General features: G+C 44.3%; 1 protein-coding gene across 4 annotated transcripts; it reads right to left on the bottom strand.

The window, feature by feature from the left end:
* Positions 1–154,024: 154,024 nt before the first annotated feature.
* On the bottom strand, positions 154,025–257,889 carry SEC11C (SEC11 homolog C, signal peptidase complex subunit). Of its 4 annotated transcripts, none has more exons than XM_069220314.1 (8): positions 257,674–257,889; positions 236,861–236,914; positions 220,713–220,905; positions 220,482–220,591; positions 201,188–201,337; positions 200,098–200,217; positions 167,757–167,814; positions 154,025–154,221 (listed from the first exon to the last, which is right to left on the bottom strand). In XM_069220314.1, exons 3-8 carry the CDS (start codon positions 220,803–220,805, stop codon positions 154,168–154,170), a joined length of 585 nt encoding a protein of 194 aa, XP_069076415.1. In that variant the 5' UTR covers positions 220,806–220,905; positions 236,861–236,914; positions 257,674–257,889; the 3' UTR covers positions 154,025–154,167. The 4 variants fall into 4 exon arrangements, with proteins under 4 accessions (XP_069076415.1, XP_069076406.1, XP_069076435.1 ...); XM_069220305.1 differs by having other exon boundaries at positions 257,717–257,889; XM_069220334.1 differs by lacking the exon at positions 220,713–220,905 and having other exon boundaries at positions 257,717–257,888.
* Positions 257,890–288,358: the final 30,469 nt, after the last annotated feature.

Below are 288,358 nucleotides of genomic sequence, written 5' to 3'. Positions count from 1 at the left end.
GGGAGGTGGAAGTTCCCAGGGCTGTGCGGGGCCAGGAAGCCCCCCTCATTGAATTTCATATTCGCCCCAGGGAGGTTACAGTCTCTGGGGCTGCAGGCGGCCCGGCACCCACTCTGCATTGACTTTTTATTAGCCCAGGGGAGTTGGCAGTCCCTAGGGATATAGGGGGTGGCTGCCCCCTCGCACTCTATTTGATGAAACCCCCAGGGATATGGCAGTCCCCCGGGACTGTAGGGGGGCCAGGAGGCCTCCGCATTACATTTCTTATTAGTCACAGGGAGGTGGCAGTCCCTGGGGCTGCGGGGGGCCCAGCGGCCCCTCCACATTGAAATCTTTATTAGCCCCTGAGAGGTGGCGGTCCTCAGGGCTGTGGGGGGGGGGTTGGCAGGCACCCCACACTCTATTTGATGAAAGCCCTAGGGTGGTGGCAGTCTCTGAGGCTGTGGGGGGCCAGGAGGCCCCCCCACATTGAATATCTTATTAGCTACAGGGAGTCGGTGGTGCCCAGGGCTGCAGGGGGGCAGGCGACCCCTCCCACAGTAAAATAGCAATGACCCGGGACTTGACCCAGCCAGGGCCCTCACAGAAAAAGCACAGGAGTCCGTGCCTGTTTTTTTCCCACTGGATCCACTGTGAATTGCGGCAAATATATATTTTTTTAAATGCTTTTTAGATCTGGGGGGCATTCCCTCTGGGACCCCAGCACCAGAGATAAGTGGGAAGGGTGTCCCTATCCTGACCCCTTTTCCTTTTTGTTTGAAGCACAGTCCCAAGATGGCTGCCAAAAACTTCCTGGTTGAAGTGTTGGCAGCCAATCAGAGCTGTGCATTTGCCATGCATGAGCTCTTAATCTTTGCAAAGTCATTGGGAAGAGTTTGCAACCTCAGATATACAAATGTGTATTTCCCTTTAATATCTCAAAAGCTACTGAACTGATTTACACTAAATAAGCAAAAGTGTAATCTGCATAGTAAAATCCAGCTTTCTGCCAAATTTGGTGTAATTCCTTCCAGTATTTCGGGCTGATAAAAGATTTTTTTAGCAAAAAATGTTCACTCTGGGCTTAAAAGAACACTAGAAGATGTTGTTCCTTTAAGGTTAGTTGTTGGTATTTTTCTAACTACAAAACTGTCCATAAAAATATGTTCTTAAGTGACTTTGTGAAATAAGGCCTGTGGCATGACAATCAGACATATATGTTATGCAGTGATGATATAATTACAAATGTGAAAAGCACTAGTAATATGTAGTAGTGTCCATCAATCACACATTCATACATTAATCTTTATGACATATAAGTACACATGCATTAATCTGGCCACAGATTTTGATGCAATCCATTGAGGTATGGGCATATGATTTTTTAAAAATACATTGGGTATACTAAATGGGTAAATATATCTATTTGACATTCAATACTGAATCATCCTGAAAGGTAAAAGATAACACATCCACTCCAGAAATCTAACATTGCACATTATATACTTAACAATAAGATGGTCTGAGGTTTTGTGATTGTAATGCCAAACAAAATTGTCATAACAATTGCCATTCAACTACATTTTTGGTTGTTAGTAATTATACTTATCAATATTGTAAAATGTTTAAAAATAATTTTATTGCAACAAGCTTTTACAAATTTGTTTTTGCTTTTTTTTTTGTCTTTTTATAGGTCAGCCCCCATTACAAGAAAAAAATCTGGCGGCTGCTGCCAGGTAAGTGCAGCAGCAGGGGATCCAATAAAGTTGAAGTGTTGTGGGTTACTTTTGCACCTATATTGGGCAGCTTTGTTTTAGCTCAAGACCCATAGCTTGTGCCCGCTCACATACATACACATTTTATTTGTTTATTCATTTTGTTATATTTTAGCACAGCTCGCCTTTTAGCTTGTTTGTTTTTATAATTTAACCAGTTGCCTTTCTGAGAAGGCATAGTCATTTGTGTTTTACATGTATCAGTCCTTTGCACGCATTTCACTATGTACCATACTCAAGGCTGTCATGTTCTGTATATGATAAGTTTACAAAATATTGTCACTCCAAGAGTTACGGGTCAACACTCAACCATAGACATATCATCACACCACGCCTGTTCTTGGAACATAACATGTTTTGTTATATAAACACTGCATAGGCCAAAGGATGGTACAGGGCATTCCAGCCATGGCCATGTGGTCCTGTCTTTGTCTTTCCAGTCAGCTGGGGTATTGGGTCAGGGTTCCTTCCACAGACTGGGACAGGCAGAGAGCTAACACCACTATGTTCTCCGGTTTAGTCATTAGGGTATAGGCAGGAATCACTAGATCTTATGATTAGATCAGGATGGTGGGACTTTATATATTTTGTACTCTAGTAGTCACAATCAGCACTGTATTATGTTTCATCTGCCTAATAATCACAGCTCATGCTTTATCACTGGATGCAACTGTTTCAATAAATATTGAAACTCACTTTGCGTCTCAGTGCCTGCCTCAGCATGTGTGAGACTTTGTGCAACTAAGAGAAAGGGGTATGATCTGTCAACTATAACTACACTGAGGAGTCAGAGTGTCATGTGCCTAGGCTGCCACAAATCACCTTTACTTTCTAGGCTGGGTGAGGTACTACTAGCTAGCCGACAACGTTAGGCCAATAACTTCCAGTTGGTGTGGGACTGACTCAATCACCCACACTCAGTGGTTCTGCTGCTCTTAACAAAGCAGTCTTACCCCCAAGGTAAGAGTCCTACGGCAGCAGCTTCCACTGACTCAAAAGTTGGGCGGACCTTCAACTGTGGATATGCATCACCGCCCTACAAAAGCTAGGAAGGTTCACCTTTAAATGAAGTGGGTGCAGTTGTCTCTGACCTTGATGCATAGTTTTCTGCTAGTGGCTTACTGTGACTTGGATAGGGCACTGAAGGCCATGGAGCACCGATAAGGGGGTTAAGCATGTTTATCTTTAACTTTATTTTCATCCAGCAGCTTCTACACTCACATCTGAAATGTAAATCTGGGAATTATGGTATGGTGTTGATTTCACACAAACATTATTCCATCTCAAGCATCATTCATATCACATCTACCTTATTCAAACCGTCATAGTAGTTAATGCAGTAATATTAAGATGATGTGCCATGTGACACATTTGTTAGAGACTAGCAAATTATACATGCTATCTATACATAAAATATTTAATAAACAAAATTGAAGGGATATACTTTGTAAAAAAAATAGTCACAGATTGTTTTAATAATATGATTTTTACCTGATGTGTTACTAACTCCAAATGTGAACAATCAAACATCTGCTTTACTACAAGAAAATTACGATTCAATGTAATAGTAAAAATGTGGACCAGATGTGTGTCACATTGTGAGGTAGTGCTAGTCAACATAAATATGAATCTGTCAAGTAGTCATGAAAGGCATCACATAGATACGTCATAATGATAATGTGGACCCTTCAGTGCGAGCATTGTAATACATTTCATTCTTAACCTGTGTGACTGAATACTAAACCAAAGGAATAATAAGAATGCTAGTTTGGACTAAATTAACATGAGCTAAACACCATGGTAGCAAAGGAAAAGAGATGTATGGCTTATCTTACTGCAAACTTTAAAATACTTTTGCCGTACTAAAACAATAATAAACATTTTGAACAATATAAGGAGAAACACCAAAAATCCAATACGTACAACTGTGATTTTTTTCTTTTTTTTCTTTAAGCATATTGCCAACAAGTCCAAAGCTCCATTTAGATCGGGACCTAGGCACAATTTAAAACCGACTGCGACAGAACCCTGGTTGGATATGCCAAGTTGATTGGTCTTTGTGAAAGTGTGGTAGTCAAAAAGTGCTAAAATAAATACCTAGGGCCTGATTACGAGGCTGCCGGTCTCTCTGTGATGGTCGGACCACCCCAACTGTGGTTTTCCGACTGCCACATTAAATTCCTGGTGGGCGGGCCTGCCTAAAGACCATTGCCCCCGCCAGGAAAATGGTTCCTGACGTGGTGATAGCAGTCTGAGCTGAACTCAGCACTGTCTGGCTTATTACAGCTCACCTTTCTACCAGCCTTCTCATGGCAGGGTCCCTGTCATCTGAAGGCTGGCAGAAAGCCAGTGCTGGGGGCTACAGGGGGCCCCTGCACTGCCCATACCCATGGTAGACAGTGCGCATTCCGAGGGTGCTGTGTGCTATGGTACTGGCCTCGTCTCCCTTAAAGGAGCCGAGACCAATATCGTAGCACTGTTCCCAACAGGCAGCCCAGCAGGAAGCATGTCCTACAATGTTTACGTCGATCAGCCCGGCGGGAACATTGTAATATGTTCAGGGGGGGCGCCACCACCATGTCTGTGGCATCCTCCCCTTGAGTTTGGCGGTCCGAAGGTGGGACTTCCAAACTCATAAGAAGGCCCTAAGTCCCAATGTAGAAATAAACTTAGAAACTAATTTGTTTCCAAAAATCAAAACTCCCTTGCTTCAGAAGGACCAACCTGCTTCATTGGTCTGACCTTAGTTACATCAAGGCAGTTAAAATTTTAGCTTTCACCCATTCGGAGAGGATTTTGTTAAACAAAATGACAAAGACCCTTTTTGGACTGAGACTTTGAAACATTATATCCTGGGGGTGGCCACCCTGGGACATAGCAGGAGCTGGCCCGGGAGGGTGTTGGTCCCCACGCCCGTTAATGGATCCTTGAGGGGGGCACTGCGGCCCACAATCTATTTAGCCCCTGAGAGGTGGTGGTCCCGGGGGCTGCAGGGGGCTGAAACTGGCCCCCTTTTCTTTTTTTAATGTTTGCCCTGGGGAGGTGGTGGTCCCCGGGGCTGAAAGGGAGGAAGGGCGGCTTGTCCCCACCCCTCCAGTTGATGAAAGCCCTGGGGAGGTGGAAGTTCCCAGGGCTGTGCGGGGCCAGGAAGCCCCCTCATTGAATTTCATATTCGCCCCAGGGAGGTTACAGTCTCTGGGGCTGCAGGCGGCCCGGCACCCACTCTGCATTGACTTTTTATTAGCCCCGGGGAGTTGGCAGTCCCTAGGGATATAGGGGGTGGCTGCCCCCTCGCACTCTATTTGATGAAACCCCCAGGGATATGGCAGTCCCCCGGGACTGTAGGGGGGCCAGGAGGCCCCCGCATTATATTTCTTATTAGTCACAGGGAGGTGGCAGTCCCTGGGGCTGCGGGGGGCCCAGCGGCCCCTCCACATTGAAATCTTTATTAGCCCCTGAGAGGTGGCGGTCCTCAGGGCTGCGGGGGGGGGGGTTGGCAGGCACCCCACACTCTATTTGATGAAAGCCCTAGGGTGGAGGCAGTCTCTGAGGCTGTGGGGGGCCAGGAGGCCCCCCGCATTGAATATCCTATTAGCTACAGGGAGTCGGTGGTGCCCAGGGCTGCAGGGGGGCAGGCGACCCCTCCCACAGTAAAATAGCAATGTCCCGGGACTTGACCCAGCCAGGGCCCTCACAGAAAAAGCGCAGGAGTCCGTGCCTGTTTTTTTCCCACTAGATCCACTGTGAATTGTGGCAAATATATATTTTTTTTTAATGCTTTTTAGATCTGGGGGGCATTCCCTCTGGGACCCCAGCACCAGAGATAAGTGGTAAGGGTGTCCCTATCCTGACCCCTTTTCCTTTTTGTTTGAAGCACAGTCCCAAGATGGCTGCCAAAAACTTCCTGGTTGAAGTGTTGGCAGCCAATCAGAGCTGTGCATTTGCCATGCATGAGCTCTTAATCTTTGCAAAGTCATTGGGAAGAGTTTGCAACCTCAGATATACAAATGTGTATTTCCCTTTAATATCTCAAAAGCTACTGAACTGATTTACACTAAATAAGCAAAAGTGTAATCTGAATAGTAAAATCCAGCTTTCTGCCAAATTTGGTGTAATTCCTTCCAGTATTTCGGGCTGATAAAAGATTTTTTTAGCAAAAAATGTTCACTCTGGGCTTAAAAGAACACTAGAAGATGCTGTTCCTTTAAGGTTAGTTGTTGGTATTTTTCTAACTACAAAACTGTCCCTAAAAATATGTTCTTAAGTGACTTTGTGAAATAAGGCCTGTGGCATGACAATCAGACATATATGTTATGCAGTGATGATATAATTACAAATGTGAAAAGCACTAGTAATATGTAGTAGTGTCCATCAATCACACATTCATACATTAATCTTTATGACATATAAGTACACATGCATGAATCTGGCCACAGGTTTTGATGCAATCCATTGAGGTATGGGCATATGATTTTTTAAAAATACATTGGGTATACTAAATGGGTAAGTATATCTATTTGACATTCAACACTGAATCATCCTGAAAGGTAAAAGATAACACATCCACTCCAGAAATCTAACATTGCACTTTATATACTTAACAATAAGATGGTCTGAGGTTTTGTGATTGTAATGCCAAACAAAATTGTCATAACAATTGCCATTCAACTACATTTTTGGTTGTTAGTAATTATACTTATCAATATTTTAAAATGTTTAAAAATAATTTTATTGCAACAAGCTTTTACAAATTTGTTTTTGCTTTTTTTTTTGTCTTTTTATAGGTCAGCCCCCATTACAAGAAACAAATCTGGCGGCTGCTGCCAGGTAAGTGCAGCAGCAGGGGATCCAATAAAGTTGAAGTGTTGTGGGTTACTTTTGCACCTATATTGGGCAGCTTTGTTTTAGCTCAAGACCCATAGCTTGTGCCCGCTCACATACATACACATTTTATTTGTTTATTCATTTTGTTATATTTTAGCACAGCTCGCCTTTTAGCTTGTTTGTTTTTATAATTTAACCAGTTGCCTTTCTGAGAAGGCATAGTCATTTGTGTTTTACATGTATCAGTCCTTTGCACGCATTTCACTATGTACCATACGCAAGGCTGTCATGTTCTGTATATGATAAGTTTACAAAATATTGTCACTCCAAGAGTTACGGGTCAACACTCAACCATAGACATATCATCACACCACGCCTGTTCTTGGAACATAACATGTTTTGTTATATAAACACTGCATAGGCCAAAGGATGGTACAGGGCATTCCAGCCATGGCCATGTGGTCCTGTCTTTGTATTTCCAGTCAGCTGGGGAATTGGGTCAGGGTTCCTTCCACAGACTGGGACAGGCAGAGAGCTAACACCACTATGTTCTCCGGTTTAGTCATTAGGGTATAGGCAGGAATCACTAGATCTTATGATTAGATCAGGATGGTGGGACTTTATATATTTTGTACTCTAGTGGTCACAATCAGCACTGTATTATGTTTCATCTGCCTAATAATCACAGCTCATGCTTTATCACTGGATGCAACTGTTTCAATAAATATTGAAACTCACTTTGCGTCTCAGTGCCTGCCTCAGCATGTGTGAGACTTTGTGCAACTAAGAGAAAGGGGTATGATCTGTCAACTATAACTACACTGAGGAGTCAGAGTGTCATGTGCCTAGGCTGCCACAAATCACCTTTACTTTCTAGGCTGGGTGAGGCACTACTAGCTAGCCGACAACGTTAGGCCAATAACTTCCAGTTGGTGTGGGACTGACTCAATCACCCACACTCAGTGGTTCTGCTGCTCTTAACAAAGCAGTCTTACCCCCAAGGTAAGAGTCCTACGGCTGCAGCTTCCACTGACTCAAAAGTTGGGCGGACCTTCAACTGTGGATATGCATCACCGCCCTACAAAAGCTAGGAAGGTTCACCTTTAAATGAAGTGGGTGCAGTTGTCTCTGACCTTGATGCATAGTTTTCTGCTAGTGGCTTACTGTGACTTGGATAGGGCACTGAAGGCCATGGAGCACCGATAAGGGGGTTAAGCATGTTTATCTTTAACTTTATTTTCATCCAGCAGCTTCTACACTCACATCTGAAATGTAAATCTGGGAATTATGGTATGGTGTTGATTTCACACAAACATTATTCCATCCCAAGCATCATTCATATCACATCTACCTTATTCAAACCGTCATAGTAGTTAATGCAGTAATATTAAGATGATGTGCCATGTGACACATTTGTTAGAGACTAGCAAATTATACATGCTATCTATACATAAAATATTTAATAAACAAAATTGAAGGGATATACTTTGTAAAAAAAATAGTCACAGATTGTTTTAATAATATGATTTTTACCTGATGTGTTACTAACTCCAAATGTGAACAATCAAACATCTGCTTTACTACAAGAAAATTAAGATTCAATGTAATAGTAAAAATGTGGACCAGATGTGTGTCACATTGTGAGGTAGTGCTAGTCAACATAAATATGAATCTGTCAAGTAGTCATGAAAGGCATCACATAGATACGTCATAATGATAATGTGGACCCTTCAGTGCGAGCATTGTAATACATTTCATTCTTAACCTGTGTGACTGAATACTAAACCAAAGGAATAATAAGAATGCTAGTTTGGTCTAAATTAACATGAGCTAAACACCATGGTAGCAAAGGAAAAGAGATGTATGGCTTATCTTACTGCAAACTTTAAAATACTTTTGCCGTACTAAAACAATAATAAACATTTTGAACAATATAAGGAGAAACACCAAAAATCCAATAAGTACAACTGTGATTTTTTTTTTTGATTTTCTTTAAGAATATTGCCAACAAGTCCAAAGCTCCATTTAGATCGGGACCTAGGCACAATTTAAAACCGACTGCGACAGAACCCTGGTTGGATATACCAAGTTGATTGGTCTTTGTGAAAGTGTGGTAGTCAAAAAGTGCTAAAATAAATACCTAGGGCCTGATTACGAGGCTGCCGGTCTCTCTGTGATGGTCGGACCACCCCAACTGTGGTTTTCCGACTGCCACATTAAATTCCTGGTGGGCGGGCCTGCCTAAAGACCATTGCCCCCGCCAGGAACATGGTTCCTGACGTGGTGATTGCAGTCTGAGCTGAACTCAGCACTGTCTGGCTTATTACAGCTCACCTTTCTACCAGCCTTCTCATGGCATGGTCCCTGTCATCAGAAGGCTGGCAGAAAGCCAGTGCTGGGGGCTACAGGGGGCCCCTGCACTGCCCATACCCATGGTAGACAGTGCGCATTCCGAGGGTGCTGTGTGCTATGGTACTGGCCTCGTCTCCCTTAAAGAAGCCGAGACCAATATCGTAGCACTGTTCCCAACAGGCAGCCCAGCAGGAAGCATGTCCTACAATGTTTACGTCGATCAGCCCGGCGGGAACATTGTAATATGCTCAGGGGGGGCGCCACCACCATGTCGGTGGCATCCTCCCCTTGAGTTTGGCGGTCCGAAGGTGGGACTTCCAAACTCATAAGAAGGCCCTAAGTCCCAATGTAGAAATAAACTTAGAAACTAATTTGTTTCCAAAAATCAAAACTCCCTTGCTTCAGAAGGACCAACCTGCTTCATTGGTCTGACCTTAGTTACATCAAGGCAGTTAAAATTTTAGCTTTCACCCATTCGGAGAGGATTTTGTTAAACAAAATGACAAAGACCCTTTTTGGACTGGGACTTTGAAACGTTATATCCTGGGGGTGGCCACCCTGGGACATAGCAGGAGCTGGCCCGGGAGGGTGTTGGTCCCCACGCCCGTTAATGGATCCTTGAGGGGGGCACTGCGGCCCACAATCTATTTAGCCCCTGAGAGGTGGTGGTCCCGGGGGCTGCAGGGGTCTGAAACTGGCCCCCTTTTCTTTTTTTTATGTTTGCCCTGGGGAGGTGGTGGTCCCCGGGGCTGAAAGGGAGGAAGGGCGGCTTGTCCCCACCCCTCCATTTGATGAAAGCCCTGGGGAGGTGGAAGTTCCCAGGGCTGTGCGGGGCCAGGAAGCCCCCCTCATTGAATTTCATATTCGCCCCAGGGAGGTTACAGTCTCTGGGGCTGCAGGCGGCCCGGCACCCACTCTGCATTAACTTTTTATTAGCCCCGGGGAGTTGGCAGTCCCTAGGGATATAGGGGGTGGCTGCCCCCTCGCACTCTATTTGATGAAACCCCCAGGGATATGGCAGTCCCCCGGGACTGTAGGGGGGCCAGGAGGCCCCCGCATTACATTTCTTATTAGTCACAGGGAGGTGCCAGTCCCTGGGGCTGCGGGGGGCCCAGCGGCCCCTCCACATTGAAATCTTTATTAGGCCCTGAGAGGTGGCGGTCCTCAGGGCTGCGGGGGGGGGGTTGGCAGGCACCCCACACTCTATTTGATGAAAGCCCTAGGGTGGTGGCAGTCTCTGAGGCTGTGGGGGGCCATGAGGCCCCCCCGCATTGAATATCTTATTAGCTACAGGGAGTCGGTGGTGCCCAGGGCTGCAGGGGGGCAGGCGACCCCTCCCACAGTAAAATAGCAATGTCCCGGGACTTGACCCAGCCAGGGCCCTCACAGAAAAAGCGCAGGAGTCCGTGCCTGTTTTTTTCCCACTGGATCCACTGTGAATTGTGGCAAATATTTCTTTTTTTAAATGCTTTTTAGATCTGGGGGGCAATCCCTCTGGGACCCCAGCACCAGATATAAGTAGTAAGGGTGTCCCTATCCTGACCCCCTTTCCTTTTTGTTTGAAGCACAGTCCCAAGATGGCTGCCAAAAACTTCCTGGTTGAAGTGTTGGCAGCCAATCAGAGCTGTGCATTTGCCATGCATGAGCTCTTAATCTTTGCAAAGTCATTGGGAAGAGTTTGCAACCTCAGATATACAACTGTGGATTTCCCTTTAATATCTCAAAAGCTACTGAACTGATTTACACTAAATAAGCAAAAGTGTAATCTGCATAGTAAAATCCAGCTTTCTGCCAAATTTGGTGTAATTCCTTCCAGTATTTGGGGCTGATAAAAGATTTTTTTAGCAAAAAATGTTCACTCTGGGCTTAAAAGAACACTAGAAGATGCTGTTCCTTTAAGGTTAGTTGTTGGTATTTTCTTAACTACAAAACTGTCCCTAAAAATATGTTCTTAAGTGACTTTGTGAAATAAGGCCTGTGGCATGACAATCAGACATATATGTTATGCAGTGATGATATAATTACAAATGTGAAAAGCACTAGTAATATGTAGTAGTGTCCATCAATCACACATTCATACATTAATCTTTATGACATATAAGTACACATGCATGAATCTGGCCACAGATTTTGATGCAATCCATTGAGGTATGGGCATATGATTTTTTAAAAATACATTGGGTATACTAAATGGGTAAGTATATCTATTTGACATTCAATACTGAATCATCCTGAAAGGTAAAAGATAACACATCCACTCCAGAAATCTAACATTGCACATGATATACTTAACAATAAGATGGTCTGAGGTTTTGTGATTGTAATGCCAAACAAAATTGTCATAACAATTGCCATTCAACTACATTTTTGGTTGTTAGTAATTATAGTTATCAATATTTTAAAATGTTTAAAAATAATTTTATTGCAACAAGCTTTTACAAATTTTTTTTTGCTTTTTTTTTTGTCTTTTTATAGGTCAGCCCCCATTACAAGAAAAAAATCTGGCGGCTGCTGCCAGGCAAGTGCAGCAGTAGGGGATCCAATAAAGTTGAAGTGTTGTGGGTTACTTTTGCACCTATATTGGGCAGCTTTGTTTTAGCTCAAGACCCATAGCTTGTGCCCGCTCACATACATACACATTTTATTTGTTTATTCATTTTGTTATATTTTAGCACAGCTCGCCTTTTAGCTTGTTTGTTTTTATAATTTAACCAGTTGCCTTTCTGAGAAGGCATAGTCATTTGTGTTTTACATGTATCAGTCCTTTGCACGCATTTCACTATGTACCATACTCAAGGCTGTCATGTTCTGTATATGATAAGTTTACAAAATATTGTCACTCCAAGAGTTACGGGTCAACACTCAACCATAGACATATCATCACACCACGCCTGTTCTTGGAACATAACATGTTTTGTTATATAAACACTGCATAGGCCAAAGGATGGTACAGGGCATTCCAGCCATGGCCATGTGGTCCTGTCTTTGTCTTTCCAGTCAGCTGGGGTATTGGGTCAGGGTTCCTTCCACAGACTGGGACAGGCAGAGAGCTAACACCACTATGTTCTCCGGTTTAGTCATTAGGGTATAGGCAGGAATCACTAGATCTTATGATTAGATCAGGATGGTGGGACTTTATATATTTTGTACTCTAGTGGTCACAATCAGCACTGTATTATGTTTCATCTGCCTAATAATCACAGCTCATGCTTTATCACTGGATGCAACTGTTTCAATAAATATTGAAACTCACTTTGCGTCTCAGTGCCTGCCTCAGCATGTGTGAGACTTTGTGCAACTAAGAGAAAGGGGTATGATCTGTCAACTATAACTACACTGAGGAGTCAGAGTGTCATGTGCCTAGGCTGCCACAAATCACCTTTACTTTCTAGGCTGGGTGAGGTACTACTAGCTAGCCGACAACGTTAGGCCAATAACTTCCAGTTGGTGTGGGACTGACTCAATCACCCACACTCAGTGGTTCTGCTGCTCTTAACAACGCAGTCTTACCCCCAAGGTAAGAGTCCTACGGCAGCAGCTTCCACTGACTCAAAAGTTGGGCGGACCTTCAACTGTGGATATGCATCACCGCCCTACAAAAGCTAGGAAGGTTCACCTTTAAATGAAGTGGGTGCAGTTGTCTCTGACCTTGATGCATAGTTTTCTGCTAGTGGCTTACTGTGACTTGGATAGGGCACTGAAGGCCATGGAGCACCGATAAGGGGGTTAAGTATGTTTATCTTTAACTTTATTTTCATCCAGCAGCTTCTACACTCACATCTGAAATGTAAATCTGGGAATTATGGTATGGTGTTGATTTCACACAAACATTATTCCATCTCAAGCATCATTCATATCACATCTACCTTATTCAAACCGTCATAGTAGTTAATGCAGTAATATTAAGATGATGTGCCATGTGACACATTTGTTAGAGACTAGCAAATTATACATGCTATCTATACATAAAATATTTAATAAACAAAATTGAAGGGATATACTTTGTAAAAAAAATAGTCACAGATTGTTTTAATAATATGATTTTTACCTGATGTGTTACTAACTCCAAATGTGAACAATCAAACATCTGCTTTACTACAAAAAAATTACGATTCAATGTAATAGTAAAAATGTGGACCAGATGTGTGTCACATTGTGAGGTAGTGCTAGTCAACATAAATATGAATCTGTCAAGTAGTCATGAAAGGCATCACATAGATACGTCATAATGATAATGTGGACCCTTCAGTGCGAGCATTGTAATACATTTCATTCTTAACCTGTGTGACTGAATACTAAACCAAAGGAATAATAAGAATGCTAGTTTGGTCTAAATTAACATGAGCTAAACACCATGGTAGCAAAGGAAAAGAGATGTATGGATTATCTTACTGCAAACTTTAAAATACTTTTGCCGTACTAAAACAATAATAAACATTTTGAACAATATAAGGAGAAACACCAAAAATCCAATAAGTACAACTGTGATTTTTTTCTTTAAGCATATTGCCAACAAGTCCAAAGCTCCATTTAGATCGGGACCTAGGCACAATTTAAAACCGACTGCGACAGAACCCTGGTTGGATATGCCAAGTTGATTGGTCTTTGTGAAAGTGTGGTAGTCAAAAAGTGCTAAAATAAATACCTAGGGCCTGATTACGAGGCTGCCGGTCTCTCTGTGATGGTCGGACCACCCCAACTGTGGTTTTCCGACTGCCACATTAAATTCCTGGTGGGCGGGCCTGCCTAAAGACCATTGCCCCCGCCAGGAAAATGGTTCCTGACGTGGTGATAGCAGTCTGAGATGAACTCAGCACTGTCTGGCTTATTACAGCTCACCTTTCTACCAGCCTTCTCATGGCAGGGTCCCTGTCATCAGAAGGTTGGCAGAAAGCCAGTGCTGAGGGCTACAGGGGGCCCCTGCACTGCCCATACCCATGGTAGACAGTGCGCATTCCGAGGGTGCTGTGTGCTATGGTAATGGCCTCGTCTCCCTTAAAGGAGCCGAGACCAATATCGTAGCACTGTTCCCAACAGGCAGCCCAGCAGGAAGCATGTCCTACAATGTTTACGTCGATCAGCCCGGCGGGAACATTGTAATATGCTCAGGGGGGGCGCCACCACCATGTCGGTGGCATCCTCCCCTTGAGTTTGGCGGTCCGAAGGTGGGACTTCCAAACTCATAAGAAGGCCCTAAGTCCCAATGTAGAAATAAACTTAGAAACTAATTTGTTTCCAAAAATCAAAACTCCCTTGCTTCAGAAGGACCAACCTGCTTCATTGGTCTGACCTTAGTTACATCAAGGCAGTTAAAATTTTAGCTTTCACCCATTCGGAGAGGATTTTGTTAAACAAAATGACAAAGACCCTTTTTGGACTGGGACTTTGAAACGTTATATCCTGGGGGTGGCCACCCTGGGACATAGCAGGAGCTGGCCCGGGAGGGTGTTGGTCCCCACGCCCGTTAATGGATCCTTGAGGGGGGCACTGCGGCCCACAATCTATTTAGCCCCTGAGAGGTGGTGGTCCCGGGGGCTGCAGGGGTCTGAAACTGGCCCCCTTTTCTTTTTTTAATGTTTGCCCTGGGGAGGTGGTGGTCCCCGGGGCTGAAAGGGAGGAAGGGCGGCTTGTCCCCACCCCTCCATTTGATGAAAGCCCTGGGGAGGTGGAAGTTCCCAGGGCTGTGCGGGGCCAGGAAGCCCCCTCATTGAATTTCATATTCGCCCCAGGGAGGTTACAGTCTCTGGGGCTGCAGGCGGCCCGGCACCCACTCTGCATTGACTTTTTATTAGCCCCGGGGAGTTGGCAGTCCCTAGGGATATAGGGGGTGGCTGCCCCCTCGCACTCTATTTGATGAAACCCCCAGGGATATGGCAGTCCCCCGGGACTGTAGGGGGGCCAGGAGGCCTCCGCATTACATTTCTTATTAGTCACAGGGAGGTGGCAGTCCCTGGGGCTGCGGGGGGCCCAGCGGCCCCTCCACATTGAAATCTTTATTAGCCCCTGAGAGGTGGCGGTCCTCAGGGCTGTGGGGGGGGGGTTGGCAGGCACCCCACACTCTATTTGATGAAAGCCCTAGGGTGGTGGCAGTCTCTGAGGCTGTGGGGGGCCAGGAGGCCCCCCCACATTGAATATCTTATTAGCTACAGGGAGTCGGTGGTGCCCAGGGCTGCAGGGGGGCAGGCGACCCCTCCCACAGTAAAATAGCAATGACCCGGGACTTGACCCAGCCAGGGCCCTCACAGAAAAAGCGCAGGAGTCCGTGCCTGTTTTTTTCCCACTGGATCCACTGTGAATTGCGGCAAATATATTTTTTTTTTAATGCTTTTTAGATCTGGGGGGCATTCCCTCTGGGACCCCAGCACCAGAGATAAGTGGGAAGGGTGTCCCTATCCTGACCCCTTTTCCTTTTTGTTTGAAGCACAGTCCCAAGATGGCTGCCAAAAACTTCCTGGTTGAAGTGTTGGCAGCCAATCAGAGCTGTGCATTTGCCATGCATGAGCTCTTAATCTTTGCAAAGTCATTGGGAAGAGTTTGCAACCTCAGATATACAAATGTGTATTTCCCTTTAATATCTCAAAAGCTACTGAACTGATTTACACTAAATAAGCAAAAGTGTAATCTGCATAGTAAAATCCAGCTTTCTGCCAAATTTGGTGTAATTCCTTCCAGTATTTCGGGCTGATAAAAGATTTTTTTAGCAAAAAATTTTCACTCTGGGCTTAAAAGAACACTAGAAGATGTTGTTCCTTTAAGGTTAGTTGTTGGTATTTTTCTAACTACAAAACTGTCCATAAAAATATGTTCTTAAGTGACTTTGTGAAATAAGGCCTGTGGCATGACAATCAGACATATATGTTATGCAGTGATGATATAATTACAAATGTGAAAAGCACTAGTAATATGTAGTAGTGTCCATCAATCACACATTCATACATTAATCTTTATGACATATAAGTACACATGCATGAATCTGGCCACAGATTTTGATGCAATCCATTGAGGTATGGGCATATGATTTTTTAAAAATACATTGGGTATACTAAATGGGTAAATATATCTATTTGACATTCAATACTGAATCATCCTGAAAGGTAAAAGATAACACATCCACTCCAGAAATCTAACATTGCACATTATATACTTAACAATAAGATGGTCTGAGGTTTTGTGATTGTAATGCCAAACAAAATTGTCATAACAATTGCCATTCAACTACATTTTTGGTTGTTAGTAATTATACTTATCAATATTGTAAAATGTTTAAAAATAATTTTATTGCAACAAGCTTTTACAAATTTGTTTTTGCTTTTTTTTTTGTCTTTTTATAGGTCAGCCCCCATTACAAGAAAAAAATCTGGCGGCTGCTGCCAGGTAAGTGCAGCAGCAGGGGATCCAATAAAGTTGAAGTGTTGTGGGTTACTTTTGCACCTATATTGGGCAGCTTTGTTTTAGCTCAAGACCCATAGCTTGTGCCCGCTCACATACATACACATTTTATTTGTTTATTCATTTTGTTATATTTTAGCACAGCTCGCCTTTTAGCTTGTTTGTTTTTATAATTTAACCAGTTGCCTTTCTGAGAAGGCATAGTCATTTGTGTTTTACATGTATCAGTCCTTTGCACGCATTTCACTATGTACCATACTCAAGGCTGTCATGTTCTGTATATGATAAGTTTACAAAATATTGTCACTCCAAGAGTTACGGGTCAACACTCAACCATAGACATATCATCACACCACGCCTGTTCTTGGAACATAACATGTTTTGTTATATAAACACTGCATAGGCCAAAGGATGGTACAGGGCATTCCAGCCATGGCCATGTGGTCCTGTCTTTGTCTTTCCAGTCAGCTGGGGTATTGGGTCAGGGTTCCTTCCACAGACTGGGACAGGCAGAGAGCTAACACCACTATGTTCTCCGGTTTAGTCATTAGGGTATAGGCAGGAATCACTAGATCTTATGATTAGATCAGGATGGTGGGACTTTATATATTTTGTACTCTAGTAGTCACAATCAGCACTGTATTATGTTTCATCTGCCTAATAATCACAGCTCATGCTTTATCACTGGATGCAACTGTTTCAATAAATATTGAAACTCACTTTGCGTCTCAGTGCCTGCCACAGCATGTGTGAGACTTTGTGCAACTAAGAGAAAGGGGTATGATCTGTCAACTATAACTACACTGAGGAGTCAGAGTGTCATGTGCCTAGGCTGCCACAAATCACCTTTACTTTCTAGGCTGGGTGAGGTACTACTAGCTAGCCGACAACGTTAGGCCAATAACTTCCAGTTGGTGTGGGACTGACTCAATCACCCACACTCAGTGGTTCTGCTGCTCTTAACAAAGCAGTCTTACCCCCAAGGTAAGAGTCCTACGGCAGCAGCTTCCACTGACTCAAAAGTTGGGCGGACCTTCAACTGTGGATATGCATCACCGCCCTACAAAAGCTAGGAAGGTTCACCTTTAAATGAAGTGGGTGCAGTTGTCTCTGACCTTGATGCATAGTTTTCTGCTAGTGGCTTACTGTGACTTGGATAGGGCACTGAAGGCCATGGAGCACCGATAAGGGGGTTAAGCATGTTTATCTTTAACTTTATTTTCATCCAGCAGCTTCTACACTCACATCTGAAATGTAAATCTGGGAATTATGGTATGGTGTTGATTTCACACAAACATTATTCCATCTCAAGCATCATTCATATCACATCTACCTTATTCAAACCGTCATAGTAGTTAATGCAGTAATATTAAGATGATGTGCCATGTGACACATTTGTTAGAGACTAGCAAATTATACATGCTATCTATACATAAAATATTTAATAAACAAAATTGAAGGGATATACTTTGTAAAAAAAATAGTCACAGATTGTTTTAATAATATGATTTTTACCTGATGTGTTACTAACTCCAAATGTGAACAATCAAACATCTGCTTTACTACAAGAAAATTACGATTCAATGTAATAGTAAAAATGTGGACCAGATGTGTGTCACATTGTGAGGTAGTGCTAGTCAACATAAATATGAATCTGTCAAGTAGTCATGAAAGGCATCACATAGATACGTCATAATGATAATGTGGACCCTTCAGTGCGAGCATTGTAATACATTTCATTCTTAACCTGTGTGACTGAATACTAAACCAAAGGAATAATAAGAATGCTAGTTTGGACTAAATTAACATGAGCTAAACACCATGGTAGCAAAGGAAAAGAGATGTATGGCTTATCTTACTGCAAACTTTAAAATACTTTTGCCGTACTAAAACAATAATAAACATTTTGAACAATATAAGGAGAAACACCAAAAATCCAATACGTACAACTGTGATTTTTTTCTTTTTTTTCTTTAAGCATATTGCCAACAAGTCCAAAGCTCCATTTAGATCGGGACCTAGGCACAATTTAAAACCGACTGCGACAGAACCCTGGTTGGATATGCCAAGTTGATTGGTCTTTGTGAAAGTGTGGTAGTCAAAAAGTGCTAAAATAAATACCTAGGGCCTGATTACGAGGCTGCCGGTCTCTCTGTGATGGTCGGACCACCCCAACTGTGGTTTTCCGACTGCCACATTAAATTCCTGGTGGGCGGGCCTGCCTAAAGACCATTGCCCCCGCCAGGAAAATGGTTCCTGACGTGGTGATAGCAGTCTGAGCTGAACTCAGCACTGTCTGGCTTATTACAGCTCACCTTTCTACCAGCCTTCTCATGGCAGGGTCCCTGTCATCTGAAGGCTGGCAGAAAGCCAGTGCTGGGGGCTACAGGGGGCCCCTGCACTGCCCATACCCATGGTAGACAGTGCGCATTCCGAGGGTGCTGTGTGCTATGGTACTGGCCTCGTCTCCCTTAAAGGAGCCGAGACCAATATCGTAGCACTGTTCCCAACAGGCAGCCCAGCAGGAAGCATGTCCTACAATGTTTACGTCGATCAGCCCGGCGGGAACATTGTAATATGTTCAGGGGGGGCGCCACCACCATGTCTGTGGCATCCTCCCCTTGAGTTTGGCGGTCCGAAGGTGGGACTTCCAAACTCATAAGAAGGCCCTAAGTCCCAATGTAGAAATAAACTTAGAAACTAATTTGTTTCCAAAAATCAAAACTCCCTTGCTTCAGAAGGACCAACCTGCTTCATTGGTCTGACCTTAGTTACATCAAGGCAGTTAAAATTTTAGCTTTCACCCATTCGGAGAGGATTTTGTTAAACAAAATGACAAAGACCCTTTTTGGACTGGGACTTTGAAACGTTATATCCTGGGGGTGGCCACCCTGGGACATAGCAGGAGCTGGCCCGGGAGGGTGTTGGTCCCCACGCCCGTTAATGGATCCTTGAGGGGGGCACTGCGGCCCACAATCTATTTAGCCCCTGAGAGGTGGTGGTCCCGGGGGCTGCAGGGGTCTGAAACTGGCCCCCTTTTCTTTTTTTAATGTTTGCCCTGGGGAGGTGGTGGTCCCCGGGGCTGAAAGGGAGGAAGGGCGGCTTGTCCCCACCCCTCCATTTGATGAAAGCCCTGGGGAGGTGGAAGTTCCCAGGGCTGTGCGGGGCCAGGAAGCCCCCTCATTGAATTTCATATTCGCCCCAGGGAGGTTACAGTCTCTGGGGCTGCAGGCGGCCCGGCACCCACTCTGCATTGACTTTTTATTAGCCCCGGGGAGTTGGCAGTCCCTAGGGATATAGGGGGTGGCTGCCCCCTCGCACTCTATTTGATGAAACCCCCAGGGATATGGCAGTCCCCCGGGACTGTAGGGGGGCCAGGAGGCCTCCGCATTACATTTCTTATTAGTCACAGGGAGGTGGCAGTCCCTGGGGCTGCGGGGGGCCCAGCGGCCCCTCCACATTGAAATCTTTATTAGCCCCTGAGAGGTGGCGGTCCTCAGGGCTGTGGGGGGGGGGTTGGCAGGCACCCCACACTCTATTTGATGAAAGCCCTAGGGTGGTGGCAGTCTCTGAGGCTGTGGGGGGCCAGGAGGCCCCCCCACATTGAATATCTTATTAGCTACAGGGAGTCGGTGGTGCCCAGGGCTGCAGGGGGGCAGGCGACCCCTCCCACAGTAAAATAGCAATGACCCGGGACTTGACCCAGCCAGGGCCCTCACAGAAAAAGCGCAGGAGTCCGTGCCTGTTTTTTTCCCACTGGATCCACTGTGAATTGCGGCAAATATATTTTTTTTTTAATGCTTTTTAGATCTGGGGGGCATTCCCTCTGGGACCCCAGCACCAGAGATAAGTGGGAAGGGTGTCCCTATCCTGACCCCTTTTCCTTTTTGTTTGAAGCACAGTCCCAAGATGGCTGCCAAAAACTTCCTGGTTGAAGTGTTGGCAGCCAATCAGAGCTGTGCATTTGCCATGCATGAGCTCTTAATCTTTGCAAAGTCATTGGGAAGAGTTTGCAACCTCAGATATACAAATGTGTATTTCCCTTTAATATCTCAAAAGCTACTGAACTGATTTACACTAAATAAGCAAAAGTGTAATCTGCATAGTAAAATCCAGCTTTCTGCCAAATTTGGTGTAATTCCTTCCAGTATTTCGGGCTGATAAAAGATTTTTTTAGCAAAAAATTTTCACTCTGGGCTTAAAAGAACACTAGAAGATGTTGTTCCTTTAAGGTTAGTTGTTGGTATTTTTCTAACTACAAAACTGTCCATAAAAATATGTTCTTAAGTGACTTTGTGAAATAAGGCCTGTGGCATGACAATCAGACATATATGTTATGCAGTGATGATATAATTACAAATGTGAAAAGCACTAGTAATATGTAGTAGTGTCCATCAATCACACATTCATACATTAATCTTTATGACATATAAGTACACATGCATGAATCTGGCCACAGATTTTGATGCAATCCATTGAGGTATGGGCATATGATTTTTTAAAAATACATTGGGTATACTAAATGGGTAAATATATCTATTTGACATTCAATACTGAATCATCCTGAAAGGTAAAAGATAACACATCCACTCCAGAAATCTAACATTGCACATTATATACTTAACAATAAGATGGTCTGAGGTTTTGTGATTGTAATGCCAAACAAAATTGTCATAACAATTGCCATTCAACTACATTTTTGGTTGTTAGTAATTATACTTATCAATATTGTAAAATGTTTAAAAATAATTTTATTGCAACAAGCTTTTACAAATTTGTTTTTGCTTTTTTTTTTGTCTTTTTATAGGTCAGCCCCCATTACAAGAAAAAAATCTGGCGGCTGCTGCCAGGTAAGTGCAGCAGCAGGGGATCCAATAAAGTTGAAGTGTTGTGGGTTACTTTTGCACCTATATTGGGCAGCTTTGTTTTAGCTCAAGACCCATAGCTTGTGCCCGCTCACATACATACACATTTTATTTGTTTATTCATTTTGTTATATTTTAGCACAGCTCGCCTTTTAGCTTGTTTGTTTTTATAATTTAACCAGTTGCCTTTCTGAGAAGGCATAGTCATTTGTGTTTTACATGTATCAGTCCTTTGCACGCATTTCACTATGTACCATACTCAAGGCTGTCATGTTCTGTATATGATAAGTTTACAAAATATTGTCACTCCAAGAGTTACGGGTCAACACTCAACCATAGACATATCATCACACCACGCCTGTTCTTGGAACATAACATGTTTTGTTATATAAACACTGCATAGGCCAAAGGATGGTACAGGGCATTCCAGCCATGGCCATGTGGTCCTGTCTTTGTCTTTCCAGTCAGCTGGGGTATTGGGTCAGGGTTCCTTCCACAGACTGGGACAGGCAGAGAGCTAACACCACTATGTTCTCCGGTTTAGTCATTAGGGTATAGGCAGGAATCACTAGATCTTATGATTAGATCAGGATGGTGGGACTTTATATATTTTGTACTCTAGTAGTCACAATCAGCACTGTATTATGTTTCATCTGCCTAATAATCACAGCTCATGCTTTATCACTGGATGCAACTGTTTCAATAAATATTGAAACTCACTTTGCGTCTCAGTGCCTGCCTCAGCATGTGTGAGACTTTGTGCAACTAAGAGAAAGGGGTATGATCTGTCAACTATAACTACACTGAGGAGTCAGAGTGTCATGTGCCTAGGCTGCCACAAATCACCTTTACTTTCTAGGCTGGGTGAGGTACTACTAGCTAGCCGACAACGTTAGGCCAATAACTTCCAGTTGGTGTGGGACTGACTCAATCACCCACACTCAGTGGTTCTGCTGCTCTTAACAAAGCAGTCTTACCCCCAAGGTAAGAGTCCTACGGCAGCAGCTTCCACTGACTCAAAAGTTGGGCGGACCTTCAACTGTGGATATGCATCACCGCCCTACAAAAGCTAGGAAGGTTCACCTTTAAATGAAGTGGGTGCAGTTGTCTCTGACCTTGATGCATAGTTTTCTGCTAGTGGCTTACTGTGACTTGGATAGGGCACTGAAGGCCATGGAGCACCGATAAGGGGGTTAAGCATGTTTATCTTTAACTTTATTTTCATCCAGCAGCTTCTACACTCACATCTGAAATGTAAATCTGGGAATTATGGTATGGTGTTGATTTCACACAAACATTATTCCATCTCAAGCATCATTCATATCACATCTACCTTATTCAAACCGTCATAGTAGTTAATGCAGTAATATTAAGATGATGTGCCATGTGACACATTTGTTAGAGACTAGCAAATTATACATGCTATCTATACATAAAATATTTAATAAACAAAATTGAAGGGATATACTTTGTAAAAAAAATAGTCACAGATTGTTTTAATAATATGATTTTTACCTGATGTGTTACTAACTACAAATGTGAACAATCAAACATCTGCTTTACTACAAGAAAATTACGATTCAATGTAATAGTAAAAATGTGGACCAGATGTGTGTCACATTGTGAGGTAGTGCTAGTCAACATAAATATGAATCTGTCAAGTAGTCATGAAAGGCATCACATAGATACGTCATAATGATAATGTGGACCCTTCAGTGCGAGCATTGTAATACATTTCATTCTTAACCTGTGTGACTGAATACTAAACCAAAGGAATAATAAGAATGCTAGTTTGGACTAAATTAACATGAGCTAAACACCATGGTAGCAAAGGAAAAGAGATGTATGGCTTATCTTACTGCAAACTTTAAAATACTTTTGCCGTACTAAAACAATAATAAACATTTTGAACAATATAAGGAGAAACACCAAAAATCCAATACGTACAACTGTGATTTTTTTCTTTTTTTTCTTTAAGCATATTGCCAACAAGTCCAAAGCTCCATTTAGATCGGGACCTAGGCACAATTTAAAACCGACTGCGACAGAACCCTGGTTGGATATGCCAAGTTGATTGGTCTTTGTGAAAGTGTGGTAGTCAAAAAGTGCTAAAATAAATACCTAGGGCCTGATTACGAGGCTGCCGGTCTCTCTGTGATGGTCGGACCACCCCAACTGTGGTTTTCCGACTGCCACATTAAATTCCTGGTGGGCGGGCCTGCCTAAAGACCATTGCCCCCGCCAGGAAAATGGTTCCTGACGTGGTGATAGCAGTCTGAGCTGAACTCAGCACTGTCTGGCTTATTACAGCTCACCTTTCTACCAGCCTTCTCATGGCAGGGTCCCTGTCATCTGAAGGCTGGCAGAAAGCCAGTGCTGGGGGCTACAGGGGGCCCCTGCACTGCCCATACCCATGGTAGACAGTGCGCATTCCGAGGGTGCTGTGTGCTATGGTACTGGCCTCGTCTCCCTTAAAGGAGCCGAGACCAATATCGTAGCACTGTTCCCAACAGGCAGCCCAGCAGGAAGCATGTCCTACAATGTTTACGTCGATCAGCCCGGCGGGAACATTGTAATATGTTCAGGGGGGGCGCCACCACCATGTCTGTGGCATCCTCCCCTTGAGTTTGGCGGTCCGAAGGTGGGACTTCCAAACTCATAAGAAGGCCCTAAGTCCCAATGTAGAAATAAACTTAGAAACTAATTTGTTTCCAAAAATCAAAACTCCCTTGCTTCAGAAGGACCAACCTGCTTCATTGGTCTGACCTTAGTTACATCAAGGCAGTTAAAATTTTAGCTTTCACCCATTCGGAGAGGATTTTGTTAAACAAAATGACAAAGACCCTTTTTGGACTGAGACTTTGAAACATTATATCCTGGGGGTGGCCACCCTGGGACATAGCAGGAGCTGGCCCGGGAGGGTGTTGGTCCCCACGCCCGTTAATGGATCCTTGAGGGGGGCACTGCGGCCCACAATCTATTTAGCCCCTGAGAGGTGGTGGTCCCGGGGGCTGCAGGGGTCTGAAACTGGCCCCCTTTTCTTTTTTTAATGTTTGCCCTGGGGAGGTGGTGGTCCCCGGGGCTGAAAGGGAGGAAGGGCGGCTTGTCCCCACCCCTCCAGTTGATGAAAGCCCTGGGGAGGTGGAAGTTCCCAGGGCTGTGCGGGGCCAGGAAGCCCCCCTCATTGAATTTCATATTCGCCCCAGGGAGGTTACAGTCTCTGGGGCTGCAGGCGGCCCGGCACCCACTCTGCATTGACTTTTTATTAGCCCCGGGGAGTTGGCAGTCCCTAGGGATATAGGGGGTGGCTGCCCCCTCGCACTCTATTTGATGAAACCCCCAGGGATATGGCAGTCCCCCGGGACTGTAGGGGGGCCAGGAGGCCCCCGCATTACATTTCTTATTAGTCACAGGGAGGTGGCAGTCCCTGGGGCTGCGGGGGGCCCAGCGGCCCCTCCACATTGAAATCTTTATTAGCCCCTGAGAGGTGGCGGTCCTCAGGGCTGCGGGGGGGGGTTGGCAGGCACCCCACACTCTATTTGATGAAAGCCCTAGGGTGGTGGCAGTCTCTGAGGCTGTGGGGGGGCCAGGAGGCCCCCCGCATTGAATATCCTATTAGCTACAGGGAGTCGGTGGTGCCCAGGGCTGCAGGGGGGCAGGCGACCCCTCCCACAGTAAAATAGCAATGTCCCGGGACTTGACCCAGCCAGGGCCCTCACAGAAAAAGCGCAGGAGTCCGTGCCTGTTTTTTTCCCACTAGATCCACTGTGAATTGTGGCAAATATATATATTTTTTTAATGCTTTTTAGATCTGGGGGGCATTCCCTCTGGGACCCCAGCACCAGAGATAAGTGGTAAGGGTGTCCCTATCCTGACCCCTTTTCCTTTTTGTTTGAAGCACAGTCCCAAGATGGCTGCCAAAAACTTCCTGGTTGAAGTGTTGGCAGCCAATCAGAGCTGTGCATTTGCCATGCATGAGCTCTTAATCTTTGCAAAGTCATTGGGAAGAGTTTGCAACCTCAGATATACAAATGTGTATTTCCCTTTAATATCTCAAAAGCTACTGAACTGATTTACACTAAATAAGCAAAAGTGTAATCTGAATAGTAAAATCCAGCTTTCTGCCAAATTTGGTGTAATTCCTTCCAGTATTTCGGGCTGATAAAAGATTTTTTTAGCAAAAAATGTTCACTCTGGGCTTAAAAGAACACTAGAAGATGCTGTTCCTTTAAGGTTAGTTGTTGTTATTTTTCTAACTACAAAACTGTCCCTAAAAATATGTTCTTAAGTGACTTTGTGAAATAAGGCCTGTGGCATGACAATCAGACATATATGTTATGCAGTGATGATATAATTACAAATGTGAAAAGCACTAGTAATATGTAGTAGTGTCCATCAATCACACATTCATACATTAATCTTTATGACATATAAGTACACATGCATGAATCTGGCTACAGATTTTGATGCAATCCATTGAGGTATGGGCATATGATTTTTTAAAAATACATTGGGTATACTAAATGGGTAAGTATATCTATTTGACATTCAACACTGAATCATCCTGAAAGGTAAAAGATAACACATCCACTCCAGAAATCTAACATTGCACTTTATATACTTAACAATAAGATGGTCTGAGGTTTTGTGATTGTAATGCCAAACAAAATTGTCATAACAATTGCCATTCAACTACATTTTTGGTTGTTAGTAATTATACTTATCAATATTTTAAAATGTTTAAAAATAATTTTATTGCAACAAGCTTTTACAAATTTGTTTTTGCTTTTTTTTTTGTCTTTTTATAGGTCAGCCCCCATTACAAGAAACAAATCTGGCGGCTGCTGCCAGGTAAGTGCAGCAGCAGGGGATCCAATAAAGTTGAAGTGTTGTGGGTTACTTTTGCACCTATATTGGGCAGCTTTGTTTTAGCTCAAGACCCATAGCTTGTGCCCGCTCACATACATACACATTTTATTTGTTTATTCATTTTGTTATATTTTAGCACAGCTCGCCTTTTAGCTTGTTTGTTTTTATAATTTAACCAGTTGCCTTTCTGAGAAGGCATAGTCATTTGTGTTTTACATGTATCAGTCCTTTGCACGCATTTCACTATGTACCATACACAAGGCTGTCATGTTCTGTATATGATAAGTTTACAAAATATTGTCACTCCAAGAGTTACGGGTCAACACTCAACCATAGACATATCATCACACCACGCCTGTTCTTGGAACATAACATGTTTTGTTATATAAACACTGCATAGGCCAAAGGATGGTACAGGGCATTCCAGCCATGGCCATGTGGTCCTGTCTTTGTATTTCCAGTCAGCTGGGGAATTGGGTCAGGGTTCCTTCCACAGACTGGGACAGGCAGAGAGCTAACACCACTATGTTCTCCGGTTTAGTCATTAGGGTATAGGCAGGAATCACTAGATCTTATGATTAGATCAGGATGGTGGGACTTTATATATTTTGTACTCTAGTGGTCACAATCAGCACTGTATTATGTTTCATCTGCCTAATAATCACAGCTCATGCTTTATCACTGGATGCAACTGTTTCAATAAATATTGAAACTCACTTTGCGTCTCAGTGCCTGCCTCAGCATGTGTGAGACTTTGTGCAACTAAGAGAAAGGGGTATGATCTGTCAACTATAACTACACTGAGGAGTCAGAGTGTCATGTGCCTAGGCTGCCACAAATCACCTTTACTTTCTAGGCTGGGTGAGGTACTACTAGCTAGCCGACAACGTTAGGCCAATAACTTCCAGTTGGTGTGGGACTGACTCAATCACCCACACTCAGTGGTTCTGCTGCTCTTAACAAAGCAGTCTTACCCCCAAGGTAAGAGTCCTACGGCTGCAGCTTCCACTGACTCAAAAGTTGGGCGGACCTTCAACTGTGGATATGCATCACCGCCCTACAAAAGCTAGGAAGGTTCACCTTTAAATGAAGTGGGTGCAGTTGTCTCTGACCTTGATGCATAGTTTTCTGCTAGTGGCTTACTGTGACTTGGATAGGGCACTGAAGGCCATGGAGCACCGATAAGGGGGTTAAGCATGTTTATCTTTAACTTTATTTTCATCCAGCAGCTTCTACACTCACATCTGAAATGTAAATCTGGGAATTATGGTATGGTGTTGATTTCACACAAACATTATTCCATCCCAAGCATCATTCATATCACATCTACCTTATTCAAACCGTCATAGTAGTTAATGCAGTAATATTAAGATGATGTGCCATGTGACACATTTGTTAGAGACTAGCAAATTATACATGCTATCTATACATAAAATATTTAATAAACAAAATTGAAGGGATATACTTTGTAAAAAAAATAGTCACAGATTGTTTTAATAATATGATTTTTACCTGATGTGTTACTAACTCCAAATGTGAACAATCAAACATCTGCTTTACTACAAGAAAATTAAGATTCAATGTAATAGTAAAAATGTGGACCAGATGTGTGTCACATTGTGAGGTAGTGCTAGTCAACATAAATATGAATCTGTCAAGTAGTCATGAAAGGCATCACATAGATACGTCATAATGATAATGTGGACCCTTCAGTGCGAGCATTGTAATACATTTCATTCTTAACCTGTGTGACTGAATACTAAACCAAAGGAATAATAAGAATGCTAGTTTGGTCTAAATTAACATGAGCTAAACACCATGGTAGCAATGGAAAAGAGATGTATGGCTTATCTTAATGCAAACTTTAAAATACTTTTGCCGTACTAAAACAATAATAAACATTTTGAACAATATAAGGAGAAACACCAAAAATCCAATAAGTACAACTGTGATTTTTTTTTTTGATTTTCTTTAAGAATATTGCCAACAAGTCCAAAGCTCCATTTAGATCGGGACCTAGGCACAATTTAAAACCGACTGCGACAGAACCCTGGTTGGATATACCAAGTTGATTGGTCTTTGTGAAAGTGTGGTAGTCAAAAAGTGCTAAAATAAATACCTAGGGCCTGATTACGAGGCTGCCGGTCTCTCTGTGATGGTCGGACCACCCCAACTGTGGTTTTCCGACTGCCACATTAAATTCCTGGTGGGCGGGCCTGCCTAAAGACCATTGCCCCCGCCAGGAACATGGTTCCTGACGTGGTGATTGCAGTCTGAGCTGAACTCAGCACTGTCTGGCTTATTACAGCTCACCTTTCTACCAGCCTTCTCATGGCATGGTCCCTGTCATCAGAAGGCTGGCAGAAAGCCAGTGCTGGGGGCTACAGGGGGCCCCTGCACTGCCCATACCCATGGTAGACAGTGCGCATTCCGAGGGTGCTGTGTGCTATGGTACTGGCCTCGTCTCCCTTAAAGAAGCCGAGACCAATATCGTAGCACTGTTCCCAACAGGCAGCCCAGCAGGAAGCATGTCCTACAATGTTTACGTCGATCAGCCCGGCGGGAACATTGTAATATGCTCAGGGGGGGCGCCACCACCATGTCGGTGGCATCCTCCCCTTGAGTTTGGCGGTCCGAAGGTGGGACTTCCAAACTCATAAGAAGGCCCTAAGTCCCAATGTAGAAATAAACTTAGAAACTAATTTGTTTCCAAAAATCAAAACTCCCTTGCTTCAGAAGGACCAACCTGCTTCATTGGTCTGACCTTAGTTACATCAAGGCAGTTAAAATTTTAGCTTTCACCCATTCGGAGAGGATTTTGTTAAACAAAATGACAAAGACCCTTTTTGGACTGGGACTTTGAAACGTTATATCCTGGGGGTGGCCACCCTGGGACATAGCAGGAGCTGGCCCGGGAGGGTGTTGGTCCCCACGCCCGTTAATGGATCCTTGAGGGGGGCACTGCGGCCCACAATCTATTTAGCCCCTGAGAGGTGGTGGTCCCGGGGGCTGCAGGGGTCTGAAACTGGCCCCCTTTTCTTTTTTTAATGTTTGCCCTGGGGAGGTGGTGGTCCCCGGGGCTGAAAGGGAGGAAGGGCGGCTTGTCCCCACCCCTCCATTTGATGAAAGCCCTGGGGAGGTGGAAGTTCCCAGGGCTGTGCGGGGCCAGGAAGCCCCCCTCATTGAATTTCATATTCGCCCCAGGGAGGTTACAGTCTCTGGGGCTGCAGGCGGCCCGGCACCCACTCTGCATTGACTTTTTATTAGCCCCGGGGAGTTGGCAGTCCCTAGGGATATAGGGGGTGGCTGCCCCCTCGCACTCTATTTGATGAAACCCCCAGGGATATGGCAGTCCCCCGGGACTGTAGGGGGGCCAGGAGGCCCCCGCATTACATTTCTTATTAGTCACAGGGAGGTGCCAGTCCCTGGGGCTGCGGGGGGCCCAGCGGCCCCTCCACATTGAAATCTTTATTAGGCCCTGAGAGGTGGCGGTCCTCAGGGCTGCGGGGGGGGGGGTTGGCAGGCACCCCACACTCTATTTGATGAAAGCCCTAGGGTGGTGGCAGTCTCTGAGGCTGTGGGGGGCCATGAGGCCCCCCCGCATTGAATATCTTATTAGCTACAGGGAGTCGGTGGTGCCCAGGGCTGCAGGGGGGCAGGCGACCCCTCCCACAGTAAAATAGCAATGTCCCGGGACTTGACCCAGCCAGGGCCCTCACAGAAAAAGCGCAGGAGTCCGTGCCTGTTTTTTTCCCACTGGATCCACTGTGAATTGTGGCAAATATTTCTTTTTTTAAATGCTTTTTAGATCTGGGGGGCATTCCCTCTGGGACCCCAGCACCAGATATAAGTAGTAAGGGTGTCCCTATCCTGACCCCTTTTCCTTTTTGTTTGAAGCACAGTCCCAAGATGGCTGCCAAAAACTTCCTGGTTGAAGTGTTGGCAGCCAATCAGAGCTGTGCATTTGCCATGCATGAGCTCTTAATCTTTGCAAAGTCATTGGGAAGAGTTTGCAACCTCAGATATACAACTGTGGATTTCCCTTTAATATCTCAAAAGCTACTGAACTGATTTACACTAAATAAGCAAAAGTGTAATCTGCATAGTAAAATCCAGCTTTCTGCCAAATTTGGTGTAATTCCTTCCAGTATTTCGGGCTGATAAAAGATTTTTTTAGCAAAAAATGTTCACTCTGGGCTTAAAAGAACACTAGAAGATGCTGTTCCTTTAAGGTTAGTTGTTGGTATTTTCTTAACTACAAAACTGTCCCTAAAAATATGTTCTTAAGTGACTTTGTGAAATAAGGCCTGTGGCATGACAATCAGACATATATGTTATGCAGTGATGATATAATTACAAATGTGAAAAGCACTAGTAATATGTAGTAGTGTCCATCAATCACACATTCATACATTAATCTTTATGACATATAAGTACACATGCATGAATCTGGCCACAGATTTTGATGCAATCCATTGAGGTATGGGCATATGATTTTTTAAAAATACATTGGGTATACTAAATGGGTAAGTATATCTATTTGACATTCAATACTGAATCATCCTGAAAGGTAAAAGATAACACATCCACTCCAGAAATCTAACATTGCACATGATATACTTAACAATAAGATGGTCTGAGGTTTTGTGATTGTAATGCCAAACAAAATTGTCATAACAATTGCCATTCAACTACATTTTTGGTTGTTAGTAATTATAGTTATCAATATTTTAAAATGTTTAAAAATAATTTTATTGCAACAAGCTTTTACAAATTTTTTTTTGCTTTTTTTTTTGTCTTTTTATAGGTCAGCCCCCATTACAAGAAAAAAATCTGGCGGCTGCTGCCAGGCAAGTGCAGCAGCAGGGGATCCAATAAAGTTGAAGTGTTGTGGGTTACTTTTGCACCTATATTGGGCAGCTTTGTTTTAGCTCAAGACCCATAGCTTGTGCCCGCTCACATACATACACATTTTATTTGTTTATTCATTTTGTTATATTTTAGCACAGCTCGCCTTTTAGCTTGTTTGTTTTTATAATTTAACCAGTTGCCTTTCTGAGAAGGCATAGTCATTTGTGTTTTACATGTATCAGTCCTTTGCACGCATTTCACTATGTACCATACTCAAGGCTGTCATGTTCTGTATATGATAAGTTTACAAAATATTGTCACTCCAAGAGTTACGGGTCAACACTCAACCATAGACATATCATCACACCACGCCTGTTCTTGGAACATAACATGTTTTGTTATATAAACACTGCATAGGCCAAAGGATGGTACAGGGCATTCCAGCCATGGCCATGTGGTCCTGTCTTTGTCTTTCCAGTCAGCTGGGGTATTGGGTCAGGGTTCCTTCCACAGACTGGGACAGGCAGAGAGCTAACACCACTATGTTCTCCGGTTTAGTCATTAGGGTATAGGCAGGAATCACTAGATCTTATGATTGGATCAGGATGGTGGGACTTTATATATTTTGTACTCTAGTGGTCACAATCAGCACTGTATTATGTTTCATCTGCCTAATAATCACAGCTCATGCTTTATCACTGGATGCAACTGTTTCAATAAATATTGAAACTCACTTTGCGTCTCAGTGCCTGCCTCAGCATGTGTGAGACTTTGTGCAACTAAGAGAAAGGGGTATGATCTGTCAACTATAACTACACTGAGGAGTCAGAGTGTCATGTGCCTAGGCTGCCACAAATCACCTTTACTTTCTAGGCTGGGTGAGGTACTACTAGCTAGCCGACAACGTTAGGCCAATAACTTCCAGTTGGTGTGGGACTGACTCAATCACCCACACTCAGTGGTTCTGCTGCTCTTAACAACGCAGTCTTACCCCCAAGGTAAGAGTCCTACGGCAGCAGCTTCCACTGACTCAAAAGTTGGGCGGACCTTCAACTGTGGATATGCATCACCGCCCTACAAAAGCTAGGAAGGTTCACCTTTAAATGAAGTGGGTGCAGTTGTCTCTGACCTTGATGCATAGTTTTCTGCTAGTGGCTTACTGTGACTTGGATAGGGCACTGAAGGCCATGGAGCACCGATAAGGGGGTTAAGCATGTTTATCTTTAACTTTATTTTCATCCAGCAGCTTCTACACTCACATCTGAAATGTAAATCTGGGAATTATGGTATGGTGTTGATTTCACACAAACATTATTCCATCTCAAGCATCATTCATATCACATCTACCTTATTCAAACCGTCATAGTAGTTAATGCAGTAATATTAAGATGATGTGCCATGTGACACATTTGTTAGAGACTAGCAAATTATACATGCTATCTATACATAAAATATTTAATAAACAAAATTGAAGGGATATACTTTGTAAAAAAAATAGTCACAGATTGTTTTAATAATATGATTTTTACCTGATGTGTTACTAACTCCAAATGTGAACAATCAAACATCTGCTTTACTACAAGAAAATTAAGATTCAATGTAATAGTAAAAATGTGGACCAGATGTGTGTCACATTGTGAGGTAGTGCTAGTCAACATAAATATGAATCTGTCAAGTAGTCATGAAAGGCATCACATAGATACGTCATAATGATAATGTGGACCCTTCAGTGCGAGCATTGTAATACATTTCATTCTTAACCTGTGTGACTGAATACTAAACCAAAGGAATAATAAGAATGCTAGTTTGGTCTAAATTAACCTGAGCTAAACACCATGGTAGCAAAGGAAAAGAGATGTATGGCTTATCTTACTGCAAACTTTAAAATACTTTTGCCGTACTAAAACAATAATAAACATTTTGAACAATATAAGGAGAAACACCAAAAATCCAATAAGTACAACTGTGATTTTTTTCTTTAAGCATATTGCCAACAAGTCCAAAGCTCCATTTAGATCGGGACCTAGGCACAATTTAAAACCGACTGCGACAGAACCCTGGTTGGATATGCCAAGTTGATTGGTCTTTGTGAAAGTGTGGTAGTCAAAAAGTGCTAAAATAAATACCTAGGGCCTGATTACGAGGCTGCCGGTCTCTCTGTGATGGTCGGACCACCCCAACTGTGGTTTTCCGACTGCCACATTAAATTCCTGGTGGGCGGGCCTGCCTAAAGACCATTGCCCCCGCCAGGAAAATGGTTCCTGACGTGGTGATAGCAGTCTGAGATGAACTCAGCACTGTCTGGCTTATTACAGCTCACCTTTCTACCAGCCTTCTCATGGCAGGGTCCCTGTCATCAGAAGGTTGGCAGAAAGCCAGTGCTGAGGGCTACAGGGGGCCCCTGCACTGCCCATACCCATGGTAGACAGTGCGCATTGCGAGGGTGCTGTGTGCTATGGTAATGGCCTCGTCTCCCTTAAAGGAGCCGAGACCAATATCGTAGCACTGTTCCCAACAGGCAGCCCAGCAGGAAGCATGTCCTACAATGTTTACGTCGATCAGCCCGGCGGGAACATTGTAATATGCTCAGGGGGGGCGCCACCACCATGTCGGTGGCATCCTCCCCTTGAGTTTGGCGGTCCGAAGGTGGGACTTCCAAACTCATAAGAAGGCCCTAAGTCCCAATGTAGAAATAAACTTAGAAACTAATTTGTTTCCAAAAATCAAAACTCCCTTGCTTCAGAAGGACCAACCTGCTTCATTGGTCTGACCTTAGTTACATCAAGGCAGTTAAAATTTTAGCTTTCACCCATTCGGAGAGGATTTTGTTAAACAAAATGACAAAGACCCTTTTTGGACTGGGACTTTGAAACGTTATATCCTGGGGGTGGCCACCCTGGGACATAGCAGGAGCTGGCCCGGGAGGGTGTTGGTCCCCACGCCCGTTAATGGATCCTTGAGGGGGGCACTGCGGCCCACAATCTATTTAGCCCCTGAGAGGTGGTGGTCCCGGGGGCTGCAGGGGTCTGAAACTGGCCCCCTTTTCTTTTTTTAATGTTTGCCCTGGGGAGGTGGTGGTCCCCGGGGCTGAAAGGGAGGAAGGGCGGCTTGTCCCCACCCCTCCATTTGATGAAAGCCCTGGGGAGGTGGAAGTTCCCAGGGCTGTGCGGGGCCAGGAAGCCCCCCTCATTGAATTTCATATTCGCCCCAGGGAGGTTACAGTCTCTGGGGCTGCAGGCGGCCCGGCACCCACTCTGCATTGACTTTTTATTAGCCCCGGGGAGTTGGCAGTCCCTAGGGATATAGGGGGTGGCTGCCCCCTCGCACTCTATTTGATGAAACCCCCAGGGATATGGCAGTCCCCCGGGACTGTAGGGGGGCCAGGAGGCCTCCGCATTACATTTCTTATTAGTCACAGGGAGGTGGCAGTCCCTGGGGCTGCGGGGGGCCCAGCGGCCCCTCCACATTGAAATCTTTATTAGCCCCTGAGAGGTGGCGGTCCTCAGGGCTGTGGGGGGGGGGGTTGGCAGGCACCCCACACTCTATTTGATGAAAGCCCTAGGGTGGTGGTAGTCTCTGAGGCTGTGGGGGGCCAGGAGGCCCCCCCGCATTGAATATCTTATTAGCTACAGGGAGTCAGTGGTGCCCAGGGCTGCAGGGGGGCAGGCGACCCCTCCCACAGTAAAATAGCAATGTCCCGGGACTTGACCCAGCCAGGGCCCTCACAGAAAAAGCGCAGGAGTCCGTGCCTGTTTTTTTCCCACTGGATCCACTGTGAATTGCGGCAAATATTTTTTTTTTTTAATGCTTTTTAGATCTGGGGGGCATTCCCTCTGGGACCCCAGCACCAGAGATAAGTGGGAAGGGTGTCCCTATCCTGACCCCTTTTCCTTTTTGTTTGAAGCACAGTCCCAAGATGGCTGCCAAAAACTTCCTGGTTGAAGTGTTGGCAGCCAATCAGAGCTGTGCATTTGCCATGCATGAGCTCTTAATCTTTGCAAAGTCATTGGGAAGAGTTTGCAACCTCAGATATACAAATGTGTATTTCCCTTTAATATCTCAAAAGCTACTGAACTGATTTACACTAAATAAGCAAAAGTGTAATCTGCATAGTAAAATCCAGCTTTCTGCCAAATTTGGTGTAATTCCTTCCAGTATTTCGGGCTGATAAAAGATTTTTTTAGCAAAAAATGTTCACTCTGGGCTTAAAAGAACACTAGAAGATGTTGTTCCTTTAAGGTTAGTTGTTGGTATTTTTCTAACTACAAAACTGTCCATAAAAATATGTTCTTAAGTGACTTTGTGAAATAAGGCCTGTGGCATGACAATCAGACATATATGTTATGCAGTGATGATATAATTACAAATGTGAAAAGCACTAGTAATATGTAAGTAGTGTCCATCAATCACACATTCATACATTAATCTTTATGACATATAAGTACACATGCATGAATCTGGCCACAGATTTTGATGCAATCCATTGAGGTATGGGCATATGATTTTTTAAAAATACATTGGGTATACTAAATGGGTAAATATATCTATTTGACATTCAATACTGAATCATCCTGAAAGGTAAAAGATAACACATCCACTCCAGAAATCTAACATTGCACATTATATACTTAACAATAAGATGGTCTGAGGTTTTGTGATTGTAATGCCAAACAAAATTGTCATAACAATTGCCATTCAACTACATTTTTGGTTGTTAGTAATTATACTTATCAATATTGTAAAATGTTTAAAAATAATTTTATTGCAACAAGCTTTTACAAATTTGTTTTTGCTTTTTTTTTGTCTTTTTATAGGTCAGCCCCCATTACAAGAAAAAAATCTGGCGGCTGCTGCCAGGTAAGTGCAGCAGCAGGGGATCCAATAAAGTTGAAGTGTTGTGGGTTACTTTTGCACCTATATTGGGCAGCTTTGTTTTAGCTCAAGACCCATAGCTTGTGCCCGCTCACATACATACACATTTTATTTGTTTATTCATTTTGTTATATTTTAGCACAGCTCGCCTTTTAGCTTGTTTGTTTTTATAATTTAACCAGTTGCCTTTCTGAGAAGGCATAGTCATTTGTGTTTTACATGTATCAGTCCTTTGCACGCATTTCACTATGTACCATACTCAAGGCTGTCATGTTCTGTATATGATAAGTTTACAAAATATTGTCACTCCAAGAGTTACGGGTCAATACTCAACCATAGACATATCATCACACCACGCCTGTTCTTGGAACATAACATGTTTTGTTATATAAACACTGCATAGGCCAAAGGATGGTACAGGGCATTCCAGCCATGGCCATGTGGTCCTGTCTTTGTCTTTCCAGTCAGCTGGGGTATTGGGTCAGGGTTCCTTCCACAGACTGGGACAGGCAGAGAGCTAACACCACTATGTTCTCCGGTTTAGTCATTAGGGTATAGGCAGGAATCACTAGATCTTATGATTAGATCAGGATGGTGGGACTTTATATATTTTGTACTCTAGTAGTCACAATCAGCACTGTATTATGTTTCATCTGCCTAATAATCACAGCTCATGCTTTATCACTGGATGCAACTGTTTCAATAAATATTGAAACTCACTTTGCGTCTCAGTGCCTGCCTCAGCATGTGTGAGACTTTGTGCAACTAAGAGAAAGGGGTATGATCTGTCAACTATAACTACACTGAGGAGTCAGAGTGTCATGTGCCTAGGCTGCCACAAATCACCTTTACTTTCTAGGCTGGGTGAGGTACTACTAGCTAGCCGACAACGTTAGGCCAATAACTTCCAGTTGGTGTGGGACTGACTCAATCACCCACACTCAGTGGTTCTGCTGCTCTTAACAAAGCAGTCTTACCCCCAAGGTAAGAGTCCTACGGCAGCAGCTTCCACTGACTCAAAAGTTGGGCGGACCTTCAACTGTGGATATGCATCACCGCCCTACAAAAGCTAGGAAGGTTCACCTTTAAATGAAGTGGGTGCAGTTGTCTCTGACCTTGATGCATAGTTTTCTGCTAGTGGCTTACTGTGACTTGGATAGGGCACTGAAGGCCATGGAGCACCGATAAGGGGGTTAAGCATGTTTATCTTTAACTTTATTTTCATCCAGCAGCTTCTACACTCACATCTGAAATGTAAATCTGGGAATTATGGTATGGTGTTGATTTCACACAAACATTATTCCATCTCAAGCATCATTCATATCACATCTACCTTATTCAAACCGTCATAGTAGTTAATGCAGTAATATTAAGATGATGTGCCATGTGACACATTTGTTAGAGACTAGCAAATTATACATGCTATCTATACATAAAATATTTAATAAACAAAATTGAAGGGATATACTTTGTAAAAAAAATAGTCACAGATTGTTTTAATAATATGATTTTTACCTGATGTGTTACTAACTCCAAATGTGAACAATCAAACATCTGCTTTACTACAAGAAAATTACGATTCAATGTAATAGTAAAAATGTGGACCAGATGTGTGTCACATTGTGAGGTAGTGCTAGTCAACATAAATATGAATCTGTCAAGTAGTCATGAAAGGCATCACATAGATACGTCATAATGATAATGTGGACCCTTCAGTGCGAGCATTGTAATACATTTCATTCTTAACCTGTGTGACTGAATACTAAACCAAAGGAATAATAAGAATGCTAGTTTGGACTAAATTAACATGAGCTAAACACCATGGTAGCAAAGGAAAAGAGATGTATGGCTTATCTTACTGCAAACTTTAAAATACTTTTGCCGTACTAAAACAATAATAAACATTTTGAACAATATAAGGAGAAACACCAAAAATCCAATACGTACAACTGTGATTTTTTTCTTTTTTTTCTTTAAGCATATTGCCAACAAGTCCAAAGCTCCATTTAGATCGGGACCTAGGCACAATTTAAAACCGACTGCGACAGAACCCTGGTTGGATATGCCAAGTTGATTGGTCTTTGTGAAAGTGTGGTAGTCAAAAAGTGCTAAAATAAATACCTAGGGCCTGATTACGAGGCTGCCGGTCTCTCTGTGATGGTCGGACCACCCCAACTGTGGTTTTCCGACTGCCACATTAAATTCCTGGTGGGCGGGCCTGCCTAAAGACCATTGCCCCCGCCAGGAAAATGGTTCCTGACGTGGTGATAGCAGTCTGAGCTGAACTCAGCACTGTCTGGCTTATTACAGCTCACCTTTCTACCAGCCTTCTCATGGCAGGGTCCCTGTCATCTGAAGGCTGGCAGAAAGCCAGTGCTGGGGGCTACAGGGGGCCCCTGCACTGCCCATACCCATGGTAGACAGTGCGCATTCCGAGGGTGCTGTGTGCTATGGTACTGGCCTCGTCTCCCTTAAAGGAGCCGAGACCAATATCGTAGCACTGTTCCCAACAGGCAGCCCAGCAGGAAGCATGTCCTACAATGTTTACGTCGATCAGCCCGGCGGGAACATTGTAATATGTTCAGGGGGGGCGCCACCACCATGTCTGTGGCATTCTCCCCTTGAGTTTGGCGGTCCGAAGGTGGTACTTCCAAACTCATAAGAAGGCCCTAAGTCCCAATGTAGAAATAAACTTAGAAACTAATTTGTTTCCAAAAATCAAAACTCCCTTGCTTCAGAAGGACCAACCTGCTTCATTGGTCTGACCTTAGTTACATCAAGGCAGTTAAAATTTTAGCTTTCACCCATTCGGAGAGGATTTTGTTAAACAAAATGACAAAGACCCTTTTTGGACTGGGACTTTGAAACATTATATCCTGGGGGTGGCCACCCTGGGACATAGCAGGAGCTGGCCCGGGAGGGTGTTGGTCCCCACGCCCGTTAATGGATCCTTGAGGGGGGCACTGCGGCCCACAATCTATTTAGCCCCTGAGAGGTGGTGGTCCCGGGGGCTGCAGGGGTCTGAAACTGGCCCCCTTTTCTTTTTTTAATGTTTGACCTGGGGAGGTGGTGGTCCCCGGGGCTGAAAGGGAGGAAGGGCGGCTTGTCCCCACCCCTCCAGTTGATGAAAGCCCTGGGGAGGTGGAAGTTCCCAGGGCTGTGCGGGGCCAGGAAGCCCCCCTCATTGAATTTCATATTCGCCCCAGGGAGGTTACAGTCTCTGGGGCTGCAGGCGGCCCGGCACCCACTCTGCATTGACTTTTTATTAGCCCCGGGGAGTTGGCAGTCCCTAGGGATATAGGGGGTGGCTGCCCCCTCGCACTCTATTTGATGAAACCCCCAGGGATATGGCAGTCCCCCGGGACTGTAGGGGGGCCAGGAGGCCCCCGCATTACATTTCTTATTAGTCACAGGGAGGTGGCAGTCCCTGGGGCTGCGGGGGGCCCAGCGGCCCCTCCACATTGAAATCTTTATTAGCCCCTGAGAGGTGGCGGTCCTCAGGGCTGCGGGGGGGGGGGTTGGCAGGCACCCCACACTCTATTTGATGAAAGCCCTAGGGTGGTGGCAGTCTCTGAGGCTGTGGGGGGCCAGGAGGCCCCCCGCATTGAATATCCTATTAGCTACAGGGAGTCAGTGGTGCCCAGGGCTGCAGGGGGGCAGGCGACCCCTCCCACAGTAAAATAGCAATGTCCCGGGACTTGACCCAGCCAGGGCCCTCACAGAAAAAGCGCAGGAGTCCGTGCCTGTTTTTTTCCCACTGGATCCACTGTGAATTGTGGCAAATATATATTTTTTTTAATGCTTTTTAGATCTGGGGGGCATTCCCTCTGGGACCCCAGCACCAGAGATAAGTGGTAAGGGTGTCCCTATCCTGACCCCTTTTCCTTTTTGTTTGAAGCACAGTCCCAAGATGGCTGCCAAAAACTTCCTGGTTGAAGTGTTGGCAGCCAATCAGAGCTGTGCATTTGCCATGCATGAGCTCTTAATCTTTGCAAAGTCATTGGGAAGAGTTTGCAACCTCAGATATACAAATGTGTATTTCCCTTTAATATCTCAAAAGCTACTGAACTGATTTACACTAAATAAGCAAAAGTGTAATCTGAATAGTAAAATCCAGCTTTCTGCCAAATTTGGTGTAATTCCTTCCAGTATTTCGGGCTGATAAAAGATTTTTTTAGCAAAAAATGTTCACTCTGGGCTTAAAAGAACACCAGAAGATGCTGTTCCTTTAAGGTTAGTTGTTGGTATTTTTCTAACTACAAAACTGTCCATAAAAATATGTTCTTAAGTGACTTTGTGAAATAAGGCCTGTGGCATGACAATCAGACATATATGTTATGCAGTGATGATATAATTACAAATGTGAAAAGCACTAGTAATATGTAGTAGTGTCCATCAATCACACATTCATACATTAATCTTTATGACATATAAGTACACATGCATGAATCTGGCCACAGATTTTGATGCAATCCATTGAGGTATGGGCATATGATTTTTTAAAAATACATTGTGTATACTAAATGGGTAAGTATATCTATTTGACATTCAACACTGAATCATCCTGAAAGGTAAAAGATAACACATCCACTCCAGAAATCTAACATTGCACATTATATACTTAACAATAAGATGGTCTGAGGTTTTGTGATTGTAATGCCAAACAAAATTGTCATAACAAATGCCATTCAACTACATTTTTGGTTGTTAGTAATTATACTTATCAATATTTTAAAATGTTTAAAAATAATTTTATTGCAACAAGCTTTTACAAATTTGTTTTTGCTTTTTTTTTTGTCTTTTTATAGGTCAGCCCCCATTACAAGAAAAAAATCTGGCGGCTGCTGCCAGGTAAGTGCAGCAGCAGGGGATCCAATAAAGTTGAAGTGTTGTGGGTTACTTTTGCACCTATATTGGGCAGCTTTGTTTTAGCTCAAGACCCATAGCTTGTGCCCGCTCACATACATACACATTTTATTTGTTTATTCATTTTGTTATATTTTAGCACAGCTCGCCTTTTAGCTTGTTTGTTTTTATAATTTAACCAGTTGCCTTTCTGAGAAGGCATAGTCATTTGTGTTTTACATGTATCAGTCCTTTGCACGCATTTCACTATGTACCATACTCAAGGCTGTCATGTTCTGTATATGATAAGTTTACAAAATATTGTCACTCCAAGAGTTACGGGTCAACACTCAACCATAGACATATCATCACACCACGCCTGTTCTTGGAACATAACATGTTTTGTTATATAAACACTGCATAGGCCAAAGGATGGTACAGGGCATTCCAGCCATGGCCATGTGGTCCTGTCTTTGTATTTCCAGTCAGCTGGGGAATTGGGTCAGGGTTCCTTCCACAGACTGGGACAGGCAGAGAGCTAACACCACTATGTTCTCCGGTTTAGTCATTAGGGTATAGGCAGGAATCACTAGATCTTATGATTAGATCAGGATGGTGGGACTTTATATATTTTGTACTCTAGTGGTCACAATCAGCACTGTATTATGTTTCATCTGCCTAATAATCACAGCTCATGCTTTATCACTGGATGCAACTGTTTCAATAAATATTGAAACTCACTTTGCGTCTCAGTGCCTGCCTCAGCATGTGTGAGACTTTGTGCAACTAAGAGAAAGGGGTATGATCTGTCAACTATAACTACACTGAGGAGTCAGAGTGTCATGTGCCTAGGCTGCCACAAATCACCTTTACTTTCTAGGCTGGGTGAGGTACTACTAGCTAGCCGACAACGTTAGGCCAATAACTTCCAGTTGGTGTGGGACTGACTCAATCACCCACACTCAGTGGTTCTGCTGCTCTTAACAAAGCAGTCTTACCCCCAAGGTAAGAGTCCTACGGCTGCAGCTTCCACTGACTCAAAAGTTGGGCGGACCTTCAACTGTGGATATGCATCACCGCCCTACAAAAGCTAGGAAGGTTCACCTTTAAATGAAGTGGGTGCAGTTGTCTCTGACCTTGATGCATAGTTTTCTGCTAGTGGCTTACTGTGACTTGGATAGGGCACTGAAGGCCATGGAGCACCGATAAGGGGGTTAAGCATGTTTATCTTTAACTTTATTTTCATCCAGCAGCTTCTACACTCACATCTGAAATGTAAATCTGGGAATTATGGTATGGTGTTGATTTCACACAAACATTATTCCATCCCAAGCATCATTCATATCACATCTACCTTATTCAAACCGTCATAGTAGTTAATGCAGTAATATTAAGATGATGTGCCATGTGACACATTTGTTAGAGACTAGCAAATTATACATGCTATCTATACATAAAATATTTAATAAACAAAATTGAAGGGATATACTTTGTAAAAAAAATAGTCACAGATTGTTTTAATAATATGATTTTTACCTGATGTGTTACTAACTCCAAATGTGAACAATCAAACATCTGCTTTACTACAAGAAAATTAAGATTCAATGTAATAGTAAAAATGTGGACCAGATGTGTGTCACATTGTGAGGTAGTGCTAGTCAACATAAATATGAATCTGTCAAGTAGTCATGAAAGGCATCACATAGATACGTCATAATGATAATGTGGACCCTTCAGTGCGACCATTGTAATACATTTCATTCTTAACCTGTGTGACTGAATACTAAACCAAAGGAATAATAAGAATGCTAGTTTGGTCTAAATTAACATGAGCTAAACACCATGGTAGCAAAGGAAAAGAGATGTATGGCTTATCTTACTGCAAACTTTAAAATACTTTTGCCGTACTAAAACAATAATAAACATTTTGAACAATATAAGGAGAAACACCAAAAATCCAATAAGTACAACTGTGATTTTTTTTTTTGATTTTCTTTAAGAATATTGCCAACAAGTCCAAAGCTCCATTTAGATCGGGACCTAGGCACAATTTAAAACCGACTGCGACAGAACCCTGGTTGGATATACCAAGTTGATTGGTCTTTGTGAAAGTGTGGTAGTCAAAAAGTGCTAAAATAAATACCTAGGGCCTGATTACGAGGCTGCCGGTCTCTCTGTGATGGTCGGACCACCCCAACTGTGGTTTTCCGACTGCCACATTAAATTCCTGGTGGGCGGGCCTGCCTAAAGACCATTGCCCCCGCCAGGAACATGGTTCCTGACGTGGTGATTGCAGTCTGAGCTGAACTCAGCACTGTCTGGCTTATTACAGCTCACCTTTCTACCAGCCTTCTCATGGCATGGTCCCTGTCATCAGAAGGCTGGCAGAAAGCCAGTGCTGGGGGCTACAGGGGGCCCCTGCACTGCCCATACCCATGGTAGACAGTGCGCATTCCGAGGGTGCTGTGTGCTATGGTACTGGTCTCGTCTCCCTTAAAGAAGCCGAGACCAATATCGTAGCACTGTTCCCAACAGGCAGCCCAGCAGGAAGCATGTCCTACAATGTTTACGTCGATCAGCCCGGCGGGAACATTGTAATATGCTCAGGGGGGGCGCCACCACCATGTCGGTGGCATCCTCCCCTTGAGTTTGGCGGTCCGAAGGTGGGACTTCCAAACTCATAAGAAGGCCCTAAGTCCCAATGTAGAAATAAACTTAGAAACTAATTTGTTTCCAAAAATCAAAACTCCCTTGCTTCAGAAGGACCAACCTGCTTCATTGGTCTGACCTTAGTTACATCAAGGCAGTTAAAATTTTAGCTTTCACCCATTCGGAGAGGATTTTGTTAAACAAAATGACAAAGACCCTTTTTGGACTGGGACTTTGAAACGTTATATCCTGGGGGTGGCCACCCTGGGACATAGCAGGAGCTGGCCCGGGAGGGTGTTGGTCCCCACGCCCGTTAATGGATCCTTGAGGGGGGCACTGCGGCCCACAATCTATTTAGCCCCTGAGAGGTGGTGGTCCCGGGGGCTGCAGGGGTCTGAAACTGGCCCCCTTTTCTTTTTTTAATGTTTGCCCTGGGGAGGTGGTGGTCCCCGGGGCTGAAAGGGAGGAAGGGCGGCTTGTCCCCACCCCTCCATTTGATGAAAGCCCTGGGGAGGTGGAAGTTCCCAGGGCTGTGCGGGGCCAGGAAGCCCCCCTCATTGAATTTCATATTCGCCCCAGGGAGGTTACAGTCTCTGGGGCTGCAGGCGGCCCGGCACCCACTCTGCATTGACTTTTTATTAGCCCCGGGGAGTTGGCAGTCCCTAGGGATATAGGGGGTGGCTGCCCCCTCGCACTCTATTTGATGAAACCCCCAGGGATATGGCAGTCCCCCGGGACTGTAGGGGGGCCAGGAGGCCCCCGCATTACATTTCTTATTAGTCACAGGGAGGTGCCAGTCCCTGGGGCTGCGGGGGGCCCAGCGGCCCCTCCACATTTAAATCTTTATTAGGCCCTGAGAGGTGGCGGTCCTCAGGGCTGCGGGGGGGGGTTGGCAGGCACCCCACACTCTATTTGATGAAAGCCCTAGGGTGGTGGCAGTCTCTGAGGCTGTGGGGGGCCATGAGGCCCCCCCGCATTGAATATCTTATTAGCTACAGGGAGTCGGTGGTGCCCAGGGCTGCAGGGGGGCAGGCGACCCCTCCCACAGTAAAATAGCAATGTCCCGGGACTTGACCCAGCCAGGGCCCTCACAGAAAAAGCGCAGGAGTCCGTGCCTGTTTTTTTCCCACTGGATCCACTGTGAATTGTGGCAAATATTTCTTTTTTTAAATGCTTTTTAGATCTGGGGGGCATTCCCTCTGGGACCCCAGCACCAGATATAAGTAGTAAGGGTGTCCCTATCCTGACCCCTTTTCCTTTTTGTTTGAAGCACAGTCCCAAGATGGCTGCCAAAAACTTCCTGGTTGAAGTGTTGGCAGCCAATCAGAGCTGTGCATTTGCCATGCATGAGCTCTTAATCTTTGCAAAGTCATTGGGAAGAGTTTGCAACCTCAGATATACAACTGTGGATTTCCCTTTAATATCTCAAAAGCTACTGAACTGATTTACACTAAATAAGCAAAAGTGTAATCTGCATAGTAAAATCCAGCTTTCTGCCAAATTTGGTGTAATTCCTTCCAGTATTTCGGGCTGATAAAAGATTTTTTTAGCAAAAAATGTTCACTCTGGGCTTAAAAGAACACTAGAAGATGCTGTTCCTTTAAGGTTAGTTGTTGGTATTTTCTTAACTACAAAACTGTCCCTAAAAATATGTTCTTAAGTGACTTTGTGAAATAAGGCCTGTGGCATGACAATCAGACATATATGTTATGCAGTGATGATATAATTACAAATGTGAAAAGCACTAGTAATATGTAGTAGTGTCCATCAATCACACATTCATACATTAATCTTTATGACATATAAGTACACATGCATGAATCTGGCCACAGATTTTGATGCAATCCATTGAGGTATGGGCATATGATTTTTTTAAAATACATTGGGTATACTAAATGGGTAAGTATATCTATTTGACATTCAATACTGAATCATCCTGAAAGGTAAAAGATAACACATCCACTCCAGAAATCTAACATTGCACATGATATACTTAACAATAAGATGGTCTGAGGTTTTGTGATTGTAATGCCAAACAAAATTGTCATAACAATTGCCATTCAACTACATTTTTGGTTGTTAGTAATTATAGTTATCAATATTTTAAAATGTTTAAAAATAATTTTATTGCAACAAGCTTTTACAAATTTTTTTTTGTCTTTTTATAGGTCAGCCCCCATTACAAGAAAAAAATCTGGCGGCTGCTGCCAGGCAAGTGCAGCAGCAGGGGATCCAATAAAGTTGAAGTGTTGTGGGTTACTTTTGCACCTATATTGGGCAGCTTTGTTTTAGCTCAAGACCCATAGCTTGTGCCCGCTCACATACATACACATTTTATTTGTTTATTCATTTTGTTATATTTTAGCACAGCTCGCCTTTTAGCTTGTTTGTTTTTATAATTTAACCAGTTGCCTTTCTGAGAAGGCATAGTCATTTGTGTTTTACATGTATCAGTCCTTTGCACGCATTTCACTATGTACCATACTCAAGGCTGTCATGTTCTGTATATGATAAGTTTACAAAATATTGTCACTCCAAGAGTTACGGGTCAACACTCAACCATAGACATATCATCACACCACGCCTGTTCTTGGAACATAACATGTTTTGTTATATAAACATTGCATAGGCCAAAGGATGGTACAGGGCATTCCAGCCATGGCCATGTGGTCCTGTCTTTGTCTTTCCAGTCAGCTGGGGTATTGGGTCAGGGTTCCTTCCACAGACTGGGACAGGCAGAGAGCTAACACCACTATGTTCTCCGGTTTAGTCATTAGGGTATAGGCAGGAATCACTAGATCTTATGATTAGATCAGGATGGTGGGACTTTATATATTTTGTACTCTAGTAGTCACAATCAGCACTGTATTATGTTTCATCTGCCTAATAATCACAGCTCATGCTTTATCACTGGATGCAACTGTTTCAATAAATATTGAAACTCACTTTGCGTCTCAGTGCCTGCCTCAGCATGTGTGAGACTTTGTGCAACTAAGAGAAAGGGGTATGATCTGTCAACTATAACTACACTGAGGAGTCAGAGTGTCATGTGCCTAGGCTGCCACAAATCACCTTTACTTTCTAGGCTGGGTGAGGTACTACTAGCTAGCCGACAACGTTAGGCCAATAACTTCCAGTTGGTGTGGGACTGACTCAATCACCCACACTCAGTGGTTCTGCTGCTCTTAACAAAGCAGTCTTACCCCCAAGGTAAGAGTCCTACGGCAGCAGCTTCCACTGACTCAAAAGTTGGGCGGACCTTCAACTGTGGATATGCATCACCGCCCTACAAAAGCTAGGAAGGTTCACCTTTAAATGAAGTGGGTGCAGTTGTCTCTGACCTTGATGCATAGTTTTCTGCTAGTGGCTTACTGTGACTTGGATAGGGCACTGAAGGCCATGGAGCACCGATAAGGGGGTTAAGCATGTTTATCTTTAACTTTATTTTCATCCAGCAGCTTCTACACTCACATCTGAAATGTAAATCTGGGAATTATGGTATGGTGTTGATTTCACACAAACATTATTCCATCTCAAGCATCATTCATATCACATCTACCTTATTCAAACCGTCATAGTAGTTAATGCAGTAATATTAAGATGATGTGCCATGTGACACATTTGTTAGAGACTAGCAAATTATACATGCTATCTATACATAAAATATTTAATAAACAAAATTGAAGGGATATACTTTGTAAAAAAAATAGTCACAGATTGTTTTAATAATATGATTTTTACCTGATGTGTTACTAACTCCAAATGTGAACAATCAAACATCTGCTTTACTACAAGAAAATTACGATTCAATGTAATAGTAAAAATGTGGACCAGATGTGTGTCACATTGTGAGGTAGTGCTAGTCAACATAAATATGAATCTGTCAAGTAGTCATGAAAGGCATCACATAGATACGTCATAATGATAATGTGGACCCTTCAGTGCGAGCATTGTAATACATTTCATTCTTAACCTGTGTGACTGAATACTAAACCAAAGGAATAATAAGAATGCTAGTTTGGACTAAATTAACATGAGCTAAACACCATGGTAGCAAAGGAAAAGAGATGTATGGCTTATCTTACTGCAAACTTTAAAATACTTTTGCCGTACTAAAACAATAATAAACATTTTGAACAATATAAGGAGAAACACCAAAAATCCAATACGTACAACTGTGATTTTTTTATTTTTTTTCTTTAAGCATATTGCCAACAAGTCCAAAGCTCCATTTAGATCGGGACCTAGGCACAATTTAAAACCGACTGCGACAGAACCCTGGTTGGATATGCCAAGTTGATTGGTCTTTGTGAAAGTGTGGTAGTCAAAAAGTGCTAAAATAAATACCTAGGGCCTGATTACGAGGCTGCCGGTCTCTCTGTGATGGTCGGACCACCCCAACTGTGGTTTTCCGACTGCCACATTAAATTCCTGGTGGGCGGGCCTGCCTAAAGACCATTGCCCCCGCCAGGAAAATGGTTCCTGACGTGGTGATAGCAGTCTGAGCTGAACTCAGCACTGTCTGGCTTATTACAGCTCACCTTTCTACCAGCCTTCTCATGGCAGGGTCCCTGTCATCTGAAGGCTGGCAGAAAGCCAGTGCTGGGGGCTACAGGGGGCCCCTGCACTGCCCATACCCATGGTAGACAGTGCGCATTCCGAGGGTGCTGTGTGCTATGGTACTGGCCTCGTCTCCCTTAAAGGAGCCGAGACCAATATCGTAGCACTGTTCCCAACAGGCAGCCCAGCAGGAAGCATGTCCTACAATGTTTACGTCGATCAGCCCGGCGGGAACATTGTAATATGTTCAGGGGGGGCGCCACTACCATGTCTGTGGCATCCTCCCCTTGAGTTTGGCGGTCCGAAGGTGGTACTTCCAAACTCATAAGAAGGCCCTAAGTCCCAATGTAGAAATAAACTTAGAAACTAATTTGTTTCCAAAAATCAAAACTCCCTTGCTTCAGAAGGACCAACCTGCTTCATTGGTCTGACCTTAGTTACATCAAGGCAGTTAAAATTTTAGCTTTCACCCATTCGGAGAGGATTTTGTTAAACAAAATGACAAAGACCCTTTTTGGACTGGGACTTTGAAACATTATATCCTGGGGGTGGCCACCCTGGGACATAGCAGGAGCTGGCCCGGGAGGGTGTTGGTCCCCACGCCCGTTAATGGATCCTTGAGGGGGGCACTGCGGCCCACAATCTATTTAGCCCCTGAGAGGTGGTGGTCCCGGGGGCTGCAGGGGTCTGAAACTGGCCCCCTTTTCTTTTTTTAATGTTTGCCCTGGGGAGGTGGTGGTCCCCGGGGCTGAAAGGGAGGAAGGGCGGCTTGTCCCCACCCCTCCAGTTGATGAAAGCCCTGGGGAGGTGGAAGTTCCCAGGGCTGTGCGGGGCCAGGAAGCCCCCCTCATTGAATTTCATATTCGCCCCAGGGAGGTTACAGTCTCTGGGGCTGCAGGCGGCCCGGCACCCACTCTGCATTGACTTTTTATTAGCCCCGGGGAGTTGGCAGTCCCTAGGGATATAGGGGGTGGCTGCCCCCTTGCACTCTATTTGATGAAACCCCCAGGGATATGGCAGTCCCCCGGGACTGTAGGGGGGGCCAGGAGGCCCCCGCATTACATTTCTTATTAGTCACAGGGAGGTGGCAGTCCCTGGGGCTGCGGGGGGCCCAGCGGCCCCTCCACATTGAAATCTTTATTAGCCCCTGAGAGGTGGCGGTCCTCAGGGCTGCGGGGGGGGTTGGCAGGCACCCCACACTCTATTTGATGAAAGCCCTAGGGTGGTGGCAGTCTCTGAGGCTGTGGGGGGCCAGGAGGCCCCCCGCATTGAATATCCTATTAGCTACAGGGAGTCGGTGGTGCCCAGGGCTGCAGGGGGGCAGGCGACCCCTCCCACAGTAAAATAGCAATGTCCCGGGACTTGACCCAGCCAGGGCCCTCACAGAAAAAGCGCAGGAGTCCGTGCCTGTTTTTTTCCCACTGGATCCACTGTGAATTGTGGCAAATATATATTTTTTTTAATGCTTTTTAGATCTGGGGGGCATTCCCTCTGGGACCCCAGCACCAGAGATAAGTGGTAAGGGTGTCCCTATCCTGACCCCTTTTCCTTTTTGTTTGAAGCACAGTCCCAAGATGGCTGCCAAAAACTTCCTGGTTGAAGTGTTGGCAGCCAATCAGAGCTGTGCATTTGCCATGCATGAGCTCTTAATCTTTGCAAAGTCATTGGGAAGAGTTTGCAACCTCAGATATACAAATGTGTATTTCCCTTTAATATCTCAAAAGCTACTGAACTGATTTACACTAAATAAGCAAAAGTGTAATCTGAATAGTAAAATCCAGCTTTCTGCCAAATTTGGTGTAATTCCTTCCAGTATTTCGGGCTGATAAAAGATTTTTTTAGGAAAAAATGTTCACTCTGGGCTTAAAAGAACACTAGAAGATGCTGTTCCTTTAAGGTTAGTTGTTGGTATTTTTCTAACTACAAAACTGTCCCTAAAAATATGTTCTTAAGTGACTTTGTGAAATAAGGCCTGTGGCATGACAATCAGACATATATGTTATGCAGTGATGATATAATTACAAATGTGAAAAGCACTAGTAATATGTAGTAGTGTCCATCAATCACACATTCATACATTAATCTTTATGACATATAAGTACACATGCATGAATCTGGCCACAGATTTTGATGCAATCCATTGAGGTATGGGCATATGATTTTTTAAAAATACATTGTGTATACTAAATGGGTAAGTATATCTATTTGACATTCAACACTGAATCATCCTGAAAGGTAAAAGATAACACATCCACTCCAGAAATCTAACATTGCACATTATATACTTAACAATAAGATGGTCTGAGGTTTTGTGATTGTAATGCCAAACAAAATTGTCATAACAATTGCCATTCAACTACATTTTTGGTTGTTAGTAATTATACTTATCAATATTTTAAAATGTTTAAAAATAATTTTATTGCAACAAGCTTTTACAAATTTGTTTTTGCTTTTTTTTTTGTCTTTTTATAGGTCAGCCCCATTACAAGAAAAAAATCTGGCGGCTGCTGCCAGGTAAGTGCAGCAGCAGGGGATCCAATAAAGTTGAAGTGTTGTGGGTTACTTTTGCACCTATATTGGGCAGCTTTGTTTTAGCTCAAGACCCATAGCTTGTGCCCGCTCACATACATACACATTTTATTTGTTTATTCATTTTGTTATATTTTAGCACAGCTCGCCTTTTAGCTTGTTTGTTTTTATAATTTAACCAGTTGCCTTTCTGAGAAGGCATAGTCATTTGTGTTTTACATGTATCAGTCCTTTGCACGCATTTCACTATGTACCATACTCAAGGCTGTCATGTTCTGTATATGATAAGTTTACAAAATATTGTCACTCCAAGAGTTACGGGTCAACACTCAACCATAGACATATCATCACACCACGCCTGTTCTTGGAACATAACATGTTTTGTTATATAAACACTGCATAGGCCAAAGGATGGTACAGGGCATTCCAGCCATGGCCATGTGGTCCTGTCTTTGTATTTCCAGTCAGCTGGGGAATTGGGTCAGGGTTCCTTCCACAGACTGGGACAGGCAGAGAGCTAACACCACTATGTTCTCCGGTTTAGTCATTAGGGTATAGGCAGGAATCACTAGATCTTATGATTAGATCAGGATGGTGGGACTTTATATATTTTGTACTCTAGTGGTCACAATCAGCACTGTATTATGTTTCATCTGCCTAATAATCACAGCTCATGCTTTATCACTGGATGCAACTGTTTCAATAAATATTGAAACTCACTTTGCGTCTCAGTGCCTGCCTCAGCATGTGTGAGACTTTGTGCAACTAAGAGAAAGGGGTATGATCTGTCAACTATAACTACACTGAGGAGTCAGAGTGTCATGTGCCTAGGCTGCCACAAATCACCTTTACTTTCTAGGCTGGGTGAGGTACTACTAGCTAGCCGACAACGTTAGGCCAATAACTTCCAGTTGGTGTGGGACTGACTCAATCACCCACACTCAGTGGTTCTGCTGCTCTTAACAAAGCAGTCTTACTCCCAAGGTAAGAGTCCTACGGCTGCAGCTTCCACTGACTCAAAAGTTGGGCGGACCTTCAACTGTGGATATGCATCACCGCCCTACAAAAGCTAGGAAGGTTCACCTTTAAATGAAGTGGGTGCAGTTGTCTCTGACCTTGATGCATAGTTTTCTGCTAGTGGCTTACTGTGACTTGGATAGGGCACTGAAGGCCATGGAGCACCGATAAGGGGGTTAAGCATGTTTATCTTTAACTTTATTTTCATCCAGCAGCTTCTACACTCACATCTGAAATGTAAATCTGGGAATTATGGTATGGTGTTGATTTCACACAAACATTATTCCATCCCAAGCATCATTCATATCACATCTACCTTATTCAAACCGTCATAGTAGTTAATGCAGTAATATTAAGATGATGTGCCATGTGACACATTTGTTAGAGACTAGCAAATTATACATGCTATCTATACATAAAATATTTAATAAACAAAATTGAAGGGATATACTTTGTAAAAAAAATAGTCACAGATTGTTTTAATAATATGATTTTTACCTGATGTGTTACTAACTCCAAATGTGAACAATCAAACATCTGCTTTACTACAAGAAAATTAAGATTCAATGTAATAGTAAAAATGTGGACCAGATGTGTGTCACATTGTGAGGTAGTGCTAGTCAACATAAATATGAATCTGTCAAGTAGTCATGAAAGGCATCACATAGATACGTCATAATGATAATGTGGACCCTTCAGTGCGAGCATTGTAATACATTTCATTCTTAACCTGTGTGACTGAATACTAAACCAAAGGAATAATAAGAATGCTAGTTTGGTCTAAATTAACATGAGCTAAACACCATGGTAGCAAAGGAAAAGAGATGTATGGCTTATCTTACTGCAAACTTTAAAATACTTTTGCCGTACTAAAACAATAATAAACATTTTGAACAATATAAGGAGAAACACCAAAAATCCAATAAGTACAACTGTGATTTTTTTTTTTATTTTCTTTAAGAATATTGCCAACAAGTCCAAAGCTCCATTTAGATCGGGACCTAGGCACAATTTAAAACCGACTGCGACAGAACCCTGGTTGGATATACCAAGTTGATTGGTCTTTGTGAAAGTGTGGTAGTCAAAAAGTGCTAAAATAAATACCTAGGGCCTGATTACGAGGCTGCCGGTCTCTCTGTGATGGTCGGACCACCCCAACTGTGGTTTTCCGACTGCCACATTAAATTCCTGGTGGGCGGGCCTGCCTAAAGACCATTGCCCCCGCCAGGAACATGGTTCCTGACGTGGTGATTGCAGTCTGAGCTGAACTCAGCACTGTCTGGCTTATTACAGCTCACCTTTCTACCAGCCTTCTCATGGCATGGTCCCTGTCATCAGAAGGCTGGCAGAAAGCCAGTGCTGGGGGCTACAGGGGGCCCCTGCACTGCCCATACCCATGGTAGACAGTGCGCATTCCGAGGGTGCTGTGTGCTATGGTACTGGCCTCGTCTCCCTTAAAGAAGCCGAGACCAATATCGTAGCACTGTTCCCAACAGGCAGCCCAGCAGGAAGCATGTCCTACAATGTTTACGTCGATCAGCCCGGCGGGAACATTGTAATATGCTCAGGGGGGGCGCCACCACCATGTCGGTGGCATCCTCCCCTTGAGTTTGGCGGTCCGAAGGTGGGACTTCCAAACTCATAAGAAGGCCCTAAGTCCCAATGTAGAAATAAACTTAGAAACTAATTTGTTTCCAAAAATCAAAACTCCCTTGCTTCAGAAGGACCAACCTGCTTCATTGGTCTGACCTTAGTTACATCAAGGCAGTTAAAATTTTAGCTTTCACCCATTCGGAGAGGATTTTGTTAAACAAAATGACAAAGACCCTTTTTGGACTGGGACTTTGAAACGTTATATCCTGGGGGTGGCCACCCTGGGACATAGCAGGAGCTGGCCCGGGAGGGTGTTGGTCCCCACGCCCGTTAATGGATCCTTGAGGGGGGCACTGCGGCCCACAATCTATTTAGCCCCTGAGAGGTGGTGGTCCCGGGGGCTGCAGGGGTCTGAAACTGGCCCCCTTTTCTTTTTTTAATGTTTGCCCTGGGGAGGTGGTGGTCCCCGGGGCTGAAAGGGAGGAAGGGCGGCTTGTCCCCACCCCTCCATTTGATGAAAGCCCTGGGGAGGTGGAAGTTCCCAGGGCTGTGCGGGGCCAGGAAGCCCCCCTCATTGAATTTCATATTCGCCCCAGGGAGGTTACAGTCTCTGGGGCTGCAGGCGGCCCGGCACCCACTCTGCATTGACTTTTTATTAGCCCCGGGGAGTTGGCAGTCCCTAGGGATATAGGGGGTGGCTGCCCCCTCGCACTCTATTTGATGAAACCCCCAGGGATATGGCAGTCCCCCGGGACTGTAGGGGGGCCAGGAGGCCCCCGCATTACATTTCTTATTAGTCACAGGGAGGTGCCAGTCCCTGGGGCTGCGGGGGGCCCAGCGGCCCCTCCACATTGAAATCTTTATTAGGCCCTGAGAGGTGGCGGTCCTCAGGGCTGCGGGGGGGGGTTGGCAGGCACCCCACACTCTATTTGATGAAAGCCCTAGGGTGGTGGCAGTCTCTGAGGCTGTGGGGGGCCATGAGGCCCCCCGCATTGAATATCTTATTAGCTACAGGGAGTCGGTGGTGCCCAGGGCTGCAGGGGGGCAGGTGACCCCTCCCACAGTAAAATAGCAATGTCCCGGGACTTGACCCAGCCAGGGCCCTCACAGAAAAAGCGCAGGAGTCCGTGCCTGTTTTTTTCCCACTGGATCCACTGTGAATTGTGGCAAATATTTCTTTTTTTAAATGCTTTTTAGATCTGGGGGGCATTCCCTCTGGGACCCCAGCACCAGATATAAGTAGTAAGGGTGTCCCTATCCTGACCCCTTTTCCTTTTTGTTTGAAGCACAGTCCCAAGATGGCTGCCAAAAACTTCCTGGTTGAAGTGTTGGCAGCCAATCAGAGCTGTGCATTTGCCATGCATGAGCTCTTAATCTTTGCAAAGTCATTGGGAAGAGTTTGCAACCTCAGATATACAACTGTGGATTTCCCTTTTATATCTCAAAAGCTACTGAACTGATTTACACTAAATAAGCAAAAGTGTAATCTGCATAGTAAAATCCAGCTTTCTCCCAAATTTGGTGTAATTCCTTCCAGTATTTCGGGCTGATAAAAGATTATTTTAGCAAAAAATGTTCACTCTGGGCTTAAAAGAACACTAGAAGATGCTCTTCCTTTAAGGTTAGTTGTTGGTATTTTCTTAACTACAAAACTGTCCCTAAAAATATGTTCTTAAGTGACTTTGTGAAATAAGGCCTGTGGCATGACAATCAGACATATATGTTATGCAGTGATGATATAATTACAAATGTGAAAAGCACTAGTAATATGTAGTAGTGTCCATCAATCACACATTCATACATTAATCTTTATGACATATAAGTACACATGCATGAATCTGGCCACAGATTTTGATGCAATCCATTGAGGTATGGGCATATGATTTTTTAAAAATACATTGGGTATACTAAATGGGTAAGTATATCTATTTGACATTCAATACTGAATCATCCTGAAAGGTAAAAGATAACACATCCACTCCAGAAATCTAACATTGCACATGATATACTTAACAATAAGATGGTCTGAGGTTTTGTGATTGTAATGCCAAACAAAATTGTCATAACAATTGCCATTCAACTACATTTTTGGTTGTTAGTAATTATAGTTATCAATATTTTAAAATGTTTAAAAATAATTTTATTGCAACAAGCTTTTACAAATTTTTTTTTGTCTTTTTATAGGTCAGCCCCCATTACAAGAAAAAAATCTGGCGGCTGCTGCCAGGCAAGTGCAGCAGCAGGGGATCCAATAAAGTTGAAGTGTTGTGGGTTACTTTTGCACCTATATTGGGCAGCTTTGTTTTAGCTCAAGACCCATAGCTTGTGCCCGCTCACATACATACACATTTTATTTGTTTATTCATTTTGTTATATTTTAGCACAGCTCGCCTTTTAGCTTGTTTGTTTTTATAATTTAACCAGTTGCCTTTCTGAGAAGGCATAGTCATTTGTGTTTTACATGTATCAGTCCTTTGCACGCATTTCACTATGTACCATACTCAAGGCTGTCATGTTCTGTATATGATAAGTTTACAAAATATTGTCACTCCAAGAGTTACGGGTCAACACTCAACCATAGACATATCATCACACCACGCCTGTTCTTGGAACATAACATGTTTTGTTATATAAACACTGCATAGGCCAAAGGATGGTACAGGGCATTCCAGCCATGGCCATGTGGTCCTGTCTTTGTCTTTCCAGTCAGCTGGGGTATTGGGTCAGGGTTCCTTCCACAGACTGGGACAGGCAGAGAGCTAACACCACTATGTTCTCCGGTTTAGTCATTAGGGTATAGGCAGGAATCACTAGATCTTATGATTAGATCAGGATGGTGGGACTTTATATATTTTGTACTCTAGTAGTCACAATCAGCACTGTATTATGTTTCATCTGCCTAATAATCACAGCTCATGCTTTATCACTGGATGCAACTGTTTCAATAAATATTGAAACTCACTTTGCGTCTCAGTGCCTGCCTCAGCATGTGTGAGACTTTGTGCAACTAAGAGAAAGGGGTATGATCTGTCAACTATAACTACACTGAGGAGTCAGAGTGTCATGTGCCTAGGCTGCCACAAATCACCTTTACTTTCTAGGCTGGGTGAGGTACTACTAGCTAGCCGACAACGTTAGGCCAATAACTTCCAGTTGGTGTGGGACTGACTCAATCACCCACACTCAGTGGTTCTGCTGCTCTTAACAAAGCAGTCTTACCCCCAAGGTAAGAGTCCTACGGCAGCAGCTTCCACTGACTCAAAAGTTGGGCGGACCTTCAACTGTGGATATGCATCACCGCCCTACAAAAGCTAGGAAGGTTCACCTTTAAATGAAGTGGGTGCAGTTGTCTCTGACCTTGATGCATAGTTTTCTGCTAGTGGCTTACTGTGACTTGGATAGGGCACTGAAGGCCATGGAGCACCGATAAGGGGGTTAAGCATGTTTATCTTTAACTTTATTTTCATCCAGCAGCTTCTACACTCACATCTGAAATGTAAATCTGGGAATTATGGTATGGTGTTGATTTCACACAAACATTATTCCATCTCAAGCATCATTCATATCACATCTACCTTATTCAAACCGTCATAGTAGTTAATGCAGTAATATTAAGATGATGTGCCATGTGACACATTTGTTAGAGACTAGCAAATTATACATGCTATCTATACATAAAATATTTAATAAACAAAATTGAAGGGATATACTTTGTAAAAAAAATAGTCACAGATTGTTTTAATAATATGATTTTTACCTGATGTGTTACTAACTCCAAATGTGAACAATCAAACATCTGCTTTACTACAAGAAAATTACGATTCAATGTAATAGTAAAAATGTGGACCAGATGTGTGTCACATTGTGAGGTAGTGCTAGTCAACATAAATATGAATCTGTCAAGTAGTCATGAAAGGCATCACATAGATACGTCATAATGATAATGTGGACCCTTCAGTGCGAGCATTGTAATACATTTCATTCTTAACCTGTGTGACTGAATACTAAACCAAAGGAATAATAAGAATGCTAGTTTGGACTAAATTAACATGAGCTAAACACCATGGTAGCAAAGGAAAAGAGATGTATGGCTTATCTTACTGCAAACTTTAAAATACTTTTGCCGTACTAAAACAATAATAAACATTTTGAACAATATAAGGAGAAACACCAAAAATCCAATACGTACAACTGTGATTTTTTTCTTTTTTTTCTTTAAGCATATTGCCAACAAGTCCAAAGCTCCATTTAGATCGGGACCTAGGCACAATTTAAAACCGACTGCGACAGAACCCTGGTTGGATATGCCAAGTTGATTGGTCTTTGTGAAAGTGTGGTAGTCAAAAAGTGCTAAAATAAATACCTAGGGCCTGATTACAAGGCTGCCGGTCTCTCTGTGATGGTCGGACCACCCCAACTGTGGTTTTCCGACTGCCACATTAAATTCCTGGTGGGCGGGCCTGCCTAAAGACCATTGCCCCCGCCAGGAAAATGGTTCCTGACGTGGTGATAGCAGTCTGAGCTGAACTCAGCACTGTCTGGCTTATTACAGCTCACCTTTCTACCAGCCTTCTCATGGCAGGGTCCCTGTCATCTGAAGGCTGGCAGAAAGCCAGTGCTGGGGGCTACAGGGGGCCCCTGCACTGCCCATACCCATGGTAGACAGTGCGCATTCCGAGGGTGCTGTGTGCTATGGTACTGGCCTCGTCTCCCTTAAAGGAGCCGAGACCAATATCGTAGCACTGTTCCCAACAGGCAGCCCAGCAGGAAGCATGTCCTACAATGTTTACGTCGATCAGCCCGGCGGGAACATTGTAATATGCTCAGGGGGGGCGCCACCACCATGTCTGTGGCATCCTCCCCTTGAGTTTGGCGGTCCGAAGGTGGTACTTCCAAACTCATAAGAAGGCCCTAAGTCCCAATGTAGAAATAAACTTAGAAACTAATTTGTTTCCAAAAATCAAAACTCCCTTGCTTCAGAAGGACCAACCTGCTTCATTGGTCTGACCTTAGTTACATCAAGGCAGTTAAAATTTTAGCTTTCACCCATTCGGAGAGGATTTTGTTAAACAAAATGACAAAGACCCTTTTTGGACTGGGACTTTGAAACATTATATCCTGGGGGTGGCCACCCTGGGACATAGCAGGAGCTGGCCCGGGAGGGTGTTGGTCCCCACGCCCGTTAATGGATCCTTGAGGGGGGCACTGCGGCCCACAATCTATTTAGCCCCTGAGAGGTGGTGGTCCCGGGGGCTGCAGGGGTCTGAAACTGGCCCCCTTTTCTTTTTTTAATGTTTGCCCTGGGGAGGTGGTGGTCCCCGGGGCTGAAAGGGAGGAAGGGCGGCTTGTCCCCACCCCTCCAGTTGATGAAAGCCCTGGGGAGGTGGAAGTTCCCAGGGCTGTGCGGGGCCAGGAAGCCCCCCTCATTGAATTTCATATTCGCCCCAGGGAGGTTACAGTCTCTGGGGCTGCAGGCGGCCCGGCACCCACTCTGCATTGACTTTTTATTAGCCCCGGGGAGTTGGCAGTCCCTAGGGATATAGGGGTGGCTGCCCCCTCGCACTCTATTTGATGAAACCCCCAGGGATATGGCAGTCCCCCGGGACTGTAGGGAGGCCAGGAGGCCCCCGCATTACATTTCTTATTAGTCACAGGGAGGTGGCAGTCCCTGGGGCTGCGGGGGGCCCAGCGGCCCCTCCACATTGAAATCTTTATTAGCCCCTGAGAGGTGGCGGTCCTCAGGGCTGCGGGGGGGGGGTTGGCAGGCACCCCACACTCTATTTGATGAAAGCCCTAGGGTGGTGGCAGTCTCTGAGGCTGTGGGGGGCCAGGAGGCCCCCCGCATTGAATATCCTATTAGCTACAGGGAGTCGGTGGTGCCCAGGGCTGCAGGGGGGCAGGCGACCCCTCCCACAGTAAAATAGCAATGTCCCGGGACTTGACCCAGCCAGGGCCCTCACAGAAAAAGCGCAGGAGTCCGTGCCTGTTTTTTTCCCACTGGATCCACTGTGAATTGTGGCAAATATATATTTTTTTTAATGCTTTTTAGATCTGGGGGGCATTCCCTCTGGGACCCCAGCACCAGAGATAAGTGGTAAGGGTGTCCCTATCCTGACCCCTTTTCCTTTTTGTTTGAAGCACAGTCCCAAGATGGCTGCCAAAAACTTCCTGGTTGAAGTGTTGGCAGCCAATCAGAGCTGTGCATTTGCCATGCATGAGCTCTTAATCTTTGCAAAGTCATTGGGAAGAGTTTGCAACCTCAGATATACAAATGTGTATTTCCCTTTAATATCTCAAAAGCTACTGAACTGATTTACACTAAATAAGCAAAAGTGTAATCTGAATAGTAAAATCCAGCTTTCTGCCAAATTTGGTGTAATTCCTTCCAGTATTTCGGGCTGATAAAAGATTTTTTTAGCAAAAAATGTTCACTCTGGGCTTAAAAGAACACTAGAAGATGCTGTTCCTTTAAGGTTAGTTGTTGGTATTTTTCTAACTACAAAACTGTCCCTAAAAATATGTTCTTAAGTGACTTTGTGAAATAAGGCCTGTGGCATGACAATCAGACATATATGTTATGCAGTGATGATATAATTACAAATGTGAAAAGCACTAGTAATATGTAGTAGTGTCCATCAATCACACATTCATACATTAATCTTTATGACATATAAGTACACATGCATGAATCTGGCCACAGATTTTGATGCAATCCATTGAGGTATGGGCATATGATTTTTTAAAAATACATTGTGTATACTAAATGGGTAAGTATATCTATTTGACATTCAACACTGAATCATCCTGAAAGGTAAAAGATAACACATCCACTCCAGAAATCTAACATTGCACATTATATACTTAACAATAAGATGGTCTGAGGTTTTGTGATTGTAATGCCAAACAAAATTGTCATAACAATTGCCATTCAACTACATTTTTGGTTGTTAGTAATTATACTTATCAATATTTTAAAATGTTTAAAAATAATTTTATTGCAACAAGCTTTTACAAATTTGTTTTTGCTTTTTTTTTTGTCTTTTTATAGGTCAGCCCCCATTACAAGAAAAAAATCTGGCGGCTGCTGCCAGGTAAGTGCAGCAGCAGGGGATCCAATAAAGTTGAAGTGTTGTGGGTTACTTTTGCACCTATATTGGGCAGCTTTGTTTTAGCTCAAGACCCATAGCTTGTGCCCGCTCACATACATACACATTTTATATTGTTTATTCATTTTGTTATATTTTAGCACAGCTCGCCTTTTAGCTTGTTTGTTTTTATAATTTAACCAGTTGCCTTTCTGAGAAGGCATAGTCATTTGTGTTTTACATGTATCAGTCCTTTGCACGCATTTCACTATGTACCATACTCAAGGCTGTCATGTTCTGTATATGATAAGTTTACAAAATATTGTCACTCCAAGAGTTACGGGTCAACACTCAACCATAGACATATCATCACACCACGCCTGTTCTTGGAACATAACATGTTTTGTTATATAAACACTGCATAGGCCAAAGGATGGTACAGGGCATTCCAGCCATGGCCATGTGGTCCTGTCTTTGTATTTCCAGTCAGCTGGGGAATTGGGTCAGGGTTCCTTCCACAGACTGGGACAGGCAGAGAGCTAACACCACTATGTTCTCCGGTTTAGTCATTAGGGTATAGGCAGGAATCACTAGATCTTATGATTAGATCAGGATGGTGGGACTTTATATATTTTGTACTCTAGTGGTCACAATCAGCACTGTATTATGTTTCATCTGCCTAATAATCACAGCTCATGCTTTATCACTGGATGCAACTGTTTCAATAAATATTGAAACTCACTTTGCGTCTCAGTGCCTGCCTCAGCATGTGTGAGACTTTGTGCAACTAAGAGAAAGGGGTATGATCTGTCAACTATAACTACACTGAGGAGTCAGAGTGTCATGTGCCTAGGCTGCCACAAATCACCTTTACTTTCTAGGCTGGGTGAGGTACTACTAGCTAGCCGACAACGTTAGGCCAATAACTTCCAGTTGGTGTGGGACTGACTCAATCACCCACACTCAGTGGTTCTGCTGCTCTTAACAAAGCAGTCTTACCCCCAAGGTAAGAGTCCTACGGCTGCAGCTTCCACTGACTCAAAAGTTGGGCGGACCTTCAACTGTGGATATGCATCACCGCCCTACAAAAGCTAGGAAGGTTCACCTTTAAATGAAGTGGGTGCAGTTGTCTCTGACCTTGATGCATAGTTTTCTGCTAGTGGCTTACTGTGACTTGGATAGGGCACTGAAGGCCATGGAGCACCGATAAGGGGGTTAAGCATGTTTATCTTTAACTTTATTTTCATCCAGCAGCTTCTACACTCACATCTGAAATGTAAATCTGGGAATTATGGTATGGTGTTGATTTCACACAAACATTATTCCATCCCAAGCATCATTCATATCACATCTACCTTATTCAAACCGTCATAGTAGTTAATGCAGTAATATTAAGATGATGTGCCATGTGACACATTTGTTAGAGACTAGCAAATTATACATGCTATCTATACATAAAATATTTAATAAACAAAATTGAAGGGATATACTTTGTAAAAAAAATAGTCACAGATTGTTTTAATAATATGATTTTTACCTGAGTGTTACTAACTCCAAATGTGAACAATCAAACATCTGCTTTACTACAAGAAAATTAAGATTCAATGTAATAGTAAAAATGTGGACCAGATGTGTGTCACATTGTGAGGTAGTGCTAGTCAACATAAATATGAATCTGTCAAGTAGTCATGAAAGGCATCACATAGATACGTCATAATGATAATGTGGACCCTTCAGTGCGAGCATTGTAATACATTTCATTCTTAACCTGTGTGACTGAATACTAAACCAAAGGAATAATAAGAATGCTAGTTTGGTCTAAATTAACATGAGCTAAACACCATGGTAGCAAAGGAAAAGAGATGTATGGCTTATCTTACTGCAAACTTTAAAATACTTTTGCCGTACTAAAACAATAATAAACATTTTGAACAATATAAGGAGAAACACCAAAAATCCAATAAGTACAACTGTGATTTTTTTTTTTGATTTTCTTTAAGAATATTGCCAACAAGTCCAAAGCTCCATTTAGATCGGGACCTAGGCACAATTTAAAACCGACTGCGACAGAACCCTGGTTGGATATACCAAGTTGATTGGTCTTTGTGAAAGTGTGGTAGTCAAAAAGTGCTAAAATAAATACCTAGGGCCTGATTACGAGGCTGCCGGTCTCTCTGTGATGGTCGGACCACCCCAACTGTGGTTTTCCGACTGCCACATTAAATTCCTGGTGGGCGGGCCTGCCTAAAGACCATTGCCCCCGCCAGGAACATGGTTCCTGACGTGGTGATTGCAGTCTGAGCTGAACTCAGCACTGTCTGGCTTATTACAGCTCACCTTTCTACCAGCCTTCTCATGGCATGGTCCCTGTCATCAGAAGGCTGGCAGAAAGCCAGTGCTGGGGGCTACAGGGTGTCCCTGCACTGCCCATACCCATGGTAGACAGTGCGCATTCCGAGGGTGCTGTGTGCTATGGTACTGGCCTCGTCTCCCTTAAAGGAGCCGAGACCAATATCGTAGCACTGTTCCCAACAGGCAGCCCAGCAGGAAGCATGTCCTACAATGTTTACGTCGATCAGCCCGGCGGGAACATTGTAATATGCTCGGGGCGCCACCACCATGTCGGTGGCATCCTCCCCTTGAGTTTGGCGGTCCGAAGGTGGGACTGCCAAACTCATAATAAGGCCCTAAGTCCCAATGTAGAAATAAACTTAGAAACTAATTTGTTTCCAAAAATCAAAACTCCCTTGCTTCAGAAGGACCAACCTGCTTCATTGGTCTGACCTTAGTTACATCAAGGCAGTTAAAATTTCAGCTTTCACCCATTCGGAGAGGATTTTGTTAAACAAAATGACAAAGACCCTTTTTTGGACTGGGACTTTGAAACGTTTTAAAACTTTTTTGACTTCCAGGTACCAATCTACTTAGCGTATATGACCAGGGATCCGTCACCACCAGCCTCAAATGATGATAAGGTTCCTTTCTAATTGGCACTTGGGACTTCTTTGTACAATTTTATTTAAAATTTAAAAACCTCATATCTCTCCGGTTACACTATCATTTTGGGCTCATTTTGAACCATTAATTTCACATATTTTTTTAAAGATGTTGGTTATATATTTTTATTTAACCTTTATTACTGTTAAGTTAATGCACAAATACCTTACACAATGCCTTAGGTTAAGCTTGTGAGCTGAGAACCATACCTATCAGTGGTTGAGCTCACAATAATTTGAGGACTTTGCTGGTTCACCCTCAGAGTTAACATTGTTTTACACTATAGATGCTGCATTACACAAGCACCTTCTAATTTCCATGACCTGATTTCATTTTTAACATATATTAGTGGCTTATCAACAAGTTACATGTGCCAATCTTGAAAAAGACAATTAAAGTGATTTAAATTGGGGAACACAGCCACTTTAGTCCAGGTTAACAGGGACAATCTGTACAGAGTAACAAGTGTATTAGGATCTAATGCAAATAGGTGAAGTGAATATTTGCCACACTCTAAATCAGACACATTGGTTTCTTACAGTTAATTCTGTTACACTGAATCCAGAAACACGGTGCAGTTTGTTTTGTTCCAGGGCCACCTCCCCTCTGCCCATCTCAACATAACATTAGTCTCAGAGGAGACACTGGAAGTATTAAAGAGCCATTCTGTAGGGCAGGTGGCATTTGTTGAATGTCATCCAAGATGTCAGTCAACAATGAACATAAGTAATTACCATCCTAGATGGCATCTACTCTGCCGTGTCTGCCTTACAGAGAAGTTTACTTACTCAAAAAAACATCTCTGACACCAGTGCTTCCCACACTCCTGTACCTATTCCTCATTGTGCCCACATTTCCCCAACACCACTTCCACATCAGCCCGCATCCTACCCCACTGTCACCTTCCAAAACCATCTCTACACCTCCCTCCTACATTCCACCTGCCACAACCACTCTAAAAACATCTAACCCCACCCATACCTGCAAACACTTACATATACCCAAACGCTCCATTTCACACACACTCCAAGTTGCACAATCTAATCCATAACTCTAAACCTTCCACTGCTCTACATCCTTCTATACCCCTAAAACCTCCCCTGCTCCTACATCCTCCCATCTCTAAACCCTCCTGTACACATATGAAAACACATACCCACAAACTCTCCTAGATCCCACAACTCTGCCATTCCACAGTCCAGACCTCACCATTAGCTTTTACCTCCCTCCCCAGAACCACCTGTCCCTTCACCATGAAAGAAAAACCTAAAGATCCCACCCCCTCCAAAGGAATAGGTGCATGTATATCATCAGCTCCAGGAGGATGGAAGCTAAAGCTCCATGTGTTGGGAAAGCAAGGAATGTGGCTGGAGCCAGTAACATGCACTGTAATATTTCACCACTGGCTTTATTGTTTGATACATCTTTAAATATGTTTTAAATGATGTCTGTTGTTTAGATTTAATAACAATATGTTTAAACTGGTCAACAATGTGCCATGTGCTTAACAAAAAATATTTTAAGCATGGTCACCCTAAATTGGTTTGCTTCTTTTGATCACTCTTCTATTGGTTTCATGATGTCTGTGCACTCTAGCCATGCTAAACATGAAGTAAATTGGCTATGCTTCATGTGGCAAAATCTCTCTTTTTACATAGTGAGCAATGTTTTTCAGAATTTTGTATTGTTGTTTTTAAGACTCTAGACCAACTGTCAGGTGTCCAGTGTATGTTCTCTGACCCCCAAACATGTTATAAATTTAAAATACATGATTTTCAGATGTACTTTTGTTATAAAGCTATTGTATATGGTGCAGAAATTACAGACGTGGCATACGACATTAAATGCCACCTGTGGACTATACCACTTATTGAGGTATCCACAGCGATGTCCAGAAAAATGTGACCCAACTGTTAAATAACACTTTTGGCAGGAGAAAATAATTGGTTAAATTGTGAGTATGTCAATATTATGTAGGGCATGCAGACCACAAGGCAGGGTAATGGGAGTTAATGGGATTTGTTCAAATGTAATGTTAACATGTCCCTGCAGCCACAAGTCCCCAGAAGTGATTTTCACTATGAAAGGGCCTGGCTTTCACATGCAAAAACTACAATACCAATTTAAATAAAAATGCACTCCTAACCATGTAGGAAATTAATTGAACCACTATTTCTGTCATTTATTACAAAATAGAACCAATACAGAAGTTGGATCTTTATTATATATTGTGAAAATGTTATTTGAACAAAGTAACCTCTCCCTGCATGATATTTACGAAGCCTATTTTCTAGTAACTCTTTAGCAAGTCCCAACCTCTACTCGACATGAACGAAGTGTGAATAAGGTTTATAACTCCTTTCATGAGCTACCCAGTAGGTCACTGTTATTGACAGGTCAAACTGAATAGGCAGGGATGACTCCTTTGAGCTCAGCAGAAGAGTGTGGATCTGCTATTATGTTGGCACCACAATGTGAAATCCTGTCTAACAGCTTTCATTCATCCACATGTAACAGTTTGTCTCTCTTGAACAGGAGCTAATAGTATCCCCGAGAAAGTTCTGTATCCCCTGTCTAGTGGTGGGGAACCCCACTTTGGTCTCAACAGACCTCTGTCTCCTGGTTTATTATAGGGACATGGCCTACCTAAATTTGGGTTTTAGTGTAACTTGTCAGTGGTCACTGGTGAGTTCCATAGCACCTTCCTCTACAGACACCCAGTCTTCAGAGTTCAAGATTAGTGTGGCTGAAGAGGTTGGCCATCCTGGTATTGCCCTGGCATGTGTGTAAACAAACAGGAACACCTGGAAAATTAGGTTGGGTTGCCCCTGGTAACTATGAAGCCATTGTTTTTTGAAAAGCCAGGAATCACCTGCAACCATTAACTGGAGGCAGGCATAAATGTTGCACCCACCTCTTCAGAAGGCTTTCTGAACATGTGAAAGAACAAAAGAGGACTGGACCTGCTGCCTGTGACCTGAGAGCAGCCCCAAATTACTGGTCCTTCTCCCTCTTGTACACAGGACAAAGAAATGGACTCCAAGGGTCTATTAAATACCCTTCTGTGTGGGGAATTCGACATAACAATAGGTCTAAAACATCTTTCCTAAAGATACTAGTTGAACAGTTCCAAGTGGATCTGCTGGAGTCGGTTCTGCTCCTTAAGTGTTTTTATTACATGGTATTACTTCACTGAAAATGGTGTAATCTCTAGTCAATTTGTAAATGAAGAGACAATCAATAGAATTGGCAATAGTAGAAAGCATAAAAACATCAAGTTACAATAATTAAGATAGCACAATTTTCTAGGACAGATTTTAAAACATAACTAACACACGTCAGAAATGTTACCAAATACCATTATATTTGGCTACTTGATTGTATTTCATACAGTTCATTTTGAACTGCCAATGAACACTAAAAGGTAGCAGCCGTGTTCAAATGCTGCAAAATAAACCACTAAAAGAGGACCATCATAGTACCCTGCTATATGGCCTCTAAGGTCTGGACCACCTCACTGTTTTCAATCCCTGCACGCAAGGAGCTGAGTGACGTAGTAGATGTAAAACTTGTTAGAACCTGTGTAGATGACTAATCCCACTTCAGAGCACTACTGAGCTCCAATTTGCCACTTACATTATGGATTTGCTTTTGGACCATCTGCAGTCCCTTATCGCTATCCAACCATGATGTGATATTATCCAAATCCACTGAGTCCCCCCTAGCTGTCTTAGTGTCTATATCTGTATTACCTTCTGACAGATTCATTGAAACATCAGAGAGGGAATAAAACTTCTCACCAATGTCCTGCTCTGTTATATCCTTATACTGGTGCTTATGTTCTTTTGTATTTTGTAGCCGGTGCTGACTTGCATTGGTGATCCCCCCACCCTTTTTTGGTCTCACTGTCTTTTGTATCACTAGCATCATTGAAATTATGTTTTGCTTCTATAGTGGTTATATACCTTCTTGCAGCGTCCTGCCATATCATTGCTTTGAGGCCCGAATCCACCTTCGCACTTCAATTTAATTTCTTTTTTATCCTACTCTGCGACTCTTGAGTTCCCACAGATAGCACTGCAGTATCCTGCACCAAACTCTTTACTCCTACACATAAAGCACAAGAGGCACAGCATCATGTGCTAGTGCACCAATCATGCCTTAAGCACCAGTAGTGGCAGTGTCAGCATCCAGCGATGGACAATACACACCGCCTCATTATGAGTTTGGCAGTCCCACCACGGGACCGCCAAACTCATGGGCAGGATGCCACTGCCTTAGTGGTGTTGTACCCCCAAGCAAATTGCAATGTACCCGCAGGGCTGACCGGCATGAACATTGTAATATGTGTTCTCAGGGGCTGCCCAGTGGGAACAGTGTTAGGATATTAGTTTTGGCTCCCTTTAGGGAGCTGAGGCCAATATCCTAACATTCCAGCACCATCTGAATGCGCACTGTCTGCAAAGCAGACAGTGCTGTTTCCGACGGTGACAGTCGTGGGCAGTGTAGAGGCTCCCCTGTGGCCTCCTGTACTTCCTTTCTGCCAGTCCTTTCATGGTGGGCTCCCCGACATGAAAAGGCTGGTGGAAAGAAGGGTTGTAATCAGCCAGGCGGTGCGGAGTTCAGCGCCTCCATAGCTGGTTGCAAGCCCAACTGCCGTCATGCCATCGGGAAACATGTTCCTTGTGGGGGACAGTGGTCCTTTGACAAACCAGCCGGCAAAGTCGTAATTTGGAGGTTGGACCGCCAAGTCTGATGACTGTAAACTCGTAATGAGGCCATATATTAATACCATTTGAAATTACCCAGAGGGGCCTGCCATCTCCTTCAGACTAAATCTGCAAGCGGTTCACTGTAAGCAGTAGAAAAAGCTTTTAAAAAATAATGCATACATTAGATACTTTTTCAAACACTGCTCATTTTTTCTTTTGGCCAAGTTGAAATGGCCCATTGTTTTTGACTGATACTTTTTCCTTTATTAATTACCTCATTCTATCATTTTTGATAGAGGTATCAAATATTATTTACATTTGTCTGGAGAGCTCTGTGTAAGTTGTTGGTTCTAATATCCAGTCATATGTGCAAACAGACTGAACTAATCAAAGTTTGAAGCAGATTTTACAATTTTACTGTAATACAACCTTTCAATTTGAGACTGGAAAATTTTCTTCTGCTAATGCAAGTCATAGTCCCACCAAGGGTTTACCTTTCTTTTATATGGATGGACTTAATCCGGCATATTTTCCATCTTCACCTTGTATTCAACCTTTGGTTCCAGTGCTTATGAAGTATTTATATCAGTTACAGTATCATTGGCAATTTGTTTATGATCATTTTCACCATTCTAACGTCAAGATGAAGGAATATGCTGATAATACTGCCTTCTTATGTTCCTCTTGTCCATACAATGCTAGTTAAATTTTGATCATGATGTTTGGCCCATTTGTTATAAAGCATAAGATCAGATATGTGTCTTTTCTGTCCAAGTTGCTTCTTACTTGGAAGATTCAGAAATTCTGTATTTCAGTCATCCGAATTGCAGCTATATATTTCTGATGCCTTTTGAACATCCTTTAATTGTGGTGCAAAGACAACTAGAATATGAGGTTCATAACATTTGTGATTCTATGATGTTTCAAGGTCATTTTTAATTTCTGATCCCATGGAAACTTTATCCTTCTAATAAGCATTCTGGGGAAGATGCTTCTTCAGTTCATGTTCTCTTGTTAGTCCACCATGTCATTCAACAGTAACCTAATAGGCCTGGAACTTCAGGAGGGGGTTATACTGTTACGTGTGTGCTGAGAGCTTCCCAGATAATGCAGATTTTCAGGAGGGGCAAAAAGGGGGCACTCCTTGTTCATTCAGGTGGCAAGTTGCTGGATGCCATGCTCAGCACAGAGTTAAGTGCCTTCACCTCTATGAGATATTTTTATGAATTTATATTTTAGTGCATTAATACCAATGCGCAGAATGCTTTTTCACCCTTGATTTCACATGTCTATATTAAAATAATTGGTTGTCTTTAAACAAATTCTCTATGATGTATAGAAGTGTTTTCTAATATGTGTTAAGTAGGCCTCAGTGTAAATACAAACAGCATCTTGTTCAAGATGGAAGTCACCAATGTCACTCATGTTTCTCTCCCAACCCACCATCTCTCTTTGCAAACTCTGCAGAATTAAGTCATGCTGAGATGTATTGGTTTATGTTCACTGTTATTTTGACCTGCTCTCAAGTGAACTTTCAGTCACAATTTGAAACATCCCAAAATTCTCCCATTTTTTCACTGTAGTCCATTTATTCACATAACCAATTATTGTCCAGGTGTCTAGCTATGTTCTAGCATCTCCGTACAACATTAGCATAGAGGGTGCTGAATAATTATTCATTTAGTGGGTTAGTGCTTAGGTGTTAAGGCAATTTTATGTTGAATTTTTATGTGCTCTGATTTGCTGATGAATTGCTACATTTACTCACACCACAATGAGTTTGCAGATTTTGTAATTTAGTGTGCACAAAATAATGTATAAACCCCTCTTGATTTTGGGGTGAGCCAGATGTTTTGCGAAGACTCTCCTGTTCTACTATGGATGCTGTTAATTTCTTTCCTAATTGTGCTTCCCAATTAGGACTTAAAATACTTTCCAATTTTTGCATTCTCTATATAAGTCTGCCTCGAGCTCCTTCATGGCATTGACCACGTAACGCTTTATTTTTAAATTTTTGTAAAAAATCATTTTTAACGTTCCATTGGAACTCAGTTATTGAGTGGGCCACCTCAATGTTATTCTGTTTCCTGATTTTTGATTATTTGGGAGGTGCCTGAACATGGGGAAACAGTACCTCATGAAATTGACATTGTAAATCATCTCTAATCCAGTAAATGTGGGAATAGGGTATATTTTGGGTTGGCTACATTTCAGAGTACCTCCTGCTCCTGTGCTGCCTAGACCTCACTGTTTTTTTTTACAGTCAGTCACCCTAACAAAGTGAACAATGGAGAGTGTTGTATGAGAAGGGCAATAGTGGGATGGCAGAGTTCAGCAGGAGGCAAAGCGTTTTAAATTGTTCTTTTTAAGATGGTGATCCGTCCAGAGATTTGTATCTGAGGTTATGAATACAGTCTGAAGTAGAATCTTTTCCAGTGATGTCAGCTGCTGCTTGAATCATTATAAGGAGACATTTGGGCCCTCATTACAACCCTGGGGGTCGGTGCTAAAGTGTCGGTAATACCGCCAACAGGCTGTCGGTAAAAAAAAAGGAATTATGACCACCGCAGAAACCCCCCAGACAGACAGCCACTTTAACACACCGACTGCCACGGCAGTAGCAACAAGCACCACGGAGGTAACAGCCAGGCGGAAGACAATGTTCTGTCCACTGTTTTAAGACAGGCCTATCTGCCACCTTTTCCGGGGCGGTACCAACGTCAACAAAAGCACGGCGGAAACAGAACACAGAAGGCAAAGGACTCACCTCTGGAGACTCAGGGAACACCCACGACGCAATGGAGCCAGAGTTGCACATCTTCCTCATGCTGCTATACCTCTTGCTGCATTACGAACATCAACACCAGCGAAGACGACCACGGTGAGTAATGCCGCCTAGCACACAGGGGAGGAGGGAGGAAAAAGAGAGTGACAGGCACACGCAACACGCAACACCCTCACCCCAACACCATACACACAACCACATGCAACAACATTACCTATCCACCCCGTACACCTCAGGAATAAAGCAGGGACAAATAGAATTGATTAAAGTGAGTGTAATTAGATAAAATAGTATAAATACGTGCTTCAAAATCAAAAAAGTATATGCATATTTACAAATGCAGGGACAATGCCCACTCCTCAATGACCGTGGGCCACAGGGCCACTACACATAGGCCAAGGCCCCACCTCACTCTTGCAACAACACAGAGAGAACACTGCAGGGGCATCTGGTCGAAAATACACAGGCACCTCAGGGGGATGGGGAATTGGGGGGCACTTCAGCCGACAGATGGTAGAACGCCATTGGTCCTGGAGGGGCTACATGCCCACTTCTTGGTCCTGCGGAGTGCAAGGCCACAGTCTCTCTAGTGGGTGGTTTGCCCACTGCTTGGTCCTGGGGAGTACAAGGCCACAGTCTCTCTAGTGGGTGGTTTGCCCACTGCTTGGTCCTGGGGAGTGCAAGGCCACAGTCGCTCTACTGGATGGCTTCTCCACTGGTTCTGGAGGGGGCCTTGTTCCCAGTGTGCTTCATCCTGGCAAGGATGGGGTGAGTGGATGGCTTCTTCCACTGGTTCTGGAGGGGGCCTTGTGCCCTGTGATGTAGATCTTGGGGATTGCAAGGTCACAGTCTCTCACCTGGGTGTCATACCTACAGGATTTGCAGGGACCAGGGCGCACTACAGCCCATGTAGGCAGGACTACACGCTGCCCGCCGGCAGTGACGGCTGCTCAGTGGTTGCAGCGGCGGGGCTAGTGTCAGGGCTGGCAGTGGTGGGGGAGGCTCCAGCCCTTCCCCTGCAGCTTCGGACGGCTGCCCACTGGGCTGCTTCTGCTGGCTGTGGTGCTGCTGGTGGTGCTGGTGGTGGTGCAGGCAGTGGTGGGGGGAGGCTCCAGCTCTTCGCCGGCAGCCTCAGACAGCTGCCCACTGGGGCTGCTGCTGCTGGCAGTGGTGCTGGTGGCAGTGCAGGCAGTGGTGGGGGGAGGCTCCAGCCCTTCTCCTGCAGCCTCGGACAGCTGAACTGCCATAGTTGGTGGTGGGGGCTCAGAATCAGTCCCATCACCAAGCCTCCTGTCCTTCCTGCCTGCTGGTGCAAGCCCCTTGCCCTTTCCTTTGGCAGCTGGTGGTGCCTCCTTGCCCTTCCCTTTGGCAGCTGGTGGTGCCTCCTTGCCCTTCCCTTTCACAGCTGGTGGTGCCTCGTTGCCCTTCCCTTTGGCAGCTGGTGGTGCCTCCTTGCCCTTTGCTTTGCCAGCTGGTGGTGCCTCCTTGCCCTTCCTTTTGGCAGCTAGTGCAGGCACACTTTCAGTGGTGATGCCTGGTTCCCTGAAGCCTCTCCCACCTGCAGTAGCTGTTGACACTACTGTGGCCGTGGGCTGGGTGGCTGAGGTGCTCATCTTGGTTCTGACCACCCTGGCCCGAGGTAAAGGACAGGGGGTTGGGGGAAGGGGTAGGGAAGAGGTCAACAGTGGAGAGGAAAAGCTTCTTAGGGACATTGGGGCGGGAAGAGGGTGAATGTTGGAAGTGGAGGAAGAGGAAGTGGTTGTAGGAGGTGTCTGCTGATTTTGGGTGCCGGTGCATGGGCTGGATGCTGTTGTGAGGTGGATGGCTGTTGGGTGTCTGAGTGCTTGCGTTTGTGTACTTTGGGAGGAGGGGGCACAGACACAGTGGGAGAGGACACAGGGGACCTGTGCATGGATGTGGGAGTGGTGACCGCCAGTGAGGGGTGTGTACTGATAGGTGTGCTGATGGTGGTTATGGATGAGGATGTAGTGCCTGCAGGTGTGAGTGGAGACACTACTGGGAGGGAGGTGAAGGATGTGGAGGGGGGGAGACAGTGGAGGTAGTGGATGTTGGTATGTCTGCATCTGGATGGTTTTTGTGTGCGTGCCTGTAGGATGATGTATGGTGCTTGTGTTTGCCTGAGCCACTCCTGTGTGTGGTCTTGTCTGCATGCTGGTCTGCCTGTGTGCTTGGGATAGATTGGGGTTGAGGGGAATGGGACTGGGTAGAGGAAGTTGGAGGGGGAGGCTAGAAACAGGGACAATGGCTGCCATCAGGGAGGAGGCCAGAGCCTGGATTGATCTCTGTTGGGCTGCCATGTTAGAGGGAATGCCCTCCAGGAATGCATGTGTTTGTTGCAAATGGACTGCCACCCCTTGGATGGCATTCACTATGGTTGACTGCCCAACAGAGATGGATCTCAGGAGGTCAATAGCCTCCTCACTCAGGGCAGCAGGGCTAACTAGGGCACGGCCTGAGGTGCCTGGGTACGATGGAGATGCCCACCCTCCAGGGTGAGCGGCCACAGGAAACATGCTGAGGGGCTGCTGGGAGGGCAGTGCTGTTACGAGGGTGGCGGCTGTACCTGTAGTTGGGGAGGGTACAGAGGTGTCCGCCACCACCAGGGAGCTTCCATCGGAGGAGGTATTACTGTCAGAAATGTCACCTCCTGTCTCCGCCATGGTGCTCCCCTAGCCCTCCGTGCCACTGGTGCCCTCACCGTCAGTGGATTCAGCCTCCTGGGCCCAGTGGGATGCAGCTCCCTCTGTCGCCGGTGCCTCTGCTCCTCCGCCAGGTGATGCTAATGCACATAAGGACAGGGTGACAAAACAAAAAGGGGGGAAGAGACAAAGGATACACTTGGTCAATGGAGGCAGCAACACCACCTTTGGCATACACGACACACACACACAGGTAACAGCCCTGCACACTAGGCAATGCACAACCAGTAGCAATGCAAGTCACCAGGCCATGGACAGGCATACCTAATGCCAATAGCAGCATACCTGACACCCACAGACCCCTGCCCAGTAGTGGATGCCTACTAGCTTGGTAGGAGGCGGTGTTCATCAGCCCCTGCCAAACATGGGATCTACCCTGGAATGTCCAGCCTGGCCTAGGGTCACCCACAGGCCCACATCACCCACCTGGAGACAACCCCACCACGCGCAAGTAATATATTGGGAAACTGTACTCATCACCTTGTGACTGCTGTGATGCCCTCAAGCGCCCATCCAGCTCTGCATAGGCCACTGCCAGTATGCAGGCCATCAGGGGGGTCAGGGTTCGACGGCACCCCTTCCTCGTTGGGAGACGTCCGTCGTCTTCCTTGCCTAGCATCTCAGGTCCTCCCACCGTTTCCGACAGTGGGTGCTCCGCCTGCCATAGACCCCCAGGGTCCGCACATCCTTGGTGATGGCATGCCATATACCCTTTTTCTGATGGGCGCTGACCTGCAGAAAAATACACATAGAAAAAGGTATCAGTCAGACCATCCGGCCTATTACACTCATGGCCCACCATAGCCCTCTCATCCCCTTACGCACAGACATTGCCCACCATACATGCATCACGCTGTCCAGAACCCTTCCACCAACCCTTCCTACACGAGGCCCTCACACACAGCACTACATGCATTCATGCCCCCTCCACTCACCTGTTGGTTTGGAGGCCCGTATAGCATTTGGTACTGGGGTAGGACCCCATCCACCAGTCTCTCCAACTCCGCAGGGGTGAAGGCAGGGGCTGTTTCCCCAGTGACACGAGCAATGGTAGGTTCCAGACACATGTCACAGCTGCACTTGCAGTGAAGGTCCTCTCCTGTTGAAGGTCAGGTAGCAAGTGTGTGAACAGATAGAAAATGGCAGTCACGTCCGCGGCGGTGCGTACCGCCACCGCCGGCGTACATCACCGTTGGCCACTGTAACCCATAGGGCCCAATGACAACCAATGAAGAGTTGCACAGCGGTACTCGACTGCCTCCCACAACGGCACACAATGTCAGCGGCATTACCTCATTTCCACATGTCCAGCCACACAGGACAGGCGGACGCCATTTCAGGAGGGGCAGGCCATGGCACCTAACTGCGTCACTACAGAGGGACCGGGCATGGCTCATCGGTATGTATCCAATGGGATGTGTGCCCCTGTCATCTCACGTCACTGCACAATCTACCCTGTGTCCCCACTGGTATTGAGATGTGTCCTACCTTTGTGCACACAGCTGACTCTGGGTTCCTTAACCTTCCCTGGCTGCTGACACCTGTGAGGTATCCGACAACAGATGGTGAACACGTTTTCAGTGAGGCCCATGGCAGGACGAGGCGTGCCATTGAGAGGACCTTTGTCCTACTGAAGGCCAGATTCCGCTGCCTACATGTCTCCAGAAGTGCCCTACTCTACAAGCCACTTAAATTCTGCCAGATCATTGTTGCTTGCTGCATGCTGCACAAACTGGCCCTGAGGCGTCACATCCCATTGCTGGATGAAGAGGTAGCAGCTGGTCCAGAGGCTGATGAAGGGGACATAGTGAGTGATAAAGAGGAAGATGATGGAGATGCAGCTGACTCCAGAGCAGAGTTAATTCAACAATACTTCCCATGAGAAACAGGTATGGTTCATGTGTAACGTATGTTACTTGTACTCCTGGATGCATTGTGCTATAGCTCCTCCTGCTGTCTATCATCAGTGGATGTGTTGAGTGCAGCTCACCCTCTGGGTGGATTTGGGGGACAATTTTGCCCATCAGAGGAGGTGTTTCAGTTCAAATGTGAGTGCTATTTCCACTGCAATTGTTGTGCCAAAGGTAGTGGTGTCATCAGTATTGCTATTATTCCTCACAGTCCACAATGGGAGAATTTGTAACCCAACTGTTACAGCCTGTGGAACATGCCTTTAGTTGAGATTTGTCAGCTGTGAGGGAAGGACTATTGGGTATGGATGTCGTGGAAATGAAGACCTGACATGGGCATATGGTTTGTGATTCCACATGCTAAATCACACTAGGGATTGAGACATTGTTCAGCATGTGTGTTGAGTGGCCTACAGTGTATCATGATAGTTCTGGTACGTATCCTTTAACACATCGCTGAACATCGGCTGTGACATCCCTGCTGCCAAGCCCAAGGTCATCTTAAACGACCCTGAGACAAGGAAGTGGAGTACAGAGAACACCTGCACTAAGGGAGGGATGGCATAGGAATGGCGTATGTCAGGCAACAGATCTGGCTCCAACTGGCTACACAGCTCCATGATGGTCTGACCGTTCAGATGATACATCTGAATGACGTGCCTCTCTTCCAGGGCAGCCAGGTCGACTAGGGGCCGATACACAGGGTCATGTCTCATCACCACCATTGCACCATATCTGGGAACAGGAGAGAGAAGAAGTCAAACGTTGATGTATGCAATGTGTTGACATTGTCAATCTATGCAGTAGTTACTTCATATCATCCTCGACGCACATAAAATTCATCTACTATTCACTTTGTGCATGTAAAATGGCAGCTGCCTGTCCTGTATGCACAAGACAGTTGGAAGTGACTTCATTCCACCGGCGTTAGACGTCATGGCGTTAGGCGATCTAATTTGGCTTGCAACTCCTCATTGGATAGCATTGTTGCCTATGGGAGACTGGGGCCAACGGTGATTAACACATGTGGTGAAGGTCATGTATGTGGTGGCCGTAACCGCCATTTACTGTTCCATAGCTCACTTGACTCCTGATAGTCGCACAAGCAAGGCCTCCACTGTGTGTGCTGCTGTGTTCTGACTCTGAAAGCCAAGATGCCACGTTCTGCAGGAGATAGGGCCCCAGCCTTAACCCAAGAAGAGCTGGAGAAGCTTGTGGACGGGGTCCTACCTCTGTATGGACAGTTGTATGGGACACCAGAGCAGCAGGTGAGTCTCATGTCACTGTCATGTGTGATGTGTGTGAGGATGAAAGGAGTTGGGACGAGGGAGACGGAGTGGATGTTTGGAGATGGGTGAGGAGTCTTAGCTTTAGTGGCGTGAGGACACACGAGTGTCTGATGTGTGATGTCCAGTGCTGACCCTGTAATGCCAATCTACATGACTTTTTCCTTCTGTCTGTGTCACCCATGCAAATCAGCACCCATCAAAAGAAGAGGATTTGGCGTGCCATTGTCAAGCAGGTGTGAACCCTGGGGGTCCATGCCCGGCGGAGTGCCCACTGCAGAAAGCAGTGGGAGGACCTGAGATGGTGGGCCCAGAAGACTGCAGAGACCCAGCTGGGGACTACCTCCCAATGAGGGAAGGCTGCCCGTCAGATCCTGACCCCCCCACTAGTCTGCATTTTGGCAGTGGCCTACCTAGAGGTGGATGGGCGCTTAAAGGCAGCACAGCAGCCACAAGGAGGTAAGTGCACACTCACACCTCGATGATGTTCTATCTGTATGGCTTTGGGTTTCCCACTAGTGGAATTATTTAGTGTAGTAACATGCCGACTATGGGTATCAGCCACCCTGGCAAGATTGGTTCCTAGATGTGTGCCCATACCATGCAGACAGTGACTTAAGAGGACAGTTCCTTTCAATTTGGAAATTGTGTGGTGTCCTTCAACAAGGTTTGAGAGCCAAGCTCCTAGCATCAGCATCAGTACAAGTGAGGTGTCAGGGAATTGCCATCAGAATCAGCCTACTGCTGTGAGTGAGTCCTCAATCAGGATGTGTGTAGATAGGTACAATGGGGCCAGACATCACCGTGCTAATTGTCAATGAATTAGTGGGCATGCTACCTACCCATGCAGGATTCTGTTGAGAAAAGTGTACAGGAAATGTCTCCACACCTGACCATGGGAATGTGCCAGGAACTGGGCAAGGGTGACTAGGTTGTCCTTCATCAAGTACATGAGTGCTACTGTTCTACCATTAGCAGTTTCCACCAGCTGAGCTGTCGCATCCCCCAGGGTGTTCTACTGTTGTGGCTTGTATATGTGAGGGCATGGCCTGCCATGGCATAGCAACAAATAACATTGTTGTTATTCTGTGTGTATGCAGGGTTGGTATTAACCCATTGCACCCTGTCTTGCTCTGCCACCCTCCCTCCCTCCTGCTCCCGCTCCACCTCTATCTTTGTGTGCATCAGCATCATCAGGCGAAGGAGAATGGGCACCGGCAAGTTGGGAATCTACAGTCCACAGGACCCAGGAGGCTGATACCAGCGGAGCTGAGGGGACCAGTGGGATGGTGGGGGAGGGGCGTGCCACTGGGGAAACAAGATAGACGACTACATCTTCAGATTCCTCCTCCGATGGATGCTCTCTGGTGGTGGCGGACACATCTGGGACCATCCCAGCACCATCCTTTTCTGACACCCCCCTTACCAGCGCCGCCCTCCCTTTTGCTCCCCACCCAGTTGCCCATGTCCGCTCACTGGGGAGGGTGGGTATCTCCTTCACCGCGGGCACCTCTGCCCTGCTGCCTCGATGAGGAGGCTATTGACCTCCTGAGGTCCATCTCTGTGGGGCAGTCAACCATTGTGAATGCTATCCAGGGACTGGCATCACAGATGCAGCAGTCGAATGCCTACCAGGAAGGCATTCATGGTGCCCTGTCTACCCTGTAGAGATCGTTTCAGGCTCTGGCCTCCACATTGACAGCAGCCAGTGTTCCTTCTTCTTCCATTCCCCCTCCATCTACCTGTTCCCAATCCCACATCTGTCTCCCCTCACCCATCCAAGGCACACCTTCATCCCAACATGCATCCACATCAACAGACCCATATTGCAAGGACAAACACAAGCACCACAAAAGACACCACCACCATGCACACAGACAAGATTCAGATACAGACACAACATCCACTCCCTACATGGACTACCCCACCACCTCTACCCTCACAGGCACTACACCACTCATACCTGCAGTCACCACATCATCACTCCCCCAAGTTCACTCATTTCCACCATCACCACAATAGCAGACGCCCATGCATGTACCCCATATACCACATGCGCACTCAGCACAACTGTCAACACCCCCACATGTAGCACATCCACCCTATCAACATACATTCACAAATCCCCCCTGCCATCTCCCTGCATCTCCTCCACCCTCCTCCCACTACACCTAAATGTCCACACTTACAAACCCAACAGTCACACAGCACACACAACATCCACGCTCACACCTACACCCAAGGCACCTCACCCAATACACATCACAACCACTCCCTCTCCCTCCACTCCTAAATGTTACTCCCATTACCAACCTTGTGCCCCTAAAAAATGTTTCCTGCATGAGTTTTCCCTGTTCCCTCTCACTGACCCAGTCTCTGTACCTCCCAAGCGCCCTGTTCCATTCACAAAACCCCTGCCTTCCATGTCCCAGTCCTCCCTTAGTGCACCTGGAACTAGCCATGCCCCTCCCCAACCTAAGGCATCTAACCCCACCAAGGTCAAGATTACCCCCCAAAGCAAAAGCCAAGCCCCCTCCCCCAAAATCTAAATCCAGAACAAAAGCCCCAACCCAAACCAAAAGACCGCCCTCAAAAACCCAAACCTAAGGAACCCCCCTCCAAACCCAAGCCCCACATCTGCCCCCCACCACCCCTGAGATGCCTGCATGCCCCATTGATGCCCCTGCCATGTGGATGCCACTTTGCAGTCAGGACTCAAGATGGGGCCATGGACATTGCTCTGTGTGCCTGGGGCACCCATTCAAGTTGGACTGGCAAGTAGGCCTATGTTGTTTCTTATCATGTTTATTATGAAGATTGCTTTTCATTATATCTGCACCAGGGACCCCTTGGTGTCAAGAGTTACATACTTGTCCTCGCTCTCCTTCAACATGCATGTGTTGGATATGTACGATTTGTTGTGTGTGGTTTGTGTGTAAGTGTGTGTGTGTTGGTATGGGTGGTTGCATGTGTGCCTGGCAGAAGCTAGCCGTGCGTGTGTGTGTGTGTTCATGTGTGTGTACTAATGTCTTTCCCTCCAGTGTGTGCTAGGCGGCTGTACTTACGGTTAGTTCCTTTGTCGCCGTTTCTGGCTCTGGAGTCGTATGCTAGCAGGAGTATTGGGAAGACTTCAAGTTTGGGTACCATGGCTACTGGAGACGTGAATGTTTCCTTTTATGTGGTGTGTTTCCGCCAGCCATTTTGTGGCAGTGCAACCACGGCAGAAATCCTGGCGGTGTGCACCCTCATAATATGGTTGGCGGAAACATGCTCCCTGCTGGCCTGGAGATTCCTACCACTGGCCACGGCAGCCCACCCACACTGGCGGGACTGGCTGCAACTTGGCTGTGATCTGGTCAGAACACCGCCATGGTCATATTATGGTGGTGTGCTCCGCTGGGCACATGGCGTGTGACCACCACCTCCACGAGGCGGTCCTCGGACTGCCAAAGTCCTAACGATGTCCTTAGTGTTTCAGTATATGCCTGTCATGTATTCAGCATACCACGCGGTGTGCTTGAAACATGGGTATCACCACAGAAGGAGAACTCCGTACAAAACATGCCAGGAACAGAGAAGTTTATTCTTCTTAAGCAAAAAGCACAAACAGAACCACAGCCGCCTCTGCCATCCAGACGAGAAGTCACTTGGACACTGACTATTCCCTGGCAAACATTCTATGACAAAATAGAACAGGTTTGCATCACAATTTTTGGAATGTCATGATGCAACCCTGCTCCAAGATAAATAATAAGATAATAAATAAATCAACTCACTACATCACCTCCCTCCCATAACAAAATTAACTTAGATCATTATCTAAACGTTTTACAGGCAATTTGGAAACTCTCTTATTTTCAATATGCTCCTGTAGAGAAAAAGGAGTAGGATTATTTGTATATACATCTTTAACTGTAGCACTGTTCTCCAACAATTGATTTGATTCTGAATCCAACACACCTGAAGAATTGGGACAAGGAGCAATAATAATGGAGTCAGAAGCTACATGATTCTCACTGCTCCCGGAGTTATCAGTCTAAAAAAAAACAATGGAATCATCATCTAGTGTCACGTTTGTCTTGTTGTATATTTTCATTTGTGCATCAGATATAGGCACTAATCTTCTTCTTTTCCACAAGCTTTTTCCAGCAAGAAGGATGGCATTATTGGCAACACGTTCAGTTCTTAAAGGAGGAGTGTATTTATTTCTTAAAAGAGTTTTTGTTTAATTTGTTTAGTTTGTACTCTTTCTTGTATCAAGGATCTTGGATCAACTTGTTCAGGACAGTTATGTACAGAATCTAAGTAACTTGGCAGAACTCTCAACAAGCATTTCCTTCCCCTTAGTAATTAAAAAGGAGAAACTCCTGTTGTGGAACGTGGAGTGGAGTAATAAGCATTGATTTTATGTCTCAGAAATGTAATTGCATCTATGCCTGAGGAAAGAGCAGATTGAATACCTTTTTTGAGAAAATTATTTGCTCTCTCTACCAATCCATTTGCAGAAGGACTGTAAAGAGGTACTTGAAGATGTTTAACATCATGTTTACTGAGAAATGTTTTCATTTCTTTAGAAATTCAATGAGTACCATTGTCTGTTACTATTTCTTTAGGTATGCCCTACAAAGAAAAAATGTTTTCTAGGAAATGAATGACTGATTGAGTGTTTGCTGATTCTACAAATGAATAATATATACATATTGAATGGTAGTCGATAAGTGCAATTAAAAGTCTTTTGGCAGATAGTAGTAGGCCAAATGGACCCATGACATTCAAAGCAATTTTATGCCAAGGATGATTAGGTCATGAAACAGAATGGAGTGGTTTTTCTACCATTTTCCAATGTTTGTCTGAAACTATGCATTGAGGGACCAGATTTATGAATGAAGTGACTTGGCTGTTGATGGAAGTCCACCAATATTGTCTTTTACATTTTCATACAAGTGTCAGTAATGCCCAAATGACCCTCATAAGCTAGGGCAAATTCATTTTTCTCTCAATCCATTAGGAGGAGTGAAGCAACCGCCTTTAATACATATGGTGTTTTCGCAAGAAAGGTCTGCTGAAATTCTAGCATATGGTTTAAGGGAATTTTTCTAACTTACAAATGGGTGGCCATCCTTTTTGTACAAAATCTGTAACTTTCAATAATATTTCATCCTGAGACGTGATTTTCAACCACTCTTTTTCAGATACGGCTCCCTTGAGCTCTGATACAGCATCAATGGTGGCAACAACACACTCAGTCTTCATTGATGTCATGACCTGCAGGTAATGGTAAACGTGAAAGGATATCAGCACTAAAGTTTTTAGAACCTTGAATTTAGTGAATGGTGAAATCATATTCTTGCAGTTTAGAGAGGCGTGCAGAAGCAAACGAGTTGCCCAATAAATAGGTTTTACATTTTTCGACACCCCAGACACAGGCTAATACCTCCCTTTTGATTGTGTTATAATTCTTTTCAATTTCTGTGAGACTTTTTGAAGCAATTTCTATAGTGATTTGTTTTCCATTGACCCTTTGACCAAAAACAGCTCCTATACCTTTCATGCTGGCATCTACATTAACAAGACATTTCAGATCATGAATAAAAGGACTTAAAGCGGAAGCTTGGTTACTAACTTTTTGATGGTAGCAAAAGCTAAGTCAACATCTGCAGACCATGTAAACTTGGCACCTTTTTTTTTAGTAAATTTCTCAAAGGTTGAACAGTAGAGGCATAGCTGAGAACAAAACAAGTATAATATTCACAAGTATATTTGTCAGTAGCTGCAGAGGCTTTAAGAATGGGTTCCACATAGTAGGATTTGTGCTTGATATCTTTAGCGGAGAATGATTGACTGGATAATCAATTTGTTGTACTTAGTATTTGCATTTTTCAGGTTTGCTAGTAATTCCTCTTTCATTGAAAATAGTAAGCAGGTTTTCCAAGACAATAAGATGGTCATCTTTTGTTTTCATGAAAACAAGAATGTCATCTTGAAAAGCTTGCACACTGTCTAAATCTTTAAATAAAATGTTCATTACTCTCTGAAAAATGCCTACTGCTAAAGCGAGACCAAAAGGTAACCTTAAATACTTGTAAGCTGCAAAAGGTGTAATAAATGTAGTGAGTTCTTGGGACTCAGTATTTAAGGTTATCTGATGGTATGCAGTGTGTAAATCAATAGCTGAAAAATATTTGGCCTCTCCTATGTTGGCCAGCATTTCTTGTATGTGAGGCAAATGATGGCAGTTGAATAGTATGTTATTATTAAGTGATCTAAGATCCACACATAAGCGAACTTCTCCAGTCTTCTTTTTAGCAAGTACAATGGGAGAAACCCATTCAGAAGATTCAGTGGGAGTTATAATTCCTTCTTGTTCCAATTTCTCCAACAGTTATTTTAAATCTTCTCCAACACTGATAGGTATTGGTCTCACTTTGTGAACAATTGGTATGGCCTTAGGCTTCAGTCTGATTATATGTTCAAATCCTACGACAGTACCTATTTCAGATTCGAAAACATTTGTAAATTTGGAAATCATAGAAGGTAGTACATCAGCATCAGTTTCAATAGACAACACTGGTCTCTCTCCAAGCACAAAGGGATTATCATGTCCAGGTTTGAGATTAATTCCTAACTTGGCTATATCCATCAAACCTACAAGATTCCTCCCATTAACTGCAACAGAAACTTTGGTCCAGACACTTCTACAAGGTATTTGTAATAGCGAATGATAATAGCCAAGTAATTCAATCTTTTTGTCTCCAAAAGCTTTGGGACTAATGTCAGGGTTTTCAAGTTTGAAAGTAGTAGGCCATAGAGGGACAAATGTGCTCTCAGCCAATACAGTGATGGACGCCCCTGAATCTGCCATGACTTGGAGAGATTTACCACTTATTAAGGCTTGACAAGTAGGTCCCTTTATTTTTAAAATGTTCTGGTCATTGTTAATTGTAAGTACTACATTATTAAATCTATTGGAACAATCTTGAACTTGAGTATCATAACTGTTATTATTACTAGGGCACCCTTGGACATCAACTTTGTGTATTCTGTCACTTGAACCTGAGTATTGAGATCTGCAAACATCTTGGAAAGGATACTTTTTACTGCATTTCATACATTTCTTGCCAATGGCAGGACATGACAGATAGTTGCCAATGAGATTTCTGGAACCACATCAATAGCAAAAGGTCTGTTTCTTTTTTCTTTTGCATTTCTAATAACTGCAATGGTGTTGTCATCCGAACCACAGGATACAGGTGAGTATCCTTTATGATTGGTCAGAGCTTGTGTGGAAATTATAGACCTTTCAATGTTTTCAGCAATGTCTATAACCTCTGAAAGAGACAGCTTTCTGTAGGTATGTAATCATTCCTGTATTTTCTTTTAGAAACAGTTGAAAACGAACTGATCCCTGATGTAAGTGACAACAGAATTTCAAATCCACATGGTGCAGATAGGATTCGTAAAGCAGCAACATATTCCTCCACCGATTCATCACTGTTTTGTTTGCACTTGAAAAAAATTATTCTTTCTAAAAGTACAATAGCTTCATCAGCAAATTGCTTTTTCAGTCTTTATATATAAATAGACATTCCTTATGCCATCACTACTGGGAGTTGGAATTTGAGGGAAGTTGTCAAAAACATTCTGGCCAGCCACTCCCAGATAATTAAACAGTAAAGCAAATTTTCTTGGTGTTTCATAAGCGAGACCATCTATGGCTGCTAAATAATTTTCAAAAATGTGCACCCATTGTTTCCATTTTATTTCTGGTTTGCCAGGTTTTGATAAAAATGAGGGCGGATTTATGGCATTTTGAGAGTTAGCCATTACAATTTTTAAAACATAAAGGATTATAGAAATGGAGGGAAGTGTAATAAAAAGTTTTCTGTAGTTAAAACGGGTGTAATATAACACATTTGCCCTAGACTATCTTTGAAAACACACTAGTCAAAGATGGCTGCCAGAGCTATGATGTCATCACGTGAAATCACATAGTTCCCTGCACAATTAGGATTGACTAGCAAGCTCAGATGGTAGCTCACAGCACTGGGCATGCAGATACCGAAACTTGAGGTGCTGGCGATCTTCGTAAGGAAACAAATGTTGAAGGTAAAATTACTGAAGCGGGATCGGAGTTATAGTGCATAATACACATGAGCTCTCTTCGTGGAATACACCATAAGCTTCGTACGAATGGCTGGAGCAAGATTAACTCCGCACAAGAGCAGTGCCTTTGAGCTCCTACAGCCAGAGACGCAACGAGCTGCGTACGAACGGCTGGAGCACTGGTGACTCAGCGCGAGAGCGATGCCTTTGAGCTCCCACCACCAGAGACGCAGCTTGAATGTGGGAGGTGAATATTTTTTAAAAACTACTCCAAAACAGCTGATGTCCTGTGTAACTGAATACAACACTGAGGCGGAAGGCAGATTTGAAAACAAGCACTAATTTAAGAATGAATAGTCAGTTTCAATGTCAAAGAAATTCAGCCTGCTGCATCGCTCCAAAAGTCAAACGCTTTAAAGAATGTTAGCGTCAACTACCTTTTTTCATAAATAGGTCTTCTGAAATTGAAAATGCAAGTCTCAAGAGAGGCAGGATACAAGAAGTGCGGCTGCAACAGCCTGTGGTTCTTCGCTGAGATGTGGCAAAACCCCACTCCTGGTACCAGAATGTAACATGGGTTTCACCACAGAAAGAGAACTCCGTACAAACCATGCCAGGAACAGTGACGTTTATTCTTCTTAAGCAAAAGGCAATAACAGAACCACAGCCGTCTCTGGCATCCAGATGAGAAGTCAGTTAGACATTGACTCTCCCCTGGCAACCAGAGGCAAACATTCTATGACAAAAGAGAACAGGTTGCCATCATGACATTTGGAATGTCATGATGTAACCCTTCTCCAAGATAAATAAAAAGATAATAAATAAATCAACTCACTACAGTACTGAATACATGACAGGCATAAACTGAAGCTAAGTGACAAAAGTCTCCATTTCTAAAGTAAGAATTGTGTGATGCTGTGCTGAGCTAAGAGCAATTGTTTTGGGCTCCAAGCTGTTAAGGCTGCAAAAAACACACAATGAAGAGCATCAACTGCTCAGTCTTACACCCAATGGTCATCTCCAGTGACTTATACTGAGAAATGTTTAGTTTCTGTGGCACTTGAAAATGAAGACATTCTCTGATGTGAAAGGCCTCACATCAAAAGGGAATACTCAAAGTTGTGGGAACTGTTTGGAGAATTTGTGTTTAACTGGAGGAAACGCTTTTTAGGTTGTGATTGAGTTTCATTAAAATGAACTGCGGCCTTTCACACCAAGGCTGATACTATGCTTCCGATAGTGAAGCCACAAACAGCTAATCACTGGATGCATCCTGTATGCTGCCAACCACCACTGGATGAAATGGAGGCTTGGTGGTCCACCTATTGGGATAATAAATTAGCAAGCCAAACACTGGGAGAAAAATATAGCATGTCAAGGACATTCATTTTTCAAGACCAATAGTGTTTTTTATTCACTTTCAACAATTATACCATGTTGGTGAGAGCACTTTCAATTAAAAAGAGCTAGCGACTCAGTGGCCAACTCAAGGTCAGCAAAGTGCACCAAACTTTAGCTGTGACCTGAGTATGTTTTCTTGTGATTTATTTTTTCACAGTCAGTGATGGTCTGCAAATACAGTTTTAAAGTTTGCCTCAAAGATTCGACTCATGAACTGTGAATTGCGTTAAGGTATTTCCAGTTACATTCTCTGTCCCTGTAGAGTCCTATGCTTTCATATCTTAGAGAACAGATTCTGACAAACCCTGACTTGATTCACTAATCCTTAGGAAACCTTAGGATTTCTACTCCATAATTTATGTGTTTCTGTTTAATCTAAATGAACTGTTGGTAATACTAAGATATGCTTTGTCTTTTTTTCTATAGCCCATGATATTATCGCTTTAGTTGAGCACTAGGGGTGGGGGCAGCTCACCGAGTTCTACTCCGCGGAATTCCATGGAGTTAGGAAAAAATCTGTGCAATTCTGTGGAGTTCTACGTGGGGGCGGACTGCCTCCTGCTCTACTCACCCTGGCAATTAATGCAGACGATCTCGGAAGCACTAAGCAGGGTCGGCCTGTTTAGCGCTTCAGAGATCGCGCACATTCAGGCGAGGGTGTGTGCAGCCCATTAGGCAGCAACAACTGGTGTTTCAGGTTCTTGTGCTGACACAGCCCAACAACCTGGAGCCTACTGCTTTTCACACCTGCACACTTCTTCCTTCAAAAACTGCCCTCCTGCACATACTTGCTATGGAGGGCCAAGTACACCCCGTGTGTTGCACCAGTCCATGTCCAGTGCCGCCGCTGTGTGTACACAGAAGAGATAGAGAAACGAGGACTTACCTGGGTTCAGGCGGGTCCCCATTGCAAGCTGCCTGGCTCTCTGCCTCCCTCTGCCCCATGCTCCTGGGCAGAGAACAGTGAAAGGAGGGAGACCTGGATCCAAAGCCGGAGCTCCACGGTGATGCCCGACTGCCACTGATGTCTTCTATGTGCTAAGTGCGCACTGCAGCCCAGTTATGGGCCACACAGCGCAAGCGCAGAATGTCTATGTTTATTTTCCTTTTTTTTTAAAGGGGGGTGCACAGGGATGACGTGCACTGAGGGGGAGTGCTTAGTACTCCCCCTCACTGTGCATGTATGTTTGGCCGGCCGTCTCAGGCCGGCCAAACATACATGAGCAGTAGGCTCTCTCAAGCCGGCTTGAGAGAGCCTGCACAGGCTCCTAGTCTGCCTGGGAGCACCCTGGCTGGGCGCTCCCAGCCAATCCTGACGCTGCTATGAGCAGCGTCAGGATTGGCCGCAGGGCAGACTGGGAGTCTGTGCCTGCAGCATCCAAAGGAAGGCGAGGAGAGAAGCTGCGCGCAGGAGCAGAGGTAAGTTGTTGTTTTTGTTAATTTAATTTATATTTATTATTAATTCCTCCCGTGCCCCCAATCAAACCCCTCCTCCACCACGCGCCACCCCCCCCTCCCCAGAAATCCCCATGAGCCGCAACTGAGTGGGAGTATTAGTGGGCGTGGGGTTTGTGTTGAAGGTATGTTCTTGGTGGATGTTGGATTTGCAGAAGAGGTGAAGCCAGCAAAGTAGCAGGAGTAGGTTAAAGTCCCCTCCATGCCGTGCGGTGTGGCACCCCAGCAGAGGGTGGTGCGACATCAGAGGTTCAAACCATGAAAGAAAGCAGGAGAATAGCGAGGAGAACCTGTGTTTCTTGGACTGGGCACGGTCCAGGCACAGAAGGGCACTGATGGATGGAGACGGGCTTGCCTTTGGCCTGCCAGCGACACACCAGTTGTGTGTCTGCCATTAAGTAAGTCTTGGAGACGCAGGGGTGCAGGAGGTGGTGGGTGGGGATGAGAAGAAGAATGATCGGCAGGAGAGCGGTATTGAGAGAGGTGCTAGGATCAGGTAAAAAGCAGGGGGGGCATAGAGAGAGGAGCAAAGGGGTGCTCCAAGAGGCATGCAGAGGCACAGATAGAAGACAGAGGAAACACAGCACAAAGTTCACAGAAAGAGCAAGAGAGATGACAAAAAGGTCAGAAAGGAATGTGCGGGGGATGGAGAGGGCAAGAGAAATGGAACAATGAGTGAGCAATGGCACAGAGTGATACATGGCATAAAAGACACAGAAAGAGCAAGAGAAATTGCACAAAAGTCACAGAAAGAGCTAGAGAAAAGACATCCCCACAAGAGAAGTGGAAAGAAAAGTCACAAAGAAAGAGAGACCAAGGTGAGAGAGGGGGCAAGAGGGAAAGAGGCAAGAAAGGTGCCTTGGGATGCTGAGCCAGGTTTGCAGGGGCCTTGCCCAGTTGGAGGATTAGTCGCAGATAAGACCAGTGGAGGCTGGGCTTATGCACATGATTAATGGCTGATCTGTGCTGCGGCCACCATTAAGTACGTCCTGGAAGGGGGATGAGCGCAGTGGGCAGGACTAAGGAGCATGAACAGGTAAGGATGGGGGAAGTGTTGGTACGTCAGACCTTAATAAGTTAACTTTCAAGGGGACGCGAATAGGTCGATGAACCTTTTGACTCACATTTAAGATGTTCCCACCATTTATCCAGTACATGCAGATCAACAATCAATAACCAATCAATAACCTAAATAATCAATGATGACCAATAACATTAGTAATCAATAGGAGTCAGTAATCATCACACACCATGACCTTTCAGTCATGAATAACCACACCTTTTAGTAACAGTTAGAATATTTATTTCCCTATATTAACAATGCTAATGTCACGTAAAATAATCTCAATATCAAATGATAAATATACTGAAACAACACTGGCTGTCCAAAGCAGTGAAAGAAGCGTAATCTAATCAAAACTTGAACAATTACACATTCTAACGTTACGGTGCAAAGTAATAACAAGAACAATTGTGCAAACGATATCACATACATTTAGATTCAGCAAAGAAAAGACATTGATTGTTACTCCATATAACGAACTTTCATTAGTGAGGATCCTTATCTAACACCAGATTAGCATTAGCATGTTGGGCTTCATGCAAAACAAGCATGGTAGGTTTAGCACCATAAATTTACACTAATCTGGTTAGAGTCATTTGTTTTTACTCTAACCTGCCTAAAGTCATTTTTTGGAGCTAACCCCCCTTCTTCTATTCCGCCAGCCCCACCCAACTAAAGTCATTCTTTTTACTCTAGCCTACAGTCTGCACCGGCTTGCACATTCCATAAATATGGGGCCCGACTGGTGCAGAGAAATGGTGCAAGCCAGTGCTAAACATTTTGGTGCAAACCTGCTTTAGTGCAGTTTTGCACCAAAAGGTATAAATAAGGGCCAAATTCTTTAAGCAATACAGTTAGGCATGTCTCTTATCAAGACGCACAAGAAAATAATGGCCTTTCGGCAAGAAAGAAAATGGGCAAATGCTCTGTCTTCCCCCGGTGCAGTCCGGCTAAATTAGATTTCCTAAGACTATTTCCCAAGTCCCTATTGGTCAAGGAACTTGCATGTTCACACTTTCTCCAATAAAACAAAAACTTAAAATCTACAGTTTCTACTAGTACACAGTTCACATGTCGATGATTGGCTCCTCGTTCTCAACATCTGGCTCGTCAGGTAACAATATTGTTGCAGCGTATACTCCAGTCAGTGTGGTTATTGTTCTCTCCTGAGAAAGTCAGTCTCACACACATTACATTTACAATGTTGTATCTATCAAGAACAGCATCTTCTAGCAAGCAGTTCTCATGAGAAAGACTTTTAGCTATGAGTACATTTGGACAGCACAGTGGAAAATCACAATTTAATTCTTTAAGCAAACATTTTATTAGACGCCTAAGAAATACAGCTTGACATGAGGCCATGCAACTAGGCCAAGACCTCCGCTAAGTTAAGGCATACATTTAATAAAGCTACGACATAATGCAAAACTCTTAATATGAAATATTCCTACATTAATCAAACATAAGCTCTATATTTCATATTAATAAGCCATTAATAAGTACACTTCGTGAACATTGACGACCACTCATTTGGACACATTTTCAAATGTGTGCATTCTTTTTCTCTAAGTTATTAAATTTTCTATGTAAATCCATTACTCAGAATACATGAATAATCATTAATATTTTTATTAAAACACCTGCTCTAGCAGAAGGAGGTAGGTAAAGGACGCACAGAGGGTGGGAAAGGGGCACAGGTCAGGGGCACACAGAGGCATACATAGAAGATAAAGTGACCTGGCATAAAGGTCGTAGAAAGAGGGAGAGAGATGGCCAAAAGAGCAAGAAATGGCAAAAACAGTGAGATATATGGCACAAAGAGTGAGAGAGATGGCAAAGAGAACGTGAGAAATGGCACAAAAACACACGATGGTTAAAAAAACAGCATGAAAGATACAGAGAGCAAAAGAAATGGCGCAAAAACTCAGGATGGTCAAGAAAAACGGCACAAAAGACACAAAGGCCCATATTTATACTTTTTATAGCGCTGCATTTGCATAATTTTTTTAAGCAAAAGCGGCGCAAACTTACAAAATTCAATTATATTTTGTAAGTTTGCACCGCTTTTGCGTAAAAAAATTATGCAAATGCGGCGCTATAAAAGTATAAATATGGGCCAAAGGGCGGGAGAAATGCTAGAAGGTGCGAGAAAAGTCGTACAAAAGGACAGAGAGAGCGAGAGAGAAAGCGAGGGAGAGAGGTGAGGCGGATGACTCCAGGCACTGAGCCGGGCCTGCAAGGGCCTTGGTAGTTCATAGGACTGATTGCAGGAAGTCCAAGGGAGGCTGGGCATATGCACTTGCTTCATATATCCTTAGATTTCGTAGTTCAGTAATGCTTTTGTCGGGCCGAATTTTCTGGGTCACACATTTTGAGCACAGGCAGATGATTAGCAAAGAGATATTTCTATTGCATATACTTTATTTGTGCATCTACTTCTGTCTAAAGCACTACAGACTGAAGAGAAATAGCCATATAAATGCAATGTCAGAGAACACGTATCAATTAGTGTCTCTACCGCAAAAACATTAATTTGGTTCACATTGAACAAGCACCAGTGAGCATATGCAGATTAGGTCCCTTGTACTGGAGAGGTTGGTTTTGACGCACAATGAGCAAGACCAGTTAGTATATGCAGATTAGTGTCATACTGGGAAGCTTGTTTTGGTACACATTAAGAGTGCTTTAGTAAGCTGCACTTCTCTTTGAACACTGAAGGTGTAGTTTCTTTCTGCTTCTTAGTAGGTCCTTTTAGGTCTGTTGCAGCTTCAGATGTCGTCAACAAGAAAATATGCACTGGCAAAGCCTAGAGTTCAGGCTTTTTGTGGTGAGTGTACTTGTAAGCAATAGGCAGGTGTGCGCGAGTAATGAATGGGTGTGCCAATGAATACTAGTTTACGTGAGAGAGTGAATATGGGTGACTATGAATTGATGAATAGGTATGTACATGGTTGAGGTAGCAGTAGTAGCCAGATCACCTACTTGAGTGTGGCCATCCATGCAATCACCCATTGTATTCTTGGCAGACCCCGTTTAGCAGGGGTCACACGACACGCAGAGTCTTCTTGGCCTCAGCGGCTAAGGATGGGGTAATGTGCCGCTAATGTTGCAGGGTCCATCCTACTACAACTGCAAAATTGGGCAAAGTACATCCCCTTCAGCACTTCACTCTCAACTATGATGGCGAGCAGTTACAGGATTCTCAGGAAAGCAGTGTGGGGTTGCATCAGTCTCAGAACTCAACATTCACCCATAAGCATAATAACCAATTGTCCAACCCACTTCTTGCCTATTTATAAAAGAAAATACTTTAGTACAGATGACAACGAAATTCTAACCACTACAAAAGGCAGTTATGAATAAGTACTCGTGCAGGCCACTCCAACCTGAATTCAAGGTTCCCTTTTCGCTCCTCCCCACCCCTTCCTCTATTTCTATGATGAGCATGTGGTTGACTTTCATGAACAATTCTACTTCTCGCATGCAGAGTTTGTGTGCTAAGTCTTTTTAGTCTTAGCATTACTCTTCTCACCAAATGCATGTCCTCTTGGATGGTCTGTGCACGTGTGTGATCCCTCCTCCAAGAAGAAGTCAGCCTGGCGACAAGTGCATCAGCATTTTGACCCTCAGTTCAGGGCAGCAGATAAGGTGGCCACCAATCACAGGCGAGGAGGGACTGTGGTTGGTGTTGCTAGCAGTCTTCACTGGATCACAGGCTCTCCTTCGGGTACTGGGTGATTCATTGGGGTTAAAGAGCATGGGCCCACCACAGGTCCTCCAAAGGCATCAGTGCAACCCGATGCCTCACAGCCTTGATAATGGGGTTAGAGGCTGGGGTTGTGGAGGTCTAGTATATCGATGGAGTCCACTCTAGTCATACTTCTGACTTGCAACATGTGGGCTCTTGAAGGCACAAATAATTTCAGCTCATGGTGATGCAGTCTGTTCAGGTGACTTCTGGTCAATGCCACAGACTAGTCAGGTTCAGGGTTACAATGGCACAGTCTGTTCAGGCACATGGGCTACCTGCTTGAGAGACCATGCTCCGATCCAGGGGCCATCAACTCTCTGAGTTTCTGGTGGATTAACCCTTGGTTCCATTATAAGCTACTTCTGCTCGCCTTGATAGCCAGCTCCTCCTGTGGGGTTAGCTTGATCCTTACCACTTTTTCTCAGACAGGTCAGCTTCCAGGTGCTTTTGAATGGAGAAAGAGCTCTGTCCTTCCAAGTCAGATTCCAGGTGATGTAACCTCTCCTCTGGTAAGGTGGCTGACACGTGCTCTAGTTGCACAGCAGAGCTCAGGGTAGTCTGTGCAACACCCCCTTCCATAATCTTAGAGAGCTTGAAGCTCTAACTTCAAATGGGTTAGCTGCTAGCACTTTCATTCAGACAGGATGTGTGGACTCTCTATCTGGATTTTCAGAACTAGTTGTGGTTGGTTCTTCTTTCATGTGGCCTTTCAAGACTGCCTTCTGACACAGTCTTTGTCTCAAGTGATGCACCTCACATGGGGCATGTCCCCTGTTTGGATCTCCAATAGACACCAAGAGATGTAAGTATTCCGCACCTGTCCCCTCTAAACAGTGATCAGGACGAAAGAAAAGATGCACCTCACCAAAAAGACCATTCACGCTCTGAACAACAGAAACTGCAATCCCACCTCTCACCCCCACCACCTATCATACTGCAGTGCTGAAGAGCTGAGCAGCTCCTTGTACCACAAGGACCTAATCAAATTTCTAAGGGGAACCCTGTCTCATCTTTCCCTAAATCAGTGTCTAGGTATTTTCCATCCAGCTTAAGGAATTTTAGAAATACATTTCCACTGTCTATAAAACCTGAAGTGCACTAAACAACACACTGTATGCAACCTTCACGAAAGAAGAGAAACAAATAAAAAAGACCCACTAACAGCCACCTCAACCACCAATACTCATCTTCTTAGCGATATCCTAATTGCAATCAATCTGAATTCCTAAGGTACCTGCAGCTTCTTCTAAAGAACGTACATGCTGTAGGCATTCTTTTTAGGTGAACATTATAGTGAGAAAGGCCACAGATACTATAATTGTTCCTAGATATGATTATCTGGGACCACTTTAATGTGAAGTTTTTTTTTTAATAGGATTAAAGCACAAAGACAACTTAGAGAAGTCTTCTCGTGGCCCCACACCTTCAACAATCTTAGATGTCTCTACTTTCAGCTGCTGCTTCTTAATCACTAAGGCATTAAATTGCTTAAGGATATTTTGTCGCTTTGCCTCCTTGCCATCTCTCTTTGGCCCACTGTGTGTGCTTGGTCTAGCTGTGCAGCATTCACACCTTTCTTCTCTCCAGAATCTCTGAACTTGAAGCCCTGAAACATGGCTTTATGCCATCTCCTTCCGCCTTTTCTTCCAAATCTCAAATTTCAATGTTCAAAATCTCTTGTTTACCTTTATTCGTCTCTTCCAGAGTCTCTACCAGCCTGTCATGGCATTTTCTATGATATCAACACACTCCACGAAAAGCCAAGAACTTTCTTGAGGGATGCAACGTTAGTCTTAAGATCATGATGCAAGGATCCTATTTTCTTCTCACTATCCTCTCGTAGGTTCGTATGCGGCACCGCAAGGCTCCAGCCACGACTCTCCTGTGTAAGTGGACTTTGGTTCCTATTTCTTCCATAAGGTCTAACCATTGTCCAGCCTCTGGGTGCCCACCTGCCATTCAAATACAAGTGACCAAGTTCTTATGTTTATACTTGTTGACAGCGTGTGTGGAGCCCCAGCGTACTGACATCACAGTCTTGGTAGTGCCAGATATTTCTTGCAGGTCCGGCTTTTGGGTGGTGCGAGCGGTGCGAGCGATGCGACCGCACGGGCGCTGACTTCAGGGGGGCGCTGTGTTTAGCAATAACTTCCAAAACTTGCGATTTAAAAGCACCTGCTGAAAAGTTCCTTGTGCGTTTAGCCTTCAAGAAACAATTAAAATGTCAAGATGCCTCTTGTGATTAATGTTCCTGCTAGAGAGAGAAATGGGAGTTTTGCCTAGTGGCAGCTTTGGTTCAACATAAAGTAGCATAGAGGGTTAATATGCCTGCTGCAAAAAAACAGAACTATGGGGCATATTTAAGAAAAGTGGCGCTGCACACGGTGCAGCACCACTTTTCTTGCACCCTTTAGCACCCCCCTAACGCCACCATGTGTGCGTCATATTTAAAATATGGTGCACCATGGCGGTAGTTAGGGGACTAGCGTCAGAATTTTTTACACTAATCCGGTCCTTTGCAGGATTAGCATAAAAAATGTTGACGCTAATCTTGCAAAGCACCCAGAGGCCCGTTGTAACCACTGGAAGCCTCCTTTTAATGCCTGCTCTGAGCAGGCGTTAAAAGTGCCGGAAAAAAATGATGCAAAGAAATCTGGCAGATGCCCCCTTTTCATACATTATGCCTGGTGCAGGCATAATGTAGCGCAAAGGGTTACAAAGTGGCGCAATGCATGCACTGCACCTCTTTGTAAATATGACGCAGCATTTTTGGCCTCCTAACGCCACATTAGTGTAAAAAAATGACACTAATGTGGCGTTAGAATGGCACTCGGGGCTCTTAAATATGCCCCTATGGCAGTGCTTAATGTGTGCTTGTTGTTTCCAGTGCGGAGCACCAGCACTTATTTTTGAGGGCCGCCGCTTATTTTTCTGCCTCAAGCATTTACTGCGAGAAAAAGACACATATGGGCAAGGCGGAGGAAGAGGAAAACAAAAAAGCCTCACAATGGGGAAAAGAGAGAAATCTGAAAGAGTGAGCTGAAGGGTCAGGGAGTGCCTGTAAGTGGATTGAAGAGGCCCGAGATGGCTTCAAGATTACGTTGCCTCTGTATTTTGTATTCACACATTTAAGTGCAGCAGCTGCATGTTTAAGAGGAGGGCTTTGGGCACCGCCACCTTTTTATTTACAAATTAAGCACTGCCCTTTGGAGCATATTTGAAAAAAGTAGCACTGCACAAAGTGCTGCCCGACTTTTCTTGCGCCCCTTAGCAGCCTCTCTAACGCCACCATGTGTACGTCATATTTAAAATAAGGAGCACCATGGCAGTAGTTAGGGGACTAGTGTCAGACTTTTTATGCTAGCCCAGCGCTTTGCAGGATTAGAATCACAAATGTTGACGCTAATCCTGGAAAGCACCCAGAGGCCATTGTAACCAATGGAAGCCTCCTTTTAATGCCTGCTCTGAGCAGGCTTTATAAGTGCTGGAAACAAAGGGTACAAAGAAATCTATAAGATTTCTTTGCACCATTTTTTTGCCTCCCCCCTTTGCATACATTATGGCTGGCGCAGGCATAATGTAGCGCAAAGGGTTACAAAGTGGCTCAATGCATGCGTTGCCCCACTTTGTAAATATGGCATGGCGTTTTTGGCCTTATAATGCTACATCAGCGTAAAAAAATGACACTAATGTGGCGTTAGAATGGCACAAGGGTCTCTTAAATATGCCCCTATATTGTAAGTGGCTAGCTGAGTGGATTAGTAAAGCCAGCCTTTACAAGTGCTTTAAAACACATGAATGTATGTGAAAGGGGAGTGATGGAGAGATGAGGGGCACATTTGCGGGGTGGTAGTGAGTGAAACCAAGGAGGAGGTCATGGGGTGGGTGGCGCCACAATAAACTGTCCCACAGGGCCGGGCCTGAGTGCCTGCATGCCTCCGGGGCGCCTTCCTCATAGTGCTTTATAAGAAAGAGAGAAGATTCGGGGAGCACAGACCAAAGCTGAACTGCTGTGTACCCCTGTAAAAATCTATTGAGCACCTAGGACATGCGCACCTTTAAGCTGAATAACATGGTTGGTCGCATTAGTTCAGTTATTCATTACTTTGCACGGGGGGATGGAACCCTTCTTCAGAGCCTGCCCTTGCGTCACGATGGGCATCCTTATGGGACCATGCTACCTGTTGCAATAAGGAAGGGTCAGCGTTCAATCCTCGTGCAACATTAACTCTTCTTTGCTGAGGAGCCCTCACAAACGACGCCTAGTGACAGCCAGCGCACCGCAGGGACAAGGACGTCAGCTACCCGGAGTCAGCGGAGGGCTAGTGTTGGCCTCGAAGTGGCCTACAGGGCTGACAGTTCCCAAAAGCTCCGCGTACAGAAGCAGTCGGAAATATGTTATCAAGAGTCATTTTTGTGGATGTTTCACAGTGCTGTCCCAAGTCTGGCACGATGTACTGTGAATCTGTGGTAAGGTACATTCAGCCAGCACGTGTCTTTTTCTTTGAGATGAGCTTAGATGCCTTTCTTTTAAAGCAGTGGCGACGCGTACCTCTGTCTGCTGTGCTAAATGTTTCGAGACTAAATTAACTTTGCCCTATTTCCCTTTTCTTTTCTCAGACTTCAGAAGTGAAACTATGGCGTATCGATTTTCCATAATGTTAATGTTTTGTATGGCACTGGTTTGACAAAAAATGACCACTTGTCTATGATCGTGTCCCAAAAAAACAAAGCTACCTTTCTACGTGCCTATTCTTGAGGCCCTGGTGTTCTGCAGGTAGTGCCACTTGTCAGCAGAATTGGCTCATCGCGTCATTTGCATTCAAAATTAAGCATAACCTCATCTACAAACCATCTGAGGGTTCTGTGCATGGACCTAGCTCGATCAGTAAGACTCGGTGGGGGGGTGGGGGGGCTTCAGATTTTCCAACGATCAGGCTGGTATATCATGATAAAATACATTACACCACAAGCAGGGTGCTTGTGAGGGGCCAAAAGGGCAGTGAAAGGGAGAGGAATGCAGACTTGTAGGAGTATTGAGGGGAAAAACTCAGTATTTTGTAAGATAACCAACGTTTTTGAGCACTTTCAAAACAGTGTGTGTACGTTTTTGTATGTGAGAATGTAAACAACCCTGGTGAAATTCGACATACGTCTCACCCTACCCGACTTGAATGCACTTGTACTCAACTATTTATCAAAAATTACATTTATTAGGGGGGTGTAACCGCACAAACACCCCCGTGAAGCTACGCCCTGTGGTTTCGAGAAGAGAAGGTTTCTGTGAACGCCCCTGTAAGCCAGTGATCAGACTGAAGTGCGTAGGGTAGGATCTAATTTAGATGTTGGGTGAACTCCGCATCTTTGACAAATAGACTATGGCCAGTTACTTGTGTGCATTGTGCAGAGTTTACGGTGTTAAATGGAATTACACGATAGTCCGGCCACGAAACGGGCTGTAACTACGAGACCAAACATCACTTGTGGTTCGAAGATGTTGCCCTGCTGAGAAATTCAGCAACAGGGCTCCTTCTGGGCCGAGTGGTGCCCCATTAGTATGGAGAAAGAGGGGCTATGGACTGGAATTATTGTAAGTAGTATTAAAGAAACTGTGCCCTTCCCTCTGTAGTCTCCCTTGTTGGAAGGTCTTTTACTCAAGGGAATAGCTCGGATATTCGGTTGCCTGACCTTTGACCTCCTATTGAGTGATGTCGGTTCATAGAATGTGAAAACAGTCATATTGTGGTGCTGTTTCCCCTGCATAGGAGCAGGGCTTATCACACAGATATCTGTTTTCAGACATCTGTATCTGTATTTCACTATCAAGGTCCCCAAACCAAAAATAATTTTCCTGTTTGACCTTTTCAGTCATAACCTATCAATACAATTGCGACATGCCTACCATTTTACTCATATAGCCCATTCTGCACGAATTCAGCATTCTTCAGTATTATTTAATTCTGTCTCACACCCATGCTAGGAAGAAAAAGTTCTCCCTTGACCCAGTGTTGAACTTTTGATGATTCGTTTTGGTACTCCGAGTTAACAAGGTTTAGTCGTCAGAATGATGAGACCGGCTTCCTTTTATACAATGTCCTTTCAATGTGTTGCCACCTAGGCAGGGTTGGATTGGGATCATAATTAGGTCAGGGCAGTACCAAAAAAGTAGCCCACATTCCTAGACAACACCCTTTCATGAAATACTGTTTGCTTAGTCTCACTAAACTAATTTTTAGAGAAATGTGACCTGGTGGGGGTCAAGTGAAGCACACAGCTGTTATTGCTCCAGTAACAGAGAGGTGGAGGCCAGAGGCCACAAAATCACCTCGTCCCAAGTAATCTCCTTCCAGCCTACCATAATCTCAGGGTGATCGCCTGGCAGGGATTAAGAAAAACGCAGAGCTGCTTCTCTGTGGGGCTGAGGTGAAATGACCCAATGGTCGCAAAATCACCTTCCCGTCCCCTCTCCTCCAGGGAAACCCTGCCTACAGCCAAGCCCTGAATGTAATGGCCCAGCAGGGATGGAGGCCATAAAAAAAGAGATTGCTTCTGGGTATGGCCGTCCCGCAGGGGGCCAAGGTGAGAATGGACTGAGGTCAAGAGCAACACCTGGCTCTAGCGAGACAATCTCAGCCTAACCCCTCCCTCGACCAGCATATTTTGAAGAGTGATGATTGCCAGGCAGGAGAGGAATAAAGCAAATGGCATGCCGTGGGTCGTTTAACAGAGGCCCTAAAAAAACAGCCCACAGGTCACCCTTAGCCGTCGGCCCATCGGCCAATGCCCAATTGCCCGCCTTACCAATCCGACCCTGGCTCTATGGCACCGATTTGCAATACTTTTGGCATCTTGATCAACAACCCTAAAGAAACTGCGTTGACACGTGGTGGAAGCAAGAGAATGAAGATAATCTAAACAGCTGTCATGTCCTTGGCAGGAACACAAGTGGCCCTCCTGCAAAGAAAGGGGCAGCACAACTGGGGTGAGCTGGTTTCCCTTTAAAAGTGTATGGAAGCCCGTTTTGCTTAATTTGTCCAGCAAGAGTAACATTAGCAAAGGAATCCTTAAAGGATTTCTGGTGCTATTATCTCTGAGAGCTGGTCCGACTCATCATGCGCCCTGTCTGATGAAGCTATAGATCCAAGCAATGTCCAGGACATACCGATTTTTGAAGTAGCAGACTTTTGAGCCAGTTTGGAAAGATATTTAGTCCATGTTGTTGACACCTACTTTGCTGTCCCCGTCTTAGAACATGTAAAGAATGCACAAAAATGAAATACATTACCTATTCCTGAGCCTCTGATGTAAGAGAAAAGGTTACCTCAAAGAAGAGTCACCTTGTCACTAAAGCCCAGGTTCAAGAGCAGAGCTGGGTATAACAAAGCTATCTGCTTCACAACTGCAAGAAGATCGACAAATATGTTTTGAGAATTTGGAGACAGTATCTCCAGGAATCAAGATAATGCTTCCCTGGAATGTCACCAAACAATACACTATTGGGATTTCCATGTTTTAGGTGAAGGAGAACGTTCTGATAGACGTTATTGCTAAAGGTATTCATACTTTGTTCAGCTGTGAAGATGGATACTGATCATTCAGCTGCCCACTCCCCAGAAGAAATATACTCACACAATATACAATTGGGAACAGTATGAAACAAAAGGTACACTATCAGAGCAGCAGGTTTTAGTAATCTATTAATAACCTCTATATCAATCATTGTGTGTGAGGACATTTGCCACTGAAATATCAGTTGGCTAAGTCATAGCCAAGGACAAGTCACTTACCTTTGGAAACACTAGTACTGGTAGAGACTCAGTGTAGCTGCATATTCCTCACCTTTTGAATATTCCCCAGGAATTAGACTGATCCAGAAACTTTTCAGTGGTACCTTTGCACTCCGGTAAGCGGCACCGTGCAGCTCTGCATTGACACTGTTACACTCTGGTACTCAGCCTCAGGACCACCCAGGACCACTCCGCTTTCCGGAGACTCCTAAAGACTTGGCTGTTCGAGCAGCGATAACCCCCCCTTTCCCCCCTAGCGCCTTGAGACCCGCACGGGTGAGTAGCGCGCTTTATAAATGTTAATGATTTGATTTGATTTGATTTGGTAATGAGACGCAGGGCCAATACCAGAGCCACTCGTACATGCGGACAACAGTTACTGTAAAGAGTTTCCATTAAACCAGATACAGATCCCCAAAAGCAATCAGTGTGCAGATTCCTGGACTTGGGATCTTATTAAAAGGTACAGTCCACTCATAGAAGGGGCAGGATAGGAAGGGTCAGTGAGAAATCTACAGCTAGATAAAGTCACTGCTACAAACAGCATTATGAAAGGTAAGTAACTTGTTCTTCTGATAGAGACTTCTAGCTGCAGATTTCTCACCTTTTGAATAGATACCAAAGCAGTACCTAATTGGAAGAGTGTTTGTGAATGGACTGAAACCAGAAAGTCTTCCAGAACCGAGCAGGCAAAATGCCCATCTCAGCAGACCTCACTGTCCAGAAAATAGTTCTTCATGAATATATGTAAGGACACCCACATAGCTGACTGGGACTCTGCATGCTAACACAATAAGAGTAGCTTTGGTCCTAGTAGAATGAGCACACAATCCTTGTGAGTTTGCTTTTTAGCCAATACATAGCAGATCCTAATGCAGAGTATAAACCAGCGGGAGATGGTTCTCTTCTGCACAGCTTTGCCTTTTTTTTCCTGCAGGAATCCCACAAAGAGCTGATGTCCTCCCAGTCTTCTTTGCTACGATCAGTGTAAAAGCTCAGTGCTTTCTTGGAGTCGAAATGCTGGAGCCTCTCCCTTCCTTAAAAGGGTGAAGGGTAGCATAGAACACCAGCAGGATGATAGTTTGACCTATGTGGAACAGCATCGCAACATTTGATAAGAAGGATGCTCACAGCCACAAAGCCAGTTTGTTGGGGAAAAAGGTGTTGTACAAAAGGTAGACACAGAGCTGGAAGCTTGACCTTGAAGCACACTCACCTGCTGTACCGATGAAGTGGCAATGAGGAACATTGCTGTGAAGGAGAGAAGCTGCAAGGGGCTCAAAGGGAATACATATAATAAAAGTAAGGGACAAATTAAGGTCCCACTGTGGCGTAACAAAGAGGGAGAAAGGGAACAAATGTAGACATTTAAAAAAAAGGAATAACTGGAGACTTAAACAACTAAGCCTAATCCGGCAACTGCAGAAAACCTGAAAGATACCCTTTCCCAGTGCCCAGAGCAAAGCCTTACTGGCAGAGGGCCAAAACAAATAAAAAAATGTCAGATAACTTGGCCTGGAGGGGTCACAAAGCTACACATTTGTCCCAATGACAGGTATTTACAACTTTTTTCGAGGGACACCTGCCAAGATTACATCTGTTGTAGGAAATGTGAAAAACAAATGCATTACCACAAATGCGGAATGTGAAAACATCGTGCAACATCAAGCATCAATAGAGGCTACACCTCTGTTCACAATCAAAAAGCAGTTTAGGCCAAACCCCCACACTGACACGAACAAGGTGAAAGGTTCAACCAAGGAAGTAGAGGAGTAAAACACGAAAGTGTAATCTGTTAAAAGCCAACTCATGTCTGACCAACCTGCAAGTATTTACGACATTAGCACATGAGTCCCTGACACACTGTCCGTGCCTATAAAGAGAGCACCGACTGATTAGAGACTGGGCACATAATTGAATTAGTCCATAGCACAGAGGTGAGTGATTTACAATGTGTGCAGGGAAGAAACCAAATTCCAAACTGTAGGAAGCTGGCTCTGTATATAATATATCAAAATGATATATAGTGTGCACAGAGTCCAGGAGTTCCCCAGAGGCTTAACAGAGTAGATAATATCAATGCTCTCTTTTGTGGTAGTGTGTTCGAGCAGTTAGGCTTATCAGAGGGTAGTGCAAAGCATTTGTTGTACACCCACAGGCAGTAAATAACCACACACTCAATGACTAACTCCAGGTCAATGGTTTTTATATAGCAAAAATCTATTTTGTTACTTTATTTCTAGAACTACAAGATTCAAGTTGCTGATAAGTACATTTGCAAGAAAGTATCCAACATATGTATCAATACCACTTTGTTTCAAATTGGCAAGTTATACGATTTTCAAATGAATAGCAATAATCTGTTTCAAAAGTCAACAGTGCAATTTTCAAAGACGGTTCTAGGGGGAAAGAAAAGGTAGCACAGTTTTGAGGTAAGTACAATACTTACAGTTCAAGTCTCCAGGGGTTAGGGTGTCCATAGGTTGGGGTTCAAGTTAACCCCAAACACTCACCACCATCAACATGGGGCCAGTCAGGTGCAAAGGTCAAAATTGAGGTTTATTTAACATGGACTTCTATGGAGACTAGGGCCACTCGGATTCAGTCCTGTTTGCAGGTAAGAACCCGGAGGGCAGACCTGGGGGCTTTAGAGAAGCACTAGGGGTGGCCACAGGTCAGCACCAAACACACACCCTCAGCATCGCAGAGGTGGCCGGGTGCAGGGTGCGAACACAGTGTTGGTCTCCCAGTGCTTTCCTACAAGGGGACCCCAGGAGTCACAAAGATGCAGCAGGCTGGGTCCAGGGGGGTCAGTTCCAGGGAACCACAGGCTGGACAGGGAGGAGGGCCGCCGGCTGAACGTTGCCGCATCGGAGGTTGGATTCCCCAAGGCCAGGGGGCTGCAGGTGCAGGGGTATCTTTTGACAGCGGGAAACTTTGCCCGGTTCTGTCGTGGTCAGGGCGTTCTTCTGGATTCAGGCTGCAGGCGTCATTTTGTTGGTCAGGAGGGTCCAACCCAGGGTGCGCACTTACTTAGAATCGCCTGGGGACCAGCTCTAGTCAGTTGGGCCACCTGGACAAGGGCCGGGGGTGTCGTTTGCAGGGCGGGAAGGACTTGCGGATCCCCGGCTGTTCTGGAGTCCTTTGTTGGTTTCTTCTGGACAGGGCCACTGTGCACAGGAGTTCTTGGTCCTCTGGGGTGCAGGTGGTCCTCATGAGGCTTATAAGAGGTCACTGGTCTTGCAGGATGTGTTGCCGTCTTTTAGCAGGGCTTTAGAAGCTGGAGACAGGCCGGTAGGGCTGGGGCCAAGTCAGTTTGTGTCTTCAGTCTTCAAAGGTGGAGGTCAGTTTAGCAGTCCTTCTTTCTTCTTTCTTCTTGTGAGGTCGCCAAGAATTTGATGAGCTAGGTTCAGGGGAGCCCTTAAATCCTGCATTTAGGGGTGTTACAGGGGTCAGAGGGCAGTAGCCAATGGCTACTGTCCCTGAGGGTGGCTACACCCTTCCTGTGTCCGCTCCCTTTGGGGAGGGGGATACAGATCTAACCAGATTGGTCCCTGTCCTCCAAACGAAGATGGGGGGTTTTGCAAGGAGGGGGTCACCTCAGCTCTGGTCACCTTAAGGGTGGTCCCAACTAAGGTGGGCATTCCTCCTTGTTTTCCCTAATTTTCCCACTGGACTTGCTGTCAAAAGTGGGGCTTTGTCTGGGGGGCGGGCATCTCCACTTGTTGGAGTGCCCTGGGGCACTGTAACAGGAGGCCTGAGCCTTTAAGGCTCACCACCAGGTGTTACCGTTCATTTAGGGGGAGGTGTGAAGCACCTCCACCCAGGACAGGCTTTGTATCTGGCCACAGAGAGCACAAAGGCTCTCACCCCATGTGGTGAGAAACTCATCTGAAAGTGGCAGGCTGGCACAAACTGGCCAGTCCTACACTAGCAGTTTGGCTAACATATGGGGACATCTCTAAGATTCCCTCTAGGTGCATTTCTCAATAAATCCAACACTGGCATTAATCAGCTTGGGTTTGATGTGCTGGGAAGTTTGATACCAAACTTACTAGTACTCAGTGAAGCCATTATGGAGCTGTGGAGTTCGTAATGACAAACCCCTAGCCCACATACTCAATATGGACTTAGACACTGTAGGGGCATATTGCTCATGCAGCTATGCCCTCACCTGTGGTATAGTACACCCTGCCTTAGGGCAGTAAGTCCTACTAGAGGGATGACTTACCTATGCAACAGACAGTGGTTTGTGGGCACGGCATCATGGGAGGGGTGCCATGTTGACTTTGTCTTTTTCTCCCCATCAGCACACACAAGCTGCAATGGCAGTGTGCATGTGCTTGATAAGGGGTCCCCCAGGGTGGCATAATACATGCTGCAGCCCTTGGGTACCTTCCCTGGACACAGGGCCCTTGGTACCATGGGTACCTTTTACAAGGGACTTAACTGTGAGCCAGGGGTGTGCCAATTGTGGGAATAATGGTACAGTTTTTGGGAAAGAACACTGGTGCTGGGGCCTGGTTAGCAGGATCCCAGCACACACTCAGTCAAATTAGCATCAGATATCAGGCAAAAAGGTGGGAGATACTACAAACAATGGGCCAGTCTCCTACACAAATGCTCAGGAGTCTCAGACTCACAATGCTGTCAGCACACACTTCAAATAAATAACATTCACAAAAGAGCACATACACATTCATAGGTCAAAGAATGCTCGGTCACACTTTTGTTAAATGTATAATAAAGAGCGAGTAATGTCTTAACCTAGGAATTCAAGATTATGGGGACACATGGCTTCGCGTGTTTTTCATGTTAACCTGTAAACTTGGAAGTTCTCAATTGTTACTCATGTTTAATAAATTATTGTACTAGTTTGTATATAAGAGCCTGCCTGTGAACAGGATTTTGAGAAAAAACTTAGAGGCAGGTTGTGCGGGGGTGAGGTGCAGTCCGCAGTGTTTTTCTCCCTGTCGCTACAGCTCATAAAAACTGTCTTTGGCACTGCTGAAAAGAGTCTGCTTGGTCATTTCTGAGTTAAGAGAGCATATTTGTTCACCCCCGCAACAGTTGGCAAGCTTCTAAATAAGCTTGCTCTTCTTGGCAATACTAAATGTAAAGGTAATTGTAATATAAGCTCATGCGATTTGTGTTTTTTCTTTGTAAATCAGTAAGGCTGTAAGGGTAACACATGCAACTTGTGTGAGAATTGTGTTTTTTCTTTGTGAATCAGTAAGGCTGTAAAGGTAAAGCATGCGACTTGCGTGCCATTCGTGTTTTTTTCTTTATGAATCATTAAGACCGTAGGGGTAACGCATGTGACTTGAGTGCAATTTGTGTTTTTTCTTTGTGAATCAGTGAGGATGTCAGGTTAATGCATGCGACTTGCATGCGATTTGTATTTTTTTTTCTCTTTGTGAATCAGTAAGGCCATAAATGTAATCCATGCTATCTGTGCAACGAGTTTTTTTAATTGTTGAAAGATTGCATGCATGTGTTGCACAGTCTACAGAAATATGCCTTGTGAATCAGCAAGGTCATAAGGGTAACGCCTGCAAACTGGTTTCATTGAAGCTTTGATTTGTTGAGTGACTGAAGGCGATTGCATGCAGTAGAATGAAGAGTGGCCACAGTGTGATGTTGTGAGTTATTGTATAAACATGCAAACTTTTCTTTGTTTAATGTACATTGCATGTAATAGAACATTGAACTGTAATGTGTCACATAAGACTGTGTAGCTGAACTAAAAAAAAAAATTTGGAAAACTGTTAGACCTGGCATCCTTGGCATGGTTTCCCCTGTCTTGTTGCCTCAGCTTCCTGTATTTTTGACTGTGTGGTAGATTTCATTTTTGCTGGTTTTTGGTACTCTGGGCACTTCACTACTGCTGATCAGTGCTAAAGTGCAAGTGCTGCCTGTGTAAATTGTGCTTCTGATTGGTTATCCCAGATTGGCATACTTGATTTACTAGTAAGTCCCTAACAAAGTGCACTAGAGGTTCCCAGGGCCTATAAATCAAATGCTACTAGAGGGCTTGCAGCACTGATTGTGCCACCCACATGAGTAGCCTGTAAACATGTCTTAGACCTGCCACTGCAGTGTCTGTGTGTGTAGTTTTGCACTGCCAATTCGACCTGGCAAGTGTACCCACTTGCCAAGCCCAAACCTTCTCTTTTACTACATGTAAGTCACCCATAAGGTAGGCCCTATGTAACCCCATGGGCAGGGTGCAGTGTATTTAAATGGTGGGACATGTACTGGTATGTTTAACATGTCCTGGTAGTAAAATACTGTCAAATTCGGTTTTCACTATTGCAAGGCCTATTTCTCCTATAGGTTAACATGGGGATTGCCTTTAAATATTTGTTAAGTGCAGTTTCCCATTTGGAACAGATAGAGATGAGGAATTTGGTATCTCTGAATTTAAGAATACATCTTTTGGTAGAGTTGGTTTTTAGATTGTGCGTCTGAAAATGCCACTTTCAGAAAGTTGGCATTTTCTTGCTTAACCGTTTTTTCTGTGCTTCTACTTGGTTGCTGAATACATGTCAGGGTTAGACTGACAGTTGAGCTGCTTGTGAATTCAATCCAGACAGTGGTACAAAGGGAGCTGAGGTGTGTCCTGCATATACAGATGAGTATTCCTGGTCTAGAGTGGGAGGGAGGAGCTGACACCTGCACTTGAAAGGGCTGTGCCTGCCCTCAGACAATACAGTCTCCAACCCCTTAAAGTGTGTCTGGGGCAAGGCAAGGAAGAGGTAGGGTCTTATGCACCACAAAGACTTTCCTTTGAAGTTTATCTACTTCAAAGGCTGAAAGAGTATAAGTATTGGACTGCTTACCCACAAGTTTAGGACACTTCTGGATCAAAACGAAACTCTGCCAAGGAGAAGAGCTGAAGAGCTGTAAGGAGGAGTACTGCCTCTTTGCTATATGTGCTTTGATGGGTTGGCCTGCAGTTGCTGCTTTTGCCTTAGAGAGGACAAAGACTGGACTTTGCTGTGTATCCTGCTTGTGAAGATTCTCCAGAGGCTTTTACTGAGCTTGCCTCCTATTAAGAAATCTCAGGGACATCAAAGACTTCATCGGCCAGCATAAAAGCTCTCTTGATGAGACCTCCAGACTTGCCAAGTGTGCCATGCACTGGAGCCGAGCGGCAGAAAAATTGACGCAGCGCCTGCACTGCGGCTGAAAAAAATCAACGCATCACCAGCTCAATGTGGATTCATTGCTTCCATACATCCGGATTTTCCATGCATCGTCCCTGGGTGTCAAAATCTTCAACATCACCACACAGACCCGAGGCTGCTTGTCCGGAAACCGATGCATCACTTACCCGGAGGTGAAAGAATCAATGCACGGCCTCACTTGCGAGTAAGGAATAGGCGCATTGCTTGTTTTTCTGACACACTCTCGCCCTTGCAGCTTTATTTTTGACGCATACCAGGTATTTTGTGCTAAAAGAACGGATCCATTGATTTCTATAGATTAACACTCATTACTTTAGAAATTAATTTCGTTGCTTGTCTATGTTGGATTTTGTCGTTTTGGTCTTGTTTGATTTAGATAAATATTGGCTACTTTTCTAAACTGGTGTGGAGTTCTTTTGTGGTGTTTTCACTGTGTTACTGTATGTGTTTGTGCAAATACTTTACACGTTGGCTCTGAGATAAGTCTGACTGCCTGTGCCAAGCTACTAAGGGGGTGAGCAGGGGTTATCTTAGGTGTGTGACTCCCTTACCTTGACTAAAGTGAGGGTCCCTACTTGGACAAGCCATAAACTGACAGCCAACTAGAGACCCCATTTCTAACAAAAAAACATTGTAAAAATGGTTTAGTAGAAAAGGTAGACAATATTGTTTCACACCAGAAAGGTCACGTGTGTCCACTTTAAACTTACGGAAACCTGGTAGCAGAAAAGGTAAAACTTGAAAGATTAGGAACACCTGAGCATGGAGACCCCCTATAACATGAGCAGAAGATATTCCCAGTGACTGAAAGAAGTTACAAAAGTATAACCAGGAGTGGTTTAAAGCCACCCAAAAGCATACGTATCCTTGACCAAAATAAGGACCGTTCAATGATAGAGCAATTCAGCATGTTATCACAGGCAGGAGCCAAATTAAAGAAAAGAGAAGCCACCTTAGCATTATGGAAATTATTTGTGAAAATCCAAAAGATTCCTCACAGGGAGAGACCTCGAGTACCCCTTCTGTTCCCCCTCCCCATTTGATCCTACAAGCACTACATCCACAGTGCCCAGCATCTACCCATTAGTGCAGCTGCAAGAAGCTGCAGTAGGATTTGAAACCCCTGAAATTGAAACCCCTTCGAACTCCCCTAAAGTGACCCCCAAGGTGACCCCACGAATACCAAAACCAAAGAGGGCAAGCACTCTTAGACAGCAAACCAGGATAGGGGATCCACAATTTTCATGCAATTAGAGGCACAGTTTGTATCTAGACCCTACCTTTCCCTAAAATGAGAATAGCAGAGAACAGTGTTCGGGAGGACAGCAATGACCAATCACATATTTTATTATCAATGCCACAGTTACTTCAGAAAAGGGACACTTCAGGGAGGATACTTAGGAAATAATCATCCACCCCACAACAAAGGAATGCAGGGAATACAGGGTGGAGTGACCATGTGCATGGGACTGTAGAGATGGCAGGACAACTTGCATCCCAATAAAGGGGATAGTACAAAAAAGGTCTGAAAGTAGCCGGCCACCTTGGCAGAAGGAGAGGGAGGGCATAATAGTCTCACCAGAAAAGGTACAGGACTGGCTATCACGCAGTGAGGTCAGGAGAGAGAAAAGTGAAATAAGGAGGGCATGACGATGACTTTACAGAGTAAATTCAGAGGAACCTTGGAAAATTAGCAGACAGGATAGAATCCATATGCCAGTGTGTGGAAAGCATGAGTGAACTCCTCCAAACCCAAGAAGCAAGTCACCATATTTACAGTCTTGAAGAAAGACCACTCATTGATCACACATGGAGACTGCCTAACCCAACTGATGCAAGGGGAAAAGAACAAGATGCACCCCCTAGGAGCAGGAAGCCCCGAGCTACAGAGCTTCTGCAGCTACAATTATAACGCACCCATGGCCAGCCAGATACTGGAATGGGATTAAACGAGGTAAGGGGACAGATGAGTCTCTACAACAGACCCACCCAGCAAATAAGTGCTAAAAGAAAATTCACGCAGCACATGCCATTTGTAGAAAACTTAGTAGACTGGACGGAGCAGCTACCTCCACAGATGAGCCCCTGGCTAGAAAATGGGTACTTTGACCCACAAGATACGCCAAATGCTGAAGACTGTATTCTCTATGGTGAGGGTGATCCTGATTGGGCCTACCCTTACACGAGGAAATGTGTGTGTATAAGGCAGCAATACGCCAGACAGCATCATCCCCAGTGTGCCACCACCGTTTTACATCAGATACCTCTGGTACGTCAGGGACCTCGAGCCCCACATTATTTTCCTTGGCCACAAATGGACAAGGAAAATCTCAGAAAACAATTGCCAGTGCTTACAGAGGGAGCAGGGAAATGGATCAGAACATTTGAGAAGCAAACTAAAGGCATCACCCTGGCAGTAGAAGTAAAAAGCCTGCTTAGCTCCCTTAAAGGGGACAAAACAGTCACAGTATTTCAAAAGGCTAGAGTTAGAAATGTGACCCTCACTGAGACCAGGTGTGATGGATCAACATTTAACCTGGTCAGATCTGTATTGTGGGAACAGCTGAGGAAAATGTACCCTGCCAGACCAGACATCGGATCACTCATGGCTTAGTGTAAGCAACAGAATGAGAATCCCACACAATGCATCAATAAAAAAGAAAAGTGGACCAGGGCTAGGAAGTGGGTCAGGGCTGGAAAGTAACAGGGGGTTATGCCGTCTTGTTCTATAATGTTGTTAAGAAGGGATTATCTTCTGACATACAGGACAGCTCAGATAACATAGTGGCACTGGAAGTCAAGCACTGGACCAAATTTCAAGCACACATCATCCATTTCAACACGAAGCAGTAAAAGGAAAAAAGTAAACAAGAAGTAGTAGAGAAACTGGCAGCCAAGTTGGTACAGCAGAAGTTAGTGAAGAAGGGAGCAATGGAAGGTGCTGTAGTGGCAGCGGCCACTCAGGTGACTGCAACAGTCCCAAGGGTCACCCAATGACAGCAGCAGCAGGACGATATAAGGACACAAGGAAATAGTAGAGGAGGATGAGGAGGAGTAGGAAGAGGTAATATGAGTCTTCCAAGAAGGGAGTCCTCCAGGGACCATTTGGCAACCCAAACACAGCAGGTCTGGTTTGTCCCCAATAACCATGTATCTACATAGCTGCATGATTTGTCAGCAACATTCCCCTAATCCCACTCTAAAAGTGGTAAACTCCACCATTCCATGACCATAAGGTCCCTTTAAGGCCCTTCATTTGGACTTTGTGAATATGATTGACCTGTGCAACAACTACAGGTACGTCATAGTGGTGGCCTACACATTCTCCAGATGGATTGAGGCAGAACCATGAGTCCATTGTGATGTCAAATCAGTAGCCACGTCCCTAGTTCAGGAAGTGAATCTCCAATGGGAGATCCCAGAATCCATAAGATCTGACACTCATTTTTCTCATACAATTTTTGAACACCTGACAGCATTATTAGGGATAAAGCACAAATTGTCCTCTGCATACCAAAAATTAAGTAATGGTATTGTAGAGCACCTGATTGGCCTCTTGAGGAGAAAATCAGCAAGCTGTGCGCCACCCTAAATAAAAAGTGTCTATACTGCTTGCCAGTAGCACTGTTTTCCCTAAGGATTACCCCGAGCTCAGACCATCACCTATCTCCTCACCAAATAGTGACAGGAAGATCCATCAATGTCCATGTCCCTGCCACTAGAAAATAAATTCAGGGAGAGTTTGTCCCAAGCACTGAGTGATGAAATAGATATGTATTTGTGCGATTTTACAAAATGTGCAAAGTTCCTTTCCAAACAGGTAACCAAAGGAAAAGAGAAGCGCTCCAACGTCGAGGGCGTTCTCTCAGAAGTAAAAGTAGGTGATCAAGTGTTCATACGGTACTTTGTTCACAAATGGAAAGCGAAAAGTTTTGAGGGTCCCTACACAGTCACCATGGTTACACCAACAGCTGTCAGGAAACCTTGGATCCATCACATCTCAACCCAGCTGCTTGTCAAAAATAATGGACAGTTCAAATTAAACAAGAGGGGGGATGAAGCCTGTTACCCTGAAAGAGCCCCCCCCATTATATTTTTGGACTAAAACAGGATGCCCCACCACCGTAGATTGGTCCTAGACAGTCCTAGACCTAGATTCCTAGGGGTATCTAGGCTATCTTGCAAACTCCATGCCCCCAGATTGTTTCCGCAGGCCGGGGCTCAGAGTCAGAGGATCAGTCTTTTCACATATTCAGTGGCATCCGTACATTAAGTTTTCCCATAGGGCCATGTCTTTATGGGATGGCACTGACATTAGCCAGGATGCCATAAGGAAATGTGCCCCTATCTGGGACAAAAACATTCCACCCTACACCTGGGTTGACAGCATTGTAAATCCTCAGACTGTTTTCAAACTAACCTCTGGCTCTTTATGTTTCAGGGGAAATGGGACAGTTGTCGTAGGTCGGAATATTGGTTGCAAGGTCACAGTCTTCCACGCCGACATGCAGGGGTGCACCTTCAGCCTTATGGACTTCTTTTGACACTGTATGCCCACTTACCACCTTATGGGGGAGGACTTTGTTCCATTGTAACTTTGCACCCTCCAGTTTTAGTGATCCTCAGAATAAACATATCCACTTTGCAAAATAGCCATCCAACACCCTTACTACATCAAAGCTGGAAGAAGAGGACAGCAGAATACTATGGCACAAGCCCCTGGAATGAAATCCCTTAGGAACACTGCTTGCTCAATGATGCTGAGCTTTTCTTTGGGAGCATCTTGCCATTTGTCCAAGTTAAGGCAACTGCTGGTTGGCTCCAGATCACAAGGTGGGAACTCCTTAAGGTCATTAACACCACAAATGAGGGTTTCAACACCATAAAGGAAGAACTGCATGCCCTAGGGATAATGGTGCTGCAACACCGGTGTTTACTGGACCTTATGACAGCCATGCAAGGGGGTGTTTGTAAGAAGATAGGTACTGCATGCTGCACGTTTATTCCAGCACATGACGTAGAGAATGCAAATTTGTCAGAAGCAATATAGACACTTGAAGGAGGTAGGCCTAGAGAGTTGGTTTAATACCATGCTAGATGCCGGGACTGCTGAGGGCTCTGTTACCAATGGCTGTGATCTTGCTACTAGTACACTGTGTATTTGTATATTACAAGCAGTACTAGCATGTGTTGGGAAACTAGACACTAAGGCGGGAGGGATGTTTTCAATTAGTACACCAGCACTAGCAGTGGATTCTCATGGCAATATGTATCACCTAGTACCAAAGGCAGACCAAGAGTTAGATAAGGTAGTTGAAATATAAACTAGAGGGGGGAATGTTGTAGGAAATGTAAAATACAAATGCATTACTGCAAATAGAAAATGTAAAAACATCACGCAACATCAAGCATCAATAGTGGCTACACTGCAGTTCACAATCAAAAATCAGTTTAGGCCAAACCCCCACACTGACACAAGCAAGGTGAACGGCTCTTTCAAGTATATAGTGAAGTAAGAAACATGAAAGGATAATTTGTTAAAGGCCGAATCATGTCTGACCAACCGGCAGGTATTAATTATTTTAGCACATGAGTCTCCAACACACACTCCATGCCTACAAACAGATGACAGACTGATTAGATACTGGGTACATAATTGAATTAGTCCAAAGCACACATGCACGATTTACAATGGGTGCAGGGAAGAAACCAAATTCCAAACGCTTGAGAGTCTCAGGCCCACAATAATGTTGCATCTCAATCACCAAGCATGAATGTGGAGATTGTGAAGCGCTGGGTGCATAATTTTGCCCTGCTGATGCAGCAGCAGATCCTCTCGAAGGGGCAGCGTGATTGGAGGACAGATGTTCAAGCCCAGGTGTTAGGGATGCCATACTCTCCATGCCCAACCGGGAGCTTAAAACGGCTTGGGCCCGCTCTGTGCTGATCTTCTTGAGAGCTTGGGGCAGGACTGGTATCAACGGAAAAGCATACAGTAGTTTTGAGTTTGATTCAAGGTGGAACACATCTCAAAGTGAGAGATCCCTTGGAAACTCTAACATACAGAAGTGCTGACATTGTGCATTCTCAGCTGTAGCAAACATATTGAGCCAAAGTGCTCCCCATTTTCTGAAGACACCTTGTGCCACCTTCATATGCAATTGCCACTCATAGCAGCTAGTCATCAATGGCTGAGTTCTTCTGCCCTGGTATTCAAAGTGCCTGACAGGCGGTTCACCACCAAGGAGATCCCTTGGTGGTCCAGTCATTTCCAGAGGCACAGAGCCTCCCGACATAGGGTTTGTGGCCCCAATGCGCTGTGTTATGTTTCAGTACCACATGGTGGTGGTGTTGTCTGTGACATCTAGTCCAGCCTCCCCTTGATGGATGAAAGTAAGGCACAAAGCAGATGGCCCTCACTTCCAGAGTGTTGATATGGAGCCAGGATTCCATCAGAGACCAGAGGCCTCTAATTTCCACCTCTCCATGATGGCCACCCCAACCCAGAAGCAAGACATCAGTCACCTGTTGTGATTCCCTCACCTTTATCTGCTTCTTGTATTGTGTGTAATAAACTACCTCCGGGTTGTTGGCTTGATCATGTTCAGTTGGGGTAGTTATGTTAAGGTGTAATGTTTACAGTTATTTGACCAAAGCTTGTTGCCTTTGTAGATTTACACCATGTTTTCACAAAGGCTTGTTTACCCAGTGTTGCTTGATTTAATCACGGTTTGTTTACTCAACCTCCTTGAGGTTCTTTGGAGCATCTACGGGTTAATTAGAAACACTGGAGCCCCTGCACATTGTTGTACAGCTGCCTTCTCTGATTGTTAGGCAGCACTCCTGTTTTCATGAGCCATGTGCTAATCATGACTTATCACTCATGACTCCTGTTTCAAGAGCCATGTGCTAATCATGATTCATCACTCATGACTCATTTCTGCACAAACTATAAAAAGCCTCACAGGTATTAGTCAGTGCTTGGGTTTGTTCAGGTTCTTCTTCAAACTGACATCGAGAGCCTGCTCCTGGGAATTCCCTGCAAAGCTTCTGTATCATCGCTGGGCAACAAGAGAGGAAACAACTTCTTCAGTCTCTGCACACTGGCAAGTGTTCACATAAGTTAAGTGGAGGAAGTGCACTATGTTGAGCAAATTCTTTTTTTTTTTTTTTTAGAACATATGTGTAACTAAATGACTTTATTTTCAAGAAAGAACAAAAGTTTAGAGGTTGATTAAGAGAGTGTACAGAAACACTTACAACTTTGACATTTATTGTCAACACCAGAGCAGTACGCGCTCTATTGGTGACAAAAATGCAAAAACCCAGCACTCTCACAACAACGTAATGTATGCATTGTGCTGATATGTTGTGGTTTAACCTTTTGCATTGCAGAGTTCAATCCTGAAAACATATTTTTAATATGCTTACAAAAACTGTTCCTTTGCAATGTATTGCTGCAGGTTTTCAGAGTGTGTTAGGATGTGGCCCCTTTCCTGGGCCTTCCAGAGACTTTCCCTGCAACATGCCTGGGCGTGGTTCTGGGCTGGGCCAAGACTCTATAAAAGAGAGCCAGCCCAACTCCCAGTGCTCACTATTCAGAGGTCCCGGTGCAGAGAAGCAGCTTCTTCCTGAGCTCCTGTCCCAGTGGCCTATTTGGATCTTCCAGTCTTCTGCCCTTCATCCTTCATTGGTGATCATTGTTCCAGGCGGTAAGACGGTGGTTGGACTCACCCGACACCGTTATTGAGAATTTTCATATTCTTGGTTTCTTAAATGAGTAACAGATTACTTGCGCGCTACTGTTTCTTGACATTTATATCGTGTTTTACAAAAAGGCAAGACGCGCGATTTGTTTCACAAAGGTTTGACTTTGTTATTCATTGCGTGCTACCATTTCTTGACATTGGCATGGTGGCTTAAGAATCGGCAAGACGCACGATTCGTTTTATGGTCTTTAAACATTGTTTTCCATTGCGCGCTACTATTTCTTGACATTTATATGATGTTTTACGAATTGGCAAGACGCCCAACTCGTTTCATGAGGATTTAACTTTGATGTTCATTGCGCGCTACTATTTCTTGACATTTACATGGTGGCTTAAGAATCGGCAAAAGAAGCGCGATTCGTTTCATTGTACTTTGATCTTGTTATTTATTGTGAGCTGTTATTTCTTGACATTTATATCGTGTTTTACGAATCGGCAAGACACGCGATTCGATTAATGATGATTTGACTTTGATATTCATTGCATGCTACCATTTCTTGGTATTTTACATAGTGACACTCGAATCGGCAAGACACACGATTCTCTCCTCGAGTTTATTTCATGTTGTTTATTGTATGCCACTATTCTAAGATATTTATTATGTAATATTCAAGTTGACAAGTTATGTGATTAGTTTCCTGAATCCATATTGTGTTATTCATGGTGCCCAGTCCTTTTATGGTGTTTACTATATATACATATATATATATATATATATATATATATATATATATATATATATATATATATATATATATATATATATACATATGTACATATATATATATATATATGCAATATGCGCAATTTGTGTTGAAACATTTTAAGAGTACACAGAAGGCCAGAGTTTCTAGATGCAATATTGTATGGTCCTAGTATACATTCTCAAAACAGGATTTATATGTCTGGTTTAAAATTTAGTCAGAATGTTTTTCTGATTCTCATGTAAAGGAAAGTACTTGAATAAGAAAGTATTCATTTAATTCATCTTGATTACCCTACAGATATCCAGCCATCTTGAAACTTAGTAATTTTAAATTTAACTCTTAGATTGTTCATGTTTTCAGAGTGACTAGGCTTAGAATCATAGTCTAGTATTGATTTCAGGAGATATAATTTTAATATTGTGTGTTCTAACCTTTTTCTTACTACAGGTCTCCTTCCCATCTGTTCCCTTCCTAATCCCCTCTTCCCCTCTTGAACTCTCTCAGTCTCTGTGATTTATTTATCAGAGTCTTGGAGCTGTTCAGTGGCGGACGTGTTGGGAACGTGCACAGACCCCGAGGATCTGGTGACTCTGATAGAATAGTGAGCCCACAAATTATTATCCTCCTGGCTTGTGTATGTTCTCAGCATGGCCACGCTAGACGAGTTAGTCAAGGCTATCACCCAGCTCCAAGCAGAGGTGGTATCATCCAAAGATTTGACAACTAGCTTAGCAGAGAGAGTGAGTCAGTTGCAAGATAAGGTAGAGAAGAAGGAACAAAGTCCCACAGGTGTGTCTTGGCCAGGTTCTTCTTCTCAGGCTTCTGGAAGTAATCCGATTTCCCTAAATGTTCCTTCTGCAATTCCTTTAGCTCCCCCAGAACGTTTCTCAGGTGACCCTTTGAAAGCGCAATCTTTCCTGGTTCAAGTGGAACTACACTTCACCTTCAGACCAAATACTTTCCCCGATGCCCAGTCCAAAGTAGCTTTCTTGTTATCATATCTGTCTGGGGATGCAGCTACTTGGGCAATTCCTCTTGTGCGTAAAAATAGTCCCTTGTTGTACAACTGGAGAAATTTTGTTCATGAATTTGATGAGAAAGGAGCAGAGACTCTACCTCCTCATAGATCTTATGACTGTCAAATTGATCTAGCCCCAGGTGCTATACTTCCCAACTGTCGTGTATATACCCTGTCAGAACATGAAAATCAACATTTACGAAAATACCTCGATCAATTTTTGGAGAATGGCTTAATTTGCCCCTCTAAGTCTCCTGCAGCTTCGCCTTTGTTTTTTGTTCCAAAAGCTAATGGAGAACTTCGAACTTGCATCGACTATAGGGGTTTGAACAAAGTCACCATCAAGAATAAATATCCTTTACCCCTAATTCCGGTCTTATTGGAACAAGTAAAGAGAGCAAAAATCTACACGAAGCTTGACCTTCGAGGTGCTTATCATTTGGTCAGAATGAGAGAGGGTGAAGAATGGAAAACAGCGTTCAAGACAAGATATGGCCTTTTTGAATACACTGTCATGCCTTTTGGTCTGGGTAATGCTCCAGCAGCATTTCAATTTTTCTTGAATGACGTTCTTAGAGAGTACCTCGACATATTTGCCATAGTCTACATCGATGACATTTTGATCTATTCAGACAATTACAACAAACATGTCCAACATGTCAAGAAAATTCTTGCAGCCCTTCGAAAACACCATTTATATTGCAAAATAACCAAGTGTGAGTTTCATGTTACCACAGTTGAGTTTTTAGGGGTTATTCTTACCCCTCAAGGTATGGTGATGGCAGAAAAGAAAGTAAAAGCCGTATCTGATTGGCCCACCCCAAAGACTGTTCGTGCTGTACAATGTTTCCTGGGGTTTGCAAATTTTTACCGGAGGTTCGTAAATCATTTCTCCCAGACAGTGGCTCCAATCACTAAGCTATAAGAAAGAAAGAAAAGTTTGTATGGTCCACAGAAGCTGATCAAGCCTTCTCGACTTTGAAGGAAGCTTTCTCCACTGCTTCAGTCTTGACTCATCCTGATGCGAATCAACCTTTCATAGTGGAAGCTGATGCTTCAGATGTAGCAATAGGAGCCGTGTTATCAGAACGAAATAAAGACACTGGTCAACTTCATACTGTAGCTTATATGTCTCAGAAGTTGCACGAAGCCGAACAAAACTATGTCATTGCTGAAAAAGAGCTTCTGGCAATTTGTGACGCCTTTAAAGAATGGAGACATCATTTGTTGGGTGCCAAATACACTGTCACAGTATATACTGATCATCGTAATCTTCAATTCATGAGTTCCGCCAGACTTTTGACCCCTCGGCAATTACGCGGGATGCTTTTTTTTGCCGAATTTGATTTTGTAGTAACCTTCCGGCCTGGTGAAGATAATCGCAAGGCTGACGCCTTGTCCCATCAAGAGTCTACCACGTTGACTGCATTTCAAGCCTCCAGAGCTATCATTGCTCCTGACAAGGTTCTATGTATCATAAAAACTGAAGATTTCTTTGAAGAAATTCGCAACTCTTTCACTGTTGAAAAATGGCAAACATGGGCCAAAGCAGATCCCAAAAGGTCAATCAAGCAAGGTTTACCCTTTCATGACGCTCGTTTGTTCGTACCCACTACAAAACTTCGCAAGATAGTGTTTCATTGGTTGCATGTTATACCTACGGCAGGTCACCCAGGTACTCCTAAAAGTCTTGAACTGATCCAATGCTATTTTTGGTGGCCTACCTTAACAAAAGATGTAAAAGCAATGGTAAACAACTGTGAAGTTTGTGCTCGCATTAAAACAAGTCATTTAAAACCAAAAGGGTTGTTACATTGACTTCCAACCCCAAGTCGTCCATGGGATCAAATTTCTTTAGACTTTATTACCGGTCTGCCAGTGGTTCAACAGCATTCAGTACTTCTGGTGGTAGTAGATAGTCTCACGAAATATGGACATTTCATTGCCTGTAAAAAATTGCCCATTCTAGTGAACTGGCAACTATTTTACTGAACAGAGTGGTTCGTTATCATGGACTGCCAAAGGTTATCCTCTCCGATCGTGGTCACAATTTTCCTCCAATTTCTGGAAGACATGGTGTAAAACACTCCAAGTGACATCTACGCTATCTACTAGTCACCATCCTCAAACAGATGGTCAAACGGAGAGACTAAATCAGACTTTGAAACAATACCTACGTGCCTACGCTGAAAAGGCACTTCATTCTTGGACATCTATGCTCTGGTTAGCTGAGTTAGCTTATAATAACTAATTCCACACTGCTATTGGCGTTACACCCTTTTTTGGTTTATTTGGCTATCATCTTGACACCTTGCCCATCACAATTCCTCAAGAAAGTTCTCTTACTCCAGCTGTGTCAGAAACCATTCAGCATTTACATCAAACCCAGAAACTGATTCAACAGCATTTAGAAAAAGCCAAACAAAAATATAAAAGGCTTTATGACAAGAAACATTGTGAGGGACCGCAATATCAACCAGGTGACAAAGTGTGGCTTTCCACAAAACATATAGACTTCAAGAAAAAGCACACGTTTAACCCCAAATTCATAGGTCCTTATACTGTCCTTCAGCAAATCAATCCGGTGACCTATAAACTACAATTGCCCAGATCCTTACGGATTCATCCAGTGTTTCACACTTCCCTCTTGAAAAAGGCAGTCCAAAAGGTCCACCCTCATCCAGCTCCTGTTCTAGTACAAGGGGAAGAAGAATACGAAGTCAAGAAAGTGTTGGATTCTAAACTGAGAGGGCGTAATCTATGGTACTTAATCTCATGGAAAGGTTATGGTCCTGAAAGTAACTCATGGGTTTCCGCATCTGATGTTCATGCTCCAGTACTTGTGAGACGCTTTCATCATCTTAATCCAAGCAAACCAGGCCTTAGAGCGCGTCTGGGAGAGGGGAGTAGTGTCAACACCAGAGCAGTACGTGCTCTATTGGTGACAAAAATGCAAAAACCCAGCACTCTCAAAACAACGTAATTTATGCATTGTGCTGATATGTTGTGGTTTAACCTTTTGCATTGCAGAGTTCAATCCTGAAAACTTATTTTTAATATGCTTACAAAAACTGTTCCTTTGCAATGTATTGCTGCAGGTTTTCAGAGTGTGTTACGGTGTGGCCCCTTTCCATGGCCTTCCAGAGACTTTCCCTGCAACATGCCTGGGCTTGGTTCTGGGCTGGGCCAAGACTCTATAAAAGAGAGCCAGCCCAACTCCCAGTGCTCACTATTCAGAGGTCCCGGTGCAGAGCAGCAGCTTCTTCCTGAGCTCCTGTCCCGGCGGCCTATTTGGATCTTCCAGTCTTCTGCCCTTCATCTTTCATTGGTGATCATTGTTCCAGGCGGTAAGACGGTGGTTGGACTCTCCCGACACCGTTATTGAGAATTTACATATTCTTGGTTTAATTCTTAAATGAGTAACAGATTACTTGCGCGCTACCATTTCTTGACATTTATATTGTGTTTTACAAAAAGGCAAGATGCGTGATTTCTTTCATAAAGGTTTGACTTTGTTATTTATTGCGTGCAACCATTTCTTGACATTGGCATGGTGGCTTAAGAATCGGTAAGACGTGCGATTCGTTTTATGGTGTTTAAACATTGTTGTCCATTGCGCGCTACTATTTCTTGACATTTATATGATGTTTTACGAATTGGCAAGACGCGCAACTCGTTTCATGAGGATTTAACTTTGATGTTCATTGCTCGCTACCATTTCTTGACATTTACATGGTGGCTTAAGAATCGGCAAAAGAAGCGCGATTCATTTAATTGTACTTTGATCTTGTTATTTATTGTGAGCTGTTATTTCTTGACATTTATATTGTGTTTTACGAATCGGCAAGACGCGCGATTTGATTAATGATGATTTGACTTTGATATTCATTGCGTGCTACCATTTCTTGGTATTTTACATGGTGACACTCGAATCGGCAAGATGCACGATTCTCTCCTCAAGTTTATTTCATGTTGTTTATTGTATGCCACTATTCTAAGATATTTATTATGTAATACTCGAGTTGACAAGTTATGTGATTTGTTTCCTGAATCCATATTGTGTTATTCATGGTGCACAGTCCTTTTATGGTGTTTACTATATATATCTGTAATATGCACAATTTGTGTTGAAACATTTTAAGAGTACACAGAAGGCCAAAGTTTCTAGATGCAATATTGTATGGTCCTAGTATACATTCTCAAAACAGGATTTATATGACTGGTTTAAAATTTAGTCAGAATGTTTTTCTGATTCTCATGTAAAGGAAAGTACTTGAATAAGAACGTTTTTATTTAATTCATCTTGATTCCCCTATAGGTATCCGGCCATCTTGAAACTTAGTCATTTTAAATTTAACTCTTGGATTGTTCATGGTTTCAGAGTGACGAGGCTTAGAATCATAGTCTAGTATTGATTTCAGGAGATATAATTTTAATATTGTGTGTTCTAACCTTTTTCTTACTACAGGTCTCCTTCCCAGCTGTTCCCTTCCTAATCCCCTCTTCCTCTCTTGAACTCTCTAAGTCTCTGTGATTTACTTATCAGAGTCTTGGAGCTGTTCAGTGGCGGACGTGTTGGGAACGTGCACAGACCCCGAGGATCTAGTGACTCTGACATTTATTGTGCATCTGTACCCTGCTGTGTTGATTCATTTTAAAATCAACATCAGCACGCAGAGAAAGTGTTGTGAGTTTAACAACCTTCATAAGTGTGTGACTTTGCTAATTATATGTGTGTCACTTGTTATGATAACGATCCTCATTTGCAGGAACGCTTTTTTAAATTGTCTAGAATTGATATTAGTGATTCCTCAAAAACAAAAAAAGCAGGTTTTCACTTGACTGTATAAATCAGTGTACGTTTATTCCTTTTTGGAAAGAGTGTTTGTTGTGTGTTTGTGTGCTATACGTTTTCAGTGTGAACAACTATACCAAGAGTGGTCACTCTGAGCAGATTCAATTTGACTTAATTGATATTCCAGTTTTTGGAGCAATCCTGGGCATTCCATGGTTACAACTACACAACCCGAAGATTGATTGGCTCACCAGAAAGGTAACCTTGGATTGTTGGCATTCTTGTTATCAAGAATCTCCTATTCTGATTACCCCCTATCATTGCACATCATCACTAATTCCAAGAAAGGTGGATCCACAGATACTGCCAGCACTCTATCAGGATTTTCATGACGTGTTCTGTGAGCAAACGGCTACTCAGTTGCCACCCCAGAGGTCATATGACTGCTGTATAGACTTACTTCCAGGGGTAACTTTGCCATGCAGTAGGGTTTATGCCCTTTCTGAACCAGAGACTCAATATCTTCGAGACTATCTTGATGATCTGTTGGCTAAGGGGTTTATACACCACTCTACATCCCCAATTTCATTGCCTTTGTTTTTCGTGCCAAAACGGATTGGCAAACTGCATGCTTGCATTGACTATTGCGCAGTGAACAAGGCAACGATAAAGAATCGCTGCCCTCTTCCATTGATACTAGTACTACTGAATCAAGTACGCAATTAAACTATATACACCAAGCTGGACCTACGAGGGGCCTATCACTTAATTTGTGTGCGTGAAGGCAACGAGTGGAAGACTGCCTTCCGTACAAAGTTCGGGCTGTAAGAACATATCGTCATGCCTTTCGGCCTCTGCAATGCTTCTGCGGGCTTTCAATTTTTTATTAATGAGATGTTGCAGGAGTTCCTTGATGTCTGTGTTATAGTTTATATAGATGAAATCCTTATTGATTCTGCTTCTATTGAAGAACATGTTGAACATGTCAGAGTTGTACTGCAGCGGTTAAGGGAACACCACCTGTTCGCTAAACTAGAAAAGTGTGTTTTCCATGCTCAGAAAATTGATTTCCTTGGTTACATCATTGCACCAGAAGGTACTTCCATGGATCAATCTAAAGTGCAAGCCATCCTAAACTGGGCGAGCCCAAAGTCCGTGAAAGAGATCCAACAGTTCCTGGGGATCGACAACTTTTATCGGCGGTTCATATCCCAGTTTGACAGTAGTGTCCCCAATTATCCACTTACTGCGAAAAGGTGTGACCTTTCACTGGGACCAGAAAGCAGAAGATGCTTTTCAATGTCTCTAGGAGGCACCCCTTTTTCGTGGAAGCAGATGCCTCCCAGATAGCAGTGGGAGGTGTCTTTTCCCAAAGTGTCTCTGATACAGGCTGTTTTCACCTGGTGGCTTAATTCTCTAAAAAACTACTCTCGACAGAGTAGAATTACACAGTAGCTGAACGTGAGCTGTTGGCCATCAAACTCTGCTTCCAAGAATGGCGTCACCATCATTTAGGGGCCAGACATACCGTAACCATCTATACAGACCACCGTAACCTCCAATTCTTTCAAGCCACCAGAGCTTTAACACCTGATAGCTTTGGTGGTTGTTATTTTTTAACAAATTTGATTTTGCTATTACTTACAGACCAGGGTCAGCCCAACAAAATGCAGACACACTATCCAGGTTAGGTTTCACACAAGAGGACACAGACTCAGATCAGGTTTGTTCTATCATACCTGCTGAGAAGATTGTGGCAGTTAGTTACATAAGCTAAGAGGAGGAAGCGCACTCTGTTGAGTGAATGTTTTTTTTTTTATATTAAAAATCTCAGGGTGTAACTAAATTACTTTATTTGCAAGAAAGAACAAATGTTTTGATGTTGATTAAGAGTGTATGGACACGCTCAATACTTTGACATTTATTATGCATCCGTACCTTGCCTTGTTGATCCATTTTAAAATCAGACATCAGCATGCAAAGAGAGTATTGTGAGATGAACAACCTTAATATGTGTGTGTGACTTTGCTAATTACATGTGTTGCTTGCTGTGATAATCCTCATTTTGCAGGTACTCTTTTAGTATTATCTAGAATTGATATTAGTGATTCCTCAAAAACAAGAAAAACAGGTTTTCACTTGACTGTATAAATCAGTGTACGTTTATTCCTTTTTGGAAATAGTTTTTGTTGTGTGTTTGTGTGCTATAAGTTTTCAGTGTGAACAACTATACCAAGAGTGATTACTCTAAGCAGTGTGAGACACAGAGAAGATCCTGCAATGATGGTGCATACCTGTCAGCCCAATTGAGTGGAGGAAGTGCGAGGAACGTGTTGAGTGACAGGTGATTAGCTGAGATAATAGACTGTGTGCATAAATAGTGTACAAGAGTGCCCTCAACACATCACCTCTGCTTATCACCCTCAATTGTGTTTTCCCCTGTTGTAGGACGTCGTCACCTCAGGCTGCAGCCTGATCAGAGCAGCATGACAGATGGCTCAATTCATGGCAGCCCTCCCTTGGAATAAGGGGTCGCTGACTTTGTCCTGCATACGAGTCCACTCAGCAGGGCTCCTCACTGGACTTCACTCCCCATAACGCCTTCTTCTCGCTCACAGGGCACATTGGTCTTGGCACGCAGATGTCTGTCCAATGTACCCTGTGAGGGACACTGGTGCTCCAGGGAAGGTGGTCTTAGATTCTCTGAGTGATGTCCCCTCACCCAGCAGGGAGATTAGCAGGCCTTGGCCCCTAGTCCTGGTCACAGGCAGATGTCTTGTAAAGCTTCCCCTCCCCAGAGAGCCAGACTGGCTGCTTGGCAGATGACAATTTTTGTGGTATCAAACTATGCTTCTTATAGTCCATTTGCAGACAGCAAATGTGATTTAGGGTTTGATCTTAAAAGTTTTATGTTGAGGTTCTGTTTCTTTTGATCTGTCCACTACTCTGCTGCTTCTTCCTCTTGAAAAGCAGTCTTTCCCAGCAACAGTGTCTCCAAAGCTGATAGTTCCACATCACAGGCGATAGGAGTGACTACACCTGGATGTCAGCCAGTCATTTGTCCATAAAATGGTTAGCATAGGGCCCCCAGCCATAATTTTGTATAATTCTCTAATAAGCCCTATCTCGTCATATGTACCCAGGATCCTTCCCTGTGACCTAGCACTGAATCAAAGGAGCATGCTTTGAAGTGTACAGGGGAAGCCTGGCTCTCCCTTCCCCAGTGTGTGTCCCATCCAGCTTTCAGGAATCCAGCAATACACAAATCTGTCTGTGGGGGATCTCTCTATCTCCTCTCCATGTTTCACCATGCAGGACTTGGCCCCCCAAAACGAAAAACCCAGGACCCTCTATGTATTATACCATCCACAGGCACACACACCCAGTGCATGTGTACAGCAGTCACACACTGCACAGTACTGCATCCTCCATGTACGCTATCACTCACAGGCACAAAAACATACAGCATATGCACTTAACATGCACACCACATGTATTTTATCATTCACATGTACACTTACACCCAGCACATGCATTTATTCTGCACACACTTCACAGCACTACATCCTTCAAGTACTGTACCACTCATTGGCACATGCACACCTAGCACATGCCTTCATTAGACCAGGCTTCTCCAACGAGTAGCTCGTGAACTACTGGTAACTATCCAGCTACCTCTAAGTAGCTCTCCTGAGTTTAGCCAAGCTTCTTAAATTAGAATTTTTTGCTTTGTTGAATTAATATACATTTACCAAAACTGAGATTATGTATTTGAGATGAAAATGTGATTATTTTCAGAACTCAAAAGCTGTTTTTTAATTAAAATGGCTTAAGTTCCAAAATATATGTAACGCTGATATTTGAGTGATAAATCATGTGGCACTGGGGAAACCTTTTACATATGTTATTACCTTAGTCCGAGAGGCATTACAGTTATGGCTGTTATGTATTACCCATACAAAGGCATTTCATATGCACAAAGCTTTTATTACATCACTGCTGGCCACCATGTCTGGTGCACTGAATTGATCGCTGGTACTACCCTTGCATAGTGTTGCCACTAGTGTGACCTTGTATGATGTGGACACTATTACAACACTAATAACATTAGTAGCTCTTGATGAGTTTCACTAAACATAAGTAGCTTTCAATACAAAAGAAGTTGGAAATCCCTGCACTAGACACACACTGCTCAGTACTGCATTATCTCTGCATTTTACCCTTCCCAGGCACACATAAAGCCAGGGCAGATACACCACTTCTGCATTGTGCAGCACTTCACAGCAAACTGCTGTAGGTCAAGGCTGAGTTAAGACCACAGCAGCAAAATGACTGCGACTGTAAGCCCCACTCTAGTGACAAAGGTTAAGAAGGACCTGTTCGCTCCCACTGGTCATCACACGGTATGCTGCACACCACCTTTCTCATGCTACTTAACTCAACTATGAGGGAAGTGATTTGGGTGATCCTCTCAGCCCAAAAAGGCCAGTCTTTGAGACCAGTATTTCATGGCACACATGCATGATCCCTGTTTGCCTATGACAACAAAAATCAGTAATAGGGAGCCAGGCATCCGTACAGAGCAGGGGTGCATGCCTATTATCATGTAAAGGACTTTTCTATCGCAACAGGAGCATCTGAGAAGGACTCAGTTGTGACTTTGGCAAGTTCATAGTGAACCCCAAACATGACAGGAGGTTTGCTGTAGTCGGGAGGTGGTTGTGACAACTGCACAGGGCAAGCCTGCCTTCAACAGCCAATCATCTCGGAAGGGGAAGACTGGTACCCCTGACTTCTGAAGGTGTGCTGCCACCATCACATTTGTGGGTGTTATATGAAGGGCGCTGGTAAGACAAAAGGGGAGCACAGCGAACTGAAAATGCTCTTGTCCCACCACTGCAGGTAGAACCGATAAGACGGCAGGACAGGTATATGGAAAAAGGCATCCTGCAGGTTGAACACCACCATCCAGTCACTAGGCTCGAGGGCAGACAAGACTAGGACTAGGGTAAGCATCTTAAATTTTTCCTTTAAAGGAAGGTTTTGAGAGGGCACAGGTCTACAACAGGACAAAGACCTCTGTCCTTCCTCAGCACCAGGAAGCAGCGCGAACAACCACTCCCTCCTTTTAGCACCGACAGCTTCTTTGGCCAAAGACACTTGCACATCTTGCAACAAAATGTAGAGAGAGTCCTCCATCAGTTGCTGGGGGATGGTGGAAGGTGCAGTGGAGAGAAGAGGAAGGGTAAGGCATATCCCATGTAAATGATCCGCAAGACCCACCTATCTGATGTTATAGCATGCCAATCTGGGAAGAATCACTGAATACTGCCTCCCACAGGGTGGTTGTGCTCCCCTAAGGGGCAAGTTAAAGGGTTTCTATTCTCATTACAGCGGGAAGTGTGGTCCTGTGCCCTTGGCTGCGGGCACTACTACTGCCTCAATCATGAAACTGATGGGTTATATGCTGATGCTGAACAGGCTGGCGGTACAGGACAGCTTAAGCCAAATTTTGGAAGCAGCAGTGAAGTTGGTGTGGTTGGCAAAACAGGGGAGATAAGCTCAGTGAGAATGCAGTAGCTCTGCTCTCTAAGTATCTGTAAATCGGACACAACCTTGTCCCTAAATAGAGGAGTCCCATTGAAGTTCATAAAGGAGGACTGGACATCACAAGGCATCCGGCTGATAAAAGTCAAATATGGTGGGGAATGACGACACTAGTACAATGGCCCACCTGATAGAATCGGTGGTTCCAAGCAAAAATTAATTGTGAACTTGCCCGGATCATGACTGTCTTGAACGGCACGAGCAATTACAGGTTGGGAATCTTCAGGGAAACCTGGGAGGACCTGAGTCACTGAGTCCCAAAGGGCATGGGAATGGCACCCGAGGAGGCTGCTGGCATTCAGTGAATGGAGAAATAGGCTAGGGGAAGAGAAAACTTGCTTCCCAAACATCTCAACCCATTGGTCTCCCTACCAGAGGGAGTAGTCAAAAGCCTATTGAGATTAGATCTGCTCGTGGACGTCTGCAAAACTATGGTTCCTGTTGTTGGGTAGGTTCTCATTATCCTAATGAGACTACTGGATTTGGGTGGCATAATCACTTGTACTGCGGGGGGGACTGAGTCTGAACCCACTACAGGTGACACCTGTCGGCTTAATCCAGGTTTTGTTCCGGCTAACTAGCAGTGCCTCATCTCCACCCAAGAGCAGGAATGAGTGGGCAACCGAGCACATGACACAATTGACTCCTCAGGGAATTCGTGGTCACTCAGATCTCATCGGTTTCTCTCATTTACATTAGTCCCACGTATGCAGGGACAATCAGAGGCAGAGTATAGTTCAACAAAGTTTTATTGAAGAAGCTGCATTTTAGATAATAAAGCATGTGTTGCAATAACTAGGACGATGAAGCATGACAGGAGAGTAAAACATAAAAATAAGGCTACCATAGTGTCACTAAGATCGTTAAAAATAGCTCCTACCGAGGCTATGTTAGAGCACAGCATGTTAAGCTCCAATTCTGCCCTTTAGGTTCCACTGGGAAGACATCATCCCTCTTACCTGAGCAAGAGGCCTGTAGTCTACATAAGCATCTGCAGCGAAGCACTCAGCAATCAGCATACAGTCGTGTTCATCTGGCTGGAATCTCCCTCTACCATACATGGGTCAAAGTAATGTTTTTATAATAAAAACAGCTGATGTTCCAAGAAAGGATCCCCACGTAAGAGTGTATATGTTTCTATGAACATTTAAAGACAAAGCGTACCACTTTTGCTGGCAACCTATCTTACTGCAGCCTTGAGAAAAGCACAGAGTGAAAGAAATGTCTTGTTTAAGAACACAGTGCTGGCCTAGGCAAAGAACAGCTAGACAGACAAAATAAAACAAGACCGCAAATGTGGCTATTGTTAAAATAATAAAACAAAGCTGAATAAAATATGTCTAGGTTAAAGTGCACAGCGGCAGGCCTAGTTTGCTAAAATAACGTGTATGAAGCTATAACTAAAATTGCTACACAACACTGCTGTGTGGCAGGGGAACATGGGGGTGCCCAGGAGAGAGAGATGGCATCCCGCTATTTGTCTGTTGGCTGACTGGGGTTTGCGGTAGGAGGCATTGCAAGGCTGAGTCAGAGAGTACTATGGGCATTTCTTCATCCAGCATCAAGGGTTTTGGTACCATGCGGTCAAAGTTTCAGGGACCAGCAGGGTCTGGACTGAAGCTGGAGGAGTGTACATGTTTGGAAGGTCCAAATGGTGCTGAGGGTGATCCTGTCAGCCGCACTTCAAATGTAAAGCTTCTCGTCTCCTTGGGGCTTGAAGGTGTTCCAGAGGGAGGCTGCAAGGATCCGATGAGCCAGAACATGGCTGCTTGGAATTATTTTCTGTTGTGGAGTGTGAGACAGCCAGGAAACTTGAGTTGTGCCAGAACCAGTTGCGGGGTCGGCTTCCAGTTCTAGCGCCTCCGGGAGCAAGACTGAGAGCCATAGCACCGCCCACCTGCTCAGTTGAATGCAAGAGGGAGCAGTGCCCCGCTTCAATTTATTGCGCTTCTTTTTGGACTTAACTAATGATTTGGATTGTGATGAAGACTGGCCTCTGAAGCAGGAATGGGACTGAACCTTTGACTTGCAGCACAACTTGGATTGGTCTCATTGCAGAGTCTTCTTGTGCTTGGTGATAGTTTCACCTCATGATCTCGTCTGGCCTTCGGGCTCATCTACACACTGTCAATGCAGGTCTTGGATTTATGACTCGACCACAGGTACACCTGAAAGGGATCTGTCAAAACACTTGTTGTGACAGCCTCTACCAGTCTTAAAATCTGTTGTTTTGGGGGGTGACATCCTTTGCACACTGAAAGATTTTGCACACAAAATTGAGATAACTGTCAGAGACCACTCCAGATCCGTTTCTAGTAGTATGGAAAAAAAGGAACTAACACCAGCACACTAGAGTGTCACGTCATGTCATTTTCAGATCGGAACAGCATCCGTGTGGAGCCACACAGTGCCACCTACTATGCACATAGCTACGTGAGGAATATGCAGATAGAAGTCTCTACCAGAAGGTAAAATTTCACTGCTGCACCCAAGCAAGCCACATCTTAATGGTGTACAGAAGTGAAGGCTTTAGATATTGTGCACCAAGAGCAGAACCAGAGTACACTTGATTTACAACTTTTATTTCTATGTAGATGGTTAGCAAACTAAACTATGAAATATGTCTGGCTAGATGTTTCAACTACCAGCAATAACCCTGTAGTAAGGCTTAACAGATACCAAGCAAATGATGACCTGAGTTATAAAACTTGTCTTTGAAAAGTATGTGTTGGACCAAGTCAAAAATGTTTAACCTAGTTTATAGACATGAACAATGTGCAATAACACAGTGAATGCTTAACAGAGCGTGATTAAGGATTGGTTTGTATAGTAATAGAGAAGGTAAATGAGTAGAAATAATTAGCTTTTTCTTACCTAGTGTGAATTGGACAATCGAAGCTGAACCAGAGAAATCTCTTGGATAAATGAGCACATTCTTCTAAACTACATTCATAGATGCTCATTTTCAATGATGCAGTGAAAAAGCCAAAGGTAGCAGTCTGAACTGACACAGCCATTGCCTTTTTTTATAGAAGTGTGGGAAATTACGCCTCTGACAGACTGGACAAAACCCTTAGCCCGGCAGTGATCACCAGATGTGTTGCAAGTAAAATGATAATGTACAAGCTTTTCAAAGATAGTTCCCGAGAACACGCCATGTCTGTTGAGATAGCATGATGCAAAAGTTGCATTGTCCTCCAAGTGCGACTCGATAAAAGTAAGATTGATTTGTGGACAAAATACATGCAAAGAACCAACTCCCTTGAGATTACTGCCTATAATAGGACAGTCAGAGGAGGAGATGTTTTTTTTGCCTCTGGACAGTCGACCTGAGAATTAAGCTTTCGGAGAGCGTTGTGCCAGGTGTCCACGTCCTTTTCCATGGATTTGGAGGCATATAAAAAAGTGTCATGTAAGGTGCACGTAAATTACATGACTGAGCTTATCTGGAGCTGGGCATGGCTCTTCCCTGAAACTACCGGAATTACATGAAGCTTCAGATCAGCTCCAAGTTGACGTTGTGGACATAAAAGTGTCATATAGCATTTATTAATAAAACTCTATAGCCAATCTGAGATTTGGAGGGGCTAACATTCATAGCCCGTCTAGACCGAATTCTTCTTAACAATGATACCACATACAGAGTTCTGGGGCCACAAATATACAATCGATCATCCAAAATAATTTTAGCAGCCCGGCTTCAGATGTCTACCTTGGATACTCTGATATCATGTGGCCTTCTCCATTGTCTTGCACTGAAGTTGTCTGGAAATCAAAGCAGCCTAACTCAGAAGTGTGCAATGTAATCAGTTGAGCACACATTCCTTCCTCTTACCAGTTGTTGCCTTGCACTATCCATCCGTTGTAGAAATGCACCGAGTTTTCAATGTCGAAGACGTACACAGTCCTGCTACTGCACAGCTGAACCGAAATAAAATAGTCCCTTGACAACCAGTTCTTTATATTCACCTGGATTTGGCACATACATGTCTGACGAGTGCCAAGGCACCACGTAATGCTGTTTCAAGAAAGGTTGGGAACAAGCTGAGAATCTGAAAAAGTAATGACGCTCTTGAGGAAGTTTATCCTGTGCAGAGAAAGTTAAAGCTGTACAGATGTCTAGCCATGATAGTAAGGGCAAGGTCAGTCTAACTGAAACCTGTCTACATCGTTAGTATATTGTAAGAGCCAAGCCTTGAGAAACGAGCACTTTTAGTCCAGCTGGTCTGAAGTATTTGTGAATGCCTGCAGCATTTAAGGGTTGATGATGTGCCTGGACCATTGAAGGACTGTGCCTAGTGGTGCACCTGCACCACCCTTCTTCCTCCCATTCTGATTACATGGGAAGCTGTATTTACCAAGTTGTCAATGGGGATAAGTGGATGCCCCAGGGACTGAGCCACAACAAACATTTGACCACCACCCACACTTAATAAGATATTGCTCTACTACCTGTAGGCGCTCATCCTGCTGCAAGGATCAACAGTTCTATTGGAACACTGTTTTTGAAGACCAGTCGGAGCTGTAACTGTTCTCTCTCCCAGAACTGTGTAAGGTGCAAGCCTGTCATGGACCACTGGTTCCTCGATGGCCCCATTAACAGGACATTGGAAGTATGAGATGAATTTCTTTGCTTTCCAGAAACCATCAAATGTGTGGCATGAGAGTCCTGTTCATTTTCGGTGCTGGGAGCTTTGAGACTTTTGCTGTTTTTGTTAGTTCTCATCACTTTGTGCTTAAACTCATCACACTAAACTCCTTCAGGGCTAGTGATTCTGAGAAAATATGAAAAAAGCACAGACATATCATAACACACTCAACAATTGAGCCTGGCACCTTCAAATATTGCGAAATGTTGCAGAGGAAATATTGCACAAGACTTGAGTCCAAAGGACAAAGGGTCCACAACCCCATTTCGTCCTCTTTATTGCAATACCACGTGGTGGTGGTGTTGTCTGTGAACACCTGCACCATCTTTCCCTTGATAGAGGAAAGAAAGGATTTCAAAGCCAGCAGGATCACACGGAGCTCCAGGATGTTGCTCTGGAGTCCCTAATCAGCAGGAGACCAGATACCTCTGATCGCCACCTCTCCCAGATGGCAGCCCCATCCCAGGAGTGATGCATCTGTTGCTACTGTCAGATCTGGTTGGGGAAAGGAGAGGGATCTGCCTCTGGCCCAACACAGTTCGTTAACCACCACTGCAGATCTTGCGCAATTCCCTCCGAGACCTGGACCATTTCAGAAAGATTCCCCTGATGCTGCGCCCACTGGAACCTCCAGTCCCGTTGCAAAGCCCACATATGCCATCTGGCATGCGTCACTAGCAGGATACAGGAGGCCATGTGGCTCAGCAGCCTCAGTCATTCTCACAGTAAACCAGCATAGAGGCCGAAATGTCAGTGTCATAGCCTTAATATCCTGGACTATCCGCTGGGGAGGATAACCCTGAAACTCCATTGTGTCCAGAACAGCTCGGATGAAAAAAGAGCGCCTGAGCGGGAGTGTGACCTTGGTACGTTTATAGGAAATCCCAGCGAATGCAGGAGGTCTATCATAGTCAGAAGGTGGGAGATGACAACCTGGGGTGAGCCCCGCCCCCCTTCAACAACCAGTCGTCAAGATAGGGGGTCTGAAACCCCTGATCCCTGCACATGAGCTGCGACCACCGCCATCACCTTGGTGAACACCCGAGGGGTACTGGGGGCCACGGTGAACTGAAAGTGCTTGTGTTCCACTGTGAACCGCAAGTAAAGTCTGTGGGCAGGCAGGACAGGGATGTGTAAGTAAGTGTTCTGCAAGCACAGAGCTAACATCCAGTCTCGGGGGTTCAGGGCAGACAAGAGCCAATGTGAGAATCTTGAACTTCTTTTTCTTGAGGAAGCGATTGAGGAATCGAAAGTCTAGGATAGGGACCAGAAAGTAGCAGGAATAGCAATCACTGCCAACTTCTAGCACTGGAACCCTCTCTATGGCTCCCTTGGACAAGATAGCCGCAACTTCCTCGCGGAGAAGGAACAAATGAACTGCCATCATCTAATCGTAAGATGGTGGTATAAATGGAGCGGACAATCTTCAAAACCCACCTGCCCAAATTGATGGATTGCCAGTGGGGCAGGTAACAGCAAATCCTGCTGCCAACTGGCCCTTGGTGGGAGGGAGGCAGACTAGGAGGGTTTAGAGTCTGCTGCAGGGGGAGGGAGGGTAATTGCTCAAACCGTTGGCCACCTGACCCACAAGGTCCTGTGCCCTTAGCCGCACAGTGGCTGAGCACCATGCGCAGCACAGTGGCTGCATGGGAAATAGCGCATTTGGTAACCCCCTGTAGCAGAAAAAGGGATGAACAGCAGACTGGATGGGACGAAGGGCTGCCGGAAGGCTCAAGGACCCAGTCGTAGTGTGAGAATCCTTGAAGAGCTTGAACACCGAGTCTGCCTGGTGTCTGAAGAGACAGGTGTCATCGAAGGGCATGTCCATCAAAGAAGCCTGGACATCCCTCTAAAAGCCAGACATCCTCAGCCACCCATGGTACCTCTGGTCCTCCATTGTGGAAACTGCTCTGCCTAGTACATCGGTCATGTCAAGTCTGCAATGAATTGTGAACTTTGCTGCATCCCCAGGCTGAGAGAATCCAGCCTGGGCCACCTCCAGGACATGTTGCAGCACGTGTGCAAGCGTATCCCACAACATTTAGGAATAACTGCCCAAAAGACATGCGGTGCAAGATGGAAGAAACATCCTGGAGAACCGTAGGGAATGCACCTTGGGAGGTAGAGGCTGGGCCACCAAGCGCTCAGGGGGTGGGGTGCTGTATCAGGAAACTTTGGTCCCCAAGTGCAAGCGATGGCAGCAGGCAATCATCCTGTTTACAGGAGCCCCTGTCCTGGGTTTGGACCAGGTACCCAGTAGGATGTCAATGAGGGCATCACTAAACGGGAGCAGGGGTTCCCATGTGGACTGTTCTCATGGGGAGCAGGGTCAAGACTGACTTGCATATAGCTGGGTCCAAACTGGGGTGGCTTAGTGGGCAAAAAAATGATGGATTAAACGCAGATTTTTGTGACTGAGGGTGAATGTTTGCATTGTTCAACATTCTGTCCATCATCTGTTCTTTTTGTTTTTTTGCCTTAAGTGGGAAGGGTATGCCCAGACGTGGGTCCCATGCTCACTGCTCCACTGGATTCAAGCTAGCCTGGCTGATGAGGAGTGATACCCTGAAACCATTCCCAGGATGCTTGTTCCCTGTCCAGGGAGGACCTAGCTTGGCAGTTTCAGCTGGACTGTTTCCATAGGGAACATGGTCAAGACTAATTTGCATATGGCTGGGTCCAAAATGGGGTGGCATGGTGGGCAACAAAACAATGGATTAAACCCAAATTTCTGGGACTGGGGGGTAAATGTTTGCATTGTTCAGCTTTCTGTCCATCATCTGTTCTTTATGCTTTCATCAAAGAAGCCTGGACATCCCCCGAAAAGCCAGATGTCCTCAGCCAGACATTGAGCCTCAGGGCCACCATTGAGGAAACGCTCTGCCTAATATGTCAGTCATGTCAAGTCTGGAACGAATTGTGAACTTTGCTGCGTCCCTCCTATCGGCACCAGCTTCAGAGAATACATCCCAGGCCTCCTCCGAGATACTTGGCAGTACATGTGCAACCGTATCCCACAACATGTGGGAATAACTGTTCAAGAGGCATATGGTGCAAGGCTGTCTAAAGTAAATATCTTCTTCACAAATGAATCCAACCTTTTGGATTCCCTATCTTGGAGAGTGGTAGGACAGGCTCACCAAGCTCTCAGGGTTTGTGGTGTTGCGGCAGGAAACTTTGGTCCCCCGTGTGGGCGATGGCGGCGTGCAATCATCCTGTTCACAGGAACCCCCGTGCTGGGTTTAGAACAGGTACCCAGCAGGAGCTCAGTGAGGGAATCATTGAATGGGAACAGGGGTTCTGATGTGGAAGCTCCTGGTTGTGGCACCTCTGTCAACAGATTAGTCTTGACAGCAACCAAGGGTAGCGGCAGGTCCAGGACCTTAGCCGCCCTCCTCACAATCACTGCATAGGAAGCTCCCTCCTCCGTAGCCATGGTATTGCATGGTAGGTGGAGAAAGCATGTCAGTATCTGGAGATGTGCCCAGGTGCTGGCTTCACCCAGTCCTCACGCCAGTTCATTTCACCTTCACATTGCTGGTATTAGAGGGTCCAGTGACCCCCCTTCAAACTTTTCCCAGAGGCCTAGCCCAGTGAAGTTGGGCTCAGAATCTGAGCAAGGAGGCAAAGCTCCTGCCAGCCCCAGAGTCGGCATCAGGAGATGCCCATCCAGCTCTGTGTCAGTATCTGAGATTACAATGGGGATGCTGCAGACGCGCAGAGCATCTGCATCGAGGAGAAATCCGGGAAGGTCGAGGTGGTATGACCGACACCAGTCTGAGTCCAGGACTGGATCCCTGGGAGCCCCTCAGCACCAAGACCGTAGCTGCCAGTGCAGAACCCAAAGGGGCCCCTTCTGACCCCACAGGAGGGACAGACTGCCTAAAAATGAGGCGCATGGCCTCATAAAATTATTTAAGTTGGGCAGGGGTCGCTCCTGCTCCTGGGAAATTTGTGAAGGCAGCTGGTAGGCTCAGACACAGGTTCCGCAGAATGAGGCCTTGAATGCAGACGCTCCCTCATCCCGTTGCAAACAGACGAGAAGAAGACGAAGAGAGCTTCAACTTCTTTGATTTTTTTTTTCTTGTGCCTTGACTTACCCGATCGCTCTGACGACTTTGAATGGGATCACGACTTCGGACTCTGCGAACGTTCCCAGGACTTTCCTCTCGAACAAGACCTCGACCTGCGCAGAGTCGCATTTCATGCCGCCATCATCTTTAGGGACCGTTCCCCTGAAACCCTTGGATGCATGGCCCAGCACTCTGACATGACTTCGGGTCATGGTAGTGCTCCAAACACCACAGACTGATGAGGTGTGGATCCATCATTGACATCGGCCGGTAACAGGCTCCATAGGGTTTAAAACCTGTCTTCCTAGAAGACATCCCGCTACACCCTAAAAATAAAAAAACTCAACAAAATAAAAAAAGAATGAAAAATGACCAGTTAAAAAAAACGACTGAGTAGCTCTTCATATCAGCGCTGGCTAGAGCAGAAAGAAAAGAACTAATATTGGCGTGCCTATATAGGACCCACAACATCATGTCCTGCACGGACGACGATGGACGTGGAGCCAATCGACACTCCCCTACCAGCATGCAGCGGTAGTGCTCACGAAAATCATCCGGATTCACTTTGATCCTTAGGTGAATTCATAGGTAAGGAATCTGCATCTAGAAGTCTCTATCAGAGTCTTGCTACCGGGTCTATTAAAAAAGAATGGAAAAGGGGCACTTTTAAGCCCCAGTTGAAAAAATAAATGGTAGAAAATGATAGACCTATTACCTTGCTTCATGCACTTAGGGGCGTCATAGAGCAAATAGTGAAGCAACTAGCCGTTTATATACAGGGGTGGAAGAATCATATTGCCGGACGCCTAAAACATGTAGATTTTCCTAACGGGCAGGAATATTCAATACCTCTTTTGTCCGACTGACAAGTGGACATTAAATCACAAAAAATAGAGTGTGGATACTCTGGAGCTCAAAGTCAATAGCTGTCAGAAAGCCTGTGCTTGATGCAAGTATACATTTTTCTGAGTTTGTTTATACTTGAGTAAACGTAGATAGTACTACACAGGAGCCTTTTATAAGTTGTTCACTCTAAGTCATTTCCTAATAAATCTCCCGTAGTGTGATTAAAGTGCCCACAGCTGTTGTTTAATGTGTAGTAAATGTCAGTCCAGTACACCTTAAATGACAAATAAGGTTGACATGAATGATCTGACTCCTTGCAAAACAGACCACCTTTCCATTTGTTGAGGCCCAACGTGGAAACTGGACAGTGGTCTTTACTCAACATGTGGCTTAGAAAAGGCCAGTCACCTAGGGTAGTTTTACTTAACATCCCCAAAGATGTTTAACCAATGTGGGGAAATAACAGTTTGTCCCCAAATCATCTCTCCTTTTCCTCTGGAATAGCAGAATTTTGCCAGATACGTGACTTTATTTTATTGAATATATTATTTCAGCAGTTTTTATTTTGCACTGTAGCAAGTGAAGGGAACTGCAGAGCGTCACACACATAGTGGGGGAGAGGGAAAGACAGCAGAGGGAGAAAAGTCTGCCAGAGGTGAACTGCTGGAGGAAGAGGTGGGTTGATTTGGAGTCAAATGGAGTGTGCAGAGCTGGAACGAGACTGCTCCAGGTGAATGGGTTTGCTTATGCACCAATCTTCCTACAACCCACTTCATGGGTTGTCACCAGGCTAAAAAAACATATGTGCATTTGATACCCATTAATGCTCAAAATATCCCAGCATAATTTATATAAGTAGAGAAGCCTTAAACCCAGTTCCAACTGAGAAGAAGTGGAGAATGATAAAAAGGGGGCGGTGCCCCCACGTGGCAGTAGGAAAGGGGCAGCAGCAAGCACACAGCAGCCATGCCAGGGAGAACTGGCAGTTCCAAAGCTTGAGACCCACCATCTATTACAGCCACTATGCCCTCCAGGCTACAATTCCGACTTCTTGATGCCAGTGCTGTCACTAGCACCATCCAAAGCTCACATCACCACGACCAGCACCTAAAGCGAGGCTGTTCCTGCTCCCTGTCATCACTTTTGGCGGCAGTCAGTCTAGGCTTATTAAAACAATGGAGAGAAAAGGAAAAACAAGAAGCAGGAGAGAGATAAAAGGAAATAGATGAGGAGGAAGGGCAAACTACACGAGAGGGAGAGAAGAGGGATAAATAAGAGCAAGTGGATGAAAACCACAAACAAAGACCCAACTGGAGAGAGAGAGAGAGAGAAAGAACGAGGGAAAGAAGGACATATTAAGGGAAGACTCAGAGAGGGACAGAACAAAAAGATGGGGCAAGAACGAGAGGGAAAAAGACGTGTGGGAGAGAGATGGGTTGATGACAGAGAAGGGAGAAAGTAGGTGAGAAAAAGAGTTAAGACAAGAGCTGGTAGTTTGACTCCACAACTGCTTTAGCCCCGGGGTGAGATGACTGGGCCAGTATCACTATACCCTCCTGCATCACCAAGATGTAATTACATGTAAAAACCGGTGCAAACAACTGCATTCTAAAATTAATAGCAAAAAATATACTTAACTATCTAAAATAACACAAAGGTTATAATGGAACTTTCCATAATTAAAAGATTCTTGTAAGGTAATTCTGAATAGTTCTAGTCATCCACACTTGTTCACCATTGTTCTTTGACTGTAAACGTTAGTAACATATTGCTATAAGTATGCTGTGAGGTGTTACACACTTTCAGCAAATTCTGACATTTTAGCTAGTAATCTATGCAATCCTCAAAACTACAAGCCCCAGAATTCAATGTGTGGCGAGCAAATATTTTCAATATGATCATTATGTTAGAAAAGAAGTTAGTTTAGTGGTACAGTATAAATACTGCTGTAGTGTAGCCATTTTTAATGTAGCTTTTGCGCGTTTGCTTAAAGCATTAGGCCTCTGTGCACTTTGCTTTAGATGCATTTTATTTAGCCTTGCACTGTTATTTTTCAATAACCAGTTTCACGGTCTTGTTTTATTTTCTTCTATCACACTGTTTAGCTTCCTTCAGCACCGGAGTTCTCAAACAATACATTCTTGCTCGCTCTGTGCTTTAGTCAAGGATACAGTCTGGTACATTGCCGATAGACGTGGTAGAAGTTTAGTCTTTAGGGTTCGTAAAAAGTACACATTCTTACGTAGGGACATTTCTTAGAATACCGGCGTGTTAGTTATAAAAACACTTCCTAGTCCTGGTACACGTAAGAGGGAGATTCCGACCAGGGAACCACAACTAGACGCTGACTGCCCTGTTGCAGATGCTGATCCCGATCACAGGACTTTGCTCAGGTATGAGGGTTGATGTCCTCCCGGGGGAACCTGAAAGGCAGGCTTAGAGCTTAACATGCTGTGCTCAAAATAGAACTTAGAAGAGAGAACATAATCTAGTAGCACTATGATAGCGTTATTCTTATGTTTCACTCTCCTCGTTACTATTTCAATCCTACTGTGTTGTATGGTTCTGGTTATTGTGGCTCACGCCTTGTTATCTAAAATGCAGTTGTTTTACTAAACCAATCTTTAAAACTCAAACTGCCTTTGTCATTTATATATGAGACCACACTATGTATGAGAGAACTGGTTGGGATCTGAGTGACCACGACTTCCCTGGGAAGCACTAAGATGTCATGCGCTCGGCTGCCCAATTGTCTCTTCCTTTTGGGAGAGATGAGCCACTGCTAGTTAGCCGGAGCTCAACCCGGATTTGGGGTGACAAGGGTCCCTCGCCGTGGGTTAGACTTAGTCCCCCACACTGTGAACGATCCTGCCACCCAAAAATCAAGTAGTATCTTTAGGATAATGAGATCCTACGCGACATGGCGCCGCCAACGATTGGTCTAGCTCTAATTTTCGGGTCTACCAGTCTCTCTCGGTCTCATATATTATAATGATCCCTCAGTTCCTTTAACGGAGACGTCCGTGGCACTGAGGACTTCCACCACCGCTATATAGGTAATCCTAGATATAGCGGGTGGTTGTTCAAGCTTGAACCTTAAAAGGAAAGACCCCGTTTTTGGTGTGCTTTCTCTGAACCATTGCTGTTTTTCTAATGGCGAATTCCCAGGTAATACAAATAGCTCTTAATATGAGACAGCCGCTCACGGCACATTTGCTTGCACATGGTCTTACGATCCAGGGGGGTCCAGTCACGTTTGTGGTGGCCACCCATTCAGCCTATAGAACAGAACTTTTTTACTCTTGGGTCACATTTCCAGCAGTTGATGGGAATACAAATACATTTCACACATATACGATTGCGAACGCGCCTGGCCAGTACAGGGCGTACGCATACCTAGAGATACCTCTATCTTATCAAGAACATAATAATTGGCTTGATGGCGCCCTACCCCATACAATATTGCCAGTAAGGTTAGGTCCACTGAGTAATGATGGCCCGACCTGGCCTTTATTGGCCACATATACACCACATCCTGCGGTTGCAAACATGCCGGTGGCTGAAGTTCGTCGTTTATATACAGACTTAACGGCTACATATAGACTCTTAGTACAATTTGTGATGTAGACACTAAATACAAACCCAGCGCGTGCTGCTCCAGCACAACCACATGTAGTAGCTCCAGGTATAAACCCGGCGACTGTACACTCCATCATGGGTAAAGTCCCAGCAAAACGGGAGGAGACTCCATTTTGGCTGGCACAGAAAATGAATACGCTGGAGGCGGTATTTCCCCATACAGGACCTCAGGACAAACATAGAATATTAACTATGTGTCTACCATTTGGCATGGTTCCCACAGTGGAACATTGTAATACATGGGGCACTGTGTTTGCCGCGCTCTACACAACAGCACACGGTACACCGACATTGGCAAACCTACTGGAAGTGCTTAAACAGATTCAGGATGAATACGGGGTGCCCCAGCCTTAGATTTGGGAATGCAACTGATGAGCAATTTTGCCACGGTTTCTTCAATAATACTAAGTAATCTTAAAGGGGAGGCAGTTGCACTAGCGGTGCGTATGAGTCTTTGTGACGTCCCGCAACTAGATCAGGAGCGGGAACTGCCTAAAATAATAGAGGAAACATATTCCAGTATCAGTCGAGATAGCCTAGGGGCTAGACCACAGGAACCACAGTTTCAAGGGAAAATTGGTAAAGATAATACTAAACCTGAGGGTAATAAAAAGCGCTGGGAGAAAAAACAACACACACCTAAAAAAGAAAGGGGAGAATCTGGGCGAGCGGAGACCCCGCAGACTAGGTATAATCTCAGAAATAGGGATAACTTGAAAACGCCTGATAGATATCAATACACTGATACACGCCAATCTCGTTCCTTTCAGTATTCATCGGAAAAGAGAAATGAGAGAGGTGGGCGGTCAGAGCGGAGAACAGAGTACGTGAAACCAAGACAGGAATCACAACGCTCTTCAGAGGTTTCTGTCAAGAAGGAAGAGAAACCAATACAACAAAAACAACAGTTTAAAAAGAAAAAAGTGGCAGTAGTCTCAGTTAGACATGCCACACAGGAAGAGAGTTCTCTTGAAGAACAAGACATGGGACCTAGCACTGCTAGACAGCGCGGCAGAGGTCACAATAGTTCGCCGGAATCTTCTAGAGCATCTGGAGGTGAAAGCAACTGATGACTTCATACAAGTTTAAACAGCAGATATGCGTGTCTCTGAACCCGATAGGGTATATACAGTGACTTTACAATTGGAAGGAGACATTGAACGCACTATAAACGCAATCTTTTGGGATCGTGTAGTCAAGATATATGGCATTTTGCTGGCTGAACAGGATTGGCCGCCTGACTTTGTTCGCACCTGCCCAGTTGGGGAGGAGGTTATTAAACCTTCGTTCTCACCACTTGTTCCAGGGGAACTCGCAGAGTCCTATAGCATCAAATGGGCTCTAGCACAGGCACCTGCCTTATATAGAAATCACGTCGTGTGGGATAGGGATTCTCCATAGCATGTAATTCCGATTAAAGGTGAACCTCAGCCACAACCGCAATATCCAATAAAACATGAAGCAAGGGCACCGGTGAGAGAAATACTTACGCAATTAGAATACCAGGGATTAATTGAACCCTGTGTCTCGCCGATGAATAATCCCTTATTCCCTGTAGCTAAACCGGACCATTCATGTAGAATAGTCTTAGACTACAGACACTTGAACGGACATACATGTACATATGCTATACAAAATTCACATAGCGCCGCACTGAAGAACAACATTGTGCGGAAAAAGTACAAAACGACTTTAGACATCTCGAATGGTTTCTTCTGACAGAATATAGCACCCGAAAGTAGGGACCTCACAAGCTATAGTGCGTTAGGCTCCCAGAAAAAATTCTGTAGTTTACCTCAGGGGTATAAGAATAGCCAGGGACTGTTTGCGGCTCGTGTGACTGAAATTTTACACTTGTTGGACCCTGAAGCATTGTCATATGTAGATGATATATATATCACGGATGACGAGTTACTACAACATTTGAGACGGGTAGCCCGCATTGTTGTTGGGGTTGCCAAAATCGGCTACAAATTTAACTTCAAAAAATCAAAAATTGCCTTCCTCAGCATCATATTCCTGGGATATGAGCTGTCAAATGAAGGTAAGAGCCTAGCGCCACAATTTTTAGAGAAATGTGCACAATTGCAACCACCTAATACGATTAAGAAACTCCAATCATTGTTGGGCTTTCTAAATTTTGGCAGAACATACATTCCTGATTATTCTACACGCATAAAACCTTTATACGAATTAATATGTCCTGATTTTCCAAGCAAATTCTGGACAATTGAACATACACATACTCTTCGGGAGTTACAAGCAGATCTCCTAGCTGCAAAACATTTACATACACGGGACAATAAGACGCATTTGGTCATCAGGGTGATAGCTGGGGCCATTGGGTTTACGTATGTCACATTTAATGAAGGTGAGACAGTCCTGATTGGATACAAGTCCCACTTGTATTCGGCTGCTGAACAACGATTCGCACCAACAGAGAAAATTCTCACTGCTGTACAGATGGCTGTTATTAAGGAACGACCTCTTGCCCAGGGTAAACGCATTATTGTCGTTTCCCCTATTCCGTCCCTGGAGGCTGTTACAAAAGCTAGCGTTCCTAATGTGAAAGCACTGAACCAGCGATGGATACAATGGGCTACGTCTTTAACAGCCACTGATGTAGAGTACATTTTTGACCCAAAGTTACAGACTCACGAATTTCTGCAATATGAAATTGAATATCCGGTTCCCACTGACACGTTGCCTATTGATCACTATCAAGTAGTCATGTACACCGATGGCTCTGCGCAACCGGCAGTGGGGACAAAACACCAACATTCTGCTGCATGTGCAGTAGTGAGCGGCCATATGGAGGGGGAGACATTCTGCCCCCAACATACTTATACACAGACCTTAGGGGACTGTACGGCACAATTAACTGAGCTGGAAGCTCTATTGATGGCATTAGAACATACGGATCCAACACAGTACACACTGATTGTTTGTGATTCGTATTATTGTGTCCAGTCTTTTAATGAATACCTACATTACTGGTGCTTGAATGGGTTCAGAGATTCAAAGGGCAACACCATAAAACACAGACTACTGTGGGGGAAGGTAGCAGACCTGAAGGAGATGCTACCCAAAGTCCATGTTGAACATACTCTTGGACACCAGCGCGTTGGAATACACGTTGCTGGGAATACTCTGGCTGATGAAGCCGCAAAGTTGGCAGTTGCAGTTGCCACTGTAGCCGCAGTGACTCGTTCGAGTTCCAAACCAGACACAGAGATTCTGGCTGCCATAAAAGCTACAGTTGATGGCACGCCTTATCCTAAAGGATTTCCTAATAAATACCAATACTTTATGGAAAGTATGCTGAATGCTGAATGCTGAGGTTAAAATTCCAGGCATAGGCGTACGCGAGATCCCAAACAAAGTTGTAAGACCTCAATTGATTAATGCAGCGCATGAGGGGGTGGCATCTGCACATGCTGGCGTGGCTGCCACAATTTCGCTATAACAGGCCCGTTACTGGTGGCCTTGTCTCTATAAGGAGACTAAGCAGTATGTCCTTTGTTGTGAACTCTGTCAACAAATTAAAGTTTCAACAGCTAAGCGCCCGCCGCAGACACCCATCTTAATATCAAGCAGACCATTACAATGTGTGTACTTGGATCATTGCGGTCCACTCACACCGGATAGTGCAAACAAATATATACTGGTGGCTGTAGATTCTTGCTCCAGATTTGTGTGGGTATGGCCACAGTGCTTGGCTGACGCTCGAACTGTTAATAAAGATCTGCGTGTCTTTGTCGGTACATATGCAGTTGCGGTGTTCCATTCGGACCAGGGCCATGCTTTCGCCTCAAGGACATTCAGGGACATCATGGCTTCGTTGGGGGTCCAGCTCTCTCCATTTCATCCCGAGGGAAATTTTGTTGTGGAGTGTTTAAATCGCGATTTAAAGCAATCCTTAACAGCAAGAGTCTTAGGTACGGGTTGTAGTTGGCTAACCCACCTGTATGGAGTACAGAGAGCACTGAATAACCTGCCTAGAAGGTCCCTGGGGGGTCGTACTTCATATGAGTGGCTGTTCGGAACACAAATGTTTGTTCCGGATCTAGATGGTCCTGGTGTGGAGGCGGCAGAAACGCTTTTTGACATAAATTATCGTGTCACTGTTTTGCAGGAATTACAACAGTTCTGTGAAGATAACTCTTCTAAAAGTGCTGCCTCCACAGGAATTAAGGATGTGCCAGTAACACCTACTGGTTGGAATCCCAGAGTTGGGGATCTTGTGCGTGAAAAGGTTGCAGTGAAAAAATAATTTGGCCATTCTTATCGAGCACCAGTCCCTGTGTTGGGGATACACGGAACAAGAACTGTTATTTTACCACCGTTGCCAGGTGCCAAAGAAAATCGCTTTGTTTCTATTGACAATGTCAAGTTACAACATGTGGCCGATTCTGCACAGCAGACCAAGAGGAACGTCCAGTAGTTCCGAATCCCTCTCACTACTGGGGAAGATGTTCCGCTCCAAGTTATTTATACCAACACTGTTGCCTCTCCGAGCTTGGGGAGGGTGGAAGATGATTTTGCATTAGTTCCACTGACAACAAATAACTTGGAAACATTTGATCGAGTCACCATGACTACTGATGTTGCGGATGGTGCTATCTACAGTGTACCACCGCGAGAAACACCAATTCCTCCATTGAATACGGCGGCACCATTTACACAAACTGCCTCTGGGTACTTTGCCAACAACAACGATAGTCTATCGGACTCGTTTGCCTCTTCAACTACTGACCCAGGTCCACGTAAGCTGATTTATTGGCTTAAAGATATGTATTTTGTTTTTCCTTGGAACTATCTGTGGCTCTTATTGACTATGTCAGCATTTTTTCTCTGGATAGGGTTTGTCGTTACCTTTTTTCTGTTGATACATTGTCATTTTCTTCCTGAGAGATCAGCGGTTGAACAGGTGGAGGAGGTGTTGAAGCCACATTTCTCATCCCATAAGGTTCGAAGAGACTTGCCCTTTGTGAACATTTCTGCAGTACCAATTCTGGATGGGATTGTGTGGGATAAAGTAATGTTTGATATATACGGTCCCACTGAGATAATTCAAATACCGTATGTTCTAAAGTTATCTATGAATAATATAGTAATACCAGGCATTGTATCTGATGATTAGGATGTGAAGACAGTTGATTCCATGATGACTGAATTACAATACTATACTATCTATGAGAATGAAGATGTTTACCAGTTTAAAGACAATTATGGTGACATGTTTTGCTATAATTATTATGGGCACCACTTTATACATAAAGCAAGTAGTCCAAAAACGATATTTGACTATACGCAATGGGATCATTGCCCAACTCCCCCGCAAGGGAGTTCTAAAACTTATTCTGACAAATTTGCCTATTTTTCTGGGCATCATCAAATGAATGCTAAGTCATATTATTTGAAGTTAACTCCGTCTAATGATAAGCAAATGTTGTTGACTAATACGAAATTCATATACTCAGATTCTTTTGTTTCCCGACTGTCGATTGAAGGTTATGAATATTGGTCAAATAATATTGATTTGAAAAGTGTTTGGGGAACAAAACATTGGCAGACACAGGGTAGAGAAACATTGTTTAGAGCATGTATCATTCCCGTCCAAATGATTTTTTTAAATGAAACAGTACAACAGACTAGCTGTCTGGGCTTCGCAACGATTAGAGAATTGAATATGCCTAGTATACCTGTCCCTACAAAAATTAAGGATTGGCAGAAATATATTAATGCCACTTTTAGTGAATTTACAGACTGGGTCCAGAATGGTACATTTAACAGTTCATTGTCACGTCCAGGCGGGTGGTTATTGTGGCCTATAGACACCAATGGGTGTCATCAACGTTTTGTCACCTCCTCGGGGGGGGGGTTTCAGGACGAGTCGGGCAGACCCTCGCTACATATCACCTGAACATGCTGAAATTATTGCTACATATAGTGTGGGAAAATTGTGTCAACAATGGTTGAAGTCATCCTCGCTAGATGCAGTCAAGACACATCTCACTCTCCTGTCTAATAACACTGACTTGCAAGATTTTTTGTCAAGCCCGAAGACACCACGTAGGAAGCGTTTCTTGTACGAAGTGTACAATGAAATATGGAAACTTTCCCAACAGGAGGCTGCGGCCCGGTTAAGGCAAATAGATCAGGAAAATTTGAAAAAGGCATTAGCTGTAGTGGATAATGGAATTGACACCTTGTCCGACCGAATATATACCATTGACAACATTGTTTCTTCTGCTATAGACATTATACGATCTGATATGTCTTTATATCATGGACAAAGTCAAACAAGGTCCATTATGCAGTTGGGATGGACACTTCAGACATTGAAGGCGGGTTGCGTTCCGTGGCAGCACCTCAGTGCCAGGGAGATATTTTTTTCCTTTAATTTGACACGACAACAACAACTGATGGCTAAGGAGGCGACTTATGTCATGCTTAACATTGAAAAATTGGAAAGATTGCCTTTTAAAATATGTTCCGGTAGGCAGATATGAAAAGCTGGGAGATAGTTATATACATGAGGTGTGGGAACTTCCCTTCTTGTACAAATGTATCAATGGCATGAGAGAGGTTTTGCTTAGCAGTAGTGATTGCGAGACTTCAGTCAGCCATTCGATGATCTGTAAGCAGCTGTCCTTGCATGGGGCATGTAATGCCTCGGTTGCGAACTTGGCTTGCTATCTGAAGGGAGTTCCGGTCCCCTGGATTATTATTCCAGGTGCTTTCAAACAGCAGCTACGTCCTCCTCAATAATGAAGACTGTTGTGGCATGCGGGCCGGAATAGTTTACGTTGTTTCAGTCACCAAGGTCGTTACTTGCTGCGGGAATGTGTTGTTTCCCCCCACTAAATTAAGGGAGGTAGCAGATATCTGGCCTCACATTGCTACTTCCAAGGTGAATTTCGACAAGTTAAGTAGACTAAAGGCTTTATTGTTTCAGAAGCATGTGGCCCTTACATCTGCACGCGAGACCTACGCACTTCAGGTGGCAAGGTCATCAGCAGAAATACAGTCCCTGTTAAATACCAACTTTCCGAGCCACTTTGGTGAACTCGGGGGACGTATATTTAATGCGTCCAGCACAGCTGCATTGGCGCATTTTTTCAAAGCCGTAGGTGTTGGTTTCGTTCACACCTTCTCTTCCATATTCGGTTTAATACCTTCGGCTATTCATTCAATTTTCTGAAGCATTTCTGGGGGATTTCCGATCACTTTGGCTATATTAGCCAGCATTTTGCTGTTGCTGTTGTTTTTCCGCAATGGCTGTCCCGCCACAACAAGGGCGAATGTGGGCGCTCCCATCAGCACAGCTGTGTCGTGAACGCATGATGCAGCACTTTGGAGCAACACTCCTGGGACATTTGGAGTGTGGCTGGTCTCTGTCATTCAGACCGGTCTTGGATTGTGTGCAGCCCGTGTTTCGGTGCCGTTGGTGCTCTTTTGAACATGCACTAGAAATCTGTCTCTCACAGCAACGTCCCCCAGTGGTTGATGCTGATCTGTTGATGTTCCCGATGAGGGCTCATTCCCAGACATGCGCGCTGCGGCTGCATTTGCTTCGTGAGGCTGATTACGAGATACCCTTCCTGGAGGAAGTTGATATTAACTCGTTCACAGGCTCTGCACGGGATGCCGCCTTGGTTGATTCTGGGGCTTTGGAACACACCTGCTCCTTGATAGTCTTTGGCGTGGATTTTCCGGTCTTGTCATCTGCCGAAGTGGAGAACCTCCTGCTTTCAATGACCACTGTTTGAATTGGATTTAGTCTAAATTGACACCGTTACGTGAATTTGGCTCTTAGCCGCATGCTTATTTTTAAATTTAGGATTATTGTGCTTTGGTGTCCTCTTGACTTGTTGAAATTATATAGGGTTTTAGTTAATTTTTTTAAACTTAGGGCATTTTTTAGCTTCAACTTAAAACACTTTCTACCGACAAGGGGAGGGTGTACTGTAGCCATTTTTAATGTAGCTTTTGCACATTTGCTTAAAGCATTAGGCCTCTGTGCACTTTGCTCTAGATGCATTTTATTTAGCCTTGCACTGTTATTTTTCAATAACCAGTTTCACGGTCTTGTTTTATTTTATCACACTGTTTAGCTTCCTTCAGCACCGGAGTTCTCAAACAATACATTCTTGCACGCTCTGTGCTTTAGTCAAGGATACAGTCTGGTACATTGCCGATAGACATGGTAGAAGTTTAGTCTTTAGGGTTCGTAGAAAGTACACATTCTTACGTAGGGACATTTCTTAGAACACCGGCGTGTTAGTCCTAGTCCTAGTACACGTAAGAGGGAGATTCCGACCAGGGAACCACAACTAGACGCTGACTGCCCTGTTGCAGATGTTGATCCCGATCATAGGCCTTTGCTCAGGTATGAGGGTTGATGTCCTCCCGGGGGAACCTGAAAGGCAGGCTTAGAGCTTAACATGCTGTGCTCAAAATAGAACTTAGAAGAGAGAGCGTACTATGGTAGCACTATGATAGCGTTATTCTTATGTTTCACTCTCCTCGTTACTATTTCAATACTACTGTGTTGTATGGTTCTGGTTATTGCGGCTCACGCCTTGTTATCTAAAATGCAGTAGTTTTATTAAACCAATCTTTAAAACTCAAACTGCCTTTGTCATTTATATATGAGACCACACTGTGTATGAGAGAACTGGTTGGGATCTGAGTGACCACGACTTCCCTGGGAAGCACTAAGATGTCATGCGCTCGGCTGCCCAATTGTCTCTTCCTTTTGGAAGAGATGAGGCACTGCTAGTTAGCCGGAGCTCAACCCGGATTTGGGGTGACAAGGGTCCTTCGCCGTGGGTTAGACTTAGTCCCCCACACTGTGAAAGATCCTGCCACCCAAAAATCCAGTAGTCTCATTAGGATAATGAGAGCCTACGCGACACTACAAGGATTGTTTCCACCCCTGCTGTTTGCAAAAAATTTGCTAATTTGTATCTAATTAAATAGACAGAAGTGCTTGGCCATACCCGCAATCAAGTGACACTCAAAGCAAGGCACATTGCCTAACTAAATGTCATGCATAAGCATGCAAAAAACATTCAGATGTCATACATGAGCAATCTGAAAACTTGTCAACTATGTAATGACATGTGTATTTTTAGTGCTATTATGTCCAAGCCTGTGACCGAAAGCTCTGTGAAAAGGTGTATGAAATAGAATGCTATGAAATGTGCAAAAAGGTTTAGGATAAAATGATGCTTTCTAAATATAGACATTAGTAATGACCTGACTATGCGTAATGCAATTTGTTTTATATAACTGTCCCTTAAAAGCCTGCACTTCACACCTCAGCTGGTACCTTCCTTGCATTACCAATGAAGAATAAATCTTTGTTGTCACAAAAGCTTCATTTGATTCCATCAATTAAAGCCAACGGTGGCTCCTAAGCACCCTTTGCATTTGCAGATTAGCCTCCTAATACATGTATAAGCCTAGGAAATCGACTCATGCCGGTTTGTTTTTTGTTCTTATTTTTATGATGCTACATGACATCGGCCAAAAGCTTTTTGCTGACGCTACGCCACGTTGGCAAAAAGCACTGGCAAAGCCAATAGGTAAAAATATAAAGCCAGACCTATTGACTTTGTAAACAGTCTACAACCAACAACCATTTGCTTTGCCCTTCACATGTGGGTGGGGTAAAACTGTTCTCGTTTCATTCTTCATCCTTTTTCTTTCCTAATCCTTTCTTTATGACTTATTTCCTTTTTCGCTTTCCTTCTGTTTATTTCCTTTTGTTATTTTATCCATCTTTCTTAGGCACTCACACATACTTTCTATTTTTGTTTTTCATTGTGACATGGATGATAGATTTGAGTTGCCTTTATGTAAGCTTGTACTTTTCCAAATCTCAAATCGTTGTTCTTAGTGTACATTTTTTCTTGGTTTTCAGGTCTAGAGTGCAGCCAGTGTGGCACTACACTTAGTGCGTTCACAACCTGCCTTGGCATGAACAGAATTGCTAGCAGCATAGAGGTGAAATGCAGCTGCAGGCAGCCTCAACCCTTGTTCTCAGAGATTGGAAAACTGTAGGAGGAAAACTGTATTAAGATTTAGTGCAGCCGTCTATGTGAAAATCTTGTTGCTCGTCAGTGAGTTTAAAACTGAATCAAGTATAGTCTCAGACTTGATCACTTTGTCCTGTTAATAGGCAAATATGTTTCAGCAAAGTCTGTTCAACTTTGGATAAAAAAAAAAAAAAAGTAAAGACACGGCTAAAGAAAAACCAGGAGAAGAAAAACAAAGAGAACAGACTGAGGTTGAGAACTCCACCACTACACATAATCCTAACATTACCAAGAACAAAATGTATGATGCTGAAAAAGAAAACAAGTTTATCAGTCTAATTGGGTGGAATCCTGGCCATGGCTAGCCTTGAAGGTAAGCCAGGAGGGAGAAGGATAAAACAATTTACTGCACTATTTGCCACAAATATCCTACTGTAGCAGTCAGCTATTCAGGTTCAGGAAAAAAAAAAACATTCTTAAGTGGATGTGACCAGTTGTGCATTTAACCAGTCAGAACTCATGAAACTGGTAAAGCACATATGACGTCTTTTATGGCACCCCCAGGAAATGAAAGAAACGGCCTTGCAGTCTCTGACTCTTACAACGAGTACCCTAAATTCCAGTGCCCCTACAGAGCAGCCACTCAACATGCAAGCACTGCAAAAAGTGAAGGAGAGAGAAAGAAAGAAACTGACCATCTTGTTTAACACTGGTTCCCTAATTGCAGAACAGGGTAAGCCACTGTCAGACATGGAAATCATATGAGGATCTATGAAGAAAGCAGGTGTGGTTATAGGGGAAAATTATACAAACCGCGAAAAGCGGTTCATAAGATATGAGGCAGTTATACTTCGACCGGACATAAAAAAACACTAGTTTCAAATTCTCACTTTATCTGCGTTATTTCTGGCGGAAGCACAGATAGTGTCATCATTGAACAGGAAACTGTACTGGTGAGTGTAGTAAATGACAGAAAACCCAACACTCTATTTGTATATCTTGTTCTACTCAAAAATGCACATGCTCAAGGTGTTCTGGATCATTTGTTAAAGGAATCCAAAGGTTATCTTTGGATTTAGTAGGTATGAGATCTACAGAACATCTAGGCCCATCACTAATAACTGTCAGTTTCAATGGTGCTGTAGTTACGATGGGATCGAAGGGAGAGGTTGCAGCACTTGTAAAGAAAGACATTCCTTTTCTTCTACAGTTTCACTGTGTAGCTCACAAACTTTAGCTTGGGATTCTAGACGCTGTCAAATCCAATCCCTCTATTTGTCAGTCTGAAAAAACTGTGAAATGGATTTTCAAATTTTACTAGTATAGTGCTAGGAGGCGAAGAAATGCCACGGAAACTTCAAGATAAATTGATGAAAACTTTGCACATTTCACTGATAAACAGGTTAGATGGGTATCCAGCAAAACTAGGGCTTTGGCAGCCCTGAAACAAAACCTGCAGACAGTAGTTCTACACCTGGTACAGATTGCAGCTGGGAGTGATGATTCTGCAGCTAAGGCAAAAAAGTACTTCTCTAAAGAAACTAATTTTACATTTATAAAAAATCTTTACAGCCTGAAAGATGTTCTGAAGCCAGTGTCTCAGCCTTCAGAATTCTTTCAGTCTATTGAACTGCTTTTATTGCATGTTCCACCTGTTGAAGAAAGGTGTGCATTGACCCCAGTAGGCCTAAAGTGCGAGTTTGGTAAATATATGCAGCAGTTTAAAAAAACTGTACCATCCCAAAGAAAATAAGTTTGGAAACATTTCTATTGATGGATGGAAAATAAAGTTATCAGGATGTTTCCCATCAGCAGCAACAATCCAAAGTGACAGTGAGCTCACTGACAGTGTGGTTAAGTACACTGACGAGAGGTTTGCAAATTTTAAATGGTATGCCACTTCAAGGATTTCAGGCATTTCCTTATACACTATGGGCAGAATGTAGAGAGGAACTCTATAAATATGGACTCTGATATTGAGGCACTTGTTCGACATTCTGAAGTTCTTTTCACCACAGATGAGAGATTGACAATCGTAGAAGAGTTTTGTGGACTTAAAACCCTTATGAAAAGCTTACAGACCAAGAGCATTACTGTATTGCCTGCGTAGTACACCCGGCTAGCAACAAAACCTTCACGTTGACTAAAATATTAAAGCTTGTGGAGATGATGTTTACATTCAGTATGTCTGCAGCAGAAGCCGAACATGTTTTTTTGCAATGAATATCATTGGGAACCCACTAAGAACACGGTTAAATCAAGATGTTCTCCAAGACCTAATGCTTCTTAAATTAGAAGGACCCAACTTTGATGAATATGACTCCATCAGAGCTATTGATCTGTGGCTTACAACAGGAAGCACAAAGTATGTGTGGACGTAGGCCAAATCTATCATAACTATTGAAGTATTGTCGATATGAGTCTTAGAGCAGCCTGCCATGCAATGTAAGGTCATTTATTGTTGTATGCCTGTTATAGCTTTGGATAACAGGGATAATATATTTTCATGTTTTTCTTTGGCATGATTACAAAGCACTGAATTGTTATTGGTTTTAATAAAACCAAACAAAAATATACTACATGTTTCTTTGTCAGCCCTTATAATTGATGTAGAGAGTAGGTGAGACAAGTGGACTTTTTTAGGAAATGTAGATCTCAGTAGCATTTGTCCCTTGTCCAAGTAGATTATTAAAAAAATTCCACACCTCTGATTTAGAAGAGATAGATTGTTTACACCCCTGGCAGTTTAGAGTTTGGTCAGGTACAGGCACGGAAATGGCCTGAGCTGTGGGCTTTGATAAACTAAGTGGATCAGGGAGATTCTGCTGCGCTGCTCCTACTGGATTTGACAGAGGCATTAATTACCGCAGACCAGGGATTCAATACTGGAGAACCCCAGTTACATCAGTTGGCAAGGTTTTGGATTTGCATTCATCTTTTGAACCACAGCTTAATTCATGTACATCAGCCTATTTCTGCCATTGTATGGTGTTACAAAGATACTGGCTTTCCCCTCTTAGGAACTTTGCAAGCATGTGATGGAAAATTGTAGAACGTCCAGGTTATACTACTGCAACTTGTATCTAGGCCTCTTTGACTCTTTACTTTTACAGCTACAGAGAATTTCAAAACTGTGTGGTTAAAACGACTAGCCAGTGCATCACAGGCCTAAAAGGCCTTTTATTGTTTGCCAGTAAAACAGATATTCAAAACCTTACGCTTAATGCATCGAGTGTTGTATACCATGAAGAAATAATGTTTTATCAATCAATCAATTTAAGGTCCACAAGTCAGCAAAGGCACTGGTTTAAACACACGATTACACTTTTCATCTCCTTCAGTGAAGAAATCTAGACTAGGCAGAAGATCTTTTTCGTCCTAAATAGTAGAATGACCTCACTTTAAAGGTCAAATCTACTACAGGTCAGTGGCTTTTAGGAAGGGTTACAAGCCAATTACATTTTCTTAATGGATCCTGGTCTCACCATGTCGCACTTTATTAGTTGTCTTGGGTGAACGTGCATATTTCATGCATGTCACAAGGTGAGTGGAGCATATTTAAGCACTGAAAAACAATCCAGAACAAGTACAAACCTCATACTACATTTCTTTACGTTGAAATTCACAATAAAATTGGAAAATACACAAGAACACATGGTCCGTTTTTAAATCCAAAACAATATTTAGTGGTAGAGAACATGTTCATACAGGTTTTATTTTTTGTAGCGAAAGCGAACCATGGCAAATATATTAGTTTCTATAATGTTCCATTCACAGTAGACGTAGGCATTTTATCTTCTGTTAAGATTCCCGTTTCAGTAATACAAAAGCACCCATTATTGCCAATACAGCATACTGCAAAGAAAACAAGATATATTAGGTTTCAATATTTCAGAAAAGGGTATACCAAAGTTTATAACAATATAGAATGCTACATCTCCAACAACGTAAGTTGCCTAATGAATGCTGAAAATCAATTATTACAGTGAACATCGAAGAACTACAATTGTTACTAAGTTGACAAATGAGTTTAAGCTCTGATCTTACAATAGGTTTCCTCATTTTCACTTTAGTACAGTAATATATGCTATTCTAGTATGTACAGTCTGTATGTGTTTGTCTTTCCACTGCTACACAGCTACTACACACCTAATTTCAGAGGTGGCTGATGCCGAAAATCACTTTTCTTGATAGTTTTGTTTCAAGTTGTTCTGTGGCTTGCATGTCACTAAACATTAACCACGACTATGCTTTGTGTGGTGATAAATGTGAACTTTCACTACATTGCTGAGACGCGCGAGGGTTAGCTGGAACCTGGATATCAGTCTAAACAAGCTGCTCTTTAGCAATGGTTCACAAATATGTCCATGTTTTAAGTTTTAACACGTTGCCTGCTTAGAAATATTTTTTAAGAGAAAATGCACATTTAAACAACTCTTGATTTCTAGAATGTTTGATAAACATGCAATAGCAACTAAAACGACCCGATGCCTCAATTTCCAGCTTTTGTTATGGCTCTAATTTGTATGCAAAAAATGTATTTATCTGCATTTTCAAACATCTTTGGGGAGCTAAGTAGGCCAGTTTCTCTCATATCACTAACAATTGGGAACTTAAAAAACAGTCGCCTGAGGCAAAAGCCATAGAGGGGATGGGGGTGGCGACAGCCTCCCTAGACAGTGGTAGTGTACTGCCTACATTCCTATCCAGAACCACACAGTGAAGAGAGGAACAATGCAGACAGGGCTCTACTGGGAAATTCAATGAGGGCCGTGTTACAAAGGAGCTCCTGATTCCTTGTTCTTCCTGACCACTGAAGGTTTGGTAGATGAGAAGTGTTAGGGGATGAGCAGCTGTTTCCATTGCTCCAGAGAGGGAATTTCTACACAGGCCCTTTCCTTTTGTTTGCATAATTACTGCCACTGGAGGGCTAAATAAAGCCAGATCCAGGATTTTTCCACTTTTTTGTGCTTATGTTGCGTTTGCTCTAGATTGAAGACAGCCCCAGTGCTACCTGCCCTGAGAAGCATTAATTTACATCATTTTACTTCAACGGATTCTGTTCTACTCATCCCACCCAATCCTCAGAGGGAGGTAGGTGGAACATCTACAGCACAAACATTTAAATTACAACATTTCTAATAAAGTGTCATGGGAAAATTAAACGATATTTTTTTATAACATAAGAAATTTGTCTGTAGGAAGTAACAGTGTGTGCAGATACCGTTGTTTTTTTGTTTTATACCAGACATTGGACCACCTGCAAGCAGTGAATAAGGGTGTTACGCTGTTTCCACTACTACCTGGCTATCCAGTATACACTGCATTACTGACATGCAAAAAAGGATTCCTGCTAGACATTTTGCCCATGACAAAATAAAAACATTGCCAACAGATCAAACATGATTTAAAATGTTGCCACAATGTTTACAATATAAATGTAATAATTATATGAAAAGTTGTTAAAGTATATTTGTAAACTCTGCATCTCTGCAACATACAAAACAAACAGTGGCAAAGCCAATAGGTTTTGCCTAGGCGACATTTAGTGACTGTCAATGGTTTTATAAAAAATAGAGCCAATAGATGTCGCACAGACGAAAAGATGTCCTGTGGTTCTCTGTACATTGTCCCCTGTCCCCAGCTCAAATTCTCAAATTCATATCATTCTGGCCTGAAACAGCAGGAGGGGGAGTGTGTGGGGCTGACACACTCATATTTGTACCCAAAGATGAAGCAAAGAGAACCTGAAAAAAAACACTAATCGGTAAATTGAAGGAGGCAGCGGTCTCATGATGACATCACGGAGGGAAACAATGTTAAGAGATCATAGTTTTAAAACAATTAACTGACGTGGATAAATGTGTGGCCAAACCAAGACAAGTAGGAATATGTTAATCTGTGGCGGCTCCTATGCCAGCAGCAACCGCTGCACATCCTTTTATAAGTTTATTACTAAGTTTATTATCCTTTGGTTGTTAAAGGGGCAGAGCATTGGGGATGACTGGGAGGAGGGGAGGGCACTGTGCGCTCTCTCCTCAGTGCGCATGTGTGTTTGGCCGCCCATCTCAGACTGGCTAAACACACATGCGTACTGTGATCTCTCCAGCCTGGCACAGTGTTGCCGGATGGAGAGAGAAGGGACAGGCTCCCAAGTCTGCCTGGGGGCACCCTGGCTGAATGCTCCCAGCCAATCCTAACACTGCTCTGAGCAGCGTCAGGATTAGCCGCAGGTATGTTTTTTTAAAATGTATTTTTTAATATTAATATTCCGCCACCCCCCTGCGCCTCCCCACCCCTTGTAAACCCTGCAAGCCACGACTGGTTTTAATACATCAGATCTGAGGCTTTTAGGGACCATAGTTCAGACTAAACTGCAGCATTCCCCCTTTACAAGCAGTGTCCGTAAGAACCACTTTGAGATGTCAAAGGGGCTGTTGGGGGTCTCACAGACAAAGCAAACTACATGGATGCCTAGGAAAGTAAAAAAAACAATGTCTCAGGACCAGACCGTGCGCAGACGGTGGGTGCACAGGTGCCTAAACACCCCCACCAAACCAAGGATTTAAAGTAGTTTATAAGGTAGTTCTATAAACGTAGCAGAGCAGAATTTACCTTTCAATGTTAGCAACAAAAAAAAATTAATACCCTTACAAAAAGCCAAGCAAAGAAAACAGCTTACTTTAAAGTCACTTTTGGATCTTGCAAACACAGACCAGTTTTTGCTGGGTCACTCAGCCAGGACATGCACTTCAAACTAGGCATATTGCCTGCATTCCAAAGTGAAAATTATAAAGGAGACCTGTGTGCCCGCAGGTTAGGGAACTGTAAGTCACCCTGATAGGACAGTTCACTATTGCAATTTCCAATTTAAGGGGCCCAAGGATGTTCTGGCCTCAGAAGGGCCATTTTCTATCCTTCACGTTTACCATCTTCCGAAGGACAAATTGGGCTGAGATTCAGGGGTGGAAAGTCGAGAGTGAGAACTGTATAAAACGAGTAAATAACTGTCCCAAACGACATTAACTGCCTTTAGAGGGTCCGATCTGCCTAGGATGTGACCGTGGGCAATGGGTTCAGGGAGTGGAGTGCTTGAGAGCTGAGACTTCTGTGTCCTAACTATGCCGCAGAGAACTTAAGATATCACGTCAGGTGTGAGGTGCCTGTCCACTCTTTTTTTTTTTTTTGCACTTAATAGGTTTTGTTTAGACCCTCTCAATTTGATCGTATCTGGAATGGGGAGCTAAGACCTGGCCAGGATAACACACTGCGGCCAAGGTGGGGGGGAAGCCTGAATAATTCTGCAAGGACCTCAATAAATACTGCAATTATCATCAACACTTCTCACCTCATTCTTTTTGTGGTTGTGTAGATTTAAACTGCACTCCACATATATTTCTGCCAAGGTTTAGCAACTGTGACACACTGACAAGCTCCAGACAGTGCAAAACAATGTCAGTGTGTATTAAACATCTTTCAGATCATTTTGTCTGTATTGGTTACCATGTTTAAAATTCCCAGGCCTTAGGTAGGCAACCGTTATAATGTGGGCCTATGTCAACCACAGACTATGTAGTTACTGTAACCATGATGTCACAGTACATGCATCATGGAAGGTTGGGGTAAGCTGAGGTGACAGTTGAGCAGGCGAGGGAGGTTCATACTGTATTTGACATAAGAATACATTTATTTACTAATTAATGAGTCCTGGTCAATGGAGCCTTCTTCAATTTGGCGATGAGCACCTGCCCTCCAGAAGAGCTATATCGAAGTGAACCTGTGAACCCATTTGTGAGGGGATACCGTGAGTACAGAGTAGGGTGTACCTGGGTTTACCAGATTCTCGTGAGTGGTTATTACTCGATGAGGGGGAGCCAGCACAATAGGGAAAAGTAACAGAACAGAGGACTTTAGTTTAAGGCATTCAACGCGACTAGCTCGTGTTTTGGGGCATGGAATGGGACAAGCTCAGCATCTGCGCGTGTAGTCTAGTCTATGCACATGTTTGCTGCCCGCTGAAGCCAAGGAAAAAAATGTGCATCAACCCATCCTGCGCATGTACACCCAGTGGCCCTGTCAATAACTCAATCAACACTTGCCACTGTAAAGTGCTCACTGCCGGTCCCGCAAAGCAGCAGACCACTTTCAGTGCTCCACTCCCATGGCTTTTTCTCAAATCACTGCTCGCATGGCAAGGAGCGCGGCATGTGAGCGGTTAACCCAGGAGCAGTGGATCTTGCATTAAAATAAAGGACTCCATCTGATTCAGACTGGTGGCAGGGAACAGTGGACGTTTTGGATTGGAATACCCAATCCAAACAAAGAACTTTTATTGATGGGAAGGAATAGCAGACTGCTTTTCGTGGGACAACTTACCAAAAAGTTCATTGTGCTTTGAGTCTTCCATTCATTACCCAACTATTTGGCTATAACTGAAGCCTGTGAGGTTTTGAGGAAATGCTAAAATAACTCAGAAAGAGTGTATACATTATAAGAAACAAGGCATTTATTTTATTTCCTTTTGTTTGTTTTGACAAATGAATCAGACAATAAACCTATATTATACACCTTAACCAACATGGATGTTCACTCCGCACAAGTGTAGCCGCGCCTCCAATTTTCTTGGATCAAGCAGGGTCCCCACGAATTGAGTGGGAAGAGTGGATTGATATCTTTGAGAACTATTTGGAGGCCATAGATGGCTTACATTTCCGTGCGTCCAAAAAGAGGGCATCATTAAAAAATGCTTTGGGAAAGGAGGGTCAGCATGTTTTCAAATGTTTACCAGTGGCAGTTGGAGCGGATAACAAAGAAATAGAAGACCTATACATAGAAGCTTAAGAAAAGCCTAGAGATTTACTTTTGGAAGCAAGTGAAAATAGTCATGCAGAGGGCCACATTTTCTATGCAACAACAACGAGTACATGAGTCAATTGATCAGTTTGCAACAAGGTTGGGGGACCTTGCATTGAAATGCAATTTTGGTAACATAACTGATCAAATGATTAAAGACCAACTGATAGTACAATGTAGAAACAAAAGGATTCAGGAGAGGCTATGCACGGTTAGAAACCTAACTTTACAGATGGCAACTGGAATAGCCACAATTATGGAAGAGGCAGACTCATGTATGAAAGAGAGACAAAAAATGAAAAAAAGACAGACGGGCCATTCAGAAGGAGTCAATATAGTGAGCAAGAAAGAAGGACATGTGAAGTCAATCAAAAATGCAAAAGGCAAGGAAAGGGTGACGGAAAAAGTGAAGGAGAAGTCAAACGTTAGGACAGGATTTAAGGGCAGTTACAGATGTGGCAGAATGATGCATGCCACTGATTACAAAGGTTGCTATGCTCGCGACAAGGATTGTCGAAAGTGTGGGAAAAGGGGTAACTTGCATGAGTATGAAATTACGCGTCAAATGGCGAGGTGGCATGCATAGATAAGCCAGAATATGTACTCAAAAGGGTGTAATGTATTGAAAGTATGGAAGGGGCAAGAATAAACAGACCTAAAGCTAAGTTTATAGTGAACAAGAAAATCGAGCTAATGGTTACCTGGGGTCAATGAATACTACTGTCCCACAAAGAGTATTTGATAAAGAGTGGCATGCAAGGTCTTTGCAGTCTAGAGACCAGCCCAGAGTTAGGGACGGTGTGCGTGAAGTGCCAACAGTAGTGAGGAATAAGGTGAAGGACATTTTCAGTGAGATGTAGAAGGAGGGAACCCTCAAAATGATGGAGGCATCGTAATGGTTGTCACTGGTAGTGATTATGAAAGAAATCAGATGGGTGTTTGAAGTTTTGTGTGGACCTGAGGTCACCGAACCATTGCATAACGATGGATAGTTTTCCCTTAGCAAGCATAGCAGAGATGGTTTTACTTTTGTGTGGTACCAAGTACTTTACAGGGTTAAATTTAAAATATGCGTACCACCAGATTAAATTGCATGCAAAGTCTAAAACCTTAACAGCCTTCATCACAACGGAGGGAGTATTCCAGTTACCAATTTCCCATTTGGGTTATCACCATCCTTCAGTGTGTTCCAATGGATGATGAGTAAGTTATTTTTAAGGGGTTTCAAGTGTATGATTCTTCCAAGATGACATAATAGTTTTTGGAGCCTCGAAGTAAGAACATAATGGTGCCCTAGTAAGGGTGTTGGACATCTTGAGAGAGGCGGGGCTAACCCTTCACAAGTTTTTGTTGGAGGAAATAGAGTATCTGGGACACTATCTCAGGGCAAGCGGTTAGTCCTAAAGCGGATTTGGTTAGAAGAGTCCAGCACCACAAGGGAAAGATCAGCCAAAGTCCTTCGTGGGGCTGATAGAATATTATTAAAAATGTGCAGGTAACTTTGCAGAGAAGACAGAGGCGTTAAGGGAGCTTTTAAGGAAAGGAAAGAAATTTGTATGGAGTGAAAGGCAGGGAAAAAAGCTTTTGAATGGGGTTAAAGAGGAGAAGACAAAAGCAAAGATACTAACTCCATTTGATCCCACATGCAGGACCATAGTAATAGTTGCTGCCAGTGCTCATGGTGCTGGGGCTGTGTTATCACAGCGCAAAGATGGGGTGGAAAAACAGTGGCATTTGCTTCAAGGTCCTTAAACCGAACTGAACGCAATTACTGTGCGAGAGGGAGGTGCTAGCAGCTGCATGGGACATCGAACACTTCCGCACATGTGTGTGGGGAGTCTATTTCACTTTACGTACGGACCACAAACCATTGTTAATTGTGCTGCAACCAGGGGAGGGGAAGGGAATGATAAAGTGTCTGCTAGATTGGCCCAGCTGGTGTTCCGGCTTCAGGAATAGTGATATAATGTGGAGTATGTGGCAGGATGGAGAAACGTACAGACAGATTCCTTGTTGAGGTTGCAGCTGAGTGTGGACAATGAAGACCAAAGAGACACTGAGATGGTAAATGTGTTAGAGGGGGTGGAGGATGCCTTGGAAGGCAACTGCGAATCCACTACAAGTGCGGAGTAGGAGGCAGCTGTACGAAACAATGGTGTTTTCCAGGAAAGGGAAAGTGTATATGTGAAGGTTGGAGGTGTGAAGGAGATATTAAACCAGCATTGTGGGGTTATGTGAAATTGCATGAGAAGTTGACCAAAGGGGTCACTGATGCTATAATAATGAGAGGGAAGAGATATACACCTCCTGAAGGAGTGAGAAGAAAGTTGATGATGTTTGCGCATGAAACCCACTTCGGCCAGACGCTTAAAAGGAAAACTTTTGGTGGCCAGGGGTGGACAGGGAGGTAAATGAGTGGGTGGAAAGGTGCAAGTTGTGTAGGGAGAGAGGGAAGAGGTTGAAGATAACAAATGAAGATACAGGCCTTCTTGGTGAAGGGGAAAGCCCTTGGATGAAGGTGTGTTTGGTTATAATTGGTCCCATGGATTATTTGAAGAAGGGGGAATGTTTTGCTGTGGTTATGATGGGTGTGTTTTCAAGGTGGGTGATGATGGAATTCGTGAGGAATAGAACGGAGAGTGTTCTTAGAATTTTGGAAAGGGTGTTCAGAGTCCGGGATCTTGGTGATGGACAGTGGAATGCACCTCACATCAAATGTAATGAAAGACTTATTGAAAGGACATGGTATTAGAAATATATACACATCATTATATAACCTAAAAGGAAATGGAATGGTGGACCAGGCCAACAGCATAATTAAAGGCATGATTCAGATGGCGCTGAGGGGCGAAAAAGGGGTGAGTGAAGCAGTAGAGGTGTGGGCGTACATTACTACTGAAAATGGGACAAGCGGGCGAAATACTGTTTGTGAGAATGAGAGAGAAGCCAGAACGAAGTTGTCACCTCGATAGATGAGGGAGTGTGGAGCGAGGAGAGAAAGAAATATCAAAGTGGAGGGTAGTAGGATTGAGAAATGTAATTTTGTGGAAATCAAGTGTGGGGGGGGGGGAAGATCTGATGGTGTCAACAAGTTTTTGGAACCCATCGAGGTACGCAAGCTCCATAAGTGGCATGTGGTGTTGCATTACAAGCAAAAATGGAACAAAAGGAGGGCGGCGTTGTACTGCAACCAGAATGATAACACTGGAATAACATTAAGACTGGAAAGAAGGAAAGCAACATTGCACGGGGTTCACACTGACAGATAAGGAAATACCAAAAGTAAGGGGGAAGTACGAATTAATGGGAGAAAATAAAGTTGTCTGGGGTAAGGCAGAGTCTGTGTAAAGTAAGTGGTGAAGAGGTCAGTGTGAGGAGTAGGGGACAAAGAACATGTCAGGTTCTTGCCACATTGCAAGATTATATAATGAATTGAAACCATTCCTTCACCATGTGGAAAAGAACCTTTACGTTTTATGTAAGGAAAAGGAGTGGTGTTTTTTTTTAATGTAAATATTTAAGTTGTGTTAGGACATGTGTTAGTATGTCAATGTAAATACTTATGTATTAGTAGTAAACATCATAGTTGTGCTCACTATCTTAGGTATGTAGGTACTTTATGGTCTGGTTGTGTATTATAATGTCAATGTCTGGTTATGTAGTAGTAGCAAACGTATTAAGGTAGTAACAGTTGTATTTCTGTTCAATATCTTATTTGTGTAGGTACCTAATTTTATAATTTCATGGTCAATGGCATTTAGTGTTTCATGGCAAGCTGTTTAATGCAATAAGGGGTGTGTCATTACTTAGCTGTATAAAGAAAGGGGATAAGTTATAATGCCAACCACAGCCTCCATAGTTACTGTGACCATGATGTCATATTAACAAGCATCATGAAATGCTGGGGTGAGCTGTGAGGTGATAGTTGATGGGGAACAGGGGAGGGAAGTTCACGTTGTAGTTCACTTAAGAATAAATTTACTATTTAATCAGTCATGTTTCATGAAGCCTTTTTCAGTGACATTCTTGTAAGCTTTTGCTTAGCATGCTGACAGGTACACCATATGAGAACGGGATCTAGCAGCCTCCTTCAACTCCTCAAGTCAGGTGAAATCATTGGACAGTCCTGTGCAAGGAAAGTGTGCTGTGATTTTCACAGGCAGTGTGCATTTTCCACTGGTTGTGAGTGCAATAATTAATAACTTTGATGAGATCTCTGCTCTAGTGTTGCATCCACAACACTTGTTGGCACGGTTCATCAACCCAGATACACAAAAGAGGCTAAGCCGGGCATGCAGTATGCGCTGGACATGCAGTGAGGGGCCAGCGGCAAGCACTCTATCTACGACATGGTCAGCATCAGACCAGGACATGGTGGAGGCAGGCCCCCTTCCAGTTTGGACACGAAGGAGGATGACTGGGGAGGAGGAAAACAAACCCCGGAGAGCAAGAGGAAGGGAGTCCCTGGAGTCTTCTTCAGTGACATTCTTATGAGCTTTTGTTTAGCACGCTGAAGGATACACCACCACCAAGTGAGAATGGGATCTGGCATCCTCTTCCAGCTCCTCAAGTCGGGTGAACTCCCAGAAGAGTACTGTGATTTTCAGAGGCGGTGGGCATTTTCCACAGAATTTGAGAGCAATAATCAACAACTCTGATGAGATGTCTGCTCTTGTAGTGCATCCACAACGATTGTCGGCACAGTCCATCAACCAAGACACACAAAAGAGGCTGAGCCGGACATGCAGGATGTACTGGACATGCAGCGAGGGGGTAGCGGCAAGCTATTACTTTATAATAGGGTAGGGAATGTATGTCAGTATTTTCTTGTTTACAGTGACTCAGGCCATTTTTCTTTTACTGAGGTTTTCCATATGTTCATAGGTTTAAACTGAAATCCTGAGAAACAATATTGAATTGGAGGTGCTATCTCTGGCTAGGTAATGTTACAAGGCTATGAAAAAATACAGGACTATGTATAACCAGCACACAGTGAAGCTCCTTCACCAGTGATATGAAAAGAGGCCTTCTATGGAGTTTTAAGTCCATCTCTGTAGACGATTTGACCTAAGATAGTTAATACATCATGGGGGGGGGGGGGTGTTCATTGTACAGTTATCATGATTGCTGTAATATCTAGGGTAATTAACAGTTCATGACGAGGGCATGAGTTACAGTTACCTTAGGCCACGAGGTATAGTCACTTGAAATAATTCTAACTATAACTGCTGAATTTGTCTGGCTTTGTGTGAGTAAATTTAGAACCTAACGATAACGTCCCTGTAACCTTTTTTTTTTTCAGTGAATGTCTATGATTTTTTTTTTTAAGTAAAGTAATTTTCATTACTATGCATTAATCCAACCACCGGTGCTGCGGCCAACCCCCCTATCCATTCCTAACCATCCCAATCCCACGCACTTTGGCCATGCGCAGCAGGAGTTGCCCACAGGGCCTGTCTTTTTGAGTGTGAGAGGTTGTCTCTGGGTGTGAGAGTGGCTGTCTGGGTGTGAAAGGGTCTATGTAAGTGTGAAAGTAGGTGTGAGAGTGTCTGATTGCGCTCCAATAGATGAAAGATGCATTTACCTATACAAAGGATTACAGATTGATTTTCAATATGGAATCGCCAAGTTAACACACTTTTTTGCCAAGCCCAGGAGTTAAGTCATTTTTCCTTTCCAGAAGCGGAGCTTCAACTGGGACACCTGCTATGTTTATATTTTTAAGTGCTTTGTGTTGAGGTTTAATTTCTGTAAAATAAGCATCATGGCCAGACCGGAAGCTCACCTGTTAGTTTATCCACCTAGAGTCCACAGTTTACACAAAATGTCTATCCAACTGGAGCACTTTCTACCTTTCTACTGGTTAGGTAATACATGCTACTTCGTTGGGTAAATGTCCAGTGTGGGGGAAGTGGGCGACATGGTGTCCTGCCCCTGGCCGATTTCGGCCCCATCCCCCAGGGACCACCCATCTCTTGTGGGTGCCCTGTTGGGGACAGTGGGGGGAGCCGCAAGGCCCTGCAGTCCTAGCCGGGTCCCCGCCTCCTGAGGGACCCGGCACAGATGTCACAGATAGGGAGCAGCTAAATATGCAGCTCCCTGTCTGTGAGAGAAATAGTTTCCTCTGTTTTCCTGCCCACATCTCTAAATGCAGGGAAACAAATGAAACCTCCACTCCCAGCAAGTGGGAGCTGTTTAACAGTTCTCACTTGCTGGGAGCTGAGTGTTTGTTCTGACTTGGTGGGAGCTGTCGAAGCTCCCACCACATCAGAGCAAACAGCTATGTCCCGGGGATGGACCACCCCAGGATAGAGAAGGAGCCGGCCCTGGGGAGCGGCCGTCCCCAGGACCATTACTGGCTCCACAAGGGGGGGCTGCGTCACACCCCAATATTTGAAATTTTCCCCAGGGAGGTGATGATCCCCGAGGCCAGGGGTCTGCCACGGACCCCCTTCTTTATCATTTTCCACTCCGACCATGGGCTTCCTTAAATATGAAATAAATTGCCCTGTGGAGGTGGCGGTCCCAAGTCTGATTGGGGGGGGGGGAAATAGGGGTGCACACGATCCCCCTGTGTTAATTTAATCTTTAGCTATGGGGAGCTGGCGGTCCCTCGGGCTCTGGGGGAGGGTCATATGGGCCTCCTCCATATCAAATTATTGTTTTGCCTCAGGGAGGTGGTGGTCCCCAGGGCATGAGGGGCTGCACAGCCTCCTGTATATTTGTCTCTGATCACTCCGGGGAGGCGGACATCCCTGGGGCTAAAACAAGCTCTAGGAGGGGAGGCCCGTGCACATTTTCCTTTTTAAAGCCTCCAATGCCCCCGGGACATGGCCCAATCCAAGGATCGGATTTTCCCGACATTTAAAAAACAAAAAAATGCCTTTTAACCCTGGTGGGGTCCCTCAGAGACCCATAGAACAAAGCTAGGGGCTCAGGGTGACCCTACCCTTTTTTCTGTTTTTTCCCCACTCTTTTCTGGAACTCAGCTGAAGCACAGTCCAAAGATGGTTTCCAACACTTCCTTGTTGAAGTGTTGGCAGCCAATTAGATAATAACATGGGGACAGTTGGATGCGTGGAGGATCTGCGTCCCTAGATATCTATATTGTTTGCCCTTTAATATGTCTAAAACCACTAACCGGATTTACACAAAAAATCACAAAAAGCGGTCTTTCTGGGCCACGAGCTAGCTTTCTCCCAAATTTGGTGTAATTACGTCCGGGTCAGGCTGTAGTTGTGTTAAAAATCCCAGTGGGAACATGCATGGGGAAAAAGCGTTTTGAGACCTCTCCTTTTTCTTGGCCCCGCTTGACGGATCATCCCAAACCCTTCAAGAATGCAGTTGAACTGACCAAAGTATACATTTTGAAAAATTCATGAAGATTTGTCAAGCTGCGCCAAAGTTATTGGCAAAACAAAAAACGCTCTTCCTATGAAAACTAGTTCTTAATTGTAACTACCTACTGGTTATCGCCAGTAGGTTAAAATATAGATATATGCAAAACTATAAATTAAAATATCATCCTGTTCTTATTGCAGTTACTTTGTGCCTTAAAGTAAGGAAAATGCTCCAGTTTATCCGTTTTTTTCTATTTAAGTACAGCTGCTCTTTATTTCCAGCACATTAGATACACCGTGCCTTTCTTCAAATTCTGGTAGAGAAATTACATTTATGAAGACAGGTGATGTGGCAAAGGGTTAGTAAGAGTCTTAAACAAATCCACTGCGGTTTTAAAAGAAATACTGTGCAAATGACATATGACATAATAAAACAGTCAGGTTACCATTCATTCATGTTTCTCCTTGAAAGACTTTAATTGGCCTGCAAGCACGAATTGGAAAACCAAGTTCCCTAACATAAAAGACTGGAGTATATTTTAATCTTACTTAATTTGGTTGTGTCGCCAAGTTAATACAATTAGCTATTTTCACATCGCTTAACTGTTCTGTATCATTCTTTGTTGATTCCTGGGAACCCGGCATCTCTGTAAGATCTGCCAAACTACTAAGAGGGCAGCAACTTAAAGGGCTTTTTCCCTCCTAATGCTTCCGAATTTCTGCACTAGGAATGGATGCAATGTATGATCTACATTACCCTTCTAAATTCCCTTCCACTAATCGTGTTGGAGACTTCCTCAAACATGCTAAATGTATTCATTTGGATAGGCTATGTTTGTGTGCATCACCATCTAATCAACCATTTAACCTAAAGAGCTGATAAAAACAACCATATTATTACAAAGGTCGTACTGAGAACTATTTCTGCAGAAGAATACAATCCAACAGAAAAATACTCGACCTGAACACAGGGATAATGGATTACTAATTAGGAAATTTGCTAAGAGAAAGCAATAGTCACTAGTTGAGGGGGTTTCTGGATCACGTACACCATATGAATTAAACATTAATAAACATTCACCCCCAAAACATCTATCTCTATTCTCAACTTCTAGGAAAGTACTACAAATGTTGACTTATCTGTTGCTGTAAACATCTTGATATTTCCAAAAACATTGTAAAAAGCTGGACACATACCTTAAATTTTGGATAGTCATTCATTATAATAGTAACCATCCCTACATAGGGTAAAAACCTAATAAAATTAAAAGAAAAAAACAGCAAATGTTACTTGGATAGTCAAGTTTAGCATTACAGATTTTCATGTACCATACAAAATATCATAACATTCATGTTAAATTAATTATTAGTTAACGAAAACAGGTAATTTTCAGATAATTCAAGTTGGTTTCTTTTCTTTGGTTCTTGAGAATTAATTGGATAAAAATGTTACTTCCCCTCTGTAAAACTCTTTCTGGTGGCTAATCTATCTAATAGAAGGGTCCTTCAAAAAAATCAGACTGGATCCAGAAACTTTTCCTGCAGTAGCTTCCACACCACCAGGTGGTACCATCAGATTCTGTAGTGGCTCCACACTACTTCCAGATGTGATGACACAGAGCTACAAATAGGCACCACACCTGCGTGCTCTTTATTAGTAATTACTTCCAATTCCTCAGCTGCGAAGTGTCTGACAAATTGAAATGATGGCAATGTGCAACATCTAAATTGGAACCTTATGACTTTCCAGACATACACACCACAAAACTGCAAAGAGGACTGGCAAGTGTCCACCAGAAAGTTTGTTAACTAAGGCAAGCAACTTGTTCTTCTGCTGAAAACTCCTACCCTCAGAGTCCTCCCCTTTCAAATCAATAAAGCAGTACTCTCCCAAAGATGGTGGTGTTAGGAGTTCACTTACACCAGGTAGCCCTACAGTACCAAACATGAAAATTATCTTCCCAGCAGACCTGAGAATCGATACAGCAGTGCCTGGTGAAGGTATGGAAAGAAGCCAACATAGCAGCTTGTCAGATGTCAAACATCAAAATGCCCCTAGACAAAGTGGTAGTGGCTTAGGGGATATTTTTCACCCAGAGCATAGTAGAGCTTGATGCAAGGGACAATCTACTTTGATAAGATCTGTTTCTGGGCTGCTTTTCCCTTTTTTGTGCTCCTTAGTCCTGTCAATGTAGAAACTAAGGGTCCAATCAGGATCCACCTGGTGAAGCATCCACAAATAGAAAACTTGAGGAAAGTAATGGACTGCCCCCACATAAAAAGGTGACACCACCTTCGTACGATGCGCAGAAGTGATTGCTATGAGAACAAGCATTTGCAATGTAATGGATCTCACGTTGGCTTGAGCAAGAGCTATTAGCACTGTAAATTCCTAACTGGACTTTTCTTGCCACATACATTGAAAATAAACAGTATTTCAGTTGGCATAAGCGAGCCGATTCAAATCGCCACGGCCGCCATGAGAATGAGCGCGAAGGAAAGACACAAAAGGAAAAAGAACTTTGCTCGCAGTCAAACGTATCTGCAAAAGTGCAATTATCCATGTAACAGGGTTGATGGCCAAGGTAGTAACGAAACTGCCCCAAGGAGGGACAAACGTAAAGCATTTACCAATGATAAAGGATTTTTGAAAGGCAAGCCCATGAAAGAGTGATAGTGATGGGCATGCGGTGGGCGTGGTTAAAAGTCCACAGATAAATTACAACCCAGAGCACTTGCATGCTTGACCTAAAAACAGTCAGAAAGGTCAAAAGCCTCAGTGTGCAATTGTGCAGAAGTCCGAACAGTGCACACATCAATAAGGTAAGGACTTTACACTGCAGCATAATGAAAAAAGCAGAGGGAAATAAGCAAAATACCTTTTAAGAAATGCATCACAACAGGTGGATGGCTTATCAGGCCAATGCGTAGCCTTGCTGGGCTAAGAGAAATCAAACAAACAGAACATCAGCCAGATTAGCTTGAAGAGGAAGAACCAGTCTATTCGAACAGCAGGTGACAAATTTAGACCAGAGACTAGTGTACATGGACTTCATGAATGAGAGGCTAGCTGTCAAAACCATGTACAGTGCCTCCAGAGGACAGATGGTTCCTCTCAATCTCTATGCATGGAAGTAAAAGTTATATAGGTTCAGATGCAAGACTCTGCTTTCTTATTGGGACAGCAAATCCTCCCAAAGACGCATGCTAACTGAAGTGCAAATTCTCTGATTCAGCAGGTCGGAGTACCAAAAACCCCTAGGTCAATCTGTTAATCAGATGAGCTGGGGTCGGACCTTTCTGACGTTCTTTTATGACCTTCAGAATCAGCAGCAGAGGTGGGAATGCATAAAGGATCTAAGGCCACCAGGACCTTAGCCTACATCAACTTATCATTCAGAAGCCTGGGAATCAATATCAGCCTCAACCGCACCTTTCCCCCCCTATAGCTCCCCTGCATGTGCTATTCTTGGGGACTGTGAGTTACCAGAAACAGTATTTTGGCCCCTTTGATTCTAAAGTACTAATTCAACTGCACCCCTGGCAAGCAGAGTGTGAACTTATCTGGGTGGTGTTGCAGTAGTTTCTGCTACATCTGTCGTCCATGTGTATGGGTAGCCTAAAAGGGAAGAGCATAAACAAACTGAACAAGTTAAAGGAACCACTGATCCGAAGTACATGCAGGACAGCAGGACAGATAAAATTGGATTCTGCCCCCTTGCTGTCCCATATGACTTCTGGAGGGGGAACTAAAGTGAAAGGTGATTTGGCAGTGGCAACCACAGGCGATGAAGAGGAAGAACATTTCTACATCTGTTGGTGGCTCCAACCTCTGCCACCACCTCTCCTTCTACAGGTACGAAAAGGGTGAATAGACTGTAGACACCCTGTGAGGGCTATCTATGTTGGTATCTTTCCCTTCCGGTCCAGAGTAGGTAGTTTTGGCCCTGGTTCTTGGGTTCAGCGCTGGAAAGTCCTGATGTTGAGGCAGCTATCCACTTTACAAGATTTTTCAAAGTAATATAACATAGGCAAGGCCTAATGAGTACTCCCAGAATTTCTGCTAATGTTGGAGGAACTGGCAAGCTAGAGGAAGAAAAAAGGTCCAGTGGAGCAGGCCACAGGCCCTCTATCCTTAAAGCACTCCTGCACCAAATTTTCCTTCACTTCAAAGAGCCTTGCTTAATCAAAGGCATATGTTTCAATGCAGTCTCCAGAGAACCTGGAAGCACGAATAAGGCATGACATATAACAACATATAACAACAATGCTAGTGCCCCAGGAAGGGCTGACAAAATCCAGTGTCCAGGCCAGCCCTAAGGATGTATCTGGCTGCATCTTGGCCATCATGTATGGTTTGTGCAAACTAACCCCAGAAATCATCAGAGAGAAAAGGCAGGATTCTGCTCACCATGTCCCAAAGAGCATGAGTGTGTGTAATAGCGGAAAAGGCATACAAAAGGCAAACAGTGTTCACTGGATATATGACCAAAACGGTAGAAATAAACCATGTTGCCTACAGCATCAATCTTCTTAGATTCTTTATCAGGAGAACCAGTAGCTAAAGCACTGAGATTCACATTGCTCGCCGAAGCCTGAAAGATGAGAATCACTAGAATGTTATGCTGAATCAGAAAGGATGCCTCCCCAGAAGCTGGAGTGTGTCAGTTGGGCAGCTCAAGGGTGTTGCTAACCATAGTTTTAACCTGGTAGGCACAAGGGTCTCAGTCAGGGCCTCACGGAATGTTAGTTGGGACTTTGTAATTTATGGTCCAGGGTGCAACACATCGGTCAATAATTTCACTTTGGCTTCAACTGTGGGTAACTGTTAATCCAAAACTTCAGTGACCCTATGAAAATCACAGCAAAGGATGCAATCTGCTCAGCTCAGAAGGCCTAATGGCAAGTTTACTTCAGTATAACGCGAGGTGTCCAGATCACTAGCATTTTGGAGGTTAGGGTAGGGTCTAGCATAATTATAATGAAATAGAAGTAAGCTGCCTGCTTGATCACTGTGGCCCTCATTGTGAGGAACTTCTTCAAGCCCCTGAACTTTCAACAGTTCTGGTGTTGCTGTAAATAAAAAGTATGGGAAGCACTCAAAGTTACAGGTTGCACTTTTGTTATCTCACAGCGTGATATAGAAATCAGGTTGAATTCTGTAACTAGAGCTTTTGGAGGCAATGCCAGCTCATAGGTAAGCATGACTGGCAGCGTCTTTGGCAATGTAATTGAGGATTGGCCTGGCACCAGCCAAGGCTTATGCAGAGACCAAACAGTTAGTTGCCACTGGATAAAGAGAGATAGACGTCCAACTGGACGTCTGACAGATTTGTGGGCCAGAAGGCACGTAAGAGGGAGCTGGACTGTTCAGAATAAATGCTTCATTCACTCCCTAAAAGCTTTTATCACTGCAGAGTACACAATACCCTTGAAAATTCAGGTTGCTCAAATCTCGGAATAGGTGTCTGGGTTGGGTGACGCTACCACAGACAGCGTATTGGAGTATAGACAACTTTCCCTCAAATGAGAACGGCAGGGAAGGGGGTCAAGCTCTCCTTGGCTTTTTTTCTACCTGCGGCAACACATTTTTTAACTTTATCTTTGACTTCTTATGGGACTGAGAGCCGAAACAGACCCAGCGCCTTGAATAGGACAGGCCTCACTGCGCATGCCTGGCAATGTAAAGCTTGGGTTCATGTTCCAAGTTAGCTTCAGAGTAATCAGGGAGCATTCATTATAGGCCTTCGAATCTTCTTTGGAGCCAAGGCGCCAAAGGCCTTGAGGGCGGATAAGAAGGCCATGAAAACACCACTCTCCAGACAGATGAGAAGTGATAACATCCTGGGAACTTTGTTAAAGTTAAAGAGCTAAAGGTGTCATGTGAAAAGTCTGTTCCTGCTCAGGAAAAGGTTGCTCCTACACAATCACCCGTGTTAGTCTTGAACGGGGTGCCTTGAGAAACAATTTCAGATTTTTTTTTATCTGCATGTGGGAGTTCCAAAGGTGAATGCTTTGCTGAGGGGCAGGGATTGGACAGTGGTGTAACAAAAGTTGAGGGAGGACCCCTAGCAAAGTGCATGGAGGGGCCCCCTGCTAACTCACCGAGTTAGGCCAGGGTACCATGCTGTGGGGGTTCCCTGGAGCTTAGGTAACCCCCGCCCCACTGTGGGGGCCTTTGTTACCCACTGGAATTGGATCACTTATTTTTCCCAATGTGTAACCCGCCAAATGCTGCTTCTTGCAATGAATTCCTTGTTAATCTCTTTTGCTATATTTCTAACTCCACTAACATTGAGTACTTTAGAGGAAGAAAAAAAACTTTCTCCTTGAAATCAGAGTAATTACGAGGACAAAGAATAAAAACAGCTGAAGGCCCAGTCTGGAATGTGCCCCTCCTTACAAAAAAAGTGAAAAAGGTGGGTAGTAGTGTGTAAAACTAACCCTTATACCGAAGGAACAAGCGTAAGCCATGAAACAAATGAAAAGGTTTTTTCCTTGGAATTAATTCAATCAAAACAATACTATAAATTGCTGGGCTTGTGCAGAGAAGCTGCTGTAAAATCCAAAACACACATGCAGAGATGATATTATGTGTGTTTAATGGTAGACCGCACAGTACACTCCTTCCGCCTCCAAGGTCCAACAAGTAATGCCCTTACTTCACATTCCATCTTCTAGAACCCCACAACATTCTACACTATCAACCTATAACATATTTCCCTCCTTTAAACAAACACAGAAAATAAATAAAATACAAGGAAGTTTATATTATATCATATTTTACATTCATATTATATTCTAACTTAATCATTCTATGAAGATCCTAAATATGGTTTGGCCACATAACATTATCAACCCGAGACAAAGTCCCCAAATTTGGCTGGCCAACATCTTGTTCTAGTGTCAGATTTCACCCGGGACGCTATTGAACTACTATTTTCTACGGTATCAATATCATCACCGACAGATTCAGCATAATCTTCTTCCCTATCCAGCTCATTTTCCAAAACCCTCTGTTCTGGATTCACACTCTCAACACAACATCCTGCTGACGGCACTCTTCCCATACCAAGATTATTACCTGCGTTTATTACAAAACTCATAACTTTCATCACCAAAGCACTCCCTGTCATTATTGCACTTCACCACTCTCCTCACATTTTACACTTTCCCATGCTGAGTAACCACACTCTTGTGATATACCTTTATCACTTTTAAAGCTCACCCAAACTTGGACGTACCTTTCCTCACAAACCCTGGTTTGCGTATTCGGGCCCAATCTCCTACAGCAATTCCAGATTCCTTCACTTTCCATTTGTTATCATATGCTTCCTTGAACTTCTCTTGTTTTCTCCTCACTCTTTCTCTGACCTCTTCAATACACACACTATCCCACTCTTTTCTTTGTTTCTTCTTGAACCACAACGGATACAGTTTAGACACAGGATGTCTTCCTTTCAGCAACTTAAAAGGGCTTACTTTTGTAGTACTCTGTGGTGTTATGCGATAATACCATAACTCTTCCCTTAATCTCTCCTTCCACTGCCCGCCTGTAGGAAGTTGGCTCTGTATGTGCTATTTCAAAGTAAGGAATAGCATGCACAGAGTCCAAGGGTTCCCCTTAGAGGTAAAATAGTGGTAAAAATAGATAATACTAATGCTCTATTTTGTGGTAGTGTGGTCGAGCAGTAGGCTTATCCAAGGAGTAGTGTTAAGCATTTGTTGTACATACACATAGACAATAAATGAGGTACACACACTCAGAGACAAATCCAGCCAATAGGTTTCTGTATAGAAAAATATCTTTTCTTAGTTTATTTTAAGAACCACAGGTTCAAATTCTACATGTAATATCTCATTCGAAAGGTATTGCAGGTAAGTACTTTAGGAACTTCAAATCATAAAAATTGCATGTATACTTTTCAAGTTATTGACAAATAGCTGTTTTAAAAGTGGACACAGTGCAATTTTCACAGTTCCTGGGGGAGGTAAGTTTTTGTTAGTTTTACCAGGTAAGTAGGACTCTTACAGGGTTCAGTTCTTGGTCCAAGGTAGCCCACCGTTGGGGGTTCAGAGCAACCCCAAAGTCACCACACCAGCAGCTCAGGGCCGGTCAGGTGCAGAGTTCAAAGTGGTGCCCAAAACACATAGGCTAGAATGGAGAGAAGGGGGTGCCCCGGTTCCGGTCTGCTTGCAGGTAAGTACCCGCGTCTTCGGAGGGCAGACCAGGGGGGTTTTGTAGGGCACCGGGGGGGACACAAGCCCACACAGAAATTTCACCCTCAGCGGCGCGGGGGCGGCCGGGTGCAGTGTAGAAACAAGCGTCGGGTTCGCAATGTTAGTCTATGAGAGATCTCGGGATCTCTTCAGCGCTGCAGGCAGGCAAGGGGGGGGTTCCTCGGGGAAACCTCCACTTGGGCAAGGGAGAGGGACTCCTGGGGGTCCCTTCTCCAGTGAAAGTCCGGTCCTTCAGGTCCTGGGGGCTGCGGGTGCAGGGTCTCTCCCAGGCGTTGGGACTTTGGATTCAAAGAGTCGCGGTCAGGGGAAGCCTCGGGATTCCCTCTGCAGGCGGCGCTGTGGGGGCTCAGGGGGGACAGGTTTTGGTACTCACAGTATCAGAGTAGTCCTGGGGTCCCTCCTGAGGTGTTGGATCTCCACCAGCCGAGTCGGGGTCGCCGGGTGCAGTGTTGCAAGTCTCACGCTTCTTGCGGGGAGCTTGCAGGGTTCTTTCAAGGCTGCTGGAAACAAAGTTGCAGCCTTTCTTGGAGCAGGTCCGCTGTCCTCTGGAGTTTCTTGTCTTTTCGAAGCAGGGGCAGTCCTCAGAGGATGTCGAGGTCGCTGGTCCCTTTGGAAGGCGTCGCTGGAGCAGGATCTTTGGAAGGCAGGAGACAGGCCGGTGAGTTTCTGGAGCCAAGGCAGTTGTCGTCTTCTGGTCTTCCTCTGCAGGGGTTTTCAGCTAGGCAGTCCTTCTTCTTGTAGTTGCAGGAATCTAATTTTCTAGGGTTCAGGGTAGCCCTTAAATACTAAATTTAAGGGCGTGTTTAGGTCTGGGGGGTTAGTAGCCAATGGCTACTAGCCCTGAGGGTGGGTACACCCTCTTTGTGCCTCCTCCCAAGGGGAGGGGGTCACAATCCTAACCCTATTGGGGGAATCCTCCATCTGCAAGATGGAGGATTTCTAAAAGTTAGAGTCACTTCAGCTCAGGACACCTTAGGGGCTGTCCTGACTGGGCAGTGACTCCTCCTTGTTGCTTTCTTTGTTCCCTCCAGCCTTGCCGCCAAAAGTGGGGGCCGTGGCCGGAGGGGGCGGGCAACTCCACTAAGCTGGAGTGCCCTGCTGGGCTGTGACAAAGGGGTGAGCCTTTGAGGCTCACCGCCAGGTGTCACAGCTCCTGCCTGGGGGAGGTGTTAGCATCTCCACCCAGTGCAGGCTTTGTTACTGGCCTCAGAGTGACAAAGGCACTCTCCCCATGGGGCCAGCAACATGTCTCTGGTGTGGCAGGCTGCTGGAACTAGTCAGCCTACACAGACAGTCGGTTAAGTTTCAGGGGGCACCTCTAAGGTGCCCTCTGTGGTGTATTTTACAATAAAATGTACACTGGCATCAGTGTGCATTTATTGTGCTGAGAAGTTTGATACCAAACTTCCCAGTTTTCAGTGTAGCCATTATGGTGCTGTGGAGTTCGTGTTTGACAGACTCCCAGACCATATACTCTTATGGCTACCCTGCACTTACAATGTCTAAGGTTTTGTTTAGACACTGTAGGGGTACCATGCTCATGCACTGGTACCCTCACCTATGGTATAGTGCACCCTGCCTTAGGGCTGTAAGGCCTGCTAGAGGGGTGTCTTACCTATACTGCATAGGCAGTGAGAGGCTGGCATGGCACCCTGAGGGGAGTGCCATGTCGACTTACTCGTTTTGTCCTCACTAGCACACACAAGCTGGCAAGCAGTGTGTCTGTGCTGAGTGAGAGGTCTCCAGGGTGGCATAAGACATGCTGCAGCCCTTAGAGACCTTCCTTGGCATCAGGGCCCTTGGTACTAGAAGTACCAGTTACAAGGGACTTATCTGGATGCCAGGGTCTGCCAATTGTGGATACAAAAGTACAGGTTTAGGGAAAGAACACTGGTGCTGGGGCCTGGTTAGCAGGCCTCAGCACACTTTCAATTGTAAACATAGCATCAGCAAAGGCAAAAAGTCAGGGGGCAACCATGCCAAGGAGGCATTTCCTTACACCGCCAAATCCACGTGCCCATCCAATACTTTCCTTAAGTACACGGTTGAATCTCTCTACCTGACCATTGCCTTGCGGTTCATACAGGGGGGTGGTAACATGTTTGATGTCACTATACTTAAAAATAACTTGCCATTTCTTTCGCCACTAACTGAACCGCATTGTCAGATATCAGCACCTCAGGATATCCTTCCCTGGCAAACACATCTTTGAAGAACTCAATAACTGTACTTGAGGTAACCTGGGAAACCAAGTTCACCTCTGGCCACTTAGAGTAAAAATCAACCAAAACCAATGCATAACGGGCCTCTGCAGAAAGCGAGAAGAACTGACCTGAAATTACAAACCCAAGCTTCTGCCAGGGCGAATCCGGCCAGGGCACTGGCAAAAGAAGAGCTGGGACCGTCCTTAACATTTTTTCTGCATTCACAAACAAACACACTACACTCCCTCACAACTCTATCAGCCATTTTGTCCTACCCCGGCCACCAAAAACCCGTACGTATCAACCTCTTCATAGAAGACATCCCTGGATGACCTTCTGTGCAAGTCTCAAAATAACTTCCTGCAGTCCTTCAGGAGGAACACACTTTCCTTTTTTGAACAAAAGTTAATTCTCTATTTCCAATTCATCCTTGACTCTCTGGAACAACATAATCTCTTCTGAAACCCTCCTACCAGGCCAACCACACCGCACATATTTTTTAACCTCTTGCAACAACAAATCCTCCTCATCACACTTCTTCCACATCACCTCTTCAATACCGCCAAACTCTTTTTTCATGTAACCAGACACAACAGACACAACCTCATTTTCTAACTCATTGCGAAACACCTCAACCTCCTTAACATCATCTTGAGGAAGACGTGACAAACAATCCGCCACAGCATTACTCTTCCCAGGTACATACTCGACCTTGAAACAGTACTCTTGCAATCTAGATACTAATCTGGTAATGCGAGCAGTAGCGTTCCACCCACCACCTGGGGAAAGAATACCTACCAATGTTTTATGATCCATCTGCAAAATAAATCTTGAACCCCAAATATAGTTCTGAAAATGTTCAGCTGCCCAAACACGACAACAATCCCTTTTCTATCACAGCATACCTCCTCTCTGCATCCGTTAGAGTACGAGAAGCAAAAGAAACATTCCACTTGTCCTTGCCGTAACTCTAAGACAGCACTCCTCCAATACCATACATACTTGCATCCACCGTCACAATACACTGCGCAATTTTTATTTTAATCCCCTCAAACGCAGACTCTTGTCTATCAGTCCAGACATACTGAAACCCTTTACGTGCAAGTTCTCTCAGAGGCTCCAGTTTAGTCGCAAACTTTTCAATGAACTTACTATAATATTCACAAAGACCTGTGAATGATAACAATTTATCCCGATTGTCAGGTGCAGGAACATTGACAATAGCTTCAGCCAACGATCATTTAGGAATCACTCCTTCTCCTGATATCCTGTGACCCCAGTATTCCACAGATTTGGAGAGAAATGTGCACTTTTTTCCTTCAAGGTTAAACCACTCTTTCTTAATACCTCACAAACATTTACTACATGCTCTCTGTGTTCACTTTCATTCTTTGAAAATATCAGAACATCGTCTTGGAAACACTTCACATAACTATCCATATCTTTGAAAAGATGTTACATAGCTCACTGAACACCGACGCTGCAGAGGCTAGCCCAAACGGCATCCTTTTAAATTGGTACAAACCCTGTGGTGTGATAAATGCAGTGAGATGTCTAGAATAGTCTGTCAGTTCTATCTGATAAGCTGACCTCAAATCGAGAGTGGAGAAAATCCTTGCTCCCTCCAACATGCTGACTATCTCATTTATATTGGGCAAAGGATGACAATTCGCAATGATATTCGCATTAACAGCCCTGAGGTCCATACACAATCGCAAAGATTTGTCAGCCTTCCGGGCCAAAACAATAGGAAAAACCCATTCAGACGATTCAATTTCTTCAATTACATTTTCTTTAACCATTTCTGACAAAATCTGTTTCAATTCTCCTCTGACACTTATTGGAACATTCCTACGTTTTTGCACAATAGGTTTAGCATTTGTTTTGATTCTGATTTTGTGACTGTAATTTTCTAACTTTCCCAACCTGCTAGAAAAAAACTTGAGGAAACTTCGCTATAATCCATTCCCTTGGATCACAATTCTCTATTGCTAAGAACGGTTCTCTACATCAATATAATATAATTCCCAACTTGCCTTGGTCTCTCCATCCTAAGACATTAACACCTTTTTTAGCTACATACAACTTAATCGCAGCACGTCTCCCCTTAAAAACTATTTCCGTCTCCACATAACCAATAACATCAATAGTAGTACCATCAAAACTCTCAGCTATTATGTAAAATGCTCTCAAATCTGACATTTTCCAAATACTTCAAATTTCTGCTTAAAGTATTCTCGTTTAACAATCGTCCAAGGTGATCCTGAATCAGCCATAAAATCTAAACTCTTTCCCATTACCTGTACTCCACATCTGGGTTGTCTAATACTACAAAATGGCCAATTTTAAAACATTTTTGACACTTCTTCCCCACAGCAGGACACTGAGGTAAAGTCGTAACATGATTGATATTACCACAGCGAAAGCCTGATAACCTTTCCATCCTATCATTTCTATCCCATTTCTTACTGAACATATTATTTCTGAAATTTGAGTTATGGTTACCACTGGTACTACTACTCCCCATTGCACCCAAAACTTCAGACTCCATACTTTTAATTCTATCTGAATCCTGTATAGATTTTATTCATTTCTCGGACTGTTCTAAAGCTTTTGCTGTGGAAATAACCTCATGTAACTTGTGATCTCCCATTACCCACAATTGTTACTGAATTTTCCTACTCTTAACATGCACTATTATCTGATCACGTATCATCTAATCTGTCATGTCTCCAAAATTACAATGCATAGACAATCCTCGTAATGCAGTTAAAAACTCAAACGTCTCTTCAGACTGCTGTGTTCTTGTATAAAATTTAAATCTATTTAAAGCTATGCATGGAGTAGGCTTAAACCTAATCTCTAATCTCATCAATGCTTTCTTGAACACATCTATCTCCACATCAGATTGTCCCTGAATGACAACTTCTGGTAAAGTCCTGAACACCATTTGTCCTTCCGAACCTAGACAATGCAACAAAATATTTTTTCCTCTCTTGAGACATATCGTGATCATCAATAGCCTTCATATACGTCAGAAACTCTTCTTTTCATCTGGACCATGGCATGGGTGGATCTCCTTTATTCTGCGAAAACTTTGCACCAAAAATGAGTGTGCAAATCGCTGTGAACTCTCCAGTTCGAATGTCCTGGCTCCTGTATGTCCCAATGTTTTTTTTTTTTTTTTAATTTGTTTCGAAACACCATAAATTGTTCCAGAAGATAATACAATGATGTGGTTTGATTTGAACAAACCACAACTGCCTCGAACTTGTTGTTTCCCTCTTTAATTTAGAATAACTAGTTTCGCAATTCCTTACTTCCGTATTGTCCTTCAACAGTTTTCACAGTTCACAAGGAAGTGGTAGAGAGAAAAGAAACAAAAACATTTAATCACTTCCTTATTGTCCTTCAACAGTTTTTACAGATCCCCAGGAAGTGGTAGATGGAAGAAAATCAGAGTAGTCACTTTCTGTTGAGAACAGGGACAGATGAAGGGAAGAACAGTAATACAAGCAGGTAAGGTTCCTTTTTTTCTTTTAATTTACACAGCAGCATGCGCGTATAGATGAGTTCCTCATACTCGCATTTAGGGACTCGCCCGTCGGAATTCAAACAGCAAGACGTGCGTGACTTTGTTCCGATCAGCATGCGTGTAGAATTCCTCACACACATAGTTAAGGACTCACGTGTCTGAATGCAAACAGTAAGACGCCCGTGCCTTTGTTTCCTCTTAAATCCACACGCGTCTCCCTGGAAACTGCAGCAAACGTCACGCGGTGCAACTTTTAAAAGCCAGTGGCAGGCAGCAGCTAGAACAGTCACTGGCAAGTCCTTTATATTACATAACTAACACGTAGTTTTACGCTGCAGCTCTCCTCCAAAACAGCATGCAGCCAGAAATGTCAACACACGAAGAGCTTCCTACCGTCACCCGACCGTCAACAGCCAGCCGGTGCTGGCCTGATCGAACAGCGTGAACTGGGTTCGGTGGAGCCTATGCTGCTCCTAAATTTGACACCGCTCCTGTGCTGCTGAATGTAGTAACAGGTGTCGTCCGACGTTGCCACGTGTAAAATCCAGACACACATGCAGAGAAGATATTATGCGTGTTTAATGTAGACAGCACAGTACAGCTGCATTACAGACTCATACATGCAAATCAATCCACAACACCCTACAATGTGGACAAGGGGACAGGTGTCGGTTAGAAAACAGTTTGTCATCAAATTAGCTCCCTATCCAGACACGTGGCACAAAAAAAAAAAAAAAGCAAATCGAAGAGTAACACAAATAACGTGATGAATCTGGTCTGTTGGTTTTGTTTCATGAGAGAAGAAAGGGGGAGTCCTAGTTGGTTGTCAAATGTTTCCCTCTATTAAATTCTTTAAACAGTCTCATTTCGAAAATGCTGACATTTCGACTGTACTAGAACAAATCAACGGTTCTCATCAAGACTTTAAAAAACACACCTTGCACGGTCAAACTGTTGGCAGGCCAGACTTGTAGGTTTTGACAGTGCTTGATTTTGTACTGCAAGTGCAAACGTTCGCACAAGATAACAAAGAGTTAAGGTCAGTTAAGTGCAACATGTGAATTAAGGACCGTATAAATCTTGCAGAATTAGGAACATGGGGTGATCTGAGACGAATTAAGACTTCTCTGCCCAAAATATTTATATTTGTATACTTTCCAAATAGTAGTTCTTTCATTGGATAGCACCTGCAAATAACTATGATTGCAATTTGATGTTGAAATTGTTAATGCCTGAAATACAATATCATTAGAATAGACATGGGACTGTTTTATTTTGCTATTGGGTCAAGTTATATAAAATCCAGTAGCTAAAAGATCCTTGTCTAATCACATTATCTTCACATGCCGCAATTATCTTATGTGACAAATCTTTAAGTGCTTAGATACAGGTTAAACCCTAGTATTGGGTGCTACATTAAGAGGGACAGAACACAAGAGGGCTTTGCCTGGGCGGAGCAGTCACCTCAATCTCTCTCCTGAGCCTCATGACATGCACCTCAACACGTTGGTAAGTCAAGAACAAGAGGATGTCAGATGTTTGTGGAGGGTGAGCCTGATTAATTTAGTAAGTGATCCACTAAATTAGTAGAGGGACTTTGCTTATTCATAGGGAGAAGTCGAGCCCAATGATTTTATATATATATATATATATATATATATATATATATATATATATACATACACACACACACACACACACACACACACACACACATATATCCATTTTATACAGGCTCCCAGGAACTATGCAATACCCAGTGAGCCTCAGGTGCTACACTGTGCACTCAGCCTCTAAGGACATCTATGTTACTAACCTCCTAATTTAGAATTAACAAATAGGGATTTAACCCTTATCATCGACTAGCTCTGGTAGTAAACACTTTCAGAAGGGCTGAATGAAGCAAATCTAGAACAGAAGCAACTGGTTCTGCTTATTTAAAACTGTCCAATAGTTTGTGGATGAACGGGATCCCTTTCACCCATTTTACAAATGGCGCATCTGTTACTGTACATATGCGGTCTACAGGGAGTTAACTGAAGCTGCGGAACACACCTGATGCAGTACACACATGCAAACTCGGAACCCACCGGGGTGGCAATCACAAGGAGGTACACACAAGTACTTGCATACATTTCTAGGAACCTTCGAAACAATCTTGAGGGTCAGCATCAAGCTGGCACAGATGTGGGGATTTTATGTAGCTCCAAAAACTGGCCTTTAAGTGTTCACATTTCTTGCAAATAGAAGAATGGGATGCCATCTGCCCAAGCTCACACACCGTGAGCAAGTGGGAGGCTGGGATTACCACAATGACCTCCATGTTTCACCTACTGCTTCTGCACAGTTCACATACGACACACAACCACAAAAGAAACAGCAGAGCCATCCAGTTGCCCAACTACCAGGAAAGTTTACTTGTGTAACTTGGGGCAGGGCACTGAATTTAAAAAACTCTCATAATAAAGTAGGTAGAATAAATGGTGGGGCCATTTCGGGTTGGTGGTAGGATCCAATGTAATCCTTTCCGTTTTAGCACCATTTTCCCCTAATGTCCAATGGGCTTTCTGCAAGTTAACACCCACTCCCTTCTAAGACTGTTCACTTCAGCCACAGTGCTAATTAAAACAGATCGCAAAAACAAAGAATGCAAAGAACCAGAGGATCCAGAAAGGTGGCTAATAACCAAGGACTTAGGAAATATGGACACGTCACAAGTGGCGAATATAAATCTGGAAAAACTACTACATTTACCCTAGAAAGAAAAGGGAAAGGAAATGAACAAGACATTTCAGGCAGCAAAAATACAGAATTGACCGAGAACACTTACAAGCAAGTGCAATGCAATAGGTCTTGCATTTGAGAGTGTTAGAGCTATTCGCGTTGTAAATGCATAACTGGACTTTTCTAGCCACATGAATTGGTCAACCCTGCCTCATAAGTTGGTCCTCTCTGCAACATAATTCCAATGGCCCTGCATATAACTAAAGCACTTCTATTTACCTTCTTCCTCTATTTGCAGCAAAAAATGAAAATATTGCCATTTATCCTCCTAATTTAAATCTGCATGCTAATTAGAATAGAATACCACTTTCACCGTCCCACCACCAGAGTTGCTGGCTGACTAACAAACGCTGGGGGCAGCTAGGAGTAGAAATATTGAAAGGTATGTGTGAAGGGGATGACATGTAATACGAAGGTAGTGGTACTGTTTTACTGGATGATCACTGTATATTTACCTACATGTATATGACGAATGAGGTGTGGAAGGTTTGGACGTGCTGTTAACATGATTCTGGGCATCTCTGAGCTTAAGCATGAGGTGTTGAGGAATAGTGTGTAAATGCAGTGAGTGTGCCGATACATAACTAGTTATGTGCTCAGATATAACACATTTGTTTAAACAATGAGAAAAGCCAGTTTTTTAAGGCTAATTGAAATTAGAGATGGTAGCCAGTTTCTCTTACTCGTGCTGGTATAGTTCCAAATCTTAACCGTGTGAGGCAAAAAGGAATTCCCCCCTGCACAGGATTTGATGAAAGTGGAGAAAGTTAAGAGTAAAGTAGTCTAGATTGAAGTACGACTTTATGATAGGTACCTACCTTTCTACTCAAGCAAACACATCTGCCAAGTTTTCACATTGCTCGTGTGTGACATTTCAATGGTTTCATTGTACTTACGAGTGACATTCTAATGCTAAATGAGTGACACTTTGTCACAGGTAAACCACGCAATGGGGCTTGAAACTGAATGTATTAACACCAGTGACCACCGGCTCTATTACTAACCACCACAGCCAATGCCCGCCGTGAGATGATTATGAGTCATATGATAACAAGGGACTACTGTTTAAAATATCTCAGTATTACTGATCTTGAACTCATTCACTTGCGCCTGAGTTTTATTTTGCTGACATGCACCACTCAACCGTTTTTATACGTCCAAATCATATGCGTAAAATGCTTATTTATATGTTATCATAGGCAACATATGTCTGACTTTTTTCTTTTAAATAACCACAGTACAGTGCTCTGAAACCCAGTCGGGTGGAATTGCAAGGTAATGAACAAACAGTTCAGCATTTAGTGCTGGTGTTTCGAGTTCAGCCTCTGGGTCAGAAAGCTTTCTGTGATTGACGTCGAGTTTCTTGGGTCGCACTCGCATTATTTGTGTTATATTTCAAATCATACCATTATTTTCACCTCTAAAAACCAGGTGCCTGGGCATCTTCTAGAAGCTGATGACACACAGGTTACCGTCTGTTTACGTGAGATGAGCTTGCTCCTCTCCTCTTGCAGCCTCTCGTCAGTGCGGTGCAGCTGGATCAAGGCATGTGACACGTCACAGTGGCTCAAAGCCAAAGGTTACCAGAAAACTGACAAGTAACACTCTGCAGCGCTATGGAGAGGTGAGAACAACAGAACCTACTGCAGGGACCTTCACCCATGCAAATGGAGGAACATCTTTATTTCAAATACCTGTGTGTGTACACAATGTTACGGAGAGCACTTTTCCTTCTGGCCCGCATTAGAATAAAGCTGCACTCACCTAGTGATCTCCTGAATTTCTGACTGCAGGGCCGCTGCAACAGTGGACAGAATGATGCCTCCGAGAAAACCGTAGGACCCTCCGCCTCTGGCAGCCAAACTGCTCAAGCGTCGCCGTCACGACCCTGTCTGAGTAGGCTGAACACCAGTGTAAGACACAAACTACAGTTTATTTGGGGCAGGGTATAGAAAAATAAGGTCCGTGATCCTAATAAAGCCGGGTCCGAGGTGCTTGCTGTTTTGAAATGCAAGAACCGGACCCGGTCTAAACATAAAGGAACATCCGCCCTAGCGCGTGGCTGCGCGAAAGGAGGTGCGCGGGGCTAATTGTTACAAATTTTAACTCGTTTGAAGTTTTGTGACCATACCAAGTGACTCCCAAGCCCAGCTCACTTACCAAAACTGACTGAAAGCATCAGTAGAAGTCGTGCTCACTACTTCCTTTATTATAGTGCAGCATGTATATGCAGCACCTCATGATGTACAACATCTAAGGGAGCTTTAATTATGCATGACTAGGTATTTTAGAATTTAGCCTTGCCAAATACGTATAATCTGCACAGGAAAAAAATGGTTAATGCCCAAGCCCGACATGCTGGGTTCTGTGCCGGAGTATACAAGACACAATGTGTCAGAACACTTGTCAGGATGAAGAGGTTAAAATCCGGACAGACCTACATGGACTGCACCAATCTTAGCGTCTTGCACCGAGTCCCGCACTCCAGCAGAAAAAGAAAATAAAGCAAACTTTTGCATTTTGGAGGAAGCTCCGGTGGAATCAAAGTTAGGACCACATGCATCACAGAGATACATAAAAAGAGAAGAGACTCACGAGGAAGATTCGGAAGAAGGAGGGAAGATTCGGAAGAAGGAGGGAAGAGGATATGGCTTAACACCCAGAGCTGCCGAACTTGGAGAGGTGGAATACAAAATTTTCTAGCTATTGCATCAAGAATTTTCAATTCTATTAAGGACACGGAGACGATGATTATGCTTTCTCTCTCTTTACTGTAAAATTCACAGCAGCCAATGAAAAAGTTTAAAACAGTTTCCCAAGATTCCCAGTAGCCCATCACATTGTCCAATCATATATAACCCTTGTATTTAAATGTTACCACCCCCAAAGTCCTTCCTCTTTCTTTGCGGCATTTGCAATCAACAGTCTCCTCAACAAACGAATGCTGAACCAAACGAAGGAAGAAGGGAACTTAAACCTCTGCAGCATCCAAGACCTGTTCTTTGTGTCTAACGCATAGTTATCCACATCTAGGAAAAATAATATAGATAATCTCATACTAAAGGCCATTGTCATTAGAAAAAACGGGTGGGGAAATAAAACATGACAATTCTTGACATCATGGTAATAGTACATTAGTCAATAACATACAATAATCTATTACTTTTATGTAATCCAAAAAGGGTGGGATAATCCTCGCCTCCGTCCCCTTAATAGAATAGAAAATTCTTGACACAATAGCTAGAAACTTTTGTATTCTATGTCAGGACCGGAGGCTTCGGATTATGCTAGTTCAAAGCTGATCCACAATGACTGAAGCCACATCTACAATAGGTTTATGGTAAAAAAAACTTTAAAATAAGAATCGGCTGACCAGTCTGCCGCTGCAATGTCCTCTAAACGAGAACCTGTAACAAAAGTGTAAGGAAATGGCTCCCTGTTGCAGTTACCCCCCACTTTTTGCCTGATACTGATGCTGACTTGACTGAGAAGTGTGCTGGGACCCTGCTAACGAGGCCCCAGCACCAGTGTTCTTTCACCTAAAATGTACCATTGTCTCCACAATTGGCACAACCCTGGCACCCAGGTAAGTCCCTTGTAACTGGTACCACTGGTACCAAGGGCCCTGATGCCAGGGAAGGTCTCTAAGGGCTGCAGCATGTCTTATGCCACCCTAGGGACCCCTCACTCAGCACAGACACACTGCTTGCCAGCTTGGGTGTGCTGGTGGGGAGAAAATGACTAAGTTGACATGGCACTCCCTCAGGGTGCCATGCCAACCTCACACTGCCTATGGTATAGGTAAGTCACCCCTCTAACAGGCCTTACAGCCCTAAGGCTAGGTGCACTATACCACAGGTGAGGGCATAGGTGCATGAGCACTATGCCCCTACAGTGTCTAAGCAAAACCTTAGACATTGTAAGTGCAGGGTAGCCATAAGAGTATATGGTCTGGGAGTCTGTCAAAAACGAACTCCACAGCTCCATAATGGCTACACTGAATACTGGGAAGTTTAGTATCAAACTTCTCAGAATAATAAACCCACACTGATGCCAGTGTTGGATTTATTAAAAAATGCACACAGAGGGCATCTTAGAGATGCCCCCTGTATTTTACCCAATTGTTCAGTGCAGGACTGACTGGTCTGTGCCAGCCTGCTGCTGAGAGACGAGTTTCTGACCCCATGTGGTGAGGGCCTTTGTGCTCGCTGAGGACAGAAACAAAAGCCTGCTCTGGGTGGAGGTGCTTCACACCTCCCCCCTGCAGGAACTGTAACACCTAGCAGTGAGCCTCAAAGGCTCAGGCTTCGTGTTACAATGCCCCAGGGCACTCCAGCTAGTGGAGATGCCCGCCCCCCTGGACACAGCCCCCACTTTTGGCGGCAAGTCCAGGAGAGATAATGAGAAAAACAAGGAGGAGTCACTGGCCAGTCAGGACAGCCCCTAAGGTGTCCTGAGCTGAGGTGACTCTGACTTTTAGAAATCCTCCATCTTGCAGATGGAGGATTCCCCCAATAGGAATAGGGATGTGCCCCCCTCCCCTCAGGGAGGAGGCACAAAGAGGGTGTAGCCACCCTCAAGGACAGTAGCCATTGGCTACTGCCCTCCCAGACCTAAACACACCCCTAAATTTAGTATTTAGGGGCTCCCCAGAACCTAGGAAACTAGATTCCTGCAACCTAAGAAGAAGAAGACTGCTGAGCTGAAAAACCCTGCAGAGAAGACGGAGACACCAACTGCTTTGGCCCCAGCTCTACCGGCCTGTCTCCCCACTTCTAAAGACACTGCTCCAGCGACGCTTTCCCCAGGACCAGCGACCTCTGAATCCTCAGAGGACTGCCCTGCTCTAGAAGGACGAAGAAACTCCCGAGGACAGCGGCTCTGTTCACCCAAGACTGCAACTTTGTTTCAAAGAAGCAACTTCAAGACAACTGCGTTTCCCGCCGGAAGCGTGAGACTTGCTACTTTGCACCCGACGCCCCCGGCTCGATTTGCGGAGAAACAACACTTCAGGGAGGACTCCCCAGCGACTACGAGACTGTGAGTAACCAGAGTTGCCCCCCCTGAGCCCCCACAGCGACGCCTGCTGAGGGAATACCGAGGCTCCCCCTGACCGCGACTGCCTGACTCCCAGATCCCGACGCCTTGAAAAGACTCTGCACCCACAGCCCCCAGGACCTGAAGGATCGGAACTCCAGTGCAGGAGTGACCCCCAGGAGGCCCTCTCCCTTGCCCAGGTGGTGGCTACCCCGAGGAGCCCCCCCCCTTGCCTGCCTGCATTGCTGAAGAGACCCCTTGGGCTCCCATTGATTTCCATTGGAAACCCGACGTGTGTTTGCACACTGCATCCGGCCGCCCTGTACTGCTGAGGGTGTACTTTCTATGCTAACTTGTGTCCCCCCCGGTGCCCTACAAAACCCCCCTGGTCTGCCCTCCGAAGACGCGGGTACTTACCTGCTGGCAGACTGGAACCGTGGCACCCCCTTCTCCATGAAGCCTATGCGTTTTGGGCACCACTTTGAACTCTGCACCTGACCGGCCCTGAGCTGCTGGTGTGGTAACTTTGGGGTTGCTCTGAACCCCCAACGGTGGGCTACCTTGGACCCAAACTTGAACCCCGTAGGTGGTTTACTTACCTGCAAAAACTAACAAACTCTTACTCCCCCTAGGAACTGTTGAAAATTGCACTGAGTGTCTAGTTTTAAAATAGCTATATGTGATTTATGTGAAAACTGTATATGCTATTTTGCTAATTCAAAGTTCCTAAAGTACCTACCTGCAATACCTTTCATTTGAAGTATTACATGTAAATCTTGAACCTGTGGTTCTTAAAATAAACTAAGAAAATATATTTTTCTATACAAAAACCTATTGGCCTGGAATTGTCTCTGACTGTGTGTTCCTCATTTATTGCTTGTGTATGTACAACAACTGCTTAACACTACTCCTTTGATAAGCCTACTGCTCGACCACACTACCACAAAATAGAGCATTAATATTATCTCTTTTTGCCACTATCTTACCTCTAAGGGGAACCCTTGGACTCTGTGCATACTATTCCTTACTTTGAAATAGTGCATACAGAGCCAACTTCCTACAAAAAGCCTTAGAAGCCATAGCTCCTCTGATAGAATGTGCTCCAAAAATGGAGGTATCAATCCCTGCTTCATTCATCAACCATTTAACCCACCAGGCTAAGGTAGCAGAAGCTAGTGGACCAAACGTTTTTTGTAGTGAGAAAAGCAGTTGACCCTGGAGGTCTCGACAAACCTTCCCGAGTAGATGCCTCATACCCTTTCAAACATTTAACCACACACAATTTTTGATGATGAGGAAAAGCAGGATAAGAATTACATTTAGAATCAGTCTTCATTCTTCTAGAAATGGTAAAGGATATTCCAGAAGGAGTAAATACTCTACCTGCGAAATCCAAACCTCTTGCATCCGAAACCCTTCGACATGAGATGATGCAAAGCAGAGTAGTAAGCTTTGCTGCTAATTGTTTGTGGAAAAGGTCTTCGTTGCACGACCAAGCCTTCAAAAATTCTAATACCACATCAACATCCCAAAGAACAGAATATTTTGGCTTTGGAGGATTAACTAACCTGAAACCTCTTAATAGCTTACAAACTAAGGGGTGTTCTCCCACTGATTTACCATCAATATGAGGGTGTCCTGAGGATATCGCTGACCTAAAATTGTTGATTGTTCTATATGCTGAACCTTGTGTTGCTAATTCCGAAAGGAAATTCACAATTAAGCTAATGTTTGCCCCCAAGGGATCGACACTCCGTTCACTACACCAACAGGTCCATCTTCGCCAAGAAGATTCATACCGTATGTGAGTGGAGGAGGCCCAGGATTGGGACAGGAAAAACAAAGCGCTGTCTGAAACTTCTGACACCTGCCGTTTCCTGAAATTCTCCATGCCATGAGGAACAACTGCCCCATCATTATTAAGGGATGTGGTAGTCCTGCTGGGTCCAGGAGCAGGGATGGGGGATTAGGAATTCGAAGTGGCGGGCCGGATGATAGTTCCATGGCATTGAGCTTTCCAAAGCAGAGTCACCATGACTAATTCCGTTGAATGCCTCTTCACCTGTGAGAGTACTCTCGCAATCATGGAGAACGGGGGAAAGCATATAATATCCCCCTCTCCCACGATTGCAGGAAAGCATCCGATCTCATCGTCAGAGGGTCCGTCTCCAACTGAAGAAACGAGGAAGTTGTGTGTTCAGACGTGATGCAAAAAGATCGATCGAACACGGAGCCCAAATCGGATTGAGACTGGAGAACCTCTGAGGATCTAGTCTCCAGTCGCTGCCGTCCCTCAGGAAATGAGAGTTCCAGTCTGCAATCAGGTTGGACCTCCCCGGAATGTATTCCGCCAAAACTTATATCTGGTGTTGGAGATAATACTCTCAAAATTCTTTGGCTATTGACACCAGAACTTGGTATCTGGTCCCCCGCCAGATGGTTTATGTATAGTGCCTCTGAAACATTGTCCATGCGGAGCAGAATGCAACAACTTGCTTTCCGGGGGTTAGTGACCGAATCGCAAAAGATCTCACCAAAAGCTTTAGACAATTGATATTAAGAGCTTTCGATCGAGGGGTCCATCTCCCTCCGGTAGTCAATGAGCCACAACAGGCTCCCCAGCCCCAAAGGCTGGCATCTGACTTTATTACCAATTCCGGGGTAGCTGAAAATATTGCTCTGCCATTCTAGGAATCCATGTGATCCAACCACCAAGAGAGCTCCACTTTGGCTTCTTCGGAAAGTTGGATCTGCACTAAATATGTGAGACCCCTGCGAAGGTGTATGATCTTCAGGCGTTGGAGCGCCCGATAATGGGGAGGGACCGGAAAAATTGCTTGAATAGAGGCGGCTTGCAGACTGACAAGGCAAGCCAAAGTCCTCAATGATATAGCCAGAGAGGCAAGGGTTCTCCTCAACTCTTTCTTGATAGAAGATTGCTTCGAAAGGGGTAACAGAAGTTGAGCTTTTAACTAATCTACTTGAAATCCTAAGAATTCTATGTTCTGAGAAGGAGTCAGGATCGACTTTCCTAGATTGATAATAAAACCTAGGCCTTAGAGAAGATGGATCGTCCATAACAGATGTTGCATGAGAGCTTCCTTGGATTGGGCCATTATCAGGACGTCGTCTAGATAAATAATTAGATGAACACCTCTTGCTCTGAGGGATTGAACCACTGGGAGTAATAGTTTGGTAAAACACCAGGGGGCGGAGAAAGGCCAAAAGGAAGGACGGTAAACTCATAACATTGGTCTCTCCAAAAGAATTGGAAAAACCTATGATGTGGTTCGAAAATTGGAATGGCAAGGTAAGAGTCTTTGAGATCTAGTCGCACCATATAATTGTTCTCTTGCAATAAGTCTCTGAGAAGATGGATACCTTCCATCTTGAAGTGATGATAGACTATCCAAGAATTGAATGCTCTCAGATTGAGAACTAGGCGAGAACCCCCGCCTTTCTTTTGCACTAGAAAAATGGGGCTGATAAAGCCCTGAGGATGTTGAGTCGTCTGGATAATGGCATGTTTGTGAAGCAAGGCAACGATCTCTATGTCTATGAAGGAACTCTCTTCTTGGGAAAAGTGTAGAACCTGAGGTATTTTGAGTTGTTGGGGGGTTGCATAAAACTCTAATTTGAACCCTTGAACAGTTTTGCAAACCCAAGGATCTGGGGAAAGACTCTCCCAACATTTTGCACATTTTTTTTATTCTGCCCCCCACGATTATGTCTGAGAAAGGAATAACTCTCACCTGTTGTGTTGGTGCCTGAAGTGGAGGCACCGCCACGGTTACTGCCTCGGGACCCCCGGCCGTAAACTCTGCGTGCTCTGGAGGGGTAACAAATTGATGTGGCATAGGAAGAACATCTTCCTCATTGCCCATATCCTCCTGAGGCCTGTTGGAAACCCCGGGCCGGCGCTCGGCCTCTGAATCACCCAGCCCTTGGCAAAAAGGCCCAGCTAAACATCTTCTTTATGGATGTCTGTGCTTTGTCCAAAGCAGAAAAGGTGGCCACGTATTTTCCTAAAGTCTCCGAACAGCATCCCATTCGCTTACGAGCCTGCCTCATTGGGGGCTCGTTCTGCTAATTTTGGATCGATCCTAAGGAAGGACCGTCGCCTCTCAGTGGAAATTGCGCAGTTTGCATTGCCACTAAGGGATACAGCCCTCTGAGACCATTGCAAAATGGTGTCTGGGTCCAGTGGAGAGTCTGATTCTTTAGCCTGCACAGCAAGTTCAAGGTTTTTGGTAATGGGGCCAGAAATGTCCAACAATTTGTCCTGGCACCCTTTCCAGGCTCTATCCAAACCCTTCTTGGGATCCTTTGTAAATTGTTTGTTAAAAGTTGCCAGGTTCAGATCTAGTTCAGGAGTATCCACGACCTTTCCTAGGAGGGACGGGCGAGGACATTCTGAGCGTAAGGTGTTACGCATGTCACAGTCAAAACTTTTACGGATTCTATCCTGGGCGTATTGAGCAGCTACTTCAGTCCAGGGAACCCACTCAGTGGAGCGCGGGTGAATGATGGCGTTTGGGTCAAATGATAACATAACTTTTTTTGGGTTTGGTTTTCTTCCTCAACGTTGTGGGATTTACATTTGCGTTTTCCTGTATGTTTAGGATCATTTGTGAGTTCAGACATGGAGGAAAGGGAAGAATCTGACTCTGCAGTGTATAAAATGTTGGAGGATGTTCTAGGTAGCGACCCAGAAGCTTCCAAGGAAGGAAAAAGATCATGTTTGTGGTCTTTAATCACCGAAGTCGCCATCTGAGCAAGAATATCTGTCGATGAAGATGGACCCACTGAGGCTCTCTGGGCAAAGCCCACATCAGGTGCCAGATCATCCCTGGCTGTATTCACCATAGGGAGTCTTCCCCGCAATTCACGTTGGCCATATCTGAATAAAGGTCCAGTAAAAGGTTTTGAAGCCTTTATTAGAGCCTGATTCACTGAGTCCTTCACATGGGAGCCCAGGGCCACAACAAGTCTTTCCTCCATGTCATATTCCTCATTGACATTAGGATGGTCCTGATAGAAATCCTCTTCCTCAGCGCAGTACGCCATATTAATAATAAGACGACTGGAGGAGCTCAAAGGAGGGGGGGCACCCAGCAGGTTGAAAAAAGAATTCAATAGTAAATTTGTAGCTCTCACGAGGTAAATTGTGGAGGGAGGACGTGCGACCCCTAGGGCAAAGCCCTACCACGTATTTACACCCTGCTGGGCGTTCAGGGACAGAAAATAGGGAATTTTCAGTCGGACTGTGCTCCGAGGCACATTAGAAGCAGAAATAGAAAGAGGACAAGGTCCTCTAACTTCAGGTTGCCCCCTAGAGCGAGCAAAGCGCACCGAGTGCTCCGAGAAGCCCAGAGGGCAGGGAAATGTTGTTGGCTTACCGATCACGCGCGATCAGTATGAAAAAAGGTCATGCGCGATCTGAAGCGAAGTGGGACATAAAGGCAAACCGGGTTACGTCCCGCTCCACGAGAGGTGTATAGAAAAACACAATATGCATGAATATCATCAGTTAAATAAATCGACTTATCTCGTGCTGTGAGCAACAAAGAAAGAGGAAGGACTTTGGGGGTGGTGACATTTATATACAAGGGTTATATATGATTGGACAATGTGATGGACTACTGGGAATCTTGGGAAACATAGTTTTTTTGTTTTAAACATTTTCATTGGCTGCTGTGAGTTTTACAGTAAAGAGAGAGAAAGCATAATTCGAAGCCTCCGGTCCTGACATAGAATCAGGTCCAAGCCTCGGTATCAGCTCAACATCCCGTGATCCTACGCAAATCACTTAATCTCTCTGGGCCTACCAAAAAACAAGGTTTTTTAACGCGTGGTAGTAAGCTCTATATAAATGCAATTTATTTTAAATGTAAACACAGGGGTTCTCAGGGAAACAAAAGGGAGGAAGGGGTTAAGGGTGGGTGCACAGTGGGAGAATGACTCAGTGAGGGAAACAGAGATTAAACCCTAAAGAAATGCCAATTGTCTCGGAGAGAGAATGTGGCATCCCCTTCAGAGCTGCGGACTTTTGACATTGGGAAGCTGGGTTCGAGTCTCAGCTCTTCCCAGGTGTTTGAAAATATATATAAAACTTAAGCTTCAATCCAAGTAGCAGTTAATAGCGTATCATGAATCAAAGTTTGTTTACGCATACATACATAGCTACATCATTTCCCGGACCAGAGCCAAGTGCGCTGAAACAAACCAGTGGACATGGAGCAGAACACCAGCAGAAAACTAACAAACCCACCTTAGGCAAAAGAAACAAAGCAAAAATAGCCCCTGACGCAGATGTTATAATGGGACAAGTGGAAGGATACATGTACTGGAGTCGTGCTCAGTGATCGTAGACAAAGGGGGGGAAAGGTGAGACAAATAGGAAAGATTAACCACTTATAAGCAAGGATTTTTAAAGGACACTGCCATAAACTAATGAGAAGCAGTGGGCAGACTTGTAGTCCACAAAGAAGTGCATACTAAAGTATATATAAGAGGTCTTGAATGCTCGACCTAAACATGTGGGTGACAAAAAGCACAGAAGAAAAGATAGAGAAAAATTCAGATCACCCAACAAACCATAAAAGCATGAAAAATGTAAGCTATTTAAATAGAGAAACGCTGAAGGAAATCAGAACGATCAAAGAAAATATGCTCTCTTACATTTTCCCTACTATCAACTGATGAAGGTGCACCTGGATAGGTAAGGGAAACTACCAACCAGAATATATGGGATGCCCTTAATTAACTAAGTAGAGAAGAGAAAAAAGGAATATATAGAATAATGTCAATAAGCCCCTCTTGATAAAAGACTCAAACTATTACACAGCACAGAGATTAACACACCATAATTTTATGCAAGTGAATATGAGTTAGTGTCTATATCTGATATGTGTAGTATTATTACCTTTCCTAAACGAAGACCATACTAACCCGTGGGAGGGGAGAGAGAAAAGGTTCTGTGATGGGGACCGCAGGATACTTACTGTCTTCCTTACAAATCACTCTTACCATCCCTGCTCAATTTTATAATTGATATACTGTCATGCTGCTCCAGTAAAAATGTTGATTTATCATTATGGAACCTCACACACCCTATTGGGGTCAGGGTTCATCATTAGGTCGCACCTTGGTCCCTATAAACCGAGGATGGGATCAACTATTTTCAAGGAAGCACTTTGGATAATGATCTAAGCCTAACAGGGGGAGTACACATTAGCCTAGAATTCCTTTATTTTGGGTACCACTTGTATGGATAACATTGCTTAAAAATCGGGCCAATTGGGGGAGGGGCTTACTATACCAATGTCTTAAAGTTAAGTCGACATGTTTCAGCCCTTTGTCATGACTCTCACGGGGTCCCAGGCTTCCATCAGGACTCATTATGAGGCGTTGTTATTCTGTCAAAGGTCAATAGTATCTTTGTTGTCGAGTCGGTCGACTGTCAAAAATATCGAACACAGACAAAATACACCACTGTATACATTTGCCCCTCCAGTGTCTCAGCCCCGTTCACTAAATGGCAGTAATTCTTTGCTCTGTGACTTGCAGGTGCTAAAACAGAACATCTGGGTAGTGGAGCGCCATGGCACATCAAAGGAGCAACTCACCTGCTTCGTCCAATTAGTTCAAAACAACTCAGGGCAAAGTAAACGGATCCTCTGTATGTAGCTTAAGATGCAGGGACAACAGGGAAAACCATTCTGTTAGAATACTCCGTAAGGAAGACGGCTAGCATGAAGATCCCCCAGGGTAACCATAGGACTGCATCGTGTATAAATACGGCACGATCCACAGTTGTTTTACTTTATTTTGCTTTTAGGGGCCCAGAGTGAAAACGAAATGACTCAGAAGCATGGGCAATAGATAAAAAATAAATCATGCATCATGCTTTAAAATGCCATCGATAAGCTTTATGAATCTTACACAGGAACGAGATTGTAATAAACACAAAAGTGTCTTTGGAGAAATCGAGTAAAAAAATTGACAATAAAAACCAAAAGTTGGAGAATAACCTTTGGGGATTGATTTTTGTGAACGTCATTTCTTGATGTCTTCCTCCGGCTCTGATCGATTATGTGAGACACGATGATTAGAGAACAGTTTAATAAAAACTACAAACTCGAAAAAAAGCAATTTACCCAATAGAACTCTAAAAATACCTCATGATTGCTACATGTATTTTCAAACCACTTCAATATCTTTGTAAACTTAACAAAATGACAGTTTTTTAATACTTCCCTAAACCCATGGCTTTTATCGGGTCCCAAGGAATAACAGTACAAAGATACACACGTTTTTGGTGGGCGTATTTTAATTATGATCGCGTGCAGTTTGATGGGTTGATATGCATCCAGCTTTGAAATTCTGCATATGTCTGGACGCAAAAACATGAACCTAAGAGACCAGCTGACGTCTCCTTTGTCCTCCTCGCCCTCAGATCCTTCTTTGTCATTTTTTACCTTTATTTCTTTCAAAAGAAGCACGAGAGCCGAGACAATGATACAGACCTGATAACCCAGTAGAACTCAAGAAGTGCAGAAAAAGCTAAATGTTTGGGGTTTAGAATAGGTTGTCTTACAAGGACAGAAGACAAATGTTTGGAGCATCAAGCAGTTGACTGTTCAAAAGTGAGTAAAAGATGAATGGTGTCCTGATCTAGAAGCTTCCCTGCTGTGTTACTCATCTCGGATCAAACCTGTTAAAGGCCCGCTCCCTCCTTACAGGATTCAGGACCTTTACAACCAGTATAGCCCTAGGCCGAGGGCTGCAATTCTTATAACCCTAAATAAAAGGCATACCACAATATGTTAAGGAAGGGTGAGCTTTGCAAGAAACAATATTTGATTTTCAACTTAAGCACACATTTCTGCAGTGGACAAGTAATTTACTGAGCGCATTGTACAATCTGAATCCCCCGCAGACACAGATTACATGTGAAAATCACTAAACTCAATAGTGCTATTTTAGCAACCAAAGAAGGACGAAGAGCTGAGTAGGGAAACCTGGATTTAATCATCTTTGCTTCAGGATACAACAGTCTGCAGCTTTTAGAAGCAGGAAAAGCTTATGTTCAGCTCTAAAACAATGACACAAAATGAAGGTCTTGCCTCTGTAGACCACTGGTCTGCATGCTTCCGAGAGAGTCCATTGTAGTGCTCACCCAGACTCAAAAGAATTAGGTGTGCAGTCATCTCTCACCACCGACATGCGAAGAGTTGAGCTACCGACACCTTCTATTCTGCTGCACTCTAGCTCAGTACTTATAAAACAGCTCTGGACTCGCAAGCTAGCAGTCAATCTCTTGATTCCAATAATGCTCACCAAGGAGCTGCCCACAGCAGCACTTCTCGAGTCTGGTTTCAACTACCTATACTGAGATGCCACACCGTGAAGCCTGAAGATCCTTGGAGTCTCCATGCTGGGGTACAAAGGCAACCTCTAAAATGATGAAAGATGCGCTGCTTTGCAAACCGGGTTGAAAAATTGCTGGATCGGGAATTGTCCCAATAAAGGGGAAGTGCCAACACCCAGGTGAGCTAACTGAGAATCAGACAAAAGAGCTGCCTAGGAATGGAAAGCTTTTTCAGAAGTCTGCAGAAAGAATCTATTACCAGCCAGTCACTAAGGTAAGAACTAATGTGGACTGCGGAGGCAGAAATGTTGCCACTGCTATCATGATCTTGGTAAAAATATTGAGGCAAGCTCCGCGCGAAATGGAGGCTTCTGTACTAAAATACACATCACTCTGGCTACAGACCTCAGGTAATTTTGTCAGAGTTTTAAACAGAATTGTGAAAATAGGATTTGCTGAGTTCTAGAGCTGAGCTAACTTAATTATCCCATAAGCAGATGTGACAGGTCCTGTACAAGAGGAACTTGAAATGATCCTCCATATTTGGTCGAAAAGACAAAGGGTGAGAATCATGTGTGTAGTTCTGATTGGTTGCTAACATCTTGAAATTAACTCCAGCTCAGATGACCTCAGCTTTGATTTTGGAAGAAATTAAGGCATATGTTCTTATAAAATGTATTGATGCTGTTGACCAGGAAAGGTGTGAGGCCACAGCACCCTTTCAGGTATCAAGTCCTTACACCAAATTAAGATGAAAATTGGCAGCAGAAAACGTATTATTCAGAAGGTGCGCTAAATTTTAAATGCAGATTTTTGTCGGAATTAGACAGAGTGGTGCTTGGGCCAGATTTTCTGCATATTCTTCGGCACGAAGACAGGTAACTATGTACATTGTCTAGAAAGAAAGCAATGTCATTCATCTTTTTGTGATGAGTGAGTTCTCTGTCCCACATTCCCAGCGACATCATAACTGTAGCATAATCTTATGAACGTACTGACATCTCTAATAGTGAAAAAATGCTGTCCTTTTCCTTTTTACCAAACTATTGGGATAGTCTCAATGTACTGGTCAACTACAAAAAACTCATGACCATCTTCTTGAACAGAATACAAAAATACTGTTATACGAAATTCTAGATTATATTCACCTAGCTTACATCAGGATTGAATTGTCTGTTATGCACATTTTGGTTGTGTTATCCCGCTTTGTACACATATACAAATGTGACTGTTGTGGTTCTGTAGAAACCTTGGAGGACTTTCAGGTATGCTCGCTTAAGTCAGGCATCCACAAGATGTGAATAAAATATATATTAGGCGGATTGAATAAGTAGATGATGTACAAGGATTTACAACTTAGATGAGGACTTTCAATTTAGAGCATTGCACTGTGTATGGCAGCTGCATGAAAATCTAATTCAACAACTATACTTAACTTACTGCTGACTACATAAAATACAAATCGGTTTTTCTAGCCCTTTTTCAAACATCATCTCAGCTGCAGTGAACAGGCGAACTCAAAAGATCACAAAAAAAGACATCTAAAACCTATATCTAAAGTTTAGGCTGAATGTAAATGTTTGAAATACAGTTGAGGTTAGTGCTTCTTTGAATGGCAGTCGTGCTTTGTTACTGCTGGAGAGACTCCTGCACATGCACAAACATTTTCGTGTATGTCCGTACACAGACTGCGAAAATAAACTCCTTTCAAAAGTTAATAATGCCATAGATGTCATCTGTTGTAGGTGATTTTATTAACAAGGCGCACACTCACCGGTCAGCCCTGTGGAAGAGGGCGACAGGAAAAGTCTTAACGATTTTTGCAGAAATGAGAGGCCACTGACTTGTCGTTTGCCTGATGGAGCCCCAAGGAATATACATTTGAATCAAACACACGAAGAACTAAATGAACCTAATGAGGTTTGCTTTTTAGGTCATGAAAAACCTACTTGTACCTCAGTGACTGCAATTCACATTTGAGAAGTATGAAATTCGACTATATGCCTTTCTCAATTTGCAATTCTTACAACTTACTGAAATTACCTCACCTGGCTAGGCATGAAGAGAAAAATCCTTATAGGTTCCATCGATCTCCTGGACATTAACAAGGTCAACCATGATCAGATGGAGAAAGGTGGGGGCAATCACAGAGTGGAGAATGAAGTTGCATAACACTGCTTTATTTGCAATGCATGTCATGGTACTGATAAGGCCGTACTTATTTTGAGATTCAGGTGTTGCCTTTTTACTGTAATCTAGGAATGAATGTCCGTAATATTTTCTTTTCTAGTTTAAATTCGGATTTGTTTTACGTGTAATAACAGTAAGCAAATTCAATAAATATATTTAAAATACATATCTTACCCTCTGGCTCTTCCAACAACATCCTTTTTTTCAAGCCAGTTTTGACCATCCATGTACAAGCCACGGTCATCAACATCATTGTTATCACCTTTTGTAAGAAACTTAATGTCACCATTCTCTCTAGAAGGGACAAAAATTCAAATTTATTAGCACACCATCACACATCATCAACTTAATTTGTAGTGGCACTTCTACTGGCTAAACGGTGCATTTCTATGTTGTGGGATAGCATTAGGAGACCCACCACAGCTGACTGATTACGTGATCTCATTACTTGTGACACAACAAGTGAACTCTACGCCTCTTTTCTCCCTCCTACATCCAGACCCAATGACATTTGGACTCCTCTTTGCTCATATTTACTGAATCATTAACCGCTTGACTCCGCTGTCAATATGCCCGACCCATGATCTTTTTACCAATTACATAACCCATGCTTTGCACTCCATTACTGAATTGTGCATGTAGCTTGGATGCAGTCTCTCTCCTTCAGGTTGCACCGAGTTAAATATTACAGATTGCGGCTCTGTATGTTGTACTTTTAGGAAAATGCAAATAAAAACATTGTAAAAAAATATATAATTTGTAGCAGTGTACAATGACAGAAACAGTGCTCTGGGTGAATTACTACATATCTCTAAGTTTTTAAATATTGGAAAATGTAACGAAAATCTGAAACTGTGAAAGAACAGAACAATACTTTGACTTCAATTAAACCACAGACAGTTCATAACGTTTATCTAGAAAGAACCACAATTACAAGATGGGCATGTTGTGGCTGAAAAAGACAGTGTACAAGAATGTCTATATAGCCAAGGAAACTGTACTTCTTAATCCTAAAACTGAAATCCTACAGAAAATAAAATGGTAGGGTGTTAAGACTAACTACCAGCCATTAAAATCAAATCTCCTATTGAATTCCAAGATACTACATCTCTCATTTTGCGACTGATTAAGCCCCTGTGACTTCCACCCAACTTGAAGTGAGATTTCTGCGTTATGCTCCTCAATAACAGACATTGTTTGTGCTGAATATTTTTTGAATCAATATCCGATCACAATGTAAAATTTCAAACAAAGAACAAATTACTTTTCATGAACTTTGATGACTCTGTGAACTATTGGAATATCTCTGCCTTCCACTTTGAATACCACGATTTCACCGGCTCGGATAGCATCATCCTGGAAATTTGTTAAGAACAACAGGTCTCCCCTGTGAAATGCTGGCTCCATGCTGCCACTGTTGACCAAAAAAAGCAAAATTAATTATTAGAGAAAATGAGAGAACAATATCCAGTAGTATTCAAATTGTAAAACGCAAGGAAAGGTTATCAAAATAGGGAATTATTTAACAAAGAAAAAGGCTATTAACACAAGGATGCATTGTGAATTAAACGAAGTCCATCAACACAATCAAAGTATACCCATCAAAAAGTAGGTTTACTAACCATTCTTTGCATTAAATATGAAGTTAAAAGTATAGATGCCTTATTAGAACATTGAAATGTGAGAGCTCTATTGAAGATAATAGAGCAACAAGCTGCCTATGTGAACTGGTATAGGCTCACTGTTCTCAACATTTCAGTGTACTAATAAACAGCCACTGCATTTCTCTCTTCTGCTTTTCCAAAATAAATGGAGTGGGCAAAGAAAATCGAAAGGCAGAGATTGTGCTGCAGAGAATGCCAGAGCCTTCACCCTATCTTCTCCCTAGCTCCAAGTCACAGGAGCCTCAGAGGGAGGGATACTGCTGCTGGCCTTCTGGGTCTCCTTGGCCTAGCTGAACGAAAAAAAAGCAGATTAGCCAAGCTGGTGAGAACCAGGTTCTGACTTCAACTCTTTTTCACAGCTCTTGCTGTGAAAGTTTAACAGCTAATCAACCAAAGAACTAGGGGACGGGAGTTTTTCTACCCTGTCCTCATCCTCCCTCACCATAGACAACTCACACACTAAATGGAGGACCCACCTGGGTTAAATCTACCTAAGTTTTCGATCCTATTTAAAAAAATCTGGAAGTCCACCTAGGTTTGAAAAGTTGCCCTCACCTACTACCTACTAAGTAGTGGCATGCTTCATCATACAGCATGCTACTACGCCCAGGTGCCAACAAACACACTGGGGCAGTTAGCCTGGCTGATGAAGGTTGATATCCTGAAACCGGTTCTAGGATGCTTGTGTCTGGTCCAGGAAGGATGTGGCCTGGCAGTTCGGGCAGGACTGTTCCCATGGGGAACAGGGTCAAGACCGATTTGCATATGGGTAGGTTCAAACTAGGGTGGCATTGTGAGCAAAAGAACAATGGATTAAACCCTGATCTGTGACGTGGGGGGTCGGGGGGGGGGGGTGACTGTTTGGATTGTTCAGCATTCCGTTCATCATCCTTTTGTGTTGCTAGAGTTGCCCTAAGTGGGAAGGGTATGCCCAGACATGGGTCCATTGCTCACTGTGCCAATGGATTCAAGTTAGCCTGGCTGAAGAAGGGTGATGCCCTGAAACCAGTTCTAGGATGCTTGTTTCTGGTCCAGGGAGGACCTGGCCTGGCAGTTCAGGAACAGGGTGAAGACTGATTTGCATATGGCGTTCAGCCCATCATCCTTTTGTGTTGCTAAAGTTACCCAAAGGGACCACCACCCTTGGAGGGGGGGGACTAATGAAGGACTTCAATGCACCACCTCAGCCCGAACAGACTGCTCTGGTCCCCCCCGACAGACCACCAGAGTCCTGGATAGATTCCCTGGGGTTGTGTGATGCGTGGAGAATATGGCATGCCAATGACAAAACAAACACACACACACACACACACACACACACACACATCAGCCTTAATCAAAACCCTCTCACAGATTCATCTCCTTCTTCCAGCTACCTACATGCTGCACACAATGGCAGCACACATACTTCCTAGAGGCATTTTCGATCATTCCCCAGTGACCATTAGTATTGGGGTGCCGGTTCCGTCTAGAAGACCTATGTGGCAGCTTAAAGCCTTGTGTCTCATGGATGAGCAGTGTCAGGAGCATATCCAAACCGAAGTCGAAATGTACTTCAAGATCAATTTGAGGTCGGTAGCCTCTCCTGGGACGCTTTGAGTAGCTGTTAAAGCTATGATTAGGGGGTTCGCCAATTCCTATCTCCGCAGCGTGGATAGCCTCAAGAGAGAGGAGCTGGTCCATATGGAAACCGGAGTACTGAAGCCAGAAAAAAAACTGTTCTGAGGAAGCCCCGAAGGGGGTTCAAATGCAACTCAAAATCGACAAAGTCTCTCTGCACCAGCTGGCATAGGATGAGGCCCGCCAGTGTTGGGAAGCGCTAATCCAGAAGGTGGATGAATACAGCAATAAAAATGAAAAACTCCTTTACTGGTTAGCTACGGGTGCATGCAGTTAAGGATAATTCCCGGCATCAGGAATGCAACAGGACATTATGCCACCAGCAAGGAGTATACAGCAGAGGTAGTCACTGTCTATAATCAGGCACTGTATTGCTTACCACCCTTAACCCAAGTCGGAGAGCACAACCCGCTTCTTAAGGACACACCCCTGTCTAGACTCACGGTGCTTCTGAGAGCTGACTTGATTACCCCTATCAGGGCAAACGGGATGAGGGGGCCATACACCTGTAGGACCCTGGGATTTGATGGCTTCCCTACTAAATACTACAAGTGTTTTCGATTCAAGCTCACACTCCATTTGGTGAAACTTTACGCTGAAGAAAAACAGTGGGGTTTCTTTCATTCAGAGCTAGATGTAGCCAGTACAGTGGTCCTCCCAAGCAAGGGCAGCCCACCGGCACCTGTACCTCTTATCATCCCATCTTGCTGATAAATGCAGAACTTAAGGTTTTTGCCAAAATCATGGCCAATAGGCTGCAGCACGTACTGTCCCACCTCACTCATGTTGATCAATGTGGCTGTACACCCAATCGGGGCTCCGACTTGTCAATGGGGTGCTCACTTGCCACCACAAGTAGAGTGATCCTTGTGCGCTCTTGTTCGTTGATTTTGAGAAGCATCTGACATGGAGGACTGGTCCTATTTGGATCAAGTTCTGCATTATAAGGGGTCAGCCTAAGACCTGCCTGACTTCTTTACACAAAGCTCTCTGCATAGGTCCTTTCCAATACACACAGGCACACCGCAGAGATGCCCACTCTGTGCCCTTCTCTTTGCCTTGGCGATAGAACCTTTGGTCCAAATTACTTGCAGTGACGCCGAGGTGTGGGGGTGGAGAGTGCTGATGACCAGATTGCACTGTATGCTGATGACTTGCTCCTCTTCCTGTCACATCTGCAGCTGTCAGGCCCTTCATATTTTGGGGTCTTCAAAGAGGTACCAGGCCTCTGTATGAAATGGCAAACGTCTCTCCTGGTCCCACTAAAGGGGGATTTGAAGTAGCGAGGTGACTGAACACTATCCCAATCCAAAGTCTGAACTTTAAATATTTTGGGGTCTAAATAGCGATCCTGCCGGAACTTACACACACTCTCAACTTGACTCCCCTACTTGCAGACAACAAGGAGTGCGCTGCAGTCCTGGTCCCCTCCCACTGAACACCCTGAGCAGGGTGGCCCTCTTTAAGATGATGTTGCTTCCCAAACATCTCTATACCCTGCAAAACTTCTAACTCCCAATCCCCATTCTTCGTTCAAACTACTTAGGTGGTCATTTTGACTTTGGCGGTAAAAGCCGCCTACCACTGCGGTGATGGCCGCCAAAATGCCACCACTGCGGCTACCATCCGTCTACCATATTATAAGCACTGCCAGACTTTCACCACAAGAAGGGCAGAAATCCGGCAGTGTCTATGGTGGCAGGGTGGCGCTGCCACCACCAGCACCGCCACACCAGTAGAATGCCGCCAGCCATATCATCACCTGTGATACAGCCTGGCGGTGTTCTGCTGGCGGGACGCTGCTGGCGGTAGCAGTGCCCCATCATGTCCCCTGCCGGAAGACCTCCTCGACAAAGGTAAGTTGGGCTTCCGACAATGTTGGGGGGGGAGGGAGGGGGAGGGGGTTTTAGGGTGGGGGGTGTTGAGTTTGTGCATGAATGTGTGAGTGTGTGAATGAGTCTGTGTGTTGTGTTGTTTGCGTGGTTGTGTGCGTGTGAGTGAATGCGTGTAAGAAAGGTGAAGAGAGTACGTGTCTGCATGTCAGTGTGATTGTGGGCAAGAATGTGTGCGAGCATGTCTGAAAGTATGCGTGTATGCTAGTGTGAGCAATTGGGGGGTGGGGTGTGTGTGTTTGGATGGTGGGTGTGTGTGTTTGGATGGGGGTGGGGGGTGTATGTGCATGTTGGGGGTTAGTGTGTGTATGGGGGTGGGGCTTTGGCTGGAGGGAGGTGGGGGAGTGTCAGGTGTGTGTTGTGGGGGGTGGGGGAGCCACCTACTGGTGACATGGAAGGAATTCCCTGTCAAGGGTAGAGCCTACCGCCATGGTGGTAGGCAGGCTCATAATACCGCCGGCGGTACTGTGCCAGTCGCCGGACTAGAGATTGATATCTCCGGCCCGGTGGGTCATACTGCCATGGCAGGACGAGTAGAGAAGTGGCGTTCTGGCTGCAGCTATCCTGCCATTCTCACAATGTTCCGGTATGTACCGCCAGCCTGTTGGCGGTACTACCGCCAAAATTACACTCACCGCTGGGGTCATAATGACCTCCTTAATGTATTACACCAGACCTTCCTCTGGTGTGGGAGTGCCATCAAGCGACTTTTGATGTGGCAGGATGGGGTTGGCTGATGTCAAACTTTATTCGTGGGCGTTGAAGTTCCCAGTCGTTAACGACTGGATGAGTGTGGGATGGAATGACCCAGGATAAAGTGTGGAATTGGTCTTACTAGGTCTGGGCAGGATCCTAAGGGAACCTGCATGGGAGCACCATTCCTGCTCACATGCTTGAGCCCACAAAAGCTGTGCTATTTTGCTGGCAGGCGGCGCTCTAGTTCACAAATTGGGACCATACATTTATGCAAAAGACCCCTTATGCCGCAGACACTGGCTGCACCATATTACCCAGCTGGAGGGCAGTACATACAGCTGGGACAAGATCGGTATCAAGTCCTTGGCGTCGTTTGGAATGGAGCCTACATGAAGTCCTTTGCCAAACTACAGACAAATTTTCACCTTGAACATACCCAGTGTCATAAGTGCGTGTAGATCACCCATCCACAGCTCAGGTCTCTCAGACTTACCCATATTCAGTCCACTGGAGGCATGCATGCTAATGGGCAGCAATGTCCACAGCAAAGTGTCTTAAATATATTGCTCACTCAAACAACGCCCCAACACATTTGGAACTCTGAACCAAAAATGGGATTTGTGGCTTGGGGGACCTAGACAATGCAGATTGGAGAGACATGCGCATGGCCCCATAGCCATATAATCCAGACTGAGACATAGTCAAATTAACTACTTGCACATGACATACCTCACCCCTGCCACCTCTGGAGGCTGGAGGAATCCCTTAGCCCCAATGCTTTAGATGCACCCACCCTGAAGCAACCTTCTTGGACGTAGTCTGGTAGAGCCCTAACATTGTGCCATACGCGGGTACCACAGTGACCAGAGTGGGACTTTTGGAAATCCTTGAAGATGTGGAAGGTAATAGGGGCAAGCAGGCATTGATAGATGTCCTTCTTAAGTGCAAATGGAGCTTCCAAATTCCACCTACAATTTCAGAGTGGCAAAAGGGAATGGACTGGTGCTGCAACATAGAAGGGACCACCTACAGGGTTGCTCACAGAAATATTACCAGGTGTGGGGAAATAGTGAGACCACTATGAACTGCAAAATGCCACCTGAATCCACAGGGCCTGGGCAGACTACTCTGCAGCTGTTACTGCAACACTGGGGAGGAAGGATGACCGGTGGCAGAGGCTACGGGGTATGCACAACTATGAGAATTCAAATACAATTTGTTTATTAAAAAATATATAGTATCTAGAATTTCAAAGCCATTTTGAAGACCCCAAAGCTCACTTTAAAATGTAGGCACTCACTATGTGGTTAAAGAATGGAACAAGGACATTAACTCTGACTATCTAGGGATACAACAGACCCAAACCAAGAATTGGATTCATATGAGACAATGAAAATCCATTTGCTGCCTCCCGATGGGTCAGTTCAATAAGCCACCTGAAGGTTTTTCAATTATGATGACAAAAACGTGTGCAATGCCAAATCACTGTTATGTGCACTTTATTGTGTACATAGTATAGGGACCTAGTAAGTCTACATCTTTGTCAACATGTTCCTGAAACCACTCTTCTAGTTGGCAGGCTCCAATGCAAGGTGCACTGATGGTACTTGGTCTAATCATCATGACCATTTATTTTGAAGAAGATAAATGGATTTGTTAAATATATTTGGACTAAAACACCATCTCTTGCACAGCCAGGTCGAAACATAGGCCTGGTCATTACATTGTGCCCATCAATGGCTGTTTTTGGAACAATTCCAAAATGATGTATGAATTCTTCATTTTAACTATCTGGAATGGGCTGCTCCTTCTGACATTACAGTCTCATAAAATAGCAAAATTGGTGAAGCCTACTTCACTACATGCTGAATAACGGCACGGAGTAATATATAGATGTAATGTTTCCTCCCAAGCTGTGTTCAGTCTTGTTTTATATTTGGTCTTTCTTGGTGAGCCACCAAATAGCAGTCTGGGCCATATGAACAACCTGGTGTATGCAATGCTGGGGCCCATACCATGAACACTTACATGTATTTTATTTGCCCCATTTGCCCTTTTTTTCGCATCCTTGAGGACACACTGGCTCAGTCACAGATTCTTAACTCACATGGGCCTGAGTAATTGCCACATTTTGCTCAGTGAGACACCCTAACTTTGATAGGTATTACTAGATGTGGGTTGAATGCTCACTGTGCCTCTGGTCTTGAGATGCACTTCACCAACGAGGGCCAAAAAATGGCAGAACCAGCAAGGGCCTGCTTGTGTTCCTAGTAGAGAGGACCTGGCCTGAATGTTCAGACTTTCTATTGGAGAACGAGAAAGGGTGGTTTTCAAATGGCTGGTCACTGTTTCAGGTAATATAGGAGACACAATGATGTACTGGAACATGGCTCTCTGTTAGACAGCATTTAAGGGGCCACAGGGTAGACAGTCGCTACTGGTTGCCCAACCATGGTAGTTGAGGTCATTACCCATTGGTGTCCTGGGGCCAGTCTTATTATAGTTCTGTAAACTTGGCCATGTAAATACTTGCCACCCTTGACTCTCAGAGTAGCCATCAAGCAGTCCAAGGTTTCTCAGAGAGGAAGAGTGCGGGCACAAGCTCAGAACTACCGAACTGACAATAATCAACCAACAGACAGTAACTCAGCATCCAACCCAGTACCTGTCTTTTTGTAAAAGAAAGTACTCCTAATCCAACAGCAGAACTAAATTCCAGACTCTCTTTACTTTTCAACACAACAGTCATAATAACAAGCTACAAGTCCACAAACACAACATAAAGCCACAAACGTGATCAATCCAACCAATAATAAAAGTACTGTACAGTCATACAGAATAAGGATATTGCAAGTCAACGAGTTCCATAACTATATAGAGAAAGGAGGCTGAAGGTCAAGTTCCTTTAGAAGGTTATGAAACTCCGAGGTGACTTGCAATATCTTTATCATGTATGTCAGAGGGTACTTAATCCCAAATAATATATGGTAAAGCCATCATTTTCCCACAAACCACTTAAACCTTAGTGAGCACCTCTTTCATATGAAAAAGCAAGCATGCTTGCAAACAGGAAGAATAAAAATAAAACCTCTAATGCAAAATTACACACAACAAAAAGCTGTTAGACATTTGCTGCCAACAGATATTAGAAACAGGTCAATACAAGTCAGTTAAAAAAATAAAAAACTGTGGTAGCTCGGAATGAGTAGAAACATGCAGGATGATTCTAGTTTTCCTCTATCTGAGGACTGCAAAAAATAAACATCCTTGAAAGGGTTTTTTAGTTAAAGGCCAACTCATGTCTAACTGACCCAAAAGCATTTACGACTTCAGCCCACAAGACCCTGGCGCACACACTTCAAGCCTTCAAACAGATTGCAGACTGATTAGATAATAGGTTCATAATCAAACTAGCCCAGAGCATACAGGTGCTTAGTTAAACAATGGCTGCAGGGCTGAGGTGTAGTCTGTAGTGTTTTTCTCCCTTTTGCAACAGTAAATACTGTCTTTGGATTGCCAGGAAGAGTCTGCGTGGTTATTTGAGTTGGGAGCATTTTGTCCACCCCATAACAGCTGGCCCGGAAGACCACCTACCCTCGCTGCAGAGAGACCAGTGCGCACATTTTGATGAGGTAAGCAGAAGTCGTGTTTAAACTGAAGTTCTGCTTGTGCACGGGGATGGGAAGGATCACTTTTTAATGTGATGATCACGATACTGGTTTACAAATTAGCGTGTTCTTCTTGGCAAGGTTAAATGCATATGTAAATATAAGATTTAAGGTAGTAAGAGATAGAAGAGTACTGCATACAAATTTATATGTTCATGGAGGACTGTGTACATGTGTTGCACAATTAACAAAACCCCTACATAATTAGTTAACCTGTGATTCCCAACAACGCGTTTGAAGTGGCCTACGTGGCAAATCTGAAATCAGAAGGTGGTGATATGTGTTCGATTTGACACTGAGGGACAGCTGAAAACTTTACCTCCCATTAAAATCTGAACATTCAAATTCCCAATCCTCGACCTAATGTCTGGCAATCTTTGCGTGGTTTCTAAAATGCACGTTCTGAAAAGAATCTCCTAGAGATTAAATTAATGCCCTAGAATAGAATTTTGTGTTGTAGTTTTTGTGTGACAGATGGTGATCGAGTGCTTATTTGAATGGAATGTGGCCACAAGTATGATGTTGTACATTATTGTATAATGTGCAAACTGTTGGTTTCAATATTCACTGCATGAAAAGAAAGGTTTACAGTGTAATGTGCCCTGTAGAATTGGTGAAGCAAAGTTATAAGTTAAATTTACAATTTAGTACTCTAAGTAGAAAAACTGACGAAACAGCACAACTATAAAATTAGTGCAAGATTATTTAATCTGGCAGCAGGACAAATAAAAGATAAGCATTAAACATGCCTGATTATGGCAATCCCCTTAGAGGATTTGCAGAAGGTATTCGCCAGTGACAAGAAGAAATTACAAAAGTATAGTCTAGAGTGGTTTAAAGCCATCCAAAGACATAGTATCCTTGGCCAAAAGATAGAACGTTCAACAATAGGATAATTGAGCCTATTGTCACCTCCGAAGTAAATACGGGAGCCAAGGAAAAGAGAAGTCTCTGTAGCCTTATGGAGAATATTTTGTGAGAAGTCAAAAGACTCCTCATAAGGAAATACATTTGATACCCCATCTGTTCCCCCACCCCCATATGACTATGAGCACTGCGGCCACAACGCCTAGCATCTACTGACTAGTGCAGCTGCAAGAAGTAACAGTAGAGTTTGAGAACCCTGAAATTGGAACCCCTTTGCACTCCCCGACAGTGACCCCTGAAGGTAACCCAACAAATACCGAAGTCAAAGAAGGCAAGCATTCCTAGGCAGAAAACTATGATAGGGGACCCCCATTTTTCAGCGCAATTAGAGGCACATTTCATATTGCATCTAGATCCAACCTTCCCCCAGCAGGATAGGAGAAAAGAACAGAGTTTAGGGAATAGTGATGAACAATCACATATTTCATCAGCAATGTTGAGGTTGCTTCAGAAAAGAGATACTACAGGTAGATTAATTAGAGAACAGGTGTCCACCCCACAGCAAAGGGACATAAGGAATGCAGGGTGGAGCACTATGTACACAGGACTATAGAAACTACAAGACAGCCATTACCTCAAGGAAGGGAGCAGGAGCAAAGAAGGATTGGAAGTAGTCAGCCCCCTTGGCAGAAGAAGGGGGGTATTGTAGTCTCACCAAAGAGTGTGCAGGACTGGCTATCACACAAAGAGTGTAGGAGAGAGACAAATGAAGTAAGGAGCGTGGGGTATGATGATAACTTTACAGGCCAAACTCAGAGACGTTTTGAGAAATTAATGGACCGGATAGAATACGTACACCAGCGTGTGGAGAACATGGGAGAACTGCTTCAAACCCAAGAAGTTAGTCACCCTACTTATGATATCGAAGAGAGACCACTCATTGACTTAGACTACACAAGGGGGGCGTGGAGACTGCCTAAACTAAATGATGCAAGAGACAGAGAGCAAGATGTGCTCCCTAGAAGTAAAAAAAACCTGAGCTACAGAGTTTGAGCAGTTACAAACCCAAAGCACCCATGGCCAGCCAGACCCCAGAATGGGATCCAACGAGGTTAGAAGACGGGTGACATGCCACAACAGACCAGCACAGCAGATGAGTGCCCAAGCAAATTTGCTCGAACCTCACTCCCAGTGACACGGTCATTGAAGGCGAAAATAGCTGGCACACCGTTGACCCACATGACATGACGGATACTGAAGATTGCATTCTGTAAGGTGAGGATGATCCAGATTAAGAGTACCCTTACATGAGGAAATGTCTCCGTATATGGCAGAAGTACGCCAGACAGCACCATCCCAAACGTGCCACTGCCACTTTGAATCAGATGCCCCTGATACGTAAGAATCCTAGGGCACCACAATATGTTCTTTGGCCACAAATAGACAAGGAAAATCTCAGAAAACAGTAACCACTGCTTACAGAGGGAGGAGGGAAATGGATCAGGGCATTTGAAAAACAAACTGCAGATATCACCCTGGCAGAAGGTGATGTAAATAGCCTGCTTAGTTTCCTCACAGGAGATGAAACATGCACAGTATTTCCAAAGGTTGGAGTTAAAAATATGACCCTCACTGATACCAGGTGTGATGGGTCTCTATTTAATCTGGCCAGATCTGTAGTGTGGGATCAGCTGAGGAAAATGTACCCCAATAGACCAGACATCGGATCTCTCATGACTCAGTCAGTGAAACCAAATAAGGATCCTGCGCAATACATCAAAAAGATGAAAGTAAAATGAACCCAGGAAGTAAGTCAGGGCTGGGAAGTGACAGGAGGTAATGCAGAACTATTTTATAATGTTGTCAAGAAAGGGTTGCCCGCTGACGTGTAGAACAGCTTAAATAACATAGTAGCACTGGAGGCCAAGCCCTGGACCGAAATTCAAGCACACAATACATTTTTGCAAGAAATAGCAAGAGAAAGAAAAAGGCAGGCAGGAAGTAGCAGAGAAAGCAGCAGCCAAGTTTGTGCAACAGATATGAATGAAGAAGGAGCAATGGAAGGAGCTTGTAGTGGCAGCTGCCACTTAAATGACTGCAATGTCTGTGAGAACAGTCCAAGAGGCCACTCTACGACAGTACCTGCAACAGCAGAATGATGTAAGGACACAGGGAAGTAACTGAGGAGGACGAGGAGGAGTAGGAAGAGGTAGGATGGGTCCTCCAAGAAAGGATCAGACATATTATTGTCAGAGGTTTGGGCATCTGATTAAAGACTGCAATATGAAGAGATGGGATGAGCAAGATGGACGAATGAAAACTTATGGTTAACCAGGAAATATGACAGTACATCCACAGCAAAGTCCACAAATACCATATGTGCCTCAGACACCCTCACAAAATGTGCAGCTGCCAGCAATGCCCCTAGCGCAGCAGTGACTGCCTAGGAAAGTGACAAGCACACTCTCGGGAGAGCCTGCTCCAAAGTGGACATGGAGAGGAGGTGTAGGTATGAGGGGAGGAAATCCTTTCCAGGTGAACCCTGTGGGAGAATATATACAATGAGAATTCCCACAGAATATTTATGTGTGTCCAGTCTTGTCAGTAATGCACAGGCCAGACGAGGAACCTACTGTGACGGTAGCCATGAATGACAAGAGGTATGCATTCCTCATAGATACCGGAGCAACAAAATCATATATTAGAGAGGAAGGCCTTTCCATTTCCAACAGATCCATGGACACACAGGGATTCTCTGGATACGTTATAAGGGTCCCATTCACCAAACTATTGGAAATGGAAGTAAGGGGGTGGCACTAATGGCTGTGTACTATTCTATCCAGCTGCCCAGTAAATTTATTATGAAGAGTTCTAGTGGCCAAATCAAATATGACTATTCATTTTGAACATGATAGTCCCTTGATCTGTTCCACACCTGAAATTCCACCTTCCAGAATAATAGCACCAATGGTAGATTCGTCCAGCAGATGCCAAATTAGAGCATGACACACTGATATGGAGGCATTTACTACAGTGGTATACACCATCATAGCAGAAACACCAGAGTTACTGGGAGAGGAGGTTCACTCTCCTAAAGAATTCTTTTTTTATACAACAGGGACAGGACTCTGAGCAGTCAGATACTGAGGTGTTATTACAGATCGAGGTTTTGGAATTAGATACTGGATGACAAACTGTTTGATGATGACCCCAAGAAAAGAGTTGTACTTTTTCAGGGAGACATACCACTAAGGATTGTGTTAGAAGTCAGCACAGCGTTTGACACACCTTGTGGACTAAGGGTCCTCACAATGTTAACCTTATCCGCACTGCTGTACCATTCTGGATTACAGTGAAGGAAGGTTCCCTCTTACCCAGAGTGAGGCAATACCACCTGCCCAGGGAGGCACAGGAGGGCACTGTCCCGACTATATATGCATTGCTAGAACAGGGAGTAATTTAACCTGGAGCGTCTCCTTGCAACACCCCAACCTACCTGGTCAAGGAAGCTTAGGGCAATATTTGGCACACGGTTCAAGACCTGCACGCTTTGAACAACATAGTATTACAAGAATTCCCATCTGTCCCTGACCCCTCCATCATCTTGACGAATACTTCTCAGGATTCCAGGTATTTCTCAGTTACTGATCTTATGAACACCTTCTTCAGCATCCCCCTCCATCCAGACAGGTACTATCTGACAGAGTTCTCATATCGCGGAACTCAGTACTTGCACTCTCGTTTACCCTAAGTGTGTTTAACAGAGCAATAAAGAATGATCTGTCAAATTTTCAAAGTTACAGCACTTTGTTGTAATATGTCAATGACATATTGGTTTGTAGTCCTACTGAACAACAAAGTAGAAAATACACTATATCTCTTCTGACCACACTTGCCCAGAGGGAATACAAGGTGCAGAAGGAGAAAATTCAGTACTCCCAGGAACAAGCCAACATTTAGAACAATTACTGTTAGCATCTGGGAGGCGTCTAAAACCTGAAAGGGCAGCCTCCAACTGGCAAATGACAGAGCAAGAAACTGTCAAAAGAATGCAGACTTTTCTGGGTCTCTGTAACTATGTGAGACAGTGGGTATTTGCCTATAGCACACTTATAGCCCCCTTGTTAGCTGCTATGAAACAGGCAAAAGACAGAGGACACGATAATATTGACATAGAAATAAAGGAAAAGTTTCAGAAGTTGAAAAGTGAAATAACAAATTCTCCGGTCTTGGGAGCTCCGAATTACACCAAGGAGTTCTATTTATTCTGTCATTACAATGGTCCGGTGATGACATCTGTCCTCACACAGAAGTATCTGCTAGAGCAGAAACCAATCACATGCTTCAGTGTGCTGCCGGACTCCGTTGTGAAAGCACACCACCCTTGTGAGCAGGCTCTGGCTACTGCAGCCTTTGCAGTACAGAAAAGGTCCCCCATAGCTATGGGGGCACCCTTGATGCTCTATGCAGAACATGCAGTATTTGCAATTGTTCAGAAAGCCAAGACCACTCTGACTACTCACAGTGTGTCAGGATACTGTCAATACTATATTTGAAGGTTGTGAAGTGTCACACTGTGAATCCTGCGACATTCTTTGGATACAGACGACTGTGCAACTCATAGTAGTAACAACTGCAGTCAAGCCACAGAGGACCCTATACCAGGCAGTATTGTCTACTTTGTTGACGGTTCCTCCACAATTGACCAACAGACAGGAATTAGACTTAAAGAAGCAGCAGTAGTCCAGGCTCAGCAGCACAGTTCCTCTTATACATTGCAGGTCATAGAACAATTAACATTACCAGACAGCTGAACTAATAACATTAATAGTGACCCTTAAGTCAGGAGCAGGAGAAGTACTCACCATATACTCAGATTCAGCATATGTCAACTGAAGCATTATGATATGGAGCAGGAGTGTCCCTATTAGACCCTCTAAGAGGTTTCTGTCCATCACAGGATTACCATCTGACTTAGGAAACCTCTTAGAGGGTCTAATAGAGACAATGGCGTTACCACAGTCAGTGGCGATTGTGAAGTGGGCAGAGCACACAAGTGATCAGACAGCTAAGAATGCAGCTAAGCCACAGACCCCCAAAGGTACCATTAGACCCACAACCTGGTGGCTCAGACTGCTTCACCAACAGAGTCCGGATCCAAGTCTATAACAGACAAGGACACACCACATTACATTGAGACAGCGAGATACACCTGAGAAAACTGCAAGAAGCTGCTTCTTCACATGAAAAGCAGCTATTGGAAAGACAGTGGGTGCATCCAGTCAGGGAATGACCTAGTGTGTAGACAGCTATCTACGAGAAAACCAATAATGCCACAGTATTTGCTTGCACTCGTCATGCATCAGATCCGTTTGCCAGCCCACACCTCCAGGGACTATTTGGCAACACAAATACAAGACTGGTTTGTCCCAATTTACATGAAATAATTACTATGTATCTGCACAGCTGTGCAATCTGCCAGCAGTACTCCCCTAATCCCATTTTAAAGGTGATAAGTTCCACCATTCCACGACCACAAGGTCAATTAAAGCCCTTCATTTGGACTTTGTGCATATGATCAATAGGTGCAATAACTACAGGGACATCATCATGGTGGTCTGCTCCTTCTCCCGATGGGTCGAAGACGGGACCATGCATTCACTGTGATGCCAAGTCAGCAGCCACATTCCTGGTTCGGGAAGTGATTAATCGATGGGGAATCCCAGAAGGAATAAGATCCAACAGTGGCACTCATTTCTCCAATGCAATATTTGAACATATGACAACACTGATGAGGACAAAGCACAAATTGTCCTCTGTACACCAACCACAAAGTAAGTCTTGAAGAGCAGGATCAGCAAGCTATGCACAACTTTAAAGAAAAAATGGTTATACTGTTTGCCAATAGCAAATGGAGAAAGGAAACCTGATAGCAAGAGGAAATCGTGAGGAAAGAGGAAGAAGAGAGTGAAGAGATCTAAAGAGGTCAAATGTTTGTGTGTGAGAGACAACGAGCGACAGATAGAGGTACAGAGAAAGAGTCCAATAAAGAGAATGGGGAGAGAGAATTTGGGAGATGAAATGTATGACTAAAAGTCTAAATAGAGAATAGAGAATGCATGAGTGAGACAGAGAGAGACAAAGGAAGCAAAAGAAGAAAGTGGCTCACATTTTGTATGCCTCCTTTAGCTGAGTTACTCCAAAGGAATCAGGACTCTTCCCTCAAACTTTCATCTAAACAGTCTGCTAAATCTACAATACAGTGACACCCACTGACTACCTTTGCTGAGAAATTACTTACAACATGTATCTGCCTAACTAGGAGAGTATTTCCATAGTGTCCCACTATTATATGTTTTGTATTCATGTGTGATTTTAGAATGTTTTATATGGTGACTTTAACCACAACTTTGAAGAAGGTGTTTCATAACACACGCTGCAGGGCAATACTCCTGAACAAAAAGTGATTTGCAGAAGTCTATATACATTAAGAGAAAGCTCACAGGGATGTAATAGAAAGGCATGGAAGCCTGGCTGTTGGAAGCTGACTTGGTATACACTATACCAAAGTAAGGTACAGTGTGTACAGAGTCCAGTGGATCCCCAGAGGCTTTACAGAGGCTAGAGTACATAATACTAATGCTCTCTTTTGTGGTAGTGTGGTCGAGCATTTAGGCTTATCAGAGAGTAGTGCTAAGCATTTGCTGTACACACACAGTCAAGTAATGAGGCACACACTCAATGACTAACTCCAGGCCAATGTTTTATAAATTTAAAATACATTTTGTTACTTTATTTCTAGAACCACAAGGATATTTGTTCCAGGTAAGTACAGTTTCAAGAATGTATCACTTTCAAGTATCAAATGCACTTTGTTTAGAATTCACCAGTAAAACAGTTTACAAGGGAGTAATACTTTTCAATTTAAAAAACAGACACAGTGCAATTTCTCATAGAAAGCAATGCAATCCTAGGGGAGGAAAAGTAACAACACAGTTTGCACGTAAGTACTCAATTTACAATCCCAGTCTTCAGGGGTTAAGGTGTCCACAGGACAAACTTTAGGAAGACACCAAGGGTGCACCACCGGGGCCGGCCGGGTACAGAAGTCAAAATTGGTGTTGCGCGCCTAACTGAATCCTATGGAGATAAGGGGCAGTCAGAAAGAAACAGCTTGCAAGCAGCTACCTGTGACTTAAGGGTACAGACCTGGGAAGTTTAGATCAGCACCAGGGGGGCCACAGGCCAGGGTGCAAACACAGCGTTGGGCACCCAATGCTTTTCAATGGGGGAACCCCAGGGGTCACAAAGATGCAGCAGTCGTGGTCCAGGGAGTCCAATGAAGAAACCCAACTGCTAGACAGGTAAGTAGAGAGCCCATTAGACGTTACTGGACTGTTGGTTGGGATCTCCAAGATAAGGGGGGCTGTTGGTGCAGGGATATCCTTAGGCATCAGGAAATCTTCACTGGATCAGGTTATGTTCAGGGGAGTCCTCTGGATTTAGGCTGCAGGTGTCATCGTGGTGGTCAGGAAGGCTCAAATCCAAGGTAGACTTGAGGTCGGAATCGCCTCTGGACTCTCTGGTCCGATGGGCCACCTGGACTCGGGCCTTAGGCGTCGTGTGCAGAGTGGGCAGGACTTGCGGATCTGGATCGGTTCTGGAGTTCTTCTTGGATGTTTCTTTGTGGACAAGAAGACTGTCCTAGGGAGATCTTGGTCCTTGGGTAGGCAGGCAGTCCTCTGAGGGTTTGTAGAGGTTGCTGATCCTGCAGGACGAGTTGCCTTCTTGTAGCAGGAGTCCGGAAGCTGCAGGCAGGCCAGTAGGGCAGGGGCCAAGTCAGTTGTCATCTGGAGCCTTTTCTGGTGGTGCAGCTTCTCAGTCCTTCTTGTCAGGTTGCCAGGAATCTGAAGAGCAAGGTTCAGAGGAGCACCTAAATACTAGATTTAGGGGCATTACAGGGGCCAGAGGGGGCAGGAACCAATGGTTACTGACCCAGAGGGTGACTACACCCTTCTTGTGCCCACTCCCTTTGGGGAGGGGGACATATTCCCAACCCTATTGGCTAACATCCTTCAAAACAAGATGGAGGATTCTGCTAGGAGGGGTTCACCATCGGCTTTAGGCACCCTAGGGGTGGTTCTAGTTCGAATGGACATGCCTCCTGGTGTTTACTACTTTTCCTGCTGGACCTACCGCCAAAAGTGGGGCTTGGTCAGGGTGGGGGAGGAGGGGCATCTCTGCTAGCTGAAGTGCCCTGGGGCAGTGTAATCTGAGGCAAGAGCCTTTGAGGCTCACCACGAAGTGCTACAGTTCCTGCAGGGAGGAGGTGCAAGTACCTCCACCCAAAGCAGCCTTTGTCACTGACCCCGGAGAGCACAAAGGCCCTCACCCCATGGGGTCAGAAACTTGTCTGTTAGTGGCAGGTTGGCACAGACCGGTCAGCCTTATACTAGAGGACTGGGTGAAATCCATGGGGCATCTCTACGATGCCCTCCGTTTGCATTTTTCAATAAATCCAGTGTGTGATGTAATGACAAACTCCCAGCCCATGTGCTCAGTATGGCCACCCTGCACTTATAATGTCTAAGAATGGACTTAGACACAGTAGGGACATATTACTCATGCAGCTATGCCCTCTCCGGTGGTACAGGGCACCCTGCCTTAGGGCTTTAAGACCTGCTAGAGGGGTGACTTAACTATGCCACAGGAAGTGGTTTGTGGGCATGGCACCCTGAGAGGGATGCCATGTCTACTTTACCTTTTTCTCCCGACCAACACACACAATCTGCAATGGCAGTGTGCTTGTGTTTGGTGAGGGGTCCCTTAAAGTGGCACAATACGTGCTGCAGCCCTTAGTCGCAGGGCTCTAGGTACCACTGGTACCTGTAACAGGGGACTTAGTTGTGTGCCAGGGGTGTGCCAATTGTGGAAGTAATGGTACAGTTTAGGGAAAGAAAATAGATGCTGTGGACTGGTTAGCAGGATCCCAGCACACACTCAGTCCAGTTAGCATCAAATATCAAGCAAAGAGGGTGGAGGGGGGTCCATGCTAAAAGGGCACTTTCCTAATCTGGCAAAAAGAAAATAAAGAACGTAAACTGCTATGAGAATGTTGGCTTCAGTCAGTGGGCAAGCATTTGTGTGTCAGTGATTGTGTGAGGGAGTGAGCACACTAGTGCTAGGGTGAGAGAATACAAGATGTTACTGCATGAGTAAGAGTATGTGGATGTATCTGATTGACCAAACAAATGAGTGAATGTTTGTTTAGGGTCAAGTACCTGAATGAGTGTGCAACTGAAAATGTGAGAGAGAGCATGAGAAAGCCAAAGAGTATGCGAGTGCACAGGTGTGCAATATCTGAGCTGGTGTTTTTCCTTTCCCAAGTACTGAATGTCTATGGTTTCAAATGAATCACATTTTTTTCGAATTAGATTGACATTTCAACTAATCACTGCCAGAAAGTTTAAAAAGGTGGTTTACTACATAAAACCTCATGTGATGTCCTGTGGCAGGTCGTCCTAGGCTTAAGGAGAGAAGGCACAACCTCCATGTACTAGTGATAGTCCAGCTGAAAAAGGTGTCTTGAGGGATGGTGAAAGTGCATGTAGCTATTGAGGTAGCCAGAGCCTATGGGGATGAGGTGTGTGTCTGTGTGAGTTTTGAGAGGTAGGTTGAGGTCGAATCTCAGGATTTTGGATGGTTTGGAGCCTGTTCAGGAGCTGTTTGGTGAATCCCATGGACAGTACATTGCCATAGTCGAGCCTGCTGGCTATCAGAGCCTGTGTGCCTGTTTTTCTTGTGTTCTCTGGTAGCCACAGATTTTTATAGTAATGGTAGTTGCCCTTGCAAATGGGCTTTTTCTGAAACAATTCTTCCACAACTGTGGGAATTTCACTTACAAACCTAGGGGGTTGTGGACGAGCTCAACTGCAAATATTGACAAAACACTCACAAATGTATATGTTAACATGTACTTATCAGTTACTAGGAGATAATTTCTCACCCTGCAAACATACTTTGAAATCGTCATGTCACCATACAGGAACTCACTTCTAACAATAGTCTGCAAATCTGACCCAAAATAATGATAATGCATGCAATGATATCCTGAACACAAACTATTGAGAACTTAAAGAAGATGAACATACCTCAGAACAACAACAATGGGACTTTCACTTCCAGTAACCACAATCAGGCCTTTCCATATCATAAGGGCAGATGATACAATCATCGCAAAATTTAGTACCTGGTAGTACAACTGCAAAAGTAAACATAAAACCAAACATTAAAATACCACTGGAATAGGGCAAAAGAGAAACATAAACAAAATGAAATCAGAAACTAAAAGCATCTACAAGAAGAGACAATTATGCACTTACGAGTTTCAGCCGGGTTGTAGCCGGCAAGTGTTCTGTATTCCTGGGAGGAGACATGTTTGACCAAATTTTTATTTTTAAATTGAAATGTGCCATTCTTTTTGAGCAGGACTGCAAGACCAGCCTATTCTTTAGCTCTTCTCCCCAGCTAGAAGCACATTTTATAAAGGTCTGCCTACACGCAGGAGCATTAGACCTGTAGGTATAATATGTAGATTTTTACTTCTTTTCTGTGAGGTTTTACTGCTATGTTACAGACAGAACAATTTGTTGACTAAAATCGTAGGCTGTACCATTAGAGGAGGACTGATTGTAAATAAGTAGCGTCCAATAAATACATCGGTGTGAATGTCACTGTAAAATATGGGGCTGGAAATGCTGGTGCAAACCTGGTGTTCATACAAAACGTAAAAACGCTCATGAAACCTGTATATCAACAGTCTACAAGTAAATGATGTTATACCAGTTCATAGTAGGGAATACTTTTTACATGCTTGCTTTCTTTGGACAATGTTGAATTAAAACAACAGTTACTGTGGATCAGTTTTACAAATACAGAGTCACACAGTCAAATGTGAATTACCAAAACAATGTCCGGCTACTTCAGAAGACTGTAAAAATTTGATTTTTTTTGTATAAATGACAATGTAGCATAAGAAAAAATACGAGAACAAAACATAAGAAGCTGTTTCATGAAAATCAAACAGGTGTACGTACGGAACTGTTCACCGATTCACTAAAAACAGGACACAAATACCTGGTTAACACCATAAACTATTTTTCGTGGCAACACGAGATCCACCAGCACTGTAAAGTAATCGTAACCGAGGGATTTCTAACCATTAACAAGCTTGATTCTTATGGTGAACAGAAGATAAATTGAATGAAAAGTTCCTTCCAGACAAATGCAAATCCAACAAACAAGCCTCTTCTCAATTACTCCAAAGGGAGGGGAATTATATAAATCAAAATAAGCAAACTCCTAATTTTATCCTTTACAATCAAAGAAAATCACAAAACAAATCTAAAATATGGAATGATTATATTTATTTCGAAAAATAAACTTACAATCTCAATAAATACATTATTTTACATTATTCACATGACATTAATTAATTCCTTCCTAAATGAGAGCATGAACTAAAGTTATAAGGGTTGCCAAAAACTCCCAGGGCAACAAGTACTAGCTGTACCCACAACAACACTGGGCAATCAAACTTTATTTCACATTTGTATATACTGTCAACAATGTTGTCACGTTTCAGCACGTCATCTCAAATCTTCTCTAGCCATCCAACAGGAACTCATATTTGGACTTTCTGCAATGCTCTGGAGTAGCAGACAATCAACAATTTAAGGCACATCACTTCCTATATCTGAAAGTTGTAACTACTGGTATAATATTGAAAAATGTAAGGCCAAATTAGAATGTACCCTAGATTGTGGGTGTTTTTTTTTTTTCAAATAAACAATGTAAGTAAACATTGGTTTAACTTCTAAACAGTGAGTAGGCTGCCTACGCCCACAATGCTTGCTAAATCAGCTTTATCCCCTTCACGGAGCTAGGTCGGGGGCTGCGGGGAATCTAAAGGCTTTTAGCCTCCATAGACTTTTTACTACCACGGTGACTAAGTGAACTCATTTGGGCTAAGAAATATAAAAGCTTCATACTGCTATTTTCCTCTAGGAAATTGTTATATTAGGATTAACAGAAAAGAGTGTATCATCTAGAATCATTTTAATTTAAAAACAAAATAGATGCAGTATATGTTGTCCAAAACTCCAGAGGACCTGCAGAAATACTGACTCTGACGTGACACAAGGATGTAGTTTTAAAACATATTTAATTATTAAGGTTAATTTGAAGTTGATTTAAGGTGAAGGTGATAAAGAACTTTTTACAGAAATAGAAGAGAACGAGTTGTGTCATATGACCAATAAAATTCCTACAATCCCAGCAAATATGTTTTACGGACTAATTTTTGAACTGGACACTGCTGTTCCAGCTACGGTTAGTTTCCCTGTTCAGTCTAGAAGGTATATCCACAAGTAAATAGAAGTGTCTGAATCATCATGAAAATTGTGATCTTTCACACGCTGGAAAAATCATTAATTCTAGTTCAGAAACAATACTTTCTTTTCCTTTAACCCTGAAATGAGCGGATATAAAAGCAGAGACAGAAACTTGATAATAATTAGCCCTAATGCAAACACAAGAACAATTTGAGTCCGGGGTTACCAAACACTCTTTCGGAGTTCCTCCCTAAAATCAAAGTTCAATTTGAGTTGAGTAAAAGATGTGGGATAGTGTGTGGAAAAGTTGAAACGTTAAAATCACTGAATAGCTCATAAAATGCCACAGTCACCACTCAGCAGAATACAAAACATCAACCTCCTTTGTCAGAGCCCAATGATGACTTCTGGAAAACAAAAACTAAAGCTGACGAAGTGGACACTCCTAATCGTAACCTTAAGCATAATCCTAAACCTAGTACTCTGTGATCCTGCTTGATATACAGAGCATATACATCGCAGCAACAGTACTCAAAGTGTCATTTCTGAATCATGTACTATTTGTACTATTTGTACTCTATGCTTTATATCTTCTGGTTAGATAGTATTGACCTCAAATGCTGTGCTGTCTGCTTTGCATACCTTGCTTCTCTTCAACAAGACTTATTACTCACCCCTCACCAAACAATAATGACACCTACTAGCGGCCCAAGACTAAACATCCCACAAGCCATTGAATAATCCATCATAGCACTGATGTGTAGTGCTATTCAGAATGAAAAGATTCAGGTACCCAAGCCAAGCTAGGAAAAAAACACAGGTAGAGAAACATTACAACACTCTCCTAATATACCAGTTCCAGGCAAAGCCAAAGGGCAACTGGAGGTCTATTTACAACTTACACCCTGACTCAACCACAAGTAGAGTCAACCACCAACAGGCAAGAAAGGCAGTAATCCACCTCATGCATTTTGGGGGCCCAGTGAGGCCCCTAGCGACAGACTGCACTTCCATAGCTAATTCAGTTTAGAATGTTGGGGCTCTGAATATACCACATAGGAAAGCTAAAAGAAAGTCAGACAAGATTTCTCGTACAGATGCCTTCCAGAAATTCAAATAAGCTTTCTTGCTAAAAAGGAAGCTGTATCTAGATATGGTTCAGATAGAGATGGCCGACAGTCAACCCAGGTGGCACATGAGTGCCCTTTAGAAGTTTGTAAGGTTAAGGATGTTTCCTCTGGAAGGGAGACGAAAATTAGAGTTCGGAGTCCTCGAAAGACCAGTGTGAAGGCAAAGGGTTTTGAGGTCCCTGCAGAAACAAGCCATTAAAAGAGTCAAAATCTGAGGATTACGAGAATGACTGGGATCACAAAGCCACCCAGCGAGGGTGGCTTTGCAAAATATGTTTAACCTGTATGACTAGATTTATCCACGGTCAGCGGATTAGACACTACCCTACCAAGGCAGCCTGTGCTCAGACACACCTCAGCAAAGCCTTAGACAAAGCGCTACGGTGCGTGGAGTGCTCTAGGCATTCTCTGATGGGCAGAAGTGCATCCGGCAACGGCTTCCGAGAAACATCAGAAAATATCCACAGGTCTTATCACAGAAATACTAGGTGTGGTTGTGCTTTACAAAGAGTTAGGTGGACCCTAATAATTTAGCAGGCTGGCCCAGCGTGTTGCTTTTTTGCACAAGAATGTCAACTGTGCTATCCCTACTCAAAGACACAGTTATGTCTTTTTTTTTGTTAACTCTTTAGCAAATTTCGACGTAAAAGGCGCAGTCTTGGTACATACTGCATGGTAATTACATATAGGTGAGTGTGTTTTAATAGGAAGTTATGTGTGTGTTAGGCAAAAGTCAAGGCAACACATTAGGCAGTACTAATGCAATGCTACTTTCGCTGCTACCAGTATGTGATGTTCCTGGTTGGGTCTTTCGTTTCACTTCATCTGTTTGAGGATGAGGAGAGCCCTCTCTTCCATAAGATCCCAAAGACTGGGGCTTTTGTTGCCCATCATTCACTCTCGTCTCTCTGAATGAAAATTGTAAGTGGCAATCACATTTCTTCAAAATTATCTTATGTATCCTTTATCAGTGCGCTAGTCTTTCCATCACATCAATATTCCAAACCTTTGACTTCCAAATAGCTATCTGTGGAGGGGTCGGAATCGTTTAGATGTGTGCAATGATGGCCTTAGCCGCAAAAATAGAGGTGTTAACAGACCTCCACCTGGTAATGAGTGGAAATTCATTATTCTCACGCAGATAACCTAGAAACAGAAATACTGGATTTAGTGGTATCTCAGCATTTGTTTATGGTTCTAATACGCAACAGAAAATCCTTCCAGAAGAGTTGAATATGAATACGTGACTAACACATGTGGAAATTTGTGCCTGCACCTTTCCAGCACACATCTGAGCTGTTAACCATTGCCCACAGCTAAATGGGGTACAACCCATTCTAGTGAGTACTACATATGCAGATAGGATAATTCTCCTGCTTGTGACTATGTTTATAACCAGGTTTCAGCTGAAAATTCTAGGTGCAGGCCTTCCTCCCTCCATTATTATATGTGAGGGGTGAGTGGTTCATTATGTTGCATAAAACCGATAAACTCTTCTTTAGATTATTTGAATGGTAACTTTTTCCAGGGGTATTTTTGCCCAATTTCAACCTTTCTTTGATTTCATTGAATTTAGCCAGAGTGTGAGTTGGCCAACACTGGGTCCTTGTCCTTCTTTGGCATCTTTCACTTGAACAGAATTCAGAAACAGTGGTGACTTCAAAGATCGCCATTTGTCGAAGCATGGGTCTACGAGTTCAAGTTTAAAGTCTGAATTATTTGTTATTGTTGTCATGCACAACTGAAATATGGTTGTGTATTTTTTCTGGTTAATTGGTTCCAGTAGTCTAGAGTGACATTCATGAAAGAGAGGTGTTTATGTTAAGGGAACAAGTTCTGGGTGGTGGCCATTATACATCTTATAATGGAATTGCTGAACAATCTTGATCTGGTATCACTAGAGTTTGGTATAGAGACAGTAATGCCACAGCTGTGCATATATTTTACACAGCGGCAGTCACCACTGTGTGGTTATAGTTAGGTAAGAGTGTCCAAAAGAAAATAATTGTTTTGTTATTAACTTTCTAAAAAGGTTAATCCTTCTCAGCTCCTTCCTGGAAGGTTGTGCCAATCCATCAAGTTGGGGCCAATAAAAAAGGGGGTTCCAAAACACTGATTTCCCATTTTAATTCCCATAGGAAACTTTGCTGTCTGATACAGAAAACACAGGTAAACAGAATTACATCTTATTTGTCCGAAAGTTAGAACTTTGTTCAGAAACATGCTTTTTCATAAGTTTGTGAGCTTGCCTTTTAAAATCTGCTTGCTTTCACTAGTGAAAGGCATTCATAATTCATGCCTTTTCCGGTGTTTAGCCCTCCTCGAGCGCAGCGACCAAGTACTGAAAACATACGAGGCGCCATGTTTTCCGTCCGGTTTCTGGACTTTTTTTTCTCTTTTTTCGCAGCGCGATCTCGCTGGGCAGAAGTAGAGCGCTTTCCATGACATCGACCCTGTTACATAGTTAACTGTACTTTTGCCGGTTACGTAGATAATTGCACTTTTGCCGGTTACGTAGATAATTGCACTTTTGCCGGTTCCATGGATAATTGCACTTTTGCCGGTAGGTTTTACTGCGAGTGAACTTTTATTTCCCTTTATGTGCCTGCTTTGTACTGATCGCAGACGTCAGCTCGCTTATGTGAAACTTACTTTTCAGTTTATATGGCAAGAAAAGTCCAGTTAGTTATGTGAAACTGTTTTATTTTCATTTTCAATGTTTGGGGCAAGAAAAGTCTGGTTAGGAGTTTACAAAGCTAATTGCTCGAGCTCAAGCAAACGCGAGACTGGTTGCATTGCAAATGCTTGTTGTTATTTGGTGCGAATGTTATATTTTGGTGGGTTTTAAGGAATTAAAGTTAGATTTATATGGTTGTTCCCACTGGCACCTGATTGGAGGAGGGAGCTTTTTTGGCTGCTTTCTCCTGTTGACCCTTTCAGTACAGAGGTACCAGACAATCAAATTAGCTGGCCGTACCCTAGAGGACTGGCCAAAGGTTAAAGTGACACTACAGTAAAGTGTAGTAACTGTAACCCTGCCTTTGGAATAGGTAGCCAGAGGCCAGGCCCTGTGGCTAATTCCGCACTGCCATAGTCAAAGGCCATGCACAGTAGGGAAATGGCTGCCCCTAGGGGGGTTAGTACGGGGGTGGTGGATGTGTTGTGAAGGTGCTAGGGGGGTTTGGCCGTAGGGCCTGGTTGGGTCTAGGCTCTGAAGCCAACCTCACCCTGTGCACAGCCCAAGGCTATATGAGAAGCTAAGAGTGAGTTGAAAACTTTGGATACTGGTTTGTTTAGAAGGTCATTATACTCTTCGGAAATGGACACCCAGAAGCCATCAGCTAGGTGATAAGGAGGCCAACCCCTCACTGTGCACAGCCAAAGGCCGCACCCATCAAGGAAACTGGCTGAATATGCTGAAAATAAAACATAAATCAACTGCAAAAAACTAAGATTAAAGAGCCATTGTAGTTAGGTATGGTAGTAAAATCTTAGATTATGTGTATAAAAACCTTAAAAATTCACTGAAAAAAACACAAAGGTTAACGCGACATTATAGTTAGGTATGGTATTAGGATCTTAGCTTCTGTTGAAAGAAAAAAAAAACCTAGAAATTCACTGAAAAAACAAAGGTTAAGTGATGATATAGTTAGATGCTGAATTAGGAAAAGCTATTCTTTAAAAATAAAAAAACAAAACAGGCATTTACTACTATGTGAACAGTTAGGTACTGACATACTTGCTGATTTGATATTATTTACTCAGAAGCCAGAGACTCCTTCAAAACCTTCAAGTAATGCTGGTACTGATTGTACTGAAGCAAAGCACATCTGCAAACAAAGCAAATATATTTTTCCCTGTCAACTTCTATTCATTTATGTTCAGGTTGCAGCTTTTCGTGTTTGAGGTCGCATCCTCTGTCCATACTCAATCTAGATTACAAAATATTGGCCAATGTAACAGCCAAGTGGCTGAATCCACTGATGACTGGCTTGGTGTACTTGTACCAGTCAGGACTCATTCCTAATAGAAGCTTGGCAACAAATGTGCGACAATTGGTGCATGTTGTGATGATGTGTGCAATGACAGAGCCGCACCTAATTACCTAATTAGAAGTAATTATTTGATGTTCTAGAGGAAATGGGATTTAGTGACCAGAACCTGCAGTAGATCCGACTTTTCGGTGCACAACCAAGGGCAAAATTAGATACAGGCCAAACCACGTCAAAGGCCTGGACAAATTAATGTAGAACCCTTCAGAGGTACCCACTGTCATATTTTCTTCGCCTTAGCGCCGCTGACTGCTACCTGTAAGGGAAGGCAAACTGATGGGGCTCAAAGGAGGTATATGTCATCTCACTGTATGCAGACGATGTGTTGATGTCTCAAGAACGCCCCAGAAAATGTAGGTCAGGTCACAATGGAATCGTAGAAAATTTGAAAAACACTACAGCTTGTGTCATGGAATATTACTACCAGCAGAGTACCCTGCAAAGAAACCCAACGTGATCATGGAACTTTCATTTCCTCAGTCTTCAGTGACTGATGGCTAGATACCCAGAACTTTCAAGAGATCATGGGGCTTGAGGAGTTGGGGAGGTGGGAGGGAAGGGATCATGAGTGATTGACTTCTTTGTCCCTTGTCTCAACAGACAAGTTAAACTATTTTACAGTTTGAGAAGGCTCAGGAAGCCTTATATACAAATACAGTCCTGCTAGGATGGATGAGTGCTCTGAGCTGCAACTTTCCACCTTTCCTCAAAATTCCAAGAATAGTAGTAAAGGTCAAAGGGAAACAAGCACATTTAGGCCCATATTTATACTTTTTGACGCAAAACTGCGCTAACGCAGTTTTGCGTCAAAAAAATTAGCGCCGGCTAACGCCATTCTGAAGCGCCATGCGGGCGCCGTATTTAAGCAATGACGTTAGCCGGCGTTAGCCGCCGGCGCTGCCTGGTGTGCGTTGAAAAAAACGACGTACACCAGGCAGCGCCGGCGTAGGGGGATATGGAGCTTGGGCGTGAAAAAATGGGGCAAGTCAGGCTGAGGCAAATTTTTCGCCTCAACCCGATTTGCGCCATTTTTTTCCACTCCCAACCCCCATAGAAATGACTCCTGTCTTAGCAAAGACAGGAGTCATGCCCCCTTGCCCAATGGCCATGCCCAGGGGACTTATGTCCCCTGGGCATGGTCATTGGGCATAGTGGCATGTAGGGGGGCACGAATAAGGCCCCCCATGCCCCCCCAATTTTTTTTTTTTTTTAAACTTACCAGAACTTACCTTATTGTCCCTGGGATGGGTCCCTCCAGCCTTGGGTGTCCTCCTGGGGTGGGCAAGGGTGACAGGGGGTGTCCCTGGGGGCATGGGAGGGCACCTCTGGGCTCCTTCCGAGCCCACAGGTCCCTTAACGCCTGCCTTTTCCAGGCGCTAAAAAACGGCGCAAAAGCGGCCGTACGTCATTTTTTATTGACCCGCCCACTCCCGGGCGTGAATTTTGCCCGGGAGTGTAAATACGGCGCACATGCCGCGGAGTCACTTTTTTAGACGGGAACGCCTACCTTGCATATAATTAACGCAAAGTAGGTGTCCACGCTAAAAAAGGACGCAAACTCCATGGACTTTGGCGCTAGACGCGTCTAACGCCAAAGTATAAATATGGAGTTACTTTTGCGTCGGAATTGCGTCAAAAAAACGACGCAATTCCGGCGCAAACGGAGTATAAATATGCCCCTTAGTCTTATTGACTCAGCTTTGGGAACAGCAAGTGTGGTTTCCTGTTCTATTGGAACTTTTTTGCGATTCTCCAGTCCAACGTTCCCATTTATGAACTGACATCATTAGGAAAATCGCTATCTCTAATGCTGTGTAAAGCTCTGGGGTTATTGGAGAGTGTCAGGCTATTGAGAATGAGCCTCGTCCTATAATGAACGATCCAGGGCTTACAGTACAAGGAAAAAATCCATTTCACTATGTATGGTGGCATTATTGATGTGCGATATAAGGTTTCAATCCTATTGCTTCAGACGTCATTACTGTTTGGAACCTTTATAAGAATTGGCTGAAGGATTAGCTTTCGGAATGGTTAACAGTTATCACTGAGACATTTCTTCAGGACACTTTCCATTAAAATGAGTTCTTATTGGGGAATATCGTTTGATTTGTAGACTTTTAAAAGGAATTCGTTTTTCAATTCCACAGAATCTGATTTTCCATATTTGTGGAATGCAAATATGGTGTTGAGCATTTTCACGTCTTGGCTATTGAATGAGGAGCTTTACTGTAAGCAGCTTTCTGCAAGGTTAGCTATGCTCCTAAGTCTATTTATTACCTTGCAAGAGTTTCAGATATTAAGACCTTAGATTTGGGAGGCAGGACGTGTACACCAGAAAGGGTTACCTTCATAATATTCAGGGGGTTTGCGATACATGTATAGGTGCAACAATGGGGGAATACCTCTAATGAATGTGCGACTCCAAGGACTTCCCCGTAAACCACTCCGTGGGGCGCTATTTAGAAGTAGTTAATGACCCATAAAGCATGCAATTTCAGCGTATGCTGGTTCACAGGACCATAAAAATAGGTACTGTGTACCTGGTGACACCTACTAGCGCCCCATGTGTGATTGTTAATGCATGTTCACAATCAGGAGTTAAGAAAATTGGGATCTGGTGTCCTGAAGAGAGCCTGGGACTTGCTTAAGGGCAGGTTTATGAGCTGAAACCTGTTGACGACAACAGACGTAGGGATACTAACTAATCCTGTGCTTCGCTCACATTTCTATCCACCTCCTAGATCAGTGGTCTTCAAACTTTTCAATACTGCACCCCTCCCTGTGGGGGGGGGGGGGGATCATTGGCCCCTCCCTCTGAATTTTTCACAATTATTCTATTAAATCGTCAATGTTGAAATATGTCTACATTTATTTAATCACTGCAGTTAAGTTCTGTTACTGTTTCAAAAATGCAATCAAATACATGATGCCAAACATACTATTCTGGTCAGGCAGGTGTTACTAACATGTAAAGGTATCCAAAGTGTGATTTATCACAAGTGGGGGTTTTGAAGAGTATTTGGGGTCCCTTCCCTTTTGACACATACGCCCATCTTGGACAGAGATGACAAAACGTGCTACGATGGCCCACTACAGAGCAGTTTACTCCAGCTAATTTTTTTCAGCTTAAAACAAAGCCCTGTTATTACCATGATTCTTGTGGCCACAGCCTGGCACCCAGTTGAGATCATTTGGGGCCCTCCCCGCCCTCAGTATGAAGACCCCTGCCCTAGATTTACCCATGTTAAAGGACATTCTTGGGTGTAGATAGAGGGATTTTTATATAGTCTAGATCCTGTTTCATATTTACCACCTTCTCACAAGTACTCATCATCATTGTCAGGAGTCACCTCACCATTGTAAGGTTCTTTGGTGAATGAGATGTGGCCAATGATAAAGCAAGACACCCGGATGGGGAGAGGCGAGGCCACATATATCAATTGTTTTAAACTGTCTGGTACCTTGAGTGTCCTGTACATATTTTGGAGAGATTATATTGCGGACCTTACATTGGAGAGAAATTCTCACCTACTGAGCAGGTTTACTATATATTTGTCACTTTTAGCTTTTGTTTTGTTACCTTTATAACAGCTAGGCGTATAGGTAACTCAAGCCATAGGACTTCGAGTTACTACATATGTTAAATGAAATTTCTTTATAAAGAAAATTGCACTGCTTGGACAATCTATTTATGTGAGTAGTGCTCCCTATCTTGAAATTCTCCTCCCTCACCACCAAGCAAGAGTAAAGCCCTGACTGCTCTACCCCTGCACCCCCTGAAAATTAAAGACTAGTGTAGGAAGGTAGCCTCTTTCTAGCCTTGTTACCCCCACTTTTGGCCTGTTTGTGAGTATATGTCAAGGTGTTTTTACTGTCTCACTGGGATCCTGTTAGCCAGGGCCCAGTGCTGATAGTGAAAACCCTATGTTGTCAGTATGTTTGATATGTGTCACTGAGATCCTGCTAGCCAGGGCCCCAGTGCTCATATGTTTGTGGCCTGTATGTGTTCTCTGTGTGGTGCCTAACTGTATCACTGAGGCTCTGCTAACCAGAACCTCAGTGTTTATGCTCTCTCTCTGCTTTTAAAATTGTCACTGCAGGCTAGTGACTAATTTTACCAATTCTCATTGGCACTCTGGAACACCCTTATAATTCTCTTGTATATGGTACCTAGGTACCCAGGGTACTGGGGTTCCAGGAGATCCCTATGGGCTGCAGCATTTCTTTTGCCACCCATAGGGAGCTCAGACAATTCTTACACAGGACTGCCACTGCAGCCTGAGTGAAATAACGTCCACTTTATTTCACAGCCATTTTACACTGCACATAAGTAACTTATAAGTCACCTATATGTGTAACCCTCACTTGGTGAAGGTTAGGTGCCAAGTTACTTAGTGTATGGGCACCCTAGCACTAGCCAAGGTGCCCCCACATTGTTCAGGGCAAATTCGCCAGACTTTGTGAGTGCGGGGACACCATTACACGTGTGCACTACATATTGGTCAATATCTATATGTAGCGTCACCATGGTAACTCCAAACATGGCCATGTAACATGTTTAGGATCATGGAATTGTCACCCCAATACCATCCTGGTATTCGGGAGACAATTCCATGCATCCCCGGGTCTCTAGCACAGAACCCGGGTACTGCCAAACTTGCTTTCCGGGGTCTCCACTGCAGCTGCTACCAACCTCTCAGATAGGTTTCTGCCCCCCCTGGGACCTGGGTAGCCTGGTCCCAGGAAGGCAGAACAAAGAAGTTCCTCTGAGAGAGGGTGTTACACACTCTCCCTTTGGAGATAGGTGTGAAGGGCTGGGAGCAGTAGCCTCCCCCAGCCTCTAGAAATACTTTGATGGGCACAGATGGTGCCCTCTCTGCATAAGCCAGTCTACACCGGTTCAGGGATCCCCCAGCCCTACTCTGGCGCGAAACTGGACAAAGGAAAGGGGAGTGACCAGCTATTTAGGGTCTCTCCTCTGGGCTATTCCTCAGATAACGAATGCAAGAGCTCACCAGAGTTCCTCTGCACTTCCCTCTTCGACTTCTGCCAAGGATCGACTGCTGACTGCTCCAGGACGCCTGCAAAACCGCAACAAAGTAGCAAGACGACTACTAGCAACATTGTAGCACCTCATCCTGCCAGCTTTCTCGACTGTTTCCTGGTGGTGCATGCTCTGAGGGCTGTCTGCCTTCACCCTGCACTGGAAGCCATGAAGAAATCTCCTGTGGGTCGACGGAATCTTCCCCCTGCTAACGCAGGCACCAAACTTCTGCATCACCGGTCCGCTGGGTCCCCTCTCATCCTGACGAGTGTGGTCCCAGGAACACAGGAACTGGGACCAAGTGTCTCTCACGGTCCAGTGGCCCTTCTGTCCAAATTCGGTGGAGGTAAGTCCTTGCCTCCCCACGCCAGACAGCAAACCTGTGTACTGCGTGATCTGCAGCTGCTCCGGCTTCTGTGCACTTTTCCAAGGATTCCTTTGAGCACAGCCTCGCCTGGGTACCCAGCACTCTGTCCTGCATTGCCCAACTCGCAGAGTTGGACTCTGACGTCGTGGGACCCTCCTTTGTGACTCTGAGTTGACCGCTGTCCTCATATCTTTTAAGTGCCTGTTCCGGTACTTCTGCAGGTGCTGCCTGCTTCTGTGGGGGCTGTCTGAGTTGCTGAGTGCCCCCTCTGTCTCCTCCAAGGAGCGACATCCTGGTCCTTCCTGGGCCCCAGCAGCACCCAAAATCCTCAACCGCGACTCTTGCAGCTAGCAAGGCTTGTTTGCGGTATTTCTGCGTGGACACACTTCTGCATCCTCCAGCACGCCGTGGGACATCTTCTGACCAAAGGAGAAGTTATTGGCACCTTCCGTTGTTGCAGAATCTTCTGCTTCTTCCACCCCGAGGCAGCCCTTTTGAGCCCTTTTGCACCTTCATCCGGGGTTAAGAGGGCTCCTGCCCCCCCCCGGACACTTGCATGACTCTTGGACTTGGTCCCCTTTCTTTACAGGTCCTCAGGACCGGGAAGCCGTCTTCAGTGCTTTGGTAGCAGTTGTGGTTCTTGCAGAATCCCCTATCTCGATTATACTGTCTATCTGGGGCAGTAGGGTAACTTTACTCCTACTTTTCAGGGTCTTGGGGTGGGGTATTTTGGACACCCTTACTGTTTTCTCACAGTCCCAGCGACCCTAAACTACCTACCATAGGCCTGGGGTCCATTCGTGATTCGCATTCCACTTTTGGAGTATATGGTTTGTGTTGCCCCTAGACCCACGTCTACCTATTGAATCCTATTGTGATTCTACATTGTTTGCACTACTTTTCTAACTGTTACTTACCTGATTTTGGTTTGTTTACATATAATTTGTGTATATTACTTACCTCCTAAGTGAGGGTATCCCCTGAGATACTTTTGGCATATTGTCACTAAAATAAAATACCTTACTTTAAAATGCTCGAGTATTGTGTTTTCTTGTGATATAGTGCTATATGATATAAGTGGTATAGTAGGAGCTTTGCATGTCTCCTAGTTCAGCCTAAGCTGCTTGAAACACCTCTATTCTACTAATAAGGGATAACTGGACCTAGCACAAGGTGTAAGTACCACAAGGTACCCACTATAAGCTAGACCAGCCCCCTACAACTAGGAAGAAGGTAACTGGCATTTCATTCAGCTTGGATTAGTATCTGGTGTCTGCATTTTAAAGAATAGTGGCAGTACGTGTTAGATTGGGTTCATAACCACCTTTAAATTGTGCAAGACTCAGAGAACTGGCCTGAAAGGCTATTACAAAGATTGTATAGTTCCCCAAACTGAACAAACACTTTATCAATGTCTGTATTAGAAGGTGGATTGTTTAATCATCACATGTATTTTTTTGCCGGCAATACATATCTCCTGGCTCATTCTACTATTGGTATGTTCCTCAACAAGACTGCATAGCAAGCAGAAGGTGGGTGTGTATAGCCCTCTGAACCAAGGTGCAGCAGTGGCCTAAGCCGGACACCATATTAAAAATACCCTGGCACTTGGCATTTTGGGCCTGTTTGCGGTAATCAAACATGAACTACTAAAAAGTTGTTTAGGGCTACACCCAGGAACTTTCACTCCATTGGTTAGAAAGTGCCTGTGGGCTCCCCCCACCACTTTTTGGACCTGCGGACGAAGGAGGCCAGAAAAACTGGGCCTGCTCCCCAGCAGGAAGAAGTGGACTTCGATGGTCAGTTGTCTGGCCGCCTGTGTGACTAGTGGGACACAACAAGCTTTAAGAGGCCTTTTCCCTAAGGTGCCCAATTGACCAATGCCAACTGGACTTGGACTGGGCTTTGTTGTTGGGCTCTGCCTGACATCTAGAGAGTCTGTCAGTACTTTCCCCTGAGGTCTTTAATAATCGTTTCTTGTGGTTGATGGGGTACCAGAAGAAGGCCTGGTACATTTTTGACTTTCAGACTTTTCACAGGGTCAAATCCAACCATGGCTACTATTGCGGACAGCCTCAAACCACTCCTAGGTCACAGTCTATCACTCCCATTATTAACACTTTGTGCTTTTTGGTGCTATAGCTACTTTAAAAAATTCATATCTCCTGTTCTCTTTTTGGACTTTTGGTATTTTGTTTATTAAATGTTACGCTATTTTTCTGATTTGGCTTGGGATTTAATTGGTGTTTTGACTTTATTACTGTTTTGGTACAGCATAAAAACTTTACACAGAGGCCTAAGTTAAGACTGTCAGCTGTGTACTCTCACACCCTCAGTGTTGCACTCACCTTCGTGTTTCCACCACTTGTGATGCTTTCTCTCTAGTGCTTCTCAAAATCCTGCTCCCGCCACTGATCCCTCTCTCCTCCCCACTCCTCGTTGCTACTCCCTATGTTTTTTTTTTGTTTATGTCATTTTTTTTGGTGTCACCGCAACTGCCCTAAAAGCACGTTTGCGCTGCTACTTTTTTTTTTTTTGTAGTTAATTCATCTTGGATTGGTGAACCCCCAAAAAAAAAACGGCACCTTCATCATTTTGTAAGCACATACAGAATAAGGCATGCTTTCGCCTACAAAATAACGTGGCTGCATCATTACACCTTTATTTATTTTTTTCCGCCATCCTGCACAACATGGCTAAAATGCACTGGCAAAGCCAATGTTTCCCAAAGCTGCAATCTATTGGCTTTGCCAATGCTTGTTTTTATAGTACCTTTGGTCATGCCTGCTGGTTTCAGACCTCCGTCACTCTGTTCCAGCATGCGCAAGAAACTAAAAAGAATTTTCCACTGAATACCTAAAACAAGATATAAACCTTCCCTATAAATCAATGGCTGGTGTTAACTGTGATCAAATCCCTCAAACGTGTAGAACGTGAAATCCCTTTTCAATTCCTGCGTTAACAGAAGGTCCACTCAGTGTTCAAAAAATACTAAATGATATTAGAAATCTCATACCCACTAATAAGAAATAAAAGCAGTGTTCATTGTGATTTTCCACGATTTCCAAAGCTTATTTTTACACTGTCCGAGCTAACACATGTAGTTGTTCAAATTCTGCAACTTGTGCTTTTATGTATCTGCCACATCACAATCCAACACTACTACTGTATAAAACATGGACTCCTACAAATTCAGAAATATTTCTCATTTGAAACAAAATATAAAATCTGAAAAAAATACAAGGGCTATTTATTGTATCGTAAAACGTAGCCGAACTTTTTTTGTAAATATCAGGCTGATAAATGAAGGATGAACACAATTTTCTTCGGGAGCATCAACAGCGCAAGTACGCTATGGTGACTCGTGGATTTTTTTGGACCAAGATCACAGTCAACAAAACCGAATAATGCTTTGCCCCCGATGGCAACTCCCATGAACTTTTGCAACAAGTATAATTTCGTGTGGTGGTATCTGTGTACTATTACGATGCAGTACTATTATTTCTTGGCTAATTCGGCAAGGTTAAAACAAAATAGATACATACCTGTCGTTTGTTCATACTTCGCAAGTCCCCAAACAAATCCATTTTAAAGCCGCCCTGAAATTGAAGAAAGGAAAGAGGAACTAAAAATATGCATTTTAGTCACTCACAATAAATAGTGCATGTGCACTAGCGAAATATTAGCACCCTAAGCACAATTACTGAGGAGTATAAAGCTTACACATACAAGTTTACACAGATGCAACAAACATCGTGTTTGATTTATGGAGAGGGAACGGTCAACTTTAGGCTAACAGAAGGGATAGCAATGTATATTAAATATAAATATTTAAAATTTAAATTCCGAATGGCATTATTGACAATTCAAAATCCTCCAATGTCATCAAAACCTCTATAAAACAAGCATTGGCAGAGCCAATTTGTCTGGGGCAGGTTATCAAGCTTTGCCCATGCTTGATTTACTTTGTCATGTCTGTTCTAAAATACTATTGTAGTGGAAGACGTCGGCGATACCTAATATAAACAAGCACATCTGCAGCGAGCTATGGATAAAAATGTTTTGTAAAAACGAATGCCCTGCAAACAATTATAGGGTGATTTCCGAGTACAGCAAATATTGCAATATTTTAACTGTAGTGCTCAGAATAGCCCCTAGAGGACACCACTATAAAAATAACATTTGTAAGAAATGTGGTCATGTAACCATATAGTCAGCCCCTAGAGAGCATAACCACATGAAGACAGAATGGCAGAACGCAATGCAGTGTAACCATCTATTTGGCCCCTAGAGGGTGTAGTCCATTACACATTTTCAGGCCTAGTAGCTTGCAGCCTTTGAGCACAGACACCAAAACGAAACAGTGGCATACCCAAAACAAGGAAGAGAAAGAAACAACATACAGCCACGAAGCTCGAAGTGGTGAATCAAAAGAAAAAATAGTGCACCACACTAAGGTATATGAACGATCGTGCAATAATCCAGATAACAGGGTCAGTCTCCAAGGCGGTAATAAAGCAGCCTCAAGGCGGAACAAATGTAAAGCAATTATCTACAAAATCAAGGGAGTTTTGAAATTGAGGCTAAGGAACGAATGAAAGTGATGGGCGTGAGATGAGCATGGTGCAAGCCCACAGATGTAGATTACAACAAGTTGTGAAACAGCGCATGCGCGCTGCCTAGTTTCGACCTAAACATATGGGCAGTGCCAGATGGGCCTTGAACTTACATGTCAACACTAATGTCTTCAAATAAGGTCTTAATGGAAACATGTACTTATTGTCAATTCACTTAACCCCTTCCCCGCCAAGGACATAACGGTTACATCCTTGGCTGCGGTGCTGAGGCATCAAGGATGTAACCGTTACGTCCTGGGACAGGCTCTCCCCCCATGTGCCTCCCACCCTCCTCCCATGGGCAGGGATGGAAGCGGAATCGCTTCCCCTTCCACCCAACCCCTCCCACACCACCCCATCCCACCCCACCCCCAGTGCCGCCTGATGACGTCAGCACACGATTGCACTAACCTCATCAGAGGCCGCCCCATCGCGCTAGAAACTTCTCTTCTAATCATTGGCTGGAGGCGGCACAGAGACATGAAATGAAGAAAAGGCCTTTCCTTTCCTTTCATGTCTCTTTGAGCATTTCTGAAGCCAGATTGTAAAGCAACCGGGCTGCAGAAATGCCCACTAGACACCAGAGATTTTTGTGTTGATTTGTTTTTATGTTGTAATTGACATTAGGGGAGTGACCCTTGGAGCAAGAGTCGCTCCCCTGGGGGGCAATTTTTTTTTTAGGCCATTTGTGCCCCCTCTGGGGGCAGATTGGCCTATTTTAATTAGGCTTATCTCCCCCCACAGGGGGCAGAAGCCACTGGACACCAGGGATTTTTTTTCTTCAAATAAACAATGAAGGGGAGTGACCCCTTGAGCAAGGGTCGCTCCCCTGGGGGGAAATTATATATGAGGCCTTTTCTGCCCCCCAGGGGCAGATCGGCCTATTCTGATTAGAAGCCACTAGGCACCAGGGATTTTTATTTTTTACAAGTGGTGAGTGACCCCTTAGACAAGGGTCGCTCCCCTGGGGGACAAATTCTTTTTAGGCCATTTCTGCCCCCCTTTGGGGCAGATCGGCCTATTTTTATTAGGCCAATCTGCCCCCATGGGGGGCAGAAACGACCAGACACCAGGGATTTTTTTTTTTTTTTAAAGAAGGCACATCCTTTCCCCTCATACCACAATACACGTTATTCCCTGAAGGTGAGGAAGGACTTTTTTCCGTAGTACAGGACCTCCTTTATGAGGGTATTGTAAAGGAGAGTTATGGTAGTCCCTGTAATAGTCCCATACTTCCCGTCGTCAAGAAAAGTCCTACTGGACAACAAACAGAATATAGATTGGTTATTGACATGCGAGCTATTAACAAGATAGTAGTACCACAATACCCACTTGTACACCAGATGTTACTACACTGTTCATTTGATTCCACCCACTGCCAAATTTTTCCTTGTAGTAGATTTAAAGAATGTTTTCTTTAGCATATCAATTGTGCTCTGAAAAGCCAATTGGACACTTTGAAATTACCAGATGGCAATGTTCTTTTACAATACATTGATGAACTCCTCACTGCATCTGACACACTTGAAGAATGTGAACAGGCCACATCAGAATTGCTGGCACATTTAGCCACACATGAAAAAGGGTCTCCCGATCCAAGTTGCAATATTGTCAACAAGAGGTATCCTATTTAGGGGACTCCTGTCTAAGTGATGCCCATCGTGTCATTAACAGTATTTATTAAGCAGTAATAATAATTTTGGGGTCGTGAGTGATCTACTATTCCTCCCATACAGATTACAACACCAAGAGCACCTCACACAATGGACAACTAATAGCTTTCGGTTTCTGTCACAGCCCCTGTAAAAGCCTCACATAAAATATACACAGCACATTAGACACAGCAACTGCCACAAAATTGACCCTGGTCTGCAGAGTATGCAAAAGCATTGGAGAAATGGACAGTCAACACATCACAACTTCATAAGGCATATTTAAGGCACATGTATGGTACACAAATGTAGGTAACACAACATAACTGAACAGGTGAATCATCATATGTGCTACACAAACATACACATAGGCATGCGCCCTGATACACACATACGAAGTCAGAATGTATCTTTTGTTTTAAGAAAAACGTCCAAGTCCATATTTGCATTCATACACAAAAACATGCCTACAGATACCATCACCATAAGAAGATTTTTTTACTACACAAAAACACATACATAGGTATTCTTGTATGAATACACACAGATCGTTTAACACACACACCCTCAGATATATAAGAATACACACACACACATCTTTGAATGCATACACAGTAGACAAACACACATGCACATGCGCACACACCTTTAAATGCACACACGCACAAATGGGTTCTCAACACAAATATACAGATCTAGTCTCATGCACACACGCTGCTACACACAAACATGCACGTCCTCGCATGCCGGTTTACACTAGGATAAATAGTTTCAGACACACACACACACACACACACACACACACACACACACACACACACACAGAGTCTCACACATCTTCTCCTGCAGAGGTGCACATGAACGGAGGGTACCAGCAAGGTGAGTGGAGACAGAGGTTGAATGTGGGAAGAATATCAACGGAATGAGTGATGAAGGGGAAAATGTCGAACAGCGGAATAAAGGATGGAAATATGTTGGTAGTAAGGGAACTAGGAGAGGGAAGGGGAAAAGAGCGTAATTTTACTCAGTTTGAAATTGTGCTCTTCGTAATGAGAACCAGTGAGGTGAGGTAATGTTGGGACAATGAAAGGTGTTGGGAATATATGGGAAGGTGAGTGGCAAGGAATGGACATGCTTAGATAGGAACAAACAGGGGTGCACCCAACAGAAGAGGGTGGGGGAGATGGGCAACACTTGCACGAACAATGATCAGGGAGTAGTTCAGAAGTGAGTTTTGGGAAACAATGGGTAACGCTGCAGGTGTAAGGGGTAAAACCCAAATTGTGAGTTTTAGCAAATGTATGGCAAGCTACTGGTGAAGAATGGGGGTGTTCTGAAAAGGTAGGTGGTCACTAAGGTGAGGGGGTCAAAAGAGGAGCCTTAACTGAGGGGCGAATAGAGAGATTAGATGAGGGTTCCGGACAAAGATGGTGAGTCACTAACAGAAAAATTACGTGAGGAGTAGTGAGTAGGGGTATAGAAAGAACCTATGAGAGAGGGGTGAGGAAGTGGATGGTGAAAGGGTGAGAAGACAGTCTGATTAAGGTGTAATGAAAGGGTCTGTCAATTAGTGAGGAAAGGCTGTGGAGGGGCTGGTGGTGAGAGGGTGGCAAACACATGGGCAGAGAAGTAGCAAGTGAGGGTGAGGCAGGAAAGATGAGTGAAGGAAGTGGGTGAGACAACTAAAGACTGGTGAGGAGAATGACAAAGAATGAGATCTACTAATAGAGGGCGAGTGAAAGAGAGGTGAGAAAGATATTAGGAGGCAGGAGAGACCTAATAAGAACAAGCATTTGCAATGCAATGGGTCTTGCATTTGCTCGAGTTATTAACGTTGTAAATTCCTAACTGGAATTTTCTTACCACATAAATTGAAAATGAAAAGTAAAACAGTTGACATAAGCAACCCGATTCAAAGCGACATGGCCGCCACGAGTGCGAAGGAGAGACACAAAAGGAAAAAGAAGTTTGCACGCAGTCAAACTTATCGGCAAACATGCAATTATCCATGTAACAGGATTGATGGGCGAGGTTGTAACAAAACTGCCCCAAGGAAGGGCTAAGGTAAAGCATTTACCAATGATAAAGGTTTTTTGAAATTCGAGCCCACGAACGAGTGATAGTGATGGAAGTGCGGTGGGTGTCGTTGAAAGCCCACATATAGATTACAACAGGCAAGAGTGCCTGCGCTCGACCTAAAAAAGGGGGCGAGTGAGCAATGTAGATCAAGAAGGAAATGAATGAAGGCAGTAAACAGATGCTGGGGATGTGCCTTGCTTGGCGGTAGTTAAATCACATTCTTCACTCATCCCTAACAGGGACAAAGTCTTCCGTGCAAACTTTGGCAGATATGCGCAGGCTTCAGAGTGCCTGAAGCCCTAAACTGAATTACCAAAAGAGCATTGCCCATACAATCGGGAGACCCTGTTCTCCTTCATATACTTCTTACAGAAGAGCAGGAAAGTGAGAGACAACCTAATACAAAACCACACCTGCCACTTACTTACATTAAATGTTTATGCATTACTTCACTCCACATAGATAGTTATTGTGATTTCAAACTATATTGTAATATGTACCTCTTTTCCGCAAGTGACAATTTTCCGGTACTGGCAATAACCGCACATTGGGTTAATGTTATGTGAATGTTTGCAACAAGGGAGGCATAATGCTGGGGGGGGGGGGGGGGGGGAGAAGAAAGTGGCGCTAATAAGAGAGCTGCCAACTTCCAAACTGGGAAACCAGCTTCAAGTCTCAGCGTCGCCTTAACATCTTGTGATTCTAGGCAAATAACCTAATCTTCCCAAGCCTAGAAAAGAAAAACAAAATGAATGTGTAATGTAACTCGTGCTCATGTTAAGTGCATATATTGGTGATAGAAGAAAAAATGATTACAAAAAAAAAAAAAAAAGAAAAACACAGTACCGCATTGCAGCCGATGGACACTAAACTTAAATTAATCTATACTTGGTCCATGAGCCACACAGGCTAAAGGAAGTGACAGTATTGAACATGCTGCCAATTTAGGTCGCAAAGGAAAATTGATAATGATACTAACGAATGGTAAGTAGCTGGTGGGCTTGAAGCCCCTTTTTAGAGTTTTTAGGTTGAGTGTGCAGTGCTGTCTGCAAGACATGTCGTATTCCAAGTTGTATTCAATCTATGGTTCTTCGTTATGTTTGTCTTAAGTGCTTCCATTTTATTGGTGCATTTTTTTTTTTTTTTTAAATGTCCCTCCCTTTTGTGCTGAGTTCCCGCCCAGGCGATTTCACTAAGAAAACATTTTTGGTGGCCATCACATTACGTTCACGCTTCCTCCTGTCACAGCGCGTGATGCCCCCTCCTCCCAGCTGACTTCACTGATTGATCCTTTTTGTTAATCCTCTGTTGCTCCTGGCTCGCAGCTTCTCCCTTCCATCATTGCTGCCGTCCTTCCTACGCCACTGCTCGTTATGCATCATTTACTGTGTATCATTTATTGTTGTGTATCATTTATAATGCATCAGTGAAAACAACGTTCATGCATTTTAGTTGCATTTAGTAGAATCCCACATGGTCATTGTTCATTTTTTAATTGGAAGGAACAGCTTAAAGTGTCTGAAGTGAGAATATAGCAAGGTGAAAGGTTCAACCCAAATAAGCTTTAGCTTTTATCGGGTACGCACTCACGTGCATTTTCTCCTTCCGTCGGGCACCATCTACCTCTGTCGGTGTGGCCGTCTCCTGGTTTATGGGCCTTTCATCAGCTATGGGCTACTCAATATCCTGCTGGTGGCCACACACAGTTATCTCTTCTATCCTCTTCGTGCCGATGTTTACTTCCCCACCACCACCCCCCAAACCCACTACCATCCCATCTTGTCTCCTTTTATCATCTCTCGCTTTAGCTCTCGGTGTCTCCTCTCCCTATGTCCCTATTCCTTGTCTTTTCTTTCATTTGCACGTCTCTCCTTCAAGCCTGTCTCCTCCCAGACCACTAATTGTCCAAAACACAGCCACTCCCCTTTCATGTGACAGGCGGAGGCAATCTCCAGTAGCGATCACGACTCTACACTCTCCCCTTACACACTCTACCCAAGTTGACCCGTGGCACAGATGTCTTCTCTGAGACCTCATTTTACATCTGTCTCCTCCAATAACTCGGAAGCATTCTGACTAATCCCTCAAGGTGTCCACTCCGGCGTCGGGAACAGCCATTTCACAGCCCCCACCGCGTACACACATCCTTCTTCTTCATCATCACTGCACAGTACATCTGGCACGCCAATTAAGAAGCGCTTGTACAAGGAGTACAAGTGGCCAGCCTCAGTCAAATCAAATCAAATCATTAACATTTATAAAGCGCGCTACTCACCCGTGCGGGTCTCAAGGCGCTAGGGGGGAAAAGGGGGGTTATCGCTGCTCGAACAGCCAAGTCTTTAGGAGTCTCCGGAAAGCGGAGTGGTCCTGGGTGGTCCTGAGGCTGGTGGGGAGGGAGTTCCAGGTCTTGGCCGCCAGGAAGGAGAAAGATCTCCCACCCGCCGTGGAGCGGCGGGTGCGAGGGACGGCAGCAAGTGCGAGGCCAGCGGAGCGGAGGGGGCGGGTGGGGACGTAGAAGCTGAGGCGTCTGTTGAGGTATTCCGGTCCCTTGTTGTGGAGGGCTTTGTGTGCGTGGGTGAGAAGACGGAAGGTGATCCTTTTGCTGACTGGGAGCCAATGCAGGTGTCTCAGGTGTGCGGAGATGTGGCTGTTGCGGGGTACGTCGAGGATGAGGCGGGCCGAGGCGTTTTGGATGCGTTGCAGGCGGTTTTGGAGTTTGGCGGTGGTCCCGGCGTAGAGGGTGTTGCCGTAGTCCAGGCGGCTCGTGACGAGGGCGTGGGTCACGTTTTTTCTGGTGTCGGCGGGGATCCAGCGGAAGATCTTGCGGAGCATGCGGAGAGTGAGGAAGCAGGCGGAGGACACGGCGTTGACTTGCTTGGTCATGGTGAGAAGAGGGTCCAAGATGAAGCCGAGGTTGCGGGCGTGGTCTGCGGGGGTCGGTGCGGTGCCGAGGGCCGTGGGCCACCAGGAGTCGTCCCAGGCGGACGGGGTGTTGCCGAGGATGAGGACTTCCGTTTTTTCAGAGTTCAGCTTTAGGCGGCTGAGCCTCATCCAATCTGCGACGTCCTTCATACCCTCTTGTAGGTTGGTCTTGGCGCTGGCGGGGTCCTTGGTGAGGGAGAGTACAAGTTGGGTGTCGTCGGCGTAGGAGGTGATGATGATGTCGTGCTTGCGTACGATGTCGGCGAGGGGGCTCATGTAGACATTGAAGAGTGTCGGGCTGAGCGATGAGCCTTGAGGTACGCCGCAGATGATCTTGGTGGGTTCTGAGCGAAACGGAGGGAGGTAAACTCTTTGGGAGCGGTTAGCGAGGAAGGAGGCGATCCAGTCCAGGGCCTGGCCTTGGATCCCGGTGGAGCGTAGGCGGGTGATTAGGGTGCGGTGACAGACGGTGTCAAAGGCAGCCGAGAGGTCGAGGAGAATGAGGGCGACTGTTTCACCGTTGTCCATCAGGGTTCTGATGTCGTCTGTGACTGAGATGAGGGCGGTTTCCGTGCTGTGGTTGGTTCGGAATCCGGTTTGTGAAGGGTCGAGCAGGTTGTTGTCTTCCAGGAAGGTGGTCAGCTGTTTGTTGACGGTCTTTTCTATTACCTTGGCTGGGAAAGGTAGAAGAGAGATGGGGCGGAAGTTTTTCAGGTCGCTTGGGTCAGCCGTAGGTTTCTTTAGTAGGGCGTTGACTTCAGCGTGCTTCCAGCATTCGGGGAAGGTAGCAGAAGAAAAAGAAGAGTTGATGACGGTCTGGAGGTGCGGGGCGATGATGTCGTCGGCTTTATTAAAGATGAAGTGCGGGCAGGGGTCCGAAGGGGCGCCGGAGTGGATAGAGTTCATGATGGATTTGGTTTCTTCCGTGTTGATGTGGGTCCAGTTGTTGAGGGTGGTGTCCGGGGAAGCGGGTTCAGTGGTGTATGGTTGGGTCTGGTGTCCGAAGCTGTCGTGGAGGTCGCTGATCTTGCGATGGAAGAAAGTGGCGAGGGATTCGCACAAATCCTGTGAGGGCGTGACGGCGTTGGCGCTGGCGCTGGGGTTGGAGAACTCTTTGACGATGCTGAAGAGTTCTCTGCTGTTGTGGCTGTTTTTGTCTAGTCTGTCGGTGAAAAAGTTCCTTTTGGCAGTGCGGATCAGGTGGTGGTGTTCGCGTGTAGCGTTCTTGAGGGCGGTCATGTTGTCAGCGGTGTGGTCCTTGCGCCAGGCCTTCTCAAGGGCACGACACGTTTTCTTTGATTCTTTGAGGGTGTCAGAGAACCAGAGAGGTTTTTTGGTGTTGGTCTGTCGATGCGTGCGTTTGAGGGGAGCAAGGTTGTCAGCGCAGTTGGAGATCCAGTTTGTGAGGTGACAGTGACAGTCTCTTACTATTCTCCATCAACGCACACACTGAGCGTGCACCTCTCCTAGCGTGGGGCGTGTACAAAGAATACAAATGACCACCAATCACCTGGCAAGTGACTAAATGCATATTCTTCCTTCCTACTTGTACACATGAGCTGGGCGGAGCTCTTTGAGTTTATCAGGATGTGCCTTTAGCAGCCATGCACACAGTGAACACGCCCATCACTGGATCAACTGCTGGAATAATATACTAGACTATTATTTTTGAAAACCCACATAAGTACTGGGAATATAATAGGAATAATAATAAGCCATTCTTCTTGATAGCAATCCTCCATGAATAAGGTGGACATTGTTGCAGTGAAACAGCCATAAAGCAGAAGAAGCCATTATAAGGAGAGAAATAATTAACCCCAAACTACCAGGGAGCAGGTCCTAAAAAAAGCCTTTAGTGCAGCCGGCTGGTCCTGCATTTGGAAGACTAAGTGACATCTGACCCCGGGCACCCACTTCTGCACAGGATACAGGTAGGAGCACGGACCAGAGTTCATGACCCTGCAGGCAGATTCCCGACACTTCGGTCAGACATCTGTCACCATTAATAAGTAATTGTCTAATCTTTTCTGTAGACACCTCCTGTTTCCCCATCTCATAGGAAAGGCTGTGAAAACTGTTAAATCGCACAGAGCGACTCTGCTTTAAGTAGTAACTGGCATGAAAACGTGCAATATAGAAAGAATAGATTGCACTTTCCGTGAAGAGACAAGATGTGCTAAGAATCGTTGTTGACCTTATACAGCAGGCAGCTTGATCACACCAAGCAAGAAAACAATATGGAGGCGTGACACAGGCGGGGAGGGTGTAGTTTAGGAAGGTGCAGAGTGATGGGGCACAGCAGTAGGCGAGTAGATTTCAGAGGGAAGGTGGTGGCCCACTGAGACCCAAAGATGCGGCTACAGGCCACAAGCGCAGTGCAGGCCGACCATGTTTAGTCTCTCAGAAGTGGGCGCTATTTCACACCGGTCTCAAAAAAACAAGACAAGGTCTTGAAACTGACGATCTAAGCACCCTTTTCCCATTCAAACACATGCACGCAATTTACTTAAGTAGTGAAAGCTTATTGGGGTCATTATTTTTAATGATAATAGGACCAATGTATACATTTGCAATGCTACAATAACATAAATCAGGTGTGTACTTTCGTTACGTTGTTCATGGCGTGTTAGGACAACGCATTTTAATGTTATTTAGTTCCAATGAGAAATTAATTTTTCCAGGCATTTTCTATAAATTATACTATATTTACAAGCCACATAAAACGCGTTGTGTTATAACATTGCCAAAAATATGCAGAGTAATTAGGATGACTACAATTATATAATTTTCTGCAAAATGCACCAGTTCATTCATAGCTGAGTGGCTACATTACTGTTGGTTCACAGAGTTCCTAATGATGCCAAGTGAGCAGTTAAAAAGAATTCTGTTGAGTGGAGGGCCATTTTGCTAGACCGATTTAACTTAACGTGCCATATTTTACTTTTCAATGTCCATTCAGCGTTATTGTATGCACGGCATCGACCTGCGGTGATACTGTTTTCTTAGATTAGACCCTACCAAGTCCGAAAAGCGCAATTATTCTTGCTTCCTCCCGAAGGTTAGAGGCAGCCTCAATTACAAAATCATTTTCCATCACAAGAAGAGCTAGCAGCCCCTGCCCATGACTTCTGACATTCTGCTGCATAGCAGGTGTTCAGTAATGAGGAAACAGATGGTTTATCCGGTCATGTGAGCTTGTTTAGTTGTCTTTTCAACAGAGTGGCCCCCTTACAAAACTTAGTAAGAGAGGTGGCTCCTTAGAGACTCGATTTTACAATTTGATCCTGAGAAAATCCTTTACACTGATGTGACTTGTGAGACTATTTCATGCGTGTCTCTTATGAGGTCTTGTTTCACAGTTTTGTCTTCCGAGATCTCAACTTACAGACGTCTTTTCTGAAAACTGCCGCCTTCATGACCTCATTATCTAGATTTCTTTTTCTGAACGTCAAACCTCAAACCCCTCCTATCAGACCATATTACACATCTCATCTTAGAGCTTACTGCAAGGTGCGTGGACTTATTAAACCACCATCACTGTTGAGATGGAGATCTCTCTCTCACTCTCTCCCCCTCACAGGTGTTTGTTCTGCCATCAAATTTCATCAGTGTGGAGTTATCCCGACAAAGATGCTCATGGGCCTTAATGCACAGGTGTCTCTTTTGAGACTACGAACATAGATTACCACCTATTGACATTCTCATTTCAAAGATTTCACTTCTGAGACATCTCTTCTGGCACTTTCAGAACAAATGTCGCACTCGATGTCCTAAACAAATGGCAGTGTCTCCCCGTCAGGGACATGTGTAGCAAGGTTCCTTTTGCCGTGGCACCACCGTGTGCAAGAGCTGAGCTGCTCCCATCTACCTTCACACTGCGGGAACATCATGTTAATGTTTTGAGATGAAGTCTAAAATGTGGCTAGTTTAAAAAAAAATCACAGCGAATCATGGATTTTCACACAGGTTATTTTACTGCCATCACGGAAGTCGGATAAATGGCTCTGCTGACAACCTGTATGAAATGAAATGTGAATTAATATACCAAATCAAGGGATTATATAATGGTTATATCCCTGCCCCTTTTACCACCATAAAGCAACTGAATGTAAAAGCACTGGATTTGTTCTGCCTTTGCATGAGTTAATAGCCTTCTTATCTTGGGGGAGACCCGAAAATGATAATATAAATAAATATGATAAATAATGGCAATATTTAATTTTTTTGCTGCAAAAAGAGGAAGAAGGTAAATGGAAGTGCTTTAGTTATATGCAGGGCCATTGGAATTATGTGGCAGAGAGGACCACATTATGCAACAGGGTTCACCAATTAATGTGGCAAGAAAAGTCTAGTTATGCGTTTACAACACCAATAGCTCTAACTCAAGCAAATGCAAGAACTTTTGCATTGCAAATGCTTGTGCTTTTTTCTAGACACAAAAGATCATGGCCATACCGTCAGCGCATGCGCGCTGCCTGCAGGCTCGACCTAAAAACGTGGCTTTGGAAGTGAAACTAATTCAAAGTAAATTTGTACCTCTATTATTTATGAAAACCCTTGATAAACATTAGAGGAATGTGTCTTTTCTGCCACACACTGTAGTAATTTTTTTAAAAAAAAATACGGAAACAATTTGGCTATAGATTAAGAAATGCATTAACTCGAGCATTTAAATCATAAGGAAAGATTTTAATAGAAGAAACCATCAACTGTGGTTTCCACTGGGTTTCCAGAAATGCGAAGTATACAACTGACTCATGTAAAGAGCGTACTGAATTATTCGTTTGTTTTTTGCTTTGCATTATAGTACATGCAGTTCATCCTTTCTAAAAAGAATATAAATGCAAATATAAGAATGCAAGTTGAAAGTAGGACTGGTTGAGCTGGACACCTTGACATGATGCAAGTCGAGATTTCCATACTATACTTTGGCAAGAAACACATCTTCACCTTTCTTAATATGTCCCAGCCGAGACACAAAGAACAAAGTAGTCCGTGACCTAACATGGCACATAGACATCACAACCTGACATATCCATTATAACATTTCATCTATAATTAATGCGGTCATTTCTTTTTCAACGGAATTCTGGTACTGTTAGTTTTGAGTCTAAACGAAAAAGCATACGTTGAAAAAACAGAAGGAGAACCAAGTTAGTAATAAGGGCGGTTTGGGGTGTGTTATGCTTTGTAACTCGCTGCCATGCTAGTTGTTTGACAAAAAAATATATGTGCCTGAATTCAAACAAAAAATAGGCCTGGTGACCACCGAACTACACTACTCTTCTGCTGGCTAAAAAATGTCACTCAAAGCGGTACCCACATAAAAATTAATAAATAAATAAAATGTGAGTTGGAAATCTGCAGAGGGAGTGGTGGCGTCGGGATTAAGGCACTTTGGCTAACCCCCCCCTTGCACTGAAATAAAGCAAATGTTAAATTATGTTATAGTTAGGTATGATGAATTAATCCTCCCTAACCTTAAAAAACAGCAATTTACTGAAAAAAAAACAAAGTTTATAGTGACGTTATAGTTATGTTTTGGAATAAAATAAAAATTAATGTTTTAAAAACCAAAAACACAGAAATTCACCAGTTAATTTTACTGAGCTAACTGGAATTCGCACCCAGCCATGCTACGCTAATGTCCTCACATATCACATTTCTCATGACGTCATCAATTATGCCATATAACATCTGAAATATCACCAATTACATAATCGATGACATCATACAATCATTGTGACACAGTCCTATAAGGTTTATGGACTTGAAGTAATACAATACACCACACCTGCGGCCAATTGTCTAGTCACCTTAAAGGGATTACCCGCTTAAATAATTAACATGCCCCACAATTTTCAGTCGAGAGGTGAACAGGAATAAATTTGCCACTGAAAGACAATTTCTTTCAGTCCCTACGGACTACCCTCTGTAGTTTAATGAAATACACGACACATATTTCAGAGATGCGTACAACAGCATACAGCGTTATAGACATGTTTACAATACCAGTGTGAGATAAAACACCTCTAAGTGGGACACTTCTACATTATTGAAAATTCTGCAATTCACAATGTTCGGCGAAGTTATAGGAATAAATATCCATGTCTTATAAAATGTCCTTGCTACACAGTTTGTCTATAGTACTTTATTACAACTATTACACATGGGGGCAAGTCCAGACATTCACTGGTGGTTATGTTAATGTATTATCAACAGAAGGCTCAGCCTTTCTCACAGATAATTTGGAGCATGCTTTGGCTTTAAGCCTCAATCTATTTTCACATACACCTTGGCAATCCACATCAGGTGCACTAAGCCTTTACCTCATTTAACACAGAGTAACACTTGCACCCCAAAATTATGTAATTTGTAAACAGTGCACTATATAATTTCAACATGCACAATCACATTTGCCTCCGTGGCTTACACTACATCCATGTTATAAATCCACAAGTGTACATTCAGTAACTATATGCTGTACATGACTACGGTATTATCAGTGATGTTCCCAGGAAAGAGGTCTAACTGTGAAATATGCCCTGTAATTCACAGTGCACAATTAATTTGCAGGTTATTTAGCTTCCGAAGACAAATGAAAAAGTGAAACACAATTTCGTCTTTCCCTCAGTGTGATAAAAAAAACTATTTCACAATGATAATGCTGCTCTTATTCAATTAATCAGCACAACTGACAAGCTCAAAAACTAAACAGCACACTGCGCTCCAGGCTTGCACAACGATCGTTATGAGGATTGTCTATAACCAGCACTATACAACCAAAAAAACAAAGTCACTGTCAATGGACCTTTCTGAGAGCCACCAGACACACAGGTACTTCTAGGCCCAACTGTAGATTTAAAGGCCTGGAATTTTACTCCTGATGTCCCCGGGGCCCGACTTAATATAGATCCTGAGTAAATGGGCCAAGTACCTCTTCTGCACTTAACTCTCAGTGTATCCGTGGTCCGAGCAGTCCAGGGCTCCCATGGGGGGGGGGAAATGTGTGTATACAAGTAAGTGAACACTGGCTAACAAATCAAAACAGCAGAAATAAATCACTGTCCAGCCAAATACTCACTTTTATGAAAAAAAAGAGAAGTATTTCATTTTTACTGCTATCCACACAAAGGAAAATTATGACATTCACAAACAATTACACAATTCCCTTTACGGTTGGGGCTCTACTGTTTCTTTGCCAATTCCCTGTCCCACTCTCTCCTTGCATAAGTGATAGGGATTATTCCCCATTCACTACTAGTAACATCCAGGTTCTGCCCTACCAGCAGTAAAAGTTTCAGGAGCTCACTTTGACTCTCAGTTAAAGTCAACAGTTCTCTAGCGCCGCAGCGCTATTAGCAGCAAGTTTCCTTGGGGCTGACAGGCACAAAACATGTCATTCCCGCACCGACGGGCGTGCAACATTCGGAGTTCCTGTGTCTGCCCCGTCTGAGGGCACTCACAGCTGCTGCAACCAAATTCAGGTACAGCGGATGCAGTGCCTCACTCACGGTCACGCTCCTGAAGTGAACATAGGCATTTTGTAGCTCCTTCGGGTGCTGATAGTGGGTGGCTACGACAATCCTGTCCTGGGTCCATTGTCTGGGTTACAGTGCTCCTACGGCATCCTCACTTCTCCAGTGGAAGAACAAGTTGCAGTCCTTGGTGTTCCCGGTGGCCCCTCTGGCTTACGGAGCCACTGCAACTCACAGTCCATGGGCGATCAGCACAGTGATACTCTCCACATCGGCCTCATTACCACATAGGACTACGGCCCCTTTCCACACAGCAGTCTTTCTCCAGAGGCCACTGCTTGCATAAGGGATCGGAGATTCACTACAGCACAGGGCTAAGGAACACAGCAGTCTTTCTCCGGAGACCTCTCCTGGAATGCAGGGTTGCGTCCTAGTCACAAGCAGACGTCTTGAAGAACTTTACTTCCTCACACAGCTTGTCTGACTGCTTGGCAGATAACATTTTTTGTGGTCTGAACCACCCCTTCTTGGAGCCCGAATCCAGGCACCAAATCTGATTTATGGACGGAGTCTTTTTTTACGTTTTATGTTAGGGTTCTGCTTCTTTTGAAGTGTCCATGTCTCTGCTCCCTCTTGCTCTTGAAAAGTAGTCTGTCAAGTCAGGAGTGTCTCCAAAACTGATAGTCTCACATCAGAGGCCATTGGAGCGACTAGAGTTCACAGCTGGATGTCAGCCACAATGATATATGTTTCAAAAATTTAGCCCAGGGCCCCCAGACCTACAATTTATGATTCTTTGATCAGCCTCATCTCCTTCCCGAGATGTGCTCAGGCCCCTTCGTTGTTACCTCTCACTGAATCAAAGAGCACCCTTTGAAATGTATAGGAAAGTCCTGGTTCTCCCCTCCCCAGTGTGTGTCCCACACAGCTTACAGGAATGCAGCAATACACAAATATGTCCTGGAAAATCTCTCTACCTCCTCTCCATGTTTCACCATGCAGGCCTGGGTCTCCCAAAATGGAATCCATCTATAGTACCATTCCCAGGCAGACATACACCCAGTGCATGTAAACTCTTCACAACAATTTGTTGTAGGCCAAGGGTGAGTTAAACGCACAGCACACAAACTTTAAAAGTGAGTGAGTCTGTAGCTCTCACTCCAGTGACACAGGCTGACAAGCATTGGCAAAGCCGATAGGTCTCACCCATACATGAGCTACTGGCTTTCCCAATGGGTTTTAGCCATGTTGTTCACCAGCTTGGCTGCTGTTCAGCATAGCTAAAAGTTAGTGGCATAAAGGAGAGTGGTGTGGAGTGTTGCAGAGTGGAATGACAGACTGAAGTGGCAGAGAGTGTTGTGTATTGGATTGGCATAGTGTAGAGACGCATAGACTGACATACACGGGAGTGTCATAGAGTATAGTGGCAATGAGTGAAGTGGCAATGAGTGCAATGGCACTGAATTCAGTGGCGTACAATGCAGCGCAGTAGAATGCAGTGTCAGAGTGGTGCACAGCAGATTATAGTGGCGCAGAGTAGGGTGGCGCAGCGCAGGGTAGTGTTGTGTGGCGTAGAGTGGCGCAGAGCAGAGTGCAGTAGCATAGAGTGGAGTGAAGTGATGCAGAAGGCAGTGGCGCAGAGCAGAGTTGAGTGGGATAGAGTGCAGTGGCGTAGAATGGTACAGAGTAGAGAAGCACAGAATGGTGCACAGTAGAGTACCGTGCCATAGAGGGCTTTGGCGTATAGTGGAGTAGCACAGAGTTCAGTGGTGGAGAGTGGAGTGTTATAGAGTAGTGTCAGGGTGTAGGGAGGCATAGAGAGCAGTGGCGTGGAGTACAGTGGCATAGGGTGAAGTGATAGAATGCAGCTGTGGATAGTGTATTGGCATAGAATGCAGTGGTTAATCGTAGTGTGGCGTAGAGTGCAGTGGCACAAAGTGGAGTTGCACAGAGTGACGTAAAGTAGATTGCTTCAGAGTAGGGTGAAGTGGGATAGAGTGGATTGGTGCAAGGTAGAGTGGCAGTGTAATGGTGTAGAGTGGGGTAGAGTGCTGTGGCGTACAGTGGTTTGGCGTAGAGTGCAGGGGCATAGAGTTAAGAGTTACAGAGTAAAGAGCATTGGTGTAGAGTGTATTGACAGAGTGCAGTGGGGTAGAGTGTAGTGTTGCAGAGTGGCATAGAGTACAGTGGTGTAGAGTGGATTTGGGAAGAGTAGATTGGTGTGGCGAAGTGGCAAAGAGTGCAGTGGTGTAGAGCAGAGTGGTGAAGAGTGCACTGGCGTAGAGTGGTAGAGCAGAGAGACGTAGCATGAAGTGGCATAGAATGGAGTGGTGCACTGTAAAGTGGAGTGGTGCAGAGCAGAATAGATTGGCGTAGAGTAGAGCATTCAGTGTGTGCTAGCACACTGCCAAGACAGACAGCATATTTTCAACTGAAATGGCCATTACATTTTCACAGACATACAGTTTTACTAATAAAACTATAGAGTGCACAGACGAAAATGTGTTGAATTTGCATCACCTAGTTAATGATTCGTTTTGATCATATTAAAGTATTTGTTTCCAACACACTTCAGAAATAACAGAAAATATGCTTCATTTGTACATTCATAATCGTGATATATTCTGAAATACTTACAGAGTTCATTCAAACATCATGTGCTAGAAAAAATCTCTTTCCTACCCTCAATATTCAACAAGATTGTCACATTAATTCTTTCACTTTGAAGTCAGTGAAAGAAAATTTAGCAAGCGCTCTTGGAAGACAGTAGGACGGGCAAACTGAACCTGAACGGTCTAAAGCAAATAAAGCCAGCAAATGGAAAGCCAGAAAGTGTGATTTTACAAACCCCAAAGCCAATAAGCAATCAACGTGCAGAATGCATTCCTAGGTCAACTTTCTGAAAGTCCTCAAGATGTCTTTAGGACCTAAGAAGGACCTTTTCACTTCTACTTATGGTGGTATGCTGTCACCACCCTCATTTGTGCTACTTAACTTCTGGTGAAAGCAGTAGCCTTCCACCATATGGGGTAGGGTCTGGCCACCCCTTCTTGCCCAACAAGACTGCAATCTGTGAGACAGGCCTGAGCCCTGGGAGCACAAATGATCTGTGTTTGCCTACGACAGCAAAAATCAGCATTAGTGATGAAGACATCAGTACATTTGGGCACTCAGGGAAGGGGGGCATGTCTATAACCATGTAAAGGACTTTTCCGTCCCAACAATCACCAAATGAACAGACATGGAACAACTGAAGGGATCTGTCACATATTGCTGAACAATTCAGAGGACTTTAATACAGTCCACCACTACAGGTCTCAAATATCTATATAATCTGACCACTTATTTACATCTCACAAAGACACTCAGTTATGGGACAATAATAAAAACGCCTATCCACTAGATCTCGCCACTTTGCTCTTCCTCTAAACATGCCAGCTCAGGACCACAGCTATATGCAAAATCTTAAGATTGGACAACACAGTGCAGTAACTAGCTAAGTAGACTATATCATAAGAAATAACAAAGGGACCTGCAGGGTTATTTAAAGCTTGCAGCATACTGAAAACCATAAAACTACGAGTCTCTCCCGCTTCATCTCCCCTACACTGCTATGCGCTTCATCCCATAACACGATAACAGCACCTCCTTGGTCATCATGTACAACTTGTAAACACTCCCCACAGAGTAACAAAACAAAAACAACTTCATTCCAACCACATACCCTACACAGTGTAGCATGCAACCTATGTAGGCATGTGCTTCAGCGCCGCACATAGGAGTAGTAAGCACTATGTAAATGCTGCAATACAATATAAAAATTGGTACGTGCAGACATCATACACAGAAATATTGAAACATATTGCATAAAAGCATTCAAAAAGCTTGCCAGCTCTGCTTGGGAAAATCACTTTCTATCTACGAGACTTTTGGTTCATTAATCTGCGAAAGTTATGCGTTTTAGTAACAGGGTTATTATTATTTTTTTTTTAAATCAAACAGAGATATTGGTATTAATAGACATTACGAATCACATTTTTCATTTAGATCTCAAATCGTATCACAGCCAACATAATCACTGGAAAGATCTGAGTGACAGCCGAACCAATCAACCATCTCATATCTCCCAGCATAAGCATGCTTCTCGGTAACTCCTGTTGTAACATACATGAATCAATCAATGTGCCCGAAGTGCTGCTATTATTTCTCGTTGAGAACAGAGTTGTACCTCTGTGCCTCTGCCAGCCTCCCAGATTTTAGTGTGAAGGCATCGGGGGCACTCATAGACTGGCAGTCCCGGCACCATGCAGCTGTCAGCACCTCTAAAATCCCATTAATACGTGTTGAAGGATATTCATTTCTCCACTCTCTGGCAATCTTACATATAAAAAACAAGTCTATGTACATGAAGATAGCCATGAATCTATTAACGTAAGTGTCAGACATTATTATGGAGGAGGGTGTGCTTGGGATTAGGGTCCAAAATTCAGCCTGACACTCCAAGAGTGGTCAGTACAGTCTGCCAGAATTAGCAAGACTATGTAGTATGAAGGAAGTTCCCAGGGCTACCCCCACACCGCAGTTAGGGAACTGAATCTTCCCAAAGCGCCAAATTTTAGTAATAGGCTTCATGCCACATTGGACACAATATGCATAATTGGTGCCACACAAACGTCAGGTTTGCAAAAAAGCATGATGTCGGAAATAACTGCAAAAAAAGTTTAGGCGTTGAACCTCAAATGGTGGAGTTTACAGATTTTAACCCCACCTCACTTTTGATTTGGGATTTTTAGTAGGCGTTCGTTGATTAACCAGGCAATTAAGTACCAGGTAAAATACTCATGGGAAGGAGAAAGCACTGGCACATACCTGCAGTGGCCAGAAGGGTTAGTACAACATTAATACAAACATAGCTTCTTTATAATTTTATGCAATTACACTCTACAAAATCCTCTATTGGTAACATAACAGTTGACAGGTGATGTGACATTTAGAAGGGTTTGATTTTAGAAACACTAACTGAAATTAGGAAAACACGCGAGAAAAGTCCAAGCACACAAACTCTAAATAGTTAATGGGGCAGTAATTGCTATTAAGTCACTTGACGTGGTACGTTCAAGGCACTGTATGTATTGGGGGTGAAAGTGTTTGACCCTCGTCCCAAATCGACAAGTCTACTGGTGTGACACATCGAAATATCGGTGTAAGGCGTTCAAAACTTTAGAAGCTGCAGCAAATGGACAACTACTGTAAGGGGCGCATGTACACCCACGCAAACTCCGTTCTCCCTAACCCTCTGTGCATCACCACTTTGCTCCATGTTCTAGTGAAGACATCGGTTCGTTGCAAAAGAAGAAGAGAAAAATTTACGTTGGAGTATGGACGGAAGTACTGATACAAATAACTGGTCAACATACATGCAACTATCTATTTCCTGTGCGCTGAGTAAGTGCAAGACATCTGCAGCGAATAAAGAGGAAGTGAGAAGGTACTCTGTGGCCACTTAAATAACACAAAGACTGCAGCTTAAAGCCAGTTGTTTGCACTCCAGTGACGCAAGATTGCACAAAACAACTATGTGCAGACGAACGCCTGGCAAAGCAGTGCTCACCGCAGAAACAACGTGCTGAGTATCCGGTAAACTGGGCAATCACCTGTTTTGCAGCCAAATAAGTATCAGAGATGCCGTGATATCCTTGGGCACCCTCAGTTGTTTGAACGGCCACCCTAGACGGCAGGCTCCATCATCGCCCTGTGGTCACTTTAGCTGCTCACGCCGCCTGCCACCATCCCACCGCTTAGGGGAAAAGGGAAGTGACGAAACTTCGGACCGGAGGAAGACGTGTCACTACACTCAGGCCATGCAGGCGGCAGCCATCTTGGGATTGGCAAACTTTGGATAGGTGTGGATGCCCACAGAGGGACCAATAGGCATCAGACTAGTGTACCTGTAGGAAACATCTGCAGCTTAAAGCTGTAAACCTACATTTGACAACATGATTAGACAAGCTAACAATCAAAAGCACCAAACAGTCTTAAATGCTTACTTTTCTTAATTCTTTGTCTAAAGCGACCCAGAGTAGTAAATACATTTTAAGAACGCCGCATTCCGTAAATGGGGTAGATGTGGTGCTGTCGCTCTCTGAGAAGCATGTGGTTATTTAAAAGTAAATTTACTATCTTTAGGGACATTTAGAGTGTTTGTACGTATATCTAAATTTGTTACATTTGAACTGAAGTAATGGAAGATACTTTCAGTATCCACCAAGTTGCTAGTTAAAAGTTTTTAGCGTTTTCCTTGTGTGGCTTATCAATACCTGTAGTGTGCCTATATGTTGTAATGGTATTGTAATTGCATTTATATAGCTCTAACTACCGCCGGGGGGGGGCTTAAAATCTTTTTAGTGACATTTCCTTGTCTTATGTTTGATCTTAGGCATGATACTAGCAAGACAGGACCTCCCACCAGGATTTTGTGACCTGGATTGGCAAACAAACAAGCAAAATTTGCTGTTTCAAACCCCTAAATTTACCGTATGTTTGCATCAAACACAGCATGTGTCTATCATAAAAAATGGTCACAGGAGTCAGGAGAGAGGAGCACAGGAGAGGGTAGGGAGTGTACAACAGTCAATGGCCAGCAGGGGAGTGGTGGGCACGAAACCAACAGTAATGGAGAGGCATAGGCCTGGGGAGATATGCAGGGAGCCAGGCCAGCTGCTTGCTAGTACAGGAAGGGGCTCTGTGCATTTATGTGCAAGCTGTTTACAAGCAGCTGCTAGAGGAACTTAACACTTCTGCCGCCAGCTGGCTTTTTGCTCACCCTCCTTTGGTTGGCTCAGAGCCAATAAAAGAAAGAACTGTGTATTTTTTGAATGACAATTATTGCAGGTACTATTGTAAACAAGCATTTGCAATGCAATAGGTCTTGCATTAGCGCTATTGGTGTTGTAAATGACAATGACAACCTAGCATTTGGGACCTTATAAATATTTAGCCATGCAGCACATTAAACCTTTATCAGAAATGAACCGTGTTTGTGCATTCCTTCATACACTTGGCATTTGACAGTAATGGTCTGAACTGCCCCTACAGAGCACCACAATAAAAATAGCAATTGGAAGAAACATGGTCATGTAACCATATATTCAGCGCCTAGAGGGCATAATCACATAAAAAAAGAATGCTAAAGAACATTACAGTGTAACCATATAATCAGCACCTTGAGGGCATAGTGTATTACACATTTTCAGGCCTAGCAGGCCTTTTAAATATCATTTAACTGTGGAGTCAGCGGCATAAGGGTGCAGTGCAGTAGGTCGTTACTATATGTCCCTGTAGAGTCAATATCAGAAGGTGCAGTAGCACTAGTCACGGCTAGATGTCCATGTAGAGTCAACAGCAGAAAGTGCAGTACCACCAGTTGTGGCTAGATGTCACTGTGGAGCCAAAAGCACTCAAAGTACAGTGTCACAGAACACTGCCAAAATTTCTTCTGACGTTCGAAGCTCAGAATGTCCCCCAAGCTCAGAATGTCCCCCAAACCCAAAACAGCAAGCGAAGTACCAGGCCCTCAGTAACATGGCTGAAACATTTAGCCATGCCGCACATTAAACCTTTATCAGAAATAAACTGGGTTTGTGCATTAGCAGAAGGTGCAATACCACTGATCGAGGCTAGATGTCCCTATAGAGTCGACAGCAGAAGGTGCAGTAGCACTGGTCGTGGCTAGGTGTCCCTGTGGAGCCTACTAAGTTAGTAGTGCCTTGGGGCAATTATCATCCTTCAACCCTTGGAGAGCATAGTGCATTACACATTTGCAGGCGTAGCAAGGCTGTCAGAATATTATTACAAACAAGGCTCTTATAACACAAACTCCTCTCAGCTGTAAAAGTAAAAGTCCCAGCTATATGAGAGTTTAAATATACATTGAATGGTGGAAGAGGTTATGGTTTTTGCCCCCCCTCTAACTTAGTGTGACGCATGCACTAGGACCCCATAGGCTGAGTTATGGCCAAAATGTGTTCTCAATGGAATGCCTACATTATGATCTGAGTTTCCCTGAGTGCAGTGAATATTGTAGTATCGGCTTTCCTGCTGTGCGGGGAGAGCAACTGTTGAGGATTCAATATCTGGGTTGATTTCAAGCTATATAATGCCACAAAAAATTAACAAAACACACACACGGCACAACTGCATGTATTTACTGGTTATGTAAAGTAAGGACCAAGTGAAGGGCAAAGGTGGAAAACGAACCACGTGCGTGTTGATGTGTGCCTATTGACAAGCACGAGAGTCAGGAAACAAAAAATAGTCCATCCAAACAACAGAAAAACAATTCATGCATAATTAAACTGTACTTGGCCAGTGCTCCTCAGCCAAGTACAGGAAGTGACGTATTGGCTTCCAAACCAGTTAGAAGGCTGCAAAACAAGAGCGACACTGCCTTCAACCTATGGTGAGCAGCCAGCATCGGCAGCCGGGAGCAGAGTCCCATACTTATTCCAACAGGTCTTGCAGACAGTGCATGCGAGCTGCCTACGCTCAACCTAAAAATTGCAAGACTTTGACAAATGTGCTGATTTCGTGATTCTTTTGCAAATCACAACATCGTGATATTCTGGAAGGTCTGAGTAAGGGGACAATACCAGGACAATGACCAGTTCCTGGTGAGAAAGTAGATTTACTTGTTTCTTTACCTTCACACATTACACGTATTGTGAAATGCTAATACTCGTGTATGTCTTAATATGTACTGTTACCTTTTATTACTAAATTGCCATAGTTTTTTTTTATCAGGCTGCAGACCTGTAAAGGTTTAGGATGCCTGGTAAGTTACACACATTTCTAATGCGACGCAACCATAATATTTAGCAGTGTACACATTGCACATTTTCTGGACTTTGTAGTAAGATTGATGTGTAGCAGAGCTACATTATGGATATGACCATATGATAAATTGGTCTTTTGAAGATTTGCTGCTGTGATAAAGTCACTTTGTGATGAAACGCGTGTTGGCTGTCGAGTGTGAACAATTGAAATGAAGAATTGTTTTGCAATATGAATCGGATTCAGATTTTGCAATAAAAGAAGATTTTTAAGTACAAGACGGATTGGTCTGAGATTTACATGACCTCATGATTTTCTATTGTTCTGCTAAACTGAGTGCCATACAAAAGTTTCTTAAAAGGTTTCATGAGCAGGTTCTATATAACATTTTAAATTACATTTTAGCAATTCTGGAAATGTTCATTTTGGTCTTGTGTTTTAAAACATCTCTTATTGCTGTTTTTATAATATTCTGTTTATTTGTTTTAGATGTGCTAAGAAACAGATTGTTCCTGTGGTAGTAAATACCTTTTTACTTAAAAGTGTTCATTCTTCTTAATACGATGTGAGTGATACTATGAATAACGAAATAAGGTTTGTTGCCGTTTCCACACTGCCCTTGATCCCTTTATGGATTTGTTAGTAACCCAACAGCACAACTTCTATGCCAGCTGCACAATGAATAGTGTCTTGAAGGGCTACAATGACTTGTCTTTCACATTCATCGCTGGTGCATTGAACCAAGTTCACCTGTGTCACCCATGGATGGGAAAGGATCCCTTGTAGAGTTACACCAAATTTGTAACTTAGGCAACAAAAGAAATTCACAGAGCAAGAACTTATTTGTAGACAAGTAACCACTACAAACTGCAACAAAGACTTATTGGCACAATGTGCTGTTTTAGGAGAAACAAATGTGACTGAAGATTTATAAGGCTAAGTATCAATCTTCACCTTTCCCAATAAGGTAGAATGATTGTTGAAAGACTCTGTTCAGACAATTAATGTATTGTGGAATATCCTACGTGAATGTGAAGTGTTGTTAAATTTTCCTTTGTGTTTCCTTACAACTACTGAATACTTTTAGTGCTACATGATACAGAAGTGTGAATAGCCGCTACTGCTTTACAACCAACAGGAGATTGTGTGATTTCACATACACTACTGGTGCAGACATCAAGAAAGCTGACTCGCAGGTACATATTGGGACAAGGGTAGGGAGGTGCACAACACTGAAGAAACCAAAGGAACGTAAGACCAAGATTCTAATTAGATTTCTTTTCTCTTTAAAGTTCTATAGCTCTTTTAGAACTTCCTCAAGGCACCATTGACCGACAAGTCTTCTTCCTTAATCCCAATCCATCCTTTGTGGTGTAGAATAATCTCCAGGGGGAGTGATAAGGCGAGAGGAGTTGGGTCCATAACATCTCTGCAAGGCTTTGGTGGACAGTACCCAGAACTGTTCCCAACAGTCCTCGGTACAAGAGGGAGAGGAGTTCCGGTCTTTTAAGTTCTTCTGAGGTTACAGATAGCAGGTCCAACCCTCTTCTGTTCTTCCACAGCTCCAGACAGTGTTCTGAGGAGGATACTTCTTCAAAGAATTACTCAAGTGGAATTCGAAGGTACTATTTTTAACTGTCTTCTTCCTTCTTAGAAAGTAGGTCGTTTCAGGTTTTGAATGGGTCTTTTTTTCTGATATCCATTCCTTTAGCTGTGGGGTTCCTCAGGGCTCCTCTCTAAGCCCCACTCTTTTTAACATCTAAATGTCTCCCTTGGCTAAAATTGTGGAACCCTATGGTCTCTCTTTGATATCTTATGCTGATGATACCCAGCTGGTCTATTCTTTTAGCTCCAATGTAAACTCTGATCAAGTGGCGCTTTCCTCCTGCCTTACAGACATCGCTAACTGGATGTCAGATAGTAAGCTCAAGCTAAATGAAGAATAAACGGAAGTAATGTTGGTTGGCAATTTTTCCCTACTTAAATCTCCCATCTCAATTCCAGAAGAATTTTAAAGACTTCCTCCCCCAAAGGAAACCACAAAAAGCCTAGGAGTATGGCTGGACTCCCGTCTATCGATGGAACAGCATGCAAAAAAATTAGCGGCTTCTTGCTTCAATATTCTAAGAATGCTTAGAAAATTTTCAAATCTCTCCCCTTTCTTGGCAAAAGACTCATTATTCAAGCCCTCATATTATCCCGCCTAGACTATGGGAACGTGCTGTTCCTGAGTACTCCGATCTGTGTATTAAGGAGAATGCAGATAGTGCAGAATGCGGCATCCCGGCTACTCATGGCCATCCCCAGAACTGCATCGGCCAAACCAGCCTTAGCCTCCTTCCATTGGCTTCCTACTAAGCAAAGGATTAATTTTAAAGCTTTGTGTATGGTACATCGAGCTCTTCATGATAGGGGAGCTTCTTTTATCAAGCGCATGATCACACTCTACACCCCCCAGAGATCCCTTAGATCCTCATCTGCTGCTGTGATTAACACCTGGCGTGTTAAAAAAAACAAGATGGGGAGGTAGGTCCTTCACATTCAAAGCAGTGAATCTATTGAATTCCCTCCCCCTGTCACTTTGAATGGATAATTCCGAACTCTCTTTTTGAGGTAAATTGAAGACTCTACTCTTTCCAGCATAAATTCTTACTGTGATGCCTTCGTCCTCTTTCAACGCTGGGAGGCCTTCGGGTAGCCATGCGCTTTATAAATCTATTACACTAAACTAAACTACTTATGCCTGGCACCTGCCGGTGGGTGGGGTGGCTCCTGACTCCTCCCTAGCCAATGTAGCAAAAGTTCCCAGAGGTTATCCGGCCCAATTTTCCATCACTTTCGGTGTTCTGCTGCAAACAATCCCACAGTGCCACTCTCAGCCTAAATCCAAGATGGTGAAACCTCTCTCTGCTCATGCAGAGCCATGGAAATTAACAACCCCTCCTCTGTGGTCAATCTAAACCGGTTCTGGAAGGACATCTCCTCTCCTAATGGGATTGGTGCCTACCTGACCAATGAAACAAAGGAAGGGCCCACCCACGTTTCAGCTAACATTTGTCTCTAACAAAGTAGACCACTTTGAAGTTATTAAGGCCCGTATTTATACTTTTTGACGCTAAACTGCGCTAACGCAGTTTAGCGTCAAAAATATTTGCGCCGGCTAACGCCATTCTGAAGCGCCATGCGGGCGCCGTATTTATTGAATGGCGTTAGCCGGCGCAAGCAGACCGGCGCTGCCTGGTGTGCGTGGAAAAAAACCACGTAGACCAGGCAGCGCCGGCGTTGGGCAAAAATGACGTTAGGGCGTCTTAAAATGGGGCAAGTCAGGTTGAGGCAAAAAAATCGCCTAAACCCGATTTGCGCAATTTTTTTACGATGCCCAGACGCCATTTCATGACTCCTGTCTTAGTAAAGACAGGAGTCATGCCCCCTTGCCCAATGGCCATGCCCAGGGGACTTGTGTCCCCTGGGCATGGTCATTGGGCATAGTGGCATGTAGGGGGGCACAAATAAGGCCCCCCTATGCCACCCCAAAAAAATTAAAAAATATAAAAAATTATACTTACCTGAACTTACCTGAATGTCCCTGGGGTGGGTCCCTCCATCCTTGGGTGTCCTCCTGGGGTGGGCAGGGGTGGCAGGGGGGGTCCCTGGGGGCAGGGGAGGGCACCTGTGGGCTCATTTTGAGCCCACAGGCCCCTTAACGCCTACCCTGACCCAGGCGTTAAATAGTGGCGCAAATGCGGGGTTTTTTGACCCGCCAACTCCCGGGCGTGATTTTTGCCCGGGAGTATAAATACGACGCATTTGCGTCGCCGTCATTTTTTTAGACGGGAACGCCTTCCTTGCATCTCATTAACGCAAGGAAGGCGTTCACGCAAAAAAATGACGCTATTTGCCAATACTTTGGCGCTAGACGCGTCTAACGCCAAAGTATAAATATGGCGTTAGTTTTGCGCCGAATTTGCGTCGAAAAAAACGACGCTAATTCGGCGCAAACGGAGTATAAATATGCCCCTAAGTTCCTGGGCACAGCCCACTGCCCATCCTGTCAAGGGACAAGCAACACTCTCCCAAACCCAAGGCCATTTGTTTCTGCTTTGGGAGCAAATTCATGCCCCGTCATCAGGCTATTCAGTTGCCAGATGACAACTGGAGCTAATGGGCATCCTGACTGGCTTTAGGCAGGGAAAGTTAACTTTCTAAAACTAGCTTTTCCAGAATTTTCATTACTAATCCAACTTCACTAGTGAATTGGGCTTGTAATAAATATTTCAAAAAGCCCAATAATTAATTGTGTAGCTGTTTCCCAGCCAGAAATAGGATTACTAAATATAATATTGTAAACAAATTCTTGCTATGGAACAGCCAATCCTGCCCCAAGATAGTTTTTGGGGTCTTTTCAATGTAAGGGCGAGTTTGACATTAAACTTTGACATGTTTACATGTTCTACTTTTAAATAACATTGCACCCTGCCTACTGGGCAATAAGGTCTACTTAAGGGTTGTAGGCAAATGGGTTACCGGTTGCACAAACCACAATCCCTCTCAAGGTAAAACGCCAGTAAACCCCAAATTAAACTGTGCTTACTCTGGTAGCTTGGCACAAAGCAGTCATGGTTAGTTTAGAGGTAATGTGTAAAGTATTTATCCAGGACTTCAAACAGTAATAAAGTGAAACCACAACACAAGAAAAATCCCACACCAATTTAATAAAATAGAGTACAATTTAATAAATTATTTGAAATTCCAACAACAAAAATTCAATCAGTAAAACCAGAGATCTGGAAGTTTAAAGATTTAAGTGAGAATAGTGCGGAAAAGCACAGAACGCCAGTTGCAGTAATACGGTCGTGCCGGATGGGACAAAGTTGCATGTTCAGTCCGACCGCAATGGAGCACGGGCTGGACACAGCAACCAAGTTAGGCCTGCTGAAAAAAGTACCTTAAAGCTTGGTTGCGGAGCATTGCAAGATCCCATGTTAAAGATGACTACGAAGTCCTACGTCATTCTCGAGGTTGCCAACAATGAGTGGCTTGCGATGTGAGGTCCTGCGTCAAAAAAGCATTGCACACAAGTGGTTCAGAAATACCTGCGGTGCTGCGATTCATAGACTGGTGTCACCTTCGAGAATGTCGTAGATGGGGAATGTGAATGCCTGTGTCGAGAATGCGTCGCAGAGCAGCAGCTCTGAGGAGACTGCAGGCTGCGATGGGAGGTTCGGCATCAGGGATGCTTTACGCTGCAGCGGTTCCAAAGCAGAGCTGTGAGGAGATGCATTGCACTCGTCAGTTCTGACCACATAATCACATATGGGCTGATAGAGCACCTTCAGGCGAACTTCGAAGGGACCAGGACTGGTATAGCACCAATTGGGGTGCATGACCCACAGCAGACAGTGTCCAGGTGCAAGGTTCAAGGTGGTAGGTGCCTTTTCTGTCAATGAGGCTCTGATCAGGATTCCAGCCAACTAGCCCTTGGAGTTACTCAGGTGATCCTGGGTTCAAGATGCATGTCCAGGACCTTTCCCTCAGGCAGTAGGGCAGCAGGGCACCAGAGTAGCAGTCCTTCTTGCAGAGCAGCACAACATTCCTTCTGAGTCTTCCACAGGCTAAGAGGTGTACTGAAAAGTTGGGTCTGAGGATTCATATTTACCTGGTTCTCACTTTGAAGTAGGAAAAGGTCCTGGAGGTTTCCATCCTCAAAGGTGTCTGGAACTTCCTGCCTTCCTGCATGGCCCCAGCTTGTCTGGGGTCACAAACGACTAATGTCAAAGCCTTTGTGAGAGTGCTTAGGCAGAGCCTTTGTGATGTGCAAGTGTGGTAGGTGACAACTCCTCCCTCTTATCAAGTCAGAGATGGCCCATCCTGCCAAAAATTATTCTCCCTTGTCTCACTGTCCGGGAGCAGTACACAAAGACAAACTGCCAGCTACACCCAGTGATGTGACCCAGGATACAGGCTGCAGGCATCAAACGTTGGGAGAAGAAAAGGACACCTTTCTATAAGCTACATTTTCAGAATTGTGACTTGAAATCTGACAGCACCATTAAATAGAGTTTTAAATTACAATCCTTTAGACACCAAAATGTAACATTCCTGTCTGCTCCCAATTGAAAGTTGCCACTTATTAAATGTAATAAGGGAACCAAATGTTATCCTATGGGAGAGGTAGGACTTGCAGTAGTGAAAAACTAATTTAAGAGTTTTTCACTACCAGGACATGTAAAACACAAAAGCGCATGTCCACCCTTTTCAAATGCACTGCACCCTGCCCTAGGGAAGGTTTAAGGCCTACCCCGGGAGTGACATATGTATTAAAAAAATTAGGCACGGCAAAAGGTTTATTTTGCAAGGTTCAAATGGCAGTTTAAAACTGCACAGACAGGTTGCAATGGCAGGCATGAGACCTGTTTAAACGGTACTTAAGGGGATGGCACAATCAGTGCTGCAGAGCCACTAGTAGCATTTGATTTACAGGTCTTGAGTACATGTAGTTCCACCTTACTAAGGACTTATGAGTAAATGAAAAGTGCCAATTGGGTGTAAGCCAATGTTACCATTTTTTAAGGGTGAAAGCACAAGCGGTTTAGTACTGGAAGGCATGCAGAGTCCTCAAAGCCAACAAAAATGAGTTAAAAAAACAGGAGGGTAAAGTCAAAAAGTTTGGGGATGATTCTGCAGACAGGGCCAAGTCTAACACTGGTGACTAATTAATAATCAAAAGTAGGAGTAGGCCTATCAAATCTGATAGGTTGAATTTTGCAGTTTTAAAACGACCAGACAGGCTACAGTGGCAGGCCTGCATTAATGTTTGCACTTTCAATGGTAGGGGAACAGATACAGTTATTGATTATGTCCTAATGTCTACTCATTTTGCACATTATCTTTCTAAATATTCACTTCATGATATAGCAATAAGTGATCATTTCCCCCAGAGCTTACAGATTTCATTAACATCTATCTCACAGCCCCAGAAGGACAATGCTGCCTTGGTAAACGATATTGAATTGGCTTCGGGCAATGGCTATTCATTGCGATGGTCCCAAATAGAGCCACAGGATCTTTTGAAACAGTTAATTTGCGAACGTATGTCAGATTTTGTGGACTGCCTTACTGAAGACATAGACCCAGTTAAATGTATTACTGCCTTTTCTTCAATATTGAAAGGTGCGAAAAAAAGCTTTGATTAACAAAAGAGGAAAAGTGGGACAACAGGATAAAACGGTCTGGTTTGATTCGAATGTACGAAAGCACATAAAAAACTAAAAAAAGCACTAAGCACTACACCAAGATGCCCAAGTGAGGTACGCATCTGAAGATATGAATATAAGGAGGCCATTAGGAAAAGGAAAATTAGTTTGAAGGAGGAAACTTGTGAATCCCTTCATAATGCTAGTCTTCTGAAAGATAATATCCTCTTCTGGAAAATAATTAATTCTCCTACTCCAGGGGTCAGACAAGACCCCAGAATGGAGATTGCAATAGCAGAAGAGGATTGGATTGGCCACTTTTCCAAGATATATGGCCTGGCTCCTGAGGTAGAATTATTCGATCTCTTAACTAGCGATTCTACTCAAAACAATCTACCTATGACCGTAACACCTCACTTCGGATTAGAGGAAGTAGTAGAAGCCATTAATGCAAGTAAACCAGAAAAGCTCCGGGCCCTGATGGTGTCCCGGTAGACTTACATAAGGCCAACGTACAATTATGGGGCCCCTTATTGACCCAGGTGTTGAGGGCCTGTTGTACTTTAGGTCCTTTACCACCATGGCTAGACTCTATTCTTGTCCCCATATTTTAAAAAGGCGATCGTCTCAACCCAGCCTGTTATAGACCCATTTCCTTACTTGATTCATTAGCTAAAATTGCTGGGAGAATTAGTTTAAATATACTACAAGAGTGGGCTGGAAAAAATAACATCTTGTCTGAATTACAGTATGGATTTCGTTCAGGAATAGGCACTGTCGAACAGGGACTGAATCTAAATATTATAATTGGGAAGTATACAAAGATTAGAGAAGGTAATTTGTATTTGTCCTTCATAGATTTGTCCTCAGCATTCGACTGTGTAGCCCATGATAAACTATGGAAAATCCTAAATGAACTGGGGGTAGAAATGACAATAATCCAGTTTATACAGGAATTGTATTCAGGAAGTAGGGCGAGGGTGAGATAAGGGATGGGTGGAATGTACTAGACCATTCGGTATACATAGAGGTGTACTCCAAGGCTGCGTATTAGCACCCTTCCTTTTCTCAAAATATATAAATAAATTGGAACTAGAACTAATAAGTAAATCTAAAGATCTCCCGCAAATAGGTCATCGCCCGATTCCGGCTTTACTTTATGCAGATGACGCGGTTCTCATGGCCCGGTCCCCGATAGCCCTACAAAGACTCTTTACAACTTGTGTAACTTATATGTCAGAACTGGGCCTAAATGTTAATCGTTCTAAAACCTTTACAATGAAATGAGGCAGGAAACCCATCAAGTTCGGAGATATTACCATGCAAGGTGGGAAGATTGATAGCACCTCAACATTTGCCTATTTGGGAATAATGTTTGATAAAGATATGTCATAGGCTCATTGTGTAAAGGTTAAGAAATTACAGTTTATTAAGACAACTATGGCTCTGAAGAATGTTTCTAAGAGGTTAGGAAAGATTACACCACAGAACATGCTAAAGGTATGTTGAGCTAAATGCATCCCTTCTGTCACCTATGGAACAGGTGTATGGGGATATATTAATTGTAATGCGATTCAAACTGTGGAAAATGATTTTCTGCGATATTTATTAATGTTACCAAAAGGGCACTTCATCATATGGTAGTCACGCTGAACTAGGGGCTTCTTATCTGGTGGATTTAATAAAGATACAACCCATATTGTTATGGCAGAAAATCTGGACCTCAGAACACCCAGTTTTACGGGATTCTATGGCTTTGACATAGTCTTTAAGAGTCCCATGGCTGAACTACATCAGGAATTTTTTCACAAATATGGGACCTAAAGAATATTGCGATAAGCCAAAATTATTGGAGACCTTTAGTAGGAAAGAACTGAGGTCCCTGTCCTTGAAGTATTTAGAAGATTTGAGGTGGTTAGTAGAGTCTACAAAAAGTAGTGTCATGACCAATCAATTGATTTTGACCATGGATCAAATGCAATTTTATTTGACCCATGTAGTAAAACCCAGACATCGTTTTCTTCTTACTCGGCTGAGGCTGGGCACGTTTCACCGTTTGGTAACTTTTCCTATTATGAATGATTGGAGTCCAATATTAGGGGTCTGTCCTTGTGACCTAATGTCAGCACAAAGTACAATACATGTGGTTCTCTTTTGTAAATGTTATAAAAAACAGAGAAAGAGTCTTTTAATTCCTTTTTAAAGATCTTCACACATTCGACAATGTTTTCCCGCCTATTTATACCTTCAGATGTTACCCTCTATTGAAATATGTGGTATTTTAGTTAACTTTTTAAGCTCTATAATCTTTCAGAGAAAGTGTATGGACAGAACAGGAATATGAAATGTTAGGTTCTTAGATTTTTCGTAATTAATTAACATGTCAGTAATGTATAATCTATGCCAGCGCATAACCAAATGTTAAATAATTGTGTCTTGGCGTAGAAATGGTGAGGAGATATTTTATAGTAGTATGAAATATTTGTAAGCATATTTTAAATTGATTTTTAACTGTGAACTATGATGTATAAATTGTATTTTAGTCAAGCTATTGATTGAATGGGGAATCATTTAGGGTCCTAATAGTGCCTTCTATATATAAGTGACTATGAGATGATTTTATATTGATTGTAATGGAAATGTATGCTTTTGCTTTAATGGTCCATGGAGACCGAATAAAGAATTTATGACCTATGACCTAATGTTTGCACTGTTATTGTAGTGGGTGGCACAATGGGTGCTGCAGTGTACTACTGACATTTGACTTGCAGGCCCTGGATACACTTTGTACAATTCATTAAGGACTCATAGGTGAGTTAAATATGCTATTAATAGTATACCAATGAAAAAAAAAATTGAGGGTCAAAGCACATGCAATGGGCATTGTACAGCAGTGTCCCAGTGTGCAGCGTCTGAAAACCAGCAACAAAAATGTAGCAAAAAGTGGGGGTGACCGTGCAAAAAATTACATTTAATACACAGCTCCCCCATCCCCTAGCTAAAAGACAAGGGGCAACAGCCATTCTCTTGGCAGGTTTTCTTGATTTTCAGGGGAGAGGATATTAAAAAGCCCTCTGCCTTGGCAGAGTCAGTTCCAGCCTCACATTCTCTTGTCAAATTCACGCCATGTGGGAAGTTGAACACCTCAACAGGCCTACCCTCAAATTCCACCTTTGACAGTTCTGCCACTCTGTCAAGTTCAGCCTCAGCCACTATCCTAGTCACTAGGGAACCCCTCTCAACTGCAGACCCCAACTAAGATAGAGCTGACCCTAACCTACCTACAGAGGATACCCAGCAGGTGAATAGTACCACCATAGTTAACAAGAAGAATGTGATCATTTTTGCCTCCTAAGTCAGGCTTCTATCTTCAAGTGAGGGCCTGTGCTGCCCCAAAGGCAAGTAACCAGCAGGGACCACTGACAGTTGTCAGTGTCAGGGGCCAGGCCATTAGCCATCCACTGATAGGTGGAAGTTCCAATCTGATGGCTGAATCAGGCCTTATTTCCAGCTATGGGGCTGGCAAGGAGACACCTACTTGCTCCTACGATCCCTTTGGCCTCTTAGGTTTGTCAGAGTGGGGTGTCTACAACCTTAGGTAGAAGACTCCCTCCTTCCACTTTCACTTTTGCCCTCTCAGGATGTGCACCTTGAGAATGAGCAAGTGCCTGTCAGTCCACGAATTTTGGGAAGGACACACAGTCCCTCCCAAAAGTGACACACTCTAGTGGTGTTTTCAGGGAATACTTCTGGCCCAGGTCCCCTGTTTCTTGTTGCTGTGCCAGTGCAGGCAGCATCTCTAGACTAGCAGTGGCCTCACTAGTGCCAGTCTTGGGGTCCTTTCCTGTCATAACAGGTAATCCTTAGCTCTGTGGCCCTCCAGCTATTGGTGACCTCGACCTCCTATCTATTTCTCTTCTCCAGGACCTTTGTACCCTTCTCTTAGGGACTATAACCCCAGAAATCTGTTTCTTGGGGTGCCCTAGAAGACAGCCCAATCTACCTCTTTTTTACCTATGGAAGCTCACTGCCAAGGACGTAGGCTAGGGGTAGGTTAAGACTGACAACTGCTCACCTCTGGACAAGTACCTCTCATTCAAAGGTTACTAAGGCTACAGGGTGGGCAGATACCCGCTCATGGGCATTCTCTACCCTGGAAACCTCTCCTGGTAGATACTGATCCAGAGAAACTAGCCTTTCCAACACCATGATCAGGCTGGCACCTGTATCCATCAGAGCAGTGATAGGGACGCCATTCACTGTCAACCTCTGGAAGTGATTCCTATCACACTCAGACATTAGCAACTTGCTTTCTGAGTCCACTTCCTGGCTAAAGGCTATAGGTAATTCTCCTGCAAGGCTATAATAGTCACACCTTTGGATTGCTCACCAGTGTTAACCTTTTCCCTGGAGCTTGAAGCATACCCCCTGCTGTACTCTCGCTGCTGGCAGTCAAAGCACCTACCTCTATCAAAAGGCTTTCTTCCCCCTAGGTTCCCACGTTCCTACTCATGAGGAGTGATTTGTGACTCTTTCCCCCATGCATACGTTTTGGACCCTAAGACTTTTTCAGGTTTGTTACTCCCCTCCTTTCCCTTGTGTGAGCCTTGCCACCCCTTCTTCGGCTCAACTCTGCAATCTTTTGGATACCATAGTATGAAACTTTCTGGGGTCAGTCAGCTTGGAGCCTACTAGATGCTGGTGTAACTATGAAGAACGATTAGTCAAGATGTGCTCTGCCATACCCAAATTGTATAGCCCATCATGAGTTTCAACTGTATTGTTCATCACACAGCCCTCCAGTTAGTCAGACGACTACAAATTCTAAAGAGTTTGTTGTGATTCTTTTTGTGTGTCTTGGAATTTCTTTCTATACTCTTCAGGTGTGAGACAAACATCTGCACTAGGGCATTCTTCATGTAGGTGCCGGAGTCAAATACACTTTCTTCTAGAGTTAGGCATGTGACGCTTCACATTGTAGGCACCAAGGCCCATATTTATACTCCCTTTACACCGGATTAGCGTCGTTTTTTTTTTTACGCTAATCCGGCGCAGACTTAACACCATATTTATATTTTGATGCTAGACCCATCTAGCGTCAAAATTTCAGAGTTTGCGCCATTTTCTGGATGCGTAAAACCACCTTGCGTCAATGAGATGCAAAGTAGGTGTTCCCGTCCAAAAAATTACTCATACACCCGTGCGCCATATTTATCTAACCGTACAAAAATTACGCACGCCTGGGGCGCGGCCCCGAAAAATCACTCAAAGCCTGATTTGCGTCAAATTTTAACGCCTGGGTCAGGGCAGGTGTTAAAATGGGGCAAACACACCACTAGTTAAAGAAAGCCCACACAAGTATCATCATTGCTCAAGAAGGATGACATGGAGGTGCTACTCATGCAGCATGCCAGACGACACAGAGCACAGGACCAACAGCAGCAGCTACCACCACACCAACGTGGACCCCAAACGCAATGCAGAAGGCAGGAGAGGCTATTCAGGACCAGGACAACCCTCCTGGGCCTAAGGGAACAGGATATCATCCAGAGGTACAGACTCAACTGGCAAGCCACACAGCAGCTGCTGCGCCAAATTGAGCCACAGTTAACAGCCAGCCTGCAGACACCCCACATTATTCTACCGGAGACCAAGCTGCTAGCTGTCCTGCACATGTGGGCAAGTGGATCATTCCAAACTACGGTTGCCCTGGTTGCTGGGGTCTCACAGCCCTCATTCTCCACCTTCCTTCCCAAGATTCTTGATGCCATAATCTCCCTCATACCCCACCACTTCAGCTTTCCAAACACACAGCAGAAGCAGCAGGAGACCAAACAGGGGTTTTACCAAATAAATGGCTTCCCGCATATGCTTGGTGCTATTGACTGCACACATGCCCGGATTGTACCACCTGCTGCAACCGAGCACGTATACCCCAACAGAAAGCACACCCACTCATCAATGTGCAGGCCATTGTTGATCACCAGGGATTGTTCACCAACATCATGGCAAAGTGGGAGTGTACATGATTCCTTCATCTTCCGCCACAGCACCATTAATTGGCACTTCCAGGATGGACAATATGGCAATGGTCTTCTTGTCGGTAAGTCCAGAAACTTTGTAATATACACACAGCACAGCAACCCTGTAGGGAACACAAGACATACACCACTACATTGACACGTGGGCAGGAAGACACTGAGGTGTGACAGTGGTAGTTATGTTTGATATCCTGACCCAATGGGATTCACACCTAAGGACAAATAACGGCTGCCAATAACAATAGATGCCACTCTAGAGCCATAAGGGACCAATTTAAAACCACACAGTGACAATGACATGGCGTGCACTGGCAGTACAACTTGGAAGATTAACCATTCAATATCACATAAGGCCACATAGTCAATCCCACACCCTTCCAAACAATATGCACTGTGTAAGGGGTGTGCAATGTGTGTTGCTGCAGGTCAAACACCATGAGACACATAGCATGATGACACTGACTCAAATGAAGCTGACATGGAATTACAGAGGCAGTACCAACAAATCACAACACTCCTGGGATGACATTGCCAGCTAGCAATAAGGAAGTGGACTGTGCTATGAAAACATGTTGATGTGACACTAATGCAAAGTGAACACTGCTGCACATACTGAAAGAGACAATTCCCCTTCTACATAACAGATATACAGGGAGATGGCCCTTCCTGCACACATACATTCACCGCCACAACCAAGTTAGCCAGCTCACCTGGAGCAAGTTCAGTAGTGTAGGTGCACAGTTGCACATGAGCCACTGACAGAGGGAACTAAAAAGGTTTGCATAGAACTAGTCACACATGGGACAATTGTGCATTGTCAATACTGAACACCTCAGTGCTGCTAACTTATGGAGATGTGTTGTGTATTGTCACCCAGCCTAATCAAAGGGCCTCACTGTTGCATTTAATCTGCAATGACATATATCTAAATGGATGGGATGTCCAGGCCATGTAGTGCAACCATGTTACCACCACATCGGAATCTATTGTGTGTGTGTCACCTCCAGTGAACGCACACTAAAACATCTTGCTCAATACATAACGCATGGGAGAGACACTCAGAACTGCAAGTTTGAAAATATACCAGAGATATTGGGTCAATTAGCCAAACACAAGTTTTTCAAGTCAAACAACCCAGTGCAGAAAGAACCCCACACAAGACCACAAACACATATGAGTCACAGACGACACAAGATAACAACTGCCATGCAAAATTACATTCCTGGTGCAAGCAACAACAAAATACTTCCCTCTATTTTCTCTTTCAGCTCATCAGGGTTACGGGATCCAGCCATGGATCATGACCCCATTTGCCAACCCAAGCACAGTGGCAGAGCGTGCCTATAATGAGGCACATCGGAGGACACGCACCATTGTTGAACATACTTTTAGCATCCTGAAGTCCAGATTCAGGTGCCTGGACATCACCGGAGGCAGCCTCCTATATTCCCCAGAAATGGTCTGCAAGATCATTGTGACCAGTGCCATCCTGCACAACATTTGTGTTAGGAGGAACATCCCCCTATATGAACCTGAACCAGAACTGCCTGAAAAGGAGGAGGAGGGGGATGCTGGCCGGGAAAATGAGGGGGAACATCCTAACACAGCTGCAGGAATGCGTCGCAGACAACAGATAGTACAAAACATTTTTCAACAATAGTCACTATCAACACATTGTTATGATATGGAATTAAATACCTCAATTTATCACTCAATCCTGCTCTGGGTAATTATTTATGCATCACATGTTCTCTAGGAACCAGAGTATTACCTCAGGGAGCATTTCAGAAAGGCAAATTTGACTACTTCTGATGCCACATCACATTTGATGGGTATGATTGTACAGCAAACATCACACACAGTTTGTACGAAAAACATATTTTCTATTTCACATTTGAAGGGCAAATTCATAGGACCACAGCTATGAGAGACATCCATGTTGCCAACGTGGTCTATTGCAGCATATGACACACAACTAAGACATCATCAATCATAAGGTAGATAAGCACATCATACATGAGGCAGTGTATGTGAAATAGCATTGGTAACAGGAATGTATGACCAGATCCTTGGCATCAGTAAGTGTGACATCAGCTATCTCTGCAAGGAGTTTGTGTGACAAGAAGTGCATCAATCCTGACAATGGATAGCATGAGTGTCCCAGGTATGACAAGCAATGCTCACAAGACATGCCCTGCGCAGTCCATCCCAGGGAATAAGTCCTGCCACTGCCATGTTTTAAATCTTTGACCTCCCTTCTCTAGGGGGCGCTGTAAATGGACTATCTGTACCCTGGGAATCATCATCTACACTCACCCAGACTCCCATTCTGACTCCTGTGTGCTTCCCTTTTCAGTATGGCATGCCATAGTTCAACTTCATCAGCCTGAATGGACTTCATGCCCCATAATGCACTGCCTGTTAGTCGGTAAGACCTGTAATCTTCTGTCCATTGCTTCTCATGAGAAAAGTCCGGTTGGCCCCTTGTACTGGATTCTCTGCTCCAGGACTTATGAGAGACTGAAGCTGCACACACCTGTGAGCTCTCTCATGCAGTCCAGCCATTTGACTCTGCCCTGGCCTTGCTGCTGTCTGGAACTGTTTAGAAGCTGCCATTCCCTGAAGCTCCTTGTTGTGCATTGGAGTACAATTCATGTGTGTACCAGAGCCCTTGTTGGATTGTGTTACAGTGCCGAGTACCCCTGAAACTGCTCTTTGTTTCCACAATGTTGTTCCTGCTTGTTCCAGTCAGACTCTGCTCCCTATTTTTCTGCCTTGTTCATGTTTGTTCCTGACATAGCCTGTTTCCTGTTAGCCAGACTGGTTCCAGTCTTTGCATCAACCAGAGCCATTCCCTGTGCCTACATTTGCCTCATAGTTGGTTTCCATGCCCTCCATTTCCTCTTGGGGTATTGTGTCTGGTAAGTCTACGATCAGTCCTCAACTGTGTAGAGTAGTTACAATTTTTATTTTGTACTGGCACTTGTTTTCCAGGGGGTGAATCCAGCCCCATCCTTTGTCTGGTTTTGCATGTATTCATTAGTGCCAAACAGTGACAGTGTGCTATGGCTGTATTCCTGGATTCGGTACTGTGCCTCCAGCCAAACAAACAAGGGCCGGAAATGTGTATGTAAGGACAATCCATGTTTTTGTCCTGAGGGTCCAGACACAGGTTCACTTCTGCTGCCACATTTAAAGGGGCTTGAGTGGTGACTAGCTGTGAGATTAATCTGCACAGAGGCACTGATGTTCCCCGTTGCTGTGGGAAGTTCAGAGCCCTACCTGGTGTACAAATGTAGTGATGAAACCTGCATGTTTGTCCATTACTGATCCATAACATATTTGTTCACACAAAGGTTGCTCTGTCATCACTCTTCTGCATTTTCTGCTGTTCCATAGCTGCCCTATCCCCTTGTGTGCCTTTAGCTGATCTTCGGCTTTAGGTCAAATCTGCTTTGAAAGATACTCTGTGAACTCAAGGGTTGGCTCCACAGACTCCTGACTAGATCTGCTCGTAACCGTTACACCATGGAGGCCAATACTGACACATGGTACACATGGCCACACACTTGAACTGGACACTTTTGTGCAATGAACCTCTGAAAATATGTGAACACATGCAGCATGGGCTGCTGGTCCACGACAGCCACAGGAGGAACATAGGTCAATTACATTAGTCAAACTGTGGTGTACATAACAATGTTCAGATTGGAATTGAGGCTCTGTGTCGCAAACACTGTACCAACCAAACATGTTCAAATGCCTGACTGATGGGTAGTATACACACAAGTGATCATGAAGTGGTCGACAACAATTCATGATATGTGAGGGGTAACATATCCGACATAGCCCTCATCAGCCATCCTCGATCTTCCCTGTGTGTTGTTTGTCGTGGGAAATGTATTGTCCCAAAGTCAAGCAACTACACACAGCAAAAGAGTCAACACATATCATGACTGTTGTACCTCATTAATTGGCATCTAATGGTGATACCCATTTGTAACACTTTCATACATGAACATTATGCCAAATGTATTGCATCCCGTTCCAATTGAAGCACACAAATAGTTTTAACAGTCAATTCACACACAAAACACACATGCCATTATTCATATTTTTGTAGCGTAGACTTGCTGTCCATCTATTGACGCAACACCTGCATTAATTCAATTTTAATTTCTAAAGTTTGCACTGCTGTTGCGTCAGTTAAGAAAGCTAATCCTGCACAACGATATTAGTAATGTGGGCCACAGTAGCATGGTCTACCACATGTGGCCAAACACTAGAACACACACTGCAGGTCATGTCATCCCTTTCTTTGTCTAGCTATAGGCTGCATGCATGCCAAAATATGAAAAATGACGCAAACACAGTTGGAGGCAGAAATGTTGATGCAAATGCGTCAAAAAATGATGCAAACGCTCAAATTACATCAATGGGTCCCTAGCGTTAATTCCACCAGCGCACCCCAGGCATGCAGCTATCCATTGAATATGTATTGATCCATGAATGCGTGGGATTTTGACGCTTATGCATCAAAATTTTTGACTCAAACTACGTAAGCATCAAACTATTACATGCAAGACAGGAAACGGGCCGCAAATGAGACAGGAAGTGATGTAACAGGATGTCCTGTTTGCAGAAATGGTACAGTGGGTGTACTTTCACTTTCACTTTCACTTTGCAGTCTGTGATTTTTCTAGACTGTGTGGCTGTGTGTTGGTTTGCTCTTCTGTGGATTTTGTAATTTTGGGGGTCATTACAACATTGGCTGTAAAAGGCGCTTACCGCCGTACAGAAGACCGCCAAAACACCGCCGCGGCCGCGGAATTCCACCACAGCTATTATTACCCACATCTCGGATTCCGCTGAAATTCAGACACCCACACAAGACCGCCACACCAAAGGTCAGTGATAAACTGGCGAAAACAAAACCTCCACCGTCACGCCAACAGAAACACGCCCACACTATCACGACCCACGAATCCACGTGGCGGTCTTTCAACCGCGGTATTCCATTGGTGGTACACACCGCCGCGCTCAAAATACACACACATCTCCAAAACACCGCCACATTGGACAATTCCAAATACACATACAAACACCACTCCAACACACCAAACACAATATAAAACACACACCCACATCACACACAAAACCCTACGCCCACAATTCACGGACGAAGGACAGATAGACAGAGAGCACAGCAACTGAGAACCCCACCACACAGAGTCACACAACACCATCACCCATACAACATTACACGCACAAAACACCACACACCACTACACATCAACACACACATCAACACTTACACCACCCCACACATCACCCACACCACCCATGTCACGCCAAAGACACCCCCGGTTTTCTGAGGAGGAGCTCAGGGTCCTGGTGGAGGAAATCCTACGGGTAGAGCCACAGCTATTTGGCTCACAGGTGCAGCACACATCCATAGCCAGGAAGATGGAGCTATGGCAAAGAATCGTGGACAGGGTCAACAGTGTGGGACAGCATCCAAGAAATCGGGAGGACATCAGGAAGAGGTGGAACGACCTACGGGGGAAGGTGCGTTCAGTGGTCTCCAGGCACAACATCGCGGTACAGCGGACTGGCGGCGGACCCCCACCTCCACCCCCACAACTAACAACATTGGACGAGCAAGTCTTGACCATCATGCATCCAGAGGGCCTCGGAGGAGTCGGTGGAGGAATGGACACTGGTAAGTTAAATCTCAACTATCATATCCCCCACCCTAACTGCATGCTATCACACACCCGCACCCCCTCCCCTATCACCCCAACTCCTCACTAATGTACTCATAACACAAACCACCCATCCCAACACCAAGCCGGCATGCAAAAACAAAGCATGGTCACCCCTCACCAAAGCATGCTCACTGCACATACCCATAACAACCCCCTAACCATCATCACACAAACCCACACACAGGAATGCTTGCACTGGGGTACACAAACATCCACCCATTGCACACCATTACACACACACATGCAATAATCATGCTCTTATATCCCTGCAGGACCAGTACGGAACGTCACCACACCGGAGGGTCCAGACAACTCCACTCCACCCACAGAAGAGGCCCACAGTGACGACAGCAGCTCTGCCCTACTGGATCCTGATGACCAGCCCGGACCATCGTGGGCCTCGGGACAGTCGGTTCCCCTTGCACAGGCACAGCCCAACACTGACCTTCCACCCTCTGGTAACACCAGCACAGCACCCACCCAGCGGGCCCATACCTCCGTACCCAGGACACGTCAATCAGCGGTGTGTCCACCACTACAGGGAACCCAGGATAACCCACCACCCCAACAACAACAGGGACCTGGGGGCAGTGGTAGTGGGCACACAGTCCAGGGGACGGAGGCACAGGAACACAGGGGCACTGGGAGGGCTGCTGTGTGACAGGGGGCGGACAGGCCAAGGGAACCCACTCTCCACGAGGCCCTCTCCTCCATCATGGGAGCATACCACCACTCCCAGGAGACGATGGCGACGGTCCTGGCCAAGTTTCAGGAGACCCAGCGCCTGCAGGAGGAGCAGTATTTGGGGTTCAGGGAAGAGCTCAGAACCATCAGCTCCGCCCTGGGCACCATCGTATGGGTGCTGAAGGACATACAAAAAAACATAAGGGACACCGTGGCACTCCAAGGGGCCCCTGACACTAGCATGGACGATGAACTGCCCACCAGCTCCGCCGGCGCTAGTGGGCAGGACGCCCGCCACAGGACCACCACACCAGCACCCCACCCCCTGCAGACGGAGAACCACCCCGCAAGCGGTCCCTGAGATCCAGGAACAGGACAGAGCAAGATGGTAAGACCCTCGCCAGGAAATGAGACCACCCTGATTGTCCTCCCACTGTCCCACTTTGTTACCCTGTCCAGATTGGAACTGCCCCAGCTCCACTTCCTATGCCCATATGGGCAGTGCACCTGTGTGACTAATGGACTGGACTCTGCCATGGACATTCCTCCACCGTCCCCCATCACCATATTACTACCCCCATCCATTTTTGAGCACTTAAATAAACAACCTTGAACCACAAAACAATCTGGAGTCAGTCTGTGATTTGCTAAATATGTATAATCAATGACAGTGTTAACATGCGTTTCCAATTGTAAAGCCAACATACCTATGTCACACATCAGAAGTCCTTGAACGATGCAAGCAGATGACACACGTTGCTAACCACACCTGTGAAACCGTAATGGAAAGGTACAACTCAGTGACCAAACACTGCTATGAAATGACAGACAGGATAGAGGTAGAAGTGTGAAAGTGAATGTAATGGTAAAAAGAAAACTGTTCTCACCTGTGTGTCACTGGAAATATTGCTGTATGACTGACTCCCTGTTGTCTATGTCTTCTTCCTCAGCGTCCTCTTCATCACTGTCCACAGGCTCCACAGCTGCCACAACACCGCCATCTGGACCATCCTCCTGCAGAAAAGGCACCTGCCGTCGCAAAGCAAGATTGTGAAGCATCGAGCAGGCGATGATGATCTGGCACACCTTCTTCGGTGAGTAGAATAGGGAACCACCTGTCATATGGAGGCACCTGAACCTGGCCTTCAGGAGGCCGAAGGTGCGTTCGATCACCCTCCTAGTCCGCCCATGGGCCTCATTGTAGCGTTCCTCTGCCCTGGTCCTGGGATTCCTCACTGGGGTCAATAGCCAGGACAGGTTGCGGTAACCAGAGTCCCCCAATAGCCACACCCGGTGCCTCTGGAGTTGACCCATCATATAAGGGATGCTGCTATTGCGCAGGATGTAGGCGTCATGCACTGAGCCAGGGAACATAGCATTTACCTGCAAGATGTACTGGTCTGCCAAACATACCATCTGTACATTCATGGAATGATAACTCTTCCTGTTCCTGTACGCCTGTTCACTCCTGTGGGGGGGGACCAGAGCTACATGGGTCCCATCAATAGCACCTATGATGTTGGGGATATGTCCAAGGGCATAGAAGTCACCTTTCACTGTAGCCAAATCCTCCACCTGAGGGAAAACGATGTAGCTCCTTACGTGTTTCAGCAGGGCAGACAACACTCTGGATAACACGTTTGAAAACATTGGCTGGGACATCCCTGATGCTATGGCCACTGTTGTCTGAAATGATCCACTTGCAAGGAAATGGAGCACTGACAGCACCTGCACGTCAGGGGGGATTCCTGTGGGATGGCAGATTGGTGACATCAGGTCTGGCTCCAACTGGGTACATAGTTCCGGGATAGTGGCACGGTCAAACCTGTAGGTGATGAGTAAATGTCGCTCCTCCATTGCCAACAGGTCCACCAGCGGTCGGTACACCGGAGGATTCCGCCATCTTCTCAAATGTCCCAGCTGACGGTGCCTAGGAAGGACAACAGCGACCACAGAGTCAACAAAATCCCAGGTATGTACCCACAGATACACAGAACACGACACCAAAGACAAAAATCTTCCTGTATGTGTGTCGAGTGTAGGCCTAGGTATGTGTGACGCAGTTGTAAATGAAGCCATGTGGGCCCCTGAAATGGCAGCTGCCTGACCTCTAAACTGGGACAATGGGATGTGAGGTAACTGCGCTGGCGTTGTACACTGTCGCGGTAGGCGGTCAAAGACCGCGGCGCAATGCTGCATTGGTTAACATTGGACCATATGGGTCCCAGGAGCCAATGATGAAGTGCGCTGGCGGTGATGATACGCACCGCCGCGGACGTCACCGCCGCAGACGTGACCGCCATTTTCTATCTGTTCAATCACTCGATACCTGATCTTCGACAGGAGAGGACCTACACTGCAAGTGCTGCTGTGCCTTGGTCTGGAAGAGATAATGGCTGCTGCGTCTGGGGAAAGGGCCCCTGCCTTCACTGCTCAGGAGTTGGAGAAGCTCGTGGACGGGGTCCTCCCCCAGTACACGCTACTCTACGGTCCTCCAGACCAACAGGTAAGTACACAGGGAGCACGTTGTATGGGCTATGCCTGTCTGGAGAGGGCTGGTTGTAAGAGGGAAGGGGGCAGAGTGCAGTGAACATGAAGGACTGTGAATGCATGTGCCACATGGCAAGGGCAGGGATGTGGGCCACTCACTTCGATGGTGCTCTTGCTAATGACTTCTCTTCTTCCCCTGTGCATGTCATGTAGGTCAGTGCCCACCAGAAGAAGGACATTTGGCGTGCCATCGCCAAGGACGTCCGGACCCTGGGGGTCCACCAGAGATGGGGCACCCACTGCCGGAAAAGATGGGAGGACATTCGCCGCTGGAGCAAGAAGACGGCGGAGGCTCAGCTGGGGATGGCCTCCCAATGTGGGAGGGGTGCCCGTCCCCCCATGACCCTCCTGATGTCCCGGATCCTGGCGGTGGCCTACCCTGAGTTGGATGGGCGCTTGAGGGCATCACAGCAGACACAAGGGGGTGAGTACACCCTCATTCTGTGGACTTTGCGCACAGTTGAGGGGTCTGGGTGGGAGGAGGGCTGTGGGTTTCCCAAGGCCAGGGCGACTTCCATAGGCTAGGCCCCTCCGTAATGCAGGCCATGTGCCACTCCACCGCAGGAGAGTGCCAAGTACAGGTATACATGCCCCTGTGGCATCCATGTGTGCAGATGTCCACCATAGCGATGTAGGCCATATCCCAGGAATTGCATCTGTAGAGGCCAAGAGCACGGCGTAGTGCAGGGGGCTGCTGTGTCTGTATTGTCCACCAACGGTAGCGGTAAGCCATGCACTCAACCTGTCTTTCTTCTGTCGTCCCCCCCCTTTTTCTGCTCTCCCTGTTCTTTTGTGCATCAGCATCATCAGGCAGAGGTACAGTGGCACCGGAGCACGAGGGAGCTGCATCCCACATAGCCATGGAGGGCCACACCACGGACTCAGAATGCACCAGTGGGACAGAGGGCGAGGGGAGCTACACGTCGGTCACCGGATCACCAACCAGCGACACGGACTCGTCCGCCGATGGGAGCTCCCTTGTGGTGGCGGCACCATCTATGCCCCACACTTCTACAGGTACAGCCGCCACCTCCACTACCAGCACCGCCCTCCCAGCAGCCCCTCAGCGTTCGCCCCGTGCCCGCTCACACAGGAGGATGGGCATCACCTTCGCCCCAGGCACCTCAGGCCCTGCCCCTGTCACCCCTGCTGTCCTCAGTGAGGAGGCCATTGACCTCCTCAGGTCACTCACTGTTGGGCAGTCTACCATTGTGAATGCCATCCAGGGTGTAGAAAGGAAGTTGCAACACACTAATGCATTCCTGGAGGGCATTCATTCTGGTCAGGCTGCCCATCATCGAACCCTGCAATCTCTGGCCTCAGCACTGATGGCAGCCATTGTCCCTGTGTCTAGCCTCCCCCCTCCAACTTCCTCCACCCAGATCCCAATCCCCTGTACCCCAGCCATCCCAAGCACACCATCAGACAAGCATGCATACACCTCAACACACAAGGCAAACATAGGCACCACACATCCCACAGGCACTCACACAAGCATCACCCACATACAGACACACCAACATCCACTGCCTCCACTGTGTCCCCCTCCTCATCGTCTCCCTCCTCCCTCCCAGTGTCGTCTACACTCTCACCTGCATGCACTACATCTACAGGCACTAGAACTCGCACCAGAACACCCAGCACCACACCCCGCTCACCTGCACTCACCACCCCCACTACCATTTACACGTCCCCTGTGTCCTCTCCCAGTGTGTCTGTGACGCCCCCTCCCAAAGTACACAAACGCGGGCACCCACACACCCAACATCCATCCACCTCATGACAGCCTCCAGTACCTGCACCTGCACCCAAAACACCTAAAGTGACACCTCCTACAACCACCTCCTCTTCCTCCACTCCCAGACCCCCTCCAGCTACCCATCCCAGTGTTCGTCAGAAACTCTCCCTCAGCAATGTTGACCTCTTTGCCCCCATCCCCACCCCTCCAATTCACAAGTCCCGTAGTAGTGCCTCAGCCAAAAAGACTCCAGTACCAGTGGTGCGTGTTACAGGTGTGTGGAGTGCACCGGTCACCAGGGCAGGCAGTGTGACACGGAGCCAAAGCACTGCCAGTCCACCCCTTGTAAAGCATCTCAAGTTGGAAAGTGGCCGACGGGACAGGGTGAAGACTCCTGGCGGCAAAACTGCTCACAAGGGTCCCAGGGGGATTGCAGAGTCAGCTGTGACTCCTCCAAAGATTGTGAAGGGACAGAAGAAGTCTGCACAGTCTGGTGAGAGCAGCATGGCGGAGAAGGGCGCCATCCTCCCCGGTGGCCGGGACGCCACCGCCAGCACCGTCGTCACTGGTCAGGAGACCACCGCCGGAGTCATTGCCCAGGAGGGCAGGAGTATCGTCACTGGTCAGGAGACCACCGCCGGCGTCATTGCCCAGGAGGGCAGGAGTATCGTCACTGGTCAGGAGACCACCGCCGGAGTCAGTGCCCAGGAGGGCAGGAGTATCGTCACTGGTCAGGAGACCACCGCCGGAGTCAGTGCCCAGGAGGGCCCCAGCTGCCACAGCCCCGCTGGGCAATGAGGGACCGTCATGCCACACACCAATGCACAGGTCAGAGACCGCCATGGCAATGCACCGCTGAACAAGGAAATCACCGCCATGGTGAAGACCGCTGAACAGGGCAAAGCACCGCTGAACAGGGCAGAGATCCGCTGAACAGGGCACAGACCACCATGGCAAAGCAAAGCTGAACAAGGAAATCAAGCCATGGTGAAGACCGCTGAACAGGGCAAAGCACCGCTGAACAGGGCAGAGAACCGCTGAACAGGGCACAGACCGCCATGGCAAAGCACCAATGAACAAGGAAATACCGCCACATCAAGCATCGTTATCCCATGTACAGCTGGGACTGTGACGGAACAGGAACCGTCACGGGGAGCCTAATGCAGTGTGGGCACCATTCCCCCTCCAGAACCAGTGGAGACTGTTATCCACTTGAGAGACTGTGGCTTTGAACTCCCCAGGATGTAACAGTGGGCAAACCACCCACTGTAGAGACGTGAGAGACTGTGGCTTTGCACTCCCCAGGATGGAACAGTGGGCAAACCACCCACTGTAGAGACTTGAGAGACTGTAGCTTTGCACTCCCCAGGATGGAACAGTGGGCAAACCACCCACTGTAGAGACCTGAGAGACTGTGGCTTTGCACTCCCCAGGATGGAACAGTGGGCAAACCACCCACTGTAGAGACCTGAGAGACTGTGGCTCTGCACTCCCCAGGATGGAACAGTGGGAAAACCACCCACTGTAGAGACTTGAGAGACTGTGTTTTGCACTCCCCAGGATACATCAATGGGCATGGAGCCCCGTCGTGGATCTGGCGTGGTGCTGTAATCCGGCTGAGGTGCCCCCCCTTCCCTTCCCCCTGAGGTGCCTGTTGTATTTCTATCTGATGCCCCACAGTGTTCTCTCCGTTTGTGGACAGGTATCTATTGTGGGCCTCGCCCATGCATTTTTGGACCAGTGGTGCACGGACATTGATATGTGCATACCTGCACTACTTCTCGTAATGTATATACTTTTGAATGTGTATATATATATCAGTATATATTTGGTAACTGTATTTTGATGCATTTCAATTTTTGAACTGATTTCCTTTGGTCTTTGCAATCTTCCGGGTGGTTTGTGGGTTGTTACTGTGATGTTTTGAAATGCATTGGTGTGTGTGTTGTAATGTGCGAGGGTGAGGGTGGGGGTGGGGGTGTTGCGTGTGTGTCCCCCTGACTTTTGCCTCCCCCCTCCCCTATGTCGTAGGTGCAGTACTCACCGTTGTCTTCGCCGCCGCCGTTGCTGGTGTTCGTAAATGAGCAGGACGATAAGGGCAGGTAGGATTTGTAATTCCGGCTCCATGGTGTCCTCCTTCCTCGTGGAATGTGTAGAAGGTGAGCGTTTTCCCATTGCAAAAGCTGTTTCCTGCGTGTTTTTATCCACAGTGAATCTGCCCCGGAAACGGTGGCGGATTGGCGGGTTGTGATACTGTGGGCGGTACATTGTCTGCCACCTGTCTGTTGGTGGTGACCGCCGCGCTGCTTATCTGTACCGCGGTGGCGGTCGGAGTGTTAAAGTGGCTGTCTATGTTGGCGGTTTCCGCCACGGTCACGATTCCCTTTTTTTGTCCGCCGGCCTGTTTGCGGTATTACCGCACCTTTAACACCGTCCGCCAGGGTTGTAATGACCCCCTTTGTCTCCTGTGTGGTCTATATTTTGTCTTTTGGTGTTTAGTAACTGTATTTTGTACCTGTGTAAGTGTTTTTTGTGTCTTTTATTGTTGATAAATTTGTATTTGTACTGTTGGGGGTCTGTTTGTGGGTAGGATTAGTTGAGGTAGTTTGGTTATTTAATTGGGTTATATAAGTTTCCTTTTTTTCTACCTCCTTTCCCTGTTTTTCCCTTTTTACTGTAAGGAATTGTGTTTTGCATTATGTCGGGAAGGGCATGGCTGGGGTGCATGGGTGAGGAGGAGCTTGGGGCATTTGTGTGGCTGGTGTACCACTTCCTCCCCATGATGTTGGAGGCTGGGGGCCGTATGATACAGGGGTATCACACGGAGGCAAGACGGCTGTGGTGGGCAATGGTGCTGTTCCACCTGAGGAGGATATTTAACACAGCACAGAATGAGCACCAGCTGGGCTGACCTGGTGGCCCAAGAGCAGGACCTGATAGACCACCTGGGTGTGGTGATTGGTGGCCCTGTTGGTGAGTATCACATTGATAAATGTGTATGGTTCAATGCTCCAGAGTGACAGTATCAGATGTCCTGACATGCTGCATGTAATGTTTGTGGGCATGTGGAATGCAAGTTGAACAAACTGTAAGTGTACCAGGAATTTCTTGTATTGCACATGGTAATACATGGTAACAATGCAGTCCACAGTTTCGTTGAGTAATGTCCGAACAATATTCAGGGCCATATGTACCAAGCTCTTCATAACCGTCACTAATTTCTTAGGCCCATATTTATACTTTTTTAGTGCTGCATTTGTGTCATTTTTTGACGCAAAAGCAGCGTAAAAAAATTATGCAAATGCGGTGCTAAAAAAAAAAATATACATCTGGGCCTAAGTTCACTGAATTCTTGTGTTTACTTCAGGACAAATAATCATTCACAGGGACAAGCCCAAATGGCCCATTATGCTACCAGATTGCACAATCACAAAACAGGGTCTTCTAGTGGCATTTAGGATTAGGCATTTAAATCCTATCATTGAGTCGCAGG

This window comes from Pleurodeles waltl, chromosome 1_1, assembly GCF_031143425.1.
Source record: "Pleurodeles waltl isolate 20211129_DDA chromosome 1_1, aPleWal1.hap1.20221129, whole genome shotgun sequence".
In the NCBI taxonomy this organism is placed as follows: Eukaryota; Metazoa; Chordata; class Amphibia; order Caudata; family Salamandridae; genus Pleurodeles; species Pleurodeles waltl.
This window is presented reverse-complemented; position numbering and strand designations above follow the sequence as displayed.

Coding starts and splice junctions, on each gene's coding strand:
- SEC11C (XM_069220314.1), bottom strand. CDS start 220,805: ATGGCACATTTCAATTTAAAAATAAAAATTTGGTCAAACATGTCTCCT. Junction 220,592..220,712: donor CTACAACCCGGCTGAAACTC/GTAAGTGCATAA, acceptor TTACTTTTGCAG/TTGTACTACCAGGTACTAAA. Junction 200,218..201,187: donor GTCATCAAAGTTCATGAAAA/GTAATTTGTTCT, acceptor TGTCCCTTCTAG/AGAGAATGGTGACATTAAGT.